This window comes from Saimiri boliviensis, chromosome 10 (assembly GCF_048565385.1).
Source record: "Saimiri boliviensis isolate mSaiBol1 chromosome 10, mSaiBol1.pri, whole genome shotgun sequence".
Taxonomy (NCBI): domain Eukaryota; kingdom Metazoa; phylum Chordata; class Mammalia; order Primates; family Cebidae; genus Saimiri; species Saimiri boliviensis.
In genome coordinates, this window is record NC_133458.1 from 40,781,288 (window position 1) to 41,069,645 (window position 288,358).

At 34.4% G+C, this 288,358-nt stretch overlaps 1 protein-coding gene across 5 annotated transcripts; it reads left to right on the forward strand.

The window, feature by feature from the left end:
• Nucleotides 1–24,095: 24,095 nt before the first annotated feature.
• On the forward strand, nt 24,096–218,751 carry TFEC (transcription factor EC). 5 transcript variants are annotated; one of them, XM_074379177.1, is made up of 10 exons: nt 24,096–24,186; nt 64,513–64,559; nt 65,506–65,754; nt 174,488–174,739; nt 184,749–184,835; nt 202,139–202,253; nt 204,284–204,340; nt 208,579–208,654; nt 214,330–214,477; nt 215,481–218,751. In XM_074379177.1, exons 3-10 carry the CDS (start codon nt 65,557–65,559, stop codon nt 215,859–215,861), a joined length of 1,314 nt encoding a protein of 437 aa, XP_074235278.1. In that variant the 5' UTR covers nt 24,096–24,186; nt 64,513–64,559; nt 65,506–65,556; the 3' UTR covers nt 215,862–218,751. The 5 variants fall into 5 exon arrangements, with proteins under 5 accessions (XP_074235278.1, XP_010342246.1, XP_074235279.1 ...); XM_010343944.3 differs by having other exon boundaries at nt 65,536–65,754; XM_074379178.1 differs by lacking the exon at nt 184,749–184,835 and having other exon boundaries at nt 65,536–65,754.
• Nucleotides 218,752–288,358: the final 69,607 nt, after the last annotated feature.

Below are 288,358 nucleotides of genomic sequence, written 5' to 3' on the forward strand. Positions count from 1 at the left end.
ATATTCTTTAATATAATAAAGGAATGCGTGTACTGCTTTAGAAGTTCTGAGGAAGGAAATCTAATCAAGACCGAGATGAAAAGATTCAAGATGAAGAAATCTTAGAAGAAATTACTATAAAGCTTTATTATAGACAGTAAGAATTTGCCTGTGTTATGATCTGCATTTTACTTTCCTTCCAAATTCATATATTAAAGTCCTTGCATTCAGTAACCTTGAATGTGACTATATTTGGAGATAGAGTCTTTAAAGAGGTAAGTTAGAATGAGATGAATAGGGTAGGCTCTAATCACATATGAATTGTGTCCTTATAAGAAGAAGAAATTTGGACACAGACATGGGCAGAGGAAAGATGATGTGAAAACACAGGAAAACAGCCAATGAAAGACTCCACAGAAGATCTTATTTGTGTTAACATGTTGATGTTGGACTTCTAGCCTCCAGAACTCTGAGAAAATACATTTCTGTTAAGTTACCCAGCATGTGGTACTTCATTATGGCAGCTCTTGCAAACCAATATAGTATGATTTATTTTTCAAGGTAATAGTAAGACTGTTCTAAGCAGAGGGAAGAAAATATGCAAAACAAATGACCATCAAAGATGGTAGCTTACTTGAGAAACTATAAGAAGTTTGGCATGACCCGATCACGTGTCATACAGTGGGTAAGGGAGGTAGAGAATTTGAGGTAATGAGATTAGAGAGATAAAAAGAGACCAGATTATGAGCCAAATTAAATCGTGGAATTGAAATGGCAGGAAGAGGAAGACATGGAATTAAAGGAAGCAGTATTAAAGGAGATCTCATACATTGCAATTGGTTCTCTCCAATCTAAGTTAATCATTGGTGTATAACTCTTAGGTCTCCGTCTAATCCAGTTTTCTATGTTAATGACTAGTAGTGTTTCATGATAATTACCTGTTGTCTAAGAGATAGAGAAATGCTTTTAGGAACCAAATTATTGTTTTTCTCTCACAAGTTGTTTATTCCCTCTGAGCAATCTAAATATTACTTTACTTAATTTTATATCATTACACTTTCCTCCTTTATTGTAAGCTGCTTCTTTCCAGTGTTTATGTTTTAATAATATCTAGAATAGGTTACTGCAAGTTTGTTGAGCTACTGCTTGTATAAGCTGGGTTTAGCTAGAATGGTACAGTCACACACTACATAATGATGCTTCAATCAAAGAGGGACATATATACAATGGTGTTACCATTAGATTATGACAGAGCTGATGTATACAGGAGTACCTTTTTTCTTTTAAACCGCATTTTTTACTTTACCTTTTCTATCTTTACATATGTTTAGATACACAAATACTTATTGTGTCACAGTTGCCTACAGTATTCAGTGCAATAATATGCTGTATAGGTTTGTAGTCTAGGAGCAATAGGCTATACCATATAGCCTAGGTGTGTAGTAGGCTAACCCATCTCAGTTTGTGTTAGTGCACTCTATGATCACACAATGAAATAACCTAAGGATGCATTTCTCAGGACATATTCTTGTCCTTATGTAATGCATGACTTCACTTTTTAACATCAATATATCTCTATTTTTAAGCCTTAATATTTATCTTGCTTCTTTTTAATTACCATTAACTTTCCTACAATTTAAATTATGCATGATTTATCTTTGTTTTCCTTTTTGTCATCTCCCCTGTTAGCTTTTCATACTTCACTCTCTATGGATGGCATATAATTAATTGTTATATTGCAACCAAATAAGACAAGTTTCACAAAAGCAATGGCCATACCTAACTTGTTTATCAATATGTTCCCAGTGCCTGATATAGTGCCTGACACAGGGTTGATCGTGCATTTATTTTAAAGGTAAAATAAAATTTACTCCATGTCTATTTGCTTTCAGCTATCTATCAACAAATCTTTACGAGGCCATTCTTAAATTAGAACTGTACTTCAGAATTCTCTGGGGATTTTTTTCAATATACACGTTCAGTAGTATGACCTCAGATATACAGAATCTGGATTTGGGGGGCAAGGATAATGGAGGGATGTAGACATAAGTTTCGTAAAAAAGCTTCTAATACGGTGTTGATATACATCACTGAAAAAGGCAAACATTGTTATTTGTTTCACCTCAGTTAAATTCCTCCTGACCTGAGACAAAGGATGAAGAAATAACATTAGGCAGTGAGAACCATGTTTTGGTGTAGGGAATGCTGCCTTAAGCCTCTTGGCACATTCTTTAGTTGTCTGTATTCATAAGACTGGCCTCCACTGAGATCAACCTGGCCTGTATTCTTGTCTTAAAGAAGTAGTCTGGAAGGGTGGGAAGACCACTAACTTAGAATCAAAATCCTAGGGCTATATTTTAGTATTTGCACTTAATAAGTCAGATATCTCAAGCAAAATAGTTTTCTGAGCTTCAGTTTGCTTGCTTATCAACTGAGAATAACATTTCTTTGAAAATATAGTAAACACGAGCACTTGAATAACGAATTGTTCTGATTAACTTAGGTAATTGAAGAGTATTACTTACCTCTCTGAACTTTAAGGCATATGTTTTTCTTTAAAGGCATAAACCAAGTGGCTACTTGCAGAGAACAAGAGGGATGAAGTTTCTCACAATTTCCAGAGTTAGCTGTCCTCGTAACTAAAATTACTGGTAACTGATTTCTCCTTCCATAACTCAAATCAAAGATGCAGCTGCAGTGGCTTTTGGTGATGACTTTCTTAACCACCTCTTACAACACGACAGGTTTCTCTGCTGTGTATTTTAAGCCCTTCCTACAATATCAGCAAATTGATGGATTTTTTTTTTGTCACTAGAAATCTCCATTCTCTGTCTTTGTTAGGAAACTTTTCATGCCAAACAGCTGAAGCTGCTGAAGTTAGTGTGCTGTAAACATGAGGAAATAATAGAGATTATAAGGAATATCATGGGCCTTAAAGATAAGAGGCGCTATTGGGCTTCATAAGGGGCTTTAAGAGCTGGAAAAACCACAGCTGAGAGATATAATAAAACACCAATATCCTACAGGTGTTGAGTGCTTTGCAATGATGACTTGTTTCAAATAGGAAGTAAGAGACATTGAAGAACAGAGAAGATGTTACATAAAAAGCAGAAAGGGCATATGAAATTTTGAATATTTGGCTGTCTAGCTATAAAAGTATGTTTTACAATCTTATTTTAAAATTTACTTTGAATTTTTGGTTTATTTTAAAATTAATATGTGTGCCTTAAGTTTTGGAAAAGAAGAAAAAATAAATCCCCATATTGTTATTATCTTAGCACAATAACTATCTTTTGGGGTGTTTTCTTATGACTTAGCTCTAAATGGGTCACTAGCCTAAATGGAAGAATTAAAACTGTAAAATTCTTAGGGGAAAACTTAGGGGTAACTCTTTGCAGCTTTAGATTTGTCAATGGATTCTTATATATGACATCAGAGGCATAGTCAAAAAAGAAAAAAAAGATAAATTGAAAATTTTTTGTGTATCAAAAAATATCCAAAAAGAGAAAATACAATTTATAAAGTAGGAAAAAAAATTTGAAAATCATATATCTGAAAAGGGTCTAGTATCTAGAATATATAAAGAACTGTTACAACTCCACAACAAAAAGACAGCGCAACTCAAAAATGGGCGAAGGACTTGAATAGACATTTCTCCAAGGAGGTTATATGGATTGTCCTCATCCTATGATGAGGTTACATCCTGATAAAATCATTGCAAATTGAAAAGGCATGCAGTACATCAAACTTTTCAAACATCATAGCTTAGCTCAGCCTACTTTAAGCATGCTTGGATCGCTTACATTATGCTACAGCTGGGCAAAATTATCTGGCAACACAGCACACCATAGGATAGCAATTGTTAACCTTCATGATTGTATGGCTGACTGAGAGTTCCGGCTTGCTGCTGCTGCCTAGCATTGTGAAGGTGTGTCATACTGCAATAGCTAGCTCAGAAAGCTATCAAAATTCAAAATCTGATGTGTAGTTTCTACTGAATGTGTGTTTCATTCTCACCATCATAAAGATGAAAAACTTCAAGTCAAGCCATCATAAGTTAAAGACCATCTGTACAAATGGCCAACAAATCCGTGAGAAGATACTCAACATCATTAGTTACCAGGAGAATGTAAATCAAAACCATGATGAGGTACCACTTTAAACCTGCTGAAATGGCAACAATAATTTAAAAAAAAGCAAACACTAGAAAATAATAAATATTGGCAAAAGATATGGAGGAATTGGAACTCTTTACATTGCTGGTGGGAATGTAAAATGGTTCAGTCACTGTGGGAATAATCCAAATAACTGTCAGTGGATACACTAATAAACAGTTGTGGCATATGCATACAATGGAATATTATTTAGCCATCAAAAAGAATAAAGTACTGATACTTGTTATAATGTGAATGCACCTTAAAAACATTATTCTAAACATGAACATTAAGCCAGACACACAAAAAATCACATATTATAGGATCCCATCTATATAAACATTCAAAATGGTACCTCCATAGAGACAGAATGAAGATTTTCAGGGCCTAGGGAGGGAGAAAATTACTTATGGATATAGGGTTTTCCTTTGGAGAATTTTGGAACTAGATAGAAGTAGTAACTGTATAACATTATGAATATACTAAATATCACTAAATTTTCACTTTAAAATAGTTAATTTTATGTTATGTGAATTTCATTTCAATACACAATTATTTTAGTTTTAGGAAACACTTCAAACTGGCTTGAAGCAAATTTTCTCCATTGTGGAAAACTATATCTCATTAGACAATTCCACAGAAACATCCAATCATCTATCTTTGCCTAATGGTTCATGATAATAAACTACTTTCTCCAGGAACAAATACATCACCCACTCTAATCACTTTACACAAAATGTGGCTCCAGCGATGCCACAGGTAATATGAGTCAAATTGTCATGAGGCAATTATTTACTCGATGTTACCATGATAGGTTTATACATATCAAAGGTTAAAAAAAAAAAAAAAAAAAAAAAGAACCCAGCAAAACTAGCTAGCCATAGGAAGAAAATTGAAATTGGATCCCTTCCTTACACATTATAAAAAAAAATTAACTCAAGATAGATTAAAGACTTAAATGTAAAACCCAAAACTATAAAAACCCTAGAAGAAAATCTAGGCAGTATCATTCAGAACATAGGAAGGAACAAATATTTCATGAAAAGTCACCAAAAGCAATTGCACCAAAAGCAAAAATTGACAAATGAAATCGAATTTAACTAAAGCACTTCTGCATAGCAAAATAAACTATTAAGAGTCGACAGACAACCTGCAGAATGAGAGAATATTTTTGCAATCTATCTTTCTGTCAAAGATCTAATATTCCAGAATCTACAAGGAACTTAAACAAATTTTCAAGAAAAAAACAACCCCATCAAAAAATGGGCAAAGGACATGAATAGATATTTTTTAAAAGAAGACATTTGTGTGGCCAACAGACATGAAAAACAGCTCAACATTTCTGATCATTAGAAAAACGTAAATCAAAACCGCAACGAGATACCACCTCACTCCAATCAGAATGGTGGTTATTAAAAAGTCAAGAAACTACAGATGCCGGCGAGGCTGTGGAGAAAGGAACGCTTTTACATTGTTGATGGGAACGTAGATTAGTTCAACCATTGTGGAAGACAGTGTGGTGATTCCTTAAAGATTTGGAACCAGAAATATCACTTGACTCAGCAATCCTGTTACTCTGAATATATTAAAAGGAATATAAATAATTCCATTATAAAAATACATGAATGTTTTTGTTCACTGCAGCACTATTTACAATAGTAAAGAGATGGCACCCACCCAAAGCCCATCAATGATAGACTGGATAATGAAAATGTGGTACATATATACCTCAGAATACTATGCAGCTATAAAAAGGAACGAGATTATGTCTTTTGCAGGGATATGAATGGAGCTGGAAGCCACTATCCTCAGCAAACTAACACAGGAAAAGAAAAACAAACACTGCATGTTCTCACTTATAAGTGGGAGCTGAACAATGAGAACACATGGACACAGGGAGGGAACAGCATACACTGGGGCCTGTTGGGGGCTGGCAGCGGAGGGAGAGTATCAGGATAAATAGATAATGCATGTGGAACTTAATACCTAGGAGGTGGGTTGATAGGTGCAGCTAACCACTGGCACATGTTTACCTTTGTAACAAACCTGCACATTCTACACATGTATCCCAGAACTTGAAATTAAATTAAAAATTTTAAAAACAAAGACCCAGCACAAAATGCTTCCAAAGATTTTCCCAAACATAGTATAAAGTAAATTACCTTCTATAATTCTATAACTGATGGGTTACACCACGTGACACAGTATGTGGGGAGAGGGATATGTGGATAAACTGGGAAAGCCACAGGAGCACATCCTCCCAAAATGTACATTTTGTAAGCATATAAAACATATCAAATAAAAATGGGAAGAAATTGATTATTTTATGAACCTTCTTGATAACAGTGATTTTTGGTGATTCTGATGGAAAATTGCATGACTTTAGCCAGATTTCATGTTTTATACCATGTATAAGTCATGTCATTTGCTTAATGGCAGGATCTTAGGATGTAGTAGACCTATTCTGGGACTTTCTTTTTTTTTTGAGATGGAGTCTGGCTGTCTCAAGGCTGCAGTGCAGTGCTGTGATGTCAGCTCACTGCAACCTCTGCCACCCAGATTCAAGAGATTCTCCTGCCTCATTCTCCTGCCTCAGCCTCCCAATTACCTGGGACTGTAGGCGTGTGCCACCATGCCTGGCTAATTTTTGTATTTTGTGGTTGAGATAGAGTTTTACCACATTGGCCAGGCTGGTCTGAACTCCTACCCTCAGGTGATCAGCTCGCCTCAACCTCCCAAATGTTGGGATTACAAGTGTGAGCCACTGTGCCTGGCCAGGACTATTTTTTAAGTCCACAGCCAAATCTTTGCTAGACCTGCCTGCTTCATAGGGCCTTTGGCCCTCCCTCTGTTGCTCCCAGAATAAAGAAAGAGCAATACAAGTGAAAGGAAGATAATTAATAATTGAGTGGCAAGAGATGCTGACAAATGAACAGAACAGGGCAAGTATGTTTTAAAGTGCTTCCCAGGCTTTTTCATGTGGCATACATTGAGAATACTATTTGTATGGCCCTTTGAGGTAAATGAATGACACCCTTAGATCTGGAAGTGACCAGCCTAGATTATCTGGCTGTTCTGGTCCTGGAGATGCTGAAGGCCAAAGGGATAAAGGTATTTGTCCATTGGTTCCACGTATGTGGCACAACCCCTTGCCCCACCTCACAGACACAGGCATTAAAGTTATATGGGGAACTAAGGGCTTAAAAATAGTAATGTAATTAACCCCAGGAAGATGCCACTTCACATATTAGAATGGGTAAAGTTAACAATACAGACTATACCAAGCATTGGTATGTGAAGTAACTGAAAGATGCTTATATAGCTCATTGGAGTGTAAAAGTATATAACACTTTGGCAAAGACTTCGAGAGTTTCTTAGAGAGTTAAGCATACATCTATGCTATATCTCCATTTTCAAGTGGAAACATCTATATATTTACCCTAGAGAAATGTCAATATATATATTCATAGAAAGACTTGTAGAAGAATGCTCATAACATTTTTATTCATAACAGCCAAAATATAGAAACAATTCAAAGTTCGTTAATAAGAGAATGTGGTATAGTCATACAATGAAATATAAGTCAGCAATAAACATGAGGGAACTACTAATACATGCAACAACTTCAGTAAATCTCATAAGCATTATGCATGCAAAAGAAACCTCGCACAAAAGTCTCATGAAAGAGTAAATCATCAATTGTTCCATTTATATGAAGTTCTAGAACAGAAAATCTAAACTACGGTGACAGAAATTATATCAGTAGTTCTTGGGGAGGCAGGGTTTTCACTGGGACTTTCATGAGAAAACTTTCTGGGACATGTATCTTGATCAAGATGGAGGTTACCAGGAGGTACAGATTTTTCAAAAACTCATCCTGCTGCACCCTTAAAATAGATGCATTTTGTTATATAAAAATGACATCTCAATGAAGTTGATAAGATTAGAAATAAAACAAGCACACAATTCATTATGGTGACAATTATCAGGAAAAAGAAAACTTTGAGGTACTGAAACTGGTTATTTCTGGTGAATGAAATTGGAGAAATATCATTTCTTTTTCTTTGCATTTAAGGGCCAAAAGAGGCACTCAAGATAGGACTGGATAATGAGATGAGGAGGAAGGGCTGTGAATACAGAGTTTGGATGCCTGAACCTGATACGTGGCACAAAACACTAACATTCAGTTAGGGTTGGACTAACTGAAGATCACTGTAGACTAGAGGATGCTATGTAAGAGCATAGGAGCTATGTTGGTCCAGGAGCCACCCAAGGTACTGCGGAATGGGGCAGTCTGCTCTTCTGGTCAACCTATCCTTTGTGTGAGGAGAAGCCCTTATCCTCCTTATGCATTGAGTCCAGCCACTGTGGGAGGAAGATCATCACACTGCCTGTGTTCCAGAATTTCTCTTACTACACAGGCAACAATCACTCTACAGGTGCTTTGAATCCTGTCTTTACACTTTGCATAGTTCTGTCCTCATTTGGACCTCTTTCTGTTACATCTCAGGATACTGATGGAGGTAGGGCTGAGGGGGATCTCACACCTGAACTTTGAGGATGGACGTGGGCCCTCTAGAACTCCTGACCTTGCTTTACTTATGCAATTTTAGATAAACAGAGTATTTATGATGCTGTGTTATGGTGAATTTCTAGCTTAAATTTCTAATCAAGTAGTAACTTTTTGGAAAAGAGATTTTGCTCAGATGACAGGAGGCTGGTGAGGGGGAGATGGAGAGTGAAGCCTGATGTTTTTGATGTTGCAGATGTTTGTTGTTCCATGTAGAGTTCTAGCCACTGGAACCAACTTCATGAAAATAGAAAGTTTCCAGCATAGTACTGACACATGTGATTGACATGAATCTTTTGGATTTTATTGAAGAATAAAATAATAGATTTTATTGTTTTTTAAATTCAAAAGATAATTTCTTCTACACCCAGTAAGACTTTAAACTCAGTACAGCACTAATCTCAGTGTTTCTGCAGCCCTGTTTTCTGAGAGGGAAGAATTGAGAATTTTCCTCTGTGTGTAGCGTAACCTATTAAATTTAACATGAAGACACTGAAGACAAAGGTGTTGGGAATTTAACAGTATGGAAGAGTTTTGCTGCCACCCAATGGACAAGCGTAATATTTTTTTCCCATTATTCAGCAGTAACCAATTTCCTTTTACCTCACTGAGCATGCATACACAATTGTAGTAATTACTTTAACAAACATACTTGAATTGTAAATTACTTTTTAACTTTTAATGTTACTGGTGTATGTGGTTTCACATATGTGTGCTGTGGCAGTAGGAATGCAGTAGGTAAGAGAAAATCGTTTGGCTAAGTTTTAATTGAAGCATACTGATTTGTTTTCTATAATTTTGTCTAAGTAAAATTTAATAAATGTTTCAGGGCCTAATGGATGTGTCATAATTACTGAGCTTTTTGGCTCAAGGAACTCTGAGAAATTCTAATAAACCTATGAGTGAAATGAAGAATCAATAATAAGAGGAAGACCGGAGATTGAAACAGGTTGAAATGAAGAAAACCAGGAAAGACACTCCGTGTGTGTGCAGGTGTGGGCATCTGCTGGCATGCATTTGTGCACTCATGAGAGAGGCATATTTGACCACTGAGCTAAAGATATTCATAGCTGCTTTTTTTTCTGCTTTTACGTTGTATTTCTTTAGAGTACAGGCAGGGATTTATTTTTGCTTCTTTTACTCCCCAATGAAGAATGCCTGGCGTATTGTAAATGTTGATAAATATTTATTGGATGAAAAGTGTGTGTCCACATAAACTCTAGAAAACAGAAGAAAGGAGACAAAAGCACTCGTAATCCCACTTATAATACAAACAACCGTAGTATTTTGAAGATACATAACTACGTAGCTTGCAGTTCACAAGGCCTGTTCTGTTTCTTCATTAACCTGTGAGGATTAGAAGAAGGTTTGATTGTAAAATGTCTCATCTGCATATTTTTCCTGGAATATTTTCCAAATTCCATGGATCTTCCTCCATTACCAGTTTCTCTGTGGGTCATGTTCTGGCATTTCTCTTTACCCTCTGGGGTTCTGAGGTGTGGTTACCCCAATATTATTACATATTTTTTCCAGTGGATCCATGAGACCTCCGGCTACTCTCATCCTTCATCCTCTACAAAAGCACCACACTTGATTTTCTAAAAATATGTGACCTTTTTATTTTAGAATGAGAGACATTTTAGAAAGGCATTACAATGTGAAAAGGACCCAAGTTAAAGTCCTAGTTAACTTGGAATTCTCCTTAAATCCCACAAGTTAAGTAACCAAAATATATAGGGCTTCCTAAGAAGGGGTCATTCTCAGCAAACTGACACAAGAACAGAAAAACAAATACCGCATGTTCTCACCCATGAGTGGGTGTTGAACAATGCGAACACGTGGACACAGGGAGGGGAACATGACATACCGGGGCCTGGGGGGTGGGGGTCTAGGGGAGGAATAGCAGGGGTAGGGGGATTGGGGAGGGATAGCATTAGGAGAAATGCCTAATGTAGATGACAGGGCGATGGATACCTATGTAACAACCCTGCACGATCTGCACATGTACCCAGAACTTAAAGTATAATAAACAACAACAAAAAAGAATGGAAGATCATGGATGACTCTCATTCCTCCTTCTAAAGATGCCCAGCCAGTCCTCACCTTTGAACCCCTGTCTCTTCTCCAGCTCCACACGTTTCCTTGCTGAACATTATCCATTCAACACTCCAATCTTCCCTTGCAAAACCTCCACTGCTTTTCACAGGAAGGATCATCGCTCCCTGGATCCACCTGAGTCTGAGATTCTGGGATTCAAACTGGTGGGTGTTGATGCATAGGTCCTCCTTTTTAATCCTTTCACTACGAGAATGTGGGTTTGCCATTCTCTTTATTAGCTGACTGATGACCTAAGGCACTTTTCCCAAAAGCAAATTCCTAGGAGTGGTGATGGGAGGTGAAAATATGCACTACCATTCAGGTGTGCAAGGAAAAAAAAGTAACCATTTTATTTTCTTTCTTTTGAAATAATTTTGCTTACAAATCCCCATCTTTGCTAGTGAGGATTGTGAGAATAGATATAAAATTGTCCATTAAGTAGCTCATGCTCTTCTGTTTTAAAATGGTCTCTTTTGTTAAGCTCAGTCTTCCACATATTCTCTTCTCCTGCCTCTTACAAAACCCATGGCAAGGCTGAGGGGGACATTTGCTTTGTGTTTTGTCTCTATCTGTGACTCCCACAGAACGTGGGTTGGATTTTTTTGGCATCAAATCTCACTCTCATATTAAAAAGCACATTAGTCTTTTGATGACACATAACGGTGTAACATGCAGTTCACTAGGGCCATGGTTGAAGACTCCATACTGCTGCCACATTTAATGTGTCCTTAGGTGGTACAACTTGTTCGTTCTCTTGGCCTTGACATGATAAGACTGCTCCGGGGAAATTGGCCACCTGTCTGGTTCACTATTTCTGGCTTAGTGGTAGACCTTGTCCCAAGATACAGTTGTGACTCTGATTCAATCTCCGACATGGGAAGATGATCCCAAAACTCTGTGCTTTAAGTTAACTTTCTCCTTATCCAGATCCTTCAGGTAAGCTCATTTATCTACCTTCTCCCACATGTGGGGACTTCTGTGTCACTTTCGTGTTCCTTAGGAGAGAGGCAGAAGACATAGGACTACCCGGCTCCATGTGCCAGGACCCATTTATCTGCCCTTGCTGTTCTACTGTTCCCCAAGGTATGAAGTGGAGCACCCATTCAATTGTTACCAGGTTTGTTCTCAACTTATTTGAAGTTTATGTCAGAATTACTATCAACTACTGGATTGATGCCCTGTTTAGGTGTCTGCCTCTTCCTTACCCTGGACTTGTCTTATCTGAGCTTCTTTATTCAGTCCCCACATATTCCACCTCCCCACCCCCAACACTGTCCTTCCCAATTGTGCATCCCAAGCCTATAGGCAGATATGAGCTTCAGGGACATGTGAACATATGTGACCTGCTGAATGTTTGCTGCCTATATCTTATAGGGAAATTTTATATTCAGATCCCCAACCTTGATATGTAAAGATTGGCTTTGGATTAGAACATTCTTTACTTTCTCAACAAAGCCTGACTTTCAAGAGTATTCCCTGACTGTGAACTCAAATATTTAAACTCTGAGCTACAAAGAGAAGCCTTTTTGTACTAGACACTTAACACTATCTCTCTTTTTCTAGGACAATGAATTTTATGCCTTATCCTTAATGGTGAAAGGAATGATCTTTAAAAAAAAGTAGAAATAATACAAGGGAAAAGACAACGTGAAGTATTTCAAGATGTTTTCATTTTCAAAAATTTGTTTATTTCTTACAGCACAGAATAAACCATATTGAAGAAAGATATGTCCCATCTAGCAAGGCTCTGGGTACCCTTGGTATAAGAAGTTCCTACTAAAATGCTGAGGAGATGGACAAAGTCATAGAAGAAGAATACTCGTTTGCAGTTTTTGTTTATTACTATTATGTGAGGAATGGCAAGGCTGGATTGCATTGTTTTGGTTTGAATCATATTCACACAGAAGCTGTCAGTGGGGGATAAGGGAGGATGTGCATCTCATTCTTGTTCCACTCCTGTTATAATCACAGAATAAGTGTCATTTTGAATTAAGATGCAAATAAATTGTAGCAATAATATACTATCAATAATAATTTTTATTTGTATAGCACCTGACAAAATATTTTTATTTAATCATCTTGTATAGAATCGATAAAACCTATTGAGTTAGAAATTGTGAGCCCCGTTTCACAGATGAGAAACAGAATCCAAGGCATAGTAAGTGACTTGTTCACACTATATAGCTAATCAATAACAGCTAATGAATGATGTTAATCCATATACTGTTCCTGATGTTGTTTAAAACATATCATAATATTTCCCTAATACATGATCGATTTAATAATGATAATAGCCTTATTTTTTACATGATAATTTTTCGCCTATTTGAAAATTGATTATGTGTATCCATTTTCTCTGGTTGTCAGATCTATCTTAGTTTTGATAAGAAAGAAGCAAAAGAAACTGAAAGTGAGAGGATATTCAAGATAGTCTGAAGAATCACCATCAAGGGAAGAAGAAAGTGTGTGCAACCAGGAAGCTGAGTCTAGAAGCTTTATGTTGCAAGCATTTTAACTTTACTTAGACTCATCTCTCTTGATTTTACCCGCTACGAGACCAAATCAAAAAGAATCTTAGTCTCACAGAGTTGGCAGTACAATTGTAGAGGTCAGACTATTCACTGCAGGAATTCCATAGCACCCAGTAGTGTGATGGTAAATGTTTAATCACCAGGTGTCCAAGGAAAACAAAAGCTTTTGTTTTTTAGTGTTTTCTGACTCCAGTGGTGTATATACTCTCAAGATGGCCAGTTTCAACCTACTGAAATAATGTCAGTGAATATGGAATTTGAAAGAGTTACTAATAATTGTCTCTTGCTTTAACAAACCACTGATAGGTTGGTAGCAACTGTAAGATGTGAGCCAGCCTTACCTTTGAATAAGTCTAGTGACCAACATTACTGTTCTACTACTTGGCAATTCTAATTACTATAGTTCTTTTCTTGATCTTGCTTCTAAAATTACTTTTGCTCTACTTTGATTCACTAGCCTTAGTTCTCCCTGTTCATCATCTTTAAATTTTCCTTCTTCAGGATATGTATTCTTTGCTCATTATATCAATACATATGTGACATTTTTCAGATGCCAAACTATCCTGATAATCCTGTTTTGACAATATTCGTCATTCTTAATACTCTTTTGAAAATGTGATATTTATAACTGACCATAAAACACAGTTTAGTAGAATGCTTATCTTCTTTTAGATAGGTTTATTTCTAAAATAGACTAAATCTATACTGTTTTCTTTTTCTTTCTTTCCCATCAAATAACGACTTTTTTTTAGCAGTCACATGACATAATTTGTTAATATTGAGCATGTGATCAACTACCAAAAATCCCCTTGGTCTTTTTCATGAGTGTGACTGTTTATTCACATCTTTCTAGTACTATGCAATCAATTTATAGAATATTAAATGATCCACTTGTAAAGCATCCAGTCCAACCTCCTCATGAGGGAACTAGAAAACATCAAGGTTAACTCATTTAAGGAAATGTACACAGTTTGTTGGTGACAAAGCCCAGTCTAGCTTCATATCGAATGACTCCTTATTCTGCACTCATTTTCCTGATTCAATTATTTCTTCTTGCTCTTAAAACAATGTAAGGGGAGCAGGTTTTATCACCTCCATTCTAAACATGATGAATAATATCCTCCTGAGAGCTGATTACAAGGTTGACTTGTTGGAGTCCACTGGTATGTAACCAATGACTGATTCTAACTTAGAATCAGGAATACTAAGTGATTTGTCTAAGTTTCCATGGGCAACAATGGCAAATGATTTTTTTGAACGGAAGTACAAAGCTATTATTTTTCACATTTTCCAGATATAGCCCTTTATGCTAGACTTTTAAGATGATTTTTAATTTTGACCCTGTAATCCAGGAGGTATTTCCTCCTATTCTTGTGTCATTTTAAAGTGTAATAAAAACAGAATTCTGTCAGCCAGAGTGGAATACCGAAGCCAACTCAAATGGTTTCGGAGAGACTTCAATAAAGGCATTGCATTAATTCCCCAGGGATGCTGTAACAATTTTTTTTTTTTTTTTTTTTTTTTTTTTTTAGCTTATCCAGTGATTTAATTGGTGGTGGTTATAGAGCATGCAAGCCTTGGGGACCACATGACTGTCCCCCAGGAAAATCATGAAGCAGGGCAGTCCCCAGTCCTGGGTGAGAGCTGCCTCCTCTGAGCCTGTTCTCCCCAGCAGCCCTTGGAGAGGGAGGAGGGGCCGCCCTCCGTGAGGGTCCAGGCATACCCCCAGGTATCCTGCCCAGTAAGTCCCAACCCAGGCCAGAGGGAAGAAAGGAGGGAGAGCCCTCACCGCCAAGCCACCCCCACCTCACCACTGGAAAAACCAACATATGAAACCCCAAAGGAGGGAGAATGCCGTGTGTCTTCATGGGGAAGCATTTCACAAATAGGGACGCTCGGCCGTCCATCGCCTTGAATCGGAGCATTGCCACTGAGTCACCCTAGAAGCCTCTGGTGTTGAAACTGGTCTGGTGCCCCGTGCTGATTAATGAATTACAAATCCCCCACCCATGTGCATTCTCCCTGGTCATTCACAAGGCAGTGGGACTGGCCCTATCTAACCACAAACCCAGTGTCTTAAAACAAGAGAAATTTATTTTCTCACAATCAAGGAGGCTAGAAGTCCAAATTTAAGGTGTTGACAGAATTGGTTTCTTCTAGGCTCTGAGGGAAAGCCGCCCATTTCTCTCTTAGTGTCTGGTGTTTGCTCACAGTCCTGGGCATTCACTGGCTTGAAGAGGCATCACCCTACTCTGCTTCCATCTTCACATGGCTTTCTTGGTACTGTCTGTGTTTTCTCCTCTTCTTACAAGAACACCAGCCATTGATGAAATCACCCTCAATGATTTCATCTCAAGACCCTTAGTTAATTATACCTTCACGGATCCTATTTCCAAATATGGTCACCTGAGGTTCTGGATGAATGTAAATGCTGGGCACATTATTTGAGCTACTCCATGAACCATTTATGAAATTGTGGGTAGATTAAGAAGACAGATAAGAACAGGAAATCTTTAACAGCCCTAGGCTTGAAGGGGCAAATAGGAAACAGTGCCTCAGCATCCCAGCGAGAGCCAGAGCAGTGGAGGAGACATTCTATCTGGGGAGAGACATCACCCTCACCAGCACACTCGGTGCACAGCAGATGGAGAACAGTAAAGGAATACTCTGACCGCTTCCTCCTCTCAGCATCTGATCTCCTTCAGGTGATTCCCATTAGCCAAATCCAACAAGAAGCCAGGTGTAGTTCCCTCTTACTGCTGTAACAAATGACTGCAAGCTTGGTTGCTTAAAATAATACACATTTACTATCTAACAGTTCTGCAGGTCAGAAATCCTACAAAGGTCTGACTCAGCTCAAATAAAAGTGTTGCCAGGGCTGTATTCCTTTCTGGGCGTTCTAGAGGAGAATCCATTTCTCTGTCTTTTCCAGTTTCTAAATGCCCTCAGCATCCCAGGGATAGCAGAGCAGTGGAGGAGACCTTCTATCTGGGGAGAGACATCACCCTCACCAGCACACTTGGCACAGAGCAGATGGAGAACAGTAAAGGAATACTCTGACAGTAAAGAGAACTCTGGAGAACAGTAAAGAAATACTTTATTGTTGGCAGGTGGAGAACAGTAAAGGAATATTCTGACCGCTTCCTCCTCTCAGCATCTGATCTTCTTCAGGTGATTCCCATTAGCCAAATCCAACCAGAAGTCAGGTGTAGTTCCCTCTTACTGCTGTAACAAATGACCACAGGCTTGGTCGCTTAAAATAATACGCATTTACTATCTAACAGTTCTGCAGGTCAGAAGTCCTACAAAGGTCTGACTCGGCTCAAAGAAAAGTGTTGGCAGGGCTGTATTCCTTTCTGAGGGCTCTAGAGGAGAATGTATTTTTCTGCCTTTTCCAGTTTCTAAATGCCCTCTGTATTCCTTAGTTTGTGGCCAACTCCTCCAACTTCAAAGCCAGCAATGGAAGACAGAATCTTCACATAGCATCACTGACTTCTTCTGCCATGTAAGGTAACATGTTCACAAGTTCCAGGGATTAGGATGTGAACACCTTTAGGGGGGGCATTGTTTTTGCTTATCATGTCAGTTGACAGTCTGTAGGATTCAGCCTCCTGCGAAGGGCTGACTCCAAATTAGGTAGAGATGAAGCTTATACAGTGAAGAGGAGGCCCTTTTTAAGAAAAATAGTTCCAAATTACATTAGGCACAAAGTTTGGAAGAGGTAACACTTAAGGGGTCCTGAGCTGAAACTTAATTAGCTCCATAGTAAATCAGCCTCTATTCCTGGGCACAGAGCAGGGCAAAGCAGGGTAGAGAATGGCATGGGGGGTAGGAGCAGTGGGGTAGGGCAAACGGGCAAGAATCAGAACAGCAGGTTTTATAATTTCCTCCTAAGAGCTGATTACAAGGTTGACTTGTTGGAGTCCACTGATATTTAACCAATGCCTGTTCCTCAAAGTGAGATCAATCTGCAAGCCTGAATCACCTGAGATTTGATCACCTTGCTCACAAGGATAGCATGAGAGATGGCCGAAAGCTTAATAAAATGGATTTTTGCCATGCCTTCAGAGAGCCTGGACTTCCTTCACCCATTGTTTCCTCTTACTGCATTTAGGCAAATGTGTAGTAATGCTATTGAGCTTGATGCATTCCCACTTAACCCAGTAATATTTCTTAGCTTTTTAAGACAGTGTGGAATATTGGCACCTTGCCCTCTAGTCTTCCCCTAAATGGCCTGTAACAAATTGTTCAGCCATTAATCCTGAAAAGTTAAAATGGAGCCTTAGATTTGATGATCGGATGTTCAGGTGTATTGTGTAGCCTCTGGAAATTCCATCTAACCACAGCACATTCAATTCTAAATTTGCTGCTTTCTTGTGACTGTGTAGTGTATTTAATACAAAATTTTCTTTCTAGACCCCTGAATTCTAGGACTTTACAGTACAGTCTCATGAGAGTGAGTCAGCAGTTTAATTCCAATTTGCCCCACCACCACCTAGGGACTTTCTAAGAAGAACTAAGACTGTTATTACTTTTTTATTATGCAAGTAGAATAAAGAGGAACTACATTAACAAGAATAGAGAAGTGCTGATGTCTTAACAGTTTTTAAAAAATAAGAGTAAACTCCAGTGTAGATTTTACTCTATGAAAATAGATCTATTTCCTGAAGAAAGTTTTGTTTTTAGGTTGTTTGCTTTATTTGTTCTATTTTCTATGTTAGATGAATTCCCCTATTGCAATGATTGTACCAACCTTCTGTATAGTAATTTCACTGAAAATAGAAAAAGTAATAGAGTTAATTGTACTGATAGAATTAGGTTAGCATACATAACCTAATGATGGCATTTTGGCTAATGGCATTCTTTTTTTAGAAAGGTTCACTGAAGTAACAAGTCACAAATAACCATACTGAAGTTAGATATGCATCGTTTCTAAGTTCACATTATGCCTTCTATTCCTTATAATCTATCAGCCAAGGGCTTCATTTGATATTAATGTCTTAAAAAGTGAAATTGCTCATTACATAGTAAACATTTCTTAGATTTTTTTTCCTCTCTTGATGCTTAAATAAAATAGGAAAATAAAATAGCAATGGTGTAAAAGTCAAAGAAAACTCAGGGAAAGGGAACTTACAATGAGGGTGGTGGCTATTTCAAGGCTGGCACCTTCTAGAAGCTCACTGTCTAACTTAAACAGTCCATGGAGCATGTCTTAATCTACGATTCAACAGTAGTGTCAACACACAATGCTATTTTAACATATCCTATGCAAATTGTAAATACTAAAAGATCTCCACTGACCTTCCAGGTCTGTCACAAGTTGTGTAAGTATTGGCAAGGTACTTAAATTCTTCAAGTCTCTATCTTCTGTTTTAAAATGGTTATCATAATATCTGCCCTGAATTGCTGTCAGAATTAGAAGTAATGTTTGTAAAATGCCTATTACCAACTCCAGCAAATGTGGTGCAGCATTACTAATGCTATCATATTGCATAGTCATTTATAATTATTTCTTAATATTCTCCTGCATATTTACTATAAAATAAAAGAATCAAGGCTTAAAAATCTCTTGCTGAGGAATTATATGCATTTATTTGGAAATGGGAGTGATGATTCTGGGTGAAACATTTCTCAATCTTTCTCAGTCAAAGGGGTTTTCCGCTGAGCATATGTTCTGTAAATGTTTATTAAAACATGTCTTTACATGAACATGAGACATGGAGAGCTCAATTATTGCTAAATTTTTCATGGTCTATTTTATAACTCTTAATCTTTGAACTGTGGATCACTGATAATTTTAAAAGTAATAGGAGGAGGAATAAAATTATTTCCAGCAAAAGTTTGTGTATATACAAAGGATGTAAATGCTTACAAAAATAAGTATGTAAGCATGGAGTCTTTATAATGAATAACAGCAAGGAAAGTCACCCACTGATATCCAGATTTTTCTGAATGAGTTTAAAAAATGTCGTACAACTTTATTTTAGTTTCTTCATCTATAAAACAAGGAAAATTCCAATTATTCTCTTCCTCTCAAGCCTCACATTTGTGTTGCTTTGCCAAGTTTCCCATGGCAGTTTCCTAGATGTCCATTGGGATCCATCTTCCATTATTTTAAAGAGAAATCTTGAATTTCTGAAGGGTGTGTGGCTGCCTGGTAGGTATTCTGTTTCCTAGTTCCTCTCACAGACTTAGCTGTGACCAAAGGAATAGGAGAGAAAGTGATGTGTGTTACTAGAAGGTGATAAGACTGGGACAGCCAAAGTGGTCCAGAGATGGAACACCCTGTTGAGAAAGGCAGATGCCCTCTCAGATTTGGGATTACTAATCTCTGCATGGTTAAATGAGCACAAAAACAAACTTCCACTTTGTTTATACTGCTGTATTTGGAGTCTCTATTTCAGGAGCTCAGCCTGTGTCCTACTTATTCAACCCCGCAGAGGAACACAGCACTAACCTAGAGAAAAAAACAGTCTCTAGATAAACTGACCACATTTGTGGGCTCTTTACCATGCTGAGTGTATACTCCTGATAGCTGGTAGCAGCAAGTTAGAAACATCAGATGCCTTTAGACATTCCAGACATTAGCGATTCCATGAGCTGCTGGTGTATGGGTCTGAGCTGTGCCAACATTAGTAGTCTCAGAAGTTCTTAAGCAGCTATTGGAAAAACTGCTTTCTTGGCTGCTCTGACTTCAGGATACAAATGCATGGCAGCTTTACCATTTCTTTTTTTGTCCCAAATTTGCCCTGTGGTTTATTTGGCATGGACTACCCAGACAATGACTTCCTGCCCGTTTGCTGTTTATGTAGAACATGACCTCCAACCAACCTGAACAATTGACTTCGTAGCTGATCTTTGGGATACTTTGCTCCTGATAACACTGGCTCCTGCCTAGTTTCTCTGGAATTAAACTCTGGGCTATTTTTTAAGGGGGTCATTTATTGATTGGCTCAAATTAGGTTGGAATTTGGGAAAATGAACTCTATAGAGTTTAGGATTTGTAAATGCAGGCACTAGCAATTTTGCTAATCACATGTAACAAAGGGAAATTTTGTTACAACAATAGAAACCAACAACTACTGAGTATTTTGCAAAACAACTCACAGTAAGCCTATGCCTCTCGTATATTTTCCTCCCTATTAGCTGTAAGTCTTAGGGAAGATTTGATTGATTGATTAAATATTTCTAGGCTGATGTGCCTGCCGTACTTCATAAGCCTACATTGCCTCCTGCTGGATCTTCTTTCTAAATAACTCTTCTCATGCCTCTGCAGAAATAGGTCCACAGGACTTTCTTTTTGTTTGGTCTTTGTGTGTGTGTGTGCCACGTATGTTATCTCTGTTTTCTCTCTACCTTGAGTACCTCGATACCTGATCCTTCCCTTGAAAGAACACATTTTGAAAATAACTAACCTTTAGCAAATAAAATTTATCTTCCTCCTCCTTCTCCTACACAAACTCTGTTCCTGTACATCTGTTAAAGCAAAGCCCTCCTTTCTTGCCATCCATATCATGTTGCTATCTCTGACTATAGCTCTATGTATATAGCACTATATATATATATATTTCTGCATATAGTGCTACATATATGTGTGTATATATATACATATACATATATATTCCTGCGTATGCAGACACATTTTTTGCTCTCCAGTTTGACTCTTGCCAGAGTAATATAGGAAAGGCCCTGTGAATGGCTGCAGTAAGAAAACCTGGTTTGAATATACATATATGCATACATCATCAAGTGAGTTGGGGCCAGTTTTCTCACCTGGACTATTTTAGTAGCCTTCCAATTCATCTTCCTGCTTATGTAATTGCACCCCCTCCCCAATCTGTCCTCCACAAAGCAGCCCAGGTGACTTGGTGATCCTTCGAAATGTGAGATGAGTCATGTTTCTCCTCTGCTCAAAACCTTCTAATGCTTTTTAACTTGAGAATAATATTCATGGTCCTCATCATAGCCTACTGGGAACCTGGTTCTTTTATTTCTCCGATCTCTTCCCTTATATTCTTTCTCTTGCTCATGTTGCCTCAGTCTAAATGGCTTTCATACTATTTTTAACTTTTATTTTAAGTTCGGGGGTACAAGTGCCAGGTTTGTTAAATAGGTGAACTTGTGTCATGCAGATTTATTGTACAGATTATTTCAACACTCGGGTATTAAGACTAGCATCCTTTAGTTTTTTTCTCCTGATTCTCTCCTTCCTCTCAGCATCCACCTTCCAAAAGGCCCCAGTGTATGTTGTCCCGCTTTAAGGGTCCATGTATTCTCATCCTTTAGCTCTCTTTTATAAATGAGAACTCTTGGTATCAGGTTTTCTGTGCCTGTGTTAGTTTGCTAATGATAATGGCCTCCAGCTCCACCCGTGTCCCCACAAAGGACATAATTGTCCTACTCTGTAAGCACCACAATACTCTTCTCACCTCAGGGCCCTTACACATGCTATGCCCACTGCCTGGAATGCCAGTTTCTCAAGTACCTACATGGTTTGCATTATTTCACTTAATTCACTTCTCACATGTCAACTTAACAAAGAGGCCTTTCCTGACCATCTGTCAAATTCATTCTTTCCACCCCCTTCTACCACACACAGCCTTTGTCTATCACTGTCTATTTTCCTCCATCATAGCAGAGAATTTGTCTAATTTGTTCCCTGAGTCACTCCTCCAATGCTTAGAACAGTGCCTGACATGTGGTAGATGATTAATAAGTATTTAACACATTTAAAAGTAATTAAACATTTTGCTAACAAGGTACTTCATGAAGAACATATTCTCATTTATGAGTGAGAACATGCAGCGTTTGGTTTTCTGTTCTCGTGTCAGTTTGCTGAGAATGGTGGTTTCTAGTTTCATCTATGTGCCTGCAAAGTAGATGATGGGGGTATGGATGCAGCAAACCACCACCATGGCACGTGTATACCTATGTAACAAAACTGCACAATCTGCACATGTACCCCAGAACTTAAAGTATAATAAATAAATTTTTAAAAAAAGAACATGTTCTCAAATACAGTTGTCCCTTAGTATCTGCAGGATATTGTTTCCAGACCCCTTAAATCATCTTTAGATTACTGATAATAACTAACACAATATAAATGCTATATAAGTAACTGATACTGCATTTTTATTTGAATTATTTTTATTGTTAATCAAATACAATTATTTTTATTGTTTTGTTAACAATAAAAATTATTATATTATTTTTATTATTTTATTTTTATTTTTTAATTTTTCCCCCAAACATTTTCATTCCATGATTGGTTGAATCCATTGATATGGAACTCATGGTGAGAAGTGAGTGTATTCTATAAACCAGAGATAGACCTTAGTTAAAGTCTTACATAATTGTTGGAATAGAATTTGCCATTAATTATTAAACATCTATTTAGTACTTATTGTACTGTAAGATATTTTACTAGGTGATTGGGAATTTAGAGAAGAATAGAATACATTTCTATGATCTAGTTACGGCAACATATAAAAATTTGATATTCACCTTTGTTATATAGGCAGAGAAGCTATTATTGTCTCCATTTACAAATGAGAAACTTGAGTTTAGAGTGCTGAAATGACTTGTCCACAGTAATGCATACAAATTAGTGAGTGGACCAAGCTCTGCTACTAATTAGTTTGCATTACTTTGGAGAAGTATCCAGATCTTCTAGCCTTGTCTTCTTTCCATTCTATCGTACTACTATTCCTCATATCAGCTCTACAGGGAAGGTAGCCCGTATATTATACCAAAGTGAGCAGAGGAGATTGTTGTTCTTCTAGGTATGGGTATTAAATGGCACACTGCTTTCCAAAATATAGTAATCATAACCTTATTCCTGAATCAGTCAGAATTGGCTAGTTATAGTACATAACCCCCCAGATCTCAGTAGTTTTAATAAAATAGTTTATTTTTCATTTATGATACAAATCCAACAAAGCTTACAAGGAAGCTTTGTTCATCAGAACCACTTGGGACCTGAGCTCATGAAAGCTCCATTTGGACACCTGCTTTGGTGATCACTGAGTCAGCTGAAAAGGAGAGCCGTAGAGTCGAGCACTGGCAAGAAAATGTTTCAACCCTCCCTCTCATGGCCTCATGGCCAGAACTAGCTTCATGGCCACTACTAACTCTGAGTAAGCTACAAGTACAGAAGAATTGAATTTGGGTGAAAATGGTCAACACTGGTAATAATTATCATATCCACACATTGACAAACACACACACACACACACACACACATACACACCCCCACACAGACACACACACTTTCCCCTTCCTTCCTTCCTTCCTTCCTTCCTTCCTTCCTTCTGTCCTGTGGTAAGCCCAGTGTTTTCCACTTTGTTTTACTTGTTGACTTCACCAAGAATGATTTGTAAAATCCAGAAAAACTGAAGCCAGATTATGATGACTGAGAGACAATGTATCTTCTTTCAGGGGCTTTCACCTAACAGTGGCAATATTGTCCTCTTATGGCACATTTAAATTTGTGCTTGCTACTCAGTTTTTGTATTGAGTACCTCTAACTTTTATTTGTGTATAGAAAGTTGTTGATAAAATAATAAAATATTTCATAGAGTGAAAGAAGAAAAGAATTGGGCTGGTGTTTTTAATTGCAATTTGTTGAAATCATGAGCTGGTATATATTACTCGTTCTCTTTACTATTATATGAAAATATGAGAAATGAATGTAACATCAAAAAGAGGAAGTAAATCTTGGTTTATATAGCTTGGTCTCACTTAGAAGTCGAAACAGTGAAGAAGTGTGAATAATCAGAAAGATAATGCTTACAGTACATACAAAACAAATGGAGAAATTGACTCTCATGGACTCTGCACCTGAGCTGCAGCAAAGGTAATTTTTCCTCTGAATTATTTAATTGGAACTACAAAGTATAAAATCACTCATATTTGAGGCTTTAAAATTGTATGGCTATCAATTTCAACTTAGTTTTAAATGTTTAAGGTTATTAACTTTTAACTTACATTAGCTCAAAAAGTTAGATAAAATTTTTAATGCTGCTATTTGTTTATTATGGGTGATACTTGATTATAATGCTTCAGTGACAAATTCACTAGAAGGAAAAGGAAATGGCAAATTGGATAACTGCTTTGTGAGACTTCTAAATGTTACTCTTTTTGGACTGTGCAAAATGGTTTCAAATTTCACTGAAGTGTATAGAGAATTGGTGAGACTATGTTTCTCTCCTTTTATGTAACATACATGTCTCTGAATAATTGGTTGAAAATATAATTATTATATATAATGCACACTAGATTAATCTAGCATTGATTAATCATCTCTAAAAATAGACAAAAAGGTTATTTTATAAAGTATATTTTTGATAATAATATATTTCACAAATTTGAAATTTTGAAAATTATATATTCTTAAAGTAAGGCATACATAAATTTGAATTTTATAATTTAGTAAAAATGAAACATTTATTTTTGATTATCAGCATAAATTGCTTGAGCCCAGGAGGCAGAGTTTGCAGTGAGCTGAGATCATGCCACTGCACTCCAGGAGTGACAGAGTTAGACTCCAACTGAAACAAAAAAAAATTTCTTTGATATTATCTGTTTTTTCAACAGAAAATATCAGAGAAAATATTCTATTTTCAGATTGTTAGAAGAAATCTATTTTGAATATAAGATTGAACCATCACACTTTTAAAATAAATTCAGACTTTCTTACATGTTTATTTATTTTTATATGCTACTGATTAAACATGTGAAATGTCACAACAACTCACTGACAGTCTACTGTATTCTTTATAAAGGAGACCAATGAGAATACTGTGGCTTAGATAAAATTACGCTTAGAATTATTAATTTTAAAACTCCAAATCCTGATTTTACATTAATTATACTCAGAGTGATGCATACAAAAATTGTTTAGCACTTTAATTCAGGGCAAAGCCATATATCAGAAAGGCATTATTTTAATATAAACAAATATGATGTGGGTTTGAGTCACACTCACATGCCTTCCAATCACCCTTACTCTACCTCTGAATGCTAATATAAGAACACAAACTCTTCTTACGAATTTTTAAGTGTTAGTTTCACTTCCAGTTAGCACAATATTAAAATAGCATTCCCCTAACTATACACTCTGCAAGAAAATAATGTGACAACAATAAAAATGCAAACATTGTATTTGAAAACCAGGTGCCAGGGTCGTTGCTATTGTTTTTCCTTAATATTCCCAACCATGTGATACATAACTGTGTAACTGTGGTGGTTTGGTTGTCAAGCAGGAAGGTAGGTCTTAGGTTTTTGTTGTTTTTTTTTTTTAATTTTTTTTTTTTTATGCCATTGAATCATAGTTCTAGTTTTTCAAAAAAAAAAAAAAAAAAAAACTGACAAGAATGTGCAGCATCATTACGTATATTCCATATTGTAGTGAATGTCCCAGCTGGTATAATACAATTTATTCCCTGAATCTAAAATTTGCTAAAGAATTTTTTTCTATTGTTAAAGTAATTCATGCATATCATTGAAAATCTTGAAAACAGAGTGAAGTTGAGAGTGGACACTTATTGTTCCACCACCCAAAGAAGAGAAGCTTTAACAGAAGTAAGACCTTCTGATTAACACTGAGCACTTTTAAGCAAGAAATGCAAGACTAGTAGTAAAACTACAAAAGCAAATAAAGTATAATAAAAATACTTTTGTAGTTGTTAAAAGTTAATTTTAGATTAAGTGTGAAAAGGATGTTGATCTTTTGGAGTACGTAATTATTTGGATGTTAAAGGCCAACAGAAACAAACTTCTCATTTTCAGAATTTACTTGGTGGTGAAACGAGATGGGGAGAGAAAAGTATATTTGGTTTTGTCTAATTTTTATTTGGTTTTATGTTGGCTATTGTAAAGGAGATTACGGTATGCATGCCTTGTTGCCTACAGTAGAGACAAACTACATGAGGAAGTAATGTTTAGTAGCTGAGTCCAGTGATTAACACTTAATGTCTTGGAGTTCTTTATTGTCTGATCTCAGGAGAAAAGTCTGAATAATAGAGTTTTTGTTTTGTTTAGTTGAATGTGGAATGCAGGAGTTGGGACAGTGGGAGCAAACAGTGAATTTTTCTGTTGAAATGTGGAACCATTGCAAAATATGACACACAGAAATAACTCTAAAAGGCTCGATTTCACTGCAACTTGAGGAAAGATGATACTCAAATTTATTTGGGGATTTTTAACAAGTGTAGTTTATGGAGTAGAACATATATATAATTCCTTATCTTATCACTAGTAACTTGATCAATTCCACCATTATTTTTCAGCTGGATAAATGGAATAGCTTCAGCTTTTGCCTTCTAGAGACTATTGCATCTACATCAATTTTTAAAATATGAAATCATATAACCCTTATTAATTACTGTAAGGACCTTGGCTTTTACTCTGAGAGAAATGAGAAACAATTGAAATATTTTGAATAGTACATGACATAAGAGGCAATCAATAACTTAAATAATAATCAAAAATAAAAATATGCCCAGTAATAAAATAATGCTTATGTAAAATATAACAAATTATATTTTGAAATTATATAACCATTAAAATAAGTTATGAAGACTGTACAATTCATTATAAAAATAAAACAAAACGACAAAACTCTCCACCAATTTATTTATAGTGGCTCTATTTGGGCAATGGAGGCTATGAATGACCTTTCTGAACCTCTGTTTTCATAATTATCTGTAATATGCATGAATTGCTTTTATAATAAGCAATTAAATTCTTTTTTTCATTGGAAGGCAGGGATTAAATGTATTATATTGACTGGGACCTTTAATACAACAATGAACAGAAGTAGTGAGACTTTCAAGTAGGCATTCTTGTTTGTGATTTTTTTTTTTTTTTTTTTTTTTTTTGAGACCGAGTTGTTTCGCTCCTTACCCAGGCTGGAGTGCAACGGCGCGATCTCGGCTCACCGCAACCTCCGCCTCCCGGGTTCAGGCAATTCTCCTGCCTCAGCCTCCTGAGTAGCTGGGATCAGAGGCATGAGCCACCATGCCCAGCTAATTTTTTGTATTTTTAGTAGAGACGGGGTTTCACCATATTGACCAGGATGGTCTCGATTTCTTGACCTCGTGATCCATCCGCCTCGGCCTCCCAAAGTGCTGGGATTACAGGCTTGAGCCACCGTGCCCGGCCTGTTTGTGATCTTAAAGGGAATGCTTTTAATAATTTCACATTGAAAATAATGCTTATGGTGGGTTTTCTACAGTTACTCATTTTCAGGTTAAATAAGTTCCTTTGCTCAATTTTATCATGAAAGAATGCTGAATGTAATAAAATGACTTTTCTGTATGAACTTAGATTATTATATAGTTTTTTTTATTTAACCTATTAATTTAGTAAATTATATTAACTTACATTCTAATTTTAAGGTAGAAATAAACTCTACTTTTTCATGGGTTATTAATTGTACATTGCTGGTTTTCATTTGCTAATCAATATTTTAGGATATTTGCATCTCTGTTTATCAATGAGACTAATTTTCTCCATTGTAGTATGCTTACTACAGATAATAAAAACACATTGAAGAATATATTTTCTTTTTTTTCAAAATTTTGAAAGTCCTTTTATAATAACAGAATAATCTCTTCCTTTATTTTTTGTGGAATTCTCCTTATAAAATTATGGAAACCTTGGGTTATCCTTTGGGAATTTTTTTTTTTTTTTTTTGAGATGGAGTTTCGCTCTTGTTACCCAGGCTGGCGTGCAATGGCACGATCTCGGCTCACTGCAACCTCCGCCTCCTGGGCTCAGGCAATTCTCCTGCCTCAGCCTCCTAAGTAGCTGGGATTACGGCACATGCCACCACGCCAGCTAGTTTTATTTATTTTTTGTATTTTTAGTAGAGACGTGGTTTCACCATGTTGACCAGGATGGTCTCGATCTCTCGACCTTGTGATCCACCCGCCTCGGCCTCCCAAAGTGCTGGGATTACAGGCTTGAGCCACCGTGCCTGGCCTCCTTTGGGAATATTTTAAACTATTGGTCAAATTTCCTTAATAAGACTGTAATGATTTTCTGCTTTTAGTTGATTCAGTTTTAATAATTTATGTCTTTGGTGATTTCTTAATTTCACGTGCATTTTCAAATTTATTGGCATCAACTTGTTTATAATGTTGTTGGAACTCTCATCAGCATCTAAAGTTATTTCTTCCTTCTCATTCCTTGCATTATGTATTTGTGAGTTACCTTTATTCCCCTTGGTCAGGTTATTTTTGTTATTCCTCTAAGAACACAATTTTTTGGTGCTTTTAACTTTATATTTACTTTTTTTTTTTTTTTTTTTTTTTTTTTTTACTGAGTTCAGCTCTAATATTTATTTTTTATCCTTCTTTTTCAGAGGCAAGTTTGGTGTTCTATTTCTTAGTTCATTAAATTGGATGCTAGGCCATGTCAGTTTCAAAGAGTTTTGACTGCACACACCATACCTCTTTTGGCTTTCATTTTACCATATCAATCATTCTTTCTGGATTCATTTACCCTCATCTCCCTGATCACTTAAAGTTCCTCAGAGATTAGTTTTCGGGCCTTTTTTTTTCTGTATCTACAGTCCTTCTCTTGATAATTTCATCCAGTGTTGTGTCTTTAATTAGCAACCCTATATGAATGATGCCCAGATTTACATCCGTAGTGAAGACCTTTCTCCTGAGCTCCATATAAATTGTCCAACTCCTGGTTTGACATCTACATACTGATGTCTAATAGATGTTTCGAACTCAACATGTCCAAACCAAATTTCTGATGTCTTCCCTCTTCCTATGGAAGTTAATTCATCCATAGGTGCAATGGAGGTTAATGATTCTTTTTTTCCCCCCTAGTATCTTGGGCAAAATAATTCAGTTATCTAGATTCTCCTCTTGCCCAATCTATTAGGAAATCCTGTCATTTTATATTCAAAATAAATCCAGAATTCAGCCACCTCTCACCACTCCACTCCTTCTGTTCCTGTTTCTGTTCCCTGCCCTGAAATAACTGCTTCTCACCACTCCATTGCTCTGTTCACAGATTCTGTTCCCTAGTCTAAACCATCCTCATCTTGAGCCTGGATTACTTCAAAGTCTCCTAATTGATTTCCCTTTTGTTTCACCCTTTACTTCACTCATAGTACTATATATTTTCAAATAGCAGTTAGTGTGATCCTGCTAAAATTCATGTCAGCTCTTCACTAGCTCCTCTTCATTCACTATCCCATTGAGTAAAACCCATGTCCTTAAAGTGGTGCCTGCTCACTGGGTTCCATCCACACTGGACTCCTGTTTCTGGAATACTCTGACCACAAAGCTTTGTACTATTACCTCTGTCTGAAACACGATTCCTTGCCAGAAGTCCCTAACTAACTTCAAGTCTTTGTTTTAATCTTGCCTTCTCTATAAATTCTCTTCCAATACCTTTATTTAAATTTGTAAACCTCTGCTACTTGTCAATCTTACTTCCTTTATCTGGGTCCATTCTTTTCATAGCATATTTTACTTATTTATTAGAGTTATTATTTTTTTGGCTGTTCCCCCCATTGAAATGTAAACCCCACTGAAGCAGGAATATATATTTTTTTTTGTCTATTTCATCCACTGATGGATTTTATTACTATGTGACAACATAGTAAATACATAATATGTTTTTGTTAAATGGAGTGAATGAATGAGAGATAATTTTATAGGGTATAAGATTCTAGGTTGACAGCTACTTTTTTGTTAGCACTTTTAAGTTATTATTTTCCACTCTTCTATTATTATCATTAAGAGATCATCCATTTGTCAAATTATTGTTCCTTTAGCTAATCTGTCTTTTCATTTTGGATCTTTTGAGAAATCTTTGTCTTTGATATTCTGCAGTTTCACTATAATATGTCTAGGTATAGATTTCTTTTAGATAATTCTGATGAAGACATAGAGCTTCCCAAATTTGAGAATTTGCATCTTTCATCATATTAGGAAAGGTCTGTCATTACATTTGTGAATATTTCTTCTGCATCTTTTTTCTCATTTATTTCTGAAACTCTAATTAGAGATATGTATGTTGGAATCTCTATTTTCACATTTTTAACTTTCATATTTTCTACTCTTTTGATTCTCTGTGTTTCATTTTGAGTAACTTATCCAGATATATCTCACAGTTCACAAACTTGTCTTCACCTTTGTCTAATCTACTGCTTAATTCAAACTTTGAGTTCCTAATTCTAATTATCACATTCCTCACTTTAAAACATTTTATTTTATTTTTTTCAAATATGTCCGGACAGCTTCCATAATATTTTCTTTCTTCATTGCACTTTCAGCAGTCTCTTCTATTTATTTCAATTTATTAGCTAGACTCATTTTGTAGGCTTCTTCTGACTATTATAAAAGCAACCATCTTTGGCGGCCTTACTTGACAGTTACTAGGTTTAAATCTTGACTCTCCTTCATGGTTGTTTGTTCCTTAGTATCTGATGGACTTTTCACTGTGAGCCTATCTCAGAGCATTAATTGTGGGACTTTCTTAAGTCTTGTATTACAATGAGTTTGTCTGTAGAAAGTTTGGGTTTGCTTTTGTCAGGAAACAGTGGTTCCTACCAAATGTGAACCACTTTAATCTGCATTTACCAATGTGATTATTTTGAACTATATACGTGATGTGAATTCTTGTCTTAGAGACCTGAGATGGAGGCTGTGGTCAGGAATTGGAGATCAATAAATTTCTCCAACCTCTTTTTACCCTCTACTCAAAGGCAAAGCTACAACAGGCAGGTGTCTCCAAAGACACCAAGCAGGAATATTTCCTCCAGACACTGACAATAATGCTCTTTTTCTGAGGGTCCTGGTTTCGGTGGGTTTTCTTTGTTATACTCAGGTCCTGGACTCTATCTCTCATGCCTCAAGTGGCAATTTATTAAGTCTTGAACTCTCGTTTGTCAGAGATTGGCAAGCAGTCCCAGGCAAATTCCTACTCTGAGACTTGTCTTTGTAGATCTGCAGTTTCTCGTGTTTCTGCTGGTTGGGGAATTTCTTGACTGTCTTCCCTTGCCAAGACAGGTGTCAAAATGATTTTTAAAACTGCTAGTTAACATTATTGGGTATACTACACTGGTAGATTTTTCACTTAATTAACTTGTCTTCCATTATTGCTGGAAACAGAATTCAAACTTTTTTCATTTCCTGTCAGTGTTTGTTTTACCTTTGTCTATTACTTTGAATTTGTCTGTCTCAGTTTTAATTCGAGTTGAAAAATATAAAGGAAATAGTGATAGTTGATTTTTTAATTGTGTGCCATGCTTGAATCTTAAAGTCTTACTTTATTGGTTGTTACAGGGGTTTGGCATTTTAACTTGTAAACAATCTGAGAAGTTTTGCCTGCTCTAGAATGACCTGATTTTAGTGGATGCCATGGATATTTCTAAGTTAGCAACTGAAGAATTCAGGTCTATTCGTGTGGTGTGTGGATTCAGTCTGACACCTGGACCTAAGTTAATCCAAAATAACTTGAGTGCCTGAGAGTATTTCAGAAATTGAAGCTCCTTGAGACCTGATAATATCTGCTAGGTCCCTTAAGAAATCAAACGTTTCTTTTAGCCTTCTAGGATCTTGGTATTTGTGTAGAAATACTCTGGTTTCTAAAAAGTACCTGTAATTCTTAATTGAGCTCAAAGCATCTGCTAGATGTGAGTCTAGCAGTTATGGTTCTGTATGTGTGTGCACCAAAGGAAGTGGCCTCGGTGCTGGGAGTTTCTGGGTGCTTCCTGATCCCTCTGACCCAGTGATTTTCTCCTGTATTCATCTGTGGCCTAGAGATGACTGTTTTAGCTCCTTCACATGGGACGGCAAAGGCAGGACCAGAGTCATCAGATAGCTCAGGGGTGGGGGTGAGATTTGTAGATGTCAATCTGCTCTCTCATAAGCATGAATTTGATTATTAGTGATGTAATCATTATTTGGGAAGGAGGAAAAAATGATTTAGGACAGGTGAATTTCCAGGGAGAGAAGAGGAGCCAGTCTCAAGCCTTTTGAATAATTTACTCTTGTGAAAAGAATAATTTCACAAATCAATACTTTTCTAAGGTAGGAAGAAAAAGGTGGAGTGATTGTTACAGAATACAGTTTTATTTGTATTTACTCTTACTGTTTTGCTACAGTTGGCTAGGACTGCATTTTTCCTAGCAGGGTTCTTCAGAGAAACAGAATCTATCTATTTATCGAGAGAGAGAGAGAGAGAGAGAGAGAGAGAGAGAGAGAGAGTTGTGGGAGAGAGAGAGGGTTAACTGACTCACATAACTGTGGTGGGCTGGCAAACTGGAGATTCAGGTAAGAATTGATGTTGCAGTCTTGAATCTGACATCTTCTGGGAGGGGAAACAGATGAGAAACTGAAGCAGGAATTCTATTTTGCAATCTCGAGGCAGAATTACTGCTTCTTCCAGAAATCTTCATCTTTACTCTTAGGGCTTTCAACTGATTGGATGATACCTACTCATATTATAGAGATTACTTTTTTTAATTGAAAGTCTACTGATTTAAATGTCGATATTGAGGCCAGGCATGGTGGTTCATGTCCGTAATTCCAATGCTAGGTGATGGAGTTGGGAGGAGCGTCTGAACCCAGGACTTTGAGGCCACCTTGGGCAACATAGAGATGCCCATCTCTAAAAAAAATAATAAAGTCAGTGTAAATCACATTAAAAAATACCTCCATAGTAATATCTAGACTGTGTTTGACCGAACAAACTGGGTACTGTAGCCTAGCCAAATAGACATAAAAAATTAACAATCACACAGTCATAAAATCTTAGTGGACTGCCTGCCGATTTCATTTAACATGATTCAGTTTGCCAAAACCTTAACCTTTGGGTTATGCCTTGTGAATACTTAAGTTTTACAACCCAAATACTCAGAGGAGTGATATTTCCTAGAGTTATTGTGCTGAGGCTCTATCTTTTCTTAATAGTTGCGTGTCAGTGAATCAATAAATGTTTATAAAATCCTAGGCTGGGGAAGAATGTCTGGGAGCCCTTCATCTTTAGTCTTTTCTGTGACTTCTCTTCTCTCCACAAACCTGTACTAAACATTATAATTAGGGGCATTGTGATATGTTTGCAGAAGGAGTAGAGACAGAGACATGCTGGAGACACCTGAAGAGTGTGTTTCCTCACTTCTCTGACTCCTCCTAGATCCCTTATCACCAGGATCCCGCAGTTCCCTATAGAAGCATCAATGGTATACACAGCAAGGGGTGATGTGTAGAACTCAGTTTGGCAAGACATCTATTCAGTTTCTTGATTTAGACTTCAGCAATTTCAGGTCACTAAATATGTTTTCTCTATCTGCTTCCAGCTGGGGACCCCTGGACTGATGTTTGTCCCTTTCATGTTGTACTTCATTCTGCTTTTCATCCTGGAATGAGAATTATTACCCCCATATCCTCTGCTTGGCTTACTCTGCATTTTCACTAAAGGTCTGTATTGTCAGCCTCTCTGTATTGATTATGGGAATCTAGTCTTCTGTATCAAAAAGATCTCATGGTATAGAGGTGCTGATAAGATAGGAGTTTATTTTCCCTCGTGTGAATAGTCCAAAGTCAGGCAGGTGGTCTGAAGATCTTGGTAGAATCTTTTCTCCTCAAGGTCAACTGGTACATTTGTTGGTGGATTGGCTCTGTCCTTCTCAAATGTGTTTGTCTCTGGTTCAAGGCAATTGTCGCAGTGGTCACTGTTATGCAGCTAGTGAGAAATTGTAAAAGAGGAAATTTAGGGCAGGCTGCTTGTCTAAAGGAGATAACATCAAAGTCGCATGCCTGACCTTCATTTGCATCCCATTAGACTGAACTTAGTCACATAGTGACACCTAACTGCAAAGGAGGCAGGGAAATGCAGGCTTAACCTCAACAACCAGATATTCAGCTAAAACTCAGAGGGGTCTATAAATAGTCAGTGGTCTATACTGCGTTTACACCAGGCATGAAATTTTTATTATTGATAGTTAAGACTTTTTTGTTACAAGTAACAAATACTTTGGAGCTGGCTTTAACAAAAATGGGGAATTTATTATAAAGACACGGGGAATTCAAGGGTGAGAACGGACTTCAGGAAGAGACTGGAAATAGGAACTGAAAATTTTTAGAATCCTTCCTCTGTCTGCATCTCCGCTTCTCGCTGTATTTCTGATCCTTTCTTTCCTCATAGCCTGACTCTCTGTGCCCCTTTGGGCACGCGAAAAAAAGGGAACCTAGAGAGTACCTGAAGAGCCCCTAAGTTAACCTGTGGCAATTTCAGCTGCATGCAGAATTCATTTGGCTTCTTTAAGTTCCAATTCCAAATTTCTGGGTGCAGGAATCTGATTGGTTCAACTAGGGTCAGGTGTCTACCGCTGCTGCACTTAATTGTTACAAATGGGGTGGGAGTCACAGAGTATAATTGCAGCTGGTAGGACCTGCTGGTACGTGGGAGTGCATTCTGAAAAATAAACGTAGGTTCCCTAAAATGTGTCCACTACCTTGAGTCTTATCAATATTCTGAGAAATCCGTCACTTCAAATATGAATGATCCTTATCTTTTGCTTCCAGCTCTACCCGTTTATGGCTAGAGTTTGTTCATAGAGACCAGAGGAATTCATAGCAAATCTCACTGTTTGGGAGTTGTGAAGAAAATGGAGACTCTCTTGGCCCTCTGGGGATGTACGTTCATATGGGCAATCTTTTCATCATAGAAAATTGTACTTGAGAAAGAAACAGAGCTGCTCTGACAGCTGCCCACTGGTCACTAGCCTGACACTCACAGCTAAGGCACAGTGTTCTCTCGCTTAACCTAAATGGTACCAGTATCTCCTGATATCACTGTGATCGTGATGAAAAGAGGTAAACCACAAACCAACCCATAATCATGTCTGAAAAAGGATCCTGTGCAAATCATAAAAATGACCAAATATCTTTCTCTGCTGGTTAACATGAGTGACTATTTGTCAATGACAGCCTTACACTCACTGTTTTTTCTGCTTCCTAGAAAGTTATTGGCATCCAGTTGTTGAATTACTCCCACTTTTTGATAACATTCAGTCTGTAGCTAAGCCCTTCTTTGAACTCTCCCTGAAACTAATCACCTAATTAAGCCCAACTTCTGTTACCTGCTCCCCATAGCACCTTTGTGCAGAGATACTTCATAGCTCTTCATGGGATATGGTGGCCCCTGCTTCAGCAAAGAATACATCCAACTTTGATTGCCTCTGCGCTTCCAGTGGTCTTTGGATGGTGATCATTAACATTCTTTTCTAAAGAAACTGAGAAAGAAAAACAAAGAAAACAAAGCACACATGTTCATACACAAGGGTATCTGTCCCTTTTACCTTTGTCCAGTTGTACTGGGCATGTTTTTAGATTAATAAGTTGGCTTGTTTAGAAGATGACTAAAGACATCTATTATAACTTGAGTAGTTCCATAGTTTGTTGCAATACAACATTGTAACAGAAACTTTTTTTGCCTAGTTATTAAAAATTATTAAAAATTTAGGAAAATTCCCATAAATATTATTTATTGTTTATGAGGTTAATGTAATGAGACTGTATTAGTTTAAACTGTTTCAGCTTTTTTCACAGTTCTAGATATTTAAAATTGCTCAAGCAATTTAAATTTGGAATGGTAATTGCCTTTTAATTTTTACTTTTACTGGCTATATCCTGCCTTACTGATACACTCCTCCTGTGAATTTCTGAAACAACTCTTACAGCACTTACTTAGCATGCATTATTAACTAAATTTTACTATATATGCATCTGTTTACAGACCTCTGTAATTTACAATGATTGTAAATTTCTAGACAGTATAAGAAAAATTTTTCCAAGACTCCTACAGGGCTTGATACATTATACATACAAAATAATTGTATGATAAATAAATAGCTTATATCTGGATGGTGGGGGTAATTTGGTGACAGCCCAGAAAGAATGTTAGACTGCAAATTCCATGAGGAAATACATTGTGTCATCTCTAGGAGATATAATTACATGTTTTGTGGGTGTGTTATTTCATCATGGTTGCCTGTAAATATTTGCTGAATGATGAAATACTATCATGCACACAGTGCACTACAGAGTGGGGAGAGTCAGGTAAGGGTTCCAAATGGGAAGGCAAAAGTCGAAGATAGTTTTCACCTGACTTTTCATTTAGCCTCTATGGATGGGTGTGTGTTATTCATATTCCTTAAAGCAATACATTGAAAGTGGTTATTGGCATACATATGTTGTAAGACACTGCCAATACATCCTTGGTTTAGTTTATAATATGTATCTTTTTTGTTATTAGTTTTAATGATATACTTTGAAATTATATAAAAGTTCTTCTCAGCAGAAATTCAGGATTTATGGAGGATCTACTAGGCTCTCTCAAGGATGCTGAGATAGTCTGCAGAGCCTAAAATTCCTCCTCATGAGATGGAGTCACTAGAAATTGTAAATTTATTGAAGTGTGCTATTGATTCTGTGGAATACTAAACAGAACACATAGATTAAATTGGCTCTCTTGTCTGGTGAAGAATGGTAAGTTGTAGGATCTAAACAAAGAGTAGATCTTCTGCCAGAGTTACCTCTTTCTTTCACTTATCTCATTTTCCATCATGCTTTATTTCTCAGCTGCCTCTTTTCTCTAGATGTCAAAAGTCAATCCTCCTGTTGTAGCCTTTATTACTGAAACATCAGATTGTTTTAATAGCTGATCAATGGGTTTCCTCACAGTCTTTCACCTCTCCTGGTAGAATTTTCCACTCCTGCTTCATCTGCTACACTTAACCTGCTATGATGACATTTCTAGAACATTCCTTCCATTTGCCTCTTGCCCCAGCATAAAACACTAAAATGGCTCCTTTTTGCTTTGTTTACCCTTGGATTTGTTTACTCTTGGATCCATTTCTCTTGGATATCTGTAATCCAGCCTCATGGGGCTTAAACTCATTTCTGTCCAAGTGCCCCTGGGTGCCTGGTCAAGGTTCAGTTGGCTTCTCTCAATCTTCTGCTCATCCCCTGCTCATTTGTGTATCTACGTACCTTCACCTGCTGATTTCTTATTTACTCTCTCTTTGCTTCCCTTCTTTCTCTCAATTCTTCCAATCCTTTAAGGCGTATTTCAAACTCCCTCTCTCCTACAAACCTTTCTTCTCCAGGACACAAATATAATCTCCTTCTGTGAACTACCAGAGTAATTCTTGCCAGGATCCCTTAGTTTATCACTAAATTGTTTTCTAGCTGTTTCTTAAGATTTGATTTACTTTCCTAACCTTGATCATAAACTAAATAAATGCAAAGTTCAATGATTTAAACTTTTTTTTTTTTTTTACATTGCCTCCATTCTTGGCATACTTGATAAATAACAATAAAATTCTAGTGAGATGAAAGGTGAGCTTTAATCAAAGCAAGCACGATAAAGCAGTGGCTCTTGAATGGAGAAGGTTTGCTGAAAGGCTGAGGACGGGTTGAGAAGCGGTGAGAACGGATCATTGTTCTGACACTGTACGGGATGGAGTGCTGGGCAGTGAATGGAGGCTGTCAACTCTGGTTAGACTTGGCCATTGTTCCTGGGACGCCCGTGTTAGCTCTGAGTAAGAGATAATTCATCAGAACGCTCTTGTACTTTTTTTTCTCTCTTGCTCTGGGGCAGAAACTGTTCTACTTCACAGGCTGAACTTTTTACCTCTTGCCCTGAGAGGCAGAAACACGCTGCCTGAGTGCTTCCATTTTGAGACACCTTGTAGGAATCCTTATTGAATTGCTTTAGAAGAGTAGATTCTTAGTCCTCTAGTGCAGCAATCTGCCACAGCAACCCCAGAGGGTGTTATTTTTCAGTCAGAGGTAGAAGCCTCCTGTAATATGGGCTCACTGGGCTTTGGGGGAAAAAAGACAGCATTTTGCAAGCTTAGTTCTAATTGAACATCCCCATGTTGCAATTATTATTGTATTTCAGTCTCGTAGCCTTTGTTGGAGAGGTTTTTGTGTGAGTTAGGAGGGGACACGTTGGGTGACCGCTCAAGCCTTTACTTTTTTTCTTTAATTTATTAAAGTTCAAATTAAACAAGGCTCCTGCTGTTACCAAAGTTTTCTGAACTATTTTGTGTAAATGTTATTCATCCTTTGAAATAAGTATAATTAAAAGTTGTGTTAAGAGTCTTCCTTTTCAAGGCTATGAACTTTTTCTCTAAGGATTTTTAACTTGTTACAGGTCTTTGATTTCTTAAATGCATTTCAGAAAAGAAGATATACACGTTCTTTAATTGCTTCTTAAATTGGCAAAGTTATATCCTGTCTCTTAGACAAAAATCTTTAAATGAGTGCATTTCTCTGTAGATTAGTAGCTTGTTAATTTTGAGGATGAAATGAACTCAGGAATAAAAATCATTTGACAAATTATCTCAGGACTCACTTCAAAAAGATGCAGATTCTCCCTAACAAGGCCCTATATGGGATCAGAGCTTCTGTGTGACGTACTGGGGACATCTAGTGGACAAAAGTCAGAATGGAACATTAAACTGTACACCCAAACAAGAGGCTAACTTTCAGATAATATCATACTTAGGAAAAAAATCAGAAAATCAGTGCATTGTCTGTGAAGATAAAATATCATGTACATCTAACATTTGATTTTAGTGTTATCTGTTATTTTGAATTGATTATAAATAAAATTACTTATATTACTTGATTACACCTCATCTAGTTTATTGCAGCAGTGTTAGATTTTAATTTAATAGATCCTGTACATGAAGGAAAATATCTCATTATGAACCTTTGAGAGGCAGATATACCTATGTATGTTGTATTTGGGTAGATATATGAACTGAGGAAAGACTGAATCTCTTTACTTTCACATATAAAGTACATAGTTAAACAAATAACATTTCTTCTGGTTTGGAAATCTAGAATCCTTGTTTATTTTCATTTATTTTATTCATATTCATTTCATATTCAAATTTATATTTATGTATTCATATTATTTTTATTTACTAAAGTAATACTGTGCAAAAGGTTTTCACAAGTATCATTTAATTATCAATAAAAATGTCTTAGGTATTTAGTTCAAATTTTATAAATTCATAGGAAGGCAAGATGACTTGTGAACTAAAAAGCCCAGGTTTCTTGACATTTGAAACCTTCTAGTAAAATTTCACTGTTGATGCAATGTGTGTAAATTTCTCAATGCTTGGGGAAACTCAGTTAAACTGTCAACAGGGAGTAACTACCAGTTAGCATCTACCCTAACCATCTTCTTCACATATATCATTTCTAATCATCTTAACAACCTTGTAGAATTGAATCTTTAAACACAATTCAGAGTTGAGAAAGTTAAGGTTTAAATACATGAAATACCTGCTCATGCTTACCATGGGGTCACTGTGAAGGCCTATCCAAGTCTCTCTGAGTTTATTAAATGAAGCTGAAAGGCAACCCTTGAGCAAGTAAGGGGACCCCAGAAAGCTGGCACTATGTGCATTTCTTTCTTTCCCTTGAGGATTTAGAAGTCCATAGGTAAGCATTTTTAAAGTCTCAAACTAGACCTGTCAAATATAAAGACACAGAAACACAAATATAACTTAGAGTTGAATATCTCAAATGCTTTAAAAAATATTTTAAAAGACAAATTAAAACAACTTGGTAAGTCCCTTGCATTGAGGGAAAAGATCATCAAGAAAATTTGTGATAATTGCTGGTCACTCTGAAGTCCATGTTGATGCAGAAATGATGTTTAAGATATGATAGAGACACAACAGGAAATGTGGTAAAGTTTTAGGATTAAATTAGCCAAAGACATATTTATAGAAGAAACAATTTTAAATATCAAATATTGATTAAATTTGGAGGAATATTATATGAAATTAACAGTTTTACACATTCCAGTTTGCCATTGAAAAATGATTCATTAAGAAGAGATTTGGAATATTGAAAGGGATCAATGAATTAGATATGGTGACTTTAAAAAGTCATGTAATTTATTTTGATAACATTGATTGAATTAATTTTATTTTGGAAAATTAAATATTGATAATATCATCATAAATGACACCTTTTTGTTATTTCTTTTCTTACAAATATTTCAGTTTTACAATTAAATTGAGAAATTATTATGTGTGACTTGCATCTTTATATAGGACAGTGTTCAATAATCAACTGATTTTTTAAAATTTAAAAGTCAATGAGTCAACATTATAAATAACCTAATATTAGCATTCAATTTTCTATTGAGATTGAAAATATATTATGATTTATTAATAGTGAAATGTTTACATTATTAACTTCAAGCTATTTAAGGGGAATCCAATGTGTTCAGTAAATACATTTAGTGCAAATAAATCTTTCATGATGAGAAATAATCTATTTGTTAGTATATAATGGTACATTTCTCCCTAACTAGACCTGAAATCCTATCAGTAGTTCTATTTACAGCTATACCATTGGCTCGATGAAATCTACTATTAATTATTCAGTTGTTGGCAGATACATATATTTGAGTTTTATGTCACTCTGATTAATATACATTTTAAAACAATACTTTTGAATTATTAAATTGCTTAGAATTTTTTTCATTAATAGAGTTAATAATATTACTGACTAAAAAGTCATATTCATTACTAATGTAATTTTACTGCAGTCTCTCTCCTCTTTTTTTCTGAGTAAATTAAATGCACGGCTTAGAAATCAGATTCCTATACACTACATACAATAATCAAAGCACTTCTTGGTGATATATAGAAACATATAGAAAGGATTTATGTAACTGAACCAAAGGAAGCACAGAAGTATGGAAAATAAAAGAGTCATATACATGCAAATAAGCTTTCAAAAGAGTCCTCTAATATTTACTGTGAGGCACTAGTCTTTGCAGAGAAACCTAAAAACTAATTTTCTAAAGCAATATTTTTTTTCATGTTGGTTTTAGGGATCATACACATTATAGAAAGGTAGTAACTAAATAAATATTATCTTAGTTTAATTGGATTAAAAATTAGAAATGCAAATTCTCCTCTTGCTATATCTATAAGCCCTCATCTCTGTTTTTATGGTAATACCCTTTTAATGGTTTAAGCCTATGAAGAAAAAACACTGAAGATTTTTAACTAGCCACTTTGCAGGGGGCAGAAAGGAGCAAAGAAGATTTAGTGGTGAAAAGAGCAAATAAATAGGTGCTCCAAGATTAAAAAGAGGGTAGAAGTGCATGCTGAGCTGTTGAAAGACCTCTCTGTGTTTAAAGAAAAATATTGTTTGGTGCTTTCACCAGTGCATGATCAAAATAAGAGGTACAAATTAGTTCATGGCTGCTGAAGCTACAAAACATCATGCAGAGCGCTGTCTTTGGGAACGTTTTAATGAGGAGAAGAGGTCATCAGAGTGTGACATTGCTTTTCAGAATTCTTCAAGAACAACACAGACTTCCTGTTCCAAATGTGGTAGAGAATAAAACAACCTTAGTAGTAATCGTACAACTTTTGAACCGCGTTCCTTGGAAATGCTGTACCGTGCTCATTTTGTAGCTTTAGTTAGCTATCTCAAAGGAAACGCTTCCATATTTTCCATGTGCCCTTATTTCAAAAGTACAGTGAAACGGTGGAGCTTTAACATGGATTATATTTATAAAATAAAGTTTTATTCAGGCTTCTAAAGAGATTTTAATGTTTTCATTGCTCCAGGTGAAATGGTACACGGTGGCTCTGTTCATTAACATTTAGCATCAGTGCAAAAAAATCAAGGATTACCACATACAGCATAAAAGGAGGGATAGTATGACTTTGAAATTAAATTCACTACAATCTTAGTTTTGCCGCATTTCAAAACGTGATTTTAAAATGTATAAGTTGTTAATGACATTCTAGGTCAAATATTCATGGTCCAATATCAAGTCCTACAGAGACTGGCATTATTCAAATGTGCAACGTATTTGAGCAGGAGCTGAAGTGGATTTCCTAATTCTTTATAAATAAGACATTTATTTTGGTTTCAAAGGCCAATATTATAACATTATTTAATGCTTTAAGTGTAGATTGGTGCATTTATTGCCACTCTACCACAAAGCTACATCATACCGTTTGTTTTCCGTTAATATGAAGATATCTGTAAGATGTGTATAATTACAGAAAGTATTTGGGTTCATATACTTAATGCAGTTATCAAAAAAATACAAACAAGACTTCTAATTTTTCATATAGTAATGCTCACAGTGTTGTTAATCTCAAAGTTTTCATGTATTTTTTCTTCAAAAATAAATGATTCAAAACGAACCACATTTACTCTTGATGTGTAAAAGCAATAAAAATAAGTGAATAAAAATAATTTCAGAGAGACGAAAGAGTTTGAACTAGAATTTAGATTTAAAACAGGTCATTTCTGTGCATAATAATGTTTCTGATTAACTTTTAAGTAAGAGGTGATTCAATTTGTGTACAATGTGTAATTGATTTAGAAGCAGCAATATATAGTACACATTTTTCCTTCTCTCTTTCTTTTATTCTTATTTTTCATATCTGACATGAGAACAGAAGTCAAGCATAGACACCCTGCTTTAAATATGATAAAGGATAAAAGCTGTCATTCTAGTTTCACAGCTTTTCAACTATTTAATCTAAAAGTTTCTGAACTTACACAGATCATTTACTTGACTCAGTCTTTTATAATAATTTTATTTCTTTTAATGTATGCGGTCTTTGTTCTTAAAAATTCTTATTCATAAACCAGGCACATTCAAGTTGACATCCTTAGCATGTAGAATTTTTCTACAAAGACCTAGCGAGGCAGTTATTTTTAGCTTAAGCTTTTAGTCTGGATTGCCTGGCCTGCTATCTCTTGGCTTGGTTTGCCAGCTTTTTCTGTCAATGATTACACATCAGGAGCTTATGTTGATCTAATTTTTTGTTGCTGCTTTTTTGCATTATTACTGCTCAGGATCTTTTCTTCTCTTTTACCTGCTTAATTAATTCAACTGTATTCTACTTCATAAACATTGCTCTCTAATCTTAAAAATGTCTTAGGTATCTAAAAAGCTGCTCTTCATACAGTTTCAGCATTTACTAGAGTACCATAGGTTAAGCTCTGAAAAATAACACAAGAACATGATAAGCAAAGAGGTAAATTTTCTTTTAATTATTCTAAAGTACGATTTAGTCAGGAAAGAAAAGGGCATGTTTTTGGGAAATCAACAAGAGTGGCATGAAAAGTCTTTAATTTAAATGATTAAATTATGTTTCCCAGAAATCATTTATTGCCAAATAATTTCTCTCCTGCTTTTTTTTTTTTTTGTTCCCGAGACAGAGTCTTGCTCTGTCACTCATGCTAGAGTGCAGGGGTGCAATCTCAGCTCACTGCAACGTCCACCTCGTGGGGTTCCTCGGTCCCCTGAGTAGCTGGAAATACAGGCATGGGCCACGATGTCTGGGTAATTTTTGTATTCTTAGTAGAGATGGGGTTTCACCTTGTTTGGCCAGGCTGGTCTCAAACTCCTGGCCTCAACTCATCTGCCTGCCTCAGACTCCCAAAGTGCTGGGATTACAGGTGTGAGCCACCATGCCCGGTCAGAAATTTTTCTAATTAAGGAAAGAATTATTTTCATTTGATACATAACAAATGTTGGTAGTTTTGTTACTGAGAATCTAAACTTAAGGTACTGTGATGTAAGCAAAAATTAAATCATTCTTTGTCACTATAGAACTTTGGAAAATTGACAAAAACTAAGAAGATTATAAGCACCTTAAAAATAGATGATAGCTTTTATTACATACATTTATTTCCTTTTTAAGTACTGTAATAATGAATTTCTTTTCTAAATTAGTTGTAAAACTACTTTGAAGAAAAGCTTAAAAATTAATGGAACAAAGCTATGAGGTTGACAGTGCACTGAAAAGAGGACAGATAAATGAGATAAAAGACAAAAAACAACATTGGTGAAATTTTTATATGAATATTAATTGAAATATTCACCGTAAACATTCACAACAAAATTTTATGATACTTTGCCATTTCAGGAAAAGACTTCTAACTTTTTCCAGCTAATATTCTATAGCTTGTTTAAAAGTTGTTTTAATGCTATAGTTCTCAAAGAATGATCTGTGGTTCCCAGATGTCTCCTAAAACTTTTTCAGGAAGCCCACAATGTCAAAATTATTTTCATTTTATTGGTAAAATGTTATTTTCCATTTTCACAGTTTTGATATTTACACTTACTGTGCAAAAGCAATGGTGAATAAAATTGCATGTGCCTTTTTATAAATCAAGGCAGTGGCACCAAACTGCTAGTCAGTCATTATACTCCCAGTTAAAGAAAACTATACTCCCAGTTAAAGAAAACAATCCTAACTTTAAAGGATTGCCTTTGATGAAGCTGTAAAACTTATTAACTTTATTAGACCTGACCCTTGAGCACATTCAGTTTTTTGAGAGTTATACTTAGCTGATAATATTCTAAGCTTTGATCTTTTTTGCATATTAGGAAAAATTCAATGTAGACCTGAATATCCAACTACTTTACCTGATGCCAAACCCAAGAAGCAGCAGTTTGTTCAAATCCTTAAGAAAACATTGAGAAATAGCATTTTTGAACAGTGCTATATAAACAACACTAAAGGATATGGTTTATGGTTGAGTTAGGGAATTTCCATGAGTAATTTTGATTACATACATTTCTTTGACTCATAGACCAACTTTATGCACTAACTCCTTAAAATGATGCCGTTGGCTTCTCTGCAATACATCTTATCACCTGCTGTGCATGTTTTGCTGATCTAGGGGGAACAGCATACTTTATGATGGAAAAAAAAAAAAAAAGGCAACCATTCTGACCTTGCCATCAAATGTGCTTTACAGATTTTTGGAGCATAAAGTGAAGCATAATGACCTAATATGATTACAGCAAGAATAAAACTTCAAAGAAAAATTTTTAGGAGTACAGAAAGTGGCAACAATAATTAAGTACCTGGATCTTACTATTTACTGTACCCCTGTGGGAAAAGCTCATCTTAATTCACTTTATATTTAATACACTTTAACATCTCAAGGGTACTAAATACTGTAAATCATCATTGCAATGGGTACCTCTTAGGGCAGAGGCTAATCTGAATTTTATCATTGCTTAGCAAACTCTTTATGGGGAGTGGAGATGATGATTAAAAACAAGATGGAACAAATACTTGAGGAAATAATTTTTTTCAAGTGCACTCATGTTTGCCAGAAAAAATATGTTTAACTATAGACAATGAACAGTGGCTAAATAAAACCATTACTTAATTTTTAAATTTATTTTTGAAGGCTAAGGCTATGAGGCAATATTTTGTATCCAATTAGTTAAAAGTAATAAAAACATAATATAACACTTGCTTTTATAATATATAAGGTTACTAAATTAGTAAATGAGAAATCTGTTCTAGATATAAACTTTCATGATATCTTTGTGACTAAGATAAAGACCTATGTTACGGATGATAGAATTCTTCATGAATTTTAGATCATTTACAGACTAGTCCTAATTAGTGGGTTCCTATTATCTCATAAGGAAGTCTACAGTGACTGGTCTTTGTGCCCTGTTTAAAGGCACATGGTTTCTAACCTGTCTAAAATATTTATTAATTATTTCTGCAAGGGTATGAATGACATTGATGGCATATTGGCCCAGTTTACATAAGCTACAAAAACTCAGTCACCTCTGTTTTTCAACTATATTGTACATTTAACAATTATTTATAAATCAAATTACTTTTAAAAATTTGCTGCACATAAGCAATAATATAAATGAGATCTTGGGTCTTAAATGTACCAAATATAATTAGTATTAATACACATTAATGTAGATTTTATTAAAGTTAAAGGAAAGTTCATCCATATAATGTCACATAAATTTGTGTGTATGCTACCTTTTAGAAAATTTTAACCTAGACAGAGTCTTCGAAGGGAATGAATATGAAGGAACATCTTTGAGAAATATAGTGCAAGCTGAGTGCAGTGGTTTATGCTTATAATCCCAGTCCTTTGGGAGGCCAAAATGGGAAAATCACTTCAGCCTAGGAGTTTGAAACCAGCTTGGACAATATGGTGAAACCCTACCTCTATAAAAAATAAAAGCCTGGCATGGTGGCTCATGCCTGTAGTACCAGCTACTTGGGAGGCTGAGGTGGGAGGATTGCTTGAGCTCAGGAGGTTGGGGCTGCAGGAGGCTGGGATTATGCCACTGCACTCTAGTCTGGGTGACGGAGGAAAACTCTGTGCCCATGACTCTACCCCAAAGGAGAAATGTTGTGCAGAATAAAGACAGCAGTACTGAAGACACATAAGTAAGCTCTAAATGAGGTAACTGGAATGATTATCTGGAAATTTATATGTTTTTAAATTCAAGATTCTGCCCACTTGTCTCTTACCAGTCTCTTCATAGCACTTTCAGTAATCTTTAACTGGGTACTATTACTTTTTCTTGTAGGTTATCGTATTACCATTTTCATCTTCTTCTCCCTGTGTTTGATAAAATTTTGCCATTTGCTTAGATGTTTGCTTATATGTTTGTCATGCTGCCATAAACAGCATGTCTAGGATAACAATGAAAGAGACAGATTAGGCCTCAGCTCTCATGGAATTCATAGCCTAGATAGCGAATGGATAAGAAAACAAATTTCTAGCATCCTGCGATAAGTGCAATGTTAGTGAGAATATAGGAAACTTACAAAAGAAAACAACACACCCCACAATTTGTTAATCAGAGATTTCTAGTGCATAGGGCTTCAAATCTGGAAAAGTGAACCAAAAATAGTTTTTTAAGTAAGTGTGTGTGTGTGTGTGTGTGTGTGTGTGTGTATGTGTGTGTTCTTGCATGTATGGTGGCAGGAATATAGTGATATAGACAGGAATGCAGAAAAAAATTAGTGAATTATTAACATCATAGTATGAGGGCAAGGAGAGCATTGGAAGTGTACAGTGATAGGAAGCCACCACTGAAGGGGAAAATGTACTTAAAAAAAAAAGGCATCTGGGCCGGGCGCGGTGGCTCAAGCCTGTAATCCCAGCACTTTGGGAGGCCGAGGCGGGTGGATCACGAGGTCGAGAGATCGAGACCATCCTGGTCAACAAGGTGAAACCCCGTCTCTACTAAAAATACAAAAAATTAGCTGGTTATGGCGGCGCGTGCCTGTAATCCCAGCTACTCAGGAGGCTGAGGCAGGAGAATTGCCTGAACCCAGGAGGCGGAGGTTGCGGTGAGTCGAGATCGCGCCATTGCACTCCAGCCTGGGTAACAAGAGCGAAACTCCGTCTCAAAAAAAAAAAAAAAAAAAAAAAAAAAGGCCTCTGGAAGAATGATGATACCCTTCTCCACAATTTGGCTAAGAACTAGTCTCAGAAGTTATAAAACATAAGAATATTAGTTTTTAGTAAAGATGGGGTTTCACCCACCATGTTGGGCAGGCTGGCCTTGAACACCTGTATGGAACAAATACTTCAGGAAATAATTTTTTTCAAGTGCACTCATGTTTGCCAGAAAAAAATATGTTTAACTATAGACAGCTACTATATGTTTAACTATAGACAGCTACTATATCTATATGTTTAACTATAGATAACTACTCCTCCAGCTACTCAGGAGGCTGAGGCAGGAGAATCACTTGAACCTGGGAGGCAGAGGTTGCAGTGAGCTGAGATCACATCACTGCACTCCAACCTTGGCAGCAGAGTGAGACCAGTGTCAAAGAAAGAAAGAAAGAAAAGAAAAGTAAGAATATTGGGAATGAAAAGTTAGCAAGAAAAATATCACACAAGGAGGGTTGTTTTCTAGATTTTGCTCTTTTACTATTTTCTTGGTGAGCCTTGGGGATTATTATATTATCTTTAATACACAGTGAAATTTAATGCTCTCTGTATGCTTAATGAAATATGATGTGCCAACATAAAGGCAACTTATGGGAAAGAAAACATAAATTTGAGTCTGTTTCCCTTATATCTCTAAGTAATGGCTCATCCTCCATGTTACCAATTCATAATGTATGGCTTATCTATGTTGCCTTCTCTAGACCAGTCACACCCACACCCACTTCTGTGTTATTCTTTGTACATTTACCTCTCAATATTTTTGTCAAACTACTCTTTTTTTAACCCATCTAAATATATGTACAGTCTTTGAATTTATAAGACTTTTCTAAATATACTGCTAAAGCCAGCCAGAAACCACAAGAGAAAAGATCAGCTACTAAAAAAGCAGTAACTCAAAGTGCAGAAGTTTTCTACTGCACAAACTAAACATGCTCTCATGTAAAATGCAAAATAATCAATAAAGCTGAAACTATGGGCATACTAATTTGAAATCACATTCCACATACCCAGGAAGTTAAACCAGGTTAAATCCACACCCAGCAAAACATAATATATAAAGCACAAATATTTCAAGTTAGTAAGAGAAAATAATGATTACCTTAAAAGGAATGAGAAATAGAATAATTGAAGACTTTTCATTGACAAAAATAGAAGCTAAAATATAATGGAGTAGTAATGAGAAAATAGTTATCAATTAAAAAATTTATACCTAGCTAAGGCGACACTTCATGGTGAGGGCAAAGTAAATCAACTTTTACACATACAATAACTAAAAGAATTATTCAACAAGAATACAATTGATGCCAGGGGAAGATATGGTTTGTAAGAAATATTGATGAGCACAAAAATGACAAACTATGTCAATATACCAGGTTAACTATTGTTTATCTAAAATAACTAATTTTTATTTTTATAAAACAAAGCTAAACTAAAACTCTAGACCAGTGCTTCTCAAAGTATGATCATTTGATCTGTACCTGTGGATGAATTACTTGTTAGTTATCTGCAGTACTTACAGAAACAGAGAGTAATTGTGTAAAACTTTTTTAGACATTTGACTTTGCCTCAATGTCATTGATTGAAGAAAAATAAACTTTTACTACTGATAGTTTAAGATATGTGTTTCTTGGTGGTAATAGCAAAATGAGAAGATGGATTCAATGAGTAATTCAATGAATCTTACAGTCTTACAGTACTTAAAGGCAAAGAAAAAAATAGAACAAATAAGAATTTGTTAGAAAGTCTAGAGGTAAATAATTTTGCTAAACACTGAAAGAATAGAAACAGAGAAAAGACAATGGAAGCAAGTGCAAATATGCCAGTGCTTTCAGTAAAAGTAAACAATAATTATTCTCATCAATTAAATGACGTAAATTATTACATCAGATAAAAGAACAAAGTCCACACGTACTGTCTTCAGGAGTTTCATCTAAGTCAAAACTAGTCAGGAAGGTTGAAATTAAGGTAAAAACCAATAGAGCAGAAATCTACTACCATTGGAGATTTGGAAGAAATCAAATTTGGCAATATTTATTTATTTAATTTATTTTGTCAAAAGGTTTCTTTTTTCAGGAGTCTTTCATTCTCTTGTCCCAATATCTGGACAGGTTGTTGTGTATACCCAGGGTACAGTGGTTCTTTAGATATCATTTGTTCTCTTTTTGTCAAAACAGTTTTTATTTTTTCAATTGTACGCTTCTCATTTTCTGTTTACTCCCTCAGTTGACTGGGGTGTATCACTCAGTAGTGGATCAAAGGAGCATACAAAGGAAATAAAACTTTAAGATCTCACCTTGTTGAATATATCTTTTTTCTATCCATACTCCTCCCTGATTACTAATTTAATAATTATATACTAAAAGTCATTTTCCCTCAGATTTTGAGGATGTATTGATATTGTGTTCTTTTTTTCACTAAAATGTCTTGATAGTGTTCCCCTTTTTCATCTCTTGGGCTAGGTGCTTGATAGCCTTTCCCATTTGGAAACTAATGAACTTTGGTTCTAAAAAAAAAGTCTTTATTCTTTTTTCATCTCTTCTCCCTTTTTATTTTTTTTTGGGGGACTCCTAGTAGTTTACTTCACATTATATTTCCATGATTGAACATTTTTCTTATTTTTTCCCTTCTTTTATTTCCATCAACCTCTTTTATTTCTGTGTTTTAAGATGCTCGCTCTCTTACATTTATTTAGTTAGTAAAAAATTGATTTGTCAATTTTTAATGCATCTGGATTTTTATTTCATAAAATATGTTTTATTTTGAGGTTATTAATTTCATGCTTTGTTTTGTTTTTCTTTTATCCCCTGAACACATTTTCTCATTTTTTTCTGAGTTTTTTCCTCTATACCTTTCTTACTGGGAGATTTTTATATTGCTTGACTTAAATTCTCCAATGGATAAATCCCTATCATATTTGAAGAAGACTAAATGCAGAGTGGGGATGTGGGAAGCTAGCTGATTCTAGCCACATTTTCTCATGAACTATTTCACTACTGGGCCTCTGTGGTATCAGGTTGGCTCTCCTTACTGTCCTGTACAAGCACTGAGATTTCAGTTTGCTCAGTTCTTTTAAATTGTCTCTTGATTATGCAAATCACAACTTAGTTTTCATCTCAATTGTTTAATATTGTTAACTCTCAGCTGTATATTTTCTTCTGAAAGGCACTTCAAGCTGCAAATATATCTTAATGAAATCAACCAATCCCCCAAGAAACTAGCCTTACTCTCTTTTGGTCTTCGTTTCTCTAAATGGCATTAATTTTGAGTTTATCCTTGATACCTCTTTATATTTAATCAAATCAACAAGGTCTCAGTCAATTGTCTTTCTCTGTAGTATCTCTTGGAATTGTTCCTTCCATTCTGTCCTGGTCACTACCATACATTCTGCCAACTTTACCTCTTTTCTGAACTAATGTATTCTCCATGGTTCCTTATTCAAGACCAATTCATGTATTGCTACCTGACTAATTGCTCCAAAGCACAACCATGATGGTCTTACTTAGCTCCTCAAAAATTTCCATGACTCCTTGTTTGATAAATTAAAGCCGAATTTCTTAACTTGGAATTTAATGTCTTCCACAGTCTAGTTCTAAGTCAGCTTTCCAGCATCATTTCCTATTGTTTCGTGTCACATTTTCTATACATCACAGTAAAAGGAATGAACTAATGATCTCATATCCATCCTTGCTTTATCAACTCTGTGCCTTTGCATGTGATAAATCTGCCTCCAATGCTTTCTCTAATACCCTGAGACCCTGCATATTTAAACCGCACCTGCATTTTAAGATAAATAACAAATTATACTTCTTTATCAAGTAATCTCATCTCTATCGAGGTACCTGTTGTCCATTTCTTACTAGACTCACTGTTGCTGAGGGCCAGTTGAGTAATGGATTTGCTTTGTAATCACGAAACATCTAGTATAACATCTTTCTGACTGAGGGCCTTCAATATTTGTTGAAGTATGAAAATGCAGGATATCTGCATAATATAGTTACTTTAAAATTATTTATGGAATTATTTGTCTGTTGAATACATGTGGATCTTCTCACCCTAGTAAAATACTTTAGGATATAATGCATGCCATTTACATTCTTTGTATACCTCTACCATAGCTTGCATAGCACCTTGCATACATAGTGGTCATGCTTTACCCATATTGGGTAAAATAACAATATATGCAGCATATAAGTAATTGTCCTTCCATGATGCCTTTGAAAATGTCAGTTTGAAAAATTGGGGGAAAATTTACATAGGAGAAGCATTTTCTTTCCTCTCCTCAAGATAGAGTCAGTTGCCACCCCTTAAAATAGTCTAATTATTTTACTGGAGACCTAGTTATAAAACTACTTGCCGTTGCACTAGAAATAGAATTCTGGTTGACACTTAATGAGATTTTTCAAGTTCACATTACTTATTCTGCAGACTTCTTCATTTGAGTAGATTATTTAATATTTTATTTGTTTTATTATTCACATTTTGGGGGTAAAATATTTCCATTCACATTCAAAGTTGGTTGAATTATAAGCCAAAGTTTGAGTTCACAGAACTTTCTCCCAGTCTTGCTATTTCCAGAGTGCAGCTGCCTAATGTATCTGTAATTCACATCCCTGGAGCAGGTTTTCTGCTGCTGCCCAAGAAGTAAAACTTTGTCCTACCTTAGAATGCAAGTTAACATTTCATTACCTGTTTAATAACAATTTCTTTTTCCCCATTTTTCCCTCTCTTTGTCTGAATGAGCTCTGTCACTGTCTGCACCAGAAGTAACTATATTCCATTAAAAACTTTCGTGGTTATATTGTACTATATATTTTTGAATATGTTTAAATGTATCCTGGCATTTTGGGAGATACTTTTCTATTACATTTGTCACTGGCATTTTACATAATAAAGGTGGATAAAATTAATCTTTTTCCACTCATGGAATGTAGTTCCAGCAATCTTTTCCCACTCTGTACTCTCCTTCTTCTTTTCTTGTTACCTATCCACAGACCACTAAAAGTCCTTTAATTACAGGAATTCTTATCTATTCATTTCTAAATCAGTCATCTATTCATTGAGCTCTCATGTTATGTTTAATACCATGCTGAGATTTGTGGCATATATAGACACATTTAAACCATGGAACTTCCTCTGCAGACATAATAATCATAAAACCTTTAAATAATAATTAAATCATAAACTTGGTGTTAATAATCATGAATCTAAGAACTTAGAGAACAAAGAAGTGAACATGGCAGAAACAGTTGGAGAAAAGCTATAAAAAGGTGGAATCTGAGTTGGATAAAAGAACTCATAGATAGATTAAAAGGGTGGTTACATTTGAGATTTGAGGGTGGTGAAGCATCAGTGAAGAAATTAGCCCTTTGGGCAGCCATTATGTCTGTAAAGGTGGAGTGTGGGGATATGTGGGTTATACCAGGCTTGATAGAAGTGACAACAGGGTCCACATAAGCATTCAGGTTTTTTGTAGGGAAGTGGCATGAGAAAAATGATGTTTAAACCCACTATTTCAGGCAAGGCACAGAGGGGCTTATAGTGTATCATAAAAGATGAGGAACTCAAAGGATTACAAAGTAGTTAATTGCAAAGGTTAAAATAAAGGTAACTGCAAATAGAATGCTTTAAAGACAAACTAGAATCATAAACTAAGAGAAACTGGCTCAGAATGAAAAAAAGGAGAGGTTGGATTCAAGGGACAAAAGGAGAGGCTTCAATGTCATCTTACATTCCCGTAACAAACCCTCAGTATGTTTGACTTTCAATGCATCTTGCTCAAGCGCAGTTATCTCGCTGCGGCCACTAGGTGGTGATCTTTGTTAGTTGGTAACTTTGTATAAAAAAATTGTGAGTTCAGCAATTGCTTGTTTTTGTTTCACATAATCCTTAATATATAACCTTCATACCTATGGATATATGTTCATTAATGTTTTCCTTTCTCTATTTTTTTTTCTTTTTGATTTGTACTCTCAAGTAAGATGAAGGGATTGGTTAAAAAAATGTAGATCTCCGTTCTCATGCTTGTTTGGCCCCTTGGTATTTCCCAATCCTGGGTACTGCTCTATGGGAGAACGAAGCAGGAAAGGGCATCTATTACGTAGCTGGCATTTATTGGTGTCATTTGCTAGAGGTTTCTACACTAACAGTAGTGTTGGACATGTTGAGGAAAATGAGGGAGAGGGCATAGGCAGTTTGGCTGAAGGATCGTTCTCCTGCCACCACCTTATTCCAGTTGTCCTCAACCTTCATTGCTTCTACTTGCCCTGGAACTTCATCTTCTGCTTCTCATTGTGCTGGAGTTCATATGCTAAGCCAATGGTTACTTCCTCTAAGTTGAAGAAAGACTGCTACCCGGCAGATAAAAAAAAAGAATACAACTTGCTAAAGGCCTCTTACCTAGCAGGCACTGCCAATGCTTGTTGAACGAGTGATTCAGTGATGAATGAATGAATCAGCATCACTAATGCAGTGGGTGGAAGAGATGTCTTGGTCCCAGAATGCTGAATGGATGTTTCCTTGGAAATCTTCTAAAACGTGTAGTGTGCTGTTTAGTGTTATGAGAGCAGGTGTGTACGGCTTACCTGATTTCTTAGACCCTGCTTGCATAGAAACCTAACCACCATGGCTAACATTGCTCTGTGGGGAAATGCTTCCTGAGTTCCAAACATTCAACTTATTAATGAACTTTTGTTAACCTGTGACTTTATAACAAGTTCTTATTAAATGAAATAATAGCACAGTTCGTAAAAGTCACTTTTGAAGTGCTTAGTCACAGTAACATGTAATTAACAATAAAGACTTAAAGTGCAAACAGGGGTCTTATCTATCCAAACACTTTTTTAATGCCAACTTTCCTGATAATCTTTAATAAACCCTTGCAATCATAACAACAACTGCAATTTCAGTAGCTTCTGTAAGTCTGAATACTCCTCCTTAATTTATTTCCAACATTTCCCTGTAGAGAAGAAATTCTGGGTACCTAGCTACAGCTATACATTTGTTACCTGTTCAGAAAATTAGGTTGTCAATTCACTCTTTAGTAGAAGAAAGGAAGGTTATTTCCTTTCCTCCCAATAGCTATATTTTAATGAATTTTTTATTTTACTGATTTATTCTTGACTGCTTTTTTCTTTTCATTTGACCTTTTGGACCAATCAGGGCTTTTAGCCAAGGATCAAAGGAATTTGAGTCCTGGCTTAGGCAAATCCCAGACTCATTTCTTTTACCTTATTTCCCTGTCTTATCTCTATCTGAAAGATAATAATCACATAATATTAATCATTTGGAACCCTGACCTCTGAAATAGTGAGTCTGTGAAACAAAATTTCTGTATAGTAAGTCAGTATATTTTAATGCCACTATGTCTTAAAATAGTAATTTCCTTCTACGTATTTATTTTTTGTTGAAGTAAAATTGACATAACCTAAAATTTGCCATCTTAACCATTTTAAAGTGTACAATTTAGGGATTTCCAGTACATTCACAATGATGTCAACCATCATCACTCTGATTGCAGAATATTTTCATCGCCCCATAGAGAAACTCTGTATTCATTAGCAGGTACTCCCCATTTCTCCCTTCTTCCAGCTTCTGACAACTAATTAACTTTTTATTTCTATGAATTTGCCTATTCTGGACATTCCATATATGTGGCTTTCGCAATATGTGACGATATGCAGCTTTTTGTATCTGGCTTCTTTTACTTAATGGAATGTATTCAAAGTTCATTTGTGTTGTAACGTTAATGATATTTTATTCCTTTTATGGCTGAATAATATTCCATTGAGGGTATATACCTCATTTTTCATATTTATTCATTCATTGATAAACATTTGGGGTTGTTTCTACTTTTTTGGCTTTTACGAATAATCCTGCTGTGAACTTTAGTGTAAGATTTGTTTGAACATCTGTTTTCAAGTCTCTTGGGCATATACATAGAAGAGCAATTGCTGAGTCATATGGTGATTCTCTAACTTTTTAAGCAACCTACTTTTATTTTTACATAAATACTAGTTGTCCTTCTGAAAGTTATTAGTTAGGATTTTTAAACAGAACCAGTAAATACTACAGGAGCATGATGCATTGGGTTGGAATATAATTTATTAGCTCCTATCTCTTTAATCAATACTTGAGGCACCAAAGACAGTTATTTAGATACTGAAGATATAAAATGGCATTTCTTCAATCAAAATTACTGAACTATACCTCTCCTATTCTGTACTTTCATTCAACAAATATTCACCGGGTTCCAGCAGTGCATTAAGCACTATTTAGGAAATGTGAACACAGACGAAAAGACAAAACAAATTCTATGCTAATGGAACTACATTTAAGAAAGCCAAGAAATAATTTTAGATATGCAAAAGTGCTATGGAGAAAAAGATGCGGGGAATTCAAATGAAGTCTATTGCAGACCGTAAGGACAATGCTTCTCAAAATTTAGTGTGCATGAGAATCATCTGGGGATGTTGTTAAAATGCAGATTCAAATTCAGCAAGTCTTGTGTGGAACGTGAAATTCTGTCTTTCCAACAAATTCCCAGGTGATGCCATGCTACTATGAATGGGCAGAGAAAGCCTGACTGAACTTGTGACTTTTCAGTGAAGACATGAATGTGGAATGTGCATCAGGAGCCATCCAAGTCAAGATCTAGAAAAAGAAAATTCCATGGAGAGAAAGAAGCTTTTGTAAAGGTTGCATGGAGAGAGAAGTCTTGATTATCTGAGAAATGTGATGTGGAATAGCAGCCCATCTTCTTCCCTGAAACACAGGGGTTCTACAAACACAGAAAAGCTAGAAAGCATTTGATTCCCTGTTATACCAGTCACAGCCGATTCTCCACCAACAAATATAAAAACTTGTTCCTAGACCCAGGTGCACCTTTGCATCAACTCCCTTTATCTTATTGAATATATTTGTGCAAAAAAAAAAAAAAAAATCCTCTTCTCTCAATACCATTCACTGCAGCTCTGGTTTCTTCTTAACCGCTGGTTTCTTTTGTTCTTTTTTTTTTTTTTTTGTATCTTTTCTGTTTTACTTAATATTGTAAACATTTCCAATGTAATTAACTATTCTGAACCATGACTTTATATGGAGGTATCAAGCTATGTTTAGAAATTCCTGGATTTACATAGTTTCCACTATTTAAATTCCTTTTGAGAGACCTATTTTAAACAAGACTGTGATAAATTTTATTGTATATAAACATAATGCCACATCTCTGATTAATTCTTTAAATAGATTTAGAAATATATAATAATTGTATTTTGATAAATAAAACTTCCCTCTAGAAAAATTGTTCATCTTTTTACATTCACACTATCAGTGAATAGTCCTCATTTCGCCCCATATTAACTTGTTAGTGTAATCATCATCTTTAACTTTTTAATGAGATACAATTTACATACAATAAAATTCACTCTTTTAAAGCATATAATTCAGTGTTTTTTAATGTATATTCAAAATATTGTGCATACGATTTGGTTAATTCATTAAATTTATTTTGTTTACACTCTCATTTCATTTTTCTTATTGTTTCTCTTAGATTTTCTATGTAGATTTTTTGTATCATTTACAATTAATAACTGCACATTTTTAAATTAATTTTAATTCATATTTATCTTTCTGGACCTATTGCATTGGCTGGATACATGTTTCTCTCAATTATTGCTAATACTATTTTTCTGTATAATGAAGAGTTTAGGGGTATTTGTTTTCAAGTCAAACTTATCTGGATTTAATATATCACTTCTTATGTGTAGCATGAAGCAAATTACTTATTGTTGAGTTTCAGCTTTTTTTCTAGTTGGTAAAAATGGGAAGCATTAATAAATAGATTTATTGAAGAAAATAAAATATAAAATGCTTAGTAAAGTGCTCAGTGTATGGTAGATATTGATTCATTTTTTATTGACTTTCTAAAGATCAGTGCTGCTCAGGAAATAAAAACAGGTAACGATGATCCACAATAAAATACTTGTGCTAATATTAAATTATGCTAATATAAATACTGTTGTCATTGAAAGATTTTTGTAGAAATCCTTGAGCTAGACTTTTCTACACAAATAATTATTTTATTATGCTTCCTACCTATAACAATTGATCCCATTTATGCCAGCCCAGAAATCTAACTATTTGTGTCATTATAAACCTCCAGAGAATCTGCATTCTCCCTTGGATAACTCACAGATGTGCCTCTCAGTGCTTATAGCCACAAATTCTTAATCTCAAAATTAAATACCTCCTACTGTATCTTTGCACTTTTCTCTTTCCTCTTGTAATCTTTCATAATATGCAACTATTGAATTCATTTTTGTCAGAGGAAGAGTGTTAGACACTGCTAATCATGTCTAAATTCTTTAGATACACCTCATTTATTACATTCGAAATAGTGAGAATGCCTTGAACAATTGTGTATGGGTACAGGACTTATATGGGGGCAAAAATGGTACCACGAAGCCTTAAAATTAATTTCCCCATTAGGAAAAGATGCCAGCAGGTAGTCAACTGATCAAAGGAAATGGTTTTAGCTTTTTATGATGCAGGCACAATCAGCTCATTATTTTTTATGTATAACTGAATGGAAATGTTTTATCGAAGAGCTTAATAAAAACCTTGAAGAAAAAATTTCATAATTTTTGAATTTGCAAACATTTTACAGATCTGAATGTATTTGAAATGGAGGAAATAAATAATTCAATAGGAAGTTTTAGTGTCTTCTAAATGTTGAATATGTTTTTCTTTGTTAGACTGATTATCAGTAGTAGTATGGAATGATGATTCAGAGACAGGGTGAGTGAGATGTCTATTCTTGTCCTTAGTCAAGACAGTCACTGAAAAAATTGCTTCAGGCCATAACTTTGGCATGCCATGGGTTAAATACAGGTCAACTCCAAGAGAAAAATAAAAATCAGTTGATCTTTTGGTGTTAAAAGGGCAAAACAGTTATCATTTTGATGCTTTTGGTGCTCTCATAATTCAAGGATTTTGGATTTCTTTTTCCTTCAACTAAGAATTTTCAGGCCAGTGGTGTCCACAATGTATACGAGTGCCTTGGGGCATTTTGAAGGCAAAGAGAAGGAAATTTACCATATGTTAAAGCAACGTTCTTGCCTATACACACTCTTGCATGATATTTAATAACTCAATGATATGGCTAGCCCACAGGGCTGAGAGTGCTTTTTACATTTAATCAGCAGCTATTTGGAACATAAGTATCTAGAGAACTAGCTTCTAATCTTATCTTTGGCACACTGTTTATTTCTGTAAAAGATATCTAAACACAGATTTGTGATTACTTTTCAATATTTCTTCTAACTTATTTTTCTTTATTAGGGAAAGGGTTAAAGATTGTGGAAGCAGTTTATGAGTCAATAATAGTTCAAGAACTCCACATCCCTGTGAGTTTTAATTTTGGCTCCATCACATTCTTTAGATAGGATAAGAGGGGTTCCTCCTTGACATGGTCATTGAAAGAATTGCCTATCATGATACCATCACATGGTAAAAGCTCATTAAAGTCAACTTGTATTTGGGTTATTAATATTCATGTTCTGTATCTTCTGCTAGGAAAATATTATAAGCAGCAAAAATCACAAAGAGGTCCATCCTTTTGTCTGGTTAATTCGAACACTTACAACAGCTGTGTAATAAATGCCAGCATCTGCTGCGTGGTGAAGTGTTGTATGGATGGTACAGACACTGGGGACATTTTGCTCATTAGTTGGAGACTTTCTTGGATTCCATGTGTAATTCAGGTAATTCTCCAAAAGCAATCTTATTTAGTCAAGAAGATTAAATGAGAAGTAGATAGGAGACCTCTTAATAATTTCCTTGACAAATCAGACTCAATAGGTTGCCACCATAATTAATTTATCTGTGGGTCCAACAGAGTGGGCAACATTTTGGCTTATCTTTGTTGGACCCAGTCACGAAGCACAGACTCTTTCAAGGATGGCATATTCTCCAGATTAAATGAGAGGAATCCTCTTTTTATTTTTTGGTTAAAAGATGTTATTATATTTGTTTTCAGAGATTGAAAGAAAAAAACTACTATTGTGAAATAAAATTCTTTTCTTTCCTTTCAAGAAAAGCTTCTTTTATCAGAATATAAAAATGAGTGATCTTCCCATTATGAATTGACTCTTTACTATAGAAAAAGTCTTCCTATGACTAATGATAAGTGACTGAAAATAAAGCTTATTGCTGATCATGCCAGACAAACCAGGGAGCCTGATTTAAAGAATCAGTAGACCCTTCCAGTGAGAATCAGCCCAAAATTCTGAACATTTTGGGGACATGTGCTCTTACTTGCTCATTTACAGAATAGTAGCTCTATTATTTTTAGAGTTGTAAAGGGCCTTACAGGCACTGTGCACTGAAGATGGTCAGTAAATGTTTGCTGAATAAATGCATGAATGTATTTTAATGTTGCACTCATTGTAGAAATCCTTTCTATATTTTATATACTACAGAGAGTCATTTAGCCTGTGCTTGAACATTTCAACGTACTGAAAGCTTACAAAATTCTGGGGCAGCCTTTTTCATTGGTGTAACACTCTAATTATTAGATATTCCTTTTTTTTTTTGAACTGGATTTTATCACCATGTAATTTCCACCCTCAGGTTTTAGTTTGGTTTTATGGGGGAACATTAAAATAAATCTACTTCTCCTTCACATGAAAGTTCATCACATATTTCAAGACAGCTATCATGTCCCCCATATAATTCTTTTCTTCTCCAAGCTAAACTACCATTTTTAAGATGATAGTGTTTCTAGTTCCCTAACCATTTTTATTCTTCTTTTCCATTCTATGTCTCTTAACAGTTATTTTGCCATCTACTATGTAATGAGTAAATTTTGAGCCAGGAACTGTGATAAACACTTTATATACATTATTTTGTTTAAATCTTCACACTAACCATGTAAACTACGTTATACCTAGTGAAAATACTGTGTCAAGTTCATCTAGTTAAGAGGCATGATTTGGATTCACACCAGCTCTAAACAACCACAAAGCCATGTACAAGTAACTTACCCTTTCTGTACTTCGAGTTTCTCATCATAAAAATGGGGAATTATAATTATCCTTACCTCCTAGACTATAGAGAGGAGTAATGAGCTAATATTTGTTAAGCACTTATAAAAGGATCTGGCATATAAAAAGCACTGTAAGTGTTTGTGAAGCAAGCAAGCTGGTTTATGCTTTCATTCTGTATTATATTCTCTCCCTACCCTGTTTCTTTTTAAAGTTGGTGTGGTATGCTGAATAATGGTCCCCCAAATATGTCCCTGTACTAATCCCTGGAACTTGTGGATGTTACGATACATGACAAAAGAAACTTGCATGCGTGATTAAGTTAAGGATCTTGAGATGGGAGATTTTTATGGGATTATCTTTGGTGAACCCAAAGCAATCACACAGTCCTTATAAGAGAAATGAAGAAATCAGAGTTAAACAGAAGGACATGTTACCATGGAACCAGAGGCTGGAGTGACACACTTTGAAGATGGAGGAAGGGGCCACAAGCCAAAAATTATAGGCAGCTTCTAGAATCTGAAAAAAGCAAGAAAATGGATTATTCCCTACAGCCTCCTAAAAGAGCCAGCTGTATCCTGCTGACATCTTGACTTTAGATCAGGGATACTACTTTCAGACTTCTCTACAACAGAACTATAAGAGTGCATTGTTTGAAGCCACAAAGTTTTTGGTAAGTTTTTTTTAAAAGCAGCCACAGGAAATGAATGTAGTTTGTATCCAAAACTGTCTGAAAGTTTGCATTAGAGATAACTGAGGTCTAAAGAGTCTGAATTACTTCTGTGATGAGTATCATAGGCTCTATGTTCTCAGTCAAAATATAGAAAAATACATCTTACCTTCAGAAGTTTCCACGTTGCATGTGGTATCACTAACAGCTTTAAAAAAGAGAGGTTTAATTAACAAAGGACGATACGACTGTCATTAGATCTGCCTTACTTTTCTTGGCTCATGACAGTCAGTGTGTGGGGAAATTTTTCTCTTGTGATGTCTTTGTCTTTGTTCTCTGTCAAATGTCCTCCCTCTCCATTACTTGGGCGGGGGAGGGGGGGGCGGTTCTCCTTTGGTTCTCTGAGAGTGAGATGTTTCAACATCCCTTCCTAGCTGTCGTCTTTCTTTGAACCCTTCACATTCCCATCATCCTTCTTTGAATACTTCAGTTGCATTTCTTGGATGCTGCTTTTGTGAAGCATCCATTGTTTCTAGGTGGCAGAAGAAAGGTCTTTCACCAAGATTTGCTTACTCAGATTTGCATGCCGTAGGGACCTGTGGCTCTTCATCTTTTGGAAGTGTGAGATGGAGGATGCAGAAACTCTCCATCTCCTTTGGAACGTCACCCTCCACAGCACCCAGATCATCTGTCAAATTTACAGAGAATTGCTGCTTTTAGAAAAACAAATCCCCCTTACACTTGCCCTTTGCAAATTGTCATGGGCTTACACACATCTACTGATTTATCCGAAATTCTCACCTTTGTTGTTTATTGAGTTTTATTTTTGTTTTAGAGGTTGCACAAAACACTGTTTGGATGCATTCACTGGGACTTTGATCAACTGAAATCTCCAAATCTATTTCCTATGACTTAATGATAAGCCTGGATATTTTCTACCTTACATCCATTTAAATTTTGAACCCAAATGAAATATTGTGTGTTTTTGCTTAAGTGGGTTTGGCCCATTTTTCTAGCCTATCATACTATTAATAATATAGTAACTTATTGAGTATCTACTATGTGTCCAGCACTGTTTGGGGTTTAAAGTATTAAACTGTTATTAATAATGGTTAAGAAATTATATTGTTAGAGTAATAAATTTATTAAGATAATAAGAATTTTGTTTTTAAATGTGTTATTTTTATTTTTTCCAACTTACTTTTTTCTCCCTTATTTGGATAGCATCCATTCTATGTATTTCTCTAAGTCCTGTTAAACATGTTGAACAACTAATGATGAATGAAAGGTTCTGTGTCCATCAATAGCAGTATCACTTCAGGTGACTTTCCAAAACTTGTGTCCGTTTGTCTGTAAAGGGTCTTAAAAGATAGAAATCTGAGACCTGAGAGTTATTTTCAGTATATCCATAAGTGAACATTTTGGGAAAGATTATGTTGAATTATTAATCAGCTGTCTTTGGCAATGACAATTTCAGCAACTTTGAACCTAACTAATAATTGAGCTCACACAGATTTATTTTATCAGTGAACACATTATAAGAATCTTAGTAAAAAGCTTTGCTGAAATTAATATTTACTTATGCTCTATTATAATCCTCCTGACAATCACCTGGTGAAGATATATCACTAACTCCTTTTTATAGGATGCTGCACTCATTTCCTAGGGCTGCCATAACAAATGACCACAAACTGGGTGGCTTAAGACAATAGAAATTTATTCTCTCATAGTTCTGGAGGCCAGAATTCTCAAATCAAGTTGTCAGCAGGAAGGGTTCCTTCTGGAGGGCTTAGAGGGGGAATACCATGCTTGCCTCCTAACACAACTCTGATCTCTGCTTTCATCATCACATGTATTCTTTTCTTTCTCTGTTCATGTTCTCGATGTCTCTTGTCTTTCTGTACCACTAGTTATATTGAATTAAGGGCCCACCCTACTCTAATATAACTTCATCTTAATGTGCACCTTAATTACATTTGCAAAGACGCTTATTCCCAAATAAGATCATATTTACAGGTACTAGGAGTTAGGACTTATGCGGCAGTGGGGGGAGACATGGTTTAACTCACAGAAATAGGGAAAAGGAAAAATCACTAAAGCGAGAGAAAGCACACATTCAGAATATGAACCGAGGACTTTTGTCTTCATGTAGTAAGTACTCTCTTGACTCCAGCTCCCCATCTCCAAATGAATTCCACTTTATTTTTTATGAATTCCTAGACCAGCTGTTTAATAATCAGTCTGCTTTAGAATTTCATGAGGCCTAAAAATCAAGCCCACTAGTTCTTGATTTCTAAAATATATCTTTTCTTATTTTTAATAAGTTTTTCTTATCATTAACTTTGGTTCCTCAAATACTTCTCGTTTCCAAGCTCACATAATTAGTCTGGGCCTAGCCATTTTAATTTATTTAGATTGGTTTGCTGATCCCTTATTACCTACACTCCTCTGTTGGGCTTCAGTTTCACTTTAATGATTTTTATGTCTTCTAGCTTAAAGCATAATTTAGAGTGGTGTGGGTCTTTTTGTCTCTACATACATGCATTGCTCCTGGGCTACAGTTTGTCACAGAAAGCATTAGTGCCTGTCTAGAACCATCTTCCCTTTCCCGTTCCTCTACCGCCTTCCAGTAGGAGGTTGACAATTCAGTATTGGGCACCAATGGTCTCATGCACAGCTATAGTTAATCAGTTAGTCAAACAACCAATCAATAATTATGGAGTTTGAATTATGTGCCAGAGGCTGTACTAGATAGGGGGTTCAACTGATATAAGAAATAACATACAATAAATTTTACTTTGAGGAGCTTATACTCTAGTTGAGGGGAGGAAATAGTAAACAGGAAATTAGTGTGTGATAATTGCCATGAAAATATTTGAACAAAGGTGTTGCCTCTATACAAGAGGAACATGTTACCCTACTTTGAAGTAATTGTTAGTACCATACTTTTGTAATCAGTTATTTGCTCTCAAATAGCATTCCCTTATTATTCCAGATATTGTCTCTGCCTTTTGGAGGCACACACTCAGATTGTATGTCCTATTATGTATAAGATGAAGCTTGTCATGTTGAGCATCCAATGTATGTTTTCACCTTATAATAATGTACAAAGTGTGAATCAATTAAGAACAGTATTATTAAAATTTTTAAAAAGTAACTTCTTATTTTTTTCTTTTCAGAGTCCTATCAATGATGTAGTTCCCTAGAGAAAATCAGAAAATAAAAGGTTGGTATGATATCTTATAAATGTTAAAACCAGAGTTTGTCTAACAGAGTTGTTTAAAAATATAACTTAGAGCATTAATTCTAAATTCCTTGGGGGTTGGGTCTGTTTATTCCAGTTACTTCATATTATTGTTACTATATAATGTCTTTCCTGATATGGGAGTTTTTAGGGCCAGGAAAGAAAATGATGTTTTCCCAGATACTCTGAAGGAGAATTTGGATGGCCATTAGCAAGACATTTAGGTCCCTTTGCAGCTTCCTTGTTTTACTTCAGCCCTTTTTAAGAGGTTACTTCCAGGACGTCACTGTTCTTCAGTCTACCATAGCTCAGGCCAGAAACTGAGTGTGGGAAATGCGATATCTATTGCGGTCTGTTTTTCTGTGTGACAGTTGTTCCTATTTTGTGTTTGTTTCTCATTTAATGAGGATACAACTTTCATCCGGGGAGATGTACGGGTCACTTGTTAGTGCACTTAAATACACTAAGGCACTCCACCAGCTGGAAATTGTGACTTGTAGTTGAATTATTTTTGCACAGCGAATGGTTTTCCTTTTGACATATTTTAATATACTTGCACACTGAGAGCAAGAGTGGGTGAACAGAAAACAGACTGTTTTATTAACCCAGCAGTCACCTTTGAGGTTTGTACATGTCCATTTTTTTTCTTGCCTTTGTACATAATCCCAAGAGACTGGTACCTGGCTTTGCTCAGAATAACAAAGTCAGGCACAAATCTCCAAACACAATTGTTAGCTGAATGCCAACTGTTTCTTCTCATCTTTTTTTTTTAAACTTGAACATTAAGAATTACCTCTTTATGGGTGAACCATAACCATTAAAGGATGAGTTTGTTTTCTATTTCAAATACTTCCCTTATCATTTACTAAATTTATTTTATAATATGTAATCTCAGGTGGTAAAATATTATTTTTTATATGTTTTACAGTGTTCTTTTTTTCCCCAAATCCACTAATAGTGAGAAGAAAAGAAGAGAAATATGTTACAAGCTTTAACTGGACTTCAATTTCAGCTGAAAGAACAATTAAGAGAAAAGGAGAGAAGACTTCAACACAGCCAGGAAATCAGGGCCCAGCAAACAGAGTTTCACATGCAGTTTTCATACAAACCAATGTTTCATAGACTTGTCCCAGCAAGACCACAAATTTATTCAAGTCAATTACCATCCTTTACCAAGGTATGTATCTGTATATATATATATACATATATATATAGCTACCATTTTTAAGTAAGAATAGTAACCACTTCTGAAAACCTGTACATTTTAATTGTACTCAAAACGTGAAGAAAAAAAAACAAAAATAAAAACCCAGGGCCTCCTCCCAATTCCCAGTAAGTAGTTACAATTTATAGTAACTGGCTCATTTAACAGCATGGAAATAGACATAAAAGTACATACTTTGCCCTTTTCCATTATTATCAATATCATCTACATCATTGTTATGATAATACTACTACTTGATATCTTGGAGCACTTCATACTTTACAAAGAAGTTTTATATCATCTCATTTGGCTATTTCAACCAATCATTGTGGTATGCCATAATGAAGATTATTAAGACTTTTAAAGCACAGAGAAGTGATGTAGCATGTAGGAAGGACTTTTTTTTTTTTTTAAGTTAGAATTCTGGGGCTGGGTGCGGTGGCTCATGCCTGTAATCCCAGCACTTTGGGTGCCGAGGTGGGTGGATCATGAGGTCAGGAGATCGAGACCATCCTGGCCAACATGGTGAAACCCTGTCTCTACTAAAATGCAAAAAATTAGCCGGGCATGGTAGCACGCACCTGTAGTCTCAGCTACTTGATAGGCTGAGGCAGGGGAATCGCCACTTGGGAGGCTGAGGTAGAGATTGCAGTAAACTGAGATCGCACCAGTGTACTCCAGCCTGGTGACAGAGTGAGACTCCATCTCAAAACAAATAAATAAGAAAGAATTCTCAGTCTGCTTTGCTGTCTGTCTGATAGCAGGCCTAGCGAAGCATTGCTTTGTGACTTATTCAATGTGAAAGATAATAGTTATGCCAAAAGCTGGTTATGAAGTTTGACTGAAGATTACTTTTTGTGGAGGATCTATCATAGTGTGTGTAGGTAGAAAATGCATTGAGATGGAATTTTTGTACTGGGGTAGGAGGTTAGCAGATAACTTTGAAGGCAAACACTTTAAGGATATAATCCTATAGTTGGTGACTTACCCTAGGTAGCACATCTAGTAAGTGGCAGAAGCAGGATTGGAACCCATGTGTCATGCTCTCAGTGTATATCTAAAATTGAGTCTAATTTTAATACTATATTTTGAGCATCTAGTTTTGACCAAGATATTGAGTTGCATTTTAAAGGTACAGATATGAAAAAAGAGGCCTTGCTACAAGGGTTTTATAGTGTGAAATGGGAAATAAATTCAATGAAAGAAAAGCTATGTACCATTGGTAAGGTGTATAGTATTGTACATGGGTTTGGTGATGTAAAGGAAGGCTTTGTTATTTGTGGAGACATTCGAGTTGGGCCTACAAGTATTGCTACCTCTATTTGCAGAAAGTAGCTATATCAATAATACTTGCTTTATTTTTCTTATTACTTTTTTTTCTTAAAAATAAGACTATTTAATTGACCTTGAGAAAAATTTCAATAACAATGCTTATTGTTGTAAGTTGAGCTTTCAAATACCATTGCTTCTTAAAATAATCAGTATGTTCTGTTTATAATTATTTCTAACTTCATTACATTTTTCTTTTTAATGCTTACAGTTTTTTCCCCCAAGAAATATTTAAGCTGTTAGGGTTTTAATGAAAAGTTGTTTAATATTCTGAGTTCTATAATCTTTGTTTTCTTTGGGTCCTCCTCATCATTATTCTCACACCCTCATGATCAAAACAATACATTTTTAGCACTTGGCAAGCAAGTGCTATGGGAAAGGCATTATGCTAATCGCTTTACATATTCTAATTCTTCAATAATGTAGTACATTCGCTGGAAGCCACACTTGCAGATTTTGAACTGAGGATCAGAGATTCTAAGAAATTATCTCAAGATTGCATGACTAGCATCAGCATTACTGTTCTATGACGATGCTGGCCGTTCTTATTTGTCTGCTTTGTTGGGTTTCACCACATTCTCACTAGCTTTATTGTTGAGAACTGTGATGATTTCCAAAAAGAATAACCCAATATGAAGTAGATTAAGTCACAGAGAGAATTTGTTGGTTGCTATTACCAGGAAAGAGAGTTGATATCACGGGTGACTAGAGCCAGAACTTGAAATATCACTAGAACAGTTCCATGTCTCATCTGTGCTTTCTCTGCATATTGTCTTTGTTCTCAGACCAGCCCCTCCTTGCAGCAAACAGTATAGGCTTCAGTCCCTTCAGGCTCACATCCTCACAGCTTGCTATCAGGGAAAATGAGTATTTAATGTTATTCAGCTCCAGTATGAACTCTTCTAGGGAACATTTGATGGGTCACTGTGTAGCCCTTGGCCTGGTCATTATGACCAAGATGGTAAGTGCTATGCTCAGTTTTTTAAAGGTTATGTGTTCACTTCGTGGCTGCAGGGAGAGAGAGAGGGGATGGTCTGTTATTAGAATTGGGAGGCAAAGGGGTTGTACAGACATGGCCTCCAAGTCATTGCGTGAGCCAGGCAGTTATCTCAATTTGTGGCTATTAACACAGGTCATTGTGATGCCTACTCTAATAAGTCTTCACCATTTAACACACTAGGTGATTAGATCTCTTAGATCACATCTGCAAGATGGAAAGCTTTGAACTCATTTTGTCCATTAAGGTAAACCGTCAAGTTTTTTTTTTTTTTGGACACTTAAAGTTGGTTTGACCCAAATGTAGTCTCTGTATCTTAAACATTAAAAAAAAAAAACAAAAACAAAAACAAACAAAAAAAAACAAAACAAAACAAAAAAAAACCCTAAGGTTGGAAATTCTGTTTCTGATGCGAACAGGATCAGCATATGTATCTAAAAGAAAAATTAGCATGTGATAAACAGACTTCAGACTCTGCAAAAGTGATACGTAGACAGACACCCTGGGCACATTTGGTCAACCTTGCCTTTAGCTAGCATTTGCAAACATCTCAGAGCTTGCTCAAAACTATGCAATGTGATAAGAATTACCTTTCGGGCCTCAAAAAGCTGAGATTCTTGTCTGCAGTGACTTTTTGAAGGTACTGCCCACTTTGAAACTGTCTGAAGTTGGCCGGGTATGGTGGCTCATGCCTGTAATCCCAGCATTTTGGGAGGCCGAGGTGAGTGGATTACTTAGAGGTCAGGCACTGGAAAGCAGCCTAGCCAACATAGTGAAACCCAGCCTCTACTAAACAAAAAATACAAAAATTAGCTGGGCATAGTGGCACATACCTGTAGACCCAGCTACTCGGGAGGCTGAGGCAGGAGAATCACTTGAACCTGGGAGGCAGAGGTTGCAGTGAGCCAAGATTGCATCACTGCACTCCAGCCTGGGTGATGGCAAAACTCTGTCTAAAAAACAAAACAAAACAAAACACTGTCTGAAGTCATCAGCAGTTCACACTTTGACTGTTTAAGTACTGAGGCACATTACTGGAAAGATTCTAAGTCTTAGAGACTTACAATGTGATGAATGTCTTTTAAATGCTGTGAGACGTCTTGGTGACATCTTGTAATGTGTTTCAACAAATCTTTATTAATTTATTTTAAAGAGTAAAATTAGACTGTTTTGGAGTATTGAAAATAAGAGGTATTCTTTAATCAATAGGACGCTGTTTCTTTCTAACCACTATCACATGTCAACCCTGTGTTGAATGTGAATAGAGATATTCTATATAGGAAGTTCTATCTTCTTAGAATGCCTAATTTAATTTTGTTGATAAAGGTAGAGAGGTGGAAAATTATGAGAAAAATGTAGCTTCTTTCTTTTCTATAACATCTTCAATTCCCCACCACTCTGTCAACACGTACATCTTACTTGGGGATAGAAGGTGGAAAGAGATGGGGAAAGGGGGCTTGCTAACTGGGGAGAGGATATTAGGATGAAAATTTAACTTAGAATTAAATGTCGCAAAGCTTTTTTGTGTAAAGTGGTTTGCCTTAAGGTAAAATCTGTCTCTTTTTGGCATCTACTCAGACTTCCGTGGATGTGAGGCAAAGCTTTCATGTGCTCATATCCTCCGACCTGTATGGCTACCTCCGAGATGCTTCTTTCACTACCTGCCTCCCTTCCTGCTGGTTTGCACTGCTAAGACTGTGGCTAACTGGGTTCATAGCACATTTTCCTGGCAGCATCAGCATCAGCGGTCAATGCCAACAGATCTGGAGTCTCAATCACAGAGACTAGACTCTTTTGGTTGCTGCTCCTCATCCACTGGGGGCCTTCAGGGATATTTAGGTCACCATTTTTGATATGCTAGTTTAGTGCTTCAACACTATAGTGCTTCTCCTGTTGATGTTTTTTTCCTCTGTTGGACCACATTGAATTTGAAGAGCGACCTAGACAGAAGCAGTTGCATACTTGGATGTGTAGCTCAGAGAATGGCTATAAACTGGAGAAAAGTATTTGTAGGTTATTAACATTTACATTTATTGAAACAGAGACAGTGGATACACTGGTGTTTTCATCCTTTTGCTAACTCTCCACTGCATATGTACTAATGGTTTTGTGCCAGTAGGGAATCAGGACACTCATGTCTGCCCCCTAGTCTCTCTTTGTCCTCTTTCTATACTTTTTTTGGAGAAAACATATGACTTCTAGGTCTGCTAGAAACTTCTTACATCTTCCTTTTTCCAGCACTGTCATTCACCCTTTCTTTCCTCTGGGGCCACAGGGCTGGAGGGCTTCAGGAAATGGAGTTGGGATACAAAATATAAAAAATACCAAGATGTATACAGAGGATATTAATCCTGATACAGAGGTAAAATGTATGGAGCATGAGAAGGCAGTGAAAAAAATTCAATCACAGTCTCAGTAGCTGAGTCTTCGATGTTTAGATCTCATTTTCTAATTGTGCTTTGGTGTTTCAAATTTGTTAAATAACCTGTAAGATTTGATCATCTCCTTCAGATATAAATCTCATTTACATTTATGCTGAACACCTATTGAAGTCATCTCTTTCAAAGACCTCTAAAAACATCAGCTTTTTTTTTTTTTTGAAACTAAGGCTTAAAAAATTATCTCAAATGGCCTGTATGTTATACTTTACATACTTTGAAAATCCCTCTGCCTATAGAGTTGATAAAAGGGATAGAGAAACTGCAAAGCTGAAAAAGTGAAAACAATGGTGCATTGTCTGTAAAATATTTTTCAAATAAGAATGAAGACATTTTCTCTCATAGTTCCCTTTTGTTATAAATGTGAGGAATGTGTGGTTCGGACCTGAGCAAATGTATCTCGTACTCTCTGATAATGAGTGATGGATGGACTGAAATGGTAGCCGTGCTTATGCTAAGTTTATAAGCATTTTGATCAACACCATAATCAGGAAGCTTAAAGAAGTCACAAAATCCCCATTGTGTTGTCTGAATAACATTATATTATATACCTGAGACTCCGTACCTAATACCCTGTGAAGTAGCTTTATAGTCCAAGAGCTTACTAATAGAGGAAAATGGCTCACTAAAGCCGAGGGGAATTAGAGTGGGAGTCACCTGTTCTCTTAGATTCCTCAAGGAGAAGGCAGTCTGGCACTGTGATTCTTATTAATCAATACCTACATCTTTGGGTCTGTCTTGATTTTAGGTAATAAAGCAGAGAGAATTAGACAACCTTTGGGTAATAAATTGCAGGATCTGGAGAAGTTAGAATATTAATGTTCTCCCTCTTCTTCACTATTATTGACCTGTAATTTTAGTGTAATTTCCTTTTACTTATCTTGAAACATAGAAAATTATCACCTTTAACTTCATAATCTTCCTCTGGAAATATAAAGACTGTTGTACATTTTCAACTTTTTCTTGTATGTCCTCTGAAGGCTTTTAGGAGTTTATTATAACTGGTAGTGACCTCTTTAAATTTCCTGTAGTTATTTGAAAATGCATTATGACATTGATCAAAAAATATTTCTTCAGTTTTTAAAAATAATATGTACTCAACAAATAACTTTGTTTTGCCAATTTTTAGTGGCAAACTGCTCTCCTCATTTTCAATTATCTTTTAAATATGCATGTCTCAATACCTAGATGCTAATCATTTCTAGTAGCTGCCACCAAATGAATAATGGTGTCTCTACGTGTTAACTGATCCTGTGAGTAAAATTTTAGACATAGATAATTGAAAAAAAAAAAAAGAGTATACATTTCTATATCACATTACATTTTAATGTTAATATTTAACTATAGAAACTAAGAAATTCAGTGCAAGATATAAGGAAATGTCATGTCTTGGTTATTTGTTAATTATAATTTTTGCTCATTAGATTCAATAGCTACCCATCCTTGCTGCTCCTCGTCCTTTCAGCTTTCAAGAGATTAGGTTCAAGTCACTGTCTTTCTACAACTTTTTTGAGACCTGTCCGTTTTGACTACAATGAATCCTGTGTAAGCAGCAGCTTTGGCAGAATCACTTTTTGTCTTCTAGGGCTCTTACCAGAGAGACAACGAACTTTCCATTTCTCTCTCTTTGTTGGCTTTGAGTGATCACAGCTGCCCTGTGTTTGTCTTTATGGAGACCTATTCCCATTGCCTCCCTGGGGCTCCAGACCTTCCCTCAGATTTTCCTCTGCTTGTCTCACTTCTGGCCTCTCCCTGAAAATGTTCCACCAGTTCCACATAGTCATTATTATCACATGGCTGTCTTACTTTCTACACAAGCAATAATATATATATATATATATATATAAAACAGCAAAAAAAAATTTTTTTTTTCAAAATGTTAAAAAAAGTCTCTAAAAATACCACACCTATTATCTTAAGGTTTTTGTTGTTGTTTTTGTTTTCTGGTTAATTATTTGACTCACCCACTGAAAATGTAACCTCATGACAGAAGGGACCTTGCCTGTCTTACTGATAGTAGCAGCTCTGGAAACTAGAGCACAGTAGGTGGTTACCAAATATTTGGTTTTCCTTAAAAGTGTTCTTGAGCCGGGCCTGGTGGCTCAAGCCTGTAATTACCCAGCACTTTGGGAGGCAGAGGTGGGCGGATCACGAGGCCAAGAGATGGAGACCATGGTGAAACCCCGTCTGCACTAAAAAAATACAAAAATTAGCTGGGGGTGGTGGCACGCACCTGTGGTTCCAGCTACTCGGGAGGCTGAGGCAGGAGAATTGCTTGACTCCAGAAAGTGGAGGTTGCGGTGAGCCGAGATCACGCCACTGCACTCCAGCCTGGTGCCTGGCAACAGAGTGAGACTCTGTCTCAAAAAAAAAAAAAAAAAAAAAGTGTTCTTGGATTTCTTTGCTTTTGACTTTTCATACTATCCCAGGCAAATTTATCCACTAGCACTACTTCAATTAATGTAAATGCTAATAAGCTACAAACATTTGTCTCATTTGTAGCCCTCCTCTGAGCTATAAATGCAAGTATTCATCCTCTTCTACCTAGATGCTACTTCAAATTTAATATTTAGACCCAAACTAAATTAACAAGCTAGTTTCTCCTAATGCTGCCACAAGACCAGGTGAAATGAAGAACTTGCTTATTCTTAGATGTTGTGTAGTTCGTAACTGTAATACTTATCCGTGCCCTTAGTCAAGCCTTAAAATTGGGATAATCCTTTCATTCTCTCTCCTTCATCCCTGTTATTGCCAAATCCTGTTGAATCTGCCTTGCAAATAGTTATCAGATGTATTCTCCTTCCTTTATTGTTGCTGCTACCGCCCTGGTCAAGGTCATCATTATTTCTCATCATTTCCGTGTTCTTACAATATTCCACGTTGACGTCCTTGCTTCCAGTCTCCTTCCTAACCAGTCTTTCTCTACCACATATTCTCAGAGATCAGTCACCATGTAAATGTGACTACAATACCCTTTTCCCAAACAAACACACCGACAAAAGCTTTTCAGTGGCTTCTCATTCTCTTTCAGATAAAGTCCAACTCCTTAAATTAGCTGAAATGGGGTGGTACATCCTTAACCCTCCAACCGACCTTTTTTGCTCTGAGTACTGGGAAGAGTAAATAAATTGCAGGGTTGATACTTAGGTACTTTCTCCTACATTAGACTTTTCTAAGCTAGACTATAACTAGAAGCCTGATAGAAAAATTTGAGATTATATTCTCCAATAAGAACCTTGTTTCCTGTTTTTCTATATTAATAATGATGGGTGGATTATTAAACTTTGAAAACAGAGGAACATGTGATATTACTAATATCTTATAATAAAAATTAAAGAACTTCTCCAGTGTTCCTTAAGATTAAAAGACCGTAGAAAAGGATACTAGTAAGCAATGCTTAGAGTTTTCCGTAACAGTCATCTTTGAATCAGCTCCAACATATGAGCAAATGTTCAGTTGAATCACAGTTTTCAGACATTACTGAATGGCAAAATTATTTTGTCTAGAAAACTTTCAAAGCAATTATTACTTGCATCCCATTTAGACCTAGAAATGTATCAATAATGCCCTCAAGCATTTTCTGATTCTGAGATATAACTTAATGTCTTTTAATAATTTACAATACATTCATTATTGCCCACCCACCCCAACTCCCTGAAAGGTCTTTTCTGCAATCAACACATTTTAAAGGTGAAAATTTCTTTGCTGGTTTCTGTGAACAAAAACTCCATTCTTCTTTCTCCAACTAATTATTTAAATAGCCAGTCAGGTTTACTACTGGGGCAAATAGTTTAAATATTTTTAAAATTTTTAATCCACACATTGTGTAAAGTGTAAAAGTAACATATATGTTAAACTTATTTAAAGTTGTTACTTTCTGATTCTACCTTCATCTTCTTTTCTTCCATTACAGTGGGAGCATATTGCAATTCCCTTCTCTTTCTTCACTGTTATTAACTTTTCCCCTTTTATCAGAAAAAGGATCTTGCTTTCTTTGATTCTCTTATTGATATTTTAAAAGGACTTTTTTCCCTCTCTTGCTGTCTCTCTCAGGCAAGTCTCATCTCAATTGTCCTTTGTCATTCATTGTCAGTCTTTGTGTCCATCCTCTTATCCCAGCCTAGTTTTCCCCTTTTTCTTTTTTTTTGGGGGGGCAAAAAAGAAAGTGGGAGACATTAGTGTTGGGAGTCTTATATGAGTGTCAGGGCTTAAACAAAATGCAATCACTTTCAAATGTAAATTGCCCTTTATACAAAAAAGGCAATGTTTCTTTGTTTCAAGAAATTGGAGTCTCATGCAACTCATATTCATTTAAAGAAATTTAAAAATAGAACTTCTAAATAACTAATAGCTGGAAAATCCTGATTTGGGGCTTTAGTCACTAAAGATAAGAAAAAAACCACATTTGCTTCCGTCCTCCCATCTGGCTTTTACACATGCATTTCAGGCTCAGTATGCTCTTGCTCTCTCTTTTATCTATGCCCATCTGCTTGTATGGTGTGTTCTCACCCTAACATATTTTCAGACCCTTGCCATAGGGCAGAAGTGCCAAGCAATTATTTGTTGAGATAGATAGCCCACATAATACTGTAAGTGACATCTGTTATGTAGAAAATCCCTCCCTTGTGGCGGCTGTGTCATATTGGCAGCTCATAGGAATATTGGAATTGACATAGAGGGACAATTGAATGTTTCATCTTATCCTGAATTCTCACTCAGAATGCATCCAATACCAGATGCTTTAGAGAACCATGTAACCCCCTGACTCTTTCTCTTGTTCGCTCTACACCTATGGTAATTGGCAATACTACACTATGGGGAAAATTTCTTCCTGACCCCAGCTGGTAACCAAATTATGCCCTAAAGCATGAAGATTGGCATACTTCAAAGTTTATTGCAGTTGAGATGGTGAAAATGGGATGTTTTTCATATTAATGTGCTTACTAAATTGTTTGACCTAAATAATAGCTTGAATAGTAAATTTCACAAATTACTTTTAATAACATTTTTGGCAAAATTACAGTAACAGATGAACATTTTAATCTTTTAAGAGTGCTGATCTCCATGTTTGGCAACTGGATCTTCTATTTTAAACTATTTTCAAATAGCTGATAAGAAAAATAGATCACAGTCTATAGTGGTTTAAGGCTTGGTTCTTTATAAAAGTATATTTAGTAAAACATATTAATTGCTTCTGAATAAACTCTGAATATATTAACTTTTAGCCATTCAATATTATAAAGGCAGGAAGAAATTGGAGCACTAGTTAGTATCGGTAAATTAAAAATACAGTATACCAACTAGGTTCTGTGTATATAAATTCGATTTCCCATACCATTTATATTGACACTGTTAATCTCCTCCTAAACTCTCAGAACATCATATACACCTCAGATTTTTAAAAAGTTAGAATAGTATAATTACAAAAGGCTTTTAAAATAAAGGTTGAAATGAAAGCATTCAACTACACAGTTGGATAACCCATTTATTTAGTCTTATATTTAAGTAAAATTTAAACATTTAGTAATAATATGCTGTATTAGTTATGCATTGTGGCAATACTAACAGCTGTGAAAATCGGTGACCTAAAACAACTATATTACCTCTTCATGATTCTCTGGGTAAGCAATATAGGCTAGGTTCATTTGCTTACTTCCGTTCTGCATCTTGTTGGGTGAGTGTCCTGGAGATTGATGGTCTAAGACAGCCTCCCTCAAAAGTCGTATTTGAGATTGACTGGTGGCAGTTGGCTGAGCCATGTGTCTCTAGCATTATGGCTTGGCTTCTTCATATGTGAATGTAAAAGCAGAAAGAAAGGGGACTGGTCCTAATGTGGAAATTATTTTAAACTTCTATTTGCATGTTGTCTCTTCAGCCAAATCATCAGGCTGAGCCTAGAGTCATCGTGGAGGAAGACCGCATAATAGACTGGATAGAGGGAAATGTGATTCATTGGGCACTCTAACTGTAAACATCTCCCACGTGTTGCTCTTCAGGATTACCAGTTAGCAGAATTTTACTTTCCTAATTATTTAACACAGTATAGTCATTACTACAATCTTGTGCTAAATTCTGTAAATCTGAAAGAGAACTATGTGAAAAACGTAAAGATCAGTGAAACAAATTCCTTACTTGATCAGTTCTTTTGTCTATATATTTTGAATACTGGTTCTTTGCAGGGCATGTGGTTTGCCAATATTTTCCCCCCAGTCTCTCTTTTCATCCTTTTAACAAGATCTTTCACAGAGAAAAAAATTTTAATTTTGATAAAGTCCCTTTTAATGAATATTTATTTTATGGATTGTGCTTTTGGTATCATGTGTAAGAATTCTTTTTATACTTTGCTAGATTCAATTTCCCAATATTATGTTGAAGACTTTTGCATCTAAATCTATAAAAGATATTGATCTGTAATTTTCTGTTTCTTTCCTTCCTTCCTTCTTTCTTTTTCTTCCTCTCTCTTTCTTTCTTCTTTTTTTTCTTTGCTGTTTTTGTCTTTTTTTTTGGTATCAGGGTGATACTGATCTCATAAGTTGGGAAGTATTCCCTTAAATTCTATTTTCTGAAAGAGATTCTGTATAATTGGTGCCAGTTCTTAGTTAATGCTTGGTCATCTAGGCTTAGAGATTGTAAGTTTTAAAATAACAAGTTCAGTTACTTTAACAGTTGTAGGGTATTAAAATAACCAATTAAAATTGTGGATTTGTCTATTTTTCTTTCAGTTCTCTCAGTTTTCCTTCTATATATGTTGATGAACTGTTACTTGGTGCATGTACAGTAGGATTACTAGGTCTTTGTTGTGGATTCACTTTCTCACTATAATGTAATAGCGTTCTTCGTTTCTGCTTAAGTCTTTTTGCTTGGAAGTCTATTTTATGTGATATTAATATAGTTATTCTTGCTATTTAAAAGTTAATGTTTTTGGCCAGGTGTGGTGGCTTATGCCTATAATCCTAACACTTTGGGAGTCCAAGGTGGGTGGATTACTGGAGTTTAGGAGTTTAAGACCAGCCTGGGCAACACAGTGAAACCCCATCTCTACTAAAATAGAAAAGCTTAGCTGGGTGTGGTGGTGCACTCTATAGTCCCAGATACTTGGGAGGCTGAGGCAGGAGAATCTCTTGAATCCAGGAGAGGGAGGTTGCAGTGAGCCGAGGTCATGCCACTACACTCTAGCCTGGGTGACAGAGTGAGACTACATTTCCAAAAAAATGTTAATGTTTGCATAGTGTATCTTTTTCTATCCTCTCAATTTACCTATATTATCATGTTTTTAGAAAGTTTCTTATAATTTTGGTCATGTTTTTATCCACCTTGCTAATCTCTATCTTTTGAATGATATGTTTAGAACAATTACAGTTAACATAATATTTATATGTGAAGGGTTAAGTCTGTCAAGTTTATTTATTTTTTGTTTACTCACTCTGTTTCTCATTCTTTGATTTCCCTTTTCTGTCCTTACTGTAGATAATTTAAACATTTTTCAGAGCTTCATTTTGATTTATTTACACTATTTCTGAGTACATATCATTGGATAGTCTTTTTCTTTTTTTTGGTTGTTCTGGGTATTACAGTACAATAACCTTCCCTTATTAACAGTTTTATTTGTGTTGTTTTTGGTTATCCATGGTTAACCATGGTTTAAATAAACAATTCATAAGTTTTAAATTGTGCTCCATTCTGAGGAGTGTGATGAGCTCATGCACCATCCTGTTCTGTCTCCTGTGGAATGTGAATCATCCCTTTGTCCTGCATCTCCACACTGTGTAAGCTACTTCCTGTTAGTCAGTTGGTAACCATCTTGGTTATCAGATTAACCTTTGCTGTGTCATACTTGTGTTCAAGTCACCCTTATTTTACTTAATAATCACCCAAAAGTGCAAGAGTATTGATGTTGGCATATTGTTATAATTGTTCTATTTTATTATGTGATTAATATCTGATTGAAGCTAATTAAACTTCATCATAGGCATGTCTTTATAGGAGAAAACCTAGTAAATGTAGGGTTCAGTACTATTGCAGTTTCAGGCATCCACTGGGGGTCTTAGAACATATCCTCCCATGGATAAAAGAAGACTACTGTATACATAGATCTACTCTCATGGTCTACATACTTCATAGTCTACTGTATTGACATTTTACTGCTTTGAGTAAAGTATAGAAAATTGGCTTATATTTAGATTCTTTTATCATGCCTACTTTCTATTTATACTATTAGTCTAAATACTTTGAGCAACATTACCAGGCATTATAATATTTTCTTAAACCTTCAAACAACTTTACGAACTCATGAAGAAAGAACTCTCAAAACTCAGCAAGAAGAAAACAAACAACCCAGTTTAAAAAGGACAAAATATTGAAACAGATACTTTACAAAAGTAGATATACAATGGAACAAAAAAGCATAGTAAGAAGACTCTCAGCATCATATGTCATTAAGAAGTTGCAAATTAATATGACAGTGAGATTCTACTATATACATATTAAAATGGCTAAAATCCAAAACAATGAAAATACCACATATTGGCAAGGATCTGCCTGCTCCAAACTGTTTTTTTTTCTTTCTTTGTTTTATTTTAATACGGCTTAACTTGGTCACCAAATTAAAAAGACATTAAGAACAGAATATGCTCATTTAAAATATGAGGCTATTTGACAAGTATGAAGGCAATAGCAACACAAAAATGAAGGAACAGTTGGAGATTTTATAAAGAAATCACCTTTAAAAAGTTTATATCTCAGGAAGGCAAGACAAGTAGTTATAGGTGTATGTGTGTGTGTGTGTGTGTGTGTGTGTGTGTGTGTGTGTGTTTGTTTGTATGTGGAGGGGTAAGTATTGATGTTGGCTGAGCCCATAAGACAGTAGAAATCTTAGTCAAAGTGTCTGGAAAAAAGTCCTCTAAGAGTTGTTGAAGAAGAAGGATTTAGTTAACAAAGGGAAAGCATATATAAAGAAAGTTTATATCTTAGTTAATAAAGGGAAATATAAAGTTATATTTAAGACAGGTTAAGTTCAAGATTATAATGGAAAAACGGAAGTAAGTAGTTAATACTGGATTTGGATTAGACTTTAGAAGAAGAACCACATCTAATACATAGACTATGCAGTTAGTTGTAGAGGCAATAGATAAAGCCAAGACAAAGCAGGATAATAAGTGAAGAAGGATAACTAAGAGAATAGAATATTGGAATACACTCATGATTAGGAGGGAAGAGAGGAAGGGCTGAGAGTAGTGGATGAGAAAAAAAAAAGTAGTGTAACACGATGGTGGGCTAAGCAAGAGATATTCAGGAAACAGGAGCTCCTCCAGATACAATAGAAACAAATCAAAACAAATGTAGAATCCTCAGTTCAAAGGTCATTGAACTGAGGTGATCATAACTTTTTAAAAACCACTTTAAAAAAGTTTATATCTCACTTTTAAAAAATTTGAAAGTGTCATAGTTTTAAAAAGATTTAGGAACAGAAGCCGGATGACAACATATTAATGAATGAGTTTAGAATATAAAAGGCTACATTTGTAGCAAAAGGAGGAAAGGGGAGCTGATGGTGGTTTCAGGGTACATCATAGTAAAGTCTTAAAGATAGGATCATCATCTACAATCTGATTTGTATTAGTCGTATGCACTGGGTATTGCATATGAAGCTTTAAGGTTTGGATATATGTGTGTGTATGACTGTATATGTGCATGTGTGCATACAGGCATGCTAGCACATTTGCTAATATCACCTTTTCACTCATGTATACCTGTACCCCTAAACACACACACTTTTGTTTTGTTTTTGCAGTTAGTACGGTTGCATTACTAAAAGTGCTTTATGTTTTCAATAAAACATAAAAGCTTTATGAAAAATAGGTTTTAAGGTGAGTTAAGGCAAAAAAAGTTTTGAAAATTCAGTGGTTTTATGGCCAAATATTAGACTGCATTCTGAAAAGGTCAAACTCTGAAAGGGATATTAAGTAACCAGCCCTATCTTATAAATTTTGTAAATCTTGGATACAGTTTTAATGATGCCTTTGCAAGTGGGTATTACACCTGTTAATTAAAGTTGAAAAAACAACCAACATCCTCATTATTAGTATCTGTAAGTAGCAATTCATCTGCTGAATATCCTAGGCATATATATTTAAAGTGCAATGTGCTACATAAAATCAGTCATTGTAAGTTTAATTAATATCGAGTAGGAGTTAGCAATTTAACTTCAATTTACGGCATAAAGGTTAGGTGTGCTGAACTCATTCCACAATACTGGTGCTATTATAACATTGAACAGTAAATTGACTACTGAATAAAAAATAAGAGTAGAGAAAAGCCATCTGAAAGTTGGGCAATCTATGAAGCTACTATATCCCAATGAAAATACACTCTTTTTAATTTTTTTTGAGATGGAGTCCTGTGGTGTGCTCTTGGCTCACTGCACCTCTACCTCCCTGGTTCAAGCGGTTCTCCTGCCTCAGCCTCTATAGTAGCTGGGACTACAGGCATGTGCCACTATACCTGGCCATTTTTTGGTTATTTTTAGTAGAGACAGGATTTCACTGTGTTAGCCAGGATAGTCTCCATATCCTGATCTTGTGATCCACCTGCCTCGGCCTCCCAAAGTGCTGGGATTACAGGCATGAGCCACCGCGCCTGGCCAAAAATGTACTCTTATTTTAAAATTTTAAATACATTTGTCATTGCATTGTAGTACTTACAAAAAACTAAAACCCAAAGTCTAGTCTAGACCTAGGCATAATGAGAAAAAAGTAATCACATTAGCAGCAGTTGGTCTTATGCATCTGATTTCAAACCAATTCTGACTTTTATAACATTGTTCAGGTTACCAGATGCTGGAGGCAAATTCTCTTTAGGGTTTATGATCTCACACTCAGGAATCAAGATTATTTATGTCTTTTTCTACCTCCTTAATGTATTTAAAACTACCTCATATGTTATTTTGTTGGTGTCCAATCTGTTTCAGTGGTTTCTATACTTGTCATGCCTACTTTCAATTTCTTCTTGGGGTTTTTGTTTTTGTAAATTCAACTCATTTTTATCAGTTCTGTCAAATTTGTACAGCCTGGGGCAAATGGAAAATGAAGAAAAAAACCAACAAAATATTATGCACAAAAGTTTTGCAAACCACTTTTAAAAAGTTTACATCTCAGGAAAGCAAGACAGGTGAGCATTACCGCATTTCTGTTATTGATTTTTTTGTTGGCCAGGTTATGTCTATACAAGCCTTTAGAGCTTGCATTCCCCCAAAGGTATATCTACCTATGAATATATTTTCCTAACATACACTTAGATCTTGCTTTCCCTATCCGAGTTTTGGAAATCAATGATGTCATAATATTTGCAGAAAAGATAGGAGTTTTTCTATAAAAAAGTGAGAGATTATTTTTGGCATAGCAGATGTAAAAATATGGAATATGAAGTGATACAGAGAATATGCATTTGGTAAGAGCACAGTGAAAAAGTGATAAAATTAAATAACAAAAAAATTAAAAACAAAAGCAGACCCATTCTAAAGCCATTTAACAGGTTAGTCATATATTAAATTGTGGAGCATATAAGTCTAATATTCAGAATTCAAAGCCTCAAATTCTGCATTTTCAGTTTTTCTTTCTAGGGCTTTTTCTTGACCATTTTGTTGCCCCTGTGCCTTTATGATCCTTCTTTCTCATATGTATGCTCTTAAAATATTTGCTTTTGTTAATTTACTTTTTACTTAAAGAAATAAAAGTGAAGGACTCTTCTAAGCACTTTACCTGTAGATTTTTTCTTTTGCTTTCCATTTTTTTCAAGCATATATATTATATGGACCACACTGCAGAGTTCATTTGTCTTAACATGGTTTCATGAATGTCACGTCTTACTTCTTACTAGAAATTTTCGCTTGCGGACAAGGCCCAAGTCTACTGCTTTCTTTGAAACTTCAAAGTACTCAGTCTGCTGATATATTAACTCAATAGGTACTCAGTAAATGTTAATTGGTTGGATAAATGAAACAATGAAAGAGATGCAAGTCCTTTCACCTTTGTTAAGAATGATTAATCTGTTCGGCCTTCAAACTGGTTTAAATTGTTGTAAGGCCACTTATTAGAGCCTTTTGTTAATTTAACTTGCATTTTGTTGTAGAGCCTATGGAAATGGCTAGTTCTAAAGTAATGGTCAGACTCACTTCTGTCGTATATTTTCTGGACATAGGATTAGAGACCTAATCTGGCAAGTGATTAACTACTCAGTGACTATTGAGGTGACCCACATTTTCTACTTTTTTTCCCTCTATTATGAATAAAGAGAACAGTAATAACCATCGCAGAAATATGGTTTGTGTAGTTAGTGGAGAATGCCCAAACAAATTAATTAAATGTATCGATGTGGTGAGCATCTCCTTTAACCATAGCCTGATTTTAAGTCTGTTAGAATACCACCAAAAAGAGTATATTTTGAGTAAAAGTTTAATTCATGTAACCACATACATATTAAACTTCCTTTTTAAACGCTGGGTGTTAAAAGGTCACCATAATGGAAAAAAAGTTCTTCCATTAAAAGGTAAAATACTAAAATATCTGATTATACTTGTTTTGCCTCAGGTAACATATTTTAGAATTAATGGAATACAGGAAAGATGTATTTGGCAAGATTTTTGTGTATTTATGTCTGTTGTTCCAAATCAGTATTACAATCCTATTACAGCAAATCGAATGGAATCTGCAGGTTTGTCAGTTAGTTGAAGTTCAAGTTGTAACTAGTATTAAAGGAATAGATGCATAAGAACCAAACAGTAACATCTAACTCCTCGTATTTATTCTTTCAACTTGAATCTCAGGGCAGTGTGAAAGTGCTTTTGAGTTCACAGGGGAATTTCCTGGATTCACTGAGATGAAATCTGATCTCTGAAAGGACAATTAATAGGTTAAAAAAAAGATTCCTATGTTTGGAAGTTTAAATTATGTCTTTATAGAAGGAGGTCTAGCAGCTCTACTGGAGACAAAGGTCAGATGGTGTTTCCATTAAAACAGCACTTTGCAGAGCAAACATCGTCATAGTAAGAATTTGCTCTGGGCTAAAGTTGGCATCAAGATTCTAGCCCAGAAGCTATTTTGTTTGAGAGATTCAATTTGGCTATTTTAGTTTAGTGGTTAAAGGGGATGAATTGTATATGCATCTTAGTACTTCTTTTTTTTCCTCTCTTTTTTTTTAGTGTAGTTATCAAATTGTTTTTGGCATAGCATTTGCAACTGGATATTCTTTTTTTCCATACAACTAAGCACATGGTTATAAAAGGGGGAATTTGGAACAATGCACATTTTACATGAGGTGATTTTGTAAATTGGTCTAAGAAATTTGAGTTCTTGTTTATTTTTATTTATAAACTTTTATTAGAGATGTTTCTCCATTTAGAGTACAATTGACTCAATTTTGACATCTATTTGGAAGCCAAATATCTTTGCTCATACAGGGTCTTGAGTCTCTAGTTTTATTCTCTTATGGAAATATCTTGTAAATAGTGTTGATTTTCTAATGGCAGGGACATTGCAAATGTTTATGAATTGCCATATTAAGATTGGTTGTTTGTTAGTGATGACCTAGCTGAGGAAAAAGCACAATGAAGAAAAATACATTCCTAAACTTTTATGTGAAAGGCAAGATCAACAACTTGTTTCACTGTTTACACATTTGCTTTTATTTAGGATCTTACATTGTTTACAGTACTTGCAACAATCGAAAGCTAGGTGAGACTTTTCAAAAAAGCTAAGTGAGAAAGAATACTTGATACTAATGCTTTCTCCTTCATTCAGTGTTCTTCATACAATTCTGAATTACATTATAAATGTCCTTGAAGAATTTTTATGCATAAGGAATTAGAGGAACAAGTATTTCTCGTGTATTCTCTTTTAAGTCTACGGTTCAGATCCCTAACATAAATTTTTTTCCTTTATTTTTCTTATACTTTAAGTTCTGGGATGCATGTGCAGAATGTGCAGGTTTGTTACATGGGTATACATGTGCCATGGTGATTTGCTGCACCCATCAACCTGTCATCTACATTAGATATTTCTCCTAATGCTATACCTCCCCTAGCCCCCCATCCCTGACAGACCCTGGTGTGTGATGTTCTTCTCCCAGTGCCCACATGTTCTCATTGTTCAACTTTCACTTATGAGAACATGCAGTGTTTGGTTTTCTGTTCCTGTGTTAGTTTGCTGAGAATGATGGTTTCCAGCTTCATCCATGTCCCCGCAAATGACGTAAACTCATTTTTTACCATCACTCTGTTAGTAAACATTTTTGAGCACATGAAAATTGTCTATGTCTTATTACACTGTAAAATTTTTACTCCAACCTTGATCTAATATATTCTCAGATAAAATATAGTCCCTACATTTTAATTTTAGGAAAAAAATAAGTGGTAACCATTCTAGTATTTTCTACTTTCACCTCAGTGATGGGACCTCATTTTGGAGAACGGTGGCCAGTCTGTGTGATAGTTTGACACATCTGGGGGAAGCCATACTATAGGTCCTCTTGTTACCAGTGGAGGGTGTCCACATTCTCGGTGTCTTGAGTGAAGAATTAGACAAAATGCACAAAAAAAGCAAGGAAAGAATGAAGTAATGAAGGCAGAGATTGATTGAAAATGAAAGTACACTCCACAGTGTGAAAGCAGGACGAGCATAGGAGCTCAAAGGCATGGGTACAGAAACTTCTCAGGTCCAAATTCCTCCTAGAGATTTCCTATTAGCCATTTGGTGCTCACCTCATGTAAATGAAGTGGTGACCCACTATCAGTCTGACTGGTTGCAGAAAGAAGCCAACCAGAGGCCGAAGTTAAGTTACAAAGTTCACACTCCTAAGCAAACATCTGACTGGTTGTGAAAATAAACCAGTCAGAGGTTCTTTTAATTTCCCATCTGCTGGGCAAAGAAGATGGGGGTTTGCAAAGGTCGTCTCTGGTCCCTTTGTTACTTAGGCATGGAAAGTTAGGGTTTTCCTTTCAATTCAGTTCTAGGAAGTCAGCATGAAACGGCCTTAGGTTCTCCACCTTCAGACCCTTTCTCCTGCCTCACTCTGAGGTTAGGCGTCTCTTCCCAGAGAGATAAATTTGTGTGATCCAAACCTTGACACCATGGGCCTTTGGACAGAAGGGAAGTTCCAGAGATACTGGCTAGATGGACAGAGAGAAAAACTTGACCTCTTTGTTTCAAAACCAGAATTTTCATCCATTTTTATTTGTATGCCTCCTTCCCGCATAGCTAGTGGTTAACATCTACCTGTCCTCAAGACCCAGTTTCATAGTCCTTCTTCAGAGATACTTTCCTTTGTCTTTTGCACCCTCAGTGGGAATTAATATCTCATCCTGTAAATCATCACTTGAATTTCTATTTTGGGTGGAAACAAGCTGCCTTATATCAGAGTTTTTCTTATGTACTTACATGTGTAAGTTCACTTGCTTATGTGTTTCCAGCCTGTAAGACCAGTGCATATTTCATCATTGAATTCCCATCTATGCCAATAGCAGTGGTTTATACTTAGCCATTTGGCAAACACTCTTGGTCAACCTCTTGTTCCAGCCAATACAAAAACTTTTCAATGGTCTCCTGCTCAGGATTCAGCCTTTTCCAATAATCTTTCACAATCTGACACGTTACACTCTAAGATTAAAAACAAAACAAAACAAAACAAAACCCTTCTTAGCTGCTATATGCTTTTTAAATAGATTTTTAGAATATATTGACTCAATTGACCAATACAACCACCGTGAGAGATGAATACTGTTCTCATCACCAGTTTATATATAAAGAAACTGAGGAACACAGATGGGCATCATCCTGTCTCATTTTTTGGTTTTCCAATTATTCCACAAATATTTAACTGACTACTTTCACGTACTCAGTTTTAGAGATGGATCAGTGATTAAGGCAGTTCTTCTTATCATAGAGTTGGCAGTCTAATTAGAAAGACAGTGAAAAGAGGACTACAATAAATGATGAAAAGTTTTGTAATAGGGATCAGCACACAGAGTTTTGTAATAACACAGAGGAGTAGGACGGGTGGTTGTCCAATCCACTCTTTGAGAAGGTTAGATAATGCTTCCCAAAGCAAGTTATCCCCTAGGCTGCTGAATGAGAAACAGACTGGTGTAGTAGGGGATGAGGAAAAAGTACTCCAAGCACAGGAAACAGTAGGTGTAGCAGGAGCGATCATGAGGAGCATGACAGCAAAGTCCTATGAAGAATGTTGAAGGAGTATGCTGTATATTTATCTCAGAGATGGACTTAAAAAGAATGAAGATAACAAGTATTTTCTGGAGGATTGTTATATAGCAAGAATTATTTCACATTACTCCAGAAGGAAGAATGACTAACAGAAGTTAACATGTAGGAGTTAAAATGTGGTGGTTTGCAATTTTAGATTAAAAGTAAGCCTTTTGGTTCTTAGATTGATCCAACAACAGAATGGGTTTGAGATCCCTCTTACTAGAGGTATTTAATTACAAGTTGAAAGATTTTTCTTTTTCATTAATAGTAGGGTTTTTTTTTCTTTTTCTCCCATTGGCAAAGAGTTTAAATTGTTCTCAAAGATACCTTCCATCTCCGCTATCCCTGAAATCGTTAGTAGATTGGCAAAGGTGATGTTAAAAAAATGAACAATGGGATGCAGCACTTTAATTTGCTGAGTACAGAATTTGTAGAAAAGGATTTATAATATTTGAAGTTCAGTTTGTGAGCAATCTTACAGCTTATGGGCAAAAACCTATGCATTCTGGAGAAGCAGTAAAGGATTATAAAATAGTGGTCTTCTGTTATACACATTTCTGTTTAGATATGGAGAGTAGAATAGACATAACACAGCCCACACTGGATAATATTTCTCAGTATCCTAGACATTCTATTTTAATAAAATATATATTTTGGAGGGCTAAATATTAAGTATGATACTTTTTATTTCTTAGTTTTCACCTGTAACAGAACATTTCATTTGATATATGAAATGCTCTAGTAAAATATTTAACAGCATTTTTTAATATAGTTTATTCTGAGTAAATGTATTTTAAGCCCAGTTTCATTGGTGTAAAATTCTGCATCCTAGGGTGTGGTATTTAGGCTTAGTTAGAAGTTTTTAGCATTGGCTGAGATATTGTCCCTCCCCTGACCTCTAATCAATTATACATCATGCACTTAACAGTTTTGCCATGACGTTCCCTGTAATGGTTCAAATTGCGGCAGATTAAGCCACAGAGTTAATGAATTTTACCTGTGGAAAATAACTCCATTATTATGCTGCTGTGCTAATGATGTCACTTCACTTATTTTACAACATTTGCTGGATTTAGAACTGTCACAACCATAGCTCCAGTAGGGAATATGTTGAAAGAATAATCTTGTAGAAAATGAAAAAAACCTATGTGGGAGTAGAAATTGCATAATTACACAATTTCCATTTATTTCAGTACAAGCTGTTTACTAGTAGTTTACAAATAGTGGAAAGGAGTTTTAAATCATGACTTGGCAGAATATTCTGCTTTCTCCCTTTCCTGTCAAGTGCTGAGTTACCATTCTTTTAGAATCTGATCCTTAGTGGGATCCAACTTTAAGTATTCATACTGTCACTTCACATTTGCTAGCAATTCATTGGGAGAAATGTGGTGTCTTATGGGATTACAACTTGGAAAATAGTGGGAAGGGCACTCATAAAAAAGCATTCAATATCCTAAAATAATACATTTGGCATATCCATCACTTCATCACACATGATCACACATCACACACCTAACTATCCTGATTTGATCTTTATGCTGCCACATGTATGTATCAAACATTACATTGTAATTCAATCTCACAATTGATAATGAGAATGAGAACAATTGAATGGTTATTTGTAGTTGGCCTTTCTCACATTCCTTGGTCTTAAATATGGCATCATTATTTTAAGGACTTGTTCATTATTGATTAATTAGAAAGAGAAAGGGATAAATATTTAGCTTGATAAACTGGGTGTGGGAAGAGGAAGGGGATTGGAGTGAATTCTGGGAGGCTAAACATCAATCTAAATTGCTCCTCTTTAAATATGTAACTTTGAGTTAAGAGAGGATAGTCATTAGAATGAAAATACTTTTTAAAAACTATGATTTACCTGTAATTTTCATTAAGAAAAGCAGCTTAATATCTCAATAAATAATGTGTGAAAGAAGTTAAAATTAAAAAAGAATAAATGGCATTCTAAAAATGAGGAATAGACAAGTCACAGGCTCTGAAAGATATATTTTACAGTGTTATGTAAGAGTCAGTTAATTCATGGAACTATTTTTTGCCACCCTAATGTTAATGTTAGAGAATATTATGAAAGAGAGGTTAAAAGGATACATTTAATAACTTTGGAATCATGGTCGGTTATCTTTGTGTTAGCTTTACCAAAAGGTCAATCTGAAAAGTTCTGTCATTGATAACACTGTGAATGAATTAACCAAATACATTTTATACACAGTTCCAGCTAAAGGTGAAATCTATGTAACTTTAACTGACTGATTTCTCTGACCTCAGTGGAGCTAATAATTTCATTTTAGCTTCATTTCAGACTCATTTTATCCTTGTGACATTTAATGAAATCTATAAACAAACTTAAAAAAATATTATTCAACAATTTTATACTTTGAACTTTTAAACATATTTTCATCCAAGCTGTGAACTCATTGGCATGCTCTTTTGGCACAGTTGCTGTGTGGAGTATGGGGTTTTACTATCTGTTTAATGGAAATTAACACATGCAATCCATTTGATCAAACCAGTTCTATAAATTAGATTTTTAAGCAAAGTTTTATGGGTATGTGCAAAGAACTCTCTCTACCATAGAAAAAAATTATAAGATTTATGGGATTTCTATTTAAAAACTGATCCCCGCTTCACTTCTCTCTTGGTTTAAAAACTCTTTGACACATTCTTCTCAGTAGTACAAAAATCAATCACATCATATGCATTGTTCCTTAAATAAAATATAACTCCTTTTCATAGTCTAAAACATTCTGCATGATCTGGTTTCTCTATCTTTCTAATCTAGTCCCAAGCCATTTGTCTCCCTTTCACTAGATTGCAAACTGGCCTTAATTCAGTTCCTTAAGCCCAGCAAGCTTACTTCTAATAAGACTTTGCATATGCTGTTCCTTCTGCCCTGCTCTTTGCATGACTGGCTCCTTTTTATTCTTTAAGTTGATGTTCCTACATGTTTTCTTTTTCTTCAAGCTAGCCCCTGTTCATAAGTATTTACATTAGTGTTTATTTGTTGGTCTTCTGACATCCCCATTAGCCTGAAGTTGATTAATGCACACATTAGTCACAGCAGCCAGCAGATGTGTGATACTCAATAGTTGCTCAAATATTGATACAAATATAACTACAATAACTGAAAATAAACATAGTTATTAATTAGTGCCTATCTCTAAACAAGATGCCTTCAAACAATTACTAGATTCCACTGAAACTGAAATAGAAAAACTAAGGATTTTTAAAAGATTCTGAAAAATATTTTTAGAAAGGGATGATGTGACATATCCCAGGAAGCATTACCAGGCATGATTATTTATTTTTCAAATTTTATTTCAGAATTATAATAGTAATCAAGTATTAGAAACTTTCCAGAAACTATGTAGCCTCACCAGTTGATTCCTTTAAATATCCTGATAATACTGGAGTTATATCATACATTATAGAAATCTGACCAATATGCCACATAAAAGTTGAATCTTCTCTGCTCAGGTCTTGACTGACATATGTGGAAAAAGTTATTTTTATTAGAATGAGCTTGTACTCAGTGTAGAAACATAGAATGAATAATTTAGTATTGTAACTCTCTAGCAACTGACTAGTTAAAATATTTCTGTTATAAAAACATGTATATGACATAATTAATGTGAAATAAAGTTAGCTGTATCAATTAGGGGTTTAGGAAAGATTATATCATGAAATAAGTTCTAATAAAATCCTGAAGTCTTGGTTTATTCTGTAGGCAAACGAGTGAAAATATTTTAGGCCAAGCTTGAAAAGATGCTGGAAGGCCAAGTAAAAATGCCAAGAATTGGGTTAATTGGCATAACACAAGATGGCTGGGCACAGTTGGGGAAAGTGTCAGAGTAGGGAGAATCCCTACCAAGAAAGACGGTTTGTGCAATTAGCTCTCCGAACTTTAACCCTTCCAGAATAATTAATGAGTAACAGAGGGGATCAAGACAAAGACACAAAGTGATATGGTGGGTGCTAGCAAGTAATACATCAAAGAATGCTCGTAATTGGCCCTGTGGCTTTCATTCTTTGCCCTATTTCTTTCAATTCATTGACTCAAAATAATGGGTTCAGGTTCATTATCAACAGGTTTTAGCTGTAAGAGCACAACATTACAACAAAGCTTGGATTGTGGCAGGATTGATGGCCAAGTAAGAAGTTGTAGTTGGTAACTACTCTTTGAAGAAGGAGAATAGCAGATTTCTTCTGAATGAATCAACAGCTTTTACACTCGTATTTAGAATCTTGAAAAAGTCTTATATTCTCCAACTCTACAATAATGCTGGAATATGGCTGGTGTGGGCAGGTATGTATATTTCCATTTGAATGACATTTAAGACCACGATGAGAAGGTTCATATTCATGTATTATTTTAAATGAAATTGAATTATTGACTTACGATGTGTAAATACATCAAGAGTTTTGTCACTCCAAGTGTGTGACTGTGAAGTTTTTCTTATAATTTTGAATTATATGGTTTGCAAAAGTTTTGATTCTCTTTGATTATTTACTTGGTGATTACAATGGGGGAAAAAGCAGGAAATTCCTAACATATTTCTAAGACAAGTGTTCTGAATTATTCTAATTTAATAAGCCAAATTTGTATTGTCACACACAAAATATACAATTTTTTTAGATTTATGCTTTGTTATTTTATTTAATTTTGTGTGGTTCTTATGTAAGGAAGGATAAATTTTATTTTTCAGTTGGACACTTAAAAAATATTTTTCTTTACTAGTCACTCCAAAACCTTTAAAAGTTAGCCTTATAATTATTAATTTTCATTATCATATGACAAGTATTTTAATTTTAGAGATTAGATACATTGTGTACTTATAGTCAAATACTAATTAATGCATCTGATAATTATTTAGACTTTAAATATTTTATAGCACTTAATATTATCATTTTAAACTAGAATTTGACTTACAGTCAAACATATTTTTAGCTGTTTATTTCATCATCTTTATTAAAAGGATACCATATGTTGGTTTACATATATTTGTTGTTGATGTTTTAACTGAATTTTTCTAGAGCTTTGAAGACAAAGTATAGTAAAGTGTTGCAGGAGATTGAGCTGGAGATTTAGTTTTGTGATTCCAATTAAATAAAACATCTATTAAAGTTCATTGAACAGGACTGATAAAGAGTGTGATTGATGAGATGGTCTAGAAACATTTGAATGTAATCTTCTTGTGGGTGCTGTACATACATATGTACATAATAATGAAATCTCTACTAATTACACAGGATGAATCTGCTAAACACCTAATATTTGCCAACAAAAAATGTATGGCATTATCACAAATTGATATGAGCATATTGTTGAAAAATCATAGATTCTGTATAACAAATCAATGAATCTACGAATTAGCTTTTACATTTCTTGATGAACAGTGTTTAACTTAGCATAGTTTCTTTAGATTATAGTGGTACAATACATTTTACATGCAGAAGAAACTCATGTTTTTAAGAGTAGCATTACCTTTTCATGTTTGCTAACAAATGAATTGTTAATACACAATACTGCAAAATAGTTCTTCTAGTGAGTTAGAATATATTTAGGCATAATTTGGAATTTTAAGAGCTCTTAGATACCATCGTTTCAGTGTAGTTTATCAAGTTAATCCAGCAAAAGTTCCTCCTATCTCTGATATGTTATGCTAAATTTGGATGCAGTAGTGAATTTGGGAGTGAGGCACTGGGAGAATTTGCCTTTCAGTGCTATATTTCCTTATTCATCCTGTAGCAGATATGTATATACATACATTATTACTTTTGCACACAATGCTTAATTTTATAAATATCAACTAAGCATTTCCTAATATAACAAGCATTGTAATAGATGGGTTGGAAATTCAAAGACTATTAAAATCATCGTCACAAAGCTCACAGTCTCTTTGGGGAGACAGATGTATAAGCGAACGGGAATACAATAATGTTTCATACCATACTAAGTGTATAAGTAAATTCTTCCTGAGCAGAAGAAAGGAGCCACTAAATACATATATGTGATGGACCTCCAGCAAGATTTCATAGAAGAGGTAGCATTTAGAAGTGGGTCTTGAGAGGTAAACATTAATTGAGCAAGAAAGGTGAAAGATGCAAGGGATGTATCATTTGAAGTTACCAAGGTGTAAAGAGCATAAGTGTTTGAAAAGCTGCAAATTAAATTGCTTAAAAGATTACTTTGAGTATGAAGTGCTGGTTTCAAAGTTGCTGGGATATTGGGTTAATACATTGTGTGGAGTCAGGTTGAAAAACCTCATATCTGTGCTAAAGATCTTTGGCTCAATTCTGAGAGCCATCGGGGGAACTTGGGAATATCAATAAGAGCACATGCTTTCCAGCAAGAACACTTGCAGGCTGTGAGTTGCTGATCTGGAGAGGGCAGTTACTGGTGGCAGTTCTTGCTGGAAAGCTGTGGTAACTTTTTACACAATAAACCATGACCTATTTAACTGAGGCAGGGGCAGTGGGCATGGAGAAGAGTAGGGCTGATTTAAAGGAGATTGCTGGATAGATTGCAGAAGACTTGATACCAGCTGAAGAAATACATATAGTTGAGGAAAATCCCTGAAATTTATATTTTTTGTGTTTGGTACATTGTGATTGTAATATTTCTTTGTGGGAAGGTAATGATATGGACTTTAAATAATTTGTTTTTATTTCTGAGATTTTGGTGTACCCATCACCTGAGCAGTGTACAATGTCCTCAGCTGGTAGTCTTTTATCTCTCACCCCCTTCTCACCATTTCCCCGGAGTTCCCAAAGTGCAATGTATCATTCTTTTGACTTCGCATCTTCATAGCTTAGCTCCCACTTATGAGTGAGAACATAGGATGTTTGCTATTCTATGCCTGAACTCATTCACTTAGAGTAACCTCCAATACCTTCTAGGTTCATAAAATGGCATTATTTAATTCCTTTTAATGACTGAGTAGTATTCCATTATATATATATATATATATATATATATATATATATATATATGCACACACACACACACACACACAATACTTCCAGATTTGTGGGGTGTATGTATATATACACACACACACATTTACACACACAAAATACTTCCAGATTTGTGGGGTGTGTGTATATATATATATACAGACACGCATTTTTTTCTTTGATTGATGGGAATTTGGACTGGTTCCACATTTTCACAATTGTATATTGTGCTGCTATAAACATGCATGTACAGGTATCTTTTTCATATAATGACTTATTTTCCTCTGGCTAGATACCTAGTTGTGGGATTACTGGATCAAATGATAGATAAACTTTTAGTTCTTTTTTCTTTTTTAATTTTTTTTTTTTTTTTTTTTTTTAATAAAGACGGGATTTCACCATGTTGGTCAGGCTGGTCTTGAACTCCCGACCTCAGGTGATCTGCCCACCTTGGCCTCCAAAGTGCTTGGATTATAGGTGTGAGCCACCATGCCCAGCCTACTTTTAGTTCTTTAAGAAATTCCACACTTTTTCATAGTGGTTGTGCTAGTTTACATTCCCATTACAGTGTAAAAATGTTCCCTTTTCACCACATCTATGACAACATTTATTATTTTTTTATTACGGCCATTCTTGCAGGAGTAATGTGGCATCGCATTGTGGTTTTGATTTGCATTTCCCTGTTAATTAGTGAGGTGAGCAATTTTCCATATGCTTGTTGGCCATTTGTATATCTTGTTTTGAGAATTATCTATTCACATCCTTATTCCACTTTTCAATTGGATTTGTTTTTTCTCATTAATTTGTTTGATTTCTTTGTAGATTCTGGATATTAGTCCTTTGTCTGATGTACAGAGTGTGAAGATTTTCTCCCACTCTGTGGGTTGTCTTTTAACTATGCTGATTATTTCTTTTGTTGTGCAGAAGATTTTTAGTTTAATTAAGTCCCATCTATTTATCTTTCGTTGCATTTGCTTTTGGGTTTTTCGTCATGAAGTCTTTGCCTAAGCCAATGTCTAAAAGGATTTTTCTTATGTTATCTTCCAGAATTTTTATGGTTTCAGGTCTTAGATTTAAGTCCTTGATCCATCTTGAATCGATTTTTTAAAAAGTGAGAGATGAGCATCCAGTTTCATTCTTCTACATGTGGCTTGCCAATTATCCCAGCACCATTTGCTGAATAGGATGTCATCTTTTTCGCTTTATATTTTTGCTTGCTTTGTTGATCAGTTGGTTGTAAATGTTTTACTTTATTTCTAAGTTCTCTATTCTGTTCCATTGGTCTATGTGCCTGTTTTTAAACCAGCACCATGCTGTTTTGGTGAGTATGATTTTGTAGTACCTTTTGAAGTTGGGTAAGGTGATGCTTCCAGATTTGTTCTTTTTACTTAGTCTTGCTTTGGTTATATGGACTCTTTTTAGGTTCATTATGAATTTTATGATTGTTTTTTCCAGTTCTGTGAAGAATGTTGATGGTATTTTGATGAGAATTACATTGAGTTTGTAGATTGCTTTTGGCATTATGGTCATTTTCACAATATTGATTCTACCCATCCACATGTATGGGATGTGTTTCCATTTGTTTATGTTGTCCGTAATTTCTTTCAGCAGTGTTTTGTAGTTTTTCTTGTAGAGATCTTTCACGTCTTCTTACTTAGGAATATACCTGGTGGTTAGGTATATTCCTAAGTAACTTATTTTCTTTGCAGCTACTATAAAAGTCATTGACTTATTGATTTGATTCTCAGTTTAGTTGCTGTTGGTGTATAGGAGAGCTACTGATTTGTGTACATAAATTTTGTATCCTGAAACTTAGCTGAATCCATTTATCAGTTATAGGAGTTTTTTGGAAGAATCTTTAGAGTTTTCTAGGTATATGATCTTATCATCAACAAACAACCACACTTTGACTTCCTCTTTACTGATTTGGATGCCCTTTATTTGTTTTTCTTGTCTGATTGCTTTGGCTAGGGCTTCCAGTACTATGTTGAATAGAAGTGGTGAAAGTGGGTATCCTTGTCTTGTTCCAGTTCTTAGGGGGAATGCTTTTGTTTTTCCCCATCCAGTACTATGTTGCCTGTGGGCTTGTTGTAGATAGTTTTTATTACCTTAAGGTATGTTCCTTCTATGCCAATTTTGCTGAGGGTTTTAATAATAAAGGGATGTTGGATTTTGTCAAATGTTTTTCCTGTATCTATTGAGACAATCATGTGGTTTTTGTTGTTAAGTCTGTTTATGCAATGTATCACATTTATTGACTTGGGTATATTAAACTATCCCTGCCTCCTGGTATGAAACCTGCTTGACATGGTGGATTATCTTTTTGTTATACTGTTGGATTCAGTTCACTAGTATTTTATTGGGGATTTTTGCATCTATATTCATCAGAGATATTGGTCTGTAGTTTTATTTTTTTGTTATATTTCTCCCTGGTTTTGGTCTTAGGGTGATTATGGTCTATCAATTTTATTCATCTTTTCAAAGAACTGGCTTTTTGTTTAATTTATCTTTTATATTTTGTTTATCTTTTCAATTTTATTTAGGTCTGCTCTGATCTTTATTTCATTTCTTCTGCTAGGTTTGGGTTTGTTTTATTCTTATTTCTCCACTTCTCTGAGCTCTGACCTTAGATTGCTTGTTTGTGCTTTCTCATACTCTTTGTTGTAGGCATTTAATGCTATGACCTTTCCTCTCAGCACTGCTTTTTCTGTATCCCAGAGGTTTTGATAGGTTATGTCACTATTATCATTCAGTTCAAAGATTTTTTAAATTTCCATCTTGATTAAATTGTTGGCACAATGATGATTCAGGAGCAGGTTATTTAATATCCATGTATTTGCATGGTTTTCAGGGTTTCTTTTGGTGTTGATTCCAATTTCGTTCCACTGTAGCCTGAGAGAGTATTTGATATAATTTTGATTTTCTTAAATTTACTGGTACTGGTTTTGTGGTGGCCTATCATATGGTCTATCTTGGAGAATGTTCCATGTGCTGATGGACTATGTGCTAGGTGCTGATCTTTTTGCACTAAATTTCTCAGGTGTTCCTTGAGCTTCTTGTATTTGGATATCTAGATCTCTAGGAATGCTGGGGAAGTTTATCTCAATTATTTTCTCAAGTATGTTTATCAACCATTTAGATTTCTCTTCTTCCTCAAGAACACCAGTTATTCTTAGGTTTGGATATTTAACATAATTCCAAACTTCTTGGAGGCTTTGTTCATTTTTTAAAATTCTTTTTCTTTGTCTTTGTTGGATTGGGTTAATTCAAAAGCCTTGCCTTTGAACTCTGAAGTTCTTTCTTCTGCTTGTTTGATTCCATTGCTGAGACTTTCCAGTGCATTTTGCATTTCTCTAAGTGTGTCTGTGATTTCCAGAAGTTGTGATTGCTTTTTATTTATGTTATTTATTTCACTGACGAATTTTCCCTTCATAGCCTGCATCATGTTTTTGATTTTTTTTGAGCTTGACTTCAATTCTCTGGTGCATCCTTGATTAGCCTAATAATCGACTTTCTGAATTCTTTTTCTGTCAATTCAGACATTTTTGTTTTGGTTAAGATCCATTGCTGGTGAGCTGGTGTGATCTTTAGGGATTGTTAAAAATCCTTGTTTTGTCATATTACTTGAAATGTTTCTGTGGTTCCTTCTCATTTGGATAGACTATGTCAGAGGGAAGATCTAGTACTCAAAGGCTCCCACTCAGATTCTTTTATCCCATGGGGTATCCCTTGATGTGATATTCTCCCCCTGCTAGGAATGGGGATTTTTGAGAAATGAGCTGCAGTGATTGTTTTTGCTTTTCTAGGTCTAGCTACCCAGTGGAGCTACTGAAATCCAGGCTGGTACTGGGAAGTGTCTGTAAAGAGTCCTCTGATGTGACCCATCTTGAGGGCTTTCAGCCATGGATACCAGCACCTGCTCCAGTGGAGGTAGCAGGGGACAGAAGTGGACTCTGTGAAGGTCCTTAGTTGTGCTTTTGTTTAGTGCACTGGTTTTGTGTTGGTTGCCCTCCAGCCAGGAAGTGGCACTTTCAAGAACACATTAGCCATGGTACTATAGGGAGGATGCAGACTTGCCCTATGGATGTCCCGTTAAGTATGCAGATGTTTCAGGTGGTAGGCAAGGCCATAGAGCTCCCAAGAGATTATGATCTTTGTCTTTGGCTACCAGGGTAGGTGGAGAAAGAAGGGGGTGAGTATAGGTGTGACTGAGCGCAGATTCTCCTTGGACAGGGCTTGCTGTGGCTGCCGTGGGGGATCAGGGCATGGTTCTCAGACCAATGGAGTTGTGTTCCCAGGGATTATGGCTGCCTCTGCTGAGTCATGCTGGTTGCCAGGGAAGTGGCGGAAATCCAGCAGCCAAAGGTCTCACCCTGTTCTCACATAGCCAGCAGTCTTAAAGGCTGGTCTCACTCCCAGTGTGCCCCACCTTCAACAGCACCAGGTCTGTTTCTAGGCAGCTGGTGACAAGGGCTGAGAACTTGCCCCAGACCATGAGCCTCCCTGTTGAGAAAGCAAGCACACCTGCCGTTTTTAGGTGTCTCAGTGAGTCTGCAGCAGCAATTCAGTTCCTTCAAAGGGTCTGTGGATTCTCTTAGCTTTCCTGGTATGTCCCTCCAGTAGTTCTTGGGGCAAAAGTTCATGATGTGAGTCTTCACATGCTGCTCTGTCTGTCTGAGTGGGAGCTGCAAGTTAGTCCTGCCTCCTATCCACCATCTTAATCCTATATCTGAGATGGACATTTTAAAAAATAGCTTCACTGGGATATAATTCATAGACCATTTAGTTCATCCAAGTAAAGTGTACAATTTAATGGTTTTTTTAAGTATGTTTACAGAGTTGTGCAAACATTACCACAATCTAACTTCAGAATATTTTCAACACCCTCTCCAAAAAATCCCATCATACCCATTTGCAGTTTCTCTCTATTACCTCCATTTCCCCAACTCTTTTGTCAGGAGTGTTTTTGAAGAAGCATAATATTTTCAAGATTTAGCCATGTGATATCATGTATCAGAACTTCATTTTCATTCATTTTTATTGGCAAATAATGTTTCATTGATGGACACACTGCATTCTATTCATCTATTAATCAATTGATGGACATTTGAGTTGCTTCTGCTTTTTGGCTGTTGTGAATACGCTGCTATAATATATGTGTAGAAATTTTTGTATTAATATATATGTTTCATTTTGAGACATATATATATATATATATATATATATATATATATATATACCCTATGTATGTGGTTACTGGTGCACATGGTATGGTAACCCTATGTTTCATACTTTAGGAATGCTAAATTGTTTTTCAGAGTGACTGCAGAATTTTAAATTCTCACCAGCAATTTATAAATGTTCCAGTTTCTCCACATCCTCACCAAAACTTATTATTGTTGGCATTCTTGCTTTAGCTATCTTAGTGTGCATGAAGCAGAGCCTTATTGTAGTTTTGAGAAACAATTTTTCTAATGATCAATGATATTTAGCATTTTTTCATGTGCCCATTGGCTGTTTCTATAACTTCTTTGAAGAAATGTCTATTTAGATCCTTTGCCTATTTTTAATTGTTTTCGTTTATCTTTTTTATTGACTTGTAAGAGTTCTTATATCTTTTGGATAAAGCCCCTCGTCATGTATATAATTTGCAAATGAATTCTCTTATTATGTGAGTTGTCTTTTTACTTTCTTAATGGTGTTCTTTGAAGGACAAACATTTTTAATTTTGGAAGTCCATTTATATATGTATGTGTGTGTGCACATGTGTGTGTGTGCATATGCATACACACATATATATACACACATACACCCAAAATATATAGGATATACAATATTTAGGTAAATACATACTTAGTAAACATAAATATATGTGTATACATGCATATATATGTTCTCTTCTAAGAATTATATAGTTTTAGATTTTATGTGTAGGTTTGAGACCCATTTTAAGTTAATTTTTGTGTTTGTTGTGAAGAAGGGGTCCACTTCTTTCTTTTGCATGTAAATAATCCAGTATCCCATTACCATTTGTTGAAGAGATGATTCTTTGCCATTTTATTGTCTGAGCACCCTTGTTGAAAGCAATTGACCGTAAACTCAAGGGTTTATTTCTAGACTCAATTTTATTCCATTGATCTATGTCTATTATTTCTGGACTCTCAATATTATTCTATTGATCTTTGTCTATCCTTGGCCAGTTCCAAACTGTCTTGATTACTGTAGTTTTGTTGGAAATTTTGGAATTGGAAATCATAAGTCTTCCAACTCAGTTCTTTGCTGTGTTTTTTCAAGACTTGTTTGGCTATTCTGTGTCCATTGACTTTCCTTATGAATTTCAGGATCAGCTTGCCAATTTGTGTAAAAAAACTTTCTGGAATTTTGGTAGACAGTTTACTGAATCTGTAGATCCACTTTGAAATTGTTGAAATCTCAATAGAGTATACACATCCATGGTGATTTGCTGCAACCTGTACATTCTGCATATGTATCCCAGAACTTAAAGTATAATAAAAATAAATAAATAAAAAGAAAAAACATACTCAAACTTATCTAAGAGCTATTTGCTTATTATTAATTAAAACAATTTTAAACGAAATCTCAACAGAGTTGTATGTCCATATCCATATCTATCACCAAGGGATGTCTCTTCAATTATTTAGATATTTCTTTCAACAATATTTTGGAGTTTTAGGATATAAGCTTGCATTTGTTTTGCTAAATGTATTTTTAGGTATTTTATTTTCTAATGCATTGTAAATGAAATTGTTTTCTTCATTTCATTTTTGGATTGTCCATTTGTAACTTATAGAAATTTATTATTTATGTTATTGATCTTATATCCTGCAGTCTTGCTAAACTCATTTATTTGTTCTAATATCTCTTCAGCGAATTCTTTAGAATTTTCTATATACAAGATCAGATTATGCCATCTATAAACAGAGATAGTATATTTCTTCATTTGCAGTCTGCATGCCTTTTATTCCCTTTTTTGTGCCTAATTGCACTGGCTAGAGTCTCCAATACGATGTTAAATAGAGGTGGCAAGAATGGGGATCCTTGTATTGTTCCTGGTAGTAGGGAGAAAGCATCTAGTTCTTCATTATTAAGTAAGATCTTAGCTGTGTTTTTTTCATAGATACTCTATATTGATTTGAAGAAGTTACCTTCAATTCCTAGTTTCTTGACTGCTTATCATAAAAGTGTACTAGATTTTGTCAGATGCTTTCTTTGCATCTATTGAGATGTTCATATGGTTTTATAAGATGATATTTAAAAATTTTAAACTTAGTCTGTGGCTACACAACAATACAATGATTTTAGGCTACTAAATCCAATTTTAAATTATATATATCTTTAAGAAAAATGGTTCCAGCTACAAAAGTATGATCTATGTTTACCATACTTTAGCTGAATACTGATTCAGCTTCCTGTTCTGATATAGCTATTGGCTTTCAATAGAATACCTCCATGTCTGTGATAATATGCTTGGATTTTCTCATGTTAAGTAACACATATCAAAGCATAAAAAGAATTCATTTAATATTAAAATACATACAATTGTAGCTACAGCTGAATACTTGTGTTTACTTATTTAAACGTTAATTTTTATTTTATGGGCAAAAGGAATGTATTTATTGTTCTATTTAATAGTCAGAAATAAAAAGACATCCAGATTGGAGAAGAAGAAATAAAACTATCTGTATTTGTAGATAGCATGATCTTCTACATAGAAAATCCTAAAGAATTTGCAGGAAGCTATTATAACTAATAAAAATGAGAATAAAATATAAATATAGCTTTTTGTGTAAAATATTCAATATATTCTTTTTGCCCACAAAATAAAATTAATATTTAATTTAATAAACACACACATATCCAGCTATAGCTGTAATTGTATATATTTTCAAGGAAGCCAGAATAGGGCTAATCTTTGGGAGAGAAATCAACAATGAATAACTGTACTTTAATTAAGGTCTTTTATGTATTTCTGTTCTGAGAAATACACATTTTCTAGTTTAAGTAATATTACATATTTTACTTAAAATTGTGTAATACATAACATAATTGAAAATAGGTTTCAGCTTTGATATGTGGTATTTAAACATGAGAAAATCCAAGCACGTTATCACAGACAGGGAGGCATTCTAATGAAAGCATGTATTTATATCAGAACAGGAAGTTGTTAGTTAGCACTCATAAGGGAATTACTTAAAATAAGACTTATGCATTATGGGGTAACTGCAGGATTTCTTTCACTGTATCTTCTACATAAATATAGCAATCATTATAAATGACTAAATAAATCTCTTGAGATCTGGTCAAGTACAATTTTTAGGAGAAAGTAGGAATAATTTTCTAATTTAATAGCTTTTCTTAAAATCATGTCATTCCTTAAAAATACCTTTGATTATATAGTATATTAAAATCTCAGTCAAGATAAATATTTCCATATTGCTATCCACCTGAGTTGCCCTTTAAACACCTAGTACCTAGAGCCATATTCAGGTTTTTTTCTTTAACTCTAGTCTGCCTGCTGTGATGAAAGAGTCATCTCATCTTGTATTAATTTCATTTGATACGTGGAATATCATTATGTCATAGCTGTTGGGGTAAGCTTAAATTCAGAGAATATCTAAACTTTAAAAGTAATATTTTAAACCTTTATCATCAGGAGTATTTTTCTTTTCATTTAGGTGTCTATTTTGGCATCATCTAAATATAGCAGAAATGTTGAGTTTTTGATCATCAAAATATCTAATTTTAAAAACTTTTCTTATATGACAAAATAAAGTCGCTTAAAATGTGTTTTTGCATGCATTTTATCATTTGAATCTTTGTCTTTCTTTAATCATGCTGTAGAGAGCATAGATGATTATAACTTAGTGGAATGATTTGTCATTTCGTTGTGCGTTAATTGAGTGTGTATGTGTGTGTTATGTGTGGATTACTTTGAGGTTTGGGTCCTTATTTTTCTTTCTGTCTTGTTCTTCATATACAATTATTTCTTCAATTTTACTTTTGGTGAATTATTTTTCCAGGCTTCTCTGATAAAAGGGACATCATAATGCATCGTAACATTGTTAACTTTAATTTTATTAAAATTATATGATAAGGATATCTAACAGTGTTCTTAATTTGGTCATAGAAATATCTTAATACTTGACAACCAAATTTTCTCATTAAAACTTTAATTAAGGACTGGTAGACAATAATGTTTATTGTGATGTATATTAAAAGAGAACATTTCTGACCCACAGCAAAAAAAGGTGTATATATTGAATTATGTTTCTTTTTATTTTCAATGTGTTTATATGTATTCTTCAGGTTTAACTCATGACCCAATAATACTCATTTCTGAAAGTCTAATACTAGATTGTTTAGCATCAAAATACTAAGGCATTTAACACTACAATTTTGTATTAGGTTAACTGAGGTAATCTATTGGTTCAGTATTTGGACACAAATATTAGATTTCCAAATAATTTAATTTCCATATAAATACATATTAGGGCATTTTTGGTATAAACAAACATGTTTTTGCTTTGGTGATTGATTTGACTTTTCACTCTGTCTGGTGGCAAAGAAGTAATAAATGAATATACTTGATACTTTAACACAAGAAAACATTGACTTCTCTAGGTTTTATTAAGAATTAACAAAGTTGGATTTCTTTGGAAATTTAGTAATATCTGCATATATATCTACACACACATACATATATAAACACACATATTTATGTTGCTTTTATATTGCTTTGTATATGTATATATTTATGTAAGAACATAATGTACATATATTTTTATGTGTACACATTAAATATGTATGTATATTTATAATGTTTTTACATTCTAGAAATAATTTAACATTGCTTTATACATCTACATGTTTATATACTTACATGTTCATATTGTTTTAAAAGAAGTGGCTCTGAGAAAATCAGAGTACACCATCAATGCAGCCTAAAACTGGTCATATATCTTGACAGGTTAATATTACTCTAGATGAGAAATTTTACTTAAATCTCTCAAAATATTTAAAAATTAATTAGTAGAAAGATTAACTGTGGTTGGCAAAAGGCCATTTAGGAAGCTTTTGTGATTTTCCACACAAGAAACCATGAGCCCCATCAACTAAAGCAGGGGCAGTGGGAAGGAGAAAAGCTGGAAGATTTCTGAACTACCGATTAGCATTGTTGGCATAGGATTAGCCATTAATTATAACCTCTTTGGAAAGAAAGCAGTGCTCACTAAAACTGTACATGAACAAACCATGCCATTCTAAAATTATAGCTAAAATCATGACACATCATGATTACATTGTTGATTAATGGTGTTTCATCAACCTGGAGGCAAGGTTCTAGGAAGATTTTAGAGGATGTAGTCTTTGAACTTTTCCTCTTCAATATTTTTATCATCAGCAGAAAGAAGGAATATGTATCAAATATATGCATAGGATTACTCAAGCTCTTTATTTCATGTTGAGTCAATTCTGATGCAACATTTTTTATAAATTTATAAATTTTATTTTCAAAATATACCCAAATTGGGATTGATAACATTCTCATTATCTTTTCATTTTCTTCTTTTTCTGGTTCTAGCTCTGGTTCTCTCTCTCAAAATTCATCATATTGTTTATGTCTTCTCTATTCTTCTAATCAATTTTGCAGAAAAGTTTTTACTTTATTTTCTCCCCCTGCAAAGAATCAGCTTAGTCTTGTTAATCTCTGGTTTGTATTTTATTGAATTTGCAAAATTATCACTCTTTATATATATGATATTTCAAGATGTTAGCTGAAAATAAAAGTATAAAGAAATGTAGAGTTTACAAATCCTAAATCTGACAAATCCTAAAGAGTCATATTTGCCTATGTTTTTTTTATTTTCTTCCAGTTGTCATTTCTATTATTTCATTGTGTCCAGGGTTTGTATTCATTTCCATTATTTCAATATGTTTGGGCTCTGTATATTTTATTCTTGAAATTGTTATTGAAAACTATCTTATAGATGATACAGTGAAAATGAGAGAAAGTTGATCTTTGTTATAGCTTGCATATGGATTAAAGATCTAGATGTATCTAGTAGATTTTCTGCTGTTACTTTCTGGCTTAGGATGTACTTCTTGCCTTTTATTTTTCGATTTATTATTTCTCATTAAGATTTGTGGAGGCAAAGCATTATTTTCTGGTATTGTCAAAATAACCACTAATGTTTTATTTCATAGATAATATGCATATACATAAGTAAGTTTTTCTATTATTTTGTTAATTATTCCAAAAATCTCCAGTCAAATTTGAAAAAATTATAACCATAGTGAATTATACATATTGTTTGGAATATTAGAAAGTTTTAGCATCAGAGACTTAGCTTAATTATTTCTTAGATATAGCTTTATATTTTTCAGCTTTTTACCTTATCATTTACATATGTACCCACACTATACACTTAGAATTTACTTTCGTACCCTTGCTGATTTTTTGGGTCAGAGTCTTTGAATGCTTGCTTTCAGATTGCACCCAATCTAACACTTAATCAAACAATTTCAGGCTTAGTAACACTGATGTAGTTATTTGCCCAGATTCAGTGAGATCAGGGCTGGGCTTATAAGAAAAAGAAAAACCATCCTGTCATACATGGGATTTCCAAGTCTCCTAATCCTCCCAATTTTTTTTTAAGTTGCTTCAATTTTGCTTGAAAATCTTATTTCATTTTGCAGAACTCTCTGAAATTCTACCAATTAAGTCTTCATTTGAGATGTACCAAGTGTTCCTTTTCAAAACAAGCAAGAAAAAATACCCAAATGATTGATATTTTTATGGACTTATTCTTTTTTAAATATCTTAGATATATCAGAGAGATAGAGTAGGAATTTGAGAGAACATGGTGAGAAAATTTTGGGTCAAGATTTTCAGGGAGATACAGCCTGAGGTGACATACAGCACTTTGGGTTAGAAATGAGAGAACTTCTCTCCTTCCCTCCTCCACCAAGGAATTTAATTCATCAAAGAGCAACTTGAAAGCACCAAATGCTGCAAGTTAGTGGCCGAACACATTATTAGACTGAAAAGGAATATGGAATAAGTGGGAGAAAGACTTTAGTCAAGGACATAGTTCATTATGACTAATGATGAATTAAATAAGAGTGAGTTTAGAAGTAATAGCTACCCACAATTTGCACAGAGCATATCTCAATAAATATTTGCTAAATTAGCAAGTAAATGCATGTTCATAAAGGGTAGGAACAAGTGTCAAATATTCAAAGCAGTTGACAGAGGGAAATGCACCACTGAGTAGTCTGTATAAGAGGAAATTGCCTTGTGCAATACGGAGTGAAAAGCAATCAAGTTAAATTCTTGTAGTCATGGATATCCAAAATACTGGGTTGATTGACTACAAGTTTTTTTTTTTTCATATTTCTCTTGTTTACATTTCTTGTTTCACCTTCTGTTTCATAATACAGAGCCAAGAATGGTTAACATCTCACTGGAGGTGCCATTATGTTTTCACTGAAATTAGATGGATTGCAGATACTCTCAAATTAGTGCTTGAAATCACTGATTCATTTCTGACTTAAGCATAGAAACATCCATGAATATTATGTCTTACCTAAACATCTTAAATGAGGGAATCCTGAGTGAAATAAACTATGAAAGATAAAAGAGTTTTTATGTTCTGTGGTTCTATGTTCTATGTCCTCATACTTCTGGCCTACTAGAGGGTTTATCCCAAGAATCCTTCTAAGTCTCCCTTTTAGGAGATACCACATGCAATAATTAAATCCTAAGAAATGCTAGTACGCAAGTCAGAATTTAACAGTTATTAAAATATATTTTTATTTTATGAAAACTGTTCTGATACTTCATATCATATATTTAATTTTTTTCCCTAAATACATATATTTTTAAGTGAGAGAATGATTAAACTCCAAATATTTCATTAGAAATTACCACTTGGCCAAGACAAATTATGGCCTTTACATAAACTGTACTTTGACTTTAATAGGAGACCTATTTGCCCCATGTAAATGGTATCTAGGGAATAATTTAAGCCTTTTGTGAATTGCATTATCTTCTGAAGACCACTAAGGCACCATTCAGTTCACTGAAATGGCCATTTACCCAATAGACATAATCTGTGTTCTATATTCAGTTCCAGAGATAAAAAAATTGCAATTGTATTTTTTAAATATCATGAAAAACAATTACAATTTGGCAGCTAAATTGCTTCATCTGAACTAGTTTATGTCCCAGTTAACTTCAAAGCACTCAAACATTTTACACTTTTCTGAGGCTCATTACAACTGAGAGAAAGAAAATTTTTACTCCCAAAGGTAATTTGACATTTTAAAATTAGAAGATATCTTGCTTTTCAGGTTTATCTCATATATATAACCCCTGATAGTTTTAAAACCGTGACTCCCTATTTCATCTCCACTAACCCATAATTACAAACTAAAAATATCTTATTTTCTAGCATACTAAATGTTCATTAACCTCTTAGAGATGAACTTACACTAACCTGTAAAAGAAATATGTAAGTTATATTAATTTCTAAGCAGAAATGCAGCTACCAAGGTACTTCATATTTGTGTCCTCCAATGAGTACACTTGATCTTTGTAGATCAGCTTTCTCATGGACCTAGAATCAGAATAAAGGGGAGTTGGCTAAGTCACTCAAATGTCTAATGGCAGCAAATAATAACACATGGGTGAATTCATTCATCTCAATAGGAATAGAAGAGCCACTGGGGCCATGCAGGGCATCATCTTTCTTGGGCAAGTTTGCAATGGACATTGCTAGCATTTGCCAGTGATTCTTATTTTAAATTGTTTCCAGGGCTGGTATAGCTATTTCTGTTTGATGTATTTGTGTGTGGGCGGGGAGGGGGATGGTAATCCAATAACCTCAATCGAGTTGCATTCTGTTTTTTAACTGCCTGGGAATCCCTCTTCTCTCTTTAAGCTGGCACTGTGTAATTCCAGTGTGATCTACTCTGTTTCAGTTCTGCTGCAGAGGGCAATCTGATGTTCCTAAGGAACATCAGGGCATCATTATTCTTAGGTATTCATGCTATAGCACTTGAATGTGCTGTAATTAAAAGTCTATTTGATGTAAATTCTTCTGTTGGTTCCCATTTTAATCAAAGTTATACATAATCAAATAGTTCAAGAAGGCTTTTATGAAAATCTACTCATCCCCCACCCCCCCCGCTTAATTATCCCTGTCTTAGAAGCAACTCCAAACACAAGTTTTGCTGATTGATTTGGTATGAGTCAAGTGTCTAGATTATGCAACTGAACTATACTTTTTGGCTTGACAGTTTTAGGCATTATCAATTGACTTCTCAGTTCAAAGGATCAGAAATCACCTCTTTCCTCCATTCACTACCATAATGCATGAAGTAACTTTCTATATTTCCATTTCTCAATACAATTGTTATTTTACTTAGATTAATATTATGTGTCTACATTATTATACCATGTAAGCACCATTCAGAACAGAATGATAAGGTAAACCACGATTAATTTCCTTTACTGCTCAATGTTGTCAGAGGAAATTTTTTTAGGTGTCTTGTAATCTTGGTATCTTTGCTCATATTTAAGAATCAGAGGTTCAAATTATTATTGGAAAACTTGGCAGCATGGCTGGGGCTTGGTGACTGTTAGCTGCGTTGTAGAACAATCACATTGCACTGTTTTATACCTTTGCCTTCAGGTTTTTCCTCTTGCGCTTGTCTGGTTTCCAAGGAAAGATAATCTAAGTCTCCTTTTCGGAGAATAGTGGCCTGGCTGTGAGTGCTCTGGGTAGTCTGGAGAAGAGAACTGGTGGGCATATGTTCATCCTCCTGTTTTCAGGAGAACAATCCACTCTTGTGTCTAACTCATAGAATATCTTGTTTATTTTCTTTAGACAATTAATCTCCATGGTTTTATTAGGGTAAAACAGAGGACATTGGAACCTAACAAAAATCTCTCTGTACAAAACATTTCTGTTCTCATATTATTTTCAGGAGTACTTATGGCCAACAGTTCTGGAGACTTTTTAGTTTAAGGCCAAGAACTCCTTAATTTTCCATGGTGTCTTTTTAAAATCTAGTTTTCCTAAGTTGCTACTAATTCAGCTGCTTTTCTTTTTTTAAATTTTACTTGAAGTTCTGGGATACATGTCAAGAATGTGCAGGTTTGTTACATGGGCCATGGTGCCATGGTGGTTTGTTGCACCCATCAACCTGTCATTTAGGTTTTAAATCCCACGTGCATTAGGTATTTGTCCTAATTCTCTCCTTCCCCTTGCCCTCCAACCCCCTCAGTTGCTTTTCAGTTTCCAAAACTTTCATTGTGTTTCTCTTTCCTTTTTTCCTTATTCTTTGGGTTTTGTTTTCTTTAAACAGCTTTTTTGATTTATGATTGAAATAGAATAAACTGCACATATTTAAAAGATACACTTTAAAAAATAATTTATTTTATTGACAGATAAAAATAGTGTATATTTATTGTGTGCAACACAGTGTTTTAAAATAGGTATACATAGTGGAATGGCTCCATCAAGCTAATGAAATATGCATTACTTCACATACTATTTTGTGATGAGAACACTTAAAATCCACTCTCAGTGAATTTTAACAACATAATGCATTCTGATTACTATAGTCACCATGTTGTACAATAAATATCTTTAAGTTATTTTTCCTGTCTAACTGAAATTTTGTATCCTTTGACCAATATCTCTGTAAACCCCACACCCCAGGTAACCCCAATTTTACTCTCTACTTCTACTGAGTTCATTTATTTTTAGATCTTCTATGTAACTGAGATCATTATTTGTCTTTTTTGTTCCTAGCTTATTTCACTTTGGGTACATATCCTAAGAAAATGAAATTATAAGTCAAAGAGATATTTGCACTCCCATGTTCATTGTAGCATTATACAAAATGGCCGAGATATGAAATCAACCTAAGTGTCCCTCAACGAATTGGTAGATTTAAAAAATGCAGTATATTTACTCAATGGAATGCTATTCTGTCTTAAAAAGAAAGGAAATCCTCTTACTATAACAACATGGATGAATCTGGAGGACATTATGTAAAGAATATATTTCAATAATTTTGTAATGTATGTATATACCTGTGAGACTATCACTACAATCAAGATAATACATATATTCATCTTAACCCCAGAGTTTTCTTTTTTCTTTTGTGTTTTGAGACATTCTCTCTCTGTAGCCCAGGATGGAGTGCAGTGGCATGATATTGGCTCACTGCAACCTCCGCCTCCTGGGTTCAAGCAATTCTCCTGCCTCAGCCTCTAGAGTAGCTGAGACTACAGGCGCATGCCACCAAGCCCAACTAATTTTTGTATTTTTAGCAGAGATGAGGTTTCACCATGTTGGCCAGACTGGTCTTGAACTACTGATCTCAAACTACTGATCTCAAATGATCCACCCTCCCCAGCCTCCCAAAGTGCTGGGATTACAGGTGTGAGACACTGCACCTGGCCATACCAGAGTTTTTCTCCTGCCCCTTTGTAACCTTTCTTCCTGAAACTTTGCATCTTCCTTTGCTGCCTTTTCCAGGCAATCTCTGTTCTTTCTGTCACTATGCATTAGCTTGCATTCTCTAGAATTTTATATAAATAGAATATACAGTACATATTATTTTCTGATCTGGCTTTTATCACTCAGTATAATTATTTTGAGATCCATCCATGTTGTAGCATGTATCAATAGTACACTCCTGTTTTATTGCTGGGTAGTATTATTTTGTATTGGTAAATCTATTGATTGGCATTTGCATTGTTTCCAACACTTGGCTATTACTAATAATGCTCTTGGAAATATTTGCTTCTAAATATATGCAAGGACATATGTTTCTATTTCTCTTAAATAAATACCTAAGAGTGGAATGGCTGGGTCACATGATGTATGAATATTTAACTTTTTATGAGTCAGCCAAACTTGTTTCATAGTGATTATACCATTAAACATTCCTACCAGCAGTCTGGTAATGTAACCTATTGCAACTCCTATGTAAAATGGTGTGAAGATTCCTTAAAGAACTAAAAGTATGTTTATCATTTGATCCAGCAATCCCACTGCTAGTTATCTATCCAGAGGAAAAAGAGTTATTATACAAAAATTATATTTGCACATGCATGTTTACAGCATGACAATTTGCAATTTACAAAAATATGGAACCAGCCCAAATGCCCATCAATCAACAAGTAGATAAAGAAAATGTGGTATATATACATATGTGTATATATATATATCATGAAATACTACTCAGCTATAAAAATGAATCAAATAATGGCATTTGCAGCAACTTGGACATAATTAGAGACTATTCCTAGTGAAGTAACTCTGGAATGGAATACCAGATATCACATGTTCTTGCTTATAAGTGGAAGCTAAGCTATGGGGACATAAAGGCATAAGAATGATAGAATTGGGCCAGGCACGGTGGCTCATGCCTGTAATCCTAGCACTTTGGGAGGCCAAGTGGGGTAGATTACTTGAGGTGAGAAGTTCGAGACCAGCCCGGCCGACATGGTGAAACCCTGTCTCTACTAAAAATACAAAAAAAAATTAGCTAAGCATAGTGGCACACACCTGTCATCCCAGCTTTCTGGGAGGCTGTGGCAAGAGAACTGATTTTACCTGGGAGTTGTAGGTTGTAGCGAGCCAAGATCACACCACTGTACTCCAGCCTGGACAACAGAGTGAGACTCTGTCAAAAAAAAAAAAAAAAAAAAAAAGATACAGTGGACTTTGGGGACGAGGGAAAGGGGTGGGAGGGAGGTGAAGGATTAGAAAGAAATCCTACCAGCAGTGTATGAGGGTTCAAGTTCCTTCATAACCTCATTAACACTCAGAATGATCAATCTTTTACATTTTAGTCATTCTAATAAACATCTAGGTGTGTAGTTGTTCTATGGTGAAGAGTCTAAGAGTTTTTCCTCTTTCTTATTAGGCTGTTTGTATTAAATTTGGGGAGTTTTAAAATATATTCTGAATATATAACCTCATCAAATATGTGATTTACATTTTTTTGCCTTAGTCTTTTAGTCTTATCTTTTCATTCTCTTAACAGTGTCTTTTGATGTACAAGTGTTTACCATTTGTTGAAATTCACTTTATTTTTAGTTTTTCTGGATCATGCTTTTGGTGTCATATCTAAGAAATCTTTGCCTTTACCCAAATTCATAAAGATTTTCTTCAAAGTTTTCTTTGAGAAATTTTTTAGTTTTCTATTTGACATTTAAGTCTATGATCCGTTTTGAGTTAATTTCTGAATATAGTGCAAATTAGGGATTGAAAGTTCATTTTTTGGCATATACAACTTTTTCAGATAACTTGTTGAAAAGGCTACGCTTTTATGCTAAACTGCCCTTACACTGTGGTCAAAACCAGTTCTCCATATATGTATGCATCTATTTCTGGACTCCCTATTCTGTTTCTTTAATCTATGCTATGTTTTTATACTGATTTCACATCATTATGATGACTAAAACTTTATAAATTTGAAAAAAGTAATGCTAATATTCCAATCTTTGTCTTCTTTTTTCATTATTTTGGCTATTTATATATTTTCTATTTCCATATAAATTTAGAATTAGCTTATCAATTTCCATGAAATCTTTCTTGGATTTTGATTGAGACTGTACTCAATCAATTTATGAATCAAGTTTTGAATTTATTTTGACATCTTAAACTTTGAGTCTTCTGATCCATGAACACAGTATACCTCTTCAAATATTTAGGTCTTCTTTATTTTTTAGCAATGGTTCTTAGTTTTAATTATAATATTTTTCATATATTTTGTCACAATTATTCATGAAGTTGTTATTTTTTTTTTAAGCTTTCATTTTAGGTTTGTGGGTATATATGAAGGTTTGTTATATAGGTAAACAAGTGTCATGGGGGTTTGTTGTGCAGATTATTTCATCACTCAGGTATTAAGCCCAGTGCTCAATAGTTATCTTTTCTACTCCTCTCCTTCCTCCTACTCTCCCCACTCATGTAGACCCCAGCATCTGTTGTTTCCTTCTTTGTATTACAAGTTCTTACCATTTAACTCCCACTTATAAGTGAGAACACATGATATTTGGTTTTCTGTTCCTGTGTTAGTTTGCTAAGGATGATAGCTCCTAGCTATATCCATATTTCCATAAAAGACATGATGTTGTTCTACTATAGGGCTGCATAGTATTCTATGGTGTATATGTACCACATGTTTTAATCCCATCTGTCATTGATGGACATTTGGGTTGATTCCATGGTTTTGCTATGTGAATAGTGCTGCAATGAACATTTGCATATATGCGTCTTTTTAGTAGAATGATTTATATTCATCTGGATATGTATCCAGTAGCGGGATTGCTAGATCGAATGGTAATTCTTCTTTCAGCCCTTTGAGGAATCGTCATACTGCCTTCCACAATGGTTGAACGAATTTACACTTCCACCAACAGTATATGAGTGTTTTCTTTTTTTTTTTTTAACAACGTTGCCAGCATCTGTTATTTTTTTTTACTTTAGCACCATTTATAAATCTAAAATTAGAATTGCTGATTGCTAATGTATAAAACTGTCATTCATTTTTATATATTGATTTTGTATCCTGCAACCTTGTTAAATTTACTTAATCATTCTGGAAGTTATTTTGTAGATTCAGTTGGATTTTCTTACATAACAATCATGTGATCTAAGAATAAAGATAGTTTTACTTCTTTATCCAGTCTAGATGTATTTTCTTTAATGTCATTTTTCTGCCTTATCGAACTCATAACCTTTAGTACAATAGAAGTGGCAAGAGATGAGATTTTTGTCTTGTTTCTGATTTTAGTAGAAAGCATTTAGTCTTTTTCTATTATGTATGTCTTCATCGATGCTCTTTATTGGGTTGAGGAAGTTATTCTTTATGTTTAATTTGCTAAGACTTTTTATCAATAATGGCTTTAGTATTTTGTCAAATACTTTTTGATGTCTACTCAGGAGATCATATCATTTTTTAAAGCCTCTTATTATGGTGAATTACACTGATTGCCATTCGAAGATTAAACCAGGCCTGTCTTTGTAGGATGGACTCAATTTGATTTCTTTCATTTGATATGTTGTTAAATTTGTTTTGCAAGATGTTTGCTTTAAATTATTCCATTTATGCTCACAAAAGATATTGGTTTGTAGATTTTTTTGTTTTGTAAAATCTGGTTTTGGTTCAGGGCAATACTGGCTTTAGAGAGTGAATGGGTGAAGATATTTTTTTTCAATTTTCTGGAGAAATACAATATTGGTGTATTTTATCATTAAAAGTTTGGTAGAATTCACCAATGAAGCCATCTGAGATTAGAGTTTTCTTCTCTGAAAGCTTTTAAACTTCATATTCTATTTATTTAATAGGTATAGATTATGTAGGTTATCTATTTCTTCCTGAAATATTGTTTGTGCCTTTTAAATAATTTGTCAAATAAATTTAAGTTTTGACTTTTTTGGCATGAAGTTGTGATATACACAGATCATCCTTTTAATATCTGTGGTATCTTTGGTGATGTCATCTCTCTTATTCCTTGTTGGGTGATTTGTGTTTCTCTCTCTTTATGATCTTGCTAAAAGAGTGTCAATTTTATGATTTTTCTTAAAGAATAAGCTTTCAGTTACATTGATTTCATTTTGATTTCATTAATTTTCATTCTGATCTTATTTTCTTTTTCTTTTGCTTAGTGTGGATTGAATCTACCTCCTTTTTCTAATGTCTTAAGGTAGAAGCTAAAGTCTTTGACAAGTGATCTTTATTTTTTTTTAAATACAGGCATTTAGTGCTAAAAATTTGTCCCTCAGTATTGCTTTATCAGCATGTCACAAATTTAACTCTGTTTTAGTCCTGTTTTCATTCAGTTCAAAAATACTTTCTAATTTTCTTTTGATTTTTTTTTTTTTTACCCATGGGTTATTTTAAAGTGTATTATTTTGTTTTAAATATTTGGAGATTTCTCAGAAATATTTCTGTTTGTTTAAAATTTATGCTATGGAGAGAACATATTTTGCATGACATGATTCCCTTTAAATTTATTGATATTTGCTTTATTGCTCATAATATGACCTGTCTTGGTCAATTTCCCATGTGCACATGAAAATAGTGTATATTTGTTGTTGTTGCTTGAAATGTTCTACAAAAGCAGTTAGGTCAAGTTGTTGATACTGTTCAAGTCTTCTATATTCTCACTAATTTTTCTGTCTTCTTATTCTGTCATTAATTATTGAGAGAGTTATTAAGATATCTGACTTAATGATGCAATTTTCTATTTTTCTACTTTCTAATCTTCCATTCTTTTCATTCTAATTCTATCTAGTTTGTGCCTTACATATATTGAAACTCTGTTATTAGGTTTATAACTCATTGCATGCTCTCTAAATAAACTGACACTTTTATAAATACTCTTTATCCATGCTAATTTTCTTTGCTCAGAAATCTACTTTAATTGGTACAAATACGGCCATTCCAATTATCTTTTGATCAGTGTTAGTGTGGTATATCTTTTTGCCTCATTTCACTTTTAACCTATTTGTTACTTTATGCTTAGAGTGAATTTCTTGTAGAAAGCATATAGTTAGGTCTTAAGTAAAAAAATACAATTTAACAATTTTGCCTTTTATTAGGGGTAATAAAATAATCATATGTAATGTGATTATTCATTTGAGTATGTTTAAATCTGTCATCTTGATACTTGTTTATTGTTTGTTTCATCTATTCTTTGCTCCCCCTTTCCTCGTTTTCTGCCTCTTTTTGGATTAATCAAAGTAAACAAATGTTTATGATTCAATTTTATCTCCCTTGTTGGCTTACTTACTATCATTTCTTTGTTTAGCTATCTTAATGGTTGCTTTCAGGTTTCTTTAACTTCTCACAGTTTTCAAGTTATATAATACCTCTTTACATATAGTATAAGAACTTACAATTGTGTACTCTGATATCTCCTCTCCTAGTTTCTGCTATTTTTCATTAACTTTACTTTTACAGCTATTATAAACCCCTTAATGCATTGCTATTGTTTTTGTTAGTCAATTATCAAAAAAATTTAAGTCAATTATCTTTTAAAGATATTTAGATAATTTAAAAAATTGTATATGTTTTCCTCAAAATTACATTTTCCAGTCTTTTCATTTCCTTGTGTAGATTCATAGATCTATCTGTCTAAAACTTCCTTTAACATTTCTTATACTATGAGTATGCTGGTGATTAATTCTTTCAGATTTTTTGTTTCACCTTCGACTTTAAAAGATGTCTTCATTGAATATAGATATCTAGGTTGACCTTCAATGATCGAAATCTGCTGTCACCTTTGTCTTTGTTTTTCTGTACATAATATGATTTTGAACAATTCAGTAATGGTATTTAGGAGTTAGAGCTAATTTAGCTTCTTCAATATATGAATTTATAGCATATTTGCAAAATTTTGAGCCATTATTTCTTCAGTTTTTTTCTGTTCCCCTTTGCTGACTCCAGGAACTGTAATGACATATACTTTAGACTACTTGAATTTGGCCCATATCTAACTGACACTTGGCTCATTTTGTTCTTGTTTTTACTGTTTTATGCTTCATTTCATTTTAAATTGTTTCTTTTGTTTTGTCAAGTTTTCTAATTTTTTCTACAGTATCTAATCTGCTATTACCATCCAGCATATTTTGCATCTCACATGGCAACTTTCATAACTAGAAGTTCAATTTGAGTCTTGTTTATATATTATATGTCTTTACATAATTTTCCAAACATACAGAATACAGTTGTTATAATTGCTTTAGTGACTTTTTCTTCTGATTCTAATATCTGTGTCAGTTTTGATCACTTGTTTGATAGTTCTTTTTATTATGAGTTATATTTTCCTGTTTCTTTGTATGCCTGATCATTTTTCTTAGATTCCAGACATCATGAATTTTACCTTATAAGATGTTAGATATTTTTGCATTCCTGTAAATATTTTTTAACTTTGTTCTTGGACACAATTTAGTTAGTTGAAGAGAGTTTGATATTTTTGGATCATGTGTTTAAGGTTTATTCCAGATGGGAACAGAGCAATGCTTGGTCTCAGGCTAATTCTCATGATTGAGGCAAGATCATTCTGTGCTTCCTACTCAATGCCATGAATTATGTGATTTCCAGTACTGCTGGTGGGAAATGGCACCATTCTTGGCCCTGTGTAAGAACTGGACACTGTCACCTCTAATCATTTCAGTGGTTCCTTTTCTGTCCTTGAGTATTTTCCTCACATGTATATATGATAACAGTTTAATTAATACTTTGAGAAAAACACCTGTTAGATTTTGTTGATGATGTCTAGTCCCTTGAAAGCTAGTGTTTCAAATATTTTGTCTGTTTCATGGTTGTCTCAGTTAGGAGGGTAAATCTGGTCCCCATTACTCTATCTTGGTTGGATAGAGTAATAGCCAGTTTTTGCATTCTTAACAATTTTTAAACAATCATTTCAGTAAGATTTCAATATGTTATCAAAATTGTAAAGTGATCTCTAAGAGTTGTTAATTAACATTTTAATAAAAACAAAAATGACATGGTACAGTATACACAAATAGGAGTGGATGAGGAGGTAGGTTATTTCAGTAAGAAGAACACAGAAAAAATAACAGAAATATCTGGTTCTTGAACTAAGTTTCCCATTTATTAGCTCATAATATTTTAAGCTTTCCATTTTTTCTTAATTTTTTTATATACAGAAAAAAATTATTATACCTATTCTATCTTTTTCACAGAATTGTGGCAATCATTGAGACAATATATATAAAATTACTTTGAAAATCATTTTATGAAAATATATCTTTAAAAGTTATGAAGTTTAATTCTATAAAATATTTATCAAAATATTTTTATAATACATAATCCATACATATTTCTTATATCATTTATAAGTTTCACAGGAAAAGTCTGTAATATGAAAACACTTATGGTCCTAATGGATTATGAAATCACCATATAACTATATTCAAATGTATTTGTATGTTTAATTCATTTGAAATTATTTAATTTCTATTCTCTTTAATACACGTATATTCCTATCTTTCATGATTTTGTCTATATAATTCAATAAATATTAAACTAATGATGAAATAGCATTATGGAAAGAAATAAAGCTATATTTAAATAACATCTTTTTATGGTATTGATTCCAAATTGTAAGACCTATTGCTTTTAAAAGCATAACTTCAAACACAATGCTAAATTTGCTTTAAATATAACTATGGAATTATTGAAAGTAATATTTTCATTTATATCAAAGATGAAAGATGGTTTGTTATAATGCATAGGCTATTTTCCTGTCATTATAATTGAACTTATTCACTAACCTGAATTAACAACAACGAGATGATCAGGGAGCTTGCCCACTGACATCCTATTACACATATAACTAGTGATAAACATTTTAGAATGCAGCTTATGCTGCTAAAATCCTTTTGCTTTCATAAAATGCCATATGCATTCATATTTTCATGTGAATATATTATTATAAGATCCTGGAATACACTTACTCTAAGTTAGCCAACTAGGAATAAAATTCTGACTTGGTAAAACTTACTCATTGCTCTGTTTGCTTACATTAATACTAGTGGTAAAGATCTATCCTATCCAGTTTAGGAATTCAGCCTAAAAGTAAGACTAATTTGAGTTGAGATATTGGTTCCAATAATAGGGTTGCCAGATGAAATACAAGATGCTCAGCTACATTTGACATTCAGATGAACAACAAATAATTTTTTGGTGTACGTATGCTCCATGCCATATTTAAGACATACTTATACTAAAAATATTCATCTAAAAGAATCTGAAATTCAAATGTATCTGGGCATCCTGTATTTTTATTTGCTAAATCTGGCAACTCCGTCTTCCATCATTCACCAGCTAAGTGTCAATCCACTTTATTCGTTGACCATTTTAGTCCCTGGATTGAAGTAATTCCCCTCAAAACTAGTTCTGTCTGGATGACTTCAATTCCTCTATATAACATTTCCAATACTTTAGTCTCTCACTTCTTTGATATCTTTTTCTGCAGAGATCTTGAGCTTTATTACATTAGTCACACTTCTACACGATTGTTTTCTAGACCTGATCATTCCAAATATTCATACTTCCTTTATAATCTTCAATTTCAAGCCTTTACTCTCCAACCAACCCTTCCTAATTTTCTGTATATTTTTTTTAACTTTGTTCTGGGACACAATTTAGTTAGTTGAAGAGAGTTTGGTATTTTTGGATCATGTGGTTAAGGTTTATTCTAGATGGGACCATAGCCATGTTTGATCTAAGGCTAATTCTCATGATTGAGGCAAGATTCTTCTCTGCTTCCTACCCAATGCCATAAATTATGTGATTTCCAGTATGGCTGGTGGGAAATGGCACCATCCTTGGCCCTCTTTGAAGAGCCCAACTCCAATATTTGTTCTTCTTACTCTACCATTCATTGATTCTTCCCACAATTCACAGCATTTCAATACCTTCCTCCTAGGTGTTCTTAATTCTCTCCTTACTCAGTAGACACCACAGTCCTCCCTTAAACTATTATACAAAGCCAGGCTACCTGGCTTTTAAGAGCATTTCCTTGCATTCACCGTTTACTAGCTGTAAACTCCAATAAGTTACCAAATCATTCTGTATCAGTTTACTATTAAATAGCAACAATAACAGTTAGATATACCATATTAGATTATTATGATGAATAAATAATTTATGTAAGATACTTAGAATAGCTCCTTTCTGGTACACAGTATGCATTTGTATTAGTCTGTTTTCTGTTGCTTATAACACAATATCTCAAATGGAATAATTTATAATGAAAAATAGTTTATTTCTTATAGTTCTGGTGGCTGAAATGTCCAAGGTTGTGGCGCCTCAAATGGTGAGAGCCTTCTTGCTAGTGGAAACTTTCTGGAGTTCTGAGATGACACAGGATACCACATGCAGGGGGGCTGAGCATGCAAACGTGCTATCTTAAGTCTCTCTTTCTGTTCTTATAAAGCTACCAGTTCCCTTCCCATGATAACCCATTAATCCATCAGCAGTAGCATTATTATCCTCAAAAATGTCCAAATGCTTTTGTTCAGACACTCAAATCCTTGCTCCACTAACTCTATTTAAATCTAACTATACTCTGTATATGCACAAATAAAACTAGAAGGGGTTTTGCTTTTAATTAATAACTGTGGACCTCAAATTGGCCCTTCCTACTGCCTAGAAATTCAATTACATGTCCAAGATTCATTCCATCTCCCCTTCACATTTCTTTTTCTCAACAACTTTGCTTGTGTCTCCATACTTATATAGTCTTCGCTGAGGAAATGTAAGCAATCAGAAGAGAATAACCCATGGTTACCTTCCATGACATTTCTTAGTAGGAGTGTGTCAGGCAGTCACACTCTGTTAAGATGTGACCAGGCGTGATGGCTCCTGACTGTAATCCCAGCAATTTGGGAAGCTGAGGAGGGCGGATCACGAGGTCGAGAGATCAAGACCATCCTGGCCAACATGGTGAAACCACGTATCTACTAGGAATACAAAAATTAGCTAGGCATGGTGGCGTGTGCCTGTAGTCTCAGCTACTTGGGATGATGAGGCAGGAGAATCACTTGAACCCAGGAGGTGGAGGTTACAGTGAGCCACAGCCTGGTGACAGAGTGAAGTGCCGTCTCAAAAAACAAACACACAAACAAACAAAAAAACCAGAAAAACCTTAGACATATTTTCATGTTTCTTTTCATTTTCTGCCTGTTATTTGCAGGTAATGCTACACTGCTTTTAATACGTTTTATTTGAGAATAAGAAATGGCTTATATTTAACACGTTTTGATAAATGTAAATAAATATTTCAAATTTGATCATAGCTTGCTTATTGAGATTTGCAAGATGAGAACCTCTTATTTTTACTTAAATCCAGACTCACAGCTATGTTCCTATAATCTGAGTCTGCTCATATCCTCAGGCTTCCCTTGCTTTATGCTGAATGAGCTCTCAGTGTCTCCACCTTGACCAATCACCTCATTTAACTGTTGCATCTTCTCCCCCGCTGTATGATGGATATCTAATAGGCACTTCAAAGTGAAAATGTTTAAAAACCATGCTTCTAATTTCTCCAGCAGATTACCCGTATCAGGAAATAGGCAGCTTCATCCTTACAACTCCTCAGAACAGAGCACTTGAGTTCTAGTTTCCTCTAATGATGTGTATCTTCTGCATAAGGACCCAAGAGCCTGCTGCCCACTAAAAGTTACTTACCTAATCCTTAGTTTTATCATCTGAAAAAAGCAGATGATAATAAATAATAATACCTGTCAAAAATCTTGAGGAAAATTACATCAATAAGGCATAACAAGTACTGACCACAGTGTCTGCTGTAAATATTCAATAAATGTTTGTAGGTATTTTTACTATTATTGATACTCTTCTTTCCTCCTCATTCATGAAATGGACCTAGATTATGCTAATCTAGATTCATATATATGTGTGTAGAAACATATACACACACAGGTACCTAAATATACATTATAAAATATTTAAATGCCATCACATATCTATTGACACAAAATATGATATACCATTTGTTCCAGTTCTGTAGAAGAACAATTCTTGTTGAATTGCTCATGTCAGGTTTGTTTGAGAGGTACGTAGAGCATCTCACTGTGAGAGAGAAGTAGTGCTAAGAGTTAACTTCAGCCAGACTTCCTAAGCTTGCATTTTGCCTCCATTATGATACTGATGACTTGAAGTCTAATCCTTCATTTATCTCATTTGTAATCTGGGGATTATAATAGTACCTCCTCAAAAGTTTATTCATTTATTTTATATTTGAGGTGTGTTTACCACAGTCACTGGCATGAGTAAATTCTTTCTAAATATTATCATTTTTGTTTTTATTGTAATAAAACGGTCTTCTCCATGAGAAAGTTTTAAGGTATAAATTCAAGGGATTGTGTTATAACTCACCTCTCTGAAAGATGCTATGGTCAATGCACATGGGAATCATTTATCATAACCAAAAATATGAATCATGGTATGATTTGGCCATTTTTGTATATATATATTTCTGAAACAAAAAGAGTGAACATTAATTATATGTTGTACAGTAAGTTTTGTTGTGAAGTGCCATAGTGAGTAAGCTGACCCGGTTCCTGCCTTCCTAGAACTTCTGGTATAAAACAAGTGAAAAACATCACATAAGTCACTATATGCCTAACTATGTCTTTTCTTTATGATATCCATGTTGGATTAAGGCTTGGGCCAATTTTGTAGCATGTTAGATTATATTAGTTCATTTTCACACTGCTGATAAAGACATTCCTGAGACTGGGAAGAAAAAGAGGTTTAATTGAACTTACAGTTCCACATGGCTGGGGAGGCCTCAGAATCATGGTGGGAAGTGGAAGGCACTTCTTATGTGGTAGCAGCAAGAGAAAAAATGAGGAAGAAGCAAAAGCAGAAACCCCTGAAAAACCCATCAGAGCTCATGAGACATATTCACTATAGTGAGAATAGCATGGGAAAGACCGTCACCCATGATTCAATTACCTCCTCCTGGGTCCCTTCCACAACATATGGGAATTCTGAGAGATACAATCCAAGTTGAGATTTGGGTGGGGATACAGCCAAACCATATCATTCCACCACTGGCCTCTCCAAATCTCATGTTCTCACATTTCAAAGCCAATCATACCTTCCCAACTTAACTTATTCCCCAGTCTTAACTTATTTCAGCATTAACCCAAAAGCCCACAGTCCAAAGTCTCATCAGAGATAAGGCAAGTTTCCTCCCCTATGAGCCTGTAAAATCAAAAGCAATCTAGTTCTTCCTAGATACAATGGTGGGTACAGGAATTGGGTATATACAGCCACTCCAAATGGGAGAAATTGGCCAAAACAAAGGGGTTACAGGGCCCATGCAAGTCTAAAATTCAGTGAGGCAGTCAAATTAAAAAGCTCCAAAATGATCTTCTTTGACTCCAGGTCTCACATCCAGGTCATGCTGATGGGTTCCTATGTTCTTGGGCAGCTTTGCCCCTGTGGCTTTGGAGAATACAGCCTCTCTCCTGACTGCTTTCGCAGGCGGGTGTTGAGTGTCTGCAGCTTTTCCTGGCACATGGTGCAGGCTGCCAGTGAATCTACCATTCTGGAGTCTGGAGGATGATGACCCTTTTCTCACAGCTCCACTAGGCAGTGCCCCAGTAGGGACTCTGTGTGGGGGCTCCAACCCCACATATCCCTTCCTCACTGCCCTAGCAGAGATTCTTTGTCAGGGTCCTGCCCCTGCAGCAAACTTTTACCTGGGCATCCAGGTGATTCCATACATCTTCTGAAATCTAAGTGGAGGTCTCCAAATGTCAATTCTTGACTTCTGTGCATGCACAGGCTCAACAGTACATTGGCCCCTTTCAGCTATGGTTGGAGCAGCTGAAACCCAGGGCATCAAGTCCCTAGGCTGCACACAGCATAGGAACCCTGGGCCTGGCCTGCAAAACCACTTTTTCCTCCTGGGCCTCTAAGCCTGTAATGAGAGGGGCTGTTGTGAAGGTCTCTCACATGGCCTGGAGACATTCTTCTCATGGGCTTGGGGATTAACAATAGGCTTCTGGCTACTTATGCAAAGTTCTGCAGCTGGCTTGAATTTCTCCTTAGTAAATGGCTTTTTCTTTTCCACTGTGTTGTCAGGCTGCAAATTTTCTGAACTTTCATGCTTTGTTTCCCTTACAAAACTGAAAACTTTTAACAGTACACAAGTCACTTTTTGAATGCTTTTTTGCTTAGAAATGTCTTCCTCCAGATACCCTAACTCATCTCTCTCAAGGTCAAATTCCACAAATCTCTAGGACAGGGGCAGACAATCTCTTTGCTAAAATGTAGCAAGAGTCACCTTTGCTCAAGTTCCTTATCTCCATCTGAGACCACTTCAGCCTGGACCTTATTGTCCATATTGTTATCAGGCTTTTGGTCAATTCCATCCAAGTCTTTAGGGAGTTCCAAACTTTTCCACATTGTCTTGTCTTCTTCTGAGCCCTTCAAACTGTTCCAACCTCTGCCTGCTACCCAGTTCCAAAGTTGCTTCTACATTTTCAGGTATCTTTTTAGCAACATCCCACTCCACTGATCCTAGGTTATAGGCTGCCAGTTTTTACGACCCATTGGGATGCATTGAATAGAGTGGTACACTTTCCTCAGGTTTCCCCACACCATTCCTTACGTAACTGGTGACATCTAATTTTGTCTCTCTTCTGCTCAAGTAGACAGTACTTCTGAGTTGAAATAAATTTGGGGAAAAAAGTCTCATCACAATGCTAGCTGTCCCAGTGGAGTATTTTGCATCTTATAGAGGCAGGTCACAAATAGAACTACAGATTATGCCTCCCAGCCTAAGAAAGGCAGTTGGCAGATGCCTGCAGTCGCAGGTGTAGGCAGTTAAGATGTTGAAGAAAAATGATACCCAGCATCTTGCTGTTGATTAGGAACCAGTGATTCACTTTATTACCTAACCATTAAGCCCTTAAATATGCTTCCCAAGTAATTGTCAAAAAACTGAAAATAAAAACTAAAGAAACTGAAGAACATTTTGCTTATATAGTAGCCAAAAGAAAATAAACTTCTGAAGTATGCATCACAAAGTAAGTGTAGGTTAGTCACAGCTTTTCTTGTGTACAACACTGTGAAAAGAAAGAATATTTCAAATAACTTAGGTGTTACGTTCAAAACATGTAACACATTTTTTATTTTAAATATAAAGAGGTTTATTAGTAGTAGTAAGAGCACACAACCACTCCCATCAAATACATTTTGTACAAATACCTTAAGATATCAATTAGTAAAAGGGTAACACATTATTAACTTGCCTGGTGGCTATAAGACTTGATCCGGCCATGTTGAAGAATATGCATGTGAGAACTTTAAAATATTTAATGAATTCCACTCCTGTCTTTCTTAGGGCAAGTCACTTTTATGTTTAATATTCAGAGGCCCAAGTTTACAGCTCTGAGTAAAACTTAACATTTTTCAGTTAAAGACTTAGATTCTAATTCTACCATACATGTAGATTATATAATTTCAGAGACTATAGATTATTTTCTTATTTTTTAAAAAATAAGAATTACATGGCAGCTGAGAGCCCCAGAAATTCAGTCCTAGAGGCTTTGTAGTTCACATTCATAGGAATGCCCCAAATGGCACCCAGAAGAGTCTTCTTTCTTAGTGTTACTATTCTTACCCACACAGTCTGCCTCACTTATCAAAGAGCTCAATAGCATTTGGATCATTTTACGACCTGAAGTAGATTGAATATGCATAAGAAGTTGACCTTGGACTTCTCAGTGTATGTTAATCCATGGTAACCTTCCATGGTATTTCTTAGTAGGAACATGTCAGGTAGTCATACTCTGTTCAATAGTTAGATGTATTTTCATATGTTTCTTTTCTTTTTCTGCCTATTATTTGCAGGTACAGCTATACTGCTCTAATACATTTTATTTGAAAGTAAGAAATGGCTTATAGTTAATTTACATTTTGATAATATTTCTTTTTCTGCCTGTTATTTGTAGGTATAACTATACTGCTTTTAATATGTTTTATTTGAAAGTAAGAAATGACTCATAATTTATATTTGGTAAATGTAAAAAATATTTCAAATTTTATCAAGGCTTGTTTATTGAGATTTGCAAGATGAGAACCTTTTATTTTTCCTCAAATGCTTATGTACTATACCCATGATTTAGCTCAGCATTTTCTAGCAACAATTTCATGACTGATGTCTTTAAAAACTTTTTTCCATCCATAGCTTATTCCCATTTGTATGACCTTTGCTTGTAGTTCATATGGTTTTTTAAAAAACTTTGGTCCTCTGTTTGTAGAGTATGAGGTATCTATTATGAATGAAATATTGGGGAATTTTTTTTTCAAATTGTCTTCAGAGAATAATGTTCTCTTACTCTGAAAAAAAAGTCCTTAAGAGTGGAATATTCTTCCAGGAAAATCATTATGTCCACATATGTTCATAAGATACACTATTACATTTAGTAGTCCCATCACATGTAAGCCTCAGATATTGTTGCTTTAATGCATTCCCTCACTACTTTGATAAAAGCCTTAAGATGTTGCCACTAGTTCTTTGATGATTTCCTCTGATGTTACAGTACCTCTCTTTTCTACTCCCAAAAAATCTGTTTTGCATAAACATGAGAAGTCAAGGCAGTTTGAATTAACGAGTACGAAGATTCAAGTTTTAGCAACAAAAGTACGTATATTTGTAATCAACTCTCTCACATATTATTGTCATCTCTCTCAATGTAAGGAAAGTTTATTTTAGATTTCTGAAGAATATGAGTCATTAGCTTTAACAGAAGTCCAAGCATGTCATTCAGTTTTATAATTTTGACATTTTTTCAGCAATTTCCCCATTGAATTAATGAGATTTCTTAACAGAATTTAGAGGAAGAAGAGTCATATTGACCGAGATAGTGACTTACTCTGATTCATTTTCCCTATCATCCCTGCCTGACTCCTGAATGAGTCCCACATACTGTTGGATTCAGACATGGAAGATATTTTAAAAAATGCTTAGTTCAAGTTTCCAAATAATTTTGCCACAATTATGGTTAATGAAAAGTAATTATAGATTATTAATTATGTCCAAGGTTAAATTTAATATATCTGTAGGGATAAACTATTAACAAATCAATCATTAATTCAAATTTGTCCATTTTAATTGCAAAGTTTTACTTTCAGTTAAACACCTAATACTCAGAATTAAATAACATTAGCTCAATAACTCTGAACATACTCATGATAATGGGATGTTACCTATTTCATATGACTTCTCTTTTTGTCAATGTCTGGTCAAAATTACCTACACTGTATGTTTTCCTGAATCTATGTAAACCATTTAGTTGTTTCCTCTTCATATCCAATGCAATTCTTCCAACACTTATGTTGTATTATATACATATTCTAAAGGCAAGAATGTTCTTCCATGGCTCTATTCTAGAAAAGAATGCCATTCTACCAACTCTCAGTGGTAACTGTGAGATTGCATTTATTTCATTGTGCTAAAATGTCATTTTCACTTTGCCACTTATACTCTGTGAATTGATTATATAGATGTCTAAAATCTAACTGTGTCGGCTACATTCACCTGCTTTTTTTTTTTTCTTTAAAATTAAGGTTACTAGGCACTTCTTCCACTATTATTTTTTCCCCGTCACACTTGTGTTTTTCTAATGCCTAATTTGTAGGTTTGTATCAGATTGTCAGCAGAAGGTGAATAATTGTAGGTTTGCATGTTGTGTGAGAGAGGCATCTCTCATCCTTTGTTTTGGGAACTGGCTGATCATGCAGCTCTGTCCTGGAGGGGTTAGAGTCATCAACAACCGTAATGTTTGCATGTGTGCTTGTGTCTGTGTGTGTGTGTGTGTGTGTATGTGCTCTCTTTGTTTCAGAGCTATGTCTGAAACAGGAAGAGCATCACAAGGACTGTAATACCTATGAAATCTCTGGGTTTTTCAAAGCTCTGCCTGCTTTAAGTTGAAACCAGACAATGAAGTACAGTTTTCTACTTGATTAGGAAGATATGTACACAGGAAAAGTGAATTACTTCTGCGCACACCATTACTTGTCATAGATTTTCACATGTAACATCGTGGTCACTGCTAATTACCAGCTGTTGTTTTCTCGTTTCAAATTGAAAGTTTCAAGGGGTTAACTTTTCCAATTTTCTAACTATAAAATTTCTGAAGTGTATTATCTGTTTTTTGTTTTATTTTTAAAAAAATCACTGCATTCCATAACATATGTAAATGAAATCTCCTGGCACATAAGACACATGCCCCAAATTACTTGAATCTGGAGCTGATAGTTCAATAGACTTGTGCTTATATTTTATAATAGTTGGCTTTCTCTATCTAGCAGTTTTGTTGAAAGTCTTTCTTTCTTTCTTTCTTTCTTTCTTTCTTTCTTTCTTTCTTTCTTTCTTTCTTTCTTTCTTTTTATGCTTTCCTTTCGTTTCCTCATGAGTTTTTATCAGCAAAACAAAAGGAAACAATATGGGAAATGCAATATATAAAAATCTTATATGAAAAGATAAGGCAACTCACATAGCTTATATCCAGTGTAATTATTATGTTTCCATACTATTCTATACTAACATTCAATTATCTACACTGTGGGAAAGAGTTCAGTTAGCAAACTTAACCAATTCTTTTCATCTTAGTGTCACAACAAGAGATAGATATTTGAGATGCATGAACGAAGTATTCTGGGAAATTAGGTATTAATATTCCCCCAGAAACCTCCACCAGACTAGAACATATTTTATTTTAAATTTCCTAAACTGTGACAGTATATCTAATTTATTTAGCTATCTGAACTCTGGCAAAATAAAAGTGAATACTCTAATGTTATTCTTTACCATTTAACGTAAAAATCACACTACACGCAAATGCAGAGGCCATGCATGGAGTATAGGAAATCATGGTTAAACCATATCAGTTGAGACCCAAATGCAGAGATAAGGCTGGAAAAATGCTTTGGAGAGGAGACAGTTTCAACAGCCATGATGTTAGAGGCTAGGCATTGTGAGTGTGCTTTGCATTTGCTAGGTTCAATGTCATTGATTTGGGCACTTAAAGCTGACCAATACGACACTGTGTAATTTGGACATTATGATAGATTATTAACTGGGGAGATATAATAAATAAAATAAAGCACTAAAATGCAATTATAAAGTGAAAATAATATAAAAATATCAAATATTTGCAATTTCTATTATACGTATTGCTATAAGCATTTAAAGGAAGGAATATCTAAATACCTATTGATACTTATTTTGGCTTCTTTTTTAGAAGCCAAAGAATATCTTTTAGAAGATAAAGTCTTGTTAATAGACAATAATAATATGTCGCTCTCTAGTTAATTATGTGTGTGTGCATGTATTCACTTTTTAAAATCAGAAATAAGAACAAATGTTAGCTACTTACTAAAATACTATCAATTAAAACAACAAGACTATTCCTGCCAATGCAATCATTTTCTTGGGATTTGTTGACAATTTTTATTGAAGTACTATGAGTCTTTTATTTTCCAGTTTTCTTCCCACATGATGAAGCACCCACTGACCAAAAAGTTTTAGGACACCATTAACATTGCTTGTCACCAAGAGTATGAGTTATCCTTAAGAAAACATTTTATACTTTGTCTCTCTCTTTGTCCAGGTCACTTCTAGATTTTTTGGAATACTGTAGAGTACATTCTGATTTACTGAGGGACAAGGGAAACTTACGCCAGTTCTCCTCCTTTTCATAATTTTACTTTGTTTGACTTTATAGTTTCATTACAAACTATCAACCAAAAATCATAAATTCAAACAAGAAGTGTGCATTGATGATTCTTTTGTATTGAAGGACTTTTTAATACCTCTAAAATAGTAAAAGAACTCAAAATGGAGTTTTATATTAAAGGGCATTTTTTAACCTCTAAAGGAATTTAAAAAACTCAAAATAAGAAACAAAAATATTTTAACTTATTCCTTTTTTCTATCTCCCTGATTTTATTACCCTTTCCAGGTTTTCTTTCTTTAATAATAATTGTACTGTTATAATTATTATTTCCTGGGGAAAACTGTCTGCTTGCTTTTAGCAAATTTGTGAAATGTCTCTGTCATAGTTTGATGAGCCTCCGAAAGATGACAGTTTTCTCCTTGCAAATAGATTCTGGAAGGTGTTTTTGGCATATATCTTGAGAACAAGAATCCTAGTACTGATGAACACACACACACACACACACACACACACACACACACACACACAGAATTTTCTTCTGTTTTAGTTTTTATCCCCAAATCATGATTATCAAAGTTATTATCATCTTCAGCTATCTATCCACATACTCCCTTCTTTCTTCCTATATTTTTTTCTGTTTTTTTTTTTTCTCTTCTTTCTTCTTATTTGTATTTATAGTACAATGGTTAAGAATACAGGGTACAGCTTATTGTTCGATGGACTGAATTTGTTTCTTATTTGACATTATAGAAAAGCTAACTTTTATTAAGAGTGATTTCCTGAAAAAAAGTTGATGTTAAAGCAGAATGTCATAGTCATTGGTCCTAATAGCATATTCTAGTTCTCTCCTTAGCATATAGTTGTATGGCAGGTTAATTTTCTTTGAAGGAATCATAACCATTGACTGCTTTGACCAATGAATGATGGGCAGAAGTTATGAAGGTCTCTTCCTGTAGGAGCTTTAAAAATCCTTTTCCTTCATTATCTTTTAGTTCTTAAGACAGAAGAACAAGATAAGTCTGTATTGTGTATGTCTGTTTTATATTACGTATATGTATACAATATGTTACAGGTTTTGTTAAATAAGGTGTGTTGACATTTGAGTGTACACATATACAGTGTGTGATTATGTGTATACTGTGAAGGATGGTTTTGACTGTTGAACTATGCTTGATTCAAATACTTGCTTTGATACAGTTGCTATGATTGTATTTGTCAATTTTTTATTAAAATAATGTGTGTCTTTAAAACCAAGAATGTAAGGTACTGTATTAGTTTTGTTTGACCAGCATATCATTATGTTTAACAAGCTTGTTACATACATCGTTCTCATGTATCTTGCATATTATATCTCTGTTAAATATTTTTCTACTTTGTTGATCTGTGTTTGAATTAAACTTCTAAAAGTATAAGAATCAAAAAAACAAAAACAAAAACAAAAACAAAAAACACCTGTATATGGTTTTCTGCCTTCCAAACAGTTTCGTCTCTCGGTAGTGCTGGAAGCATATTTGGAGATGGAGCCTGTCCATCATCTTGTGCCCTTGAGTAACTGTGAGGAAAATAACTTCCCTACTGATCCACTTTGGGCATGTACAGGATGACATGACATTTTGTTTCTAACGCTCTGTGTTTTTACGGAGTTGTTTGTTACACCAGCGTATCCTATCCTACCCTGTCTGACAGAGAGGGACTGTATGATTTTGGCAGGCTGTGGAAGACTTGTCATTTCTCCAATCTCTAGGAAGCTACAATGTTAATCATGGGAGATGCCATCTCATTTGGAACATTTTAACATTACAAAGGAAGGGGCTTTACTTTTATCTCTTTCATGGGTAATATGTTCTCTAGTTTGAATATAACTTGCTCACATGAGATGACAACCTCCATGAAATATTTCTGATTTTTGAAATTTCACACATAATCTTCCTCTCCCAGTTTTAAATATACCTTTCCTTCTTTACCTTCAGGATACATTATCTTCCAAATGCAAATGCCTTTGGGAAGGAGAATATTTTAAGTCTTATCAGTCATTTATACCTTAGTGAGTAAGATATGTAATGAATTAGAATGTTTTCTAAAAATAGTTTTAGATAGTGGCAAAAATGGGGAAATGATAAGGGATCATGGCACCTGTCTGGCAAAAGGGAAAAGGACAAAGAGATTGCATGTGAAAGACAAGTTTTGCCTACTTCAAAATTTTTAGATGGACTGGTTCTTTGTTTAATACTCTAGTGTATGCCAAGATTAAATATAAACTCTAGAGAAATTTTAGTCCTTGGCATTATAGAAGAACTAAATTACATTAATGCCTTAAAGGTTTCTAGAAACTCCTTGTTCTTCTAAACTGACTTGCGGGGGACAGAAAACTTGGGAAAGTCATTTGATTCTTTTGATTGATTTTACCTGTTTCTCACAGAGCAATGATAAATACATATAATTCTGCTGACTGGTGAGATATTGACGAGTTGATGTTTCTGAAGCTCATTGAGGTAGATGAAATGCATTCTAGTAGTGGAAAATGTACTACTTTTGCAATTGCATAGTGATATGCACATTTAAATGTGTTCCTCCCTACTTTTGCCTGACATGCTTCTTGTTAAGGACATCATAACTGTAGTAGAGTAAAACCTCAGGCAGTTTTAAAGATATTTCAAAAGTTTACTAATATTATACTTACCGGCATGAAATGAAGTAGTAAAAATTGTGATAAGTTTCAATTATAGTCTTTTAGAGGGATGAACTCCTAAATTATAGGTGGGTTGTAGTTCTTAAATGTTATTGGAAGCCAAGGTCAAATTTGACATTTAATGTTTGTCTTAAAGTGTTATGTAGGCAAAGTCTGGTATTACCACATAAAAGTAGGAAACCTCCACTTTATAATTCCTTTTGCATTTCGCAAACTGGTAATAAAATCAGACTTGGATAATTAATGCCAATTATTTGCCAAGAGATTTAATTATAATATTAACATCTCTCAATGTACAATTCTGATCCACGATTAACAAAAATTCTGGTTCTATGTGTCCATATCTGATTTAATTTTCTATAGTGTTTTCCATAGTGATACTAATTTTGGACTTTTTTCCTAAACTTCTTAGGAGAGATGGATCTCTTCCTTTGACTTAGATTTTTAGGAGGAAAGCTAAGTTTTTTCATATTTAACAGATTAGAAGTTTTTCATTAATTAATGATTGCCTTTAACTGACCTACTTGTTGCAAACAGAAAAGACATTGTCATAGGCATAAAGACCCTCAACATTCTGTATACAAAATGCATTGCCATTAAAAAGATTTTTACCAATAGCCTTTTATTTTTGAGACTTCAATGAAAACTATTTTTCTTTCTTTTTGGAAGAGCTATTATGAGATCTTCTCCTCTACTATTTCTTTACTTGCAGAACTACTTTCTGAGTCCATTTCCAAAAGTGTGTTAGCTGCCATTTGGCAAACAGCATTTTTTTTCTGCATTGTCTGTTGCTATTATACACTTAAACATTATCTATTATCAACAATTGCCTTAGTGGCCAAAACATATTTGACTTTGGAAACCAAGACAATATCTGCTTTTGTGGCATTTCTCATTCCAACATCCTGTGCCTGGCCAAAAGTCAGCTGTAGGAAGACAGTCCTTTTATTCCTGATACCCATTTTCATTTTCTTCTTTATTTACTATCCCATTAAATTACTCTTTTTGTTATGGATTAATTTAAACCATGGGTTGTTTATCTTTAAAAATTGATTAGACTTTGATCTTCTAGAAGGTAAAGACATGGAGTGTTTATCATTGTATACCTAATGTCTGACAGATGGCAGGTATTTAATAGAAGCTTATTAATCAATGGATAAATAAATATAGCATTAGTTTTGATAGGAACATTAATGTAAAAACATTAAGGCATAGTATTTATTATATACTCTCTACTATGTGACAGGGCCCATTCTAGGTAACTTGCACATGCTGATGGTATTTGGCCTATATTGCCATACGTCTTATATCATTTCAGTGAATGACAGCTTGTTTCAGAAAGCTAGCACTTTTAAGTTTTGTCAGAGAGCTGCTTTCTGCATGATATGAACTACTTTGCCCATTTGCAACTTGGGAAGCATGTGCCTGGAAATTAATGTGTTCATGAAGGCAGCATGAAACCAGTGACTGACAAGTACTGGAGAGTGTAAATACCCCAGCTCTTTTCCTCTCTGCCTGAGAAACATCTGAGGCATGCATTTTACACAATTTTCACTGTGTTAAAACTAAAACAGAACTACAGTACAAAGAAGAAAATGTTATGATCCAATTCCAAAATAGGCACATTTTTAGGAAAGAAGACAAATGAGGGAAAAAATCTACAATACAGTATAACAATTATCTATGTGTTATATGGTTTTAACATATGGAAAATATTTTTCCAGTTTTAGTTTTGTGAAATTTGAAAATAATTATTTTCTTAGAGATTTAATATGTATGTGGCCAAAATTTGTATTTAGTAATTTTTTTCTCCACTTTGTCAGTTACAAAATAGTCACATATTTTTCTGGGCCATGTTTTAAAATTTTTATGTTTAAACTTTTAAGGCATTTGAAATTAAATTCTTGGTAAGTAAAGGTATGGATCTCTCTCTTTTCCATTCTCTTTCTCTCTCTCTCAACAAATTGTTAGATACTTATCCTAAAAGTGTTTATTCAAAAATATATTAATTTCATTCTGATGTTAAATACAACCTTCAACATGTGATCAATTTCTAAAAATTCAAACGGGTTTTACTTTCTATTATATATTGGTAGTAAGCTGTTTTAGTTAGTATAGTCTTATCCTGTGTTTGATATTTCATTGTTCAAGTTCTTCTTCACTTTTTTAATTTTCAAAGTATTTTGGCTATGCTTTTTAATTTATTCTTCTTGGTAAATACTAACATGTGTACCCAATGAAATAAAACTAGAATTTTGATGGGTATTATATTGCATTTGCAACATTTGGAGAGATTAAAAAATTAATGAATGCTTGTAATAGAAATATGTGTAAAGTGTCCTCAGTTCATACACATACACACAAGAGCACTTAAGTCTGTATCTTTCAAGGAAAGTTATGAAGAGGAGGCCACATATGATCTAGACTTTGAAGAGAGTAGAGTCCTGAAGGAGGACATTCTAAGCTGAAGAAAGTGTGAATGTATTATGGTAAAGCTTGAAATTCAGACTCAGATTTAGTTGAGAAGACATTTATGAGTAATCCTAGAAACTTTGGAGTTAAAATGTAAGCAGCTGGGAATTTTTTATTATTATAAATAAAGGGAATAAAATTTAGAAAAATTGCACATTTAATCATTTTAGTGATTAGTGCTTAGGATAAGTCCATCAGCAAACAGATATGGATCCTGTTCTTTGTGAGCCTTCTTTCCAGTCAATGATTGATTAAACAGAAAACTTGATAGGTAATGAGGTCTATGGAAAAAAGAACAATCTGAGTAGGGTGAGGAGAATAAAGAGTGTCAGTGGCGGAAGATGGGGGAAACAAGAGAATGGTGCCATTTTAGACAGGTCAGGGAAAACAATGGGAAGTTGATATTCCACACAGAGTTAAAGGAGGTGTGTAGGACTAGGACTGTGCTTGTGCATGTGTGGTGTGTGTGTGTGAATGTGTGTGTAACAGAGATAGAAGAAGGAGAGCAGGTGGAAGATAGAAGAAGGAGATCCAGGTGAGAGATGAGGTTAGCTTTGACTCAGGTATTAGCAATGGAAGTTGGATGAAGCAAATAAATTCCAGCTGGGTTTGAAGGTAAGCTCACAAGAGGTACTGATGGTTACCTTGAAGGGTATAGAGAAAGAGAGGAGTGAGCTGGAGGGATGAAGATGGTGTTAATGCAGTTGGGGAAGGCTGCAAGTGGTGAGTGGTTGGAAGAGATTTTGGTTGTCTGCAACACATGAAAATGCAAAAGTAGAGTAGATTGTTGTATATATGAGTACAGAATTCAAGAGAGATATCAAGTCTGGAGATATGACCATGAGAGTCATTAGCATATAGATGATATAAAGTCATGAGAGTACATGACATAGCCAAGGTAATGAATGTAGCTAGGGCAGGGGAAAGAAAAGGCTGAGACTTAGGATATTTCACTCTTAATAAATTAGAGAAAAGTGGAAACAGTAAAGGAGACTGAGAAGAAATAATGATATAGGAGAAAAATTGAGTCTGTACTGTCCTGAAAACTCATAAAAAGGGCATTAAAGAAGAAAAGAATGATCAAGCATGGACTACTAATAGGGAAAGTCAGTTGGGAACGAAAACTGACCATTTCATTGGCAAGATAGATATCACTGGTAATCTTACAGGGGCCGTTATGGTGCTCTGGTAGAGTGCAAAGCCTGATTGGAAGGGGCTTAAGAAATGGGAAAAGAGGATTTGAAGACAGTGAGTATTGATAGCTGTTTTGAGTTTTTCAGAAAGGGAGCAAAGAAATTAATGGAGTAATATCTGTTGGGAGAAATAGGGTCCAGAGAATGTTATTTGTTTTCCTTCAGGTGGGAAGAACACTTGCTTGTATTTTACAGGGAATGATCTGGTCGAGTCAATGTTTGTAGGTTACAGGTGAGAGAAGGGCATTGCTGGGTGATGTTCTTGGGTAGTGAAAGAGATGGGATCTGGTATAAATGCAGAGGGCTATTCTCTGCATAAGATGACATATAATTCATCTATGACAACAAATGAGAGTATTTTGGTACATGTACAAGGAGTGGGTAGACATGGTGGAGGATGCAGAATGGCAGAGACAGTTGACAGAGGCACTTGAAAAAAAAAGAAGAATGGGTAAAACTCACATAGCATTTACTACATATCTGGCACCATTTGACCAATTTACTTCTATTATTCATTTAATCCTCATACTAGTCCTGCTCTAGGTACTATTATTTTCCTTGTTCTTCAGTTCAGGAAACCGAGACAAAGAGATGTGAAGTATTTTAACCAAGGTGCCATAGCTAGAAAGAGGTAGAGCTGGGATTTAAGACCAAATCAGTCTGACTCTTAACCAAGTTCCTGCAGCCAAGCACTCTGACACATTTCTTCTTTGTGAGAAGAATTTCAGGCATACAATGAGCAGCACTTGCCCATTTAAATGTGAGGAGTAAGGATACACCCTCAGAAACAAAGCTTTTTTTTCTTTGTTGTTGTTGTTTTTATGAATCATGAGAAGATGTCTTGCCTATTTCTTTGTCACATGATTAACTGAAATGCTTCTTGCAGGGAGTCTATAAACATCAATCAGGTAAAGAGAGAAGAAAGGATTTAAATTGTATCAGTTATTTGTAAGATCTCCCTTATTGTCATAAGGGAGCAGATAATTTGTGGTAAAATTATTCTGTGGCAAATAGTATGAACTAAAAGTTTTAATACTAACACTAAAAGTTTGATTTATAAACTATTTTTGAAATGAAAACTATATTTTATTAGAAACAGCATGCATTTTTTAAAATTAACTCTTAAGTTTAGTGGTACGTGTGCAGCTTTGTTATATAGGTAAACTTGTGTCATGAGGGTTGTTGTATAGATTATTTTGTTGCCCAGGTATTAAGACTAGTGTTCATTAGTTATTTTTCCTGATCTTCTCCCTCATCCAACCTTCCACCCTCTGATAGACCCCAGTGTGTGTTGTTCCCCTCTATGTGTCCACATGTTTTCATAATCTAGCTTCCGCTTATAAGCGAGAACATGCAGTATTTGGTTTTCTGTTCCTGCATTAGTTTGCTAATGATAACGGCCTCCAGCTCCATCCATGGAGGACATGATTTTATTCTTTTTTATGACTATATAGTATTATATGGTGTATATGCACTACATTTTCTTTATCCAGTCTACCACTGATGGACATTTAGGTTGATGCCAGGTCTTTCCTCCGTGAATAGTGCTGCAGTGAACATGTGTCCATGTGTCTTTATAATAGATTGATTTATATTCCTTTGGGCATATACCTAGTAACAATATTGCTGTTGTTGGATGGTATTTCTGTTTTTAGGTAGAGGAATTTCCACACTTTATATAAAATATAGAAGCAATAGATAAAAATGTAAAATCATATCATAACTACCTGATTGTACCACCAATAAGAAATAACTAATATTAACAAATAGATGCTTATTCCTTTAGGTGTGAATATGCATCCATGTGCATGCTTTCAATTTTTGAAGCCCACATAGTAATACAGCTTTAAATTTACCTTTTGAATCTCACAAATATATTTTATACAAATGTATTAAATGTTAAACAGATAGCATCATACAAATATATTAAATTCTAATTCAATCTAAAGCATTTTCTAGTGAGTTAAAATCCCAAGTATTTTCTTTTCTCACAATGTTTCTGATATGAATGTTGTTTATTTCTAATACTTATCTAAATCACTGATTTTGTACTTAATTATTTACTGTTTCCAATAACCTTAGGAGATTTAAATGTATGAAAAAATAACCAGAAAAGGTAAGGTGACTAAAAAATGTGCTATCGATAGTGACAGAACAATTTTTAAAATTAATAACTTTGAAGTTCTTTTGGAAGATATACTGCTGAAATATTTTCACATAATCTCCACTTCTTTACAAACACAAATGTCAATTTAGTTACACAATATTTAGAACACAAAGTCAAGAGAAATCTGAATGTAACCTTCACATGAAACTTTAGAAGCTTGCATAATGCCTTGCTTTGTATATTTTTTAAAAATATGGGTAAAACAAGAAAGTTGTGTAATGTTAAAAGAATGAATGCAGAGTTTGACAGCATGAATTACAGGGTGAAAACAAAGTCATATCTTTCCATTTTAAGTTCCCGAGGTGCCTAATACACGCAATGAGACCTCTTTGTCAGTTTTATTCGTAAAGACAGTGGGTATCCCCTATTCATGTCACTTAAAAATACAAGCTACATTGGGATATAAATAATAATAATGAGAAGAAACCTCTTAAGATGAACCGTATATTTTCCATCTGCATGGGAAGATAAAATATTCTTGGACAAGATAAAAATTATCCTGGAATCACTTTCAGAGTAAAATCACATGTAAGAAAAATGTGATTATAGAAAATACAGGAAATGTAATGGCCTTAAACAAAAACTCAAAATCTATTAATACTCTAAAGAAATGTGCAATTATTAAAATTGAAAAAAAAATGGTGCAGGCCGATTTTTTGAAGAAATGTTTATTGTGAAGCATAGCATGTTGCAATAAATGTAGAATCTCAGTCCATTTTGATAACAGCCATATACTGCTTGTGTATATTCTGGGAAGAACTGTTAATTATGGAGCAACAATGGGACCAACAAGAGCTTTTACTGTAGCCACAGTATTGTGGAGTAGTTTTGTAGGAGTGCTCTTTCTCAAATTAGTGGCATATTTCAGATAAAGAAAGGAAGTCGTCTTAACTTGAAACTGCTGTGTCATTTCTTCTTCCTTAACTGAAATTCCAACTATGGTTCAGGAAATGCCCTAATGAGCCACTTCTCTTTTCTCTTTCCTCAACTAAGTGGATTCCAACCAGCCCTAAGTATTCATTACTCACAGCTAGATCGTTTACTTTGGTTGTCTCTTCTGGCATGGTGCTCTTGCTATGGGAAGAGAGATGATAATTTGGTGCTGTTTGTAGAGGTGATAACACTGATAAAATCCAGTCATTGCTGGTAGGTAACTAAACTGGCAGGTTAGTTTTCTGTACTTTAAACAAACTAGGAAGACAAGCTAATCAATACTTGTTTTTATTTTGATATGTGTGGCTTGCTTATAATTATAATTTCATCTTTTATGTTAACTAGGTATCAGGATATTTGAGTAATCAAGCTGTGATTTGCTATTATTTAGGGGAAATATGTCTGAAACTCCTCTATGTCTTATTTTAATCAAATCTGGAAATCACTGTTTTAGTTCATGATAACCAAAGTGATTTATTCTTCCAGTTTAATATTTTCAGCTGTTTACTAAATTGGAACATGATTTGACATTTTGTTGCCTCTTATATATGTTACTTTATGAGTAAATATTAATTTCTGTTTACATTTTAGTAATATCTATTTTACTGGCTTTTAAAGGTAAGAAAATATGAGTTCTATTCATAGCAAAATAGCATCATATGGTATATTAGTATATATTCTTTTTTCAAAACTTAAAACTAATTTTAATTTTTTATGCAGATGTGGATCAAAATAGCTTTTGTAGAAGATGTCAGGTATCTCAATGCAATAACCTTTTTTTTTTTTTTTTTTTTTTTTTTTTTTTTTTTTTTTTTTGAGACAACATCTCACCCTGTTGCCTAGGCTGGAGTGCAATGGTGAAATCTTGGCTCACTGCAACCTCTGCCTCCTGGGTTCAACCAATTCTCCTGCCTCAGCCTCTCAGGTAGCTGGATTACAGGAGCAGGCCACAACACTTGGCTAATTTTTTTTTTTTCTTTTTTTTTTTTTTTGTATCTTTAGTAGAGTAGGGGATTCACCATGTTGGCCAGGCTGGTCTTGAACTCCTGACCTTAGGTGACCTGCCTGCCTCAGCCTCCCAGCAATAACCTTTTTTAAAGTAATAGTTTTCAATTGTAATAATTAAAAGAGTTGTAGTAGAAACTTTAAGATTAAGACATATACGAAGATATTTACACACATGTACATACATACATGTGCTCTGTATATAAATTTACTTATATAAATTATATATAACTTTATATTTATTTGCATAAACTATAACTCCTACTTTCAATACTGTTTCAGAATATTTCATTTGGAATATGCATTTTAAGTGAAAGGGAAACCTGAGGTAATCTCAAATTCATTTTGGGTAGTTTATTATTTATGAGAAACTTCATTGAACTTTAAGAGTTTAAAGTAACCTTCATGATTCTTTCCTATCCAAAAAGCATGTCAGCAAAGCAAAGTGAAACAGAGTATGCAGTTTATAATCAAGATTAGACAATTCTGCTTCACTTCTATTTTAATTTGAGTGTAGCAATACATGTTCAAGTATCTTTTAAATTTATGCTTTCATTTTTGATGGAAGCTACCTAATTAAGTAGGCTAAACTTTAAGATCTCTTTTTAAGAATTTTTATTAAAATTTTTTTTAACTCTAAAACAAATGGAATACATATAATCTTCATGTATATTTCCTTGGTTTGGGTTATTACTACTTTTTTTTTAAGTTTTCAGTTTTATTTCAAAACAGTAGAATGGTTCAATGTAGTACATTTTGTTGAAGTGAAACTTGGAGTTCATGTCAAAAACGAAACAAACTGGAAAATGTTTCTTGAAAGTCAGCTTAATTTTAATAACTGTGGCACAGGATTTGTTTTAAATTCTAGATAGACCAAAATAATTACAATATGTTTAAATAGGATACAAATTTTTAGCATGGTGAAATTTTAGCAATAGTGCTAACTTATACAGTGGAAGTAAAAATAAGTTTTGAAAACAGTTGTTTGAATAGTCAGAAAGGAGAAATAAGGAAAGAAGAAACTGAAAGAAACAAAATATTCTTACACAATGATTTTAGATAAACTAGTGAAATATAACTCAAATGGAATCATTATGGCTATTGATAAAATATTTTCCATAATAGTTGAAAAGGAATCACTTAATCTTTTATAAATTATTGTACCAATAAAGCTATCTGACTTCAATTAGACGTTGTAGACTCTTCGAGGAGATGAAAGCTCTTAAGTAAAAAATACTGGATTATGATATGGGGTGCTAGCAGATCCAGAAAGGTGGCGTTTACACATAGATTGCAATTTTGAACTATTTGTCAACAAAACAAAACACATGCATAGTGCAAAGCATGGTTCCTGCTCAGGGTTTGCTGGGGTGTTTTAAGAGTCTGGGAGGCATAGAGCAGTAGGAATGACAATCATCTGCAAAGTCAACCTGTGAAGAGAGAGGTTAACAGTTGTAAGAAAAGAAAAACAAACAGCAAGAAACTAATTTTCAAAAGCATTCCTTGTTATATAGAATTGTGAATGCCAGCTAATTAGAGAAATCTGTAGTATTGTCTGTTTGGAGATTTATAAAAATTTGGCAGACAAAACTTTGCCTATGAGAAGTTAGCTGATAATAGATGGTTTTGTGATTTCATTAAATTGTATTTATTGGAACATAAAAAGTATTGGCCATTTACACACCAATAAACAAAAAAGCATAGAAGAATATTAGAGGTAGTTAATGTTAAATGTTAGGAAAATAGGGAGAATCTGTATAACTGAAAACGTGAAATAGTAAGATGGATGTAGAACACCCTCAGTGACCAGGTTTAAGAATTGATTGGTCAAGGAGAGAAAACCCTTCTTCCCAGTTTTTTCCATTGCTCTCAGGAAATAGAGGGAAGTTGAATCTAGTGATCTTTAAGACCCAGTAGGTTTTTGTTTCTCTTTTCTCTTTTCAGGTTTGAAAGAATAGGTGAGAATTTGAAAATAGATCTAAAAAAAGTAATTGAGAAGAAAGTCTAGGACATATAGGTGGAGTTTTAATAAGGATTCTCATGCCTCTTAATGCTCATTCCTAAGAGTTACCATGGAAGGGTATTTTCAAATCGTCTCACTTCTGGAAACATTCATTCTCTGTTTGCCACTGAGCCAGAGACTTCTTTATACCTCCCTTCATTCCCTTCTTTATTTCTTCCTTGCACAAACATGTTTCCAATGCTCAGCTTCCTTAGAGGTATTTCCACCCAAATAAGAATGTGAGCCTGCACATTTAAAAAAAGGTTTTTGAGACAGGGTCTCACTCTGTCACCAAGGCTGGAGTGTAGTGGATTGATCAGGACTCACTGAAGCCTTGACCTCCTGGGCTGGAGAGATCCTCTCAGCTCCATGCCCCCAAGTAGCTGATACTTCAGGTGTGCACCACCACTCCCAGCTAATTTTTTGTTTCGCATTTTTTTGTAGAGATGGGGTTCTTGCCATGGCTGGTCTCAAACATGAGCCACTGCACCTGGCTAAGCCTGGACTTTCTGTTCAATCAAATGTTTGGCTATATTACCTTTCCCATGTACAGTACTCATTCTATGCAGCATCTTTCCCCACACTCCAAAACTCTAGGCCAATACTTACTGTATTATTGACAATATCTCTATAGACACATATTGATCCCTGCCAATGTTTGCAAAGAACTTCTCGGCAGCTAATATGTTTACACTCTGTTCCCTTTGATCCTGTGCAGATTCAAATGGATTTGAACCCACCGAACCATCTGAGGTCTGCAAAAGAAATTTTGTCAGCAGCATTTTCACCACTAGACTTTAAATTCTGGTAAAATTCTAGGCGGCTTCTTAGTTAACATTTGGATAAGAGGCATCTGATCTTTAAGTAATACTCTCTAGTGTTTCTCCCCATTTAGCCAATCACTTTTCCTCTTCTATAGCTTATGACTGTCCTTCACATGTGCAAGGCAATTTTTGTGTGATGGATGATCTGCTCTTTTCATCAAAATTGCACCAACTGTTAAAGATTTTTCTGTGGATGTATTCAACCTTCTTTACTTTGTCTTTGCTTTCAAATTTTAAAACATCTATTGCTTTTGTTGCAAACAATCATTTTTCTCTATTAGCCCTTCTAACAGTGTTTGGAAAATTCTGTGAATATCCACTTTTAGAGTAGGAATAAGCTAGTGGATGAATCTTCCCAGTGACATGACTGACAACACCATTTTCTGGAGAAGGAAGAGAATATGTGATTTTACCTCGTTCAGTAATTTAATTAATATCTATTAAGTTAGTTAATACCTATTAAGTTAGTTAATATGGAGGCATGTAAGTAGAGGAGGGGTGTACCTGGTGTGGTACTAGGTTCTGAGGATGCTAAGATGCATAAGTTATGGTACCTGCCAATGAGCAGTTCAGGCATTTCAACAATTAGTTACAGCGACAAATGTTACAATAAAAGTATATATGAATTATCTGATAATCTGGAAAGGGTTCAAAGAGATGATGGCTGAAGCATGTCTTTAAAATGAATGAGCTATTCTTTAGGCAGGAAAACACATTGGGACGAAAGGTCAAGTGGATTGAAAGACTATAGCATGTGCAGACTTGTGAAAAACACAGCATATTCATGAGTCTTTGATTAGAAGTGGAACCATTGTGTGAAATAACATGAATAGGGCTGGAGAGTTAAGGTGGGGGCAGACCACGAACAGCTATGCTTTTAAGAGTTGTTTGGTTTTACTCAGAGGAGGAGCTTGATTTAATTATGTTTTAGCAAGATCTTTAAGGCTCTGATCATTTGGAAGACACATTAGAGGGTGAAAGACTGGAGTTACTAGTTTTAAATTTTTGTTGATAGCGTATTCCTATATGTGATTTAAAATAGCAAAAATGACTGTATGTGGTGACTCTGGGTAATACCTTGCAAAATAGTTGCATCTTTGGCAGGAACAGAGATGCTGAAAATGTGATAGAATGCACTTCATGAGAAAACTGAAGGTGATGTACTACATTTTTCACTGTAGCAATAATCACTTAAACTTAACATGGATTAGCAAACCAGTGGACTGAGCAAATATTTACAAGTGATTCAGTGATTTCTTTGTGGTTGCTTCATTTGACAGAATACACTCTGAAATGGGAAGTCAGAAGTTCAGCATTTTTAGCTTGTTACCAACTTGACATGTGACTATGAATAAGTCTGTGTGTGTGTGTGTGTGTGTGTGTATATATTTCCTGAAGATTTCACGTTGAATTAATATCTAGTGTGGAGAGTGAAAGGCTGGGGCTGGGCCTGAGGGTGAAGGTTGAAGTGTCTGGTGGTGCTTAAATCTAGGTCTCTTGTATCTGAAGAGCAGCTCTGAATTTACTCCTGAGAAATCAAACTTGGATTGGATACAGGAGCTCTAAGATTGGAAATCTAGTTCACAGTGCAAAGGAAGGACCTCTCTCCTCCTTCCTTTGAGGCCCTTGATCCCACATTTCTAAAAGATTTTCAGAGTACAGAACATAACAATAGGCCAATGTCTCATATGTCTGGCCTTGTTTTCCTTAATATTCTGTCCTATTAAAACAGCCTCAGAGGAGTCTGCCTTAGGACAGAGCCTTTTAGAAAAAAATGAAGTAGAGAATAAAGCAACTCCTTGCATAATTTGAGAAGTAGCTGTTAATTTGCCTTTTCTTCACAGGACATCTCTAGTGTTCCATATTTTCTTAAAATGTATTGCCAATTCATTTGCATCTCCATTTGTTTTTATATGAAACGCTGGTTGTACTGAGCTGTTTCTAAATTCACTTGGATTCAGGCCTATTGGACCACACTTAGTGTGATATGTGACAGCTGATGAATGGTTGCTTAAGGGGTATTTGCCTAAAGATGAAACAAACAAACAACAACAGCAACAACCACCACAAAAGAGCAGGCAAAGATATTCTAGAATATGATAGAAGATGGAAATAACGTATAAAATAAATGAGTAAGGCAAAATTTTAAGTCCTCTACTTATCAGGGGGATAAAAGGGAGACCCTGAATGCTGAATACTCTTGCTTGGGTAGAAGTCATTTTAGCATAGTTATATTGAGTATCAAAACCAGTATATTTTATGAAATATTCTCCTCTTCTTTGAAACAGGTGGTAACAGGAAACATTGATTGGGCTCTCCTCACATACTAAAGACTTTACATGTATCATGTAACTTAAGTCTGACGAGACACTTGGGGCAAGTGCTGTTGTCTTCAGTATTCAGAAAAGAAAAGTGAAATTTGTGAAGGATAAGTAAGTTTCCCAAGGTGAAAGCTGAGCAGTGAGCAATGATTGGCCACGGACTTAGACCTAGCTCTGTATGCTGTTTAGACCCAGATGGATTGTGCAATCTTTTCTTGGATACTTTTAAATTTAAACTTTATCTTTGTTGTTCTCTTTGATTGATTTTGGACAAGATCCCATCTCTATAGAACAGAAGGGGAAACAGTTCAAGAGAGAAGGGTGGGAGAAAATCAGAAAGCATAGTTTTGCGAGAAATGGTTTCTAGGCTTACACGTGGATAATGAGGCCTTCGACTGTATTAAATTTGCAAAAATAGCCGTTGCAGAGGTAACATGGGATCAGAAAAGATGGCTCTATTTCATAAAAGAAAGAGGCAAAGTGAAGAGACTCATTAATGTCGAAGCAGTAGATGGATAACCAGTGACAAATATCAAGTAGATTTGCTTAAGTTTGGTCAGAGAAAGGTCATTGATTATTTTTGGTTAAACTGGTTCACAGAGGCCAGGTCTCCACTAAAAAAGGGAATTAATTGCTTCCATTTCCCACTTAATTGCCTCAACATTTCCCTTTGCTTTGTCATTGGAGATTTGGTCAAAGAGGCGAAAAGTCAAAAGTCAGAGTGTGATGGAATCTACATAAAAAGGGAATCTGAGGAGACCAAATTATGGCATTTGGTGTAATAATGATAATGATATTTAGCATTTTTCCCTGGGAGTGCTGTGGATTTTTAGAGCCCTTTTCAATCTTTAATCAGACCATAGGGCACATTTAAAAGAGTTCACTGTTTTTATTTCCATCTAGAGGATATGGCATCACAGAGAGATGAACTGACCTAGGGCAAGTCTCTTGAGATGTTCGTGCTGTATGTTAGATTACACCCTCTGAGGGTGAGTTTTAGCTGGAAGCCTAGGTTCCTTCTAGAGGTTCGATTCATTCATGCTCCTTCAGAGTCTTTAGTTTTTTTACACAGTACTGTAAAAGAGTATTATCTTTATCAATGACTGAAAAATCACCCAAGAAAACAGTATGAAATCATTTTGATGTCACAAGAATTTCTCAGTTTTCAGGATATTAACTGATGCTTGAACCATTTTCAAATAACAAACCATTCTATCTTTATTTGCTGAATTAATTGGTCTTTGAAATCTTATATACCTCTAAGTCCTTTGAAATAGGTGAGTCTTATCTTTCAGATTTTTAAAAATTGTTTTGAAATCCAAAGTGGTAATGCAGAAAGTGGAAATAAGATTGGTTTCTGGATGTGCCAGATCAGCGTTAAATTATGCTAGTTCTTGTAATTTACTTATAATAACTTCAGAGGCCTAATAGACAAATGTCTCTCTTTAGGAAGTCATGAACCTGCAATATAAACCACTCTTTTTTGCTGGAAGATCCAGAAATTTGTTATTGTTAATTAGATGTTTGTTATATTATGGGCGCTTAGTAGATTTTAAAGCAAGCTAGTTAAATTTTAATTTTAAACCAGCTCTGCCATAATCAGGTGTTTGATCCCATAGAGGTTATATAATTTGATTGAAACTCAGTGTCTTCACTTGTAAACCTGATCTACCTCACAGAGTTTCATGGTTATTAAATAACAAAGGAAGAGTAAAGCATCTAGTTCAATGCCTATATAGAATAGTGACCTGGCAACTTTCGCCTGTATTCTTTTTAGTGCTGCTTTTTTTTTTTTTTTTTTTTTTTTTTTTTTTTTTTTTTAATGCAAAGTCTTGCTCTGTTGCCCAGGCTGGAGTACAGTGGTGCAATCTCAGCCCACTGCAACCTTCTCCTCCCAGGTTCAAGTGATTCTCTTGCCTCAGCCTTCCAAGTAGCTGGAATTACAGGCACCCATCACCACGCCTAGCTATTTTTTTGTATCTTTAGTAGAGACGGGGTTTCGCCATGTTAGCCAGAATGGTCTTGAACTCCTGATCTTGTGATCTGCCCACCTCAGCCTCCCAAAGTGCTGGGATTACAGGCGTGAGCCACTGTGCCCAGCTAGTGCTGCTTTTAAATAAGTTATGAAGATACTAAAGATAAGACTATTAATTAAAGCAAAACTTAAATATAAGACACCAATAAAAAAGAAGTCCTGTACATTACAAAATACTAAATTTGAACAAGATGCTCTCATAGTTATGGTGAACTAGACCTGGACCATACCTCTTCGTAGCGAGTGTTCCTTACCCTACCTTGTTGAAATGATTTTAATGACATTTTACCACTTAGTAATCAAAATAACTCTGGGAATTGAGTTGTTTAATTTTATTCATTATAAAGATAAGGCTACTTAACAAACAGGGAAAGAAATATGTGGCTCCAAGGTATATAGCTTGTCAGTAGGAGCCCAGGTGTGAAACTAGATGGGCTAATTCCAAAATCTGCAATTTTCACTGCTGCTCAAACAGTACTTTTTAACACACATTAGACTGCATTTCAAGATTTTCATTTGTGAAAGCTGAGAAATTAAATTGCCTTCATCCTCATTTTTAAATTAAAGAGATTCTTAAAATTTCTGTTTCTCCTGACAAAAGGGAAATGGCTATTTACACTAAGAATGGAAAACCACTGTCAACAGTGGCATCAATGTCATCAAACCCTCCATTGGGTTCTTTCTAAGTGTCTTTTTATAAATCTCCAAAAATATGATAAGCCCATTTCCTTATCCCCTCCTTGTTAGAGGACACATGTCTCAGTCTTCTAACCAGGACATGTCAAGAGCTGGGCACGTGGGTGCTTCCCTAGTGCTTCTCTCCTGGCTACCCTTTATGCCTGCACCTTTCATAGCTCTCAGGCAGGGTCAATAAACCTGTTCTCCCCAGTGCTAAAACTGAGGACCAACTCTGAGGGGAGCCCTTATTGTCAAACGAGTTGCTCACAACTTTCTTGACTTGTTTCTCTTAAATGATATAACCTGATAAAACTCTCTTCAAATATATAAACAGGGCACACCTACTAAAACAGGAAGAGCTAAAACTGTATATATTGAAAACCTGGTTTGACTGTTCTGATTAACTTGACTGCTCAAGTCAATCAAAAAGTAATCACCAGTTAAGCAAACCGTTTTGACAGATTTTGGCCCACTGACTGCTTATTTCACTGGCTTGCCTGTCAGATTGAAGTGGTCAGATTGACTGGAGATAGTTTAACTGGAAAATTTAACTTTGGAGGACGTGGGTGTCTGTATACCAGAATCCACTTTAAATAACTTTATTTGAAATCTATACCTATTTTTTGGGGACCAGTGAGAGAAGTTTGAAAGCGACATATTGCAGCATTTGACTTTCTGGAGTGAGATGTCTCTTTGCTTGCTAGGGCTGATGATATATTTATAGGCTACAACACCATCACATTTTTCCCCTGTGCACATACAGAGTTCAATAAGTTTGAAACTCTACCTTAATGTGCATTGCCTAATAAGGCATTATTTCCTTACTCTTCTGAAGCATTGATAATAGATATATAGCAGCAAATGACTTCTCAGATATGGGTTACCATTTCGGTCAGTTGTAACCTGTGGTAAGCACAGTTGACCTTGTCTTTAATGGTAGTTCTTTTTAAGAAGAAGCTATGAGAGAAAAGAAAAACAAAACACCAAACAAAATTGTTAATGAGAGGAAAGAGAATTTGGCTGGAATTATTATTTGCATGACTTTTTAAAAGGAAATGCTTTTATGTATCAATTCTTATGTTCCTTTAGAAAATTTACTTTCATATAAGCTCCCAGGTTTGGGCAAGACAAAAATAACACCATAAGGATGGAAGGAATAATTTATTCTCACGTTGTACTGTTGGATTTTATGAGGAGAACATAATGAGGTTATTGTCTGTTGTAAGCACATTTTTATAAAGTCTGTTTTATGTTGGCTGAATATTCTAATGCATTCGTATTGAGAGTTTTAAGTATCCTGTTATTGTTTGAAAGTCTTATTCGTGTGCTGCTCCTTAATTTGCCTAAAATTTTAATTTTTCCTGTGAATATGTTTTCTAAATGTTCAGAACTTAGATGCTATCTCCTGTACTTTAAAAATAATAAATCTAATGGTAAGATTAGATAGATTTTAGGGCTAGCGTGTCAGTAATCACTTTAAAATAATGACAGTTTTCTTAAAATTGCTAAGCAGTCATATTTTCTCTTAGAGTCACTTTACATATTATATTTAAAGTTTTTTGTGTGTGATTAAGACAAGTAAAGGAAACAAGTTAGCTTTGCTTTGCAGGTTTATGGTTTCTAATTCTATTATGATTGTTTTTTAGCAATGAATCTCTTTGGCCTGAATAAACGAGAGAACTAAATCCAGTCCCATAGTTTAAAGAATGCTATATGAGGTCACTGGTGTATACATTTAAATTTTATATGTTCTTTACATTATAGAATCATTATTAGTAATGTTTCAGTGGTTATCCTGATGCTTCAAATCTTTTATACATTCAGAACTATTTTCTTATGTTTTAAAAATGTATTGTCCAAATGTATCTCCCTAGCAGCAACTCAAGCCTGTTGGATTGCTCCCTCCTTTTCACTAGGTATTCTCATTTAAATTAATAATAATAATGTCAATTTGCCAAGCAAAAGCTTTGTTTTAATCATTACTAAGTGATTACGAACAAAGACTCAGTAGTGAGGACTGAGTGTGTATATTGCTTTACTTCACAGTTCCTTAACCTAGCCTCTGGCTCCACTTTCTCAGGCATTACGTTGTAGGTAGAGAATAAGGTGGCTCACCTCACTGGCTTGCTGTGAGGATTAAATGAAGCAAGGCAGGTAGAGCTCTAAATAACATGCCTGACACATAGCAAACTTTCAGTACTTATTAGCAATTTATGCTATTATTATTAATATATATTTTTTTAAATTGAAGAGTTCACCAGAATACAAGTAAGCAGACTTGGTTTGATTTTTAGATTAAGCAAGCTATTGAAGTATCACACAAGCTGCTTAATATCTCTGAGTCTTAGTTAGCTCATCAATAAAATGCATCAGATAAGGAATCCTAATCAAAAGGGATCAGATAAGAGATTACAGAAGGGATTACATGAGCCAATGGTTAAGAAAGTGCTCTGTAAATAGCACAATATTGTATGGGCGTCTTCTTATTTGTTCTTTTCACTGTTCTCTTTGGATTCTATGCCAGTCTGCTTCTTTTATAATTTTGTAGCTGTGTATTAAAAATATTTGGTTTCAATAATAGAGAACACTTACATAAATTGTGTCACTGATGGTGTAAGTTATAAAATGATGGAAGCATTTAGAAACCAAATTATCTGTGCAATACATCACTGATTTTTTAATTTTGTCTGATGAAGACATTATGCTTAAAGTTAAGAAGATGGCACCATTTTGTCGTTATAAGATAGTCTATAAGCCTTAAGAAAGTGTACTAAAATAATGTTGAACACCACAGCCTTTGGGGATAATTTCCCATTGAGAAAAGGAAGTATGGTTGGTAGACAAGTTTACCAATAAATCTTTTATGGTAGAATATACAAGCATGGACATTCATGAGACCGTTGAGTTGTTCCCTTAGAGAGTTAGTGAGCAATTGAAGGGAAAGATGAAATTGTTGTAGAAGTTAACAAGGGTAGATTGAGCAGTGTCTTGTTTCCCAGGTTCGGGAGCTTTCAGAGTGACCCACTGTTTTTGCTTGGACCATAGCTCTCAGCCTTCCTGCTCTCTTGCTCTCTCACTCTCTACACATTCTCTTCGGTTTGATGAGTCTCCTAATCCATTGGCTATTCTTTTTTTCCTCATTCTTTGGCCTGGCCGTTGCTCCCTTCCACATCCAGACTTTACCCTTTTTTGTTATGATTAAATCAGTTCTCATAATTAAAGTCACTTCTTGCCCTGTTGTTCTATTTTAACTAATTATCCGTGACCAGTGCAGCCTATCAGCTCAGCCTCCAGGCTGCTGTGGTAGAAGATAGTACCACAACAACATGAAGATTATTGCTTTTGCAAACCAGTGGGTGGTCTTCCATCTCAGTTGGGGTTTCTATGCCACCTGACTGGCATTGTTCTAGCCTATTATCTTCCATTTCATTTGGTATATTTAGTGCATTTGACTTCTCTCAATCTCATACCTCATCATTTCTCCCTATACACTCAACAGACAAATTTGCCTGCAACTTTACTGAGAAAATCTAATTTAAAAAAATCTTCAGCCTCCTCCAGAAACCTAAAATACCTTTATCAGCCTCATCTCTTATTTTTCTCCTCTTTCACAGAAAATGAATGATCCTAGGTTCCTTGTGTTAGGTCTCACTTACACGTGTTTTTTCAGTCACTTGATCAATCACCCTTTCTTGCTTGTATCTCCTACTTCTCTCCAAATAGCATGTTAGGTTGTGTATATAAACTTGGTAAAACTTCTTCGTTTAAAAACATACACGCATTCACATTCATCTATTAACCCTGGAGACTATCTGTAATAACTAAAGTCCCCAATATTTCTTTTCTGATTATGATCAGACATTCTGAAATCTTTTAAAGCAGATGGAGAGTATGAACTCTGGAATCAGACTTCCTGCATTCAAATCCTTACTCTGCTAGCTATGCTTCCTTTGCATATTACTTAACTTCTCTTTGTCTTAGTAAACTCATCACTGAATTGGAATAGTAATAGTTCCTAACTCATAGGGCTGTTTGGAAGATTAAAAGTTTAATACATGTAAAATGTGTGCAATAGAGCTTGACATATATAAGCACCTAATATGTGGTAGTAATTACTGTTATTGGCTTTTTTCCTCATTCACTGATTTGTTCATTTAATAAGTATTTATTAAGAAGCTAACATTTGCCAAACACTGTGCACAGCATTGGATGGCCAGTAATAAATAGAGACAAATTGCTTGTCCTAAAACAGCTTAGAATGTAGTCAGTAGGACAGGTAATAAATAAAAAAAAGCACATGAATAACTGATTACAAAATGCCAATACTATGAGAATTCATATATATATATATATATATATATATATATATATGAATTCATATATGTATATATATCCCTGAAAAAAAAATATATATATATATATATTTTCCGGGAGGACCTATTTAAACAGTGTTTAAAAGACATTGTAACTTATTCCTGAAAAGAGAAGCCAGGCCTTTGTAGAACCCAGGAAAGAGCATTGCAGGCAGTGGGGAAAAGCATTTTGGAAGCTCTATAGGGGGATAGTGTTTGTCTTATTCCAGTAACTATAAAAGTTCATTATGGCTAGATCACAGTACTCATGGGAGAGAGAGTGTGGTAGGGGAAGAAGTTGGATGGATAGTTGTGTGATCACTTATTCAACATGGAGGTCATGGTAAGGAAGCTGCATTTCATTCTAGATAAAATGGAAAGCAACTGAAAGATTTTCAACAGGAGAGAAGGTAATCCATTTTGTGATTTTAAAAGTACATATTCAAGGCTCTATGAAGAATGGTTGGAGAGGGCTGGAAGAAACTATAAGATTAGTAATGAAGGATTCACAGTATGCGGTGATGGTGGCTTGCACTAGAGCTCTGGTAGCAGAGGCAATGATGGTTCTATTTGAGACACCGTTGCAGTGTAGAGTAGATGGTGGAGTTGTATGCTGGGGATAAGGAAAATGAAGGAATAAAAGAAGACTATTCAGTTTCTGAATTGGACAAGAGTGAATAGTAGTAGGTTATAGCAGGTTTTAGGAGAAATAGTAAGTGCTTGGGACATATAAATTTTAAATTTTGAGATGTTTGTGATTATACAGAGAGATAGGTAGATAGATATAGTACATAGTAGCATATAAGACATATATATAAATCTGTGTGTCCTATGTAAGATATTCTATGTACATATAGAATATTATATATTATATGTATATACTATAATTATATATATCCAACATATGATATACTATATATACTACAGAGCTGGATAGCCTAGAAAAAAATGTGAAAATTCCAGAGCAGAAACATAACTTTGGAATTTATATTATATTAGCATGTAAATATGGTATTTTTTCTGTGGGGGTAGGGGATGTCATTCACCTAGAAAGTGAATAGAGGGAGGAGAAGGTGCCTAGTGCTGCACCCTGTGGCACCTCCAATTCACTGTTCAAGTCACTGCATTTGAGCTTCCATCCTGACACAGAGATTGGGAACAGAAATGCAAATTTGAGAGTCATTAGCATATAGGTGATATTTAAACCCATGGGCCCTGATGAGATCCTCCTTGGGAAGAATATGGAGAGAGAGGAGAAGCTGCCTAGTCTGAGCCCTGAGGTGTCCTCATTCACAATTCACAAAGTTCCTCCAATCCCTGCAGGCTGGCTTCTGTTCTGGCCAAGTCCCTGAACTAATTCTCCTGAGGGTTGCCAGTGACCCAGTTATTTCCCAGTCTGCTTGAGGTATCTTCTGCTCCTTCTCTTCCCTCGTCCCTGAGGCATTTGACTTTGTTAACCACTTTTTTCAGGAAACTCGATCCTATGTTAGCTTTGTGATACTGTTCTGTCTTGACTTTCCTTGTGTAATACTTCTTTGAGATTCTTTTAGTCTCTCTTACCCCTTGTATATTGATGCTCCTCAAGTCCTTTACTTAAAATTCTGCTCTTCTAATTCTAATTCTTCATTCTGAGTGACTTTATCTAAAACACTGATGTAGTTGACTTCTAAACTGGCCACCAAGTTTGTGTCTCGAAATCCGCACATCTTAGCTGTGCACTAGACCTTCCTCTTACATGTTCCACAGACTCATTTCATTAAAGCCCAATACTGATTCTCCTTTCCTTCACCATTTTGCTTTCACTTTTATTCCTTATTTTGGTGTCATCTTTTTCACTAATTCTCATTTCATATGAACACATCATATATGAATCTCCCTTTCCCTTCATCACATGTATAAATCAATCAGAAGTCCTATGCACATTTTCCTTTAATTCCTGCATATTATGGGTAACATTTGGCTCATGAGTCTTCTTGTGTGTTTTTTTTTTTTCCATCCTTTGCCCAGTAAGGCCTTTCAATAACTCCCACTATATATTATTGCCTGAGGAATATTTCTGAAATGCTAATTGATCACATTATTATCTTACTAAATGCCTCAAGTGTGTCGTTGGGACTTTGAGAACAAAACAGGATAGTACTTGTACTTCCTTATGGCTAGCTTCTGCTTTATTTTCTATTTTAATTTATTCTTATCTATACTTTCTTCAGATCATATTGAGAAAGAAAAGGAGAAAAAGAGAGAACTTTTTTCCTTTATAACTTCTGCTACTAGAGCACTTAATAACATTGAGGGATTGATTAAAGGCATTAGATTAGGAAACTGATTTTTGTTGGAATTTTCCTCAATTACTTCAGTTATGATGGGGAAATGCTATTTCCAGCAAAGGTATTTGTTAGAATCCATGAGCAAAATTTCAGGTGCTATAAAAATGAGAAAATAAAACTCAGAATTATATATTATAATTCTAATAATTTATAATTTTATTGTAAATATATTTAAAATTATGTATTATAATAATAAAACTAAGCATATTAGTTTTCTATTGCTGCTGTAACAAAATTACCAAAAACTTAGTGGTTAAAAAACACATATTTATTATCTTACAGTCCTAGAAAACAGAAGTTTGAAATGAGTTTCGCTCAGCTAAAATCAAAGTGTCAGGAAGGTTTAGATCCTTGTTGGAGGCTCTAGGGAAGTATGTGCTTGCCTGCGTTTTCCAGCATTTAGAGGCTGCCCACACTCTGGTTCAATATTTCACATCATTCTGATACCTACTTCCACAGTCACACCTTCTGTTTGATTCTGGTCCTCCTGTCACTCTCTTATAAGGGCGCTTGAGATTATATTAGGGCGTCCAGGATAATGCAAGATAATCTATTCACCTCAAGATGCATAACTTAATTATATATACAAAACTCCTTGTGTAATGTGAATTTACTTATTCACAGGTTCTAGAGTAAGATGTGGACATCTTTGATGGAGAGGTATTATTTTACCTCCTACAGAGAAATTGCAAGTAACTGGGAAAAGATGAAAAAGGCTAAAACAGATATATTTTCAAAAAATATTTTTGTATTTGTAAATTTTCAATGAAGTTTTTTTTTTCTTTTTTTCTAAGTTGGTTGTAAGCTCAAATTAGTATGGAAAATAGAATTTTGGGTTCTCTATGAAGTTACAGTAAAGCATTTTCCATATATTCCAAAGCTACAACATTATCTAGAATTTTAATTTTCTCTGTATTTCTCAAAAGTATTTGACATAAAGGAAAAGTCTTACAAAGAAATTTTCTATCATTTTAGTTCTTACCAACATTTTGTGTGCATTTGTTCATTTCTTAAAATTATCTCTCAAAGGAAGAAATTTGCGGATACTAAATAGCATAATCATGATATTTATGGAGAATAAGCCAAGCTAAAAATAATATTATTTTCTGCCTCCTGCTCTCTCTCTCTCTCCTTGTTCATTCTTCTATCTTTTGAAAAGGAGTTAGAGGTTTTTTCAGGAAATAAAACATTAAGATAACAGTAAAGATGATCTCAGGAAACTAAAATTTCTCCTGAAGAAGAAGACTGGGTCTCTTAGGTGTATTTTTATTACAGAATCTAGAGACTAAAGTAGAAGAAAGGACCTAAAAGAAATAAAACACTCATCTAAAGTTAATATTTTCTGTTGGTGGATTTCAACTGTAACATTGTCCTGTATTGTATGAAGAAACCAGATTTTGTAGCATATGGTGATTACAAGACAAATGAAACACAAAACACAACAAAAAATCATGAGTGAGTAGGTCAAATTCCACCTATTTTGGAAAGCAAATACAAATGATTTTTCTACCAGAAAGTGGGGTCAGTTGATTTATATTTGTTTATCTACATAGAACACATTTTTCTCCTAAAAATGAGGACTAGATTTACATTTCATTATCCTTATTAACTGATAATAAATAACTTACAGTTGAAAGAATACCCTATTATGATAAAAATACATGCCATTTAGTTTATTTGTTGCTTGTGTGATTGTGAACAAGTCTGATCATTCATATCAGGTTCAGTATTTTTTAATAGATGAAATGGAAGAAAAAGTCAAGTCACTGGAATGCTCAATTCATGACTGTGGCTATTGTTTTGCATTCTGAGGCTTTCAGTTAGTCCATGAGGTCCTGTGATCAGTCTTCTCAGTGAATTACTGCTTCATTTTAATGTACTTTTTATAACTACAAATAATTTAAACCAGAAGTATGTTTCTTTAATTCTAAAGAACGTTGTTGTTTAGTAATCAGGAAAAAGTGCAGCTATGACAGCCATGTAACTGAACACCTTTCCAACACAGACGCATAGTACTTGAGGAATTTGATTGATGTAGATGCCATAATGATAGGTGCATTTAAAATATAAAAATCCAAGAATATTTGCTTTTATTAGTTACGTTAAACAAAAACGAGGTATATTTTACCCTTTACTCAGAAATACTAGTAATATCTACCAAAATTGAGTGATAGAAATGTACTTAGGAAAGAAACCCATTTTCTGCAGTTTGTCAATCAAAATGAATAATCTAAAAGTCTCATTTTCAATTAGATTATTTTAATATTTAACTACCTAAAATGCCCCAATCATATTCTTTAGAAAATGGCTAGACTAGAATACTGCAGTTCTAATCATGACATTTTATTATGATAAAAATGACTTCATTAATTGATGATCATATATCAACCCATAAAATAAGGATATAAAAAGTTTTCCAGCCTAAGATAGTATAAGAACATTTGAATTGTTTTTTTTTTCAGAAATCAACATTTATAATCCTTTTATTCTTCTAAAAATATGTAAGTTTCTTTGTTATAAATTCAACTATATTTTGTAGCCTATGAATTCATTTTTTAAGATCTGAATAGGTTGAGAGTATATTGATATTATTCCATATCCAGCATTAGGATGTAATAAAAATAATAAATATAGTATATTTGCAACATAATTGTATGAGAGATAGCAAACACTATGGAAGTTTTGGGTTTTTATCCCAGATGTTCCCATTTAGGGCTTTAGATCTATTTTAGAGCATGTAGATTTTTTAAAAAGTGGATTGATGACTTTCCAGATATTTGAAATATGACCTTTTAAAGAAGTCAGTCTTGTTTCTCCTTTATTCTCTGCATCCTTGAAAGAACATTCACAACTTCATAATGAAAATGATATCAAAAGGTCACTATACTGAGAATGAAAAATAGTACATTTAAGCATGGCATGAGAGCTTTATTTTAACTTGAAAGAAACTGTGAAGTGTAAAACATCATCTAAACACAACTGTTGATTTCTGGAGCAAAATGTCTTTTGCTTTATAAAAGTCTTCTTAATAAATATTAATGTTTTAGCTCTAATACAATCAGATAAACATTTTTGAATATAAATTTAAAGAAATTTTACTGAATCTAGTTGACTAATTAACTTGTATCTTTCCACCTTTACAGGAGACTATTAAATTGTAGAGGGCCTTAAGCTTCTAAAAAGCATGGAAACTGTAATATTAACTTATTTAAATACAATTTTTGGTTAGTCCAATTTGCATTTCTATAAAGGAATACCTAAGGCTAGGTAATATATAAAGAAAAGAGGTTTATATCAGCTCATAGTTCTGCAGACCGTACAAGAAGGATACTGCCAGCACCTGCTTTGACTGAGGCTGCAGGGAGCTCATAAACATGGCAAAAGGGGAAGAGGGAGCAGGTGTGTCACATGGCAAGAGAGGGAGCTAGAGTGAGCATGGGAGGTCCCAAGCTCTTTTAAACAACCAGCTCTGGTGTAAAGTAATCTAGTGAGAACTTACTCATTACTGTGAGAATGGCCCCAAGCCATTGATAAGGGATCCATCCCCATGACCCAAACACCTGCCACTAGACCTCCCTCCAACACTGGAGGTCATGTTACAGAATGAGATTTGGAGGGGCAGATATCAAAACCATATCGATCCATAAATTCTAAATATAAATATGGTTAGTAACATAAACATATAATATTGTTATACCTGGACAATAAATTCTTTTAAAAGAGTATGTGTTTCATTCATTCAGTTGGTTTGTTGAATTGGAAAGGATAGTTCTTCATATCATTTCTTTAATAGCATACAATCAATTTGGATTTTAATTTTTGATATATTATAATTTATAAAAAGAATAAGCAATTTTACATACAGGGAAGATTTAAAAAATAATTGTGGCCACCGATTTGAGTTTTATGAAATCATAACACCTTATGAGGTTATGAAATTAAGATAATATATATTCAATGCTTATAGTATAGTCTTTTCCACATGTGATTTACTCAATAAATAAAAAGAGGTGCACAATGTATTATCCAAAATTGTACGGTTAGATGTATTTCAGAGTTCTCAATATTTTAGATTTAGAAAAGTAATATCGTGCAACATTATTTATTACTTAACACCCCCAGAAGAGCCTAAGGTAGCATCCCATAATCTAACATATTAATATATCTGCAGCGAAGCATATGAATATTTACTCTAACTGGAATCAAGAAAGACTACAAATAGTCTTACTTTATTTCTTGAATGATTTTGTCACCTAATGGGCTTATGTAAAGTTTAAAAACTCTCTCTGGTTTTCAGAGCTTTTCGGATTTTAGAGTTGCAGATAAGAGGTTTAGGACTGGTAATATGAAAGTTATGATAGTGTTGGATTAGGAAAATAAATGTTTATCTGCATCAAAGTGTTGAATGCGTGATTTTGGAAATAGGGCAAACTAATACTTATTTGATTAAGGATAACTTACCTGACAGCATACCCTGCACTGACTTCGAACAACAATTTTGCAAAATGTGCAAAAAATTAACATCAATAGGAGAAGGGGGAAAATAAAGTTTAATATCAGAATAGATTTTCCTATATGTAATTGAAAGTTAGGAATCCATCATATTTAGTTCTAAGCCTTCTCATCTTCTAAGTAGGTTCTTCCTTCAATGTCCATCTCATTTGTCACTTAAGTGTGGATATCATGTAAATTATAATGGCCCATATATCACTTCTGAGTTCTAGACACATTTGCCTAGCTACCTATTTCATTTCCTCTCCTGGACATCTTCAAGGCTTCAAATGCTCAATACGTTTAAAACCAAATTCAAAATTCTCTATTATCCCTCAAACACCGGTCATCTCAGTAAAGGACATCATTATCCATTCAGTTATTTAAGCCAGGAACTCAGGTGTCATTCCTTAATCTATTTCTAAACATCTCTTGTATCCAGCTATTTGTCTTCACATCATAACTTTACCCTCATCACATGACCTTCATTCAGGTAATGCTTTTTTCCTTCTTGGACTCCCTCATTTACTCTTCAGAATTTATCTGACTAAACTTGTACTTGCCCCTCCCATGTGACAGAGAAAATAAGACATCTTTATCCACCTAAAGGATTGCATGGGCTGGTCCTATTAGCCTCTATAGCCCCCTCAGACCATGCCATAATTTTTCTGCTCCAAATCCATTATCTCCTTGCAGTGTGTTTTTCTCACCTTGCTTCCTTTCACCACAGGATCTTTGCATATACTGCTCCATCTCTCTGAAACGCTTTTTACTATTCTCTTGATGTAGTTACTTCTTGTTCACTCATCCTGTTCAAGCCCTATCATCCCATCCTCAAGGAAGTCTTCTGTGACCTCTGTGTAGGTAATGTCCTTTTCCTATATACTCAAAGTCATGTGCATTTCTCCTTTCTATCACTTACAGCACTTAACCACTTATAGTCATTTGTGTGATTAAAATCCGTCTCTTCCACCTGTCCATAAGCTGCATGAGGAGAGAGATCATGTTTGACTGTGTCTACCACTGCTGCCCACTCAAGTGCCTATCGCATATAGGCATGCATATATTTGTTAAATGAATCAATCAGTGAAATTATTAGCAAGAACTGACTTTCACTTGAATGACTCATTCCTGTTTTATCTAGTTTCTGCTTGATTTTATGACACCTTTTACTTTCAAGCGTTTGTCACATTGTATTATAATTATATGTTTAAATATTTATCTCCCCTAATAGACTGTGAATTCTTTGAAGAGTGGGTTATATCTGTTTTGTTTCATTATATCCCTGGAGTCCATTACAGTAGCATGAAACTTAATATATAGTAGACACTCAAAAATACTTGCAGAATTAATTAATGTTAAACTGTGAACACAGTGTCAAGTATATTTTAAGTGTCATTGCTTACATTTTCTGAATGTTTCACATTAACTTATTTAGGTTATTGATGATGACATTAGTATGTGTATGGCTGTTTTGAACTAAATGAAGTTGTTAGTCTCTGATATAATTCTCAATTCAAGTTTGTATCTTAAAAAATTAGTCATACTCTTAAAAGATGGATCAGCCTAGGTAAACCATGATTATTGCTAGTATTTGTTTTATTTCTTTTAAAGGTATAACATGGTAATTTTACTGAGAATCTATTAGAAACAAAACAAATCAATCCATGTATAAATGGAGGTAGATGAAATTGTAAGGGAAGCTTAGACTTTATAGACCAAATACGAGTGTTCATCAAGCATAGGGATTTTACTGCTAGAATACTATTGAATTAGAAAAACTCTGCTTAATAATATTCATGTCTTCTTAAAGTCTTTTAAGTGTGGATCTTTTCTGAAAGACACACCACTGAAATTATCCAAATTCAAATGATTGGGACTGAAGGAATATGTTACAATCACATTTTATATTATTATCCATTAAATAGCTTTGGATTATATAATACTCAGCTGAAATATGCTGACAGTTATTCAGAAACCTAAGTAAAACTTTTGATGAACCGGGCTCTACTTTAGTTCAGTAGTTATATCTCAATCAGACAAGCTCGACTGTATAATTTTAGTTTTAGTCAAGATGAGATTTATGGGTATACCATATCCACAGACTGCTGTGAGGAAAGTAAGATTTGAAGAAATGAGTTATTAATCTTTACTGCAGAACATTAACAAATGTCATATGGCTTTTATGAGTTGGTACCTAGGAGGTAGTAGATTCATAAGCCCCCCAAAATAGATTTCCTTTTATACACCTCTGATACCAAGAACATAATTAATAGTTACCTATTATTCATTTGTGAAGTTTAAGTTTTAGTTCATTTATTAAATTCAAGCTTAGTATAAAATTAACAAAATTAAATAAGGGCTGTCATATTGTAGTGAATGGAATGATCTGTCTAGCTTTTAGATATATGCACGTGCCTATGTACATGCATGCAAGTATGTATTTTATTTACTATCACCAAGCACTTTCTGGCTGTAAATATTTCTGGTTGTATTCTTGTTGATGGTTTAAACATGCTTATTAGGTAGGTGCCCATGTCTGCTTTAGTAATTTGATTGGCTTGTCATAATAATAGTGATTTAAAAAATCTTGTTATTGAGATAATTGCTTGTCTGATGTTTGCCATCACTTTTTAGTTTTCAGTTTCAAAAGACCAGTACCCATCTCCTCCCAGGTTCTTTGCCCTCAGTTTAGATAAGTGGTCTCCAGGTGGGTGGTGACATACAGGTCACAGCCTTGCTTTCTACAGAGAAATCACTTTCCCTTGGGACTGGCTTTAACAAAGCACAAACTCTCATTAAATGTTTGCTGAGTGAATGTTGAAAGAATTAGCTGAGGGCTTTTACCATTATTGTATGCTTTCTGTATAGAAAGATAGCATTTTAAAAGAAGCTTAAATTAATACAAGCCTACATAAAAACATGAATTACATTTAAAAGCATTTGCATGAAGATACCACAATATTTAAGGAGATGCGATGCAAGTAGACAACCTTATAAAATAGAGAATCATGAGGTTGATGGAATCCTTTAAAGTTTTTTTGGTACAAGTACCCACTTGTTTCTTAAATTTCTTATACAATATGCAGTCTCTGTTATTCACTTAGTAGGATCTGAAACACATACAAGAACTAGGTCAAAAGACTACAGTGTAGAACACCAGAAAGTAAATTGGGGGAATAAATCATGCATCTAGGAGCATAATTTGTAAACCACTTTATGAAAATAATCATATCTCCATGTGGGGGCATGGGGATCCTTTCTAGCTAGCATTACTTGGCTGGCCCACATTATTCCACAACTCTTCTCCCTACCAGGAGATTTCAAAATTCAAAGGCAAATAGGTAAGTTAATTACATTGTTTAACCTTAATTAATTTCTAACTACATCTTTGGTGATTCGTAGAGTTAAACCTCCTGAGACTGATCCAAACTTGGGGATGTTAAATCAGATACTAAATACCCTAAAATAATCTTTATGTTGATTCACCTGCTATTATCAGAGAGTGATATCTTACTTTTTTCTATGGTCTGGGCTGCTTTCCCATGGATCTCTATCAGTTCTCTAAGTAGTCAGAACTCCTGCATTAATTCCCATCCAAAAAAAATTTAGAGAAACATAAAAAGGTAAAATCATAGATACATACATTTTGTATATGTAATTGTATTAGTCCATTTTCATGATGCTGATAATAATATACCCAACACTGGGCAATTTACAAAAGAAAGAGGTTTAATTGACTTACAGTTCCACATGGCTGGGGAGACCTCACAATCATGGTGGAAGGTGAAACGCATGTCTCACATGGTGGCAAACGAAAGAAGAGAGTTGTGCAGGGAAATTCTCCCTTATGAAACCATCAGATCTCATGAGACTTACTCACTATAATGAGAACAGCATGGGAAAGACTTGCTCCCATGATTCAAATACCTCACACCAGGTTCCTTCCACAACATGTAGGAATTTAATGTAAGTTTTGGGTGAGGACAGATCCAAACCATATCATTCTTTCCCTCGTCTTTCCCAAATCTCAAGTCTTCATATTTCAAAACCAGTCATGACCTCCCAACAGTCCCCCAAAGTCTTAACTCATTTCAGCATTAACTCAAAAGTCCACAGTCAAAGTCTCATCTGAAACAAGCCAAGTCCCTTCTGACTGTAAAATCAAAAGCAAGTTAGTTACTTCCTAGAAACAAAGGGGATACAGGCATTGGGTAAATACAGCCATTCCAAATGGGAGAAACTGGCCCCACAAAGGAGGACTACAGACCCCATGCAAGTCTGAAATCCAGCAGGGCTGTCAAATCTTAAATTTCCAGAATGACTTCCTTTGACTCCATGTCTCATATCCAAGTCAAAATGATGCAAGAGGTGGATTCCCATGGTATTGGGCAGCTTTGTCCCTCTGGCTTTTGCAGACTACAGCCCCCCTCCTCACTGCTTTCATGGGGTGGTGTTGAGTGTCTGAGGCTTTTCTAGGTGCATGGTGCAAGCTGTTGTTGGATCTACCATTCTGGGTCTGGAGGATGGTGGCCCTCTTCTCACAGCTTCACTAGACAGTGCCCCAGTAGGGATTCTATGTGGGGGCTCTGACCCCACATTTTCCTTCCAAACTGCCCTAAAAGAGGTTCTCTATGAGGGACCTGCCCCTGCAGCAAATATCCTCCTGGGCATCCAGGTATTTCTATACATCCTCTGAAATCTAGGCAGAGATTTTCAAACCTCAATTCTTGACTTCTGTGCATTGTAGACTCAACATTACATGGAAACTTCCAGGGCTTGGGACTTCCACCCTTTGCAGCAACAGCCCTAGCTGTACCTTGGCCCCTTTCAGTCACAGCTGGAGCAGCTGGGACACAGGGCACCAAGTTTCTAAGCTGCACAAAGCATTGGAACCCTGGGCCTGGCCCACAAAACCATTTTTTTCCTCCATACCCTCTGGGCTTGTGATTGGAAGGCTGCCACAAAGGTCTCAGACATATCCTGGAAAGCTTTTCCCCCTTGTCTTGGTGATTAACCTTCAGCTCCCAATTACTTATGCAAGTTTCTGTAACCCACTTGAATTTCTTCTCAGAAAGTGGCATTTATTTTTCTATTGCATTGTCAGGTTGCAAATTTTCCAAACTTTTATGCTCTGTTTCTCTTATAAAGTTAAATGCCTTTAACAGCACCCAAGTCGCATCTTGAATGCCTTGCTGCTTAGAAATGTCTTCTGCCAGATACCCTAAATCATCTCTCTCAAGTTTAAAGTTCCACAAATCTCTAGGGCAGGGGCAAAATGCCACTAGTCTCTTCGCTAAAACATAACAAGAGTCACCTTTGCTCTAGTTCCCCACAAGTTTCTCATCTCCGTCTGAGACCACCTAAACCTGGACCTTATAATTCATATCACTATCAGACTTTTGGTTCAAGCCAATCAACAAGTCCCTAGGAAGTTCCAAACTTTCCCATATTTCCCTATCTTCTTCTGAACCCTCCAAACTCTTCCACCTATGCCTGTCACCCCGTTCCACTTTTTTGGGTATCTTTTCAGCAATGCCTTGTTCCACTGGTACCAATTCACTGTATTAGTCCATTTTAATGCTGCTGATAAAGACATACCTGAGACTGGAAATTTACAAAAGAAAAAGGTTTAATCAACTTATAGTTCCACATAGCTGAGGAGGCCTCACAATCATGACAGAGGTGAAAGGCATATCTCACATGGCAGCAGACAAGAGAAGAGAACTTGTGTAGGCAAACTCCCCTTATGAAACCATCAGATCTCATGAGACTTACTATCATGAGAACAGCATGGGAAAGACCTGCCCCCATGATTCAATTATCTTTCACCAGGTTCCTCCCACAATACGTGGGAATTCAAGATGAGATTTGGGTGGAACATAGCCAAGTCATATCAGTAATATTGATTTCCCAATGATTATGTTTTTTTTTTTTTTTTTTTTTTTCAACCAGGAGATGGCTTTTTCTCCTCCTTACCAACTAACTACTCTCTTCATTGTACTTGCAGGAATTTGTGTGATTCTAATTTTTCTTAAAATTTTGGTTTACTCATTAAGCATACTGCTCCTGATTCTCTGGTTAATGAATCTAAACATTATTTTGTAATGCTGGACTTTATTTTTAAGGGAAGTTTTAGAATCATAGCAAAATTAAGCAGAAGGTACTGAGATTTTTCATATACACCCTGCCTAACGCATGCATACCCTTCTCCTTCATGAGTAACCCTCACCAGAGTGGTTCATTTGTTAATAATGATGAACCTATATTGACACTCCACTATTACCCAAAGACCATAGTTTGCATTAGAGTTCACTCCTGGCATTGGACATTCTATGGGTTTGGACAAATGCATAAGGATATGTATTCCTCATTTTAGTAAACATAGAGTTTTTCATAGTGTTCATTTATTATCCTTTTAATGTCCATAGAATCTGTATAGATATTTATTATTTTATTTTTGATAATAATTTGTGTCCTCTTCCATTTTTAGTTAACTTTCTTAGTTAGCTACAGGCTTATTAATTTTATCAGTCTTTTCAAAGAATCAAGTTTTAGTTTAGTTGACTTTCTCTATTAATTTCCTGTTTTCAACTTTATTGATTTCTGTTTTAATTGTTATTATTTCTTTTCTTCTACTTACTCTGGATTTGATTTGTTCTCCTTTTTCTTATTTCCTTAGTTGGAAGCTTAGGTTTTAAATTTTAGATTTTTCTTTTAACATTTACATAAAATGTCATAAATTTTTCTCTAAGCACTGCTTTCATTGCAGCTCACAAATTTTAGAATGTTATGTTTTGATTTTTGGTTAATTCAAAGTATTTAAAAATTTTCCTTGAGATGTCTTCTTTCACTTGTATAATGTAGAAGTGTGTGGTTTAATCTTCAAGTATTTTTAGTTCTTTAAAGCTATCATTTTATTGATTTGTAGCTTAACTGAATTATCTGAGTGTAGATATTGTATGATTTGTATTTTTTAAAAATTTGTATAGTGTCTTTTATGGTTCAGAATGTGGTCTATCTTGTTGCATGTTTCATGTGAGCTTGAGAAAAATGTGTATCCTGTTGTTGGTGGTAAATAGCATATGTATTAATTATGTCTGTTTGATCGATAACCAAAATATCAATCAAACAGACATAATGTGTTGTTGAATTTAGTTTGCTAGTATTTTTTTTTTTTGAGGATTTTTGCATCAATGTTCAGTGGGGATAGTGGCCTGCAGTGCTCTTTTTTTGATATGTCTTTGGTTTTGATATCAGGGTAATACTGACTTTGTAGAACGAGTTTAGAAGTTTTCCCTCCTCCTCTATTCTTCAGAATAGTTTGAGTAGTATTGGTATTGATTCTTTAAATGTTTGGTAAAATTAAGCAGTGAAGCCATTGGCTTTTTTTTTTTTTTTCTAGGAGACTTATTATTGCTTTGATCTTGTTACTTGTTATTTGTCCAGATTTTCGATTTTTTTATGGTTCAATCTTAGTACATTGTACATGTCTAGGAATTTATCCATTTCTTCCAGTAGCCCTAATAATCATTTGAATATCTGTGGTATCAGTTGTAATGTCTCCTTTTTCATCTCTCATTTTATTTATCTGTGTCTTTTCTCTTTTTTTCTTAGTCTGGCTAAAGATTTGTTGATTTTGTTTATCTTTTCAAGAAGACAACTTTTCATTTTATTGATCTTTTATATTGTTTCTTTCATTTCAACTTTATTTCTATTCTGATCTTTATTATTTTTTTCTTGTACTAATTTGAGTTTACTTTCTCTTGCTTTTCTATCTCTAAGATGCATTGTTAGATTGATTGTTTATTTGAAATTTTTCTACTTTTATCATATAGGTGCTTATACCTACAAAACTTTCCTCTTAGTACTGCTTTTGCAGTATTTCATAAGTTTTGGTATCTTGTGTTTCATTATAGTTTGTTTCAAAACATTTTAAAATTTTCTTTTTAATTTCTTAATTGACCCACTGGTCACTCAGGAGTTTATTTTTTAATTTCCATGTGTTTGTATAGTTTCCAAGATTCCTTTTGTTACTATTCATAGTTTTATTTCATTATGGTCAGAGAAAATACTTGACATGGTATCAATATTTTTAAATTTTTTAAGACTTATGTGAATTTTTAAGACGTTATGTTGTCTATCCTTGAGAATGATCAATGTGCAGAGGAGAAGAATGTGTATACTGCAGCCATTTAACAAAATGTTCTGTAAATATCTATTAGGTTCATTTGGTTTATAGTTCAGATTAAGTCTGATGTTTCTTTATTGATTTTCTGTGTGGATGATCTATTCAATGCTGAAAGTGGGGTATTAGAGTCTCTAGCTATTATTGCACTGGGATCTATCTCTCTCTTTAGCTCTAATAATATTTGTTTTATATATCTGGATGCTCCAGTTTGGGGTACATATATATTTATAATTGTTATATCTTGATGACAATATACATGATAAAGTATCATTATATAATGGCCTTCTTTGTCTCTTCTTACAGCTTTTGTCTTGAAATCTACTTTGCCTGATATTAGTATAATGAATCTTGCTATTTTTATGTTTCCATTTGTATGGGATATCTTTTTCAATTTCTTTCTTTTCATTCTATGTGCATCTTTATAGGTAACGTGTTTCTTGTAGACTACAGATTATTGCATGTTTTGTTTGTTTGTTTGTTTGTTTTTTACCCATGCAGCCACTCTGTTTTTTTTTTTTTTTTTTTTTGAGTTTGGTCCATTTACATTCAGTGATATTATTAATAAAGGAGGAATTACTTTTGCCATTTTTTTTTCAGCTTGTTATGTGGTCTTCCTTTTTTCCTTTATTTCCATCTTCTTAGAGAAGGTAGTTTTCTTTGTTGGTAAGTTTTAGTTTCTTTCTTTTGTGTGTATCTGTTGGACTTTTTTTGATTTGAGGTTACCATGAGGTTTGCAAATATCATTTTATTACCCATTATTTTAAACTGAAGACAACTTATCACTGATTGCATTAAAATTTTGTTTTCTCTCTCTTCCTCATTTAGGGTCCTTTCTTTATTCTTGACCTTTGGAATTTGATTATTAAATGTCTTGAGGTTGTCTTCTTTGGGTTAGATTTCTTTGGTGTTCTATAACCTTCTTGCACTTGAATAGTGATATCTTTCTCTAGGTTTGGGAAGTTCTGTGTTATTATGCATTTCAACTTTCTATGCATGTCTCTTCCTCTACCTCCTCTTTAAGGGCAATAACTCTTAGATTTTCCCTTTGAAGGTTATTTTCTGGATCCTGTAGACATTCTTAATTCTTTTTTATTATTTTTTCTTTTGTTTCCTCTGACCATGTATTTTCAAATATCCTGTCTTCAAGCTCACTAATTCTTTTTTCTGTTTTATGAGTTCTGCTGTTAAGAGACTCTGCTGTATTTTTCAGTATGCCTGTTACAATTTTAACCTCCAGAATTTTTGCCTGATCCTTTAAATTATTTCAGTCTCTTTGTTAAATTTACCTGATAGGATTCTGAATTGCTTCTCTGCTTTATCTTGAATTTCATTAAGTTTTCTCAAAACATCTGTTTTGAATTCCCTGTCTGAGAGGGTACATATCTCTGTTTCCCCAATATTTGCTCCTGTTGCCTTATTTAGTTTAGTTGGTGAGGTGATATTTTCCTCGAAGTTTTGATGCTTGTGGATGTTCATTGGTGTCTGGGCATTGAAGAGTTAGGTCTTCATTTTATTCCCTGCAGTCTGGGCTGGATTGTACCAACCCATCTTGGGAAGGCATTCTAATTATTTAAAGGGACTTGGATATTGTAATTGAAGTTCTTGATCACTGCAGCATTACCTGCATTAGGAGGCAGCCAAAGCTCAGTAACACTGTGGCTCCTATAGACTTATACAGGTACCACCTTGGTGGTCTTAAATAGGATCCAGAAGAATTCTCTGTATTGCCTGGCAAGGACTCTTGTTCTCTTCCCTTACCTACTTTTAATCAAATAGAGTCTCTCTCTGTGCTGAGCTACCTGGATCCTGGGAAAGAGTGACACAAACTATCCTCTGGCCGCCACCAATGGGACTATGCTGTGTCAGAACTGAAGCCAGCACAGCACTGGGTTTTGCCCAAGGCCCATGGTAACCATTGCTAGACTAGTGCTTATATATCTCTCAAGGCCTGAATGCCCTACAATCAGCAGGTAGTAAAGTCAGCCAGACTTGTGTCCTTACACTCAGGGTGGTGAGATCCCACTCCCCATGCTAGTCCAGAGATGCCAGCTGGGAGCCAGGGCCTGGAGTTGAAAACCTTAGGAATCTACCTGGTTCTTTTTTTCTACAGCAGCTGAGCTGGCACCCAGTCCACAAGACAAAGTCCTTCCCACTCTTCCTTTTCCTTTTCACATTTGAAGGGCTCTCCCCATAGCTACTACTGCCTCAGGCCTTCAGTGAGTACTACCTGGTTACTCTCAATGCTCACTCAAGACCCAAGGTCTCTTCAGTCAGCTTGTGGTGAATGCTGCCAGCTCCAGGTCTCTCTCTTTAGGGCAGTGGGCTTCCCTCTGGCCCAGAGAATGCCCAGCAATGCTGTCAGTTAGCCAAGTTCTAGAACTGAGGACCCTATGAGCTCATTTGCTGCTCTACTCCAGTGTGGCTAGTTGTTATTTAACATGCAAGGCAAATACTCTCCTTTACTCTTCCTTCTCCTTTTCTCAAGCAGGAGTCTCTCCCCAAACCCACCTATGTCAGCATGTCTCTGAGTCTCACTCAAGGCCCATCACGAGTACTGCAAGGGTACTACTGCTGATCATTCAGGGCCCACAGGCTAATTAGCATTCAAGGAAGTGGGTTCTTTTCTGGCCCAGGATGTATCTAGAAATGGCTGTGAGCTAGATTCTGGAATGAGGGCCTCAGCAGGCATTTCACTAGTTCTTATGTCCCCCGAAGTCCACTGGTTGCAAGCTAAGCATAGCAACAGGACTTGCTTGAGAATTGCAGCTCTTGTAGCCTAAACTGCCTTTCAAGTTTATTCAGAAACCCAGAGAGCTCTAGCCCATGGTTTTGAGGCTGCAAATAACTAAGCTTCTGACCACTGGAATGGACAATTCCCCTCTGGGTAGGGCTGGTCTAAATGCTCCCTCTGTGGGTATCAGCTGTATTCTGCCTTGTATTGCTTTCCACTGTGACAGGGCAGCACTGAGTTCCAATGCAAGGTTCTACGCTCACTGCACTCTTTCTCCCCAAGAGCACAGACACTCTCTCTGAGCCCTGCCAGGGTTGGAGGAGGGAAGATGTTAGCAACTCAAGAATCTTTCCTACCTTCTCCAGTGCCTCTCTCAGTGATATGAAGTTAAAACAAGATACTGTGTTTGCTCACCCGATTTGTGGTTATTATGAAGGTGTTTTTTTTGTGTGGATCATTGTTCAATTTGGTGTTCCTGCATGGAGTACAATTGCTGGAGGTTCCTTCTTGGCCATCTTCTTCCATCTCCTCTGGCAAATATCTTGTAACAACCAAATAATACTCCTAATTTCTCCCTCGTGCCACTTGTATAATTGCTGTCATTAATTTTAATTATTACATAAGCATACCTAAGCATATATATAAGTCTACATAGTCAAATGCTTTATTATTTTAAATATATTAATGTAGATCAATGAAGAATAAGAAAGTAAGCAATTTTATTTTAACCTTCATTTATTCTGTTTCTAATGCTCTTTTTCTCCCTATATAGGTCTGAATTTTTGACCTACATTTCTTTCTCTCTAAGGAATTTTAAAAAACATTTCTTGCCAGGCAGGGCTACTAAAAAACAATTTTCCTCAATTTCTGCTTGTCTATAAAAATCCTTATTTCTCCTATATTTTTTAAGGGAAATTTCACAAGATACAGAATTCTAGATTGGTGGGTTGTTTTGTTTTTTTTCCTCTCAATCTTTTAAATATTTAATTCCTCTCTTCTTGCTTGCATGGTTTCTAAGGAAAAGTCAGATATAATTTTTATCTTTGCTTCTCTACAGGTAAGGTGTTTATTTCTTCTAGATTTTTGCAGGACTTTTTTTTATCTTTGATTTTCTGTACTTCAAATATAAAATGCCCAGGAATGGATTGTTTGTTTGTTTGTTTTATTTTCATCTGGCATTCATTTTGCTTGGTGTTCTCTGAGCTTCTTGGCTCTTTGGTTTGGTGTGTTACATTAACTGAAGAAATTCTAAGTCATTATTGCTTCAGATATTGTTTCTGTTCCTTTCTCCCTTCCTCCTCCCTTGGTTTTTCCCATTGTGCATGTGTTACACTTTTTGTCATTGTCTCACAGTTCTTACATATTCTTCATTTTTTTTTTTATCTTTTTCTTTTTGCTTTTCAGTTCTGTAGGTTCTTGTTGTGAAATCCTGCATCTCAGAGACCTTTTTCTCCATCATCTTCAATCTATTAATAGACCCATCAAAGGCATTCTTTATTTCTGTGCAGTGTTTTTGACTTTTTTTATTCCTTTTTCCCCCCTTGGATTTTCTCTGTTTTCATTGCCCATCTGCTCTTGCCTGCTGCCTACTTTATCTATAGGCACCCTTAGCATGTTAATCATAGTTTAAAAAAAGTTCATCCTGGTCAGATAATTTCAACCTCCCTGTCATACCTGGGTCTGGTTATAATGCTTGCTCTACTTTTTCAAACTATGTTTTTTAGCCTTTTAATATGTCTTACGGTTTTTTTGATAGTCAGACAGGATGTACTGGATGTAAAATAATTATTATAAGTAAGCTGTTAGTAATGTGATAAGGCATTAGGTAAAGGAAAATATTTTACATATAGGTTAGTTTGCAATAGCAACATGTTAGGGTAATAATATTAAAACATAATTTTGAGTTCTGAAGATATGATTTACTTATTCTTTTAAAAAACAAAATTCTCTTCATTTTGATGGTCTTAATCTCTGACAATTCAATTAACCAAATCACAATCAATAGCTGTTCTTGTCTCCTAGCAAAGACTTTGATATTCTGATTATGGTTTATATGCTCTTCTAGTGGATTCCCAAGATTAACTCTAATGACTCATTCTTTCATTCATTTGCTGAAGACATATAAACACATATAAGCTGTGTGTCATTCTCTGGGCCACATGCAAGAAGCATGGCGGTCGAGCAGCCAACAAGATAAATACAGTCCTTGCCCATGAAGAGTTCAGTTTTTACTACCCTGTCTAGACTGTGACTATAGTGTACACGATTTGATGGCAGACACTACGTTAATCTGCCTTCCACCTTCAGTGTACCACTTAGTGCCCACACATGCCTGATACTCAAAAACTGTTTCTTGAATAAGTGAACAAATGAACAATGGCAACCTATAATTTCATTTACTTTATCCCATGAAATATTGGCACATTCAGTTAAAGAAATTCACTAGATAATTTTATGTCTTTGTAACCTAGGCAATTTTTAAGGTATTTTAAAATTAGTGGTACACAGTTGAACTGGTATTTTACAACGAGTGATCCCATTGTTCTGATATTGGTTCATGGTTGGTAAAGTCAGAGATTTTTCTAGGGAGCAGAATAATCACCTTTCATTGAAACTTCCCGTGCTACACTAAGTTTTTTGACTCTTCTGCTTAGTTTATAGATGTTGTACAGGTAACATCCAACAGAGTCCTCACTCTTGCCTGCTAAACTTTTGTAATTCCTTAGAAATAATCAATAATTTAGGTAGCATTAGAGTTAGTCCCATACTATATTGTGTTCTGGTTCTATATAGAGTAGCCTAGAGAGGAGATGGTATTCTTGCTTTGAGAAAAGTATTTGTGACTTCTTTTGCATGAGTAACCTTTGCGACTGTCTCACAACTTCTTGTCTTGTTTCATCTCGATCTTTTATGTTTGAGATTTTCTTTCCTTTGCCTGCTGTATAGGACTATCTCTCCTTCCAGCAGCTGACTTAAAATCACTTTCTCTTTCAATATGTTTTTTAAAACTATTGCTTTTTAATTTCATTGCATGTATTATGAAGCTTTTGCTTTGCATTGTGAACATTTCAGTTATTTACTCAGGAACTGATATTGTAATGTTTAGGAAGACAGACTCTGTATTCCACTTTTTTTTTTTTTTCTCACTAGCTGAATGATAATAGGTATGCCATTTAAACTCTCTAAATTTTAGTGGCTTCATCTATATAGTACAATGGGGATACCAATTAATGATACCTATCTGCTAAGGTTATAACAAGAATGGAATAAAAGAATACATGTAATTATTTGGCACATTTCCTGGTATCTGTTGCTTAATATTATTGTCATTATTGTTGTTGCTATAGTTGATATTAATACTGGCCAATAGACTGCAAACTCCTAGAATCTTGGGATCACATCTATGACTTCTTTTGTATTCTGGATATAACACAAGAGTAAGTGCTTCAGTGAAGGCTTTTGGAATGAAGGAATAAAAAGTAAAAAAAAAGAATTAGTGTATGTTGTAAATTCTGGTTCAATATACTCTTCTTAGGAGAGGAGATGTTTTCCAGTTGTAGGTATACAATATTTTTTAGCATTCAGTTGCATAGTGTGAATGATCATTCAGATTTGTGAAACTGAAAGTGTTCTTTATAATGTATATTTCATAAATGCATACAGATTAAGAAGGATTAATTTAGTACAGTGGGATAATCTAAACAGCTACCCTAAAAAAAAACTACCACTGGCATTTTAATAAAATGTTATTTTACAACTTTAAAGCTCATAGCAATATAATTAGTAATATGTGTAATCTTTATTACCAATCTTAATCTTTTTTATATGACTGAAAAATTATTTTATGGCAGTACAATTAAAATAATGCTAAAAATGTCAGCATAACAGAATTAAACTAAAGTAACTACTACAATATTGTACCCCAAACTGGCTAATTTAAATGCAAAATACTTTGTACAGGCTATTTATCTGGGCTAATGCATGTTAAGGGATTTAAGGAGTAGTTTGTGTAACTGAAATAAAAGGAAAAATAAGCACTGTACAGCAATCTTTACTATTGTTTAACATGAGGGAAATATTAACTACGTTTATACATAGGCCACTTGAGGAAAATGTATTAAAAGTCCTATCATAGCATAGTAAATATAAAGATGACTACCAGGCAATACTACGTTGATAGGCTTTTAAAGAACAGATTTGAAATGCTTAAAGTTGTCCCTTACACAAATGATAGTACAATATTAACTATGATAACTAGACTGAAGGCATGCAATTTTGAAAGTATGTGGTATATTTTGAAAAAGGGATTTTGACAGACTGGACAGTTGATTAGTTGACACATGACAAGTGTTAGATTTTTTCCTGAATGCTTCTGTCAATTCATAATAATGACTCTGCCACTTTATCATTATTATAAGGTAAAAATATGAAAGGGTTTAAAAATAAGTTTAAAAAATAAAACTGGACACAGGATAGAAGTAGGAAAATACAGAATAGTAGAAAAAAACTACCTAGATTTTCACCACACATAACAATTACACACTTAATATTTTGTACATATATTTCTAGTTTCTGCTCTCTTATAATTTTAATTTTCTTAAGAAAAAAGTTTTGATCATATTCCATAGAATATTTATGTGTAATACAAAGGAATCCAAGTAATAGACTTTATATGCAAATTACTTATAATAGTGAATCATCTGTATTTTCCTTATTTAGATCCTTCTTTTTTAGACCCTCCAAAAGTATTACGGCTTATATATTTATTTCTAATTTTTAGACCTACTCATATTAAAAAAGGGATTAGCATTTAAAATATTTTGTTAAAGTTTAAATCACTTTTTAATAATCATAACCCATGAAAATTGTATATAACTTAGGACAGAAGCAGGGATGACAGATTTGAGAGAAACTAGATGCTATCCTAGTGCAATTGTGGAAAGGACAACTCTGATTTTACAGATGATGCTGCACATTATGTTTGTTTGATTTTGATCATGTAGGTTCCAGCACACCTGGAAAGCTCTGCAAGACCTCAGCTACAGAAAGCCCAGAGAGAGCATGTAAATTCTTTCATGACTCTCGATCACCAGATCATCAATCCAACTCTTAAACGGTCACAACCTGCAGTGACAAGCAGTGGGCCTCTCGTGCAGCATGCACACACAACTCTGGACAGTGACCCTGGCCTCGCAGAAAACCCGCTCACCAAGTTACTAACTCTTGGGAAAGAAGATGACAATGCACAATGGCATGTATGTCTAATGGCTGGTTATGCAAATATATCATCAGGTTTTGAAAAAAAACTCCATTAAAGTAATTGAAGTCAACATTATCACAGTAAACATTCCAAATGCAAGTGTAACAAAAGATGTGCTTTTAACTAATTATTCACTATTAACTATGCATATAAATTTCTATGCATAATAAATTATAAGAATTCATTTTTAATACTCCCTTCAATTATGTATTAATGTGAATTAAGATAGACACTAACAGTAGTATATGTTTAGAAGATTTAGCTCTAATTATAAGTGTTTTCTGATAAGTTTAGTTGAAATATTGATCAGTCGTTAGATTGTCTTAAATGTCCGTTAAAATAAAACAGGCAAGAATTGCTTAAGCAGCAGTGAATTTTTGCTGTAGAAATGACTATTAGAATAAGGCTAATAATCTTATTGCATTTATATTTTATGAAATTATATCTGAATCTTTTAACTTTTGCTTTTTTACGCATTCAATTTTATTTTCAATAAATACTTGGCTACTATTTACTGAATAACAAATTTAGAGGTGCTGAGGATACAAAAATAAATGAGTATTTAGCTTCATGGAGTTTATATTAATTGTGACTTGTTTGTAATGAACCTTCAGAAAACATTGAAGTATGAATAGAACTGGGAAACACTGGTACTAGACAAAAGACTCCTTTTAATGTTTCAATATTAAAAAAAACTACATTAATAACTGAGCTTTCTTTTCTTTTTTCCATTAGATTTGTTAGATAAAGATATGGTCCTATGATCTCCCAGGTTTAATCTTCCAATCTACATTCCTGGTGATTATTGCTGATTTCAGGTCAATACTTATTATCTATTAAGCCTGTAGCCTGCAGGCGCAAAAGGATAATGCTCAGAATCTCAGTATTTAAAATCTGAATGACAGAGAATTTTTTTTAACAAATTTTATATTAACCTGGAAAAGACAAAAAATAAGGATCTGGTAGATGGTTAATAAAATATAAAACAATAAAAAATGGAATCTTTTGAAATCTAAAACCGAATGTAAGTATCTACATGTATATTTATTCAAAATTTACAGTAGTGGATATATAAAAATATTTCTCCCCCCAAAATGAATGTAGAACCAGGTTCTCTAGTCACTTTATGAAGCTTGTAAAAATATATATAAGATGAAATAATCTGTTCAGTAAATATTAGATATACACACAATACAGTTTATGCTACAGTTACTTCTTTCAAAGTTCATTTTCTTATGTGAAAGGTTGATTTATAAAGAGAAAAACAAATCCTGAAAGATACACATACGCCAGTTAATTCTAGGTAAAACCTAGAAACTAATTTTATTACATATTTTATAAAATATGTACTCTAAAAAATGAGAATGGATAAGTAACATAGATTTAGCCTTCTTTTATCTTTTGTTAATGTTTAAGCACGCATTTTACCTTTGCTTTTATACTGAGTTTGTACATACAAAGAAAATTCACATGTTTTTAGCGGTCTTTGGGTGTGCTCAATTAAAGAATCTCATGGCTCGGAAGGGTGCAAAGTCCCAAGAATTACATTGGCTTTGTGGCAATGTGAACAATGGCTATAGACATTTTTTTTCTATTTTTTTAAACCATCATGTTTTAAATTACGTATACAACAGTATCTTATAACCATCATTAATGTTCATTTAATCACAGTTTTATTCAGTCTGTAAGAGTTTCAATCAGTGTGTGGTCCCTTTGAATTTGGTATGTTTACACAGTTTCACATACTGCCATCATTCACAGACTTGTTATCTTTGATAGCTAGGATAAATCCTGTGCTGTTGCAATATTCTAATACATTTATTGGTGCTTGGAGCCTATGACTCAAAGCAGAAAGTATATAGTCTTTGGACACAGTCAATGTAGTATAGATGTGTGGTCTCAGTTTTTAATTTCTCTCACGCATATGTGTATACCTTGTTTAATTGTTTTAATGCTTGCATTATTTTAAGTTTTTAACACAAGGGCAGAGTTGGAGCTCAGGAGATGGTGGCTATAGCCATCTTTCTTTTTCTCCCAAGCCTTTTCTACCTGTGACAAGAGGGAGCATTTCGTCAATTCAAAGAAGACTGCAGAAATCATAGCTACCACAGGATAAGTCTGAGAACAGCTTTATATTCAGGATTTGATCATTGGAAATAGGAATAACTTGAAGACTGGAAATCTCTAAGATGAAATGTAAAATCAAAAGAAGCATTTTGTAACATGGGTGTTGCTAAGATACAATTCAAATTTGTACCCATAGCACATGTACCCTTCTGCACTTAACCCTTTCACTGGCTCAGACTTATCCTTTAACATTCCCATGGAGCTTCATGTTTCAGCTCTCTGAGTTCACCACTGGTTCTCATGGTGGCCGGGTTCTCCTTCTTACAACTTTATCTCCTGCTTATTTGATCACCACCATTTGTCTGGATAATTCCAATTTGCCCTTCAAAATTCATTTCAGGTTTCTTGTCTAAGGTGTTTTCCCTGGTGATGCTCTGTCTGGGCTTAGTGTCTATTAACTGAGTTTTCATAGCAATATTAATATCATATAGATAACAATTGCACTTTTCATGGCATTCTCACAGCACATGCTACATTTTAATTAGGGCTTTTATTGTTTTTCTTATCTTTTAGTCTGTTAATTCCTTGGTGAAAATACCATAACTTACTCACATTTTAATCTCTAGCTCCTAAGACAAATTTCTGCCAATTATTAATCAATGCATTTTTTGGCTAGTTTATAAGTTAATGAATAATGAGTACCCTTATTTTAATAATATTTCTCTACTTGCTAATATAAATATGATGATACTTAAGTAATATGGTATAATTTTAAAAGAACCATGAGAGAAGTGAAATCAAGGCACTCTAGAAAATCAGAAAGAAGACACATTTTTTCAGTGTGAGGACTCAGGGAATCCCGGAAGAGGTAATATTTGAGTTGGGTTTTGAAAAACGTGTATATCAACAGCAAAGATGGCAGAAGATAATTTTTTGAGTAGAGAATGCTGTAAGCTAGGGGCAGAGTGGACAAGCATAAGTGGGTTTTGAAAGTGACACAATTTGGTGCAGATAAGTGACTGAGGTTAGAAAGGAGGATTAGGGTGGGGCTTTGGAGCTTAAATGCAGATTTGGGAACTTAGAACGTGATTCCAGGGTAGTGGGGTACTGTATCAATTAGATCTGCATTAGGAACATAAAAGAGAAACCCACTTCCAGTGATTTAACCAAATGAGAGGTAAAAATTTTTCTCCCATAATATTTTTCTCTCAATAATCTTGCATTATCTCACATAGTCTTATACAATTATATCTTATAATTGTTAATGACATAGAATATTGACAGTGATATTAACAACAAAATTAAGAGAACATACATTTATTCTTTATTTTATATCAGGTGATATTTTAAATACTTTATCTGGATTAATTAGTTTAATTTTTAAAAAAGCACTACGATTTACTATTGTCTCAATTTTTTTTTTTTTTTTGAATGGAGGAAGACAAGTCTTCCTCTGTCACCCAGGCTGGAGTGCAGTGGTACGATCTCAGCTCGCTGTAACTTCTGCAGCCCAGGATCAAGAGATTGTCAGCCTCCCAAGTAGCTGGGACTACAAGCACAAGCCACCACACCCAGCTAGTATTTGTATTTTTAGTAAAGATGGAGTTTCACCATGTTGGCCAGGGTGATCTTGAACTCCTGACCTCACATGATCCACCTGCCTCAGACTCCTAAAGTGCTGAGATTACAGGCATAAGCCACCACACCTGGCCTCTATCATCTCCACTTTTAAAATGGGGCAACTCGTGTGAAAAGTAGTCCAGAGTAGGTAGTCAGAGGCTGGTGTAGTTCTCTGTTGTGATGTCAACATAGATCAATTCTTCCTCTACCTTTCTTCTTTACTATGTGACTTTTATCTCAAAGAGCTCCACATGATCATAAGAGGGCCTCTTCACCTCTCAGGTCCCCAAACCAGGTGGACAGCAGAGAGAGAGAAGCAAGTAGAATGCCTCTGTGAGGAAAGAAAAATTTTTGCGGAAATTCACAACAGACCTATGTAAATGACTTAGTCAAAACTGTGTCACACAGCCACATTTGGCTGATGTGAAGCTGAGAAAAGTGCATTTTTGTCTTCCGAGCATATTATTTCATCAAAAACATTAGTAAGAAATAAGAAGAAAATTGATGTTTACTACACAACTCTCAATGGATCTGCCATGGAAACAAGATTTTGAGTACAAAAGTATCCTAATCAAAGCAATGCTTCAGAGACATTTAAATCAGAGGGAAAGATTTGAGGTTAAGGTTTGTGCTAGGTGAACAGATGACAGAATATTACAATGAAATTTAGTTATATCCCAAATCAGGACAGTTTGTGATAGGGAAAGTAAAAGAAATGAACTCAGGGGATAATGCATCTCTGTCATATTGTATATGTGAAGTGAAGGTAGAGATGAGTTTGCTGCAATTTTGAGATTTTTGAGCCTTTACAGAATGAATAACATAGACGAAGGAACTGTTAAAAGTATGGTAGTTAGAGGGAGTGTAGAGTTTGGCATGGAAGTGATGATAAGCTAACTTAGAAGACAATTAGGAGAAATTCAAAGGACAAATGAAAATTTTTTTAAAAAGCATATTTATCAGAAAAATGCTTAGAACAGTAAATAAGATTAAGTTTTTTTTTTTTTTTTCATTCAAGCAGCTGTCATTGCCACATGCTCAGGGGAAAAATCTGCACATCATGTATAATCTATATCATATAGAAGCTTTAGGTTGAGGACAAGAGAAAAAAATAAATAATTATAATATTATATAGAAAAACTTAGAGGAAATTGACTAGTAGGGCATTTAGCCAGATGGGATAGCATGAGCACAGAATAGAGATGGGAAACAGTGTGAAATGAATAGAAGAGAAGGCAGATGGTAGTAAAAGATGACATCAAAGAATTAAGTAATCAACAAATTACAGAGAGGTTAGTACTCATGTTAAACAGTATCAAGTCACTGTAGGGTTGCAACTTGGGAGCTAGGGTGACATAATTAGATTTGACTCTAGATCACTTTGTCAACTATGTAGAGGGAGAAGTCTGGACTCAGGGATAGGGAACAGCTGGGAGTCTATTTCTATTGTGTAATGCAAGAAAATGAGGCTTTCCCTTAAAATATGTTGAACTGTGGTATCAGTGAGATCATCACGTGGAGATGGCGGTGACAGCTAGGTATGCAAATTTGCTGGACTGGAGGAAGAGATTTGAGATTTTTAGCATGTGGATGGTCCCTGAAATCTTGAATGAGAAATAAATCCCCTTGAGAACCTGAATACTGTGAGGAGAGTGATAGCTAAAGATATTGTTTTGAAGATAACCAACATTTAAGGAGTGGTCAGAAGAGAAGGCCCATAAAAGTAAAGTAAAAAGATAACTGGGAGAGTGTGATGTCATTGATGCCAAATAAAGAATTAGTTTAAAGAAGGAAGGAATGATTCCCACACCCAAATGTAGCAGACGAGTCTAGTAAAATAAGAACTGATTGATATCTGTTGAACTTGGCAGCGTCAATAAAAACGACAACAAAACGAATGTCAAGTAGGAAGGTGAGCACGAGCCATTCTACCTTGAATTCAGAGTTAATAGAAGGTGGAGAGATGGACCACCTGGGATGTTTGGACAGAAGGTAACAGGACAAAGGCACAAAAGGTCATAAAATAAAAATTGTCCGGGTGATCTGCCAGTGTTTAGACTGGATCTAAAACAAAGGCTGCATTTGATGAATGAGATTATGGAATTTAAGATTTCAGAAATGAAGCAGTTTAGATGATGACAAGACCCAAGGCATGGCTTTGAGTGTAGGTAAAGAGAAGTATGAATTTAAGTTTGTGTGCTGAACTATCAGATTTAGAGAGAGTTAAAATATTCAACTACAAATCTTGATTCACTTTTCCATAGAATTCTGACAGTTGTGTATATTTTTAGGTGCATATGTGTTCGTGATCACTTGGTATTATTTTTCCTTCAGATTTTAACCTTGAAATTTATATTGCTTAATATGAATACCACTACTGTGGATTTCCTTTTTGTTATATTTATGATACTTTATTTAACCTTGTTTCAGCTTTTTCTGTTTTATTTTAAATGTGTCTCTTATAGACAAAATATTACAAAACCTTTTAAAAATCCAATTTGAGAGTTTCTCAATCAGTATCTTAACTCATTTACATTTTTGTATTTACTTTAATATTAGGATTTAATTTTTTTTGTCTTAAGTTACTATACTTTCTGTTTCTTTGCCCTCTTTTTTCTATCTTCCATTGGTCAGTTGAATATGTGAAGCTTTTTATCTTTTTTTCTGTTTGTTATGCCCAATATTTAAAAAGTCATCATTATGTTTTTTTCTACATCTATATCCTTGTTTAATGTTATATATGTCATATTCTTAAGTAAACATCTACTTTAGTATGGTCTCAACTCCTTGTTGTCATGTACCTTTCTGTATTGATATTTATAGAATTAATGTATGTATAAAATTCATGTATATGTACATATCAATAGAAATACATAAATAAATATTATACATGTATGTGTCTCTCTATATATCATAGAGTTACTTAGATCACAAAAAGTTTACTGTCCTTTACTTATTTTTTTTGTTTTGTATCACTTTCATGGTTTTATTTACCTTCTGACTGGAGTATTCCTTAATCTGTTTTTAAAAGGTCTTTTTGCTTCAAAGTTTCTGTGTTTTTATATCCAAAAAGAATACGTAAAAGTTACTTTGTTGGCTTTAAATGTGTAGGTTCAAAGTTCTTTACCTCTAATATTTCAAGTATTATCCCATTTTCTTCTTGCACTCAGTGTTGTTTAAAAGTTTCATCCATGTTCTTTTGTAAACCTTTATTTTCACATATCTGAAAATGTATGTTTTCCTTTGTCCTTGAATCTTACACTTTCTATGCCTATTATATCCATTTTTGTTTTTGTCAAGAAATTTGCTCTTTCTTTGTATTTTATAATCTTATTACTTTGAGAATCTTACTTGCTGGTTTGTAATTCTTATTTTGTCTGATTTATTAATTCTGTTTCGTCTGATACAAAATGGTGTGTTTGTTGTCTTTTTAAAATAACAAATGGATTCTTAGGTTTTTAATTATGTAGATACTTATAAGTTGTGAAGGTTTTAGCCTGGATTTTAGATTTTAACATCCATTCAGATAATGGAAAAACCGAAAATAGGGGAAAAAGTAGTCATGTAGGTAGATGATAGAAATGAGGGATAGTGGTGTTAAAGGCGAAGACATAGCTTCCAAAGGTGGGTGAACTTTCACAAGTAACAAAAAAAAAGTTTCTTTCTAAAATAAGGGAAGCTAAGCATGCTTTATTGTCAAAGTGAAAAATTAAAGAGACCATGTCATTTATGACGTAAGCTTCCAGAGAGAAAATAGATGAATGATTTATGTGTAATTTTTACTGAAGCCACTGCAAGTATCTAAAGGAAAAACACTTTGTTTAGCAATCTTCTCAGATCTTCTTCATATCTTTTCATTACAAGGTTTTTGCCCATTTAGTGGTAAAATATGAGTAAAATATCACAAAATAAAAATTCAAGTTTAATAACAATCAAGAATTCACTTAAAGAATTTCAGATACTGGACTAACCAAAAGAAACAAAGTATGCACATGTATTAACTTAAGATTCTTTAAAATCTCTCTATGGACAGGAATTTAACATCTGACCATGGCTGGAACTGCACCCTTCACTGTAGTACCCATGAATCCACGAACCACATGTGGCTATTTGAATTAAAAGTTAGTTCAAATTCAAAAACTTATTTTATTTTTATTTTTTGGAGGGGTCTCACTCTGTTGCCCAGGCTGGAGTGCAGCAGCATGATCTCTGCTCACTGTAGATTTTGGCTTCCTGGTTCAAATGATTCTCCCACCTCAGCCTTTGAAGTAGCTGAGACTACAGGTGTGCACCATCTTGCCTGGCTAATTTTTGCATTTTTTGGTAGAGACAAGGTTTCACCACATTGGCTAGGCTGATCTAGAACTCCTGATCTCAAGTGATCCACACGCCTCCCAAAGTGCTGGGATTACAGGTGTTAGCCACTGCACCTGACCAAATTCAATAACGTTTTAAAAAATTAAATGCAATTAAAATTTCAGTTTCTCAGTTACACTAGCCACATTTCATGTGTTTAGTAGTCATATGTAGTAAGTTATTATTGTTAATATATTGGTCATTTCAGATATAGGACATTCCCATCATTGCATAAATTTCTGTTGGATACCACAGGCCTTGAGAATTCTATGACATCAGTTTCTTGCATGCTTTTCTACTTCATCTGTAACCACTCTTGTCCTTGTGCAATCTGCTGTATTCCCATTAGTGCTCATTCTTTCTCAAACATGTTAAACTTGTTCCTACATTAGGTCTTTCTCATTCCCTTCCCAAGGACCACCTTTTCCCATGTTATTCTTATCTCTGTTCAAACATCAGTCAATCTTTCTCTGAAGTACTTTCTAAAATAACAACCATTTAATCAAGCTCTATTCTCTACCTGCTTTAATATTTTCAGCCCACTGTTTGTTATTAAGCTGTTTATGGGTCTGTTTCCTTAAGAATTTGAGCTGCATAAGAGTGAGAATTTCATGCTGTTGGCTATGGTAGCTCCAGTTCTAACCACAATATCTCACAATAAACATTGCTTGGTTAATATTTGTTAAGATATGAATAGTGTTCCATATATTTTGGAGCATCTTAGTAGAATTCTCTGAACACTTAATTCTGTTAAGTTCCTAGATATCTTGCTTTGAAGATAACATCAATAGAATTATGAGATATTTTTCCATATCTATCAGGGTATACTCTCAATTGTATCTGCATATATCATGGGAAATTCACAGTACTACAGTTAATTAAACATTCACAATATCTTTGATTTTATATCACATTTTAAAATTACATTAAATGGAATATGATGGAAGAGAAGAGAGCAAGGGCTAGAGCAGAGAGAGAGATAAAAAAGAGAGAAAGAAACAACCATTTTTTAAACACTTAAGCTTTTAAAACCTACCTCAGCTGAAGTACAGAAGGGGAGAAAAGTTTCTATTTTAGAAAATAATTGAGAAAGGAAATAGAAAGCCAATGAGGTTTGGATTATAGATCCAAATTTCTAGGATGTCAGTCCTTCAACCACCACTCACTCACTATATAATCTGGGACAGATCATTGAATTTTTTTTCTCTCAGTTTCCTTTTCTGTATAGTAGAGTACTCATTTCACAGGATTATTATAAATATTAAGTGAATGATGATGCAAAGCACTTAGAACAGTGCATGGTACTTCTAATGCACTATAAAAGTAATTTTTATTGTTACTATTTAAAATGTCCATGATTATTGTTGTTTTTGCTGCTGCTATTGCTGTTATCTATTATTATTGGTCTTTAGAGAAGGTAGAATGAAATGTTTCCATGTATTCTATATCTACAGGAATGTACTGGCAAATATTTAATGATGAATATTTAGAGATCCGCATGTAAGATGCAATCATGCAATCAGCACATTAAAAAAAAAAATAAAATTTGTGGAAGGTATTCTCTGTGCATATCAAGTATAGGGACTCTGTCTGCCTAGAGATATTTTATGATAACCACTCTATTTATGTGGATACTGATTTCCAAGAGGCTAGCTCAGGGTGCTTTGCCAACTTGTCAACTGTCAGCCTTTGGACAAAAGTGCAAGGAAAAGCAAGAAACCAAAGATCATCAGACCAAAGATTGTCAAGATTCCTGTATTTTGTATTCTAAAGTAGTCTGTGTTTATATACATACGTTATATTGAGGTTATATATATATATATATATATATATATATATATATTCAATTTAAATTGTCTAAAAAACTTTTAAAGATTGCTAGAATTTTTCTCTCTGATTTCAGACTGAAGCACAACTTTTATCATTATGTACAATATTCTAAATGTATTATATTTTGCTAGATGGAGGACGTTATTGAGGATATAATCGATATGGAATCAAGTTTTAAAGAGGAAGGAACAGACTCTCCTCTGCTAATGCAAAGAACAGTAAGTGCTTTCAGACCCAAGAAGGTCATTGAAACTGAAATGAATACACACTGATAATATATATATACATATATATATATATATATATATATATATATATATATATATATGTTTGATTAGCAAATGGTATTTTTTTCTGCACTTTGAAACAGACAAGATAAAGATGAATACTAGAAAATATTTATTGGTGCAGAAAAAAAGATTTCCTAATAGTTGAGGAAGAATATAGTGCTTGTACTAATCTCTCTCTTTCTCTCTCTCTCTCTGTCTCTCTCTCTCTCTCTCTCTCTGTGTGTGTGTGCGTGTGTGTGTGCATGTATGTATCTAATTCTATATACATGCATCTAACTATATATCTAATTTGCTAGCATTTTCTGTAAGGAATTTAATCTTTAGATTTTTTATTTTAAGCACAGCATATAATCAAACACCCTTAAAAGGTCATGACTACATTTTGACTATTTTCCCATGGCTAATATAGCTTTCAGATTCAGAGACTCTATACTTTTGTAGAAGAAAGAAAATATTACAAGAATGAAAAATATAAATTTACTTCTAAGCCAATAGCCAGAGGTTAAACTCAAATTGAAAAAGAAAGAACAGGCCTCACCCTCCTTTAAAGCATGTAGAAAGACTTCTGTGTTGAAATCGGTACAAATTCCTGGAATACTACTCAGTGAAGGAATAGTGTCTTATCTCCTATTTGCTTACTGTGTGCCTTCTGATTGTTCATTTATGAATCATAAAAATGTTATCTGTAAAGGCTGTATAAGCTCTTTTAACACATTTTGAAGGATTATTGTTGGTTTGTTTATGGTTTGCAATCTTTTAGAGAACAGAAGAAGAAAGAATCTCAAAGATTGCAACTAAATTGTTACTTTAAACATTTATTTTTTTAAAAAAGTGAATTCTGACTGTACTGAGTATTGTGGACTATTCATCAATAAGTCAATAGGCTAGACTACATTTTGATGGATGTTTTCAATTTAGGGTCTAGAAAAATTGGTGGTGGAGGCATCTTTTTTCTTTTCTGTATCAATTCTTGAGTAGGTTATCTAATGAGAGAAATGTCTCTCCTTTTCTCTACTATGCAGGACCTCCACAGAGTGCAAGTCAAATCACCAATATTAACTTTACCTGCTAAATATCAGATGAGGTTCAAAATCCGTTTTTTGTCGCAGGATTTTTTTTTCAGTTTTCACTTTTTTGAAGTATAGAATAATGATTCTACCTTTTTTCTCTTAAGATTTCAGGTAGTATAGTGACATAAAAACTGATTATCTAGATACATATGATATTAAGGCTAATATCTCCCTTTCTAATTTCACAGCATGAGGATACTATTTTCTTAACTAGTATTCAATTTCTGAGTTTAAGGAAGTAATATTAATTTCCTGCAAGCTTCTCTTCTTTGTACATGGTACTTACTTCATTGAAATTGTGTACTGATACATTCTCTGTCAAATTATTTACTTGTTCTGTAGAATCTGTGTAGAATGGCCTACTCAGTAAAACATTGGTGATGAATTCTGTTGGGAATATGCTTTTCATATACAGAATGTACTTTTAAATAGACGGATACTACTGGCCTAAGTGTATTCACATAAAGAAATGTCTGCTGTTGACCAACCAAAGATTATTGATAATTCTAGATCCACACATAAAACCAAGCAGTTCAATTAACCAAATATTCACTGAAAACTTATTCTATGTAAAGCATAATATTCACACAGTACGATACTGCAAGCTGAGTGAAGCATAATTCACATGTCAAGAGATGACAATATAATGGGGCAGCACAGTGAGTTGTGCCTGAGAGTCAGGGAGGGAAAGAATATGGAACTTGTGTCAAACTCGGTTCTAATCTAGAAATTAAGCAGATCACTTAACATGCCTTTTCTTTGGCATCTGTTTCTGTATTATGAGAATAATTAAAAATATTGGTGTCTGAAGGCTTTTTAAAATTGATATAGACTACATGTGTGCATTTTAAATGCTTGTCAGAGATTTGCTGTGAAGCTCAAACGAAGGAGAAACCATGCGAAAGTAAGAATTTTTGGAAGTCCTTTAGAAAGAGGTGATGTTTGAAATATAGTTATGAAGTACTGTATAGTTAAGATTTTAAGAGATAGACATGAAGGCAGAAAAGTAGCAAGTTAAGAGAACAACATAAGGCAAGAAGTGAGAAAAAAGAGAATGTACAAGAATAGCTGGTAGAATAGGGGTAGGAAATTCTGAAGGATTTTTATAGTTTATGTAGATAAAAGCAAAGACTTGTTAGATTCAGAAAAAGCTTTGAGTAAGTATATTAGCCAGTGAACTTTTGGTTGCAGGTGGTTAACCTGACTCATAAGGGGCTTAAGCATGAAAGGAATTTATTGGTTCATGCCATCTAAAAATCCCTAAGTAATATTGTATGTGGGCATCCCTTTGTAAATTTGTCTCTGTTTTCTTCTGTGCTGGCTTTATTCTCAGCCATTGAACAGACACTGTCATAGCCTATTCCCAGCCATGCATACACTTTTTTCTTGCTAACCTAGTTTTTTTCAGACATCCATTCCTTCACAAGAAAAAGGAAGTTTCTGATTAATTTAAACCAATTCTGGTGGCCCCATTTCCCTTGCCAGAGATTGTTTTAAGAATGGGCTTGTGCTGCAATTTTGGCAAGTTGAGCAGGATACCGAGAACTGCTTGGAAGTTTTCTTCAGTCTGTACTTTGAAGAGAGAAGGGTTTTTGCTTCTCTATGATGTTATAGGACAATATGATTTATGGGGCTGCTGTATCCTTTTTTTTTTTCTTTCTAACCAAAAGGTAGATAAAGTGAGGAAAAACAAAAGAAACAAAGGGAAAGAGAAAATCAACAGATACACGAAGAAATGTTGCTTATATGCCCCTGGAGAATTATTTTGCCTATGGATTTTATATTATGTAAGGATTTTTTTTCTTTATTTTATAACCTGATTATGCCAGGAGTTTCTGGTTCTCATAAACAAATGCATCCTAATGAAAATATTCAGTTAGGATGGAATACCTAAGAAAAAATCTTTTTCTTCTTAGTTCCAGTTAACACTCTGGGATAAAACAGCAACTTCTGTCACGTATCTATTTCTAAGCCAGTGTCTCTGGGTCTTGGGCCCATGCTAGCACTGTGGCTTGAGCAGCCCTCCACAACACATTGTCCAGACTAAGAGTGAGAACCAAGAAAGTAGTAGTTGTTACCCAAGCAAAGGTGAATAGATTCTAGTCAGGCTAAATCAACAGATGTTTATTACAGTAGGCTTCAAAAATGAGAATATTTATCAATAAGTATTATTATGTTTACCTACTATGTGACAAGGGTTGTCTGTGTTAGTCCATTTTGCATTTCTATAAAGGAATACCTGAGGCTGGGTACTTTATAAAGAAAAGGGGATTATGTGGCTCATGACTCTGCAGACTGTATACAGGAAGCCTTACCCCAGCATCTACTTCTGGCGAGGGCCTCAGGAAGCTTCGGTCGGTTGTGGTATAAAGGAAGAAGAGCCAGAGTATCATGTGGTGAGAGAGGGAGTAAGAGAGAGGGGAGAAGTTGCCACGCTCTTTTAAATAATCAGCTAGCATGTGAATGATAGTCCTAGCTCATTATCTAAAGCCAGCCCTACCACTTGTATCTGGGATCCCTTCCAAAGGACTTGATTTTTTTCTAAATCTCTCCTCCTCCTGGATCATCAGTGTATGCTGATCTACTGGATTATAAATATCAGCATTTATCAGCCTTAATAACACTCACTAAAAGCAAACCAAACCAAACAGCTTCCTTTGAACGCATTTCCTCTCTGGCTACCAGGCTATTTCATGACTCCTTTACACACACACACAAACCTCACTGCCCACATTTTCTCCCTGCCTCCACTTCCTTCCCTCTCATTCTCTCATCTCCAGTAGAGATTTGTCCTCTGCAGGGCTCTGGAAAACAATCAGTGCAAAATCCAATAGCAAATTCTCCATTCTTACTTGACTTTGTGTCTCAGTGGGATTTGACATGGTTGACCACTTCCTTCTTGAAGAGCTATCTGGGATTCTGTGGATTCTCTGATTTTTCACTCATTCTACTGGTTCTTTTTCCTCTAAGAGATGCCTAAGTTCTAGAGTGTCCCAAGGCTCAGTCTTCAATCCTCTTTTCTCATATATCAGTACACATCCTATAGGTAACATCAACACATCTCTAACCTAGATCATTCCCCTATATGCCAGACTCATATATTCTACTGCTTACTTGATTATCTTTTGTGGTTCTAACAGACATCTTAAATTTAACATAGCTGAAAAGAAGTCCTCCCTCCCAAATCTGCTTTTAGTTTATGTGAAACAAGCAAACACAAACAGCCATTCTTTGCTTTTCTCTCTCTCTTACTCCCGTACCCACATCTATCAGGATATCTTTGTAATCCACAATTTCCAGAATCTCACAGCTTCCTATCATGTCCTCTTGTAAAACACATTCTGTGATCTCTCACTACTGCCACAGGCCCTGACCTATCTTCCCTGCTACTTTTTGTTCCCTTACAGCTGTTCTTCACAGAGCAGCCAGAAGAATCTTCCGAAAGCAATAATCCTGTTTCTCCTTGCTTAACATTTTATTAACTTTCTGAAACACTCAGAATATAATCCAGACACTTTATTGTAGTCAGCACTTCCCTTTCACTTCAGGGTCCGGGTTCAATGGCACCCTTTCTCCTCCTTAAACATGACAGGAATATTATCATCTTAACACCATTGCACTTCCTTTTCTTAGTTTGGAATGCTTTCATCTCAAAACTTTGCATGGTTACCTCTTAATGATTCAGATCGTTAGTCAATGTCAGCTTGTCAAAGGGGCCTACCACTATTACCCTAACTGTAAGACCCTACCCCATGACTCCTCAAATCAATGTCTTATTTTATTTATCCTCTGACTTATGAATAGTGTAACACAAGTGATCTTATTTATTACTGCATTTACCTATTTAATCTGTGCTTCCAACTGTAGAATGCAAAGTCCTTGAAGACAGGGATTTCGTCTGTCTCATTTACTGCTATGTCTCTGGAGCCTAGAACAGTAGCCTGTTTTGTTGTTGTTGTTGTTGTTGTTGTTGTTGTCAGTACCCAGCACAGTGACTAACACATCATAGGTGCTCAGCAAATGCATGTTAAATAAATGACTAACATTCACACATAGGATTGAAATAATTGTTTTCATTATGATTCGTATTCAGGAATACTTTTAACTGACTAAAAGCAGAAGCAAAAGGATAAAGACAGCAATAATAATAGCTACCATGCATGGGTTACTTACTAGGTGACAAGAATTACGCAAAATACTTTTTTGTGAAAATTACATTTAACTTCACAACAAACCTATGAGATAGAGACTGTTACTGCCTATTAAAATTTTATAAATGAGGAAAGAAGCTTAGAGAAGTTCAGTAGCTTGCCCAAGTTCATATAGTTAATGAATGCCAAAGTAGGGGCTTGAATTCAGCACTGCATGAAACCAATGTAACTATCCTACCCACTCTGCTGTGCCAGCTGTTTCAGGAAAGTAGCTATTTCATAGAACTATAGAATCCTGTGATTTGAAGGGACCTGAGATAGATCTGATCAGCATCTACACTCCAGCTGAATGATTGTTTATCCTCTGAGTTTATACGTGTGTTTTATTTCCACCCATTGGTCTCGGTTTCACCCCTTTCTTTCAGAGACGTGGTTGTGCATAGTAACTCATTTCTTTTAACATATATAGGTATTTTTCAATCAAGTGTCTGTAAATGCTGGTGGCATTTGGCAATCTAAGTAAACTGTTATAGTTCAAGATCATTCCAGAGACGAGGAGTGAGTAAATATTAACAACCCCCTGTGCTTGGTTGGAACTTGAAAGGACTGCATAACATCCGTGAGCAAGTTTTTGTCAATTACAATCTAGACCAGATTAGTCTTAAAGTCCAAAGAAGAACCAAAGTTCACTTGAGTGTAGAAGTTTCTGCACAGTTCTCTTGGTTATTGTTTGCAAGTTTAAGGAAAAGAAAATGATGAAGGAGAAAGACAAAACCATTGCTATTGTGAAGGTTATAGACACTTCAAAGTTAAAACTGGTGAGCAAGTATATTTTGGAATTCTTTCAGGGTTTGGAGATGAAAGCATATTAAATACTGAATTGAAACTTTATAAACTTATAGTCAATTTAAAAAGGTATGTAAAATTGAGCTTTGAAATGCATAAAATACATTCTGCTGTATCGACAAGCGTGTTTACTTACAAGATTGCTTTTAGTGCTCTGGACTATAGTAAAAAATTATAATAGTATATTTAGCAAAAAATATTACAACTAAAGTAATGTTTATTACTACTTTTTTTATCAAAAATATGAAGGTTTCACACTAATTGTTGCAGTTTTAACATTAATAATTGTTTTTATTTATTACTAAATAGATCATATGTATATATGTATGTATGGTACAAAAGTATTTATAAATTATCATTCTTTGTTTTGTATTTTATCTTTCTATTATTGTATATAGTCACATATTATATTTCCAGAAAATCTCTTACTATATGTACAAATCAGGTCATCAAGGGCAAGGGATCTCCTACTCCAGCTCAACACATTATATTTACTCAGGTCATAATAGGACAAAAATAATAACAATAATAACACAGTGGGATTTCTCTATTCACTGTATGTTAATATTTAAACTGTATACTTCTGCTTTGGTAGCAAAGAAAACAAATCTAGAGAAATATTAATGGTGTGTGTCCTGAAACTATAAAGACTTTGCTTACTGCATCTAAATGAACAAACAACCAAAGAGAAAGACAATAATCTTTCAAATGCCAAGTTTTTGCATGCATTGTGCACTCTATGCTCCCCTACATTGATTCTCTTTATACCTGAAGTTTGTTTTCCTTTCATGTCTGCAGTTATCCTATCTACTCTTTTACCGTTTTAGGGTCACTATGAATGTTTTCACAAGAAACACAATATAGGATCCAAACAAACAACTGAAAACATTTCCTCAGTTTCCCTTGACACTCACATTAAATATGTGTTAGTGCACACGCATATACATGTAAGGTTTTGTTTTTTTCCTTTGTTATCTCTACTAAGAAATTATCTGGAAATATGTAACTACATATAAGTCTATTTTACATTTTTGTATTTATAATAAAATTATCGAGGACATTATATATGTATACGTATATACACATCTATGCAGAAAATTCTTAGCTTTGCACAAATAATCTATTTTTAGGATCATGGTAAATATATATTATAATGCCTTTTCTCTTGCTGAGTGAATAAAAATGAAGAACGATAACACAATTAATTTAAATTCAATTAGAAAATGTATTGCAAGTTTAGCCCCATATTATCTGAGTGAAAGGAAAAATAAACTAGGCTGGCCTGAGGAAGAGTGCTGGAGAGGGCTTACTCTAAGTTGAGCCTTAGATGTGGATGCTTGCTGAAGGAGTGGGGCAGTGATAGTGCAGAAAACAGCAGTGGAAAAATATAAAACTGAGAAGAATTAAATCCAATGCCTTGTAACGTTGCTGAGTTACATTTAAGAATAAAAGTTTTAAAGGCAAGGGCCCTTCTACTTATAGAGTGGATTTCTGGGTTTGAATCCAAGCTCTCTATTTCTTTATAAAGTTATATGATCATGAAATAATGATTTCATTTCTTAGAGCTTTAATTATTTTATGTTTAAAATGGCAATTATAATACTTCCTAGAGTTGTTATAAAGATTACTTGAGATTAAATTATTATTATGAAACTTACTTGGTTTAATACCTAATACATAATAAATACTCAACTATGACATAGTACATATATTAAGATCACGCTTGTATTTTATTATCTTCTTTAACAAAATTCCCCATATATAAATTCACAGATTCCTTGCAGTAACATTCTTCCTTCTCACACCCTCCCACTGGAGTTTGAAGTCTATTGTTGAGAGCCATGGGCACAGTATGTGTGTATGTGGCATTAAGAAATATTTCATCTTGAGAATAGTGGAAAATAACGTCAACTAGAGAAAGTGGGACCATACAGCGAAATTTTGAAAACTACACACAAGATTTGGGCTTAATACGAGTTAAGGCAGAAAGATTTTAAATTTCAGAGTTTTTGACTGGGAGAGAGCAGAAGGGGAAGTTGTATTTTTAAACTATGAGTTAGTCTGGGAGGGGTGGTGGTAGTTAATTGAGAGAGATGAAGAAATACTAGTGGCAGGGAACATAATTTAGGCTTAGAGCTCTGAGGATCTTGAAATATGAGAATAAGGAAGAGTATTCAAACGGAGAAATAGCTTTTGGAAAAAGTCATAACTGAGTGATAGATCAGATCTAAAATATGGATAGGGAAGAGGCCAAAATAGTAGAAAAAGTGTATGTGGAATTCAGTCAGATTATTTATGTTGTCCTATATTTGTGCTAATAAGAATAAATTGATATGTAAACATTTTCAGAAGTTATTTAGATGTTTCTACAATAATTTTGGACCCAGATTTTATTTTCTTATTGGATAGTGCTGATTTTAAACAAAGACAAACCTGCATTTTTCTAGGGTTGTGAAAATATGTATTTTCTCAATGCACTAAATTTGAATAAAAGTTTCACTGTCTTTCCTTCCAGACTTAAAATTGCAATTTGGAGACATTAGCAACTTTAACTAAAAAAAAAATATATCATTTTGATAACATATGAGACAAATGTACACGATTCCTTATCCTAACAGTAAACAAATGTGTAGTGGAAACTTTGATCCTTAAGAATTCCATTTAGAGAATAAGGAGATATATGGTAAATAGCATTTCATAATTTTGTTTGAAATTAGATACAGGGAAACACTAATCACTCTACATGCAATCAAATTAGGATATTAAGAGTAACAAATTTGATGAACAGGATCAGCACATGTAAGCCTGAAGAGGTAGGAAAACTTCCCTTTAGGAAACTATTACTGTGGTAGAGTTTTTGTAGGTAAGAAATATTGTATCAAACTATTTACTGGTCTATCCAAAAAAGTTGATGAAACATACACCTTATGGGTAGAATTACTTTCATATCAACATTAATTAATACTTAATTAATTTAAAACTATATAGAAAACTCCAGTTAGGCATTTAAAAAGAAAATCTGGCAGCATTGTGAAATTGTTATTGTCATTTCTACTGTTGTTACCACACTCAACAGCACTGACCTTGTCTGTTCTTTCTCCTTTGCTGGTCTACCATGCATTGGGCTAAGAAAACATGGTTAACTTGTTTCTATCTTAGTTGTTTTTAACTTTGTATATATAAAGTATATCAAGCTGTGTGTGACATTTTGTAACTTACGTGTTTTCTTTTAATGCTATATTCTACATGAAGAGATAGACTGATACTGTAAAAATATCACTTTTCTTCTCTTACCTTGTTACTTTGGCTAGAATTTTAAAAACAAAGGTGAACCAAAAGGAATGATTTTGAAAGGAGTAATTATAATATTTTATCAATTATGATGTTTGCCTTAAAGTTTCAGACATATTACTTGTCAAATTACCAAAATTCTATTCCTAGAAACTGAGTTTTATAACAAATGGGATTAACTTTTATCAAATGATTTTTCTCAATTTATTGAGATGGTCATAGATTATTTTTCTCTTTTAAAATATAAAATACACATATGGGAAACCAAACTTGATGGTAGCAAACTATATTATTTATAGTCTCTTGAATTCAAAGTGCTTATGGTATTTTGCTAAATACTTGTAATCATGAGTGAAATGAGCCTACAATTTTTCCTCCTCTAATGTCTTTGTATAATTTTGGTGTCAATGAATTGGGACATATTCCCAATTGACTTTAAAGTTGTTTGGAAGCATTTTTACAAAATGACATGATATATTTCACTAAAATATGATACTTTTCCCCATAAAATTATCTGGTACAGATATTTTCTTGTGAAGTATGTTTAAAGTTTGTTTTGATTCTTTAGTAATCATAATATGATTACAGCTATTAATTACTTCTTCACTCAGTAATTATATTTATTTTAAGTATATATTTATAAGTGATATTTTTCTTGAAAATTTTGCATTTTGTCTAAGCATTTACAATCATTAGTAAATTTTGTCAACTGTGAACATAGATCATTTCACTTATTCCTTTCCAATATGGGTAATTTTTGTTACTTTTTCTTGCCAAATTATTCTGGCTAAAATTTACAAAACTATGTCAATTAGAAGTAGTGAAGATAAGCATCCTTGTTTGGTTCCCTATTGGTAGTATATCCTATTATCTTTTTATATTGGAGGAAAATATATATAACATAAAATTTATCATTTTAACCATTTTAAGTGTCCAATTCAAAGGCATTGAGTACCTTCATAATGTGCAACTATCACCACTATTTCCTAAACTTTATCATTATCCCAAGAAAAAACTCTGTACCCATTAAGAAATAACTCCTCTTATCTCTGTGTTTCCAGCACCTAGTAACCTTTGGTCCACAGTCTCTATGAATCTCACTATTCTAGGTACCTTATATAAGTAAAAAAACACAATATTTATCCTGTTGCATTTGGCTTATTTCACTTAGCATATTTTTTTCAAGCTTGAGTAATATTCCATTACATGTATACACCACATTTTATTTATTTGTTCATCTGTTGATGGACATTTGACTATTGTAAATAATGCTAATATGGACACTGTTGTACAATGATCTGTTTAAGTCCCTGCTTTCAATTCTTTGGGATACACACTTAGAAGTGAAATTACTGGATCATATGCTAATTCTATGTTTAACTTTTGAGAAAACTCCATACTGCTTTCCACAATGGCTACACATTTCACATTCCCACCAGCACTCCTCAGTTATTATTTAGATATTAGCCATCCTAACAAGTCTGCGGTATTACACTGTAGCTTTGATTTGCATTTCTCTAATGACTAGTGATGTTGGGCGTCTTTTCATGTGCTTATTGGCCATTTGCATACATATATTTATTGGAGAAATGTCTATTCGAGTGTTTTGCTCATTTAAAAAATGGATTGTTAGTTTTTGTTGTTGACTTAAAGATTTATTTTTATGTATATATTCTCGATATTAATCTCTTAAGAGATATGTGATTTGCTTGTAGCTTCTCCTATTGCGTGGGTTGTCTTTTCACACTCCTCATGGTGTCTTCTGTTGTACAAAAGTTTTAAATTTTGATGATGTCCAGTTATCTATTTTTTCCTTTGTTGCATGTGATTTTGTTAACATTTCCTCAAATCATGATCAAATCCAGTATCATGAAGCTTTTATCCTATGCTTTCTTCTAAGAATGTTATAGTTTTTTAACTTATGTTTATATCTTTGATTCATTTTGAGTTAATTTTTGTATATGGTGTTAGGTAAACATCTAATTTCATTCTTTTGCATGATAATAGCCAGTTTTCCCAACACTTTTTGTTGAAAATAATTCCTTTCCTCACTGAATGGCTTTGGCGACTTTGTCAAAAATTATTTGACCATAAATTACAGTTTATTTCTGGACTTGCTGTTATACTCCCTAGGTCTATATATCTTATTGCCAGACTCACACTGGCATAGATTTACATTACTGCAGCTTTATAATAGGTTTTGAAATCTAGAAATTTGAGTCCTCCAACTTTTTTCTTTCTCAAGATTGTTTTGATTATGCGGGGTCTCTTGAGATTCCATGGGAATTTAAAATGCATTTTTTCTATTTCTTTAAAAAATGCTGTTGGAATTTGATAAAAATTGTATTGAGTTATAGGCTGCTTTAGATAATGTTGTCATGTTAACAGTATTATTTCTTTCCATCCAGTAACACAAAATGCCTTTCCGCTTATTTATGATTTCATTCATTTCATTCAGCAGTATATTTTAGTTTTCAGTGTATAAGTCTTTTGCTTCTTAGGTTTATTCCTAAGTATTTCTTTCCTTTTGATGCTATTTAATTGGAATAGTTTTCTTAATTTCTTTTTCAGTTTGTTCATGGTTCATGTGTAGAAATGCAATTGATTTTTGAGCTAATAATTGAATTCAGTTAAGTTGTAGTACAGAAAATCAGCACAGTTTGATTATGTGTGTGTGTGTGTGTGTGTGTGCATCTGTGTGTCTGTGTGTGTGTGTGTGTGTGTGTGTATGTGTGTGTGCATGAGTAGGTATAGAATCTTAGGGAGGGTTTTCTTAACATAAGATCATGTCAACAGTTAACAGATCATTTCACTTATTCCTTTCCAATATGGATAACATTTGTTACTTTTTCTTGCCTAATTATTCTCAGCAAAACTTGCAATACTATGCTGACTAGAAATAGTGAAAATAGGCATCCTTATCTTGCTCCTACTCTTTGGGGAGAAACTTACTGCCTTTTAAATCTAACATATACTGTAGTTACTCTCTTCTTTCATTTGAAATGTTATTCATTTAATCAATTTTGCCAGAAGCATGTCCATCTTGTTAATTTTTTTTCAAACAAAAACAACTTTTGCTTTGTGAATCTATTACTGTATTGTTGTTTTGTTCTGTATTGATTTATGGTCCTATTTTATTATATTATCTGTTCTAGTTTTTTTTTGTTTATTTGGTTATTTTTTCCTATTTTATAAAGAATAATGCTTAATTTATATAATTCAAAACAATATATTTATCATTTATCATTTAAGGCTATGAATTTTCTTTAAAACATTGTTTTTGCCATATCCCAGATGTTTCTTTATATGTGTTTTATCTTTGTTTTATTTTAAAACTCCAGTATGATTTCATCTTAAACTTTGAGGTTTTTAACAATTTTCTAAAATTTCCAAATATTTTAGCAATCAGAGACTCTATGAAATGTGTTGAGGGTTTCTTTTGACTAAGCACCTCATCAGTTTTTGTATATGTTCCATATGTACTTGAGAGAAATATATCATACTGTATTTCTTCATGTAAAACTATATACATGTGTATTGGGCTGAGCTTTTACATTTATTGTTCAAATCTTCCATAGAATTACTGATTAATTTTGTATGCTTGACTTTTCAAAAATGAGGAGATATGTGTTAAAGTCTTCCACTGTGATGGTGTATTTATTCATTTCCCCTTGTAGTTCTAAATATTTTGTTTCACATGTTTGGAGGTTACTTTATGAGGAGTACACATGCTTGTAATTGTTATACCTCTTAGAAATAGTGACTCATTTTCACTAATAATGTTTTAAGCATGAAAGCCCTTTATCTGATATTAATATAACTACATCATTTTCCCTGTGGATATTATTTGCTGGATGTATCTTTTTTCATTCTTTAACTTTTAATCTTTAGGTGTCCTCTTACTATGTGGATATGTCTCTTGTAAGATACTTATGTCTAGTTCCTGTTTTCTTACTTCATCTGTTGAACCTTTACCTAGGGAGTTTGACCTATTTACATCAATTATTATTATTGACATATTTTCACTTGCTCTTCTTATCTTAATTCATTTTTGTGTCTCATTTTTAATGTGTTTCTCCTTAATACATTCTTACCACTTTCACATCCTATGGCTTCCCTGCTATATCAACCCAATTCTGCTGATATTATCTAGATTGAGTTACATGGTTATGTGTTTCACCTAATCTTCAATCTTGAATCCACCCCCATTATTTATTACAGAATCACTTTACCAAGATATTTGGTCAATTTTATTTTATATTTTTGAGTTTATTTCTAAAATATCTCTACTTATTTAAGCACTTTACCCAGTGTTAGTCTTTGTGGGATAAACTTTCTTAAGCACGGTATGCCTAAGAATATTCTTTATCATGGCCTCATGTGTGAATGACATTTGAGCTAGATATAAAGCTCTGTTTTAATTTTTCTTTCAGTGTTTTAAAATACATATTTGTTTTATTTTTCTGTTTACTTTTGCTATTGGAAAGTTTTACATTCATTGGAATTTTGTTCTTTGTACATAATCTTTAGGCTTTTAGATTTTTTTCTCTTTATTATTGTATACTATTTCATTTTAGTATAATATATCTGAATGTAGGTTTTTCTATCATTCTTGTTAGCCATTCTATAAACACTTTGATTTTTAAATGAAAAGAAAATGATGATAACATAAGGTAAAATAAAATAAAGCACTGTGGTCTATTAATTGTTATTAATTATTAAAATGTGTCTCAATTATGTAAAAAAAATTCTTTCTTTCGATTTTATTTTTCTCTCTTTTTGAAACTTCTATTATCTGTGATTAGGTTGATTCTAATAATTCCTTTATATTGTTGAGGTGTTCTTTCAAATGTTCTATTTTTTGGTCCTTTTCTTTATCCTCTTGGGAGATTACTGCAAAATTTCAGTTTTATATTTTACCAATTCTTTTATTTCTTTTTTATTGTTTTCATTATGTTGTTTTTTAAATTCTACAGGTTTTTTTTTTCCTGAGCATTCTATTTCTCATATCTCTCATATCTCCTTGGTCTCTTTAGTCATATGCTTACTTGTTATTATTTTATATTAAAAATTATTACAAATACATTTGATGTTATTTATAATGTTGCTTGTTGCCTTACTTTTGAAATAGTCATTTTCCTCAATTGTTTTGATATTTTGACCTGCTGGTTCATTTTCTTCCGGAAATATTAGTTACTGTAGATAGCTGTATATATGTGGAAAGGTTAGATTCTGTCTGTTTCAGTCCCTATGACCTCAGTAGTGGAGATGTGAATAAAATCTGAGGTGAAGAGCCTCTGATACCAGGAAACTACTGTCAATCACTCCTCAACTCAAAGCAGTTTCTCAGATCAGGAGTCCACTTTTTCTATCAGACAGAAGTATTGCCTTGTAGAGAAGTAGGCTGTGCTCTCTCAGGCCTTCTCTCTCACTTTGTTGACTGGATTTTATTTTGTTTATTTTATGTCTTTTAAGGTTGCAAATTTTTTGTTAATAGTATGTTTGCCTTTTGAACACATTGAAGATTTTGCCTTACTGAGAAAGCAACCTTTTAAAAATATCATAATGAATATTTCTTCATAAAATAGGTATTCATTTGCCTACTGATGTACAACATAAAGTTAAAACTTAGACCTTATTAGCTAAGTAACCTATATTGTTGACAAAGGTTGATATAAGTTTTCTTTGGTAGCTTTTTTAGAGGTGAATGCAATCTGTACATTTTCACTAACATTGTACTCTTACATCTTTTAATGGGGAAAATGCACTTCAGGTTACCTGAAGTGTATTACATACTTTGAAACTGAACTCAATTGCTTAATGATATTCAAAAAGTAATTAGCCATTTACATGAAACAGGGCAGTACCTACAGCATAAAATTAAATAGGATATTAATTATTGTGCTTTAGGGCATAAATTAGACAATAAACAAGATCAGGAGAATATGTAATATGGCTATGGTTAAGCAGGATTAGATTCATTATCAGATTTTCAACCCCATTTCTAAGGAATAATGCACTGGGTGCTGTCTGACCAGGTAATATGGAGGCAAGGAAATGGTATAGTTAGAAAACTCTTACTTTATTGTTGCAGTAGATCTGTAATATGGCTCCTTTTCTTCCTTAACATTTCTGCAACTTGTCGCTTCTACATTGAAATCTATCTGAATTCAAGCTCCTCAGAGGAAAAGTGCCCTTTTCCTAGTCCCGTCTCCCTCACTCCCTTTTTGTTCAATGTGTCCATTATGCTTCTCAAAGGCACAGTGGAAATGTACAATTCAGGCTGATGACGCCTCAGCTCGTAACCATCAGGCCTTTCAAAAATGACCTTGGAAAATTTACACTTTAAAAAGTATGACTAGGTGAGTCACATCTTAGAAAAGCATCTGCTTTTTGGATTTCTTCCAAAGAATAATTGTATTTATTTGATACTAACACATTGTCTGCCTAATTTGGTCAAATTTATCCTTATTTTGCAGAAGAGAAAATTGAGGAGGAATAGCTGACCTCAATAGCTGACTGTAGCTCCTTTCCAAGAACAATAAAGCAAAAATCTCTTAAAAAATGAATTTATATAAAATAAATGTGAAGAGTCCTAATAAAGTTAATAATGAAAAAATTTGAAAATATACATCTGAGTGTGACACAAGTCTAAAATGCCCTTTTAGATATGCATTGACATGATTTCAAATGTATTTTCAAAATTTTTTCCCTCGGGTATATACAATATTTATTGTATATACTGTAATAGATTATCATCTCAGAAACTAATTTTAGTCATAATATGTTCTTTCTTCACATTTTTTTCCAGTCTAATTTTATAAATTCTCTCAGATTGAAATGGAATTTTGCAAAAGTGGATTGTGAAGTTAGATTCTTCATGAAAAACTTGTTAGAGCATTGTTTGATTGTATGTTTTGTTTCTAGTCCTTGAGGAAAGAAAAAAACTTGCTTCTTACTCAGCTCTTGGTTTATTGCACAGAAATAGAATAAAGATACTTACAATGAAAATAGCTTAAAATTTCAAATCCTACATTGTAAATGCAGCTTGTTCTGAAGTAATGAGTATTAACATGAAATATGAATATTATTTAAGTTTAATTTTCTTGGGAAGTCAAATCGATAAGCACACTTTGAATAATGAATTGGTGCAATTTTGGAATTGTATATGAAGCATCTTAGCATTTCTGAAAAATTATTCCCAAGAAGCAGTTCAGGAATTTCAGTGTTGCTATAATTGGATGTACCCTAAATTCACTAGAGGCAAAAGCAGTTTAGACTACTTTTGGTTACCAGCTGGGATATTTATAATAATCTAGAACATTAAATGTACAATGGGACAAGATATGCCTTCTAGGAAGGAAAGAGAGTCTCATTTAATTCATAGTGCAAAACACCTCTTGACTGTGAGTTGCTGGTAGCACTGATGGTATTAAGAAGGCTCCCAAAATGTTCAACCATTATACCTAATTTGTGGGATGTGATGAACTTTCCAGCTTTGCAAAGATGTGTATTGATTTTTGTCCAAAATGATATTTTTAATTGTATCTATTTGTAACCATGTCATGTGCTGGATCAAACTTACCTAACTTTGTAAATATTAATAGGAAGTTTTCCTCCATACATGAACTGATTTCTGTTTTTGCTTAAACATGTATAACTTTTTTTCAGCACACCTTATCTGCAAGCATTTTATAATGTATTTTTAAAAAGTTAATGTATACTCATGTCTTGTTTAAAAGTAAAATGCCTTAAATTGCAAATTATTATTAACAAAATGCCACATTTCAAGTGAAAAATGTAAAATATACAACTAAATATATCAATTTACTCAAAAGGTTTTATTAATCTTTTCTTCCTTTTTCCTCTCAAGTTATCTGGAAGTATTTTGGATGTGTATAGTGGTGAACAAGGAATTTCAGCAATTAACATGGGGCTTACAAGTGCTTCCTGTCCAAGTAGTCTACCAATGAAAAGAGAAATTACAGGTAATGTTGCTTTTATAGTTTTACCCTTTTTATTTTTATTAATGACATAAGGTATAAGTGGCATATACTACGCTAACTAGAATTTTTAAAATATATCAAAACAGTTACAAAAAAGGAGACAGAGTAAATTCATCATTTCTTTTTATGATAGCTAAGGAGCAAGTTAATATAACTTACAGTTTGACTGAACTGATTAATTATTTTAGAAATTGAGCAAATATGCACATGCATTTTGTATAAATATATGCACATGTATATATACACACAGATATACATACATAATAAAAGTTTCATTTAACAATAGTTCCTTTTTCATTAAATAAATGCCATTTATTAACATAGTTACAAAGTAATATGATAAATTGGAGAAATTAGTCTATTCTTTGTATGAAGAATTTGAAAAAAACAGATATTGAAATTTTTTTCCTTTTTAGCTTGTTTTATGGATTTAATGATAGACTCACATTTAATTTTCTTAGTTGAAAATAAACTCTCAATTTTCAATAGTTTATTTCAAAATTGTTACAATTTAAATTAAAGAAGCATAGTCAAATTCTTCCAAAATATAGACAAAGAAATCAGCCTGGGGTCAGAGGAGCTACTTTCCCAAAAGTGTAACAGCTGATTACAAGCAGAACTGGATTAACATAAGAATTTCCAGACTTACAAGTCCAATGTTAGTCCCTCCAAAAGAAAAAAGTAAATAAATTCACTTGAGAGTTCTATAATAAACCTTTGGTTTGGAGCTTAAACACCAATCTTTAGTAATTTTACCTAGTTAATGGTAAAATTTTAAAAAAATACAACATGACCACTCTTAAAGCATAATTAATAATTTAAAAAATCTATGCATTCTAATTATTCAGGCTAAAATTAATGAATATAGTTTTACACAAATACATTAAATAAAATACATTTTTTTTTAACTTTTTAAGCTATGACTCTAACAATATTCTATTATTTTCGTTGCATAACAACAAATTACCTTTGAAATTGACCAACTTAAAGTAATAAACATTTATAATCTCATTCAATCTCTGAGCATCAATAATGCAGGAGTGGCCTAGTGAAGTTGTTCTGACCAGACTCTCTTATGAGGCTGTTGTCAAGATGTCAGCCAGAAGTACAGACACCTGAGACTTGACTGGGGCTGGAGGATGTGCACCCAAGGTATTTCACTCAAGGTCTTGTAGGATAGTGCTGCCTGTTGGAAAGTGGTCTTTGTTCCTGACTGCTTGGACTTCTTCATAGGGTTGCTTGAGTGTCCTCATGACATGAGAACTAGAGATCAAAGAGACACTGACGTGAAAGTTAAAACTTTCTTCTGTTATCTAGCCTTGGACACTAGTCATTTCCACAGCAAAGCAGTGACATCACAGGTCAGCCTTATTTATTTAATGTGGGAGGGAACTACAAAGCATGAATACTAAGAAGCAAGAATCATTGTAGGCCATCCTGGAGGCTGACGGTCATATAAACACAACCACATCATACACAGAGGAAAGTGCCATTTAGTGCAAGATAGTGTGGAATTGTTTCATGCGGATATTTGAGAAATATAGTGAGTTCCAACTCTCAGGATGTAGAAATAAATTACAAATAAAATATTTAGGTTGGAATAATTTCTTTCGGAATCTCAAAATTCTAAAAATAATAATTGAATACTGTACTATTTTCTGCATAGCATATTTATTTTGGTTATCACAATGATTATAAGGTAGGTGTTGTATGATAGTCATTTTACAGATGAAGAGCCTGAAACACGGAGAAGTTTGGTAATAGATCACATGACTATTAAACGGAAGGCCAGAATGTAAATTTAGTTTCTGTTATCCCGGAGCCTAAAAGGTTTGCCATTGCCTTTTACTGAAGAGTACTGTGTTCCAAATTTCTGAATATCTGCATCAAAAATATTATTGTATCATTTGGGGGCAAGTAATATTGTATTTTCACCTAGTAGTTCTGAATTACATTGCCTTGAGGGGTTTTAAGACAGAATTAAGCATTGTTCATATTTTTCTTTTGATCAGAAACTGACACTAGAGCTTTAACAAAAGAGAGACAGAAAAAGGACAACCACAACCTCAGTGAGTATATATATTTGTCCATATAAAATTAATGCAAAAGGAAATGCATGGAGGGTAAAGTGTTGGGTATTTTATTTATTTATTTTTTTTATTTTTTATTTTTTTTATTTTTTATTTTTATTTTTTGAGACGGAGTTTCGCCCTTGTTACCCAGACTGGAGTGCAATGGCGCGATCTCGGCTCACCACAACCTCTGCCTCCTGGGCTCAGGCAATTCTCCTGCCTCAGCCTCCTGAGTAGCTGGGATTACAGGCACGCGCCACCACGCCCAGCTAATTTTTTGCACTTTTAGTAGAGACGGGGGTTTCACCATGTTGACCAGGATGGTCTCGATCTCTCGACCTCGTGATCCACCCGCCTCAGCCTCCCAAAGTGCTGGGATTACAGGCTTGAGCCACTGCGCCCGGCAAGTGTTGGGTATTTTATTATCACTCCATAAGTATTTTGATGTCAGATGACCAAAATTAATTGCACATACAACTTGATTTATTTTGGGAAATATTAACAAGATGAACTCTCAGAAAAGCTGTCTATTTGCACAAAATGAAACATCTTGAACTCCCTCCTTGATCATTCACTCCCAAGGAGGTTGCCTGTGACTGAGATGAGTGCATTTGTTTATATTTTCCACACCAATTGTTTATATTCACCACACCAATTCTGTGGTGACTCATTGACTCAAAGGTTTAAAGAACTAAAAGTGACTTTTGAAAATGTACAACATTTAAATAGCAGGAAACTTACTCTAGGTTCTCGTTTTCCTGTGTCAATTTGTTCCTCCCTTCTTAAAGATATGTTATCTGAAAGACATTGCTATGTTGTGCGGAATTCCACCTCTGGAACAAACAGGACTCTCCTGTCTTTCAAAGAGTCAATTAGACTCCGATAACAGGTCATATGAGATGGAGAAATCGGGCAAAAAAAAGCAGATTGGCAGGGAGGCTGAGCTTTAGGGTGTTTGGTCAGGACTTAAGTTTCAAGTGAGCTTGACTAATTAAGTGTAAAGCCCTTTTTTTTTTTTTTCTGGAAGCAAAATCAAAAACTGAGAAAAGAGTAGAATGAAACAAAAATAAATAGAAATTGCAAATTCCTAAAACTAATGAATAATTTCCTGATATGGCAGTAGCTGAAATTGATTCTACACCTACCTGTGAAACCTGCATCTGTTCATAAAGCACCTGCCTGTGTCACAGTGGTGTTTGCTGAGCGTGTGGCTGTGAGGCAAGAGCTGGCATGTGGTCCTAACAGTCCTCAGAAAAATGACTTGATTCCCAATGACCTTAGTGTTGGAGCAGATAACTGGTCCAGATTATGAGCGGGAGAGCTAATGGTTGATAGAAGGGATTAGTAAATTGAGGAACTATAGCCTTCTCTCCTAATTAACCTCTTAATGATTACTGACCTTAATCCTACCTTCTCTCTACTGTGTCTGGAGCTTAAACAAGTCATTTAATGTGGAGTAACATAGGTGTCCTGTATGTCCATTATCAAAGTGTTTCTTAATCTAGATATACCTGCTATGTCATCTTGCTTTTGGAGGAAACAAACACTAAAAAAAAAAAAAAAAAAAAAAAAAACTATAAGTTTTAAAGTTTTAAATAGAATGAATCTAGAAAAAACCCTTAAAACTTGTGATGATCAGAGCAAAAGTACAAAGGACGTCCCATTTACCAGATGTCTACATAAAATTATGTTCCATTCTTCATAAAGACTGGGAGTAAATTTAGAATTTTCAACTCATAGGAGTTTGGTGTGAAAATGTCAAGGCGGGCCAACACCAGATCTCAGCTTGTAGCCCATCCCTCTTCTTTCTCCACCCTCTATTCCAGGCATCCCCAAACTACGGCCCACGGGCCACATGTGGCCCCCTGAGGCCATTTATCCGGCCCCTCGCCGCACTTCAGGAAGGGGCACCTCTTTCACTGGTGGTCAGTGAAAGGAGCACAGTATCTGGCGGCCCTCCAGCGGTCTGAGGGACAGTGAACTGGCCTCCTGTGTAAAAAGTTTGGGGACGCCTGCTCTATTCCATTCTGTGCAACAAGTGGCCTCAAACTTGACTGTGAACACCCTATTCTGTACATTTAAGCTCCATACACAGCCCTGCAATCAACAGCCCTTTGGTCAGAACCGAGGCCTCGAGTCGGCACACTGATGTCATGTTCTTTCCTCAGGAGGACTGACCTAAGGAAGTGGCCTGTACAGGCTCTGGAAGTGAGCTCAGGGAATTAGGGAGGAAATTGCTTATGCAGATAACCCAGAGTATAATTTAGAAGGGTTCCCTTGGCCCTGTGGCTGTCTTGCTGAGTGGAGCGAGGCCTGGCCAGAGAAGGCAAGAGTGCTTCTTCTAAATATTGATCAGAGTAGGAGCCTCTCTTGCTGGATCTAAGGACAGGATTGAGTAAATATGTCAAAAACTTTGTGAAGAGTGAAACCACACCTGGCATGAAGTAGTTTAGTAATTTCTTAAAACTTGACTCCTTTACAAATAATGAGTACTAGGTATGAACAACATTGGAGAACCAGATTTCTCATTATAATTAGCCATTTAAAAATTCATAGACTACTATCTAAGAAGAGTAGAGAAGAAGGATCTGACATTCTACATAAGATAGATTTAAATAAAATATCTTAAAGAAACATTGTAGGACAAAAACAGTCCCTTATTTTGAGATAGAACTGTGAACTTCTTTCATGGTTGTTCTTCATCTTTAAAAGTCTGGTTTGTAAGAGTTAATGTGTGTGCACATAAAATTAGGAATAGATTCTTATTATTTTATATATGCATATGTATATATGTATTACATATATGTTATACATATATGTGTATATAACATATGCATATATAAAATATCTGTGTATATATGTTTCTATCAGTTTTACCTTTATTTTCTAGTCAGTGTTTTTGGTGGGGTCATTTAGCTGTTTTTTGAATCATGTTCACAGGGGAAATAGGATTGGTAAAGAGGGAAAATAAACTCTTACTAGAATCAATTATATTCTCATATTAGAGGAATCACAATGTATTATTCCTGAAGGTCAAATTTATTCATGTAATTTGCTTTGTGGAGTAAGTTCATCAAGACAGTTGATAGTCTTAGGTGACTTTCCTTTCTTCCAATAGCAGTTCATAATTATCAAGTTTGAACTGTTTAAGTATTTTCCAACATTTAAAAAATATATGTTCCTTCTTCTTCATAGCCTTTTCTACCTTTACTTCCCTTAAAGCTTTAAGTATATCTGTTGGAAAAGATACCATATTTATGTTATGGTTCTTGATATTAGGAATATAGAGTAGAAGAGTAATACAGGAAATTTGACAGATACATGTCATATGTCGAACATTTACTATGTGCAGTAAATTGCCATAAGCAATGAATGTGTGGAAATACAGAAAGAGAAAGCAGTTTCTGAATAAGAGTCTATAGCAGTAGTTCTCAAAGCGTTGGCCCCACAAAAACAGCATCAGCATCACCATGAAACTTGTTAGAAATGCAAATTCTTGCCTACTCTTGTCCTCCTACTTCCAGGACACACTAAAATTAGAATTTCTAAGTGTATGGTGCAAATCTATTTTGACAATCCTTCCAGGTGTGTCTGAAGAGTACCAAAGTATGAAAAACACTTACTCATATATTACTGGAAACGAAAAGAGAAAAATGAATTTACAGTCTAATCCATATACATTTATTTACCACCTCCTATATGTCGAGCCCTCTGGTGATAGAAAAAGAAGTAAGATAGGTCCCTGCCCTCGAGGAGATCATAGAGTCTAATTGGATACGCATATCCACTGTGTGCTAAACATTCTGTTAGGCTTTCAGGACAGTGTATGAGAAGAATAAATCCTGCTGCATGACCTCAAAAGATTACAATCCTTATGGATTGACAAATTGCCAATGTATGAAATAATCAAACAGAGTAAACATATACATATGAATATATATATACACATACATTTCAGTATGAGTATTATAGTATTTAAAAAAAATTTTAAATGTTGTTTTGTGACAATGTTTTAAAACACTGTGAATCATATATTTATGATTGTAATATTGAAATTTTTACTTTTAGAATAACATATATTGAAATTTTATTTGATTGTTGAGAAGTATTATCTTTTGACTAAATGGAAAGTTTTTTTGCCCGTTGTTTTTAAAAGATTATTAAGAAAGTTTACAGCTGACCAAAAGTGAACTATGCATTAATGAGAATAATCAATAATATTTCTTCTTTAATAGTTGAAAGAAGAAGAAGGTATAATATTAATTACCGAATCAAGGAGCTTGGCACTCTTATTCCAAAGTCTAATGATCCGTGAGTTCAACAATCATTTCTATAATAATGTTATAATTTAAAGACCCCAAAAAATGAATGGGAGGTGAGAGGGGAGGAGAAAACCAATGATAGGAAACTAAGCAGCTTGTGGCAAAGATAAGGCAATTGCTGGGCTCATTTTGAACTGTCTATTCTAGGCTGATTCTTATCAAGGGTCAGGGTTGTTACTAAGAGTTGTCCTTTTGAACTACAGGAAGTAAATAAGTTGTTTCTCCTGAGTTCATAGTGAGTCTTTCTGTATGGTGACAATATTGTCAAATTTAGTGGTAATATCAAATGTTATTTATGATACTGACTGGTATATTTAATTTTTATAAGTATAATAATTCTTCCAATTTAATATTTGCATGCAGGTGGAACTAAGATTGTTAGATTTTTCAAGGTCCCCAAATTCTGGACACATACAAGTAACAAATGGAACTATAAAGGCATATTGATTGATGCTGACCAGGCTTTGTGCTGTATGCACAAAACGTCCATCAAACAAATTGCTTACTCTTGTAAATACTGAGAAATAAAGTGTTAATTAAAAATGTTGAATGGTTCTTTAAAAAGGTGAACACCTATAATCCCAGCACTTTGGGAGGCCGAGGTGGGCAGATCACTTGAGGTCAGGAGTTCAAGACCAGACCAGCCTACATGCTGAAATACCATCTCTACTAAAAATACAAAAATTAGCCAGACATGGCAGTGCCTGCCTGTAACCCCAGCTACTCAGGAGGCTGAGGCAGGACAATCACTTGAGGTTATGGTAAGCCCAGATTGTGCCACTGTACTTCAGCCTGGGCAACAGAGCAAGACTCCATCTTAAAAAAAAAAAAAACGAAAGAAAAGAAAAATCATGGACTCTGCAGCATTAATATAATGATTTGAAAATATTTCATTAAAATTGAGAATTTTCTTCTTCAAATACTGGATATTATTCATTATCCAGAAATGGTCATATTTGATAAAGTGATACTTGTAGGCCAGGTGCATTGTCTCTTGCCTGTAATCCCAGTATTTTTGGAGGACCAAACAGGAAGATTGTTGGGGCCCAGGAGTTCAAGATCAGCCTGGGTGCAATCCCATGAAATAAAGAAAGAAAGGAGGAAAGAAAGAAAGAAAGAGAGGGAGAGAGAAGGAAGGAAGGAGGGAGGGAGGGGGGAAGGAAGGAAGGAAGGAAGATGGGCATGGTAGAAAGCACTTATACTCCAAGCTATTCAGGAGGCTGAGACACAAGGATCACTTGAATCCAGGATTTCAAGGCTGAAGTGAGCCATAATCACACTACTACATTCCAGCCTGGTTGATAGAGCAAGACCTTATACCAGAAAAAAAAAAAAAAAAAAAAAAAAAGTGATGTTTGTGAGATTTTAAAGTATTTTTTTCTCTAAATCAAAATTTGTTAATTTTCTTGGACAATTCAACAACTTGTTAGATAAGTGAATGTAATATTTGTTCTTATGTACATATTAGATTGTGAAGGCATATAGGGTCTGAGGGGATCAGGCCTAATTTAGACTCTACCTCAAACTCTTCAAATTTTTTAAACTCTCAAAACATGTGACTCTGTTAGCTAAAGAAAATACTTGTCTTCCTATATGCCTGTGTTTTTCATAAAAATAAAATCAAATAAGGTGTAGAGAAATAGTTTCCAAGTTATAAAGTTTTATGAGAAATTATTACTCTACATTTCAATAAAAACTTGATCTAAAGACTCTATTCTAGTTCTCATTCATTTTCTAGAACATGGGTTGGTAAATATTTTTTGTATATGGCCAGATAGTAAATATTTCAAGCTTTGCAGGCCATACATACAGTCTTTGTCACAATTATTTAACTCTGCCTTTTTAGCACAAGAGCAGACACAGACAACATGTGAATGAACGAGCTTTACCTCATCCAGTGAAATTTATTCACAAAAATAAGCTATTGGCTACAGTTTGTCTACCCTTGGTCTAGAATATGAAAATTCAATTTATGATAGATTCATATCTAAAAGAGACCAAAACTGGGAAAAATGCATTGCAAGCATTGTTTTTCTCTTCCTTATGAATCTCAGAAAAGGTGTTACTATTTGTTTTAATTCTATTATGTTGTTTGTAGATTTATTTTGGGTCTAATGGAAAACACATTAATTAGATGTTGAATATGTCTATATCTTTCTGTATATCACAGGTAGAGAAGACACTTCACTAAAAGATTTGGCATTCCAAAAATCTCAGTACTAATTCTCTTTAAATATATTTTATTCCTTGGCTTGCTGTGGACTCATCTGTTACTCCAGTGTCCCTCTTTAAGGTTCAGCAATAAGGGTCCCATGGTTGAATCCAGAGTGTGTCCTCTTAAAATGGGTTTTGCCTGAGAACCACAATCTGGCTCCATGGACTAAGGAGTATCCATCTACATGACAAAATTATTTTGGATCCATTTGTCAAATTTTCAGATGTTATTATGGATAATCTAAAAGTCACCGAAAACAAGAATGCTGAGGAAAGGGTAGGGTACCATAGAGGAGGCAAGTTTACTTTGAAGGTGAAAAAATGAAAGAAGAAATGACATTATTATATTATGGTAATTATGAAATTAACAAACAGTGGATCTGGAAAAAAAAAAAGAGACCATACAAAATTTTAGTTTCAGTTTAGCAAATTTTAGAATAACTTGCCCAATAGGTGACTACAACCATTAAAATGACGAAGGACAGTTTTTAAAAATGAAAACAGTACCTTGGACTATACAATTACCTAGTATGAGATAGTTCAAATTATGTTCCATACCTGTTAATGGGTCATGGACTCACTCAAATGAGACAAATGCAATGTTTTGAACAAAAAAAGAATAGTATTGAAAATATGAGAGTATTACATGTAAAGAAAATAGGAAAACCCTGTGAAATGTTCATTGCAGTTTTGTATACTGAGGGTGGCAAGCCACTATATAAAACATATTTCTTATGACAGATGCATTCGAAAAGTGGGAAAGCCACAGGTTGACAGGAAGAGTACTGAACTGAGTGAGGAAATCTGGGGCTTATCCCCTAAACACCATATACTCTTGGACAAAGCAGAAATTGTGGCATGGTTGACCTTTGAGGAACTTTCCAGCTCCTGATTGGAATACATTTTGGAGTTGCCTTAGGAAATCAAAGCTAATACCTGAAGACACTTTGAATTCTATGACATTTTCATTTTTATGAATCAAAACATTCAAAAGTTTCTATTTCTTTGCAGGTCAAAATGGTAAGGTCAGAGGAAAAGAATGTAGAGAACAGCTGTAATTGGGAGGTATAGGTTGAGAAAATTATGTGAAAAAAACACTACCAGGCAATGACAATCTCTTGACCAGTGATAAAAAAGCACAACCCAAACAAAAATAACAATAAAAGACAAAGAGTAAAGAGCTTCTTTAACATGTGGTAGTTGTTTAGTTTAGCTTTCTTGGAAACACTTTTGTCCATATGTGTTTTTGCGAGCTAGGTTTACAAAAATTACATGAGTAGAAATTTCAAAATGTTATTAGATCATTAATTACTCTTGTTTTTGCACTCAAAAAAATTTCTAAATAGTTTGAAGTTTTTTTTACTTTATCTTCCTCCCACACAACCAAATTCCTCCTGCTTTTGTGTAAGAATGGTAGTTGGCGTAGAATATGAGACTTGACAAAATTTTCTAAGTCAGGAATCACAAAATGTTGATGCAAGCGAAAACATAAATAAATAAAAGATCTGTCATAGTATTTTTTCTTTCTTTTAAAATCTTTCTTTTTAATTTTTAATGTGTGTAAGTGGATATACAATCCTAAAATAACAACAGATTGTACATTTTCTATAGTTTTGCCTAGCAGCAATCCTTACTGAAATTTATATATTTGTATTATCTGCTCTGACTGTAAATGCATTCAGGCTTTTAATTCACCAAAGATTAAGATCTTAAAAAATTGTTTTGCAGAAAATGAAAGGCCAGCATCCACTACTAACATTCATTCTTTAGCCATGCCTTTACTGGTGTGTCTGTGTTTAAACAGTAACACCCCATATAGTATTTGCAATCCTGCTTTGTTGAAATTGTTTTGAGAGAGAAGCAAAAGTCTCCTTAGTAAATATGAAAAATAAAAAAAAAATTGGGAAAGAATTTCATATATTAAAATGGCTTTAAAATAGAGAAACTTTTAAAAATGTATTGTAAGTGACGTCAGGTACAAATTGAAGGGAGGTTTGTTCTATGTTCTCTACTACCACTTTGAAGGTTTATTTTTGATGATAGTACTTTGAAATTCAGAGTTGGCCAGGGTTATCTTTTTTTATCCATTTCCCTGTCCTCAAGTTTTCCTCCCCATGAGAAAAGATGGCACAAAAAAGGGGTTCATGAGGCTTTTGCTACTACAAGTTTAGTTCAGAGTCCATTATACTTTTCAGTTACAGGTACTTGGTTTAACAACAAAGATAGCCTGCCTTTCCCCACCTTTCCCACCACCACCAACCCACCCATTCCCCTCACCCTGTGAATCGAATGAGACCAACAGCCACTATAACCTTAAAGAAATGACAAAGCATTTTCAAATTTGTGATGTTGGTTGACAACGTTTTGGTGCATTTCAGCAGACCAGGTTCCAGCAGGCATTTTCACCTGCTGGTAGAAAAATGTGTCTTCTTTTAGTATTTTACTGCTGATGGCATTGTCACATAACCAAAAATATACTGTAGAAAAATGTCATATTTCCCTACTTGTGTACTTTATGCTATATTAAAAACAACTCATGACTCTAAATTAAAAATGCATCAAGGTTTTCCAACAACTCTGATTAACATTTAGCCATTAGTTTGGACTCATTCTCCAAACATATTATCAGTTCTCATACAGTATTACATTCATTAGTGTATATTTTCAGATATCAAAATCAGTAGCCTCTTCCACAATTTCATATCATTAATTTCTCCTGTCTTAAAGGTAAGTTTTAATAAAATGATTTCTTCTATGCTATAGCCTAAAAAGTTATCCAGTAATGTTTAATTATATTTACGTATCTTCGATGTATTTAAAAACAGCTATTCATATCAAGCTTTTAAAAAGTTTTGATGATGTTTGTACATAAAAATTGACTAAATGGTTTTAGAAAGTTTGCTGTGTTATGTAAAGTGATGTTGCCAGAGACTGATTTGTTTCACAATTGCTCAGGATCACCATTCGGGAGGGAATTTATTTTTTTTTTCTTAGAAACATAAAAGCAACCTTATTAGAAAGTAGGTTAAAAGATTGCTACATTTGAAATGATCTTAAAAAATTTAGGCTTAAGTTCTCAGCAATGTACATTTCCTAGTTCATTAATGCAGAAATACTGCACATAGATTTTAATCTTGGAGTTAATAATAAAAGCAATTTTCACTAAAAATATAAAAACTGTAATGGTAGAATCATGATATTGCATTTAGCTCTTCCACAAAAAGTCACTTTATTACTTTCTTTTGACACTTATTTTCATTCAGGGATTAATTTTACTATATAAGGGCTTCTTAACTATTCTATTAAAATTTCTATTCAGAAGCAATAATATCTAAGAGTGAATAATAGTCATGTAAATCATTATTTCATATTAATGTAGAAGATTTTGTAAGTTCTTATGAATTCTGCTGACATGCACAATTGTGAAAAGGTTATCTCTCCGTTCTACAGTGATATGCGCTGGAACAAAGGAACCATTCTAAAAGCATCAGTGGAGTACATCAAGTGGTTACAAAAAGAACAACAGAGAGCCCGAGAATTAGAACACAGACAGAAGAAATTAGAACAGGCTAACAGGCGGCTTCTACTTCGGATTCAGGTTTCTATAAGAATGTTGCCATGAGCCACATACCTTACATATGACTCATCCGTTTTCTTCATTGGTCTCATTTATTTTTTCTCTTATTAACAATTATTTTTCCTGTTGAAGGATAATTTTACCGCTTTTTAGAAGTTCGTGAATTGGGTTGTTTCAATTAGGTTTTGACTAGAAATCCAGTATCCAGATGGTTGAAAATGTATTGTGTATATATGTATATATGCACACATATGTGTATATGTGTATATATATATGTATTGTGTATATGTGTGTATATATACATATATACACAATACATTTGTGTATATGTGTGTATATAAACATATATATGACAACAAATTACAAAATGCATAAAATAGAACTCATTTCATAAATGCACATCTTATTATCTCAATCAAATAATAATACTAAGTGGAACATTTGTTTCTCTAGCTTATAATGACCATTAAATTCTCCCTTCCCTCTTTCATTTCTTTACTAACATTGCTAAGGATTTCATTGCCTCAAGGCATGTTGTGTCAGTTTATATTAAGTCACTGCTTATATGTTCATATAATCCAAAATATCAAAACATGGGCTTTTATAACTCTCAAGGTTTTTTTAAATGTGAGTATGCTTAGAGGCAGGTAAAGCATTTACTCTGTTTCCATGAAAATGTTCTGCATTTTTGGTGAGAAATTAATCAGGAAGAATAAATGGATGATTTCTGCTGTCTTTAAATGGCTGTATTGTAGTCTGAGCCACTGTGGAATTATCATGTGTCATAAATTCTCTGGTAGAACAATGAGACTAAAATTTTTTTTTAAATCTGAGTAATTTTCTCAGAGTTATTTTTAGGCATTAGAAATGTATCAATTTCATTTTTGCAAAGATTATCATAATTTGTATTGTATTACTCTTCATTTTAAATGCTTGTTAATATTTTGCTTCTAGTCTGGCTTATTCTCTAGTATTAAGTCCAATTTCAAATACATTATTTAATGATTCTCATTTGAAATTACAGGAACTAGAAATTCAGGCTCGTACTCATGGTCTGCCAACCCTGGCTTCACTTGGCACAGTTGATTTAGGTGCTCATGTCACCAAACAGCAGAGCCATCCTGAGCAGAATTCAGTAGACTATTGCCAACAACTGACTATATCTCAGGGACCAAGCCCTGAGCTCTGTGATCAAGCTATAGCCTTTTCTGATCCTTTGTCATACTTCACAGATTTATCATTTAGTGCTGCATTGAAAGAGGAACAAAGATTGGATGGCATGCTATTGGACGACACAATCTCTCCATTTGGAACAGATCCTCTGCTATCTGCCACTTCCCCTGCAGTTTCCAAAGAGAGCAGTAGGAGAAGTAGCTTAAGCTCAGATGATGGTGATGAATTGTAAGAAATAAACAGACTCAATTCATCAACTGGAAAGCAATTCTACGCTGGTGCTATGCAATCATGCTCTGTGTTTCATATGTTGCTTTGGCTTGTTTGTTTGTATTTTTTTTCCAAAAGGAATGTGTCGTTCATGAAAAAATGATAGAAGCAACAGAAGAATTCACAGGAAGAAAAATCATGGTGTTAATGAATTATTGAGGGCGAAAAAGAGGTGTTTTCTTCTTTGACTACAGAGTCCAAATACACTTAAATTTTGTTTTCTTGGAAAGAGGTACAGCATAAGAAGCAGCTCTTTACTGATGTTTTAAAAGCAGCAACTTGGTGGTGTGCTACTAGAACTAATGACTGCAAAGTGTAAAACGACCGAAATACACAAATCTTCTCTTAGTTATTCACTTCCATCTTCTCTTCAACTCTTACATCAGACTTCAAGAATCAAAATCAACATATCAGGTGGTCATTACCTTTGTCCATTGTCTAGTGGACATGTCTAAAGTTCAAGCTTTGTAGAAGAAATAATTATATAATAGATTATCTTTCACTTGTGGTTGAAAAGCAAATCTACAGTAAACGTGAGAATTTTCTGCAATAAAATAGATAACTTATAAAAACATTGGTTATTAAAATTAGATTCTAATTTCTTTAGTTGGTTCAGTTACAGTAATTCTAAAAGCATCTATGCATATTTATGTCTCCAGGCTCTGTCGGGAAAAGAAACACATTGAATATTTTCCTCAGGAGTATGGACCAGAATTGTATCCCTTCACACAAACATACATCCATACGTATACACATAATTCAGGTAGTATATAGTCTTCTATTTTCTTCATTCTTCCAATTGCATTAAAATCACATTCTAAATTTTCTTTTCTTCATTAAGAAAATATATCAGATCACCAATTTCAGTCAATAAAATACAAAAAGTCCCCTACACGGACAATTTTCAGGTGTTTAAAACTTTTCATCATGTCCAATATGGGATAGAAATCAATTAGTTGTTGATTCTGTTTTGTTCCAGATGGATAAAATATTGAAAATTGAATTGCCAATTGACAAAACAATGAGTAAAACAAGAACTATTTCTTATTGTTTTCAGTTCTCAGAGGAGCATAAGGTTCTGTTTCTTTTTCTTTTTTTTTTTTTTTTTTTTTTTTTCTATTTCTAGTAGCACTTAGAGAGGCCTATGATCTTTGGTTACACTGTTAGCATTTATTATAAGCACTTATATCTGTGATGCCTCACTCAGATTTTTATCTCTTGTGCTTGTTTTAGGTTAGGAAATTAAGTTACCAAGCATGTTGCTCTGTGCTGGACCTCCATGAGTGATCATCTGATCAATGAGTATTTATGGAGGCATACTCAGAACTGCAGTGGGTCCTGAGAAAATGCAGAAGGGATGAACAAGATATGGTGTTACTCCTAAAGTAGTTAACCAGAATGCATGAAAAACAAAAGATAGAAGACATAGAATAAAAAAATCTAAGCATAAGTTGTAAATACAGAAGGTCAAAGAAAATGAAAATGAATGACAAAGTTTGTGAGAACAGCAGAATTTGACTTCTCTTTAAAGGCATTAATTGAGTGAATGCGAGAGCAAATAAAGGAATAATATCAACCAAATTATGAAAGTGAGAATAATTGGGGGAGTGTCTTTATGGGACATTCTCTAGAAATATCTGGATACCCCAGAAGATGCCTGTTGGGGAGTTCTGAAACACAAGATTGACAACAGGTTGTGAAGGCCCTTAAAAATTAGGGTGAAATAATATAGTATTAATATAATAGAAACACTTTTTTTTAGTAGGAGGGAGGACCCTAAAAATTAAAATATATATTAGGTAACTTGAGTGAGATATAATCTTTCATGAAGGTTAAGCTTTGGGATGAATTTTGAAATGATCTTTTAGTTATTTCTCACATGGAAAATATATCACTATAAGAGTTGAGACCCTAAAGCTCATAAAAGTAGAGAAATAGTAAATTCTTATGGTCTAATAATTATCTCAGGCTTAGCTTACTTGCTCAGATTTAGAAAAGTTAAAATAATTTGTATTGTTTGGCATGGAAAAATAATTACTAATTTCCGGGTACAGCCATTAAAGCCTGATAGATAAATTCATCTGAAATATGTCATGTAAAACAGCTATTAGATATATCTTCTCAATAATTTTCAAGAATACGTTACATACTTTTAATTTTACAAGAAAATTCCACTTTATTATCTGTGTTGATAATTTGATTTAACATTAAAAATTATAGAGAAGGAATATATTTGGAATTCATGGACAACGTATCATTTATAAGATAGAGACTGCTCCTGTTTTCATTTTATCTATTATTCTCATTTCTTTATGAACAGACTTTCACTGATGATGTCATTACTCAGTCACTATTTTTCATTCTGTTAAAGTACAACAACGGGGCCCTGAAACCTATCCCTCACAATCTTGGCTGATATAAGGACTTGGCACAGGACGATAGAGCCTAAACACAACAGATCTGGAGAGGGAACTAATGTCTGCTGCTACATTCAGATTACAAGATGTCAGGGAACTGTAAAATGGGTAATGAATTTTTAAAGAGAGTAAAGAGTTATGCTGTGTCTCAGTCAACTGAAATAGATTAAAAATTAATTAAATGGTAGTTCTTAACTTTTTAAGGCAGATTCCCTTAAGAATCTAGTGAGTTATAGACCCTCTCCCTAGAAAAGTATAGAACTGTTTAAAAGGACAAAAATTTGCATGCATTCAGAGATCTTAGGATCTCCTGAATGTTTTCTTGGACCCCAAGTGAAAAGTTCCTGAATCAGGTCTGTTAGGTGTGCAGTTAATGTCATGTATAATGATGGGGGACCCCTACTTATCTAACTATAGTCATCCCATTCCTAATAATCATAAGGTTGCATAGGGAAGTAAAAGTGTAGCAAAAATTAGATGATTAACTAAAAAGTTGTTCGTTTACATATTCATTTTTCAAACATGACTTGCCCTCTCAACAAACTATGCCTCATCTTTATTATATAGTTATGGGTCAGTTTTCCTATAATTACTGAATGATATAAACATCTGACCATAACATTTTGAAATGATGCAAATAAATTTCAGAACAAAAATAATGTGAATTTAAAAGTAAATTATTTGAGTATATAAGAATCAAGATAGTTCCTTAGAAAAATTATGACTGTCTAGAGTATGTTTTGCAGAAATGAGATTTTTCATAATAGTAAAAGAGGCATATTGTTAATCAAACAATGCTGTCACAAAAAGTATCAACTGTAATGGCACTATTAATACACAATTATCGATTTGTTCATTCAATTAATATACAATTATTCCTTTTCATTTAAAGAATTCATAATTGCAATTATTAAAAAAACTTCCTTTAAAGTAAGATAAAATAATAGTATTGCTTTTCATTGTTTTTCAAAATAATGTCCCATCCAATCATTTTCTGTATTATTAAATGTTGGCTGCTTTTTCATAGATTCACATTAAATAGCCTTTTCCAACTTCCCATTATCTTAGAATAATAATGACCTCCTGTGAGTAGATACAGCTCTTTACAACTTTTTTTCTTTTAGTGCCTTTTCTTCCTGAACTTTTCCTATATCAAATGGAGACTATAAGTACAGATAATATTTTCTCAGTTTATAGGCATATCAGTGACCATGGCTTTCTTTGTATAGGTTTTAAAAAAGTTCTAAATAATAAATAGCCAGATGAGCTGGGGACATTGAGAAATAGCCTTCCTCTTCCTTTTTCAACTCATTTTTCCCCACCTACATGACTGTAAATCAAATATTTAATAGTTCTTACTTAAAAAAAATAGATACAAAGAATGTCCTGATTTGGTATGCTCATTTACCATAATGTCAAGAGAAAAGTTAGATTTCATAACTTTAAAAAGAATATATTTTTATTTTATTTTGAAAGACTGCATCATACAGGAATTTTCTTATACTTCAAGGGATCATGAAAATACCTTTTTCCTGTTTGGATGTTGTGGAATTTAAACATTTAAATAAATAAATGGCATAACTGAGTGTTCCACGGTTTTTTTGTTTTGTTTTGTTTTGTTTTGTTTTACAATGTCTTTGACCCTATACAAACATTTTAGGTATTTTCTGACCATCTGATATGTAAGATGTGGAAGAAAATTGGAATCAATTAATTATTTCACTGTGTTATCAGTGCAAGATCAACCATCTGGGTTTCTTAAAAACACCTGAAGGACTGGATTTTGTTTCAGTGTTGAGAATGGCATAGTCACTATGTGCTATATGGAATTACATCATTTGAGCCTCCAGTGCCCCATATGTGGATAAGTATGTCAGTTCGACTTAATGTATGTATATACAGAGATTTCATTACATTTACCTAATAAATACTAAATACACTTCAAGTATTGCTGATCCCATATTTTATATGACCCTCCTATAGTCATGGTGCAGTGATGTTCCAATATTTTATTATTTGTATGAATTTTAATTTGCAAACAAGGAAACAATTCAAAATCAGAAAAACATAGCTTTTCTTAAAATTTTCTGTGCTACATTTTCCCTCTGAGGTCCATAGAGAATTTGAGTGTATAGCAGATTATGAGAAAACAGCTATTTTGATTAAAAAATATATCCCTCAGGATTCAACCAACTTAATGATGAAATAGTATTATTTACTGCTTTATACATAAAAGGAAACTTTTTATCTGCTTGTAAAGGGATTTTTATGTGTATTTCTGCATAATCAGATGATTTCTATTGTGTTTTCTACTGATGAAATTCTCTGTAAAATGTATTTTCCTTACGTTATCCAAAAGGCATAACAGTAAAGACTTTTGTGTCTGTAATACTACTTCTTTTATCCCTGCACTACTGTTTTATTTCAAAAATTCCATATTTTCAACTTTATTTTTTCCACAGAAATAAATTTTGGTTTTGTGTTAAAGCTGGTAGTTTATGTAACAAACAAAATATACAAAAGAAAGAAGAAACTGATTTTGCTGAATTATGTATAATTAGGAAGTTACATGTTGTTCTTTAAATATGATACTGAATTTTAAAAGCCAACTAAATTTAAGAATCTTATTTAACAGCATAGCAGTTGCTTATGGCATACAAGGCTAAAATTAATTCAGCTATTTAATCTTAATAATTATAATGTAGTTAAAAATCTTTGACTTTAATAGTGTTTTACATATATGAATAGCTGAAGTAATATTCCTATAATTTTAATCTAACATTGGTTAGATCAAGACAACATTGTTAATATAATAAGACTGTAGAATTTGTAATTATTGGTATTTTTCATTTTTAATAACTGTGTCTTATTTTCTAAGAAAATAGAGAACCTTGGTATACTTTAATACATAAGTGAATCTTGTAAAAATACCTTAAAATGTACCAATATTTTCTTTGCATATATTAAATGAAAGACTATAATTATAAAGTTTTTTACGGTTTTTGTTCTGCCTTTGTATATAGACTGCACTGGAAAACAGATAATGTGGGTTAATCATTTGAAGGGTTATTTAAAACCAGTCATCACAACTGACAACTGCTCACTACATGGTCCATGCTGAAAACAATGATTCAAAATTTCCCTATTAATGAAAATAATTGTTACATTCTTTAATATTGTCTCCTGCTATCTGCTTCACCCTGCTGTTATGGCTTTGATTTAAATATTTATCAGAATGTTGCAAAATTGCTAACAGGCATAATGGTAGCAGTGAAATCACTAAGAAACTCTGCAAAACCTTTTAATATACTAGACGCTCCCCAGACAATCCAGGATAAATAGAATATTGTATTTTAATATGTAAAACATTTTAAAGCTGCTAATTGATATTGACTAGACCTATCCTTTGATAATGAAATTAATAAGGATTTCAGTTGTGTTAAGACTTTCCAGTATTTAATACCATGTTTATGGATTTTTTCCCTCCATACTTCATTTTAAAATGCTAAAACAGGACTGCTCAGAGTTAACCATAAAGAGTGATATTCTATGTTCAAATATAGGTTCTTTGCCTTTTAAAAAAAGTAATATTGTATACATATTTTTCTTAAAGTATTATCAATGGCCAAAATACTGATCATTATAATAATCTTTGTATGGAACGAATAATCAACCTAATACAGGTAAAAAGTCAGAATGAATTTTTTTAAAACAGTATATAGGCTGAAAATACGGATGACTGAATGGATTTGACACTTGATTATTTATTGTATGTGTATGTATATCTGTGGTGTGTTTGAGCATACATATGTATGTGTGTCCATGTGGGAGCTTATTTTAAAAGTTTTATAATTCTTTAATATTAGAAAAAGTCTGCATATAAGAATATGTTCTTCTTTGTTATTCTTTTTGTTGTTGTTGTTCCTAGCAAATCCTTAAGCTAAAGAGAATATGCTATTCTTTATTGGAACATATATCTAGAAAACATTGAAGATATCTCCAAATCTTTCCTATTAGAAATACACACACACAACACACACACACACACACACACACACACACACACACACACAACCCCCGCATATATCATACCCCTTACCCTGAGTTGAGTTAAAGGTAGAAAAGATTAAGAAAATTGTAATAGGTTTTAATATTTTTGGTAAAATAATATTTGCAGCTGTAAAACATTAAGATCTAATACAAGCATTGATTTTACTGACCACCAAAAGGAAGATTAAAACCCCCTAAAAAGTTGTTATGGTCACCTGCAGAGTTCTAGCTATGTGGTAGTGAAGTGGTAAAATATAATAAGGCTTATTGGTTAAGTAATGGATACCTATCAGGTTAAATATGTTTCAGTTTCATTAACTGGCAACCATAAGACAAGAGTATTACATTTGAGATAGTGATAATTTTGATAGGCTCGACCACATTGTGGTTAAGTATATGATTCATGTAACAAGAAAAAGGTGCCTGCAGGCTATTGTTCCTAGCATGGATTAAAATTTACATATTGCTTCTCCTTATGTCAAAACATCTGGTGCTTGCAAATGCTAACATTTTGTTAAAAAGTTTCACAAGCCAGGAAAAGTGGATTGGAAACAGTGCGTGTGAGTCATTCAAGCATTATAATAGAATAAAAGCTATGTTCAGAAAAAAATTACTGAAAAACAATACTATAGTCAAGATTATAATTTGTTTGCTTACACAAGTGAAGAGTGATGTGCATATGTGTAGAGAAAAAGTATTGCTTGACTTTTATGGTTATCTTTTAAAAAATAGCGATTTCATATAATTATATGGAACAAGTAGTCCTCTAAGTTCTTCAAGACTTTGCAATCACTTTTAATGTTAGAAGCAGAAGGTAGTAGTGTAAACCCATTCTCATATTCCTGAGGACAGGAAATAGGATATATATCTGAGTCATTATTTATTCTAGCATTAAATTTCTGTTTATTCATTGGTAAATATAAAAAGTAGATTTGAGATGTAGACTTACTACCTTTTCTACCCAAGTCCCCAAATCAATAAAGAAAGTGTCTGGCAACTCCCATACTCAGCTGGCCTTCTGTTCTTTAATCTAACTAGGCTACTCAACATTTTCCTACTTTTAAGGGTTTTCCTCACCAGCCCAGTCGACAGTTAACATCACCATCATCTTTTCTGGCATCTCAATTCTATCTTTGCGTTGCTGTTTATCTTCGCATTGTTAATGCATACATTACCTTTCTAACTAGATGGATGGGCACAGCAAGCAAAACATATACCTTAGCTTTTTTATATTCTGTATCACCTAACATGCTTAGCATACTATTTTCTTAATAAATAGTTAAGTGATGGGTAATTTTAGGTAGGGGTAGTATGCAAGTGTCAAATTCTTCAATCAGATAATGAAACGGTGCTCACTCAAAGTTATGATCACTGATTGAAATGTTTACCTTTCAGTCTTTCTTCACAATTATCTCTATTATAGTGATATATGAATTTTTGTCTTCTTTTGGCTTGTAACTTTGAGAAATAAAAATAACACTAAATTTTGCAAAAAAAAAAAAGTATAGAGAATATTTCTATTCTAGAATCATTCATTGATTCACTTACTGTTCCTTTAGTAAGTATCCCCAAAGGAACAGGGGTTGTTGCTGAAGACATCACAAAAAACAAAAGCCACTGAAATCTTCCAATAAGGTTTAGTAAGTGTGATGCTAGCAGTGTTAAGGGTATTATGGAAGCAAAAATTGGAGCATCTAATCCAGTCTCAGGGAAACTGAGACCTCAAGGCAGAGTGAGAGCTAGCTTGGTACAAAGAGGAGGCAAGAGAGAGAGAGAATGTGGAGAGGTCCTTTAAGCACAAGCATCCAGTGAGATTACAATTCTTTGTTCAGGGGGCTCATCAATAGTTTTAATACCCTGGGATGTAACTCTGGGATTTCAGAAGATTTGGATTTATTTGGAGTTATTGGTTGTTCAGGAAAGGGGCACTTGGTCAGAGGACCTTTGTGTCACTTCTTTTAGGCAGAGTAAGACAGTTTATGAGTGTGTATCTGTGTGTTTGTGGTTCACTATATCAGTGAACCAAGCTGGTTTACTGCTACCCCTTCCCAGTTAGTTTACTGTCCCTGTCTGGAATAAGGGTGTTTTTATTTTCTTGTTAGGATTAAGCATATAGTAAACCGTATGCTTATAACTAGCAGTTCCCTCTTTTAAGTACCTCTTCTGCACTGTCTATGAAAGCCCAACAGTACTCAATAACACCTTGCCTCTTTTCATCAATAGCCCATGTATATCATTTAAGAAACCTAGTATGAAAAGAAACTACATAAGTAGAAAAGTATACTATATTATTGGATAGGAAGACAACATAATAAATGTATCAGTTCTCCCTATGTAAATTCATAAATTTTATGGATATAAATAGAAATGCCAATAGGTGTTTGTAAACAAGATAATTTGCCATTAAACTATATAAAGATAAGCAGATAGGAAATAAAAGAAATAGTTGAAAAAGAAGAGTAATGAGAAAAGTCAAGGGTTACCAGACATTAAAACATATTTAAAACTCTGTGGTATGGAAAACTAATAAATAATTCATAGGACATAAATAAGCCTAAATGAATATTGAAGTTAAACATAAAGGAAGCACTATAAATCAGTACAGAGGAGTCTATTCTATAAATGGTGTTGTAATCACAACAAATGGCCATGAGATTTGTGGTACATCTATGAAATGGAGTAGAAAGTTTTTGCAATGAGGAATGAAGGAAAAACACCCTATGTTCTGATATAGATTGTTTTTCTACTTAGTACTATAAGGAGTAGAGCTACATATAGAATGCTTTCTTCTTTCCTGGTGGTGAAGAGTGAAAGATAGGAATATGCATTCATATTTGGTGTATGTGCAGGAATGAACTGTGGAAAGATGGCCCCAGAAATATGGCCACATTCTAATCCCTGGAACATGTAAATATCTTACCTTTGATTGCCAAAGAGACTTTGCAGATGTGTTTAAATGAAATGAGAAATCAGTCTGCATTACCCAGGTGAGCCTAATCCAATCACATGGAACCTTAAAAGCAGAGAATCATTCCCGCTGTGATATACTTTTCTACTTACGTAGTTTCTTTTCATACTAGATTTCTTAAATTATATATGAACCTAACAGCTATTGTTATTGGGGGAGAAGATATGGGAATATTTTTATTACATACATTTAAACATTTTTGAAGCATATAAATGTGTTATTTATTTGAGGAAAATTTAAGATTCATGGTATGCTTATACTGATGGTTTATTTTTCTAATCTCCTTTTTCTCTTAATTCACCCGTAGTACTTTCTGCAATGTTGGATTTCTAGCCCCTTTGGCCAGTAACTGTTCTAAGTTTCTTGTTTGAAGACAACAAGGGCAGAAAAAGAAAAGAAAAGAAAAGAAAAGGAAAAACTATGTGCAGTATTTGCACTTATATTTTGGGGAGATTCTTAGGAGTAACTAGATCTCCACCCTAATACAAAAATTAGCTTTTACAGCCTTGTGGTAGGTGGAATAATGGCACTGGAAATATGGCCACGTTCTAATCCCTGGAACATGGAAATATATTACCTTAGATTGCCAAAGAGACTTTGCAGGTGTGTTTAAATGAAATGAGAAATCAGCCTGCCTTATCCAGGTGAGCCTAATCTAATCACATGGAACCTTAAAAGCAGAGACTCATTCCCGCTGTGATCAGAATGTGTGACTTCATCACTCTTTTGATACCCAGTACTCAACTGAAAGGGAAGTAGTTATGTGACTTGTCACCATCACAGAACTAGATCTAGAACTAAAATACCAGGTATCCAGGTTTCAGCCAAATGTGCTTCATATTTAGGCACTCTGCCTCACTATAGAAACAGCTGACATAGGGCATACAGTGCAATTATTTCTTCCATGCAGGTTTGTTGGATGACTATGACTTAGTCAGTGGGTGGAGGTACATAGTAAAGAATTAGTTCAGGATTTTACAGCATAAGGTGAGGAAAGTCACTAGGCCTTTGTAGACTGGGGCTTTAAAGCAGTCAATATAGAGTGATGGGGGTAATGTGCCTAGCTTATTTGAGGGTGCAGTGGAATAGTGGTAGACTTCATAGACCATTGAAGAGAACATCAAGGAGATGCTATTATGGCTGCTAGAATAAAAATACCGTGACTGGGTGGCTAAACAAAACAGAAATTTATTTCTCACAGTTCTAGTGGGTGAGATATCCAAGATCAAGTTACCAGCAAATTTAGTGTCTGGTGTGGGCCCACTTCCTGGTTCAGAGGCCACCATCTTTTCATTGTCCTCAGTTGGTAGAAAGGGCAAACAAATTTTCTAGGGCCTTTCTCATGAGAGCTCCAATTCCATTAAGGAGGGCTCTTTCTCTCTTGACTTAATCATCTCTCAAAGGCTTTATAATACCATCACCCTGGAGGCTAGGGCTTCAGCATGTGAATTTTGGAGGGACCCAGACATTCAGTCTATAACAGATGGAGACTGCTTACAGTAGATTTGGTACTCAAGACCATGGGAATGCATACAGTCTTGGAAAAGACGAAAACAGAAAAGGATGGTTAGAGGAGCCAAGAATAAAAGGGAGTTAAGAGGAAGGGAAAGAAGGAAAAAAAGGAGAAATAAGAGGATATAGGGGAGTGGCAGGAGGAGGAACAGGATGAGAAAGTGAAGACAAAGATAATCAAGTTCAAAGAAAATAGCTTATCTGTTTTCTTTATTTACTGAAGTGAGGAAATGAGGAAAGCTGAGATTTTGAATGACTTTTTGCTTTTCTAATTGTAGTACTCCACTCTAGATATTATTGTTTATAGCAACTTTTCTGAGTAACTTTGCTCACTTTCAATATTTTTTTTTCAGACGGATTACATTCATTTAATAAGTAAGAAAATGCAAGGGAATTTCTTGGAGACTCTCAGATGTGATTCTGAGGCAGTATGTAATATGTTACAGTCCTACAGCCTTTGTAGTAAGACAAAATGGTTCAAGTCCTTTCTCTGCAGTTGAATGGGCACATGACTGTGAAGTTTTACTTCACCTCTCTGTGCATCAGTCTCCTCACATGTAAAATGGGAACATGTTTAATAACCAGCATAGCAAGTTTTTGCTGAGGGTTAGCAAATGAGAGAAGAGGCATAAAGAATTTAGCATAATCTCCTGCAAATATTTAGTACCCCATAAATAATAGCTATTAAAGTCATCATATAAAATGAGGTTCCGGACCAGGTGTGGTGGCTCACACCTGTAATCTCAGTGCTTTGAGAGGCCAAGGTTGGAAGATTGCTAGAGTCTAGGAGTTTAAGACCAGCCTTGGCAACATAGTGAGACCTTGTATGCACAACTATTTTAAAAATTAGCCAGGTATGGTGGCACATGCCTGTGGTCTCAGCTACTTGGGAGGCTGAGGTGGGAGGCTCACTTGAGCCCAGGAGGTAGAGGCTAGAGTGAGCCATGACTGTCCCACTGTACTTCAGCCTGAGTGACAGAGCAAGAACCTGAGTCATAAAATAGAAGAAGAAAAAGGAGGAGCAGATGGAGGAGGAGGAGGAGCAGGAGGAGAAGGAGGAGGTGGCAGATACTTCTTTCTATTAATGCTTCTTATCACGTTTATTTATTTATTTTTAAGTGAGATACTCAATGGCATGTTGTTTCTGTAGTTTCTAGTAATGCATTCCAGCATTTCTTCCTTCCTGCCTACCTATCCATCCATCTATCCATTAAATAACTTCTTTATTACAAAAAATTTAAAGTTCATAGGATTGCACTATATTGCATAATCCACATCTGCTTCTTGGTCTATTTACACTTTTCACCACAAAAGGTGGTATTTGTTCTCAATATTAGACATTACTATAGACACAGGGATATAATAGTTAATAAGACCAAGATCTTGCCTTCAATTAGCTTACATTTAAATAAAGAAGATAGGCAATAAACAAATAAAAAATTAGTAACTGGTAATTATCAGTAATGTTTGTATTGAATTATCTTTGTACCTCTGTTGAAAATCAATTGTCTATATATTTGTGAGTATATATCTGGGCCCTCTATTCTAGTCTATTGTCTCTTTAATTAATTTATGTCAATACAACTCTGTTTTGATTTCTGTACATTTACAACAAGGCTTGAAAGCACAAAGTGTAAGTTCTAGAATTTTTTTCTCTTTTTTAACGTACTTTACATTTCCACATCAATATCAATTTCAGAATCAACCTGTTAATTTTTGCAAATAGACAACTGGGATTTTAGTTGGAATTGTATTGCATCCATAAGTCAATTTCAGGAGAAGCGGGAACTTGACAATATTGAGCCTGCCAACCCATGAAAGTAGGTCTTTTTCCATTTATTTAGGTTTTCCTCAGTCTCTTTCAGTGCTTTTCTTTTTGGTGTATAATTTTCTCTCATATTTATCCCTGAGTATTTCATATATTAATGCTAATGTGAATGGAATTCTTATTTCAGCTCTCATTTTTGTTTCCAAAATATAAAAATGCAATTAATTTTTATAAATTTATTGTATGCAGTATAGTGCAATCCTATGCACTTTAAATTTTTTTCTAATAAACAAGTTGTTTAGTGGATTGATGGATGGATGGATAGGCAGACAGGATGAAATGCTGGAATGCATTATTAGAAACTACAGAAACAACATGCTAGTGAGTATCTCACCTAAAAAATAAATAAACATGATATGAAACAGTAATAGAAAGAAGAATCTCCTCCTCTTCCCCCTCCTTCTCCCCCTCTTCCTCCCCCTCCTCTTCCTTCTCCTCCTCCTTCTCCTTCTTCTTCTTTTTTTCTCTTCTTCTTTCTCTTCTTTTTTTCTTCTTCTTCTTTCTCTTCTTCATTTGTTCTTCTTCTCTTTTATGACACAGGTTCTTGTCTGTCACTCTGCTAGTCTCACTCACTAGTCCTAATAGGTTATCAGATAGTCTACATACACAATCACGTTGTTGATGAATAAAGATAGCCTTTCTTATTCCCCTCAAATGTGGAAATCTTTTATTTCTTTTCCTTTTCTGGCTAGCTTGTTGGCTAGAACTTACAGCACAAGTTGAACAAAAGTAGTGAGAGCAGACATCCTTTCTATTCCTAATCTTTAGGGCAAAAAATTATCTTTCACCGTAAAATGTGTTTGCTGTAGGTCTCTCATAGGTACCCTTAAACAGGTTAAGAAAGTTTCCTTCTGGATTATTTATCTATTGCTACATTAATATTACACCAAAACTTAATGGCTTAAAATGTCATTTATTATACCACTGTTTCTGTGGGCCAGAAATCCAGACATGACTTAGAGCTATCTTTTGACTGAATCTCTACAAGTTTGTAGTCATCTCAAGATTCAATTTGGAAAGATCCATTTCCTAGCTCACTAGCATGAGTGTTTTGTTCTCAAATGCAGTTAGGTTACTTGGAAATAGTTTGATCCTTTGAGTTTTGCTTTACAATTGTTTTGGAACCTGGGGCAGTGCTCAATCTAGTCTAATTGTCTCCCACTATTGAGGCAAACCTTTTTAAGTACTCTACACAAAGCCTGTGAAGAATGAAGTTTTGTTTGTTTTTCAGTTTGGCTACTGGAATAGGCACCATTCCCAGGGGAATTTTTTTTTTTCCTCTAATCCTTTTAGTAGTACTTCCCTCAACATGGATAGCTGAAGCACATGCATTAATCAATACTCTGCTGAATACTTAAGGGAGTTTCTATGAGATCTCTGCATTTCTCTCTTTGTCTAGTTCCTTCCTCTTTAGTACTCTTTTTGTAAACTTGACCTGCCTTTGTCTCTCCAGATTCTTAGCTCTGTCTCATCTTAGGACGTCTCTTGAATTACGCGTGGGTTAACCTCGTTGTACTATGGCTTTGAAACTGTCTCAAGGCAGTGAGCTGGAGCAGTTATGGGCTCACTTCATTTGTATTCTGTCTAACATGGATCGGTCTTATTTTCTGATGGCCAATCTCTTTCCAGTTGTTTCTTTTTCACATATTCTATCTGTATCTTAAAAACTATGGTCAATACTTCAAGGCGGAGCATAAATCCGTTTCGTGTACTTCAACTATAGAAGCTTGTAACTTGCTTTTTAAAGACATATACAAGAAAGAACATTAATATACACCCCTCAAAAAAGAAATACATGTGCTAAAAACAATAAGTCTTACAAGTAATTTTTAAAAGTGCAGCACCGTTGAAAAATAATTTGCATTTTTCCATATATTCAGAGAATTTTTTTTTCATTTTCTAAAAATGTTTTTTCTGCTGAGTGCAGTAGCTCTCATACCTGTAATCCCAACATTTTGGGATGCCAAGGAGGGAGGATCATTTGAGCCCAGGAATTTCAGACTAGACTAGCCAACATTTGGAAATCTTGTGCTATTTAAAAAACAAACAAACAAAACAACAACAACAACAACAAAACCCTTTTTTCTTGCCCATGAGCCTCCACCTGTTAGAATCATATGCAGTTAGGTCTACCAATGATTAATCTACTTTTAAAGTTTAAACATTCTGTCTGTTTGAATTTTATTTTGTGATACCTGATCCAGGACATGATACAGAACCTGAGATTAAACTTGGCTTCACATTGTAAATAATTAAAAGCAAATTAATTAAATGAAACAATGGTTTGGAGCATTGATAAGCTGACAAGAGAAGGTTACAATTTTTGAGAAGAAAGTCCAAAAGGTGAGTCCCTCATTAAGTAGTTAGGCAAATAGAGCCCAAACAGAAAAATTGATTGGGATTTGGAGCTGACTGATAACTAGGATTTGGAGGGCATAGTACCAGAGAAAAGAACACTGCAGATAAAGTTACTTACAAAATCTGCATAAAATCCCTCCAGGTCCTTAGCCTATGCCTAAGCTGTACATGCACAGAGCAAGTCTCTGGCAGCACAGCATAACCTATTTGCTAGGAGGCCAGAGAGTTGAGCATAAATTTCAGAGGCAGAGAGTATTGTAAATAAATTAAATGCAGGTCCAGATAAAGTGGAGAGTTCTTAGTAAATACCTTAGGACTGTAGTTGAGAAAGTCTAAGCCCTAGGAGTAAGAAGTATGCCCTAAGAGTTATGATCATTCTGCCTTGGGAGTAATGGTAAAGCTGAATCATATCCACTTTTAGAAATCCTAAAAGCAAGGTTTGACAGCTGCACGTTCTCCTCTAATAATTTAACATTTGGCAAAATAAAATTTCATATTCTTCAGAGGAAAATAATATAATCCAGATTTTTTCTAATATATTTTTCATAAAGTTGGAAATATATTTCCATATAACTAAACATATAAAGGGGCAAAAAAATGATACTGTCAATCAAGAGACTCTTTATAAAGTCAATAAGAACAAAATCAGGGATAGCCCTAATGTTAGATTTAGTGGAAAAAAAAGCCTTCAAAGTAACTGAGATTCCTATTTTAAAGAAAATAGAGAAAAATCAAAACAAAATGAATAAGAAATAAAACTTCAGTGAAGAATTAGAGTTTGTAAATAAGGATTAAATGAGTTTTATAGAACTGCAAAATGCAACATCTAATTTTAAATCATGTTGTATGGGTCACATTGCTTACAGTATATAGCAGAATATAGGATGAGCTAGCCTAAGAATATGTCAGTAGAACAATAGCAAAACTGAAGTCACAAGGAAAAAATAGTTGAAACACCTAGGGAAAAAATGCTTAAGATACATGTGACAATCTAAAAAGACCTAATGTACGTGTAATTAAAATCACAGATACAGAGGAAAAGGAGATCATGAAAACAAAACAATATTTGAAAAAATGATGACCAAGTTTTTTCAAAATCCGATGGAAGATAATATTTTAAGAAATAAAGGCCAAGATTTTTCTAAATTGTATGAAAGATATCAACTCACAGAACCACAGTGAACCCCACGAATTCAAAGAAAAGCTTTCTCTCTGCACTATGGTCTTTGATCTTTAGACTTGACCCTTCATATTTTAAGTGTTTTGAAAAAGATTCTTTCTCTCTCAACAAAGCTTAACTTTCCAAATATTTTTACTTCTGCAAAAATACTGTTTTGGATTTGAAAACTAAATAAAAACTTTTCTTTCTCTTTCTATTTCTGTGGTAGTAATTCTAACATTCTCACGAGGAAAATGAATGCCCTTCTAAGAGCAGAAAAGAGAACAGCGTAAGGAAATACAAAAGAAAAACATCATTATTAAGGTTAAACAAAGTATTACCCTTGTTGAAATCTCAAATTTAAACATAAATGAAAGATAAAAATAGGTATTAAGGTGGTACTTTTATCACTACTTAGAAACTGTAAATTGAATATACTCAAGAAACATGGCATTATATATCAGCAAACTTTGAATCCTTTGAGATTAGAATGAATTCGTATCTGTAGAAAGGGAAATATGATAGCAACAAGCCCAAAAGAAAAGGACACAACTCTGACAGGTGATAATCCAGATAGATAATTCTCAAATACCTTATTTTATTCATGGAAAACTAGGGGTAAGCACGGATGTTTATGGCTATTGCTGGTCATACTTTTTTGCCTGAGACAAAAAAGTAAGAGGTGCTCGTCTTAACCTATTTTTTATTTTATTTTTTCCAAGACAGAGTCCTGTCACCTAGGCTGCAGTGCCGTGGCGTGATCTTGGCTAACTGCAACCTCTGCCTCCTAGGTTTAAGCAATTCTCCTGTCTGAGCCTCCTGAGTAACTGAAATTAAAGGCGCCTGCCACCTCTACCAGCTAATTTTTTTGTATTTCTAGTAGAGATAGGGTTTCACCATGTTGGCCAGGCTGATCTCAAACTCCTGACCTTATGATCTGCCTGCCTTGCCTCCCAAAATGCTCGGATTACAGGTGTGAGCCACCATGTCTGGTCAACCTATTTTAGAATTTGATGAGGATTGACCTCATTTAGTGAAATTAATCTGAAGAACCCAAAGGCCCACTTAGAATATTCTGAAATTACTTATGTTAGCCCACTATATGATATGTTATTTTATTTTAGTTTCTTTGAGAAAAAAATAACATTTAAAATAATAGATGAAAGAACTGTGTTGGCATCAAATCAGGCCATCTGGTTTGGTTACATAGATACATCTCTAAGACAATTTACTCATAATAACAGAAGGATGCAGCTAAAAAAGACAGAAGACTGGAATTCCTCTCCATCATCAAAGATGTGCCCAGAATAGTTGAAGGATTGCCATTATCATTTTATCCTACCAGAAAAGAAACCTTTAAGTCCACATTATTTCAGAGCTTTAGAATGGCTATGTTCAATGAAAAAATAACGTCATCATTATAATTTTTTAGCGAGGGCATTAACAGGGTGATTGACTTTTTTTTGTTGTTGTTGTTGTTGTTGTTTAGATTGAGTTTCTCTCTTGTTGCCCGGTCTGGAGTGCAGTGGCACAATCTTGGTTCACTACAACTTCTGCCTTCCAGCTTCAAGCAATTCTCCTGCCTCCGCCTCCTGAGTAGCTGGGATTACAGTTATGTGCCACCATGCCAGGCTAATTTTGTATTTTTAATAGAGACAGGGTTTCTCCCTGTTGCTCAGGTTGGTCTCAGGTGATCCACCTGCCTTGGTCTCCCAAAGTGCTGGGATTACAGGCATGAGCCACTGAGGCTGGCCTGATTAACTCTTCAATTCATTTTTAGAGCATCTTACTACATAGTAATTGTGGTGTTATTTCTCTTTAATTTTGTACTAATAAACCTTGTTAATAACCCATATGGTAGTAGCCATATGCAGATAGTATTTTGTGGTTCTAAGAACTGGGTAATATATGAACTGCCAGAATATGCTCTAACTATTATGGTCTACTCTCAGAGAACACAAATCCTTTCTCCAAAATGACAGATATTCTACAACCCTGGATTTCTTATTTTATCCCAAAACACATCTTCTTGTATAAGAGTAGAAGCTTGTAAATATCAAGAAAGTAATATTTCCCTATATGGACTTTGTAATATTTTATCCTCAATTACAAATAACAATAGCTGCACATGGTGCATAATTCTAATGGTATAATCCAGCCTTAGTGTTTTACTGCCATTCATAAACTGCTTCAGCAAAACTACTTGTGATTTACAGCATCAATAGAATGCTTTAAATTACATCCTACATTATGTTGTAGGGCATGTATTGCCCTGTGGTCTCACATGCAATGTCAGAGACAGAGGGAATGAGAAATGGAGAATTGTGATTTCACTGTAAATCAAAGGCTAAGTGTTGTTTATGAGCGCCAGGGTTTTAGCACATAGTATCATTTTACATTTTTCCCCCGAGTAGCAGTTAACCTAATTTAGGAGAAAAAAATACAATCAACAATTATTTGCACTATAATGTATTTAGCATCAATAAATAGAGTCAAGTACTAAACATATACTTTTTTTTCTTAAAAATTAGTCTTTTATTTTAAAAATTGGTCGGATCTTTACTGTATCCATGAAAAGAAGATTTAAAGATGTTTGTATTTAACTCAATGCCATGTATATACATTGTAAGCACTCTATAAATATTTGTAGACTTTCCATTAGTTTTAAAAATAAAAGTTTCAAATTAAATGAATTTGTCTGTTGGTATTTAACGATGAATGTAAAGCAATGAAAGTTGCATTTGAGAAACTATCTATAGTCACCAATAAACTTGTTTATATTTCATCTGGATTTTATGTTTTAACAAAAAAAAAGTCACAGACATCCACACAAAAAGTTGAATTTAGAGGAAACAGTAAAATCATTTCATGACCAAGTATTCAAAGTATTAATATCATCTTTAGTGATACGTTTTAGACTTACAGTGAAAACTGTGATTTTTCAAAGCATTTTAGGAAATTTTGTCCTTGATTTTTCACTGCATAAAGATGTCTTTTGACCTCAGACTTCCCGCCAAAGTCTGAGTTTAATAATGAACCTAGGTAGTTAGAGATAAGAGCAATCATTTGTGATTCAAATGTGAACATTTCCTCTGAGCATAACCAGATGACTTACCTGAAATAAAACAGTGTAAGAGGCAGACAAAATCAGGGTGAAGAGACAGAGAAAACCAAACATTTTTGGTTTTGTAACCATTACTTGCTTGCTTCTAGTACATATAAAGAGAGGTATACCTGCTTCTTAATGAATATTACCTTGCTATTTCATTTATGATAATTAACGTGTACTGTGAGGGGATTTGATATCTCTAATTCCTGTTCATACCACATCACTGTAGCAACCCTATAAAATTTCTATCAATAAAAATATGTACATAGATTAGAAAAAGTCATGTTAAAAAATAAATTCTCAGGCCCATTTGGACTGAATTAATCCCCAGAAAGGCTGTTAGGAAATCAAAGAAGTAGATAGGGTTATTTCTATATTGTGTGTGTCTAATATTTACCTGCAGGCATATAGGAAATAATTCTTAAATAACTGTGGTACTTAAAATTTACAGAATTGAACCTGTGCAGAGAGTAGTTGATCTTAAACTGACACAAACCAGATAGTCTCTAAATGTTACTCTAAGGAGTTTTAAACTGACTGTGTTAAAGCTGAGGTTATTTGCCTTGGGGATGCCTAATGGAAGGGTTATTATAACACTGTCCACAAATAGGAGCCTTGAGAGAGTTGGACTACAGCATTCCATTGACAGCTAATAGATTGAACCATTGCCATGTCACAGTGATCTCCAAGGCCAAAGGTCATATCTCTCCCTTAATATTTAAATAAAGATACTTGACAAGAGCAGAAAACACCTTATTGCCAGTGATGGCTGCTGCTCAATTTATAAGAACCTTTACAAAGTCATGCTAATTCTCGGCCTTCTTAGAATGCATGGTAACCTTTCATAAATCCATCTTTTCCAGATGTCCTTGGAAATGACAGTTATAAAACTACAAATGATTTGTAATGCAAAATGGGACTGACAGACTTGAAGATTAGGGCTCCATGTACTAAAATGACTAAGATTATAGCTAACAAAAGGCATAAAATGCATTGATAAATAGCTGTCGAAGTAACACAAGATTATTTTAATCATTCTTAGTAAATGCTAGACTAAAAAAAAGGAAAACTTATGCTTACAACATTACAAGTAGCAATTTACTTTATGAAGATAATGGAACATAATTTCTCTGTTTGGGTCAGCTAGATGAGAGATAGCAAACCAGTTATGCCTTCCCCCTCAAGGCAATAGGATATTTTTTTCTTCCATGATATTTTCTTAAAACATAAACTTATGAACCTCATTTTTAAAATTTTTAAGGATTTCTGTACTAATTGAACTTAATTATACATGCTTTTTTCTTATCTTTTAAAAACAAATCAATCAAATAACTTCATCTGCTAGCATATCTAAGATGAGTCACAAATTAAAACCTAATGAAAAACAATTTTCATGCTTAATCTTACTCCAGAGATGACTTACATTTACAGGATAAGTTGGGGCTATGTGTTTAAGAAGTACATACAAAAAGGATATTTTCAGAAAAATTAGAAGTCAGGAAATAATTTGAAGCAAAACTAGAATACTGCAACTTGAGCTATTAAGTAATACATAAGAAATTACTAAATACTCCTTTTTAAATCTAATTTTGAATAACCTACATGGTAACTTACCTGCCCTATGGCACTTCGAGCCTCAGGTATCTGGCCTGTCTCTGGAACCCACAGGATTGTACTAAGAGCTTAGAGACCCATTACGACTTTCTGCCAAAGAGGAAGCTTAAAGCTGATCCAATTTCCATATTTTGGTTTGTTTACTACCTTTCCCTCTTTTCCTTATGTATCCTCTACTTGAATTGAATTCCTTTCATCTTATTTTCATTTCTTCTCTTCCTGTGGTTGGTCAATAAAAATGAGACTGAGGAATGGCTGTAACTGCTTGATTTGGATGGAAAGAACCCTTGAAATCAATAGAAACATTCAGATTCAAGTACTTTATTTGCATTCTGAAAACTTGAAAGTGAGACATAAGTTTATCAATATTAGTGACCTAGAACTAAAATTATAATAATGACTTTTTGGGAAAAGCATATGAGACATCTTTGAAACAGGAAATAATACATTTTCAAGGAATGTCTAAGGTTTTCTGTGAATAGTTACATTCATCAGAACAAATTTATTCAAAGTAGAAAGTTCCTTTATACACATCTCTGAAAACTGCATGTGTGCTAAGTTTAGTTAACCATGAAATATATTTGACCAAAGCATGGAGGAAAGATATTTCCTATTCTTGCTTATTTTTCCACTGCCATAAAATGCACAATCATGTTTACAGTATGTCAGAGTGATGTCACATGCAGAACACTAAAAGACATGATGTTTTCAGTATGTGGGCAAAAAAACAAAAACAAAAACAAAAAAACCCTAAGAACTCACTGGGAGCCCTATAAAACCAAAATACTGTGTTGAGACTAGGTGAATTGCAATGGGCAGGCTAGACCCCTGTGAAAGCGAAGGCATGCCTTCCCTCTCACATGGTCGACTTACTCTTTTCTTTCACTCAGTTCATCTTATGCAATGACTAGGTGATTGAGTAAGAAAAGCAATGCAGTGTGAGATTGCAATGTACAAACTACTGGCCTTTTCTAGACATTTTGAACATCAAGCCTGTAGTGTTTATTTTATTCATTCATCATTAGCTTAACAATCACTTATTCACAGGAGCCAGAAAAACTGACCTTTTCTAAATTCTTTGAGAATTTGATCTACAATGTTTGTTTGATTCATTCATTCACTCATTCACTTGACATTTATTGTCTTCCATGTACCTGAAAGTCTTCTAGGCACTGTACATAATAAAGATGAGCCATATATTGCTTCACCTTTTTAGACATGATAATCATCTCACCATTATACCTTCATCAGACACTTGACCTCTGTTATCTTCATTTTGACTCTCATCTTTAATATTAGCTGATATGCTTTTACTAAAAGAGATAATTTCATTTGTCTTTTTTACCTCACTAAGCTGTGGAATCCTACAGAGAAAAAAACTATGCTTCATCTGTGTTATAACCCCAGGAAAAATGTTGAATAAAAATTTGTAGCATAGATAAATAAATTAATGAATGAGTACACTAATAAAATTCATAGCAGCAGAATTATGCTTGATCTGTGATCTCCAGCTTGTTGGTCTTCAGCTTGGGATACTAAAACATCCCCATGTCACATTATTTTCAATCAACTTAAACATGATTTTATCCTAAACCTTTCTTGGGTAAAATTTAAAGGAAATAGGCAGAAGGGAAGCTTATGATTCAGATATGGTTCACAGATGCCCTTGCTTATAGCTATGCCTGAGAATAAAAAGTCAAGAAGGGAGTCACAGAACTTTCTACATGTGCGACCAAACGAGATCAGTCAGGTTGATTTTTAAAATTTTAACACTTTGTTTAAATGTTTCCTCAGTTGATAATTCCTCAGACAATTTTTATCTGGTTCAATCTATTGTTTTCTCTAATTAACATGCATATCAGGTAGTCTGATTTTCTTAAAGGATTCTTTATAATATTTCTTCAGTACATGCAGGATGCCATCGTCACCCCATCCCCAGCACCACCCTACCTCTCTGATGCCAACACAAAAGCATTTTGAGTAGTATGTTATTCTTTTTTCTTCTTTTAAATACAAACCCAGCCTGGCAGGCACAGTGCAATGTATAGACTGGATTGAATCAAAGCAGCATTCTCCTACCTTCTGTATGTATAGGAAATGATAGTAACAAGAATCAGATTTTCTTGGACCCTTAACAGAGGAAACAACTTCTGGCACAGTAATTCTTTGAACTGGAACCATGAGGGCAAGTACTAATGTATCCTTCTATTGCATGCAATGCCATATGCAGAAAAGCAGTTTCTCTGGATGTTGAAATGGACTGAATCAGATTTGTGGTACTGAGTTTTTGAGGATATGTGAATATTTTGATTTATTTTGAAAGACTCTATGTTCACAATTCATCTGGTTAGATCAGGAGTTTCAGTTTGATTCCCTGTAATTTACTTATGGAGTAGATTTAAGACAGATGTTTAGGAAGATGTGTTATAAATATTTTCATTTGATCAGAAGAAAACGCAGTAAGGCAACTAAGAATCAAACAATACTACTAATCCAACAATACAATGTAAAATGCATTTACTAAAAGAGATCTTACATTGTGTTGTTGGATTCATAGTAGTATTTATTATGCACCCACAGAATTTGGAGTGAGAAGGCTGGAGCCCATGGTCTGCCATTGATTAGCTGAGTGACCCGAAGCAACATAATTAACCTCAGTGAAACTAACTTTCCTCATTAGTAAGAATAGGGATAATTATACAATCTCACACAGTTGTTAAAGTTCAAAGGATATCATGGAAGTAATTGTGTTTTTCAAACTCTATAGCTGCCAAAATTATATAATATTATTTTATTTCCGTTAGACCACAAGCTCTCTTAAGGCTAGGATCATGTGGTATTCATTTTTTGGAAAAAAAAAAAAAATCCTACACTTAACATTACATCTGGGACAAAGCAAATGTTCATTAAACACTGAATGAATGCATGAATGAATAAAATCAGGAAAACTAGAGCTTTAGAGAATATGATCTTTGCTCTTAGAAGACTCATAATCTAAGAAGGGGATGGATATATGATAATATGTTATAACACAATTTGAAATTACACCTGCACAACTTCATCAGTGTTATATTAATCACCAATTTGGTAATTTCTCTATTCCTTCTTTTCTGTGTGCAAATGTATGCAGACACAAATTCATGCTAACACTAATATATGTTATTTTTAAATCCCTGTGAATTTTGCCATATGAACAAAAAAGTAAGGATTTTTAAGAGTTAGAAGATGCTTTTTAAATAACGTATCTTAGTAGGGAGGGTGAGTTCATATTATGCATATTTTATTTTAGGGAGGATAGGTGAACAACCTCAGTTTCCTATTTTCATACATTTGATGTCAAAACAATGACCTTCCATAAAATCCTTTTTAACTGATCTTTGTGATTTCTCAGGAGAAAGGAAAAGTGAGTCTAATGTTTAACTATCATGAAAAATCTTAAATTGATTAAGATGTGGTTATAAAAACTTACATTTCAGGAAGTGTTCTCCTCCCAAAAATGTTCTTGTTGAAAACCAGAGAAAGCTGTGCTTGCTTAATAGGTGCTTAGATAATTACTGTTGTATGAATGGACCAGATGACCTCACAGGACCTTCCTCACTGTGAAATTCTTTGAGGATAAAAAGCCTAGAACAGTGAGGAATTAGAAATCTGAGCCCTCCTTGGTATAATTGCATCTGGAACACAAAATCACTTATCTGCTGGAAGTTATGTTGAACACTGGCCACAGATACATTACTGTTGAAGGGAAAAAAAAAAACAAACAAACAAACAAAAAAAAAACAGAAACATGTCAGTTAAAAGTTCTGCTTAGTCTAACTCACAATTCAGCGTTAGTCATTTGTGTGACTAAAGTAAGATCCCAAAGCAACAGATGCATCTAAGCTAAAGAGATTTCAGGTATAACTATCAAATCTATTAGGCAGAGGAATTTTATAAACAATATCCCACAGCTGCTGTCTTCACTTTCAGATGCATGATCTTAGTTAGTATTTGTATTTCTTCAAAGCATTTTGTCTTGATATCAAAATTTTTATAGGGGAAATATTAGTGTCTTCATGTTACAGGCAGAGAAACCAAAGCACAGAAAAGCTGGGGACCGACTCAGATGACCTATTTACTAGCAGATCAGAGCCAAATATTCAGCATCACAGAGATGAGAACTCAGGTCATTTGAGCACCACTTCAGTGGTTTTTGTTTGTTTTTCATTGGAATGCTGCTCTGTGCTAGCTAGCACTTGGTGGTGGTTCACTGCTGTTGGAATGGAAATAAGGGTTAGGATGACATTGAACGATGGGGAGATGATAAACTTTGAACTAAGGTGTTGCAACCCATAATGGGGTATGTAAAAACAGTAGCTCCTAAGTGGAAAGCAAAAGTAAAAATAATTCACATATTTAGTGCAGAATTCTGACTCTCTTTCTTCTAACTTTCTTTTTCCCCAGTCATTTGCTCTCAAAGAAGAAACGTGAAAGTCAATAGTAAGCATGTAAATATTAATAATTAAGACAGATGTCTGCGACTTATCTGAAATAAGAATGAAATTCTACTTGCAGAATTCTTTCCTTTTGCTTGTGTGTGTGTGTGTGTGTGTGTGTGTGTGTGTGTGAGAGAGAGAGAGAGAGAGAGAGAGAGAGGGAGAATGAGACCCTCAAATACGGCACAATTATAGAGTGCAGAGACATTTGCATTTCAGTCCCTTGGCCAAACCAAATTATGACTTTCCTTCTCCCACTGAGAATTCTGGAAAACTCTGAAGACTTTTGTTTTTACCTTTGCTCTTACGTCCCTAGGTGCTTATGGAAATTAGCTTTTTGGGGAGCAAGAAGAGTGAGGATGGGAAAGAGTGTAAGGAAACCATTCAGGTGGGGCTTGTGCTGATGGATCAGTGTTCTTCGTGGTTGGGGGAGATAGTTATAAACGGAAATGTGCAGTTTCACTTAAAAAACACCTGACAACCTAAGAATGTGATTCAATTTCTTTGAAAGAAGGGATAATCAGAAAGGGGGGTGGATAAATATGCTCCCTTATGCTTTGCTTTCTTTGGAAAAAATATTTTAGCCATTACATTTATTTTTAAACATAAACAAAAAAATGTTTTCCAAAGCTTCCGAAATGTAAAGCTATTTTGATTTTTCTGAATAAAGCTCCATTCCAAATGGGAAACAAAGTCAGGGAAATAAAGTTTGTGTGACACCCTTTAACTCCTTTCTCCACCCACCCCCCACCCTATTATAAATTCTCATTTAAATGACTGCCAGCCGCCAGCCCCAAATTTGAAGAGATTCATGAACTACGCTTTTTGGGATAATGATGTCTTATTTTATAGGATGCTCAGACTTTGGTAAGAGTGAAAAGATAGAATCTCTTCAGCATTAACTGAGATATGTTAGTATTAGGAATACAAGGGCTGCGAATAACCTCTCCTGCAAATAGGCTCTAAAATTTCATAATCCCGAGGAGAAATTGAAGAAAGTGTTATCAAATACAATAGGCAAATTAAAAATGGATATGAAAACTAGGGACTAACACTGAAAATAAAAATAGCCTTACAAAATACTCTTTTCCTAAATTTGAATGACACAGCTGAACAATAATAAACACTAAAGTTCTATTGTGATTAACTTTTAAAGAAGTATATGTAACATTTGTCATGATTATAGAATAGAGTTTCAGAAACTGTTACCGTAAGCAACTGGTTCCCAAAGCTGTATTTTAACACTTGTGACCATATTTCAGTGCTGAGTTAACCCTGTATGTTTGGCTTACTAACTTCTTTCACTTTCCTATGCCTGGGACACTTTTATAAGTTGTGTAGCTCTGGGTCACAGTGTCTTTCTGAACTACAGTCATTTAAATTAGAAGTTACATTACTACCTACTCTAAAAACACAATGAGTAGACTCAGATTTTTCTGGTATTTAGTGCTAGATCTTTAGTCAGAAAACATTTTTAAATTTTCTTATTTACTATTCACATGTTTAAAGTAGAAAAATTTTAATAAGCAGTTAAAATTAGATTACATGTTGGAAGATAAATTAAATGGAATTGTATGGGGAACAAGGTAGGACTAATCTTCTTAGGAGTATTAGTCAAATGAAATACTCTATAATCCATAAGCAACGCTTTTCTTTACATAACCTGTACTTGGGTGCCTCTGTACTCTGTATATCACGGACCTTTTTTCTGTTTTCTCTATAAATAATTCTGAATAAATATTAATGTGTTTTATTATTAAATTTATGATTTGTGGGAAATCGGAAAGTCTTTCTATTCCTGGCCTCACTCCTTCTCCATAGAAAAGTACTTTGAGATTTTTATACATGAAAAACTATCTGCAATTTAAGTAATACTTCCATAAACAAATAAAAGGCTGTGCTGCCTAGAAAATGCAGTGTCTCCAAATTCTGGCTGTCCCCTTTTACAAGTCTTCTTTTTCTTGGATATCTGTAACTTGTTTTTCAAAATCTGATAGCTAAGTAGTTACGTCCCTCTCAGGCACTTTGTTGGCTCCACTCTGAAAAGCGTTATTTGCTTGGACAAACAGCATGTTCTAAGCATTCAAGAGGAATTTAAGTTTTCTGCTTTGTGGACATGGCCTTAAATAGCATTTGTGAGTTCCGTTTCTCAGACGAAGCAATGAACAATACAACCCCTTCCCAAGACACTGGCATTTTTTTCCACTAGAGGTCTCTCTCGTAACAGTTTTCCTTTTGTTGGGATCATTAATTATTTTACTCAAAGGAACAATTCTACCTTTTAGATTGGAATGCTGCACTTAACATGTTATGCTAGAGAAAGATATAATACCTCCTTAGCATGTTCTCCTTCTTGATGAGTAGATATTAGGTTGACTGAATGAATCATCTTGGATTTTTCTTTACACAATAGGTACACTTTAGCAAAGAAGTCTGAACTTTCACCTACACTTCCAAAAGTCTCAAAATGTGACCAGTTAAAACAATATGCTAAAATAAATGTGCCTTATCAACGAGCACTAAACGGTCAGGCTTTGAACTGTCCCAAGAACATCTAAGATCCAATGTCAACTTGGATCATGTAACTGTAAGCCTGAATTGTTTTACATTCATTTCATTCACTTTTGCAGTAAAACACACGCACACACACACACACATACACACACAGACACACATTATTTATTTGTGTAGTGTTTTGTTGTTTTCTGTTCTAGTCCTTGTATAGAAAATAGACTATTAACTTTGGACAAATCTATATTATGAGTTTTCTGTTTTTAAATATATGTTTTCTGAAGAAAATACTAATTAGAAACTGCTTCTTACCAAAAAAAAAAAAAAAAAAAAAAAAAAAAAAAAAAGGCTTTTGCCATTACCTCTTGTGAAAAGACCAGTAAGTCTGAATAATTTTAAAACAGATGGAATCTAAAATGAAAATAACATAGGATACTCTCAAAACATAATACAAAATTGCATTGAACAAAGTACTGCAGAATAAAACACACTGACATCAGCCACAAAGCTATTAAAATATTCAGAAAACCCAAAGAGTGTTCAGGTTTCTGAAGATGGAATTGAAAAGACAGAGCCGTGTTCTTGACACAAGAAATTCAATGGGAAAATGTGAAATGTGAAGAAGCAAAGGAGCACCTAGCAAATCAATTTTAGTGTTATTCTGAAGGTAAAGTGTGTCTGCATGAACGGATACAGTAGCTAAGCACAGAGCAATACTGTATAATGAAAAAGGGCATGAAGAAGCGAGGAAATTTGACAAGCTGCAAAATGTACCACAACCTGGCCAGGAGAACACGGACCTGTCAGACAACAGTTTTGAGAATCAGAAACTGTACTATAATGGGAGCAGAAAATAGACAACGCATTATTTACATTATTGAAACTTTACTTTGCTACCCAAAGAATTTACCTGATACCTCTTCCTCCAGCTGTAATTTATTAAGCAGTTAAGCACGTTTTTCTTTCAACAGCAATTCAGATATATCAGCATATTTGCTGATTAAATTGACACATGTAACCACTTCAAAGATTTTAACTGAATTACTGATCAATTAATGAAAAAAAATCAAATTTGACATTGACTAGATTTTTTTTTTCTTTTTTTTTCGCGAGTGACTAAATTGAACAGATTTTTTTCCAAAGTTCTGGGTTCTTTGTGTTAGTGACATGCCATCTAATAAAAGTGCATGCAGGTGAGCTGTTTGGACAGTTCAGATTGCTGAAATGCTAGCATAGACATCACAGACTTGTGGAATTTTAGTTCCAAAAGGAGTCTCAGAGACCACGTTTTTGTTTTTGTTTTGTTTTTCATTTTACAGTTGAAGAGACTTGTTCAAAGCAGTTAAGTGACTACTGTAGGACCCCTCAATGACTGTATTATTCTGGTAGTAGAGAAGAAGTCCTAATTGTTTAAAAACAAACAAACAAACAAACAAACAAACAAACGGCAGCTTAGTAGCATCACATCCAGAGCGTATACATTATGGAGATACGTAGATTCTAAATGTTTTGAGGGTGAAAAACATGCTAATGTTATTTTCTTATAGAAAAACTTGTTTTTTACAGAATACTTATTGTTTCATTTTAATAAAACACAAAAAGAAGTACTAGCTTTAAAAGATGGATTCTTGGAATAGGCATTCAATGCAGGAAGGTTTTTTTTAAAATCTAACAGTGGGCACTATGCCTCTTAAAGTATGTTTTCTTAATGTTTCTGTTTCTAACTTATAAACTAATATTTGCGGCTTCAGGCAGTTATTTTTTTAATTTAATTCAGTATGTTCTAATTAATTAGGATGGATTAACCCAATCAACACCACCCAATTAGACAAAAATATATTAGCAATATTAGAGCAATGAAAAATGGTTCTATGTAGTGATAGTTCTTTTTCTTTTTTTTCCTTTCCAAGACAATTTGTTGACATTAATTAATAGTCAAACTTGTGCATTTCATAGTATAATTTTGAAAAGGAGATAGTAATATAAATTGTCATTAAAATAAGAAAATCTTCTACAGGATACATTAGAAATGAAGGAACATTTTTCTTTTTTCTTGAATATTATATCACATCTTTATGAGGTCTTTTTTCTGCATATCTCCACATGCAGGGTAGTTGATGGGTACATTTCTGTATATTTTTCAAAGCACTTTTATTCAGAGAAATTATTGGCATCCTGATGAACATATTATGGGCACAAAACCATTATAAGCAATTTTCAAACTTTAAAAAATAACATTACATTTTTTAAATCTCAGTAACCCTTTAAGTAAAAATGATGTGTTTTTTTTTTTTTTTCTATTAGTTGCTAGGGAATTATAAGAAATGCAATTGGTTTGATACAGTTTGTTTTAGATTTCACTGTAGTCTTAATAATTAGAATACTTTACTTTGAATATGTTTTGGAGTAAGAAAATAACAACCTACAATTCTCCCCAAAACATTTTTGCATTTCTTTCCCTTTTTTTCATTATTTCTCCATCTTTTAATCCCTTTTTTAATTCCTTTATCCTTCATTCTCCTGTGACATTTCAGAAAGTTATTTGCTTAACTTTTGTTCAGATCTTCCTTTTAAAATCCTAGATGAGTTTCATGAGGTCAATGAAAACCATTTGGAAGACAATGTAAATATGTCTTAGTGATTTTTGGAGTATGTGCTTCTTAATTCATATATATGTATATATGTGTATATATAGTCCACCATGGGAGGGGAGTAGGTCTATTCAGGTATCTCCTCCCAGCATTAAATTATAAATTATAGTAATCCCTGATCAGAGATAAAAATGCCAAGAAGATATGGATCAACAATGGTTCTCCTTATACAGAAAATATTTGGGTTATTGCCTAGGAAGTAAACTCAGTCTCTTCCTGTGTGGCCAGTCAGAGTATGGATGCAATTTGAAAGACAAACCCAGATACGGGTTTTTGTTTTCCTTTTGGAAATTTGCATTTTTTTTTCTCTGACCATTAAGCTTTTAGCAAGTATATCCCTTGATGGTGACTAACAGATGGTTGTTAAAGTAAAAGAGCATGTTATCCCGCCTGTAAAATGATTGTTCACAGGTTAGATATACAGAGGTTTGTCCATGGAAGTGCAACGGGTCCTTAGACCATAGCTCTGACTTGTAAACTGAAAAGGAAGAATTTGGCTTTTCCTACTTGAAAGGACTTTTTCTTAAGGGAAAAAGATTATTTTTCTGAAGAAAATGTTTGCACAATCTTGTTGACAGTTCTTTCAGTTTGGTAGATAACTAAAATGGTACAGAAAACATATTGTAGAATGCCACTGACTTTATTTTACTTTTAAAAAGATCTCCTTTATTTTCACAAGACTTTGACATATTTATGTGAGTTTTTTCCTTTAAAGTACATTTCAACAGATTTTTAAAAAACTCTTTGTCAGTAGCCATCTGATACGTCATTTAAATTGCTTTGTTTACAACAAAATTTTGGCATAAATAAATATGAATATTGAACCAGTACAAATGCCGTGAGCAGTCCTAGTAAATTATACATCAGCTGTCAGTATGAGTTGAAACACGTCTACATATTGAGTAGCATGTTTGGCTTGTCTAATCAGAACAATATGTAACCTGTTAGTGCACATGAGGCCTTGCCAATCCAAAATTATTTACAAGTTGCATTTTGTGTTCTGAAAAGTTTCATAAAGAAAAAGATGTCTACAGAAAAATGGAAAAGAACACACTGATCTCATATACACAAATATTCTAAAAATTAAATTTAAAAAACTCTGAGCATTGTGTTCAATAATTAATACTGAATAATACCAACAGTTTTATAGCCGAATTCTGATTTAAAAAATTTCATTAAAAATGCTCATTTGTATTGTTGTTGATACTGATCCTCCACTCTTGATTCCCTGGAGATCTGACATCAGAAAAATCTCTTCTTGATTCATCTTCTGTTTTCTCAGTTTAAATATACCGAAACATAATTGGTTGATAACTTACCCATGTAAACAGGTACGAAAGAATGCCTGTGGTTGTGTATTCCATGTCCGTTGATGTAAACTAAGTATGTTGAAAGTAAATCAGCATGTGCAATGTCACTCTATTGTCAAGAAGCCCATAGATGCATTCTTGAAGAGAAGGTAGGAGACAATGAAACCTCAGAAGAGCTCGAAATAAGCAAAGTTTATTTTTAAGGACCTCAGCTTTCTCTTGAATACCCTTTTTAAAACTTCAGACCTGACAAGTTCTTATGCTTTCTCTCTTCACACAATTTTATCCCACCCCACTCTCTCTTTCTACCCTGTTCTCAGAACATTTTAACTGCCATTCATCTCTTAAATAAAATGGGGCAAAGATGGATCATTGGCACTTGAGAAAAATTTTACCTAACTTATGTCCCTTGATTCATACCATGGATTATCTAGCTCTATTGTTAACCTAGCTATCATCTCACTTTGCATACATTTGTGGGCAGAGTTTTCTTTCAAATAAATATAGCATAAAAATGGAAATTTCCATTTGAGTAACTTAATCCTATGTTTCTTAAATGATAATAATTAGAAATAGTATGGTATTTTAAAAATGCAACTATGAAAAAAATCGCTAATAACAGATAAATAGGTAATAATTTAATACAGCTTGAGTCACCTTTTCCTTCTATTATTCTCTAAGGGTATATTTTTTTTCTATTATTTTCTAAAGGTATCTGACATACTTAGGTACCAAAACATTGTAGTGTATTTTGAGCTTCTTTTCTTCTTAGTTGTGATAGATTTTCACTGAGTCACTCATCATCTCTTATCTTTCACCTCTTTTGATAAATTGTGCAGACACAGGATACAACTAAATAGATGGAGGTGGGGATGAGGGCATTTAATGGCAAAAGGGATTATTGATTACTTACTGTATGTAATTTAGTGCTTTTTTTAAAGCATACATGTCATATTTTAAACTATTTTTTTTGAAGGGCTTTCTATTTTATAACTACCACACTACTTAGTTTTAATCATGTAAAAAAATCAGTAAATAGGTCTATGTGAAGTTCTTTAAACTACTTTGGCTGTTAGCCTTTTCTTATCTACTGACATTTGAATCTGTTAAAACCTAATATGTTTTCCTAAATAATGCAACAAAAATTATTGTGAGAAACCATTATTAAAACTTAACTTGAAAATATGGCACTAATGAAATTTCATAAGAAATGCTAGTGGTTTTGTTCCTCACACGACTTCAGAGATGTGTGTGTAACTTTTCAAAAAAGTCTTAAAATCTGCATTTATGGGGGGAAATGCATAACTAGATCTCTTCACTACCTAGTAGGAAATTAACTTACTAAGGTAGGGTGGCAGAATTATATAGTGTTACTCTTTGCAAGAAACTACTATTTAAGAGGCTTCTATGTTTGGATGACAAGATTTGATGATATTACTAACAATGTCTGGGTAATTATAAAGTTTAGGATTTTAGTCAGAGTGTAGGAAATAATCTAGATTGGAGGATGATTTTAATTTGCTTTTATTTTACCTAAATGTTTACTTTAGTTTTTATATTGACCATAATATTCTAGTCTGTTACAGTAAAAATGAATGTGCCTATAGTCCCAGCACTTTGGGAGGCCGAGACGGGTGGATCATGAGGTCAGGAGATCGAGACCATCCTGGTCAACATGGTGAAACCCCGTCTCTACTAAAAATACAAAAAAAAAAAAAAAAAAAAAAAAAAGAATGTGCACAAGCAGTTCTTTATTTTTGCCATTAAAAGTGGCTGAGGTTGGCTGGGCGCGGTGGCTCAAGCCTGTAATCCCAGAACTTTGGGAGTCTGAGATGAGCAGATCATGAGGTCAAGAGATCGAGACCATTCTGACCAACATGGTGAAACCCTGTCTCTACTAAAAATACAAAAATTAGCTGGGTGTGGTGGCATGTGCCTGTAGTCCTAGTTACTCAGGAGGCTGAGGCAAGAGAACTGTCTGAACCCAGGAGGCGGAGGTTGCAGTGAGCCAAAATCGTGCCACTGCACTCCAGCCTGGCACCTGGCAACAGAGTGAGACTCTGTCTGAAAAAAAAAAAAAAAAAAAAAGTGGCTGAGGTTTAAATTTTTGTAATAAATAAGACACAATACTTAAATGTATAGGTACATAGTTATGTATATATATATATGTATATAAAACTTTCTATAGTTGAATATGTTCATTCAAGAGAAAAATTATCCTATCAGTTCTTGTTTTTAAGTATTCCCAATAATATATAGCTTTACTTACAATAGGAACCAATCCTAGAAAGCATAAAGAATTTATTTTGAAAATAAATGTGTCCATTTTCCAGAAAGTATATGAGAATAGCTATGAAAGTAGAAATATTGTGACTTACCTAAAGAGGTACAGAATTTAAAAACATATAAATCTGTCCAATAAAAGGAAATTACTATTTTCTCCCCCATTGAAATAAATACTACTATATAAAAAATCGGTAATATAAGATTAGTTATCCCATTTGGAAATGGACATATTTCTTGTCAGAGTCTATTCCAGAAGTATTTTTTAATGGTCACTGAGATTGTGAATCAATCAGACCTAATTAACACTCCTAACCATGTTAAAATGCTGAGACTTTTCAAGTGCTCAGTTAGACTTAGTACCATGAAGCTAAGAGAATTATTTTGAATGCTGTGTAGGAAAGAAAAAGTTTTCAAAGTATTTCAATCTATTAATGTTCTTTATCATTTTTACATGAGAAAGATGTGCAATCATATATTTTATAATTTTGTTTCATATATAAAAATTCTTTAAAATTACTGAGAAAGAAATTCTTTATGCAGAAATAAACCAGTTTCTATACTAGGGTAAACAATATATTGTTTGCTGCTGTTTTAATAGCTCTCTCAGTATGTCAGTGTTACAGTGTTCCTGTGAACTGTGGGTTAAGTGAATCCTTCTTCAAGTCTAAAGGTTCACTTAAAGTTGAGGAAGCTTTAGACCCTCACATGAGAAGTTAGGAAACTTTTACAAAGCAACACCAGCCAGGACAGCAGATACTGTATGTGGCACCAATTATAATTACCATGTGAAGCAGCCCTGAACTGTAGAATGTGGGAGAATGCTGTGAAAGAAGTGGGAGCCTCTTCAGAAGACACACATTGATAGAGTGATGGTCCAACAGATTGGAATACTTTTTGTTGTTCTTTATTACTGATACACATTTCACATATGTGTTTAAAGAAATTGAATGTTCAGTTATATCAAATATTTTTCATTGCTCATTGAATAGCATTCTTATCAATTAGGTAAATCTTGTGATAAGAGCGTAACGTAATTATTTTTCAGTTTGAAAATGTATACTGAACAGTCCAATGATTACTCCATCTCACCACTAATAATGCTGATGGCAGAATGAAGTAAATATAAAACAAGTAAGCAGGTGAGATTTTTTTTTAAGATATGCTTTATGTAAAATTTTACTTTTGAACGAGATACTTTGGTGTTGCATAAGCACTCTTAGGTGTACTTTGTGAGCTATAAGTTTATGTCACCAGTATTAGTATTATGCACAATTAAAACTAGGTGGTTTTCTTAGCTGGAGTAAAGCTTATTTCACCTTATATTTAGAATATAATTTTTTAACATTTAAAAGTTTTTTTCAAATAAACTACAATTCTCAATATAATCCTGGACATGTGCATATATAATGAGTTCCATTTTATAAACATAAAAAGCAAGGCTCAGAAAGATGAAAGGGTTTTTCCAAGGCCAAATTGCTATTTTAAAAAAATGGAACAAGGATAAGAGATTTGGATATCTTGGGCCAGGGCTCTTTTCTCTCACTAACACTGCCTCTTATATAAGAAAGTATATTTGAATTGCATGCTGTAGCCTTCATTTAAATACACATGTCTTTAAAATTAAGTCATTAAAATGATTAAATTTTGTGGTTTTAGGGAAGCAGGGAATATGAAATGTATTGGCTCCTAGCAAGAGGTGGTACCAGATAAAAGAGCCAGGGGATATGCTATATCAGAAACTCCAGAAAGTGTTTGTAAAATTTGTCACAGTAAAAACATCACTGGATTCAGATATAATCTTCATTGCCTGTTATCCAGAATTTACTCATAGGAAACAAAAACTAGAGAAAAAATATAAAATATACTTGCCTAAATGCCTATAAGAGTTGTGTCACTCTGAAAAAAACACATATTTGATTTCTTCAGAGTGATGCTATTCAAAGTTTCCAACACACACTAGTTTAGTAATGCAAACAGATTGCCTCAGTGCTTATTTGGAAATATTCATTAAAATGCTTGAAATCTCAAAAATGACTTGAAGAAAATCTGAAAATATTCTTCAGAACCTAAAATGAATGCTAAAAACCAAGAAATGCTAAAACTTAAAAATACAAAATATACTCTAACAGTGGTTGATATTCATCAATTTGTTTTTAGATATACCAAGTTTCTATTATACTATTTGCCTTGTCTAATATATATATATATATATATATATATATATATATATATATGAATGAGGAGGTCTTGGTTTCCATGGTGACACAACTATTTGCATACATATTTATCATTGAAATGCCAGAAACCCACCCCTTTATATCAAAGAATGCTACTTCAGCTCTTAATGATTGAAGTTAAAGCTGATTTATTTTTTATGTCAGAGTGTTTTAAATAGATCCCTCTATCACTGAAAACTGAGGCAGCATTACAGTCATTTTCTCATAAGCAGTTTATTTCATACATGACTTCTGAAAAATACTTCTGATTTTTAAAAACTGGAGAAGACTTTGCTTCCTTTTTTCCCTTCAGTCAGCACCACAGGGATTCCCAGCTAAGCTTTCAAAATGTTGCAGAACATAACATTGCGTAAGGCACACAACCTTCAATTTCATTAATACAGTGTTCAAAAGGAGAACATGCACATCTTGCCTTTGCCAATAATCAGAGAGCAATGAAGTTAGTACTTATTACTAAATTAATAATTTGAGAAATAAAATGCGTAATTTAATTTCTTTTGCTGTCTTGGTAAAGTTGCTTAATTTTCCTTGAAGTCTGAACATAGAATCTGAGTTTTCTTGTACCAAAGTACCTTTTTAAAATTGAAGCCCATAATTGGGTATAATACTTACATCATCTTAAAAAGTACCCTCATTCTCAGTACACAATATGTAGCCTCTAATTAACAGTAATCTCATTTGAGGTCTAAAAGTATTATGGTTAGAATATTATTCCACTCATTTTGAATAAGTGGAATAATAAGGAGAAATATAATAAAATAAGAAGAAATAAATTAAGGTAATTAATTGTTATTAACTTGTCTTTATTGAAAGACAACTAAAGTAATGTATTAAAGAAACGGATTAAAACATGGTGAGTTAAAATCAGTTCATCCAAAAATCAAACCTGTTCAAAAGCCGTTAAAGTACATCAAAACAATACAGATAAAATGTATTGAAACGTCAAAGAAAGGAAGCTAAATGAAAGGCAAAGTTCTAAGGTGTCACTCAAAAAAATAAATTTGACATAGAGTAGGTCAAATACTTCTATCTCCTTTTAGGGTAAGATGTTTAGGGTACAATTATTGATTAACTTCTGATGAGGAGAAATAAGGAAACCTCTTTATGGTTTCGATGGACACGATGAAGCAGTTCGGATCAGTTTCCCTAGAGTCATCTTATGCATTTATTGATGGGAATCCCTGCTTAACTGTTACAACTGGAGTTAAGCCCCAAATTTAGACATTTCAGTTATCAAAGGATGACCTATACAAAGGCAGTTTTATAAGATTATAATACCCTATTTTTACTGTATCTTTTCTGTGTTTAGATTGTAGATCCACAGATACTTACCATCACATTACAACTGTCTACAGCATTCAGAACTGTAATATACTATAGAGATTTGTAGCCTAGAAGCAGTAAACTATTCCATGTAATTTAGGTATATAGTAGGCTATACCATCTAGGTCTGTGATATAATACATGCTATGGGGCCAGGCCCGGTGGCTTATGCCTGTAATCCCAGCGCTTTGGGAGGCTAAGGCAGGTAGATCCTGAGGTCAGGAGTTCGGGACCAGCCTGAGCAACATGGTGAAACCCCATCTCTGCTAAAAATACAAAAATTAGCTGGGCATGTTAGTGTGAGCCTGTAATCCCAGCTACTCAAGAGGCTGAGGCAGGAGAATCACTTGAACCCAGGAGACAGAGGTTGCAGTGATCCTAGATCATAGCACTGCTCTCCAGCCTGGGTGACAGAACAAGACTCCATCTGAAAATAATAATATTATTAATAATATACTCTATGATGTTGGCATGACAACAAAAATCACCTAATGATGCATTTCTCAGAAAGTACCCTTGTTGCTAAGTGATGCATTTCTATATTTAACATTTAATTTTTTTTTGGTTTTAGATAAATAAGCCCTTTTCATGCCAAAAAAATTCAAGAATGAGAGGGAACAAATTTTCAAAATTCTGCTAACATTGGAGGCTACATCATCCTAATTTAGATAGTTCTCTCATGTTCACATCTTTTGGAGGACTTCTTTTTTTCTTTCCAACTTTTATTTTAGGTTCTAATGGGACATGTACATGTTTGTTACATGGGTAAATTGTGTGCTATGGAAGTTTGGTGTATGGATAATTTTACCATCCAGGTAATCAGCATGATATTCAACAGGTAATATTTCAATCCTCATCCTCCACCCTCAAGTAGGCCCTAGGGTCTATTGTTCTCTTCTTCACGTCCACATACACTCAGTGTTTAGCTCTCACTTATAAGTGAGAACATGTGGTACTTGGTTTTCTGTTCCTGCTTTAATTTGCTTGGGATAATGATTTCCACCTTCATCCATATTGCTGCAAGGGATATGATCTCATTCCTTTTTATGGCTGTGTAGTATTTCATAGTATATATTATCATATTTTCTTTATACCGAGCTCAATAAGTATGTACTTCATCTGCTTTCTTCTCTCCACATTTTAACAGAATAAAAATTACATAAAGTAATAAATTTGTGCATTTTTTTGTTTGCAGTATACATAAATGTAAAGTCTATAACAATAACACAAAAAGGGAAAGGGAAAAACAGAGCTATATAGGAGTAAATTTCTATATTACACTGGAATTGTTAGTTTAAATATGAAGAAAGTTTATGTAACTTAAGTGTATGTTGGAAATCTTAGAAAAACCACTAAGAAAATAACTATATATAGTTAAAATTGCTCAGAAAACTAAAATATTACATACAAATCCAATTAATGCAAGAAAGTAAAGTATTAAGAGAGGAACAAAAAAGACATGGTACACAAAGGAAACCAACAGAAAATGCTAGAAGTAAATATAATCATATCAATAATATTAATTGTGAAAGAGTTACACAATTCCATCAAAATGTAGAGACTTCAATACTCCACTTTCAATATTAGATAGAAAACGTAGGTAGAAGGTCAACAATACTATAAAAGGGTTGAATAACACTACAGACCAACAGCAAAATATACATTTTTCTCAAGCACACACATGAGATATTCTTTAGAATGAACCATATGTTAGGTCATAACAGAAGCCTCAATAAAATAGTTGAAGAACTGAGAAGCATGCCCTTGCAACAACATAATGGAATTAAATTAAAAATTAACCACACACACAAAATTAAAACTTTAAAAATATGTGAAAATTAATTAACACATTCCTGAGTCAACAATGGGTCAAATAAGTCACAAAGGAATTTAGAAAATGCTTAGGTGAATGAAGCGAGAACACATAATTCTAAAACATGGTATATGGCTGAAGCTATACTTAGAAAGGAACTTAAAATTGTAAATGCCTATATTTAGGAAGCAAGATCTAAAAAAAAAAATCGTACCTTACTATAAATTAGATAGTGGTGATGGTTGCACTATTCTGAAAATATAGTATTAATCATTGAATTATACACTGTACATAGGTAAATTTTATAATATATGAATTATATACCAAGAAAGCTGTTAAAACTAATATATCAGAAATGTTTTCTCATACTATTAATAATATAGCTTCATTCTATAACTTAGTTATTGTACATTTAAGTTGATTTAATTTTTCAGTTTGTAAGGCTGAAATAAATATTTAGCTACAGAAATGTTGTACAAATATCTAATTATTTATTCATTTATTAAGTTTTATTTCCACATGTCAATTTATTAGATAAAAATGTATTTATATTTTTAGGAGAATCCTGTTAAATTGCACTCCAGAAAACCTTGCTATGTCATATGTTTGAAAACACCTATTCCTGATTACCATAGAAGCCATCTGTGTCTGGATGTTCTAGTTTGTGCATTAATCTCTGTTTATTTATATACAAAGAAAACACTTTTTAAAATCAGTTTTATAATATATATTTATTTAAATATATATTATAAATAAATTTAAAAACTTTTTGCAGGATATAGTGGCTCATGCCTGTAATTACAGCACTTTAAAGCTGAGGTTGGAAGATGGCTTGTGCCTGGAAAGTTGACGCTATGGTGTGCTGTGTTTGCACCACTGCACTCCAACCTGGGCGATAGAGACAATGTCTCAAGACACATAACATTAAAAATAAATAAGAACTTTTAAAACAAATACAATACAAACAGATGCTGAAAATATCAGACAGTTTCCATAATACTCCATTCACAAGAGCTAAGGGTTTAGAAGAGCTTTTCTCTCATTCTAATAAACTTTCATGCCTATGTCTCAATATAATAGATATATATGGTTGTTTAACACATGAAATCACACTAAAATATTGTTCTGAACTTTGCTTTTTTCAGCTTCAAAATAAATATCCAAGATTTTCTTTTATGAGGAATGGTAGTTCAGCCTCATTTTTAAAATGGCTACATTACATTCCTTTGTTATGAATAAATTGAAATTTATTTAAACAATCCTCCACAAATGCAGTTTAGATTACTTATTTCCCTTAAAATTTTACTTGTTATATATTTAATTTATATTACTTATTTCCTTACAATTTTGTCATTACAACTAATACAGTAATGACCAATTTTTAAAATTTATTTATTTATTTTTTACTTTCCAGGGTACGTGTGCAAGATGTGCAGGTTTGTTACATAAGTAAACGTGTGTCATGGTGGTTTGCTGCATGATCAACATTGTATACATATATATTATCATAATTATATAAGTATATAGACTGAGAAAATTTCTAGGAATAGAGTTAAGTGTCTAGTTTTTAAATATGTATTTCTGCCAAATAGTCCTCAAATGTTTTGGAGCAATCCACCATCCTATTTTCAGTGTATGCTAATGCTTACTTCTCCATCCACTTAACATTTGGTTTTATAAGGCACTTACATTTTATCTGTAATACGTATTGATATCTTATATTCATATATATTGTATATATTATTTTATACACATCTTTGAGTATTTGTACTCCTTATTAGTCTTCATTTTTAAAATTGCATATTTTGCTTGTTTTCATTGATAAAAAGTTAGACTCATATACAAAGAAAATGGATATTTTAATTGTAATTAAGTTAAATTAAATAATAGTTTATTTGGGGAAAATTGTAATTTTTCCGTGTTCTTTTCTACCTAAGAAATGTTTTATCTTTCCACTTATTCCAATCTTTTAAAGGAGAGTTTATTAAATATCAAAAAAATTTAAATCATATTTTGATGTTTTCTTTAAACTCTTACATAAAATATTTATTCATATTTTATAAATTATTTACATTTTGATCACAGAACACCCTTAGGTCAACAGAATGTATCTTTATACATACAAACATATACATGTAGAAACATAATAATCGATAAACACATCAATAAACACTATTTTATAAATACCTGATGAAATTGATTGAAAATATTTGCTAATACACTACTTCATTCTATTAGAATTTATGTGTTTTAATTTATAAATTAAATTGGCCCATAGTTTGTGTTAGATGTGCTTTCTCAAGTTTTGGTATCATGAGTATGTTCAACTGGTACAAGTAATTGGTCTGTTTTTATCTTACAGAATTTGATGAAATAATGCAGTTTTGGAATTTGTTGTCAAACCCCTGAAACTTAGAGAAAATTCGGCCATACAATTTTATATCAACATATTTAGAATTTAGTTTCTTAACATATGATTTCAACTTCCGTTTTAAATTCAGGAACTACATTTGTAGGTTTGTTACAGGGGTACATTGTGTGATACTGAGGTTTGAGATGCAAATTATCTCATCCTCCAGGTAGGGAGCACAGTACCAAATAGGTTTCCAACCTTTAGCCCTCTCCCACTCTCCCTCATCTAGTACACCCCACTGTCTGCTGTTTCCATCTTTATGTCTATGAGTACCCAAAGTTTAGCTTCCACTTAGAAGTGAGAACATGGGGTATTTTGTTTTTGTTTCTGTTTTTCTGTTTAATTCACTAGGACAATGGTCTCCAGCTAAATCTATGTTGTTGTAAAGAAGACAATTTTGTTCTTTTTTATGGCTGCATAGATTCCATGGTGTGCATATACCACAGAAATATTTTCATATAGTTATTTATTATCTCAAATTTTTGTATTAATTTTTAGGTTTCTTTTCTTGGAAATTATTCTTCTAGAAGATTTGTCAGAATAGGATTACACTTTGTATTATTTTAGGTTTTTACTTTTCCAATCTCTGATATGTAATTTATGTATTTCGAATATTCCATTGTGTCTATTTGATTAAAATAAACATACTATATGTGTGTGTGCGTGTATTATTTTGAGCCAACTTGTAGATACCAATTCCACTGTTTTTTCATTTGTAAATTTGTAAATTTTGCTTTTATGCTTTTTTACTCAAACCTTCTGTTTTCTTTAGGTTTCATTTTATCTAATGTAACCTCCAAAATGCCCAGTTTATGTATTTTATTTCACCCATTCTGTAGGTTGCTTGTTCACTCTGATTATAGTTTCTTTTGCTGTGCAGAAACTCTTTAGCTTAATTAGATCCCATTGGTCAATTTTGGCTTTTGTTGCCATTTCTTTGGTGCTTTAATCATGAGTCTTTGCCCATGCCTATTTCCTGAATGGCATTGCCTCAGCTTTCTTTTAGTTTTTTGTTTGTTTGTTTGTTTGTTTTGTTTTTTATAGTTTTAGGTCTTATGTTTAAGTCTTTAATTCATCTTGAGTTATTTTTTTGTAAGGTGAATGGGTCCAGTTTCAGTTTTCTGCATATGGCTAGCCAGTTTTCCCAACACCATTTATTAAATAGGAAATTCCTTCCCCATTGCTTTTGTTTGTCAGGTTTGTAAAAGATCAGATGGTTGTAGATGTATGGCATTATTTCTGAGGCTTCCGTTCTGTTCCATTGGTCTATATATCTGTTTTGGTACCAGTACCATGCTGTTTTGGTTACTATAGCCTTGCAGTATAGTTGGTAGTCTGGTACTGTGATGCCGCCAGCTTTGTTCTTCTTGTTTAGGAATGTCTTTGATATATGGGCTCTTTTTTGGCTCCATATGAAATTTAAAGTAGTTTTGTTTATTCTGTGAAGAATGTCAATGGTATCTTGATGGGGATAGGATTGAATCTTCAAATTACTTTGAGCAGTATGGCCGTTTTCATGGTAATTATTCTTCCTATTCACAAATATGGAATGTTTTTCCATGTGTTTGTGTCCTCTCTTATTTCCTTGAGTAGTGGCTTGTAGTTCTCCTTGAAGAAGTCCTTCATATCCCTCATAAATTGTATTCCTTGGTATTTTATTCTTTTTGTAGCAAGTGAATGACAGTTCACTTATGATTTGGCTCTTTGTCTATTATTGGTGTAAAGGAGTGCTTGTGATTTTTGCATATTGATTTTTGTATCCTGAGACTTTGCTGAAGTTGCTTATTAGTTTAAGGAGATTTTTGGGTGAGACAATGGGGCTTTCTAAATATACAATTATGCCATCCGCAAACAGAGACAATTTCCTGACTGGAACTACTGCCTTTCTTTCAGAGATGACTGCCCAGAGAGGAAGAGTCTAGAGAGGCAGTCTAGCTACAGCAGCTTTGCTGAGCTGTGTTGGGCTCCACCCAGTTCGGATTTCCCCAGGGGCTTTGTTTACATTGTGAGGGGAAGCCACCTACTCAAGCCTCATTAATGGTGGACACACCTCCCCTAACCAAGCTCCATTGTCCCAGGTCGACTTCAGACTGCTGTGCTGGCAGCAAGAATTTCAAGCCAGTAGATAGTAGCTTGCTGGGCTCCATGAGGTTGGGATCCACTGAGCTAGACCACCTGGCTTCCTGGTTTCATCCCCCTTTCCAGGCGAGTGGATGGTTCTCTCTCACTGGTGTTCCAGGAACCACTAGAGTATGAAAAAAAATCTCCTGCAGCTAGCTCAGTGTCTGCCCAAATGGCCACACAGTTTTGTGCCTAAAACCCAGGGCCCTGGTGGTGTAGCACCTGAGGAATAGCCTGGTTTGCACGTTGTGAAGACCATGGGAAAAGCATAGTATCTGGGCCAGAATGCACCATTCCTCAGGGCACTGTCCCTCACTGCTTCCCTTGGCTATAAGAGGGAGTTCTCTGACACCTTACACTTCCCAGGTGAGGCGATGCCCCACCCTGCTTCGGCTTGCCCTCTGTGGGCTGCACCCACTGTCTAACCAGTCCCAATGAAATGACCTTGGTACTTCAGTTGAAAATGCAGAAATCACCTGCCTTCTGCATTGATCTCACTGGAAGCTGCAGACCAGAGATGTTATTTGGCCATCTTGCCAGCCACTGAGTAATTTCTATTTCAACTTTAATTTATATTTTGTAAGCAGGGGTTTCCCATCCTTCTATATTACACCTACCATAGCCTTCATTTATTTACTTTAATTATCTGGTTATTGTATAACTGCTTTCAGCAAGGCCTCATTGGTGGCATGCTTCTGAGTTCTTATGTATCACAAGCTCCTACTATTGACATTTTATAATTTGGCTAGCATTATAGTTCTTAGCTTATAAAAAAATTTCCCTCAAGGTTTGCATACATTTCATCATGCTCTGTCACTGCATGATATAGAGCAAAAATCTTTGCTTCTGTCTTTTTATGAAAACTAGCCATTGGGAGATTGTTTCTGTTTGGGCCTGGATGTTCATATAATTTTTACTTATCTTTAAATTCCAGTATGTCATCAGGAAGTTTTACCTGAAACTTTAGAGAAAACTGTGTTCTTTACATTTATATAGACAGTTTTCTGAATTAAGTTTTCTTTTGATTTTGTTTGCCCCAATCATTCCTTTTATAGCTAGTATGTCTCTTTAATTCTGGTTTTCCTATGTAAAACCTATTACCTACATATTTCATATTTAATATCTCATGAGATCTGTGTCTCTCACATTATTTTACTTTTTTTGGTTTTTTGAGTTGGAATTTCACTCGTCACCCAGGCTGGAGTGCAATGGCGTGATCTTGGCTCACTGCAACCTCTGCCTCCCAGGCTCAAGCAATTCTCCCACCTCAGCCTCCCGAGTAGCTGAGATTACAGATACCCAGTACCACGCCCAGCTAATTTTTGTATTTTCAGTAGAGGTGGAGTTTCACTATGTTGGCCAGGCTGGTCTCGAAATCCTGACCTCAGGTGATCCACACACCTCAGTGTCTCAAAGTGCTGCGATTACAGGCATGAACCACTGTGCTTGGCCTGTTTTACTATTTTTTTAAAAAATATATATTCATCTTTTTCCTGTTTTCTGGAGGGCTTCCTAACTTTGTCTATCACAACAGTATTTAGCTTTCTGCAATGTGGTTTCTAATCTTTACTGCATTTAATGCAAATTTAAATCTTTAAATTTCATTTTTTAGCCTTGCAATCAGTTTTCTCTACACGTCCTTTTCCAGCCGGTTCTCATGCTTCTTTACTTCTCATCTCCCTCTCTGTTTTCAGGCCTTTTGTGTTTTAGATTTTGTTGCAGGAAACAGAATTCACTCTACCTAGCATAAGCTGAAATAGACATATTAAGAGTACATGGCTTACAAAATTGCCAGAAATTATGAAGAAACAAATTATTGTTAAGATTTCAAGAACAACTCGTATATACACACACTGTGGAACCCAGTCACCATAGGAATTGATATTTCCTCTGTGATGAAAAAAAATCTTCTAATGTGAAACATGATGTACTGTAGGCTCCAGAATCATGTACTGTAGTCTCCAGAATCTCGCTGCCGCTGACTATCCAGAAACCACTCTTACCAATCAGTAAGGCAACACCATCAGGAAATTTTCTTTCCATGGTACCAGTCTCAAACCAATGCTATGCTTGCTGCAACCTATACCGCACAGTAGATGACACACACTCTGACTTGACATCAGTGACTCCAGAGGCCAGGAACTAGGACCTCTGCTAATGACACGGCAGAAAATAAAGCGCATAACTCTTTGACCGTGATTTCCAGCAGAAATAGAAAAATCTTTTGCTTCACTTCCATCTCCCACATCTCATTAGAGTGTATCTGATAGTGGACTTTATTCATATCCACAATCTTAGTTGTGACAGGGTCTGGAATTAAGATGTGGTTTTAGTTTTCCACCATCTGCAGTATCAGAAGCCACTCTGAGAGGAATTTAGATGGATGTTGAGTCAGTAGATCTTTCTCAATCTACTACTTTGGAATTTCAACTTTACATACATTCTTCTTTCTGATTTTAACTTTTGATATGACAGCAAAGATTGACAAAATAAATCCTGCAATAGCACAGCTTTCAATGTACAAACAAAAATTCTTTCATCTTCTCTCCAAAAAGGGGGGCCTAAAATTCCATTAATCATCACATCCACAAGTAGGTTATCAATACTCATTTCTTCTTATGTCCTGTCTTGTTCTTTTTTTTTTTTTTGAGATGAAGTCTCACTTTGTCACCCAGGCTGGAGCATAGTGGCACGATCTTGGCTCACTGCAACCTCTGCCTCCTAGGTTCAAGCAATACTCCTGCCTCAGCCTCCTGAGTAGCTGTGACTACAGGCATGTGCCACCACCCCTGGTTAATTTTTGTATTTTTAGTAGAGATGGGGATTCACCATGCTAGCCAGGTTGGTCTTGAACTCCAGACCTCAGGCAGTCCTCCTGCCTTGGCCTCCCAAAGTGCTGTGATTATAGGTGTAAGCCACCACACCCAGCCCCTGTCTTGTTATTCTTTAGCTTGTAGACAAAATTGTAAAGTAAACTAACACTAACACACTCTGTGTAAGATGACAGGAGAACATGATGAGAAAAAAAATTGTTTTAACAAAAACATTACAGATATAAGTGCACATGGAAGGTAATATGGTAACATTTTAGTTCTTGTTTCTGTACTTGATCATAAGGTCATAATTATTAATTATAACTTCCTTTCTTCCAAAACCCTTTCCCGAGTCTCTTTCCCATTGGGCAACATATCAAATGATATGGAATTTTTACCAGGTGGAATGACTCAAATCTTCACACCTGAGGTGTCTGAGCCATTGTTTTTCCTGTCTGTGATTTCATTATGTTCTATGGTTGGAAATGGCAGAGCCAGGATGTGTTCTCAAGGATGTCCTGAATTGGAGATGTGTCACAAAACTATTATGAGTGAGTCATGAAATGTCCTAAAGCAGAGTGGATAGCACTTCACCTCCAGTACCTAGACCAGCATGTTTCAGCTATGGGAGCAAAAGAACTACACACTATTTATTGGCTCAAAGCATGTACCACTCTGCAAGGAAACATTCTAACTCAGCAAGGTATTGACTTACAGTTTTTAATTATCTATTCTATCTTTACAAAAAGCCCATCATTTCTAAATGCATGCTAAGAAAAGTGAATCCCTTGGGAGTCAGCCCACTTTCTCACTTATTTCTTTTATAAAATATTTTTTATAGTTGGCCAGAAGTTGTGTTGTGTTGTAATAAAAAAATAAACTATTCAATACATCAAAACATGTTGCTTTAGCTGGGCATAGTGTCTCACATCTTTAATTCTAGCATTTTGGGAAGCCAAGGAGGGAGGATTGCTTGAAACCAGGAATTGGAGACTAGCCTAGGCAAGATAGCAAGACCCCATCTCTATTTTAAAAACAATTTAAGAGAGAAAAAGTTTCTTTATAAAGTAGGCAGTCAAAACAAATTCATATCTAAAATAAATATACATCGTCAATATATTCACTTCCTTTTCCAGGATAGGTAGGATCCAATGGAATCAAGCTGTCTCCATTGCTGGCTGAGGCATTCTGGCAATGATACTATAGGTCGCTGTGTGCTCGCACTAGTTACGGAAAATTCTATTTTCCCTTGATGACGGTGAAGATTTAAGTAACTCTTTGGCCCTATGTGTCCACCCTCTAACAAGATTATTGCTGCTTTCAAATTCAACTAATTCAGGAAACCAATTACGTATTCCCATTTTCTCAGGCTATTCCTGTATCAGTGAGTACATGCATCTCAGATTGGAGTATGGAATACCATCTCAGGTAGTAAAAACCAAATGACTTTGTTACAGTCTTAAGTGGATTGTAGAACTGTTGAAGGAGCTGAAGAAACCAAATACACCCTACCCTGCCTCTCAACACCCCCAGGTAGTCCAGTTACTAGGGTGTCTACTCAGGACTTCTGCAAAAAAACACATATCTCTCTCAAGGGCTTACCTGTAGTCGAAGTAGGCCAACTGCCCCCATCCTGCCTTTAACTATCACTCCATGCCATTCAACTGGTGAAGTCAGAGTTAACTCCAGAATTTAAGGTGCAAAGGAGTCTGTGAGTGCTGTTTTCAGCTTTCTGTCTAAAAGCAGCTTTTATGTTTTCTATCTAAAATATAACAGCAGAATGAGGAGAGATAATAGAGGAAGCTGGAATTGATAGAGTGCCATTTCTTCCTATCTACAGCCCCTTCCTCCACAAAGAGTTATTCTCTCTACTTCTAGTTAGATTTATTTGTTCATTCATTCATTCTATAATACTTGCCAATATCCACTGTTTCATTTATTTTACTAAAATTTCTTTCACAAAAAATGTATTTGATGGCAGGACCTTTGCTTTGGTTTGTGTCACCAAAGCATGTCACACCCACAGTAAGTGATAGATTAATATTTGGTTGTATTAGATTTTTGATAGTCCAAAACAGAAACTGTCATTTACCTCTACTTTGGATTTTTAAACAAAAAAAGTAAATACTTCCTAACAGTTGCTTTCTTTCATATTGCAGAATCTCTTCACAATCTTCATGGGATTTTTATTTATTCATTTATTCTTGAAAGAAGAGAGAGAATTCAGGCTGGAAGTCTGCTCATAAACACAGCTTTTTGGTTTAGGTCACTGCATTATTTTTTCAGTGCATCTCAGATTTCTGCTGTGAGATATTCAGATAGAGGGCTGGTAAATGCAAATTTACATGAGCACTGTAGAAACCCAACTATCTGAGAGAAGCAAAGGGCAGGCTTAAATACAGAACTTTCCCAGCACAGGAAATAATTCTTTGTGCAGTTTCTCCTGTATTTGGCAAAGTTGATGCACCAGAATACAATGGCCAGGTCCATATCCAGCCTCAGGGTCAGGTGTGCTGTGAGGCTGCTCTTGTACCTCCCGGTTTGACTCCCTCCTTGTCATTAAGGAGTCATTCCTAGGGTGGGCAGATACAATACAGAATGCCTTGTTAAACTTTAATTACAGACAAATGATGAATACATTTTTAGTTTAAGTATGTGCCAAATATTGTGCAGGAAAATGCAATAACAGTTTAAGAAAAAGCTTTCATTGTTTATTTGAAATTCAAATGTAACTGGGCATCCTGTATTTTGTTTGCTACATCTGTCAAAACCTAGACATGCCACACCCAGTTGAATTCCTTGTGTATTGTCATTGACTCATTTCAAGTCAGGCTGCCAGAGTGTACATCTTAGTTTCTTTACTCATTATCTGACCTTGGACAAGTTACTTAAACTTTCTGTACCTTAATTTACTTACCTATGAATTTGATTTAATAACTGTTCCTATATCCAGGGTCAATAGGAGCATTAAGTGTGACAATTCATGTTAAGCATTTTAAAAAGTAACTGGCACATAAGAAGTACTCTATAAATATGATTATTTTTATTATTTCTACTGGGAAAACAAGGAAATGCTGGTGTGTCCCCCAACCAACTAGTTACAAATGTTCTTTAACTGCAGCAGCAGAAGTAGCACCAAATTTAAACTCTCCATCTGCCCCGTAGAATCTCCTTGCTTCCCATGTTCATGCTTCCAATTAAAAAAGGTGTCAGTGGTCTGGCAGACCGTCCTCTGATTACTTCCTGAGAGTCTGAACCACTTACTCCAGAGGAACATTTTGAACCGGGCTTCGGTGCCTTGTCATTTCATCTGCTCTAAATCTAGCAGAAATACCTTGCTATTTCTGACAATGGAAGTAATAACCCTCCTCTGGTCCTTTAACTGATGCATATGAGTGTCTATTTTTATATTCCTTTGGTCATTTCAGGAGATATGTAACAGGATGGAAATTAGACCCCTAGATTTGAATTATCAGATTTCTCAGTTTTCTGGAGCATAAGCAAAACCTTCATTTTGTTTTAATCACCTGATTGTATTGATAGTTAATAACTAGTACAATACTTAAAATTCAGAAAGACAACAGTGGAGAAAAGAGCTTTCAACATGAGTGTCATTTACTGTCCCACTTCTGTGTTGTTCATAAATTTCAGCTCAAACCACCTCACTAGCTCTTTCCATGTTAATGTATGAAATTCTCTTTCTGTAGTTAATGTAATACAGACCTAATCCTTATGCAATGATTCTAGCCTAGGCCCCTTTCCAGTCCTCTGGAGTTATTTATATGCAATTTTCAAACAGAGGTGATCTTTCCTATATGCACTAATAATATTTACATTTTTAAATGGAACGCAGACTGAAAGTTGAGGTAAAAGGTTATGAGGTCAAAGAAACACAGAGATTAGATCTTTAAGCAAGGCAGACTGTTACATATTGAAAATATCAATATCATATTTTGCAACATTTATGTTCTCATTGGAAACATAGATGCCTAATAAAGGGAAGATTACTTTTTCAAAATAACAACTGTGTTTGTCAACAATTGTTAAGTAGACCATATGAAGTTCAGTGGCTATTAGGATAAAAATATATCTGAAAAATGGCAAATAATAAAGTCTAAAACAGTGGATGAAAGGGAATGGAAATAATGACTGGTTATATTTCAATCAGTGACAGAAGAGCAAATGGAAAATTAATGAAGCCAGTTTTTCAATAGGTGAAGTCACTATTTGCAGGACAGCTAAATGTAAAAAAAAACTGTTTCAATGGTGCTGTATACAATCTCAATGAATTAAAATTTTCACAAACAGACAACGTGGCATGAATACAGATTCAAAGCAAGACTTGAAAGCAAAAAGTAGGCTAACTGAAGAATGTTCCCACGTTCCCATTTCTCTGGACTCATTCCTCCTGAAAATGACAGAGTTTTACAAAAGGGCAGTTTGTAGAACTCCTGTTAGCTAGCACAGGTCTTGTTCCCATTCCACATTAGAATAGGACATAAAAGACTTGCTGTAATGGCTGATGCTTCTGCTCTCTACTGTATGAAGAGAGATCTTTGCAGAGATAATGAATAGCTCCCTCAGTGTCTCACAGAAGTTTCGTTACAGTATAGCTCCAGTGGTAGAGGCTTGTACTACCAATGCTAAGCATTCTGAGGTATAATTCTGCTTGTACATGTTGGCTCTAGTTGTTGAGTCTCATGCCTGGTTGTCTGAAAATAAAATTGATTTATAATTTACCCTTAGAAAATATGACAGTTACAACATTCAACCTCTAATATATGTGTTAGTTCAGAAGTAAGCAAACTCTTTCTTTAGGTGGCTAGAGAGCAAATATTTTAGGCTTTGTGGACTATATGATCTTTATTGCAGCTGTTCAATTCTGTCATTATAGGCAAACGTAGCCATAGAAAATATGCAAATAAATGAGCATGACTGTGTTCCAATAAGCCTATGTCTACAAAAATGAATACCAGGTCTATGGGCCTTAGTTTTTCAATCTTTGTGCTAGATAAACCACTTTCATGTTATAAAGTAATATATAGCTCTGTTATTTTTTAAATTAAAATGTTAAACAAGGTATATTATATTGTTTCTTAAGTCTCTAAAGTATATAATATATAATTAATATAACTGTTATATATATGTGTGTTGTTATATATATATGTGTGTTGTTTATATATATAAGCTATAAATTATATTTAAACTTTTATAAATAAGTTCTTCAGAATCAGAAGGAATATTTTATAAATACATTCTAACACTATAACTGTTTTATTCCAAGAAACTGATTTCTGTATTTCTTTTATTTTATTTAACTCACATGAATAAACAGCACAAAGGGAAAAGCAAAAACTCTTTTTTTTTTTTTTAACCTTAAAAGCAGGCCTAGGACAAATATACTAAGTCATCCTGAAAAGGTTGGGATTAGAACTACTTTGATCAGATACCATCCAATACAGCCTAAGCAATGCACCAGTTAAAACACTCAGAAATATGGACAGAAAAGTAATGAAGAATACATAACTTTTCAAAATAGGGACTTTCCAATCTCATGCATCTGACATATGAATAAATTCCATTTGAAACCCTCAATAGAAGTACTGTATGTTAAAGAACAAAAGAGACAGCTTCAGGCTGGTTTTTTAAAAACATTTTTTTCTAATTCTTTGTTTTAGTGGAACAGAAGAGTTTTGTGGGACTGAAGAGGGAAAAAAAAAAAGCCCTCTCTTATGAGCTTTGCATTTGCAAGTTTTACCTGCCACCTGAATAAAGTACAGTACTTTGAATGATGGTGATATTGTCAATGATGCATTTTAAATCAATGTAGCTCTAAAAGAAGGCAAGGTTTCTTTTTTTAATTTTACATTATTGTATTTACCATTTTCTCTGGTCTTTTCCTAGTTAATAAATAATGAAAAACTTAGAAAAATACGGAGGAAATTCTGAATCCAAGTTTTATTAATAATTATTAATAACTATTAGAAACATTTAACAAGAAATTATATAGTTTTCCTGTAAAGATGAATAAACATCCTAATTACAATTAAAGGTAATACTTCTATAATTAAAATAACCCATAAAGGGGAAAAATAGGGGCAAGATGCTCCCAAGCATTATTTCTTTTATGGATACAAGGCTCCTACAGATGTCAAAAGGAACTCCCCATATGCAAGAAACATACACTTCTGGATTTGGAGAAATATATTCTATAGGATCATTTTTGCAGCACAATGAGCTAAATTCAATGAAGGAGAGAAAAAGTTCACTGAGTTACGCAGTGACTCCTTTGTTGCATCTTTTGTCAGAAAATACCAGATGAAAGCCTCAGGACATGGAGACCATGACACATGACTTCTAAGCCACATGACTGGAGCTACTCTGCATCCAACAGAGAAAAAGACTACCATAAGACAAATAGTGCACCTCTGTGTCAGGAAAGGGTGTAGTATTAACAAGAGTCTAAGCTTGAAACGTAAGGCAGAAAGAAGACCGGTGAATCAAAAGTGTGAAGAGCATTGCAAATGTTGTCTTTTTCCCTGTGCAGCAAATTGTCGCTCTTAGACCTCTGGTGTTGCATCAGCCTTGCAATGCCATTGTCAAACCTGAGCCCTGCATGCTAATAATTAAAAGAGACCAGAAAGCATTACTTATCCTGGATTGACTCACTTCTCTGTTATAAAGCAGAGAAATAAGCCTTTTGGGGGAGCTCAGTGTGTTTTCTGATGAACCAGAAACCACAATGGGATTTTGATACTCAATTTTTAGCCCTAGGTTAAGTCAGGGAGAGTAGTTTCTCAAAATTAGAATAAAACAAAAGAACTCATTAAAGACACGTTATAATCAGGAACATTTAGTTTTAGATAAGACTTTGAAAAAGGTGATAATAAATAATCCTTCCGCAGTGTTAAGGAATATATTAGAACTGCTAAGATACCATCATTTCAATAAACCTGGTGACCATATGTGTAGAGAAATTAATAATCATGTTTTGTTACTACCAAAAATACAAAGTTTGTTTCTCATGGAAGAATTCTGAATTCTGTCTGACAATCTTTGTAACTGCAACAGTGTATGTCTTGTAGATATTAGAGAATCATGCTTTTTAAGATAATAGTTGATAAATTTAGGAACTCTGGCTTAGTCTTGAGTAAAAAGCGTCCTTGTCTCCAAAACACAAAAGTAATAAAAAGCACTAGAAAAATCAGAACTAATGATAATTACACTGATAATACACTTCATAAATGAAAACATTTAGATATTATATATTTCCAACTTCATGTAAAATAGTGAAATAAGTGAATTTTAACATCAGTGCCTCCAAGCCTCCCAGTTCAGCATTGATTTACCAAGTGCCCTCTCCTTCTCTCCACAAGAGCTCATATCCCAGTAAAGGTTCTGGTATTTACTTAAAGTCTCAAACATAAATAACAGCATGAAAAATTACCAATATATTGATTTGTTATAAGTCAGGTTATAATGGAAATATGGAATATGGGTTTTTCTTTTTTATCTCTGATAAAAAGAAAAAACACCTGGCACTAACGCAGTCACACAGTATAGACCCCTATGATTTCTTCCCACTTTAGATTGGCCCTACCAAAGGATCTTTAATTGCAATGACAGCAAGAGAGTTTGTTTTGTTTTTACCCCACATGGAAGGTTACATGTGAAAGTGTTTCAAGGACAGAAAGGGAAAAATGAAAGGAGAGAGGTACAAAGAGAAAGAGAAACACTTTACATAATAAATGTGATTCTGTCTATCAGTCAAACTCAATGAATACACATCCCAGACTAAGAATATAAGAGACAGGAATTAATTTATTTTAGTTTTTAAGTTTCAGTACCTCTCATATTGAAAACTTTAACTATGGTCTGTTGAATGTGATCACTTTTTAAAAAATATATATTAAACAGCCCACAATTAATAGCTTCTTCTAATACTTAACCAAAGAAACAATCATCCATTTTAACTATGGAAGAAACACTGATTTGTTGAGCTTATATGCCATTTTCCAAAGTGGTCCCTTCTTATGGATTTTTATATTATTTTCGCCCTAACTGCTGACTTTAGAACAATGAGTAAGTTTCAACTTCCTCACATACTTTTCTTGGAAATTCACAATCCATGACAGCATAATAACATTCTGAGATGTCCTGTAGTAAGGAAATCCATTTAACCTTGTTTAAACAACATTTCTTAAATATTTTTTCAACAGAACCAATGTTTTGTAAAACAACCAGCCCCCTTTGTTATGTTGATAATGACAGAGAAGGGATTTCCAACCAAAGGAATAGAATGTGTACATCCGCGAGAAAGCTCTCCACTGCAAAAATAGGAAACCAATTGCTCAACAATAAAAATTTTTAAAATTAAAATGCATTATCTCTATGTATTACTCAAGGTTTTTAGGTGTTAGATAATAAAAATTAGCTCAAGTGGGTTTAAGAAAATAATCTTGAATAGATGGCTCTCAAAATCTCTATGTTAATGAGAGAAATATGTTTAGAGGTTATGTAGACAAGGACAAAACTGAAATCATCTCACAAAACCAATTTTATGAAGATAGCATGGTCATAACCCCTAAGCATGGCCAGCATATCTTTCACCACTGGCCCAGCCAGACTTCAACCTGAAATACGGCTCTAGCAATGCTACTCAGCTGCTTCTGGAAAGTGAATGTAGAAGCAGCTGCTTCCATCACCTTTACTGTCAGGGCTTCTTGTTCCTTCATGTCAGTGACTCCTGTTAAAAATCTGGGGCAGAATCGAGCTTGCATTTCCATGTCCAAGATGCAAGAGAAAATGGGAAACTGAGCATCTAGTAATTTTAGCTTTTATGATGTATGGCTGGCTCTACTTGTAGGTAGGAGAATGTCCTAACATGGAAAGGATATTGAATTGTTGAATAATCACAAGGGAAGACAAATGCCCATTGCACCCACAGGATCAAAAGTCCGGTGCTTGAGCAACTCCAAATTGATAATGTATTAACTCAGTGCTGCCAGCAAAAGCCTAGTTTATTCCCATCTCTTCCCTCTGCAGTTCTCAGTAAGCTGCCTTTTGGCCTTCCCTTGTCTTTATCCAAGGTGGCAGGATGGTTAAAGTATCTCAAGCATCATACACCCATGCAACAATATCCAATGGCTGGAAGGAGAAGAGAGCAATGCCTTCTCCTATTTCTCTTTGTAGGAAACAAAAATTTAGAAACTCTACAAGAAGCTGCTGCTCTTGTTATAGTGGTCATATTCATATTCCCATTCCATCATTGATTAAATAAATGGAATAACTGGTATAGGATAATCCATGCCTGGATCTCCCTGGGGCCTGAGAGGGCATAGTCTCCTTTGAAGTATACGCCTTCCTGAACTAGGATGCAGGAAGTTATAAGGGTTAAGAAGCCCACTGACTGTGGCATAGCAGGTGAAAGCTGCAGCCTTGTAAGTTTATTCCATGTGGAAATAACAAAAACTTGTTGGCAAGGCAGAAAGGTACATGGAAGAAAATATTCATCATGCTGAAAAGTAGCATAGACTATAACTGGGAAGGAAATTGTACACCAAGCTAAAATGTTTGCGCATGCTACTAAAAAGAGCCACATATCTGAGATTTAGAAAGAATAGCACTAACCTTCATTGTAATTCTTTTAACCTTAACTTAGAAGAATCTACTATAATTGCACATTTCTAGTAGAAAGCACTACTTGGGAATCACTGCCTCAAGAGTTGCCTCTTTTGTTGTATTTCTTAGGTGTGAAGCAAATTTTCACTGTGTCTATATGTAATTTTCATCTTACTTTTTGATTACCTCCCTATATAATGATTTGGCATCATTATGTAGCTTCCGTATCTGCCAAGAAGGCTGAGGTTTCCATTTATAGCTAATACATTGCCTATGTGCTTGAGGGTTACTGTTGGGCTCATATTTGGCAATACAATGTAAATTTCATTATGTTAGGGAGAACAGAGACAGTGCTCTGATGAGTGGGGTCAGCAAAGGGACAATAGTGGGGGTGAGATACTGAGAAGGCATTTGAAGGGGTGACACCAAACAGCTCTGTCAGAATCCTGACATTTTGCCATATGCATAAAGCATTATGTCACATTTTGTATACTTTCCTTTTTTTTTTTTTTTTTTTTTTTTTTCAGCATGACTAACAAGACCAGGGTCTCTGATGCTTTATTATTGGATGCCCAACTTCATTGTTTTTCTGCATCTGTCCATGTGTGTCCTAAAACAGCTGCACAATTTCTAAATCATTCTCTACTCCAGGCCCAGGGAAATTAGCCAGGAAGAAATCTGTCTGGGCTTAAAGGCATGAGGTTTTCTAGATAATGGGTGGACTGCATTATCAAGAGGAACATTTTATATACTTGAAAGATATTCACTTACATGTGTCAGTCCTGGGAATGAGCAAGACACAAAATCTCCTAGGATAAAATTTTGCTTCTTTTACTATTGCTTGAACCCCAGGGTAAGAACAGCAAGAAACCATGAAGAAGCTCCTAGGACTACTTATTGATATGAAAATATTCTTGAGAAGGGTCTGATTAAAAGAATGGTGAGGGAAGGGATCAATCGTTTTATTACCTGTGATTGCTACCTACATAATTAAACTATAGGACTCCAACTTATACCTCATCAAAACTATCCAAATCCGCTACTGATATACCAATATGATAATTTCATCTTTTTGAGTGTTAAAAAATGTTCTTTTTGAGCATAAAGAAGTTTTTTCAATTAAAACTCTTTCAGGGTGGGCACAGCAGCTCACATCTGTAATCCCAACACTTTGGGAGGCTGAGGTGAGCAAGTTGTTTGAGAGGAGTTAGAGACCAGGCTGGGAAACATGATGAAACCCCATCTCTACAAAAAATACAAAAATTAGGCAGGTATGGCAGTGCACACCTGTAGCCCCTGCTATTCGGGAGGCTGAGGTGGAAAGATCCTCTGAACCTGGGGAGGTGAAGGCTGCAGTGAGCCATGATTACACCACTGCACTTCAGCCTGGGCAACAGAATGGGACTCTGTGTCAAAAATTAATTAATTAATTAATTAATTAATTGATCCAACTTTTTCAGTTGTAAATAAAAGAAACCTTAAGCCCTTTTGCTTAACTGGCTTAAGTAAAAGGAGAACTTATTGTATCACACAATGGAAATGTCTATAGAAGAATTGGTTCTAAGCACATCTAGAGACAGAGGTTTAAATGACACCAACAGGACCCCATGTATCTCTCTACTTCTGTGTTTACTGCAGTCTCAGAACGGCAAATCTCTGATGGTTACTCAATGGCAAAGCAGCTCCAGATTTTACATTCTCACAACTTCGAGGCCAACATAAAAGAAAAACAATTTTTTTTCAAGATTTATTTCAGATCAATTTCACTGGTAGTGACTGGGTCACACATACTCATTCCTGAACCTGTCACTGGCCCAGGTAGTGTGTCTGCTCTGACATCTCTGCAGTCACTGCTGGAGCCTGGAGGGAAGTCAACTCTGTTAGAGAAGCCAAGCAATTAGAAGAGATTGAGAGGGTGTTCGCTAGGAAGGAAGTTTGGTCAAGGTTTCCAAAAGAAAAGGTCAACAAATGCTGAGGATAAAAATAAACAGATGTCTTCTAACACTATGAAAAATTATCTGATATGTAGCCAAAGGCAGAGATTAAGAAGAAGATAGACATTTGGCGGGGTGGGGGAAGCCGCCTTGAAGGAAGTGGCTGCTGACAGAGGTGGGTAAGAGAGTCAAAAGCTGAGCACATAACTTATAGATTGATATATAGTAAGCAGGAAAAGGAGAAATGGGCTCTGAACTCTGCAGAAAAGAAATAAGCTATTCTTTCAAGGCTAGGTATGATATTTTTCTTTATATCCAAAAGTTGGAATTGTTCCTAGAATTTGGGGAATTTATTATTTACATTTGTTAACATTCACTATCATTATTGACAGTTTACTATGTGCTATTTTCTATGTTAAACGTTTTGTGCATGAATCTAATAGTGGTTAGGAGGGAAAGCTCTCAAATAAGACTCCTTGTATTTTAGTACTCATTAGATCATTTACCAGCTGTGAGTTTTGGCAGATGGACTCCGTGGTTATTTCCTCATCAATATAATGGGGAGAGAGAGAGTACCTAATTCATTAGGTTGCTGCGTTTAGAATATTTTAAAGTATTTAGAGCATTATTTATCACATGGTAATTGCTGAATAAACATTATTAAAGTATTATTGTTATGAAGTAGTAATTTCTTTAAGCCTTGTTAAGTATAAAGTACTAACTTGTTATAAAGCACTAATTTGTTGAAGGCTGAAACATATAAGGTAGATATTATTATTATTAAACATAAAAAAACTAGAGAGAAAAAGAGAGTAAATACTCTTTCAAGTCATGCAGCTATCAAATTGTAGAGCTAGAATCTGAATCCATACCCTTCAGCTCCTGTGCTATAAACCACAAATTAAGTAGCCTTTTAGAACTCTAGATCTTCCACCAGCTTTTAGGACTCCTTGAATATATAAAATAGATGAAAGAAAAAATAAGCAAATTTGATCTATCTCTTTGCCCTAATATATTTCATGATTCATGTTTTACAGAGGCAGCATAGACTATTGCACATTAAATAATATAGATTGTACTCTGGAAAATAGTCTCATGGAGGCAAAAAACAATCCATGTTCTCATTTCTAATTCAAATTTGGTTGTAGCCTAAAAGTAACAGTAACTAGAAATTATACTAGAAAATGTAACCAATCAATCAACTAGGTAGCCTGCATACTATTAAAGACTTAATTTGCTGGGACCAGGAGTCCACCTTTTTCAGTTAAAATAAGACTAATGCTTAGCATATCAATATTTAAGCTGAATCTATTTTTATTAATTAGAATTTGAAGGTTGTCAGAAACTCACTGCAAATCGTCAATTACCTTGTACCTGGGATGTCCCTTATAAGAATATCACATTACATAGCCATAAAAAATTCAGTGATAAAGTAGAATGTGCAAGAAAATCTTCATTTAAAATTGAAAGAATGAAAATTAACCCTTATTCTTTAAGAGGCTTATATTTAACTTTGTGTCTTTCTAGGTTTTAAAACTATTAAAGAATATTGTAGACATCAGTTCATTCTTGTTCTTCCTAATCCAATTGAATCTACTTTAAATAGCCATAATTGGTGATTTTCCAGATCAAAGGTCTTCCTCAGATCAATGAGCAGAGCTTGTCTATATTGATTACTAGCCATGCCTATGAAAATATCATTTGTTACCTCGGGAATGATAGTGGAATGAAGAGGCTAACACCAAATTGGAAGGAGATCAATGAGTTTCATGTAGATAAAAATAAGCATGTTACCTGAGAAGAGAACATCAATGTTTTATGGACCAAACAGCAAAGGAAAAAAAAAATATATCTAGTAGGTCAGTCCTCTGAATGCTCAAAATGTCTTCTTATTCATAGTGAAACTTCTTCTAACCTAGCAGAATTTCATCAAAGGGGAGAGGAAATAAAAGGGTTGAGAATATTTAATTTATATTGATTGCTATGAAAAAAATCTCTATATTTTATTTTTTAAAGCCTAAGTCTTACTTTTTCTAAATATTTATGAAAAGCAATCAAAATATCTGATTTTTCTGCGAACTTCATTTCACATAACTATTTCATATACTGATGCCTATGGCTTCTGCTGCATTGAAAATAATCTGGTTGACTAAGAGAATGATGAATTTGGAACAACTTAAACTAAGGAATCATCTGGACAAAATATGAGTTTTGAAAGAAAAACAGAAAGATTTTTGACAGAATTTCCCCTCCTTCCCCCGCTATGATTAATGCCATTGATAGGTGAAATTACTTCCAACTATGGACAGTAAGGACTATTAAGGTATTCCTATGCCCTGAATGCTCAGAAAGTTTTAGCCAAGTCAGGCTTGATATGATAGAATGCAGATGTTACAATCACAAAGTCAGAAGCAATGAATTTGGTTGAGATTTATCCATGCTACCAGAGGCAGACACTGCAGTTTTAGCTATCTGTGTCTAGACAGAGGTGATTTACAAAAGAAGATGTAACAAGCAGAACTTATCTAAAAGAGGTAAAATAGAAAATCAAGCCTAGAACAAAAATAACAAGAATATTGGTGTAACTGAGAATAAGAAGAGAATAAAGGTAAAGGAACAAGCTCAGAACGAAGGCTGACACACTTCCCAGTGGACTAACTGTAGGTACAGAAGCTTTGTGCCTAATGTCATGTTTTGCAAGAGGGTTGAGCAATTCCTTTATCAGTCCCTCAATCATCTTCTCAAATTTGTCCATTCTGATCTTACAGAGGTCCATAATGTATACTCTTCAGTTTAGAAGTTTTATGCTTCAGAGGTCATTTCACTTCCTCTGCAAACCAGGAACTTCTTTGGATATGAAATTCTCAAGCTCTGGAATTGTCCTTTGGGGTGTAGCTTCAGAGTGGGATATTTGCACTATATAGAAACCTCTATAGTACGTCAAAAATTGAAGTTATTAGCTTTCAGCATTGGAATAAACAGATCAACTGTAATGCACATATGCAATGTTTAGTTTCCAGGACAGACTGTATTTCATACTTGATCATTGCAGATGTCTATGAGCCATGGTAGTGAATACCTAATCAGGGACCATAATGCTCACTGGTATTTTTTATTGCCATGACCAGCTCACATCTTAGAAGCTTCCATTCAAAGAGAAGTTGCCTGCAATCCTTAAGACTTAACAGACACAGAGTGTTGGGACAGTTCAAACCATAAGTAAAAATTAATACAGAAAAATTCAAGTACAAAGTGAGGTAACATTAGTCTTTCCAGCTCACGATCAGTTGGCTGAGCATGGAAATGTGGTTTTCGGGTAGTGGCAAGAAGTCTCAGTATTATGTAGCGTGAACAAGTCACAAAACAAAGAAGTTCATCCAAAGTTATGTGAAGGGTTTCAGAGATAAGGTCCAGACCCAGAACTGAAAGGGATAGACAAGAACCTGTAGACCAACTGAAGATGGTACAGCCCCAGCAGATGATTGGAATAAAATTAGAACCAGGGACTGACTAGGATAGGAGGACCAGTCACCTTTTCCAAGACCTGAAACAAACATACAGCTCACAGGGATGTCTTGGATACAAGTTCAGATCCCTTTTACTAGTGGGAACGAGCTTCAAGATTTAAGGTGGGTACCTGGTAGAAAACGGGCGCAGTTTGAAGTTTCACATGACAAGTTTTTTGTTGCTGAGAGCTAAAGAAGAGCCACGGCAGATGGGGTAAAGCTGGTGAGTTGATAGTTTCATTGCACTTATCAAAGACCTTGATACAGCATTTATTTAGGGGACAGGGAACAGGATCAAACTCTCTCTCAACCAAATAAACAGTGGAGGACTAGAGACATACCATGATGTTCACTGACCACTCAGCAGTGTATATGTTACGTGGGGTTTATATTTTCTTTTCTCATGTCTGTGTTTCTTAAAATACCTGCAGTGAACATTTATTACTATTGTAATAAAAAGATCTGATTTCAAAGTGACATGTTTGAAATGGTATTTTATTATACTATCTGTATAAAGAACAAATAAGTAATTTAACTGGTTATTTGTTCAACATATAAACAGTATACTTACTGTCTTTTTTTCACATTCTCTATACTCATAGACCATTTTGATTAGAGAAACATCTTTGAGTAAACTCTTATAAACATTTTGTGTATGATGACAGACAACTGATCAGCTGCTGGTTTAAATTTATTCATTGAATTAACAAATGTGAATAAGATCTCTCTCTATATATATGTATAGATATATAACTGTACATCAATCAAAAGTAGTATTCAAAGCCAGAAGAATTATTAGAAAATTGATTATTTTGAATTACATTTATATTTTCCTTGGAAAGAAAATGAGACAATAAGTAGCTGTGTAAGTTTTTATTACTTAATTGCAGTTATCAGTATGTAACGTATAAGAGCTGTGCTTTTAAACTATAATAGTTATATACTCCTCAGATAAATATTTTTGGAATGATATACAATATTTATAACATTGACTGCTTTCAGAACAGGGAATTGTGATAAAGGGGCAGACAGGTTAAGATGGAGACTTTTTGCTGTATATTTTCAATACTTTTTAAATATTGAATATAAGAATGTGTTACCTATTTAATAAATGAAGTTGAAGTAAATTGTCTTTGTAGTAAGTGGGAAGTTAAATAATACTTGGATAATGCACTGTGAGTGCCTGAATATAAGAAGAGGTTGCCATCTTCCCATTGTCTTTCAAAAGGAGAGAATTATTTACTTTACATTTGAGCCCTTACAAAATAGCTCATGTTATAGCTGCTTTCCCAATTACCTTATTTTGAACATCAACGTTCCATTTGGCAAGTCATTTTATTAGTGTTACAATCAATGCTAGCTTTGCATGACCTTGGAGGTTAACGGATGGGATTTTTACAAAAGCAGAAACAGAAATTGAGCTTTATTTCTCAATAGGTGTTGGATTTCATTATAAATAATTCTGTTAAACATCACTTAAAAGTAATGCTGTACTTTATGGTTTGGAGATCAAAATAACAATGAAAAATAAGTTCTAATGTTAAGCTCATGGGTTCGTGTCTCTTGGGATATACTTTAGGGACAGTTCATAAAAAGAATGAAAATCGTGCAGTGTTGCAAAGAACGATAGGTGAAAATAAAATATATATTCTCTGGAAAAACGTGTTAAATAACTTTAAAAGTTTTTCTATTAATGAACATGGTCAATGATGTGTCTTGAGAATTGAATAAATTTTTCATAAAATTAAGAAATGGAGAAATTAAGAAGTAGAGAAAAGTGAATATTATACTATTATTTTATATAATATATTCTTTTAAATATATGTATATAAAGAAATTATTTTAAATATTAAAATTAGACATTTGACTACCTGATATATATATATGTAAGTGTTTATATATTCAATTGACTGAAAAAAAAATCTTTAATTGCATCTTCTTATTGGGAAACTAGGGAGTTGCCTTATTTTGTGGTGATCTTATATTTGGTATTGTAAGGTATTTTAAACTTTCTCAAATAAATTTACTTTCAACATCTTCCAAAACTAAAGGTGAGATTTTGTTCATGCTTTTCTAACCATGTAGACTTTTAAATTATTGTTTAGTAAGGCTTTGAGATTCAGACAACTTTTATTCTACAGCCCTGTAAAGTATCTCATAACTGCACAGGATGGTATAAAAACAGGTAAAATTGCCTTTGAATCACATCATTTTAGATGCATTACAACTCAAGGAGAAGATATAATACAAAACTAAAATCATTTTAATAAAGCTAGCTTAGGTCTGTTTGAGATTTTATTCCCCACAGTGTCAGGTAGACTAGAGAATAAAAGCTATTCTGTTTCGTTATTAAAGACCACTGTATCATCATAGAGTTTACAAATTATCCATAGCTACTTCAAATAAATACTTCTCCACAGTGCAGTGCTCTTAAAATATTTTGGATAGTTGAAACAAATCAAATGAACTCATGCACCCATGGAAAAAAATGCATAAAAGTTGAAAACACAAACACTGCTGTGGCTTATGAAATTTGTAGATTAATGTAAACAGGGTGGCTAAAATGCTAATCTTTTATTTATTTAAAGCAATGAGGGAGGTCATGAAAATAATTTACCGTACTGACTCTGGCATGTAAGGGGAAAGCGAAGGCCCTGTCAGTAAAGAAAGGAATGTTAATACAAAATTAGTGTGCTGGATCCAACTGATGCTGTTTACTATAGTTTTGACATGAGATCACTCTTTTTCACTAAGGATAAAAAGAGACTGGTTAGCTTTTTTGATGAGTGATGCCTACATAGAGCATAAGGGTTAAATATTATTTTTAAGTCTGAAATTAAAATTAAAATTCACCACAAGCTAAAACTGCACATCTTAATGAATGTTTTAAAACGACACACTTTAACCTGTGTACTGCAAGATAGTCATTTACATGCAAATAAACACAATTAAATTAAGCCAATTTATTAATTTGATTATAAATTTTCAACAAAATATCTCTATTACTTTGGAGGAATGCCCATGTTTAATGCTTTCAAATGAAGGTCATGTGAGAAAATCTTGTTTTGTCAGGTGGATGGCCTATAGTATACAGAGCTTTGATAAAAACCAGCTGCTATGACCTGATATTTGTTAAGGCTGAAAAACTAGACAGTGCAAACAAATACTATATCTTGGCTCAAAATACTTTCTACATCTGCCAACAATTAGTTATATATTGGACCTAGAAAGGGATGCTGAAAAACAGGGTAAGATTTCAGAGCAAGCAAATAAACAAGGGGCCCTGCATTATTCATCATCGAATGGGTGCAGAGCTACTTGGGTTTTAGACTGAAGTTCAGACTGTCAATCCTAGAGTTCAGCAGATAGTGTTAGATAAAAGGGTGGTGGGGACTTTGGAAGTTGCTAGTCTAATCAGATCACTGACTTAAGGATGCCACCCAACAACTGTTTATTATTCCAGATTGAAGAGACCATATAGAGAGGTTAGAACAGCAACCCTCAGAAACAATATTTCAAAAGCATTCAGATGCCATCTGCTGACATTTCTGGTCAATATTTATGACACAGTTTAAAGTGCAGTAGATAGAAAGAACAAAGACTGGTCTTTACTGCTGTACCTACATTCCCCAGAAATCCACCTTTCTGATTCTCTGTTCAGTGTTCTTTCAAGGCCTGCTCAACTTTCCTAAGATGGTGGGTCTATTCTGGATGATTTTTAACACCTTGGCCCTGAAATATGACTTCCAAGATGAATTATTTATGGTATCATGATTGCCTATTTAGCCTTGTGTGTTCACCCTGTAACCCAAGAATTTTCATTTTCCTCTATGTCACACATAACTTCGTGGTCTCCCAGTCTACTGAAGTGGTCCTCATCATAAGCCAGTCTGGCCTGGGGACATTGTTGTCATTTCCCAAAAATACTGCATGTTCCTATCACATTGGTTGCCACTGTTGGCTCTCCATGCCTTAGCAGGTTGATCTGCTTCCAACCAGAGGCAGTGAATCTCTTCCTTCTCTCCTTGCAGTGGATACGCATCTCAGAGCACTAAGCTGCTAGATGAAATGTGCCAGTATTGCTGCCCAGAGCAAAGGGACTTTGTTCATAAAGCTTCTCCCATTATTCTGCTCCTTCCAGTAACCCTGTCTCCTTCCCATTTCCCCCAGACTCCTGGTTACTCACCTCTTCAGAAGTGTTAATCAACAGATTCAGTGTCAAGTATTATGTTTCTCTACTAAACTGACACTCTACAACTCTCTTTTTCTTGTTTGTTTAGCTGTGTGTCAGAGATGTCTGAAAATCAAGGATAAAATAATATATACACATGTGTATATATACCTACATGTATACATACATGTATCATATATGCATATGTGTGTATGTAGGTATATAGGTATATATCACATGTATATATGTCATGTTAGATTACATTATCTGCAGAATATGGGTAATTGAATTGGGTGGGAATAAAGATATATTAAACAAATAATTCTTTTAGACACAATCAACATTTATTCAAGAACATTATTTTAAATTTCATTAGTAATAAAACAAGAAAGTTTGGCTATAGAGCCTCTTCAATATAAAAAGAAGATGGACTTTCTACTCCTATATTCCACTTGAAAGAATAATTTAATTAAAAGGCAAAGCCGGCAGGAACTTTATAATCTGCATGCAATGCAGGATATTATATAATGACCTTCATTTAAAACCCAAATCATTAAAACTAGTAAGTCTAACTGGTGACAAGGGAGATTTCAACATCAGGCCCAACAGCTTAAAAATATGAATAAAAATCATAGCTTAAATGAATCAGTCCATTGAGAACTTATCGCAAAGTAAAATGAGAGAAGAAAAAAGTTACCTAGGCAGTGAATCCTTCTGCTGCACTATTTTATCTTTTGACATGTGCTTCTTTTTTTCTTTTTGGTTTTATTATTTTTTTTTTTCAGAATTTCCTCCTCTGTATGAAATAAACTGAAACGTATTTCCCAGGAAAAATTATTTGAGACAATTTGGATGCACCAGAAAAATAATTTTTGGAGGTGGCTAAATCACTTCTCACCCACTCCAACCTCATTTGTCACATAATCTCCAGAGAAATGAGCATTTGAAATAATGTGAGGGAGCTGAGGTCCCTTACAGGAGCATAGAGAATTGACTACTCACTCATAACAATTCCTGGACATTTTTCAGCAGCAAATCACTAGCTGAAAAGTTCGTGTTTAGTTTCTGCAGCACATATCTTTGTTTTGTTATCAACTTTTTTATATGATAGCCACTCAATACAGACTTGATCAGATCAACCATCAGATCAACATTTAAGTAGGAGCAAATTCTTTTCTAATTGTTGAAAATGTTTCTAAGCTTTGAGCAAAGCAGTATAACTAAATGACATTTTATAAAAATTATATAATAATATTTTACATTCACCAAATTATCTTTTCTTACTTTTTATCTCTTCATTCTTTGTTTCTGTTCTCTGTTTACTTTTCACACAAGTTATTATTCACCCAGTTTTCCTCTGTTTCATCAAGGCCTGAATTCCCAGGCTGCAAACACCACCAACTTACCTTCTTTTTGATGACTTTCAGAAGAGAGTCAAGGAAACCCAGAACACACCATCTTCTTTGGAAACATGATGCCAGAGTTACTAGGAGAAAGATGAAAATTAAGTCAAAGTGGTCATTTGATGTTATGTGAAAAATGTTGTGAGTTTATGACAACACACTTAACAATTGACTATGGTCTCATTCAGAATTGGAATCAGCACCAAATCAATAGAATAAAAATAAAACATTTCCTCAACCAGCGAAGTTATTCGCTTGTAAGCAAACAACCAGTTTGACTAGTTACTTAAACATGAATTGACTAGGCACTCTTGTTAACCAATAATTTAGTCATTTAATTAGTCAAGCTAATTAAAGTCAAGATTGGACCAAACAAATTGATCTGTTGGTATTTATGTGGCATTAATGTGGTAAATACCATAAAAAGGCTAATACTATAGAAAGGACTCACGCCTGTAATCCCAGAGGGGGGTGGATCACGAGGTCAAGAGATCGAGACCATTCTGGTCAACATGGTGAAACCCCGTCTCTACTAAAAATACAAAAAAAATTAGCTGGGCATGGTGATTCGTGTCTGTAATCCCAGCTACTCGGGGGGCTGAGGAAGGAGAATTGCTTGAACCCAGGAGGTGGAGGTTGTGGTGAGCCGAGATCCCGCCATTGCACTCCAGCCTGGGTAACAAGAGCGAAACTCCATCTCAAAAAAAAAAAAAAAAAAAAAGGAAAACCAAGAAAAGAAAAAAATAGACTTCGTACCTGGAGTAAACTGTCTTTATCCAGTAATTTTCCTGTTATTTCATTACAGAAAATAAATAGACATTAATTTGAGTGGAAAAAAATTTACTAAGGAGTGTAAAGACTGAGTTCCAGTCTTTGGTCATCTTCTTGGGGTGGTCACGTTGGACAAAGGATGTGGGACTTTCTGGTCCTCATTTTCTTTGTCATAAAACTTTTGGGCTAGCTAGATGATTTCATAGGTCTGTTTAATTGTTGCTATCTATAGCTGGATGTAATGTTAGATCTGTAATATGTGTCCCAAAGGACAATATAAATATGAAGCTAGATAGGTCTTGAAGTCACTAAATTTCAATGAATATGTATTAATAATTAATGATATTATTATTAGCATTTTATGATGCAGCTAAAAAGGGAATATACTTGTAACTATATGAAATATGAAATGATTACCAAAACAGATTTAATGCTATAGAGTACGCTAATAGAGTTTCTCTTGTTAAAAGTAATCCCAAAAGTGTTTTTAAGTAATTGATTGGCTTTTCAGTGACCTGATTTATAATAAAATAATTGAAACTTAAATGAAGCTAATAGTGATAACCTTAAAAGACACATACAATGACAAACAAAAACCTTTGTACTAGTTGGCATTAATTTTATTTTATTTTTTACTTTTGGTTTAATAGTATATTAAAACATGTAATTATGAAACTTTGTATGTTTTTGAAGAAACAGAGTGAAATACTTTTTTCAATAGGCAAATGGATTCTCTTTGGAAAGTAATCTCTGAAACATTTTTTAATTTTTAAGAATAAAAGGAAATGAATTAAATTAGTTGTAGCAATGAACTAATGCTAACATGTCTTGAACTTTTAAGAAGTATTACAGTGCATGCTACTATTTACCTTTGTGAAAATTGGCAAAGATTTATTGGGCAACTTTTATTTATTTAATGAATCATTCACTAACTCAACAAAGATTTACCGACAAGACTATAAGGTATATATACTAGATAAAGCATGGACTTTGGAGATTAATAATCCAGTTCTACTTTTTACAAGTTTTAACTTAGTAACTTCCATGAACCTTTTTAAATCTTTCATTAATAATTTCTAACTCATATGCTTGTTGTGGAGATTTAGAAGAGTAACACAGTAAAGCCAGGATACAATAAATTTTCTTGAACTGAATTATAATTACCTCTATCCTACCATACAATAGATTCTGTAATAGGTGTTTACAATTCACATATGAAACCCCATCTCTGCAATTAGCATGTGAGTTTATTTATTTTGAGAATGGGAGAGGATGGGGTCTATATAGTAATGTAAATAAACTAAGAATTACTCTGAAAACCCAGAGACCTGGGCAACTACATTAATTGTGGAGATTAGCAAGTTTCCATCATTTTTACTTAGCTCTTAAAGAAAGAAGGAGAAAATTCGTATTAAGAAGCAGGGAGATAAATTATATACAAGAAAAAAGAACAGCATGTGAAAGGCACAGAGTTGTAAAGGGGCTGGAACAAGCAGAAAAGGGGTTAGAAATTCCGCATGGCAGAGCACAGTGTGTGGTGGTAAAAGAGATGACACAGATAATTTTTGTGCCCCTATTGTAAAGATCTTTGTGTGGTGATCTAAAGAACGTGGACTTCACCCTATAATTTAGCCCAAATCCATAAAAGATTTTTTATGGATTTTTTACCGATCAGTTTGACTGGAGGAATGTTACGCAGGCAGTAGAGTGGAGGATGAATGTAAGTGTGCAAATTCCATGACAAAGTTACGAAAAAGGAAGATTGTTGTATAGACATGGAGCCATCAGCATACAGGAAGTGGATTAGAATCCTTGGGGAAGGTTGGGATAATCTTGGGAAAATGGAATTAGATTTTTTTAAAGGACCAAACATAGAACTCAATAGAATACCAACATTTCAGGTGACAGATCAAATAAGGCAGATTATTTAGAAAGAAAAATCTAGAGAGAATCAAGGTGGATGGGCTTAAACACTTCCATCCTCTGAGATGGGCACGGAAGCATTAAATGACACGATGAAGCAAAGCAGATTTCTCTGCCCACCTAGGTGCTTATTTACATGATTTGGTTTAGTAATTGTGTTATTGGGAGGTAGGCATAGTAGGTTCAATTGCTGTTGAGAAATAAGAAGCTAAAAATTCTTCAAAGGGTTGTCCAACTTTCACAGTGAAATGAAAGAAGTGAAACAGAAAAGTACAGCAGCAGGAGGATGTAACTTGAGTGAGTTATTCTGTGATAGACTGTGTTTTCTCCTTAAAGATTGAAGTAGGAGAGAAGGAAATAAAATAATAGGGTACACTTTGGAAACAGGCTAGAAAACAGTTTTCTAGACAAAGTAAAATCAATGCTAGGCCCTGTGGAGGTGGAAAACTACATACTCAAGACTAGTACTAATTTTTGTAACTGTGGTTTTCTGCAAATAGGAGCAGAGAATATAAAGTTTGCGCTTTATCAGTTTCACTCCAAGTTGGGGAATTTTCATGAATCTAGACTTTACCTAAAAGTTACAACATGAAATGCCTACAAATGTTTGTTAGCACCCTAAAATTCATGATGCTGGCCAACTAGCGGTATGGGAAGCAAGGAGCTGAAAATTTAGAGGTCTCAGATGCTCAGATACTGCAAATTACTATAATGAGGAAGTCTAGGTCCCTCGATTTTTTCAAAAGAAGGTGGAAATGCATATCTTAATATGAAATCTAATTGAATAGAAAATCTAATTTGAAACTATTGACTCTCGAAAAACAAAATGAAGCACTGCTTGATAAGTAACCAACAGCTCAACCAACAGCTCACTGTTGTGTGACTTGTGCTCTAAGTGATTCTCCTTATGAAACACCAAAGTCTACCTAATGTGTGTTAAAGTTGACAATGGTTTATAGTTCCATATGATACACGAAGATGTTTGTCTTACCAGAATAGAGTTTCAACCAAGATTTAGAGGCCATTCAGAAATGATTTAAAGAAGTTTGGCTGATTACTTGGAAGTTGCAACCAAACCTGAATCCACAGACTGTTGAGGAGTTGGGATGTCATCATAACTTCTGTTATGTTTCCCCTCTTCTGGTTAGTCATATTGACATGGAATGTAGTCCAAGCCCAGTGGCTCGGGCCTATAATCCCAGCACTTTGGGAGGCCGAGGCAGGTGGATCACTTTAGGTCAGGAGTTTGAGACCAGCCTGGCCAACATGGTGAAACTCTGTCTCTACTAAAAATACAAAATTAGCCGGGTGTGGTGGTGGATGCCTGTGGTCCCAGCTGCTTGGGAAGCTGAGGCTGGAGAATCGCTTAAACCCAGGAGGTAGAGATTGCAGTGAGCATAGATTATACCACTGCACTCCAGCCTGGATGACAGAGCGAGACTCTGTCTCAAAAAAACAAACAAACAAACAAACAAAAACTTATTTAAGTTCAATCTATGTGAAAGAGAACAAGTAACAAATGACATAGGTTACTAGTAGTAAGTAGTAAGGGAGCTGGGATTTGAGAATCACTTGAACCCAGGAGGTGGAGGTTGCAGTGAGCCGATATCATGCTACTGCACTCCAGCTTGGACAACAGAGCGAGACTTCATCGAAAAAAAAAAAAAAAAAAGGAAATGGAATGCCTTCCTCACAGTCTGCATAATAACCCACTTTTGGGATGCCTAGGGAAAAACACATTTTAAAACAATTGAAATATTAGCTTGACACTTCTCAAAACTTTTTCTATATAGGCAATAAAAAGCTGCTTTCTGAATATATTATGTAAGATAACACTGGAATAAGATTAATAAAATATTTTTCTCATCTTCTATATGCATGCCATTTGCTATATGCTGGAAACAGAGGCATTTAACCACTATCATCTTTCCCTGGTACTTAAAATAGTAAAAAAGCAGAGATCAGAACTGAACATTCCCTGACTCTTGTCACTTGCATACAAATGTATTCGGATGACATAGCACTACTTAGAGTAAATCTGGAGCAGAAATAACTTCAGCTTTTGACTGATTTCAGTTTCACTTGTTCCTGGTTTAGAGATAATAGATTAGTATTAAATGGAAATAAGTCAAGGTCATGGTTTTTTGGTCATAACTGAAATT

What these genes read in the sequence shown, in the direction of transcription:
- TFEC (XM_074379177.1), top strand. Translation starts at nt 65,557, where the DNA reads ATGTTACAAGCTTTAACTGGACTTCAATTTCAGCTGAAAGAACAATTA. An exon ending in AATTACCATCCTTTACCAAG is followed by an intron (nt 65,755 to 174,487) that starts GTATGTATCTGT and finishes TTGATCATGTAG; the next exon opens with GTTCCAGCACACCTGGAAAG. An exon ending in AATGAAAAGAGAAATTACAG is followed by an intron (nt 202,254 to 204,283) that starts GTAATGTTGCTT and finishes TCTTTTGATCAG; the next exon opens with AAACTGACACTAGAGCTTTA.